Below are 230,838 nucleotides of genomic sequence, written 5' to 3' on the forward strand. Positions count from 1 at the left end.
TCATTTCTCGGAGAACCTTGTGTAAAATTAACGGCAACATCTTCTGAAGGTCGCAGAAGTGGTGCTCTCAGATTGTTCTTCCCATTCGTTTCCATTTTCTTCTCCTAATAATAAGCAAAACACACAGTTGAGCAAAAATCAAACAATGAAAATTCTTGAAACCAAAAGCTAAATCCAAGCTGGACTAGCTGCAACGAGTTTTGCAGTAACTGTGTGTGATGAAGTGCTTAATTTTCCATTTTAGAAACTTATCGTCATCTGACAAAAAAATACTGGGAAAAAAGACGTTGACTTCAACAAAACAGCAAAGCTTTTGAGCGGCAACAGTTATCAATATCAAAAGCTTAGAGATAATTCGTGGATAATCCCAAATCGGCTCTCGGACAAAATTACTCTTAGGAACTAGCTGGGAAACTTATTCTTGAGATCGATCTTGAGATCAATACCAGGACCACAGCGATCATTCAACTACGCGGTCGTCTCGAAGCAGTAGGTATCATTTAACCAGGAGAACAACTCCCCTGCAAAACTACACAGAAACATGCACCGATTCATCTAAACCAGCACGAGATCGTGACAAAACACGAGCATCTGACTTTTCGAGAAACAAAACGAGAACGAATCCAAAACAATCACAAAAAGCCCTAGAGATGAAGAATTTCAAAGAAATATATGGAATCAATCTCCGAACAGGTGCATAACTGGAGAGAAATTAAAAAAAGAAACAATACCTCGATCGCCACCGGAACGTGGGAAGAGAGGGAGCTTCTGAGGCCAACGAGAGCCGGATGGTTTCGGGGATTCTGGCGGGGGCCGGCTAGGGTTTGACTTCCGTTTCTCTCAGGAGGGAGGGAGAAGGAGGTCGGCAGGGACGAGAGAATTCGTTTGTGGGGGTTTGATGGGTGGGCGGGGCACCGAGACCCGCTACCGCTTGCCTTTTTAATACCGCTCCGACTCCCTCCCTCTTTCCCTTTGATTTTTTTTTTTTGAATTTTCGAACTTGCAACGTCTCAGTGAAAAGGTCCGGCGAATGGAGAGCCATCATCCAGCCAATCCATTAACAAAAATTAAAAAGAAAAAACAGAAAAGAGAAACCGACCAGAATGACCACGTCACCACGTTTTCGTTGACTTCATTTTTATATAATTTTTTTTATTATATTCTTCTAAATAAAAATTGCATAATATCCTTCTAAAATTAATATTTATATATATACCTCATAAAACACTGTTATTATATAAATGCCCTAATCCAACGATTGCTCTAACACCGTTAAAAAATTTATATTTATATTAATAAAAAAAAAATAAAATGTTGAAATGATGTTATTATCCCCGCCTTCTCCCCTCTGCTATTGGGATCGCGATCGCGATCCCCACGAGCGATCGCAATCCCGCGGCCGATCCCACGGTCGATCTTTCCTTTGCATGCCTATCCATTAAAAATATTTTAGTCATTTTAATTTGAAACCGTTAAGTTTTTAACGACGTTAGATGGCATGAGTATATATGCAAAAACAAGAATAAAAGAATGATAGAATAGCAAAATAAAGTGTTTTATGGAGGATATACATACAAATATCAATTCTGGGAGAGTATTCATGCAAAATTCGATATTTAGAAGGATATTCATGCGAAAAAACCTTTTTTATATTGTTCCACTTTTAAGCCAATTTGGCGAATGCCAAATTTGGAATAAATCGATGAAATAATCTAAAAAATTATCTAAGACGAAGCTATATTAAACCAAACCTAGAAAATTCTCAAAGATTTCTAATCAAATTATCAGATCTCATATAGGGGTCGTATGTACATTTGAATGTGATTTTTTTTATTTATTTTAAGAAACTTTATATCAATTGATTACATCAAATCCCATTGATCTTGTATTGAGTTATTACATAAATCTTATTGATGGGATGTCCGAACTTCAAAAACAAAGGAACACCCACCTGACACCACACATCCATTTCACATGCTAGTAGTGCAAATCCACTACCATAATTATCACAAATAATTTTTATAATCAAGATATATAATATATATTTTTATTTATGCAATTCTATATCAATTCAATCTATTAAGGAGATTGGTATTAAGAGAAAAGGGAACCTCATTTGGAGGGCTATATTTGTTTATGCTCCAGAGTGTCACGAACCATCAGCTCTAAAAGATTAAGGCACCGCTTCCAGTATTATCGTATGATGATATCACAAATTGGCATACAATGTTAATCTGCTTGGTCTTGCACACCCACTAACCTAATTGAGCTATCAATATTCGGTACGTAGATTATGGCTTTGTAACATGTTTTTTTGTAACATGTTTCAAAATGGGAACATGAGTAAAAGAAGGCGGTCATTCTAATGGCAGACCCTTACTTAGGGCAAGCCTTAGGCTCAATGGATGACTCCAGTGAGCTCATTAGCATCCACTTTGCAAAGAGAGTGAAAAAGTGCGATAACAGATAATTCTTGCATAGAGATATAGACTAGTGATGCGAAAGCAAAGATCGCGGTTGGGCAAGATGAGAGTTGATGTTTACTTAAACAGGATCAGAGGCTGCATCACCTGTAGGGAATGGTGATGAATAGAATGAAGGACTATTTATCGGTGTGTAGAGTGATACAGGAAGAGAACAATATACTCATAAACCAATTTAATTATGGTTGAAGTTAGGGGTTGGCAAAAAAATGACCCGACCCACCAACCCGATCCGTGTTCGACCCACCATAAACAGATTTGGGTTTGACCTAAACAGGTTTGAGTCGTAAACAGGTCGACCCGTTTAACTTGTTTATTAATTGGATCGGATATGGATTTTAGATGCTTGACCTGTTTAAACCGTTTAACCCGTTTAACTGTTAGGCATGTTAAACATGTCTAAACAGGTTAAACGGGTTAAACAGGTCTAAACAGGTTAAAATGTTAAACGGGTCTAAACAGGCCGAGTTGGGCAGGTTACACAGGTTGAGTTGGGCAGGTTAAATAGGTTTAAACAGTTTAAACGGGTCGGGTTGGACAAACAGGTTAAACATGTCGGGTCGGGTTGGGCAAACAGGTTACCTGTTTATTAAACAGGTTAAACGGCTCGGGTCGGATCGGGTTACCTGTTTATTAAACATGACAGGTTCAGGTTGTAATTTCTGACCTGTTTAATAAACAGGTCGGGTTCATGTTTATGATTTTCTCTGACCCGATCTGCATGTGACCGATCCGTTTATGATCTGATCCGACTCGATTGCCACCTCTAGTTGAAGTTTTCCAACGAGGATTTGTAGGAGGCAAGAGCAGAGTAAGAGACTTGAGTATGTTGGGAGAGACGACTAGGGCTTGAGTTTTATACATTTGCACTTAAGGACCGTTGAAAGCTCATGGAAGAGTCTGAAACTTTCCAATTAGCGCTGGCCACTTTAAGTTTAGATTCCAAATGGAGGAAGACTACATTAAGGTGGCTACCAGAGAGCCATAGGTTGTGGGTGGTCAAATTTTAGCCTTGGAGCCTTGGGAGCCAAATTTTAGGGTTAATCGAGCTTCCATCTGGATGAGACTGGAGAAAATTCCTACAAATTTTTGGTCTAGGAAAAGATCATACAAATTGCATCATTTGCAGGCAAGCCACTGGAAATGGATCCTCAAACTCATATGCTTTGCTAGAGTATGCTTCTTTTTTTTTTGCTAGGAAAAAGGGGAAGGGGGGAGGAAGGGACAAGCCCACCCCCGCGTAGCAGCCCCCACTGGGCTCCCACCCCGCCAGGAAAATGTTCGAGGCGAGCAGAAATGACTGTGTGTTGGGCACCCCGATCGGTTTTACTCATTACCCTCTCCACCCGTGGGCCCGGCTCAATGATCTCTCTGGGCTCCGACACGAACCCTCCGTATGAGTATGTACGTCATACCTAGCACCACCAAGACTACCAGCAGACCAGTAATCCTCCCAAACTCCGTGTCCGAGCAGGAAGCATCCGGTCTCCACAATTTAATCGATGCCTGCACGTTTCGAACTCGGAATCATTTGGTTGGAAGTAAGGCCCCGTTCCACTGAGTTACCACCTCAGTGGCTCTAGAGTATGCATTTCAACTGGCCTTAATGAGCCTCTATTCCCAAGTGTCGACTTGGAGGGTGAGAAAGGTGAACCCTAGATCTAGCAATTGTTCACATCTGAGGGAGTCCAATTTACCACTATGCATGTGGCTGCATAGGGCATGGAGCCTAGAGTGTTCCTATGAGAGGGACAAAGGAGAAACTGGCGGCAGTGAGAGAGGGGAACTCCCATCAAGGGGCAGTTGATGACAAGGAAATCTAATCGAATAGAGCAGACAGCTAGTACCAGGAATGGGAATGGAGATCACTATAGGCCTATAAACCTATGCAATACCCATATACAAGCTGGAAATGGAGATCACTCTCCTTTGTTGGTAGAGTGATCTCCCTTGTTTGGAAAGAAGTTTACAAAGCCTCAAAATATGGATTCGAGGATTTTATCTTGTCTATATGAAGTGGCTGATTTATTAGTTGCAAAATGTAATTTGGGAGAAGAAATGGCTGACCATGTACTCTTCCCATGTCCCAAATCAAGGTCAGGGTGGAGCAAACTCGATAATCCCTTCTTCCTTAATATGCATAATATCTACCAGGCTCTGCTTTTTTTTTTTTTCTGTTAGCATGCTCTCACATTGGGCTAATATATAGTTGCAAATGGATCAGGTTGACATGTTTAGACCCAATCCGACCCGTTTTGGAGGATCCGTGGGGCCAGGTTGGGTTTTAAAATTGGACCTGTTCTATTTTCTAGGTCAGGTCTGAATTTATTGAATTCTAGATCCGACCCCGACCCGTTTGAAATTTGGTTATCTTTGGATTTTCAATCTTACGACCCGACCCGAATCCGTTAAAATTATTTGGATCCGTATGCTGCAGGCCTCGGGGTACAAATAAGTTCTGAAGCTATGGATAGGTTGATCCAAACCAGACCCGGATTTTTTAAGTTGGGTCCGAGTTATACATGGATCCGATCCGACTCGAATGACTCGTTGGGTCAAAAATTATAGCATGGACCCAACTTGACTCGATTTTTTATTGGGTTGGGTTTGGGTCCAAAAGTAGGACCCAAATAAGAAACCGGATTGGTTTGGACTCACCCGTGACCCGACTCAGCCCATTTGCACTCCTAGTGATTAGTAGTAAACTTACACTAAGTCACAATTGGTATTAAGAAATACTTATAGTAGAAACTATTGGGTATGTTGACTCAGTCAATGTCATCATCATGTCGTTTTCCTTCATTTTTACGGCATTTTAAAGCTATTCTATGTCCTTATAACTGTGAATGATCACTATGACACGGCAATGTAAAAAATATTTAAGTCAAATATTAGTCATTGATACTTAATGGACCATGCATACTGGTTTTTTACCGAAAGTAAAGTCTTGCCGTGCTAAGATTTCAAGTTTATTAAGATATATTGAGATATTAGACCCTAACTCAAGCATTTCTTGCGTTTGATAACTTGCCTGACAATTGTTGGAAGCGCATGGGAACTTTCCTGACAAGAATTCAGATGTTATTAAGTCCTGCCTCCTCCGTCTTCTATTGGACGGTACAAATAATAGAAGGAAAGGATCCATGACGCGTTTGATGACAATGGAAGAGATTCCAACCGCAACACGCCATCTTTTATTGTTGTTCATCGTCAACCCCCACCTGTCCTCGCCACCACCATCCCATGCTTCTCCAGTCATGTATAATAAAGATAAAAGGCAAGTCCCCTCAGCTTAATAACTCAGACGCCTATGCTTTGCCTCATGCATGAGAGTAACGGACGTAAATTAAAGGCCATGCATGCCATCGTCATGAATCATGCATGCATGCTCCCTTTTGCTTTTCTTTATTTTGGTTGGAAATAATATTGTTCGGATAGGCGAAATAATTCTGCTGCAAAATTATTAAGGATCTAACATTTAAGAAAAATGACACTTAGCCATCCATTATGTAATGGTTTAATGAGTGCTTTTTCATACTTCAAATTTCGAAAAAAACAAAAGAACTTGCTTTTGACATATCTATTATTATTTGGGTACCATATTCACTTCTTTAGACTTTTAGTAAATCGAGAAATAGATTTGATTGTACATTTTATATATATATATATATAAGATGTCTCTCAGATAATTTAAATCAAAGCAATTTGATGTCCGACTCGGAGCTATATGATATGACCGATCGATAGAAGTGCTCCAACATTCCAATATTTTTAGAGTCTGCCTTGAATAGCAAGAGCAGAGAAATATATTGGCCTATAAACAATGAATGATGGAAGACATCCACATTTTCCCCATCATCACTGCTGCCTCTTGGTGGATTGCTTTTGTCTGTTTGCACTATGTTGGTAGCATAGAATCCTTTCAGATAACTTCAATAACCTAGTATTAAATCTAGATTGTTAAGGATCCAAAGGCCCCCACTTGTCCATATGTGTAATATATTTATTAAGAATTTTTTCATACTTTTACTAGTTTTAGAGTCCGACTTGAAGGAAATGTATTGGCAAGAAATGTATGATGGAGAGGGATATATCCATATTTTACCCGCATCATTGTTGGATTGCCTTTGTCCTTAAGATATAATATTCTCAAATTATTTTGACAACCTAGTATTAAATCTAGATTTGTTGGCAGCCTCCCAGAAAGGGATATAGGCATGACATGTTTTTTTTTACATTGTATAGTTAAGATTAAAAAAAAAAAACACAGCTACATTTGTCTCTTTCCATGCAAGAAATGAAATTACATCTTGACTGCTCAACAAGAGCTATTCAAATTCGCAATTAGAGGATTGCATGTACTTCAATGATTTCAAGGATAGTATTTAGGTTGTTTTTTTATTGCATTACGTTCATCGTAAACTTCTGACCCATGTCATTTAGCTGGATGAAGGCATATTATTAATTTTCTCGAGTGGTCGAATCAAGTTTCTATTTCATTGGTCACGTACCTCTTATGCATGAAGATGAAAAGAAGGCATTATAAGAGAAACTAGTAGGTAAGAGGTCATTACAACTATGGGAGCTAAGAGGCAAAAAAAAAAAAAAGGCATTACAAGAGAAAAGAAGCATGGTGGAGACAAAGAGGAGAGACAAGATGAAAGTAAGCGGGCATGACAATAACAGGAGAGGAATTAAGAAAGGAAAATGGGGGCTATGAGAGTCATGAATTGTGGAAGAACAAAGATCACAGTAGAAGTGAACAACACAATGAGGAATAGAGTATGAAATGTATGGGAAGCAACAGTGATGGCAACTAGGTTGAGGGATTCATTAGGCTCTATCAACTATCTCACAAAGAAAAGGAATAACAAGTGTCTCAAACCATTAAGATCAGGTTGGGATTAATTTTCTGCTACCATCCTTTGATGCTTGTGGAATACGAGGAGGAAAAAAAAAATATTCACAAAAAAGAGAGTCGCATGGAAAGATATTGTTCATCTATTAGAAGATTCTACTACCATTTAAGAAGGCACCACATGAATCTCTCAAAGCTTTACTACTTTTTAATATATTTTAGTAGTAGCAGTAGCAGTAGAAGTAGCACTAGAAGTAGTAGCAGCAACAGCAGCACTAGCAGTAATAATAGTAATGGGCAAGAATCATGTTGCATGCGAGAGTCATGAATTTATTTCTTAAAATGCCCCCTTGATGTTAATTAGGTTACAATGGCAGGCCTTAATGCAATGATAGTGTTGCTCCAATATGACTCAACACCTCCTCTCACATACAGCTCGAACACATCTTATTGGGTAACCAATTGATCCTAAAAGTTTAATTAGTTAGAAAAAGAGCCAATAATGTATATTAGGCTTAGTAGATAAGGTAGAAATAAAGGGGAACAATAACGAGCATACCTGTAATGTCCGGGCCCACAACCTACTAGGCCCAATAGAAAAATAGGCCCAGTTAAGGGTTGGGCCCAAATTTTACTGTAGCCAGTATAATGATTATTATAAAAAAAAAAAAAAATCATACTGTAGCCAGTACGAAGGGATAAGACCGACAGGGAAGGGTGACCCCCACCCCTGCTGGCAGCCGATGCCGGCGCACCGGAGACAAGGGGGACGGCGGCCATTCCCGGAGAGGGGAGGCATGGAACGGATGGGACCTCTCAGAGGGGGGGGTCTCATCTTCTAAACCACTATTTAAGTCCCTGCCGGCAACCCTAAGTCGGAGGCCCCCAAGAACACTGAAAGAGAGAGAGTCGAAGCCCTGGAGCCTAAGGCGGAAGAGCCCTGAAGCTCCAAGAGGAAGGAGGGACTACGAGGGGGAGGAACGGCCCAACGGTAACCAGCAAAAATCCAGGTAAGTGGCCCTTAGGTTAAATAATAAAATTTTAGGAGTGGAGATACCCCTCTGTAGGGTATTCTCCCCTCTGTTTCACTGATGAAACAGAGGGGAGGAGACTGGCACAGAGAGAGAGAAGGAGACTGGCACGGGAGAGAAGAACAGGAGGAGGGCCGTGGGCCGGACCCACAGGCTGCGGGCCGGACCAACAGGCCGCGGGCCGGCCTGAGAACGGCCCAAGCCGAGCCCACGCCACCCGGGCCGAGCCCAGCCGGACTCGGCCTGCGGGTGACAGGCCCCGGCCGTGGCTGCCCTAGGGCTGAGGGGCAGCCAAGGGCCGCCGGGTCTGCCGTGCCGGCGACCAACGCAGCCTCAAGGCCGCCAGCCTCAGCCGAGCCCCAGCTGAGCCCCACCTCTCCGCCGGCCGAGAGGTGGTGGCGAGACTCCCACAAAAAAAAAAAAAAAAAAAGAAGAAAACGGAAGAGGAAGAAGAACAAAGTAAAGAAAAAAAAAAAGAGGGGGCACTTACCGCGGACCACGGCCTTACCTCGCCGTGGTCGGGGCCGGAGAAGTTCTCCCGGAGGAGATCGGCCTCGATCCCACCTCCCGGCTCTTCTCCTCTCCTCCGGCATCACTTCGAAGGAGAGGGAAAGGGCCGGCCTCCCACCGTCGCCGCCCCGAAGGGGAAGCACCACTCCGGGCTGGTAGATCTGGCCGGGGAGGGTTCGGTGAAGGTCGGAAGGAGGAGGAGGCGGCAGATCCGGCCGGAGGAGAAGAAGAAGGCCACAGATCTAGCCGGAGGAGAAGAAGGGGAGCCGGAGAAGAGGGCCGGAAGCATGGGCTTCGGTAGAGACAAAGAAGAGAAGAGGGAAAGAGAGGGAGTGACCGAGAGGGGGAAGGCCACAGATCTGGCCGGAGGAGAAGAAGGGGAGCCGGAGGGCCGGCCGGAGGTATGGTTTCAGTGGAGACGACGGAGAGAAAAGAGAGAGAGAGAGAGAGAGAGAGAGCGGCCGGATGAGGGAGAGGGGGTCGGGAAGGTGAAGAGGCGGAAGCCTCTGGAAGGGGGGAGAAAGAACCCAATAACGGGTTCGCGGGTCGGATCCGAATCCGAACCCGCAACCCGTTAAGCCCAAAGAAAAAAAAAAAGAAAAAAAAAAGAAAAAGAAAAAGAAAAAAAAAAAGAGGGAAAGGGTTTAGCCAAATTTGACTAAACCCGAGCCCAAGCAAATTGGGCTAAGTCTGGACAAGCCAGACTATAAATTAAACCAAAATTAAACCCAATTAAGCTGGGAATTAAGCTTAGTGGCCAATCGGAAGGCCAATTAAGACTTATGAGCCCAGCCAAGACCCCAATACAGAGGAATTAGTCTTGGGCTAAATTTCAGGTAGAAAGAAAATAATATATTGTTATTATGACAAAAATCCAGGTGACTTAGGACTCGTCACCAGGACGCAGGAGACCTAGGAGAAAGGCGAATCACTGTAAGTAACCTGTCCTAATCCTGTTATGGATCATATTATGTTATTAATGTTTCCTAAGCATTTATTTTAAGTATATATGTTTCATGCCTGATATGTTACAATGCATAAGTAACTTGCATGATCCCAGAAGCTATGGCTATGTATGCGACATGATGATACTGATATTTTAATCATGCATGTAAGTTTATAAAGTCTTAGTTAGCCAAGAGGCACTGTAACGGGCTCAAAGATGCTACTGATCGAATGCAACTGAGCTGGCCTTGCTAGTGGCCGAGAATAACTTCGCTGGCCTTGCTAGTGGCCGAGAATGACTAGCTGGCCCCGCCAGTGGCCGAATGGACTTCGTAGTAGCATCCGAGAGAAAAAGGACCACGGCATGCTGGGGGCACGGTTTCATATGCATATTTTATGAAAAATTTTGTGATTTGCACTACTGCTTTGTTTAAATTGCATACTTATTATGCCAGGATGATTTTTAGATAAACATGCATGTCAGCTTCTCAAAACCCTGATTTACATGTTTAGTCTACTGGTTGATCCGGTAGGATTATGCAGGATTACTTACTGAGCCGTGTAGCTCACATCTGTTTATGTTTCGCTTTCTTTCAGATCCTCACCAGTGATCGCCATCAGACATGTTTTTATTTTGTTACAGAGCTTCGTATTTTTGGAGAAGCTTATATACTTCTGTACATATGAATAGCCTAGAAGTTCTGTATTTTTGGTTTTCAAACTTGAAGGTTGTACTGCAAACTTTTAATATATATATATAAGGATAAATCCTTTTGGCTACCTGTTACCCTGTATGAGGCTGCGTGCTACTGTGGGCGATAGTCGGCAATAGCACGGCCGTGTCACGGAACCGGATCCGGGGCGTGACAATACCAAAACATCATCAAATCCCCTGCAAGATAATATGATCTTCTAGATGCAAGGGAAGAAATTCTTACGCTGGCATCAAATCTTCCATCACTTTCTACTCCCATTATCCGTCCGTAAAATGCTTCAATGCTTAACTTTCTATCTTGAAATGTTCACGAGCAAGATCCCACATATTAATTTAAGTGCGTATTAGAAGAGAACGATTTAGAACCATAGTCCTCCCCAGCATAGGTTTAGAATAAAGAGCAATGCTAAAAGGCCGCAAACTTGTACGAAGAAAAGGTTTCAGGGCCACGTCCTTTTGATACGTAACTGCCGAGTCTTTTTTTTGTTTTTTGTTTACTAAAATAGATATTTCATATATTTCGAGTATAAATACATCCAACAAAATTAGAAAATGAAAGATTGCAAAATCTTTTCTTTACATCATGTTTGGGACCGAACACATTTGCTAAAAGATTAAAATAATTTTGCGGTCTTCACTCTTAGCGGATGGTGGTTGTAATTGGATTTACGTCAAAAGTAGGACTACACCATTTCGACCCAGATGACACCAATAAGCAGCGGGCACGACGTCGGCATGAGCGTAGGGTCTCGTGCACCGTCCAAATCCTTGGCAGTTGCGACCGAACCGAAGCCAGCTGAGTTCAAACTAGTGCGCGACCTTAAGGCCCGTTTGGAGGAGTTGTTGGCAGTAGAGCTATTGAAAATAGAGTTTTTATAAAAAGCTGTTTAGTAACTATATTTTTAAAGTATTGTGGTACTTTCTTATGCGTTTGGTAAATAAATTGAGAAAATACTTTTGTATAACAAATTACCGTAAAGAACACTGCATAGTATTATATAGGATTTTTTACATAGATACCCTTCTAAATATCGAATTTTGCGTGAATACCCTTTTAAAATTAATATTTGCATGTATACCCTCGTAAAACTCTGTTATTGTACAAATATTCCTAATATAACGGTTGTTCTAACGGTATTAAAAAAATCACATTTATATTAATTAAAAATAAAATAAAAATTTAAAATGACGTTATTATCCTTATTCTTCCCTCCCCCCCCCCCCGGGCCCCGGGTGCCCGGCTTCAGAAGACAGCTGTTCTTGTGCCAGAAGAAGAAGAAGACAGGAGCTCCACACAGCTGTGCTCTGCTTCAGAATCTCTTGGGCCCAGAAGAGAGAGAGAGAGAGAGAGAGGACTGCTGGTTTGAGTTGGAAAGAAGGTGGCTTGTCTAAGGACCAGAAATGATGCTAAGTAGGTGGCTTTAACAGCACTGATCGAGTTGGTGGTAATGGAAACAGAAAAAGAGAAACAAAATCAGGATAAAGGCTGCACAAAGCCACCTAAAATCCAGCAAAAGCTCAGAGAAATGAGTTTGCTTTGTGATAACAAGCAAGAGAGTCGCTTCTTTTTTTTTGCGTGGGTGGTGGTACTATTGGTCGTTTTTAAGTGAATTTATGGTGGGTTTTCAAGGCAGACAGGAAGGAGATATGGGTTTCTTAGGAGCTTGTTAGCTTGCTCCCATGGCCTTTTTATTCTCTAAAGGGATGGGAAATGCCAGCCAATGAGGAAGGAGAACATGGAGGAAGGAGGAAAGAGATCGCGAGCGAGCTGCATCGCGTTCTCAGGCCGACCTCGCTCTCCATGGCCTGCAGGTTCTTGATCTCGCTCCCCATGGCCCTCGCCATCGCAATCGCGGTCCCGATACGCCGGGGGCGGTTGTGAGAAGGATGAGGTTAATAACGTCACTTTAAATTTTAATTTTATTTTTAATATAAATATAATTTTTTTAACACCGTCAAAACAACCGTTATATTAAAGATATTTATACAATAACAAAGTTTTACGAGGGTATACATGTAAATATCAATTTTGGAAGGATATTCATACAAAATTCTGTATTTAGAAGGGTATCCATGCAAAAACTCTATTACATAATAGAGCATATATTAATATATAAATATGTAATATAGTATAATATTACTGTAATATAATATTATTATAATACAGTAATATAGTATAGTAGACTATGGCATAATAACTTAATATAATATTAAATTATTTAACATAATATATTACTATATTATGATATAATATAATATAATATTATATTTATAGTAATAATAAAGTTACAAAATATTATAATTATTAGTATAAATTAATTTTTCATAATATAACATAATATTAAATTATTTAACATAATATATTAATATATTATGATATAATGTAATATAATATTATACTTATAGTATAATATAATAATAAAAGTATAAAATATTATAATTATTAGTATAAATTAATTTTTAAGTTCTTTTGTTAGGACTCTGACAGATTTTTAGGTTTGTAAAAGAACAAAGTATGTAATTGTTATATTTTATTATAGGTATTTGGTAAAAAATATTTTTCTAACAAAGCTCAAAATAGTTTTTTCGGAAATCTCCGAGATAGTGCTTCATCCAAAAAAAAAACTATTTTTAGTTTTCTAAAATAACTAAAATAATTTTTTTCACATTTTTATCATATATATATATATATATATATATATTTTTTTTTTTTTTCTATCTAAAAATATTTTTGGCAGATCAGATAATTCTTTTTGGCCGCCCAAAACTCCCACAGGCCTAAGTCGCTGGCCCCCGCTGCTGAGCCTAAAACGCCCCTTCCCGAAGCTTTCGCCCCCTCCGTAATGGCGGAAAGCTTGGGTTTTTTGAGAGAAGCCCTCGAACCATAGGGTTCTTCTTCTCTACTCCTCACCCTCCCTCTCCTCCACCCTTCTCCATCGCAATGGCGAGAAACCAAGACGTCCGATTCATGTCTTCCTCCATTAAAATTCCTCGCTCTTCGATCGCCCACCGGCCCGTTCCCTTCCTCTCCACCCTTCCCTTCGCTCGCCACCACCTCTCCTTCCATCTCGACCGAGCTAGAAATGCGATACATGGATTCGTGGCATCTCTTCCCAACCGATGGAGGCCCAGCTTTCCCTACTCGTCCTCCCTCGCCGTGGCGCGGGCGGAGGCGGAGGCGAACCCTCGGCGGCACGGGAAGGAGGACGAGGAGCGGGTCCTCATCAGCGAGGTGCTGATCCGGAACAAGGACGGGGAGGCCTTGGAGCGGGCGGACCTGGAGGCGGTCGCCACCGGCGCGCTGAAGTCGTGCCGGCCCAACTCGGCGCTCACGGTGCGGGAGGTGCAGGAGGACGTGCACCGGATCATCGAGAGCGGGCACTTTTGCTCCTGTATGCCCGTTGCCGTCGACACCCGGGATGGGATCCGGCTGATCTTTCAGGTAAGGGCTCGTCCTTTGATTGTTTCCTTCTCGGCCTGGATTCAAGATATTTAAAAATTGTGCTTATAGGGTTTAAACAAGGAGGAGATTGGGAAAAGGAAGGACTTTTTGTGTTATCGTGGCCACTAATGCTTTACAGCTTGCGATCTTCTTTTCATGAGTTGTTCATAAAATCATATCTATGAGGATTGGAGATGGGAAAGGTAGATTTTAGACGCTTACAATGCCCTTTTCTTAACAATTGGTTAATTCTAATATCCGAAATAAGGTTGAGGTTAGGTGCAATAAACAAGTAATTTTAAATGCATAATACAGACGGTTTAAATTCATGACACATTGGGTATCATACTACCCACTCTTTGTGTTGGTGTTCAATGGTTGTGATAAGATTTGATTGCATCATTATACAATCTTAACATATACATAGCTTTAACTATGTACTCGTGGTATCAAATGAGATGCTGAAATAAATAGTGCTCACGAGCAATGACTTCATGAAGTTCAGAATTTAGGCCCATTTTCATTTCTACTAAAGACAGTTCGGTTTTAGCCCTCAAGCAATCTCTTTATGATAGAATTAAATGATTAGAGGGCTGGACCTTGCAGGCTTGTAAAGGAAAATTCTATGATTAATCTGCTTTTTCGTGGCACAATTTTGTGAATTTCTTTTATGTGATACCAGGTAGAACCTAATCAGGAGTTCCAAGGATTGATTTGTGAGGGTGCAAATGTTCTTCCTTTAAAGTTTTTGGAGGATGCATTTCGTGATGGATATGGTAGGTTCTTTCATCTATTCTTATCTATTTGCTTTATGGCTTGCTGCCATCACAGAACAGGAAAAATAAGACTAAGCAACTAAGGCAATCATCACAAGAAAAGCATGTAAATCAAAACTATAATTACAATTATCACACCTATTAATGGCCAGCTTTATTTACTTTTGCCATTTAACGATATCTTCTATCAAAATCTAACTGTTTAAATCCTTTCTCCCAACTTCCATCTAGATTATAGGTGATTTTTCTTAAATAAACCCCCTCCCTTCTGTAATTCTCTGTTGACCTATGATATTGGTAGTGCTGCCCCCTGACCATGATGAAGATGGTGGAGGGTTGACAGTCAGTTGTCTTAGATGAAAAGAGTGGAAGTATATCTTCCATTGTTTTCTTATGATCAGGCGAAAATATATTTTCTCTCAACTCTTTAGCCTTGGCAACATTCATTTGATGCTATTGTCAGTTGGGCGCTTAGTTAAGTATTGGTGTCAAGTTATGCAGGAAAAATAGTCAACATAAGGCATCTGGATCAAGTGATTAAATCCATCAATGGCTGGTATTACGAACGTGGACTATCTGGTTTGGTTGGTACTCCACTGCACTTACTTCTGTGAAATAGGTTTTCTAGTGGCATCTGATTTGCAGTCATTTTTTCCTTGTAATTTTACTTCTTAAGCGTTTTTTCAAAAGATATACTAAATCTGTCATTGATCCTTCTTTGGTGGGATTTTTTTCTTAGGTTTCATATGCCGAGATTCTTTCAGGAGGAATCCTTAGGTTGCAAGTCTCTGAAGCCGAGGTTAATAACATCGTCATTCAGTTTCTTGATAGAAGGACGTGAGAATCATATCTTATTGCATTTGGAATCATGAAAAGCATTATTATAACAACTTATATTGCATGTTTGCTGACCCTAAGTCTCTCTATGGTTATATTCAGTGGTGAACCAACTACAGGGAAGACAAGGCCAGAGACTATACTTCAACAACTGACAACGAAGAAAGGACAGGTCAAAGCATGGGTCTTCATTTTATGTGGCTGTTAGCCTGCATTATTGCAATGCTTGTAATCCCTGAATGGGATTGAATTTCTTTACTATATCTCAAATAGGTTTATCTTTTGTTTTGTTGGGATATATCTTGATGGTTATGATGATTGTTGTTATGGCTTGTGCTTTGTTTATTTTTTTCCTTATAAAGAAAGTTCAGAGGTTGTGCAATGCTGAAGATGCATTTATGTCTGAGGTACAAATCATAATATACAAACCAACTTTCCAAAGATTGATGCCTTAAAAGAGATACTGCAACTGCTTTGCTGTTTTGAGTAAATAATCTCTAACTTTGTGCATATATATCTGGACATGGCAACATATGTCATTTTTGGAAAAATTAAATACTTTTTTCACGGCAAGAAGATTAAACCACAGTGATATCAAAATTGGCTCATGTTTCTTTTTTCCCCCTTGGTTGTTGCAAGACAAATTAACATGACCTTAACATAATTAGCATGGAAAAAATAAAAACTGTGTGCTTGCTACTCATGTGCTCTAGTTGAGAGAGCAACTATATTTTATCCAGAAAAATATACTTATTTGTTCCATATGTTTGTGTCTCACATTAGTTAGGAGAATGACTATATCTTATATTGAAATATATGGTTGTGTTCTTATCCATTTTGGCTTATAAGGTGTTTATCTTTTCAACACTTTCTGCATTAGGTATACAGTAGACTACAAGGAAAAAGAGATGTTGAGACAATACTGACAATGGGAATTATGGAAGATGTTACAATTATTCCTCAGCCCACTGGAGGTGAGTTACCTTTGTTAGTTGTCTTTTTCTCTTTTTCTAGTTTAACTTCTATTCACAATGGATATTGTAATCACAAATTTTGCCTATCAACCATGTATTTATCTATTTTTGTGCATTTTTGATTATACAACATTTGCAGCGGATTTAAAATTATGCATACTGATTTCCAGCTCAAAAAGTTCACCCCAGATTTCTTATTGTGTTAAAGTATCAAGTGCTGAAATGCTGCTTAAGCGATATTAAGCTATTAATATGAACAAGTTGACCTGACCATATCAAGGAATTAACTATGCTTCAAGCATGCAAGACCATCAACTGGTTTCAATTTTAAAAGTTAAGATCAGTTTTGGCATGTAGGAGCAGGAAGCTGGAGCTGGAGATGAAGCAATGAGGGAGGATACATGTAATATGTGGAGTAACTTGCTGCTAAATTTGGATAACTAAGCCACAGTACATCAATAGCATCTACAATTTTCCAAGAGGTGCAAAATAATTAAAAAGAAAACAGCAACCTCTATAATATGAAACAATCTATGTAATTTGTAGCACTAGGCTGGGACAAATGAATTGCCAGCACAGATAGATCGATGAACTGAAAGATAAATCAAATGCAGCAGTTCGTATGAGGTGCAAAACCAAATGAAGACAAAATTTTCAACCCCTGTTTGATGGTGAATCTTCACGAAGTAGGCCATTGCTTCCTGAGCTACACTCAGGTGGTTCAATGAAGTTGCAGACTCTAAAGCTGAAGCTTCCCTGCTCTAGTGATGGTTGTTCTGTGAATAGGAAAATTGGGCTAAATTTTTGTTCCACATTTAAAAGGGCGAGTGCTATTGCTCAATATACATAAGGGTCAAAGATTAGTATACATGGGACAAGAAGGAAAGTACACATTTTATGGATACCAATGATTCAAATCCCATGGGACGGGGCCATCCCCTTTTTTTAGTGGAATTGGACGTGCCTTCATCTTGCCCTATCCTGACACTTGGGATGGAGGATGTCCTGAGATGAGCTTAACATGAAGCTGGGACGATGGTGGGATGGTCCCCATCCCAACACTTGTGATAGTGCTCTTTCCCAATGTCCTATAGGACGCCCCGCTGAGACTTGAATACTTGATGGGTACTTGGGTCTTTTATCTCTTTAGCTGGGCAGTGTTTTTATAGCTACTTATTGGTATGTAACTTTGTGAATCTGTGTTGTGTGCTTTGCATTTTGTCATTATAGAAAATTTGATAGGCTCTAGATTCTGTGCTTGCAATTTGCAAGCAGTTGATAAATCTTTTCTCTTGTGCAGTTACTTTTACACATTGCAAGCCATCTTAACATCCTCACCAGTTGCTGCTGAAAGCAAATCATGAGCAATATTATTTGCTTTTTTTGACTCTACATTTGACATTCCTACCCTTTTGGACTTTTGCAGATCCACGCAAGGTTGATTTAGTAATGAATCTTGTTGAGCGTCCTAGTGGTGGTTTCTCTGCAGGTGGTGGAATTTCATATGGGTAAGTGATGCTCTAAAGAAATTTCATCTGTTAATTGCTGGCCTTCCTCTATTAATAATTACTTGTTGTGACATTTTTAGGATAATAGATAGCCACAAAAGAAATGCATTACATATTTTTTGTATTTGATCTCTTAATATTTGGCCATCTTGTATTAATAATTTCTTGCTTATATTTGTAGGATAACAAATGGCCCTCTTGCAGGATTGATTGGCAGGTAATATTAAATATTTATTTTTTTTTTTAATTTCATCAATGCGATTTGTTTCCGAATTTTTGCCATTAGCATTGTAACCTTATCCATTTGGCATTGATCTTCTGCATGATATATTGGTTGACATTTTTCTTACGTCCTATAATCAAGTTAATTTGCATAAACTTTGCACCTTGTTGAACCAACATTTCAATACATCTTGTCAAGGTATGATGTGCTGGTACCAAGATCCATATCGGCTGCCTGGCACTACGGTATGGTGTAGTACTGTGCCATTCTGTTCCAGGCCATACCGACATAGCAAAGCCGGCGGGAGAGGGGGAAGAGGGAGAAGGAAAGAGAAGAAGAGAGAGAGGGAGGGAGGAAGGGAGGGGAAGAGAGATTGAGGGGGGGGGGGGGGGGGGAAGAGAGAGGCGGAGGGGCCATCAGTTCTCCTATTTTGAACGAAACAAGGGTCGGGGCTTCTCAGCAGCACTTGTCGACTTTAGTTCGAAGCCCTGAAATAAACAATGGGGCCTCCTCCCCCTGTTTTGGCTCCCTCCACCTCCCACTCCCTCCCTCCCTCCCTTCCTCTCCTACTCTCTCCCTCCATCCCTCCTCCCCTCTCTATCTCTCTTCCTCTCTTTTCTTCTCCCTCTTTTCCTTCCTTGCTGTTTTTTCGAAATGAGGGGTGAAACCATGCCGATCCGCCCCTTGTATGGCTCAGTACGCCCCGAACTGGGTAGTTCGGGGCAGTACAACATTCCATGCATCCTATACTCTTCAACCTGCACTTGTAGCTTGCTTTTGAAAAGTTTCATGTTATCAAGACAGTCTGTTTCCAACTGTTTTTATACCCCAAGCGAGAAGCTTATGCACGTGCCTGCTACTGCCTTTGTAACATTAGATCAATAACTCAATCAGATTTTTGAATACATTATTTTGACACCAAAATTGCTGAATTTCCTATCTGGAGACTGCATGTCTTAACCCACTAGTTCCGTAATCTCAAAACAAAAATTATAGTCGCATAATATCCGGGCATCATAAGACATATTTCTTCACCAGCCAGTTTGCTGCTGAGTCTCCTCTGAAGACAGGAGATGCCAAAGTATCAATCTTTGTTCCTAGTAATCTAACAACATCCCTAACCAGCATTCTATAACTGGTACTATACCTTTTCATTTGCTCATTCAACCACTATAGAGGAGGCTTCTTCAAATATGTGGCTATTCATCTCCAATCATTCTTCTAGCCTGAGTCCTTTCCACGGAGATGAATTTTGGAGTTCAGCTATCTCATCAAGTCATATGTTAGAATCTCATAAGCCAAGAGAGACGTCGTTTCAGGTTCAAAATGTCATATTGTACATTTTTTAGTGTTCACCTTGCCCTTGACCTAAAATGTTAGATTGTTGGTTCCATCTTGCTTCAGATAGTGGATCGACCGTTGTATGATCCATAAAGTATGTTTGAGGGCAAGTAATACATATTTAAACTTGAACATTGGAAATAAAATGCTCTGAATTTGTAGATGCTGCAGACTATTCTTTTCTAAAAACATCCACAGCGCATCAGTGGACCTCGTGCATGTCATTTTCCATGTTAGGTTTGTTAAGAATTCCAAAGGCTAGTTTCTTTGGAAGAGTTTCTTAGCGTGCTCTTGAATTATTTGCTAATCCTATGTATACTTATTATTGGCATGCTCATTATGGTTACACCTAGTCCCATGTAATGGAAGTGCTTGTGGAATTCATGACGTGCTTTAGCATACTGCTTGTGGGTGCTAGTGTGTTGTCATGGGGTCCGGTGAGTCAATTTGAGATATAAAGTGTTTGGATAGGATAATGTTGCCTGGTTGAAAGATTGCTGCTAATTACTATGAGTCCCTTGTCATGGGTATAACATTAGATTGCAATGGATGTTTTTGGAAAATAATGAATACCTTCTGTGTGAAATATATTTTAGCCTGTTATGACAACTTCACATCTTTTGCTAATTTTCAACTGAGCAGCAATTGATGTTAATGTGATTGATAACTTATGAATAGATGCTTCCTCATTAATTTGAATAAACTTAATGCTTTTGCAGCGGATAGTCAATTAAATGACGTTTACTCAATATTGAACTTTTCTCAAGCAGTTAGACATTATGGCTCTGCTATAGTCACTTACTAGAACTAGTAGCATTATACAATATAGCTTCGGAAAAGACTATTACAGTATCTAATTAAATATGGTGTTTCATTCTTCCTTGAATGTTTATCACTTGGGTTAGGCTTGTATTTAGCATACTTGAGATAAGATTATTTCATTCATTTAAGAGAAACTAATGGGCTCTTTCATTTAATAAGAAACTAAATACTATCTAAGAGGGTTTTTAAGGTTGCATTTGCTTTGCCTGCACTATATTTCCTTAACAGTGGAGGGCTGGTTGTATTATGTTGTATTTCTGTACTTCGAGTCATGTCGCCTTTCTCAGCTTTAGACAAATTACTGATATTATCTAAAAGAGATGCTATAAGTGTGTATAGTGCTAGCTTTTTATATAACATAATCACCGTGCAAAATAATTTTCTTTCTTTGCCCGGGATCTGACATTTAGGATGTAGTTGAATTACAAGAAGTTTGTATTCTGCTGTTCTGCTCATATGTGAATTTTGTTGCAGCTTTGCATATTCGCATAGGAATGTTTTTGGTAGGAACCAAAAACTCAACTTTTCACTGGAAAGGGGGCAAATTGATTCAATATTTCGCATAAAGTATACTGACCCATGGATTGAAGGAGACAATAAGAGGACATCTAGAGCAATCATGATTCAGGTAATCTTTATGTGCTCCTGGTGCATGTGCGCATCACACTATAATAATTATTAATTTGAGGGGTGCAAATTTTGTACTAGAATTCTAGGACTCCATCGCTTGTTCATGGGAATATCGTATCTGCTCGTGGTGGCCTCACAATTGCACGAGTTACTGCTGGAATTGAGTATAGTCGGCCTTTCAGGCCCAAGTGGAGTGGAACACTTGGGCTTATTTTTCAGGTACTTTCTTTGAAATAATTTAGAATAATTCTTGGTGTTGACTTTTCATCTTATGTCGTTGTGTTGACAATTGCATCTGCTAATGTTTCTGAATAAAAGTCTGTTTTTCCCCATTTGGCCTGTATTTGATGTTAACACTCATTGCATATGATTTTCTGGGCTGCTTCCATCTTTTCTGCATATCCAGAACCTGTCTGGCATATACCTTTGTTGCTATGTCAACATTTCCCAAGATTCTACTATTGTTGGAAATGATTTATCTCCCAACATGTATATGAAACTGGTGATGCAAATACCAACATGTAGTGATGAAAGATTGCAGTTAAAGAAGCTTGCTTGTAGTTATCAACTAAGTAAACTTTTTTCCTCGATTAGTGGAGTAAATGATAATGATGTCTGACAGTGATCATGTGCATGGTTAATTTTCTCCAACTCCAAACATATTATAGTTTAAAGCATACGTTTCTTAGAAGAGAAGCTTCTTGAAACATGATCGTATTTGTTACAGAAATCTTTGGCACAATCGCACATGAATTATGAAAGAAAGCTGTAAACAAAGTTTTGCATGACCTTGAAATATCTCTATGATCTATTTGCAGGGATTGCATCGATAGATTTGTGGCCTAATCCATGGCATCATGACTTGCATATTGTACTGATACCATAGGTTCTATCATTCGTATTATCACATCTCTAAAATAATATCATGACTTTCAATTTCGACCACAGGAACGAATATAAACATGACTATAATGGTCAAGCTTTGAATAATAGGTTTTTTTTTTTTTGAAAAAATCTTATGAATTTTCAGTTATTTTCTTTCTTTGATCCTTGCTTCATTGTATGATGTCTTGTTTATTTTCCTCTTACATCACATTTGCTTGTAATAATTCTTATTATTCTTAGCATGCTGGTGCTCGTGATGATAGAGGCAATCCAATAATCAGAGACATTTACAACAGTCCATTAACTGCAAGGTATTTGGGGCCTTGTTTTTCTCTTTCTGGATATTTGAACCTTGATATAGACTACTTAACTACATCATGGTCTCATCATAGTATTTCGCTTAATTTATCTATTTTTATATCTTCATTGAATTTTATCCCTTCCTTGTATATTGCAGTGGCAATGGTTATGATGACATGCTAATTGCAAAGTTTGAAGGTGTCTATACAGATTCTGGTGATCATAGCTCCTCAACAGTTAGTTCTTTCATCTCAAACATTTGTTAAGATAAACCATTCGAAATACATGTTTTCTTTGCCCTTGTCTCATCTAGCCTTCCATAACCACCTTACTGCAGTTTGTGTTCAACATGGAACAAGGTCTTCCTGTTCTTCCTGAGTGGTTATGTTTCAATCGAGTGAGTGCTCGTGCTAGGCAAGGATATGAGATTGGGCCTGCTCGACTTGTTTTAAGGTATGACATCACATGCCTTTGATCTTTTGATATCAAAGATCTTCATTGATACCATTTTGTCATTTTTGTGCTTTGTTAGCTAAATAATATTCTTGGCAGCATTGCTCTTGGACATGTCGAACCTTGTTTGCTAAATAGCTGTTCTCAAAATATTTTCCTATTCCTTTTTTATTTAACTTTTCTTTTAACTCAGTGAACCGCCCCTTTCTTTTTTTGAAAAAAGAGAGAATATGATGGGTCATCACTTGATTTAATGGAAGAGTTAATAAGTGGGTATTGATGAGGCTGCTCAACTGTAGGTTTAGCTCCATTTCATGAGCCACCACTTCAGTGCCATTTTTCGTTATACTCATCAGCCTTTCAATGCTGTAGTGTATCTGGAGGCCATGTTATTGGAAATTTTCCGCCTCATGAAGCATTCGCCATTGGAGGGATAAACAGTGTCAGGGGTTATGAAGAAGGTGCTGTGGGTTCTGGTCGCTCATACATGGTTGGCAGTGGAGAAATCTCATTTCGCATGGTAATTTGATTCTTGCGTCCCCTTATTTCAAATTGCTACTTCTTTGCCGGTTGATTTTTCTGGTGAACTTTTAGAATAAGGGTTTATTAGTGGATTGTATTTTATTCTCTATTAGAAGGTTTAAACCTCCATTGCTAATAACCAAAACTGGAGCAGAAATCACCAATGATATAATACTTCCTAATCAGCTAACTTGAACTTGCTTTTTCCTTCTTTTTTTTTGTGTGTGAAAATAAGGAGGAAATCGAGTTTCCTTCATTTATTAGTTATGAAAAGAATATACAGCCGCTACATCAAAAATTTAGCTTTTGAGTTACATCAGATTGACTTTGAACATGTTTTGTAGAACAAAGTTGTCTCTAGGTAATGAAAGTCTTCAAGCCGATTCCAGCACAACTAAGACCGTTGTATTGCATTCAGTCCACGGAGGACAGCAAGCAACATGGGGCATCTGATCCCAAGCTCGATGTATAGCAGGTTAACTCTTGCTTTCCTCCAAGGCGTCCAAGCCAGGGGAAGGGTGGCAGGTCATCCTTTAACTCCCACTGCAGACTGAAGTTTGTTCCAAATCTCTCTTGCAAATGAGCAGTGAATGAGGATAGGTTTAAAAGATTCTTCTGCGCTCCCTCAAAGCATGCAGGCCTGATCCGACACCCATCCTTTTCTAGCTAAGGGATCCATGGTGTGAATTCAATTTTGAAGAGCCAACCATCGGAAGATTTTGATTTTCTTAAGGTGTCCCCATCTTACACAAACAACTGTAATAAGGACAACCAACCCTCCCTTTTTCAGAAACTTGTAAAATGAAGACACTGTGAAACCCTTACGGTCAGTGAGCTTCCATGGAGGCCTGTCATCCTATCTGGATGGGGACATAGGCAGGAGCAGCTCAGCTAGTTAAATCATCACCTCATCTTTCTCAAAATTTACAGGTCTGGGGATATTTGTATGGCATTGGCCTTTTCTTATTCGCCAATGTGAAGCCATTGATACGTAACTTACCTTTCTGAGTTGAAGCAAAGAGCTCCATTGATGTGAACACATCAAGGCTTGTTTCTTTGCAGTACAACTTTGTTGCTTCCACTGTTAGGCCTCATGCAAACATTCAATATCTTGATCTGCAACAAGTGATAGACAAACCATTTAACTGAACTTGTTTGTTTAGGAATTTGGGCTGCTGATTTTCGCCTGCATATTTATCTCTATGTTTCAAAGACTGCTACTTGGTTTGCTATATAGAAATTTAACTCATCCTTCTGTTATAACTCCTCACTATAGTTCAGTTTCAACCTTAAAACTTCACTGCTTGAATTCTAAATCTTGCACATTCTTTTTTCTTGTTTAAATCATATTATATCAGCTGTAGTAAATATGTTTGTAATGTAGATGCTGGATCTATCCTGAATCATTCCCTGCAAATCATCAGAATCTGGTCCTATGAGTAAATACGGACGAGCATGCGTGCATATGCACATACATGCACATCCATTATGATGTTTCTGTTTAGTTTATTCCATTTGTTTATATAATTGCCTGCTTGTTTATTTTATTCTGTTTCTTTATAGTTTGGGCCAGTAGAAGGCGTGCTATTTGCGGACTATGGAAATGATCTTGGTTCAGGCCCTACAGTGCGTGGTAAACCCTATATTCAAATACTTTACCCCCTATTTTTCATTTTCTATCATGCTTGTCCATAAGCTACTGAAGAAAACAACATAAACTAGGCATTGGTTAAAAAGCACTGTTTCTGTGGGCTTTTAGATTTTATCATCTGCTGGGGAAATACTTCATTTTTTGTCCTTTGCTTTTGTATTATGGTCTTAGCCACATCTTTTTTTCTGCCTTTTATGGTAGAAGAATTGTGTTTATTGTTAAGATAACAATGTAGGTGTTATATGCAGGATGTTTCTAATTCATGTATTTGTGGTATTGTATCACACCAATAGTGGCATTTCAGGAGTTGGTAATATTTTCTGTAACAATAACTAATGAAGGTAGTTCAAAAAAAGCAAGGCATAATATGAATAACGCTCATCACTTGATCTCATCATCTCGCTTCTTGTTGTTGCTTGATCAGGTGATCCAGCTGGAGCAAGGGGAAAACCTGGGAATGGTCGTGGCTTTGGGGCTGGCATTCGTGTAGACTCACCCCTAGGGCCCCTGCGCCTAGAATATGGGTTTAATGACAAATTAGCAAGGAGGTTCCACTTTGGAGTTGGCTATCGCAACTAATTCCTTCCTTTTCTCCCTTGGCCCGTTGGATCTATGCTAAATTCTTTTTATGGTGTTAGTTTTTCTAGCGATTCAGGTATCGGTATCACATCTTCAGGAAAATACATCGCATTTTATTTTTTTCTCCTCCTCCAGGGCTGTATGAGGACATGTTTTACAGTATATATCGCAGGCTTTCTTTCATTGGCCTTGTACGAGCATGAAGCTGTTTTTATTGCAGAGTTTTGTTCCTAGAGCAAGACATGAGAAGGTTTATAATGTATAGATAGATATTTCAAATTTTGGATCATGTACCTTACACAGCTCGCAATCATATTTAAGATGAACTTAGAAAATTTTGGATCATATCCTGGGTGCTCTGCACATCTGGTAAAGTCATTGAGGAGCTGCAAGCTCTATTTCCCTGATCGAAAGTTACCCGTTTATTGCCTATGCTGGTGCTATGCATGTATTCCAAGAATTCTTTCATTTTCAGTAGTCCTAATTTTGAACTAGTCTAAGCTGAGGTTGTGGGCATGGCTCATTGAAGGATTGGCGTGCTGCAGGTAAGTAAGATGTGTATCTCCAGGTTGTGGTTATATTACTGCTAGTGTATGTTCTAGATTTGCGTGATTTATGCAATCACCATCGATAATTACTCTAGATTTGTATGATCCGATCTCAGCCGGCTTTAATTCCAGGCAGGGTAGGGCTGGAAATGGGTTTTGTTTTAAGGCATTGGCCTGGCCCTAAGCCCGGTGCGGCCTGAGGCCTTAGAGAGGAGGGAGGAAACGCTGAGAAGGGGGGAGATGAGGATTTGGTTTCGTTTTAGAAATTGGATAAATGTAAGCTATCCGTCAGAAGTCTTGAAGTGGCCGAGGTTTAATCAGTTTTAAAAGAGTTATAATATAAATTGATTTGCGCATTCCTCGTTTTTTGCGACTCATTCAGGGCTGGGAAAGTCCAAGCCCAAAGCCATGCTAAGCCCATCCATAAGTTTGAGCTTTTTCCGACTCTTCGGCTGTTTACAATAAAAGGATTCGAGCTCTTCCGTAGCTTGTACATGGCGACGGCTAAGGTTGGTTAATATACAAGCAAGCGGTAATGCTTGTGCAGTTAGATCATGATTACCAGGTTATATGGTGGCTGCAACAGTCTTTGCCAAGTGTTCACTGCATTTTCTACGTTTGATGGTATAAGTGCTATTGAACATGTTCCGTGGCTCTTAAGAAAAAGTGTGGCTGAAGTCATTGCCTGGTTATGAATGCTCTCAGCAGTAGAATTATCACCACTATCCAACCAATCATATGATTAATACAACCATTATAATATAAATAGTCTATGAAAAGAAACATGAGATGCATCAGTCATAATGGAGGATCTGATTGGATGGGTAGAGCAAGCATGGAGTCAAAATCAGCATTTGCCTTCACACTTACTAAGGCCCTGTTTGGGGGAGCTGTTGGCAGTAGAGCTGTTGGAAATAGAGCTGTTAGAAGTAGAGCTGTTGGAAGTAGAGCTTTTATAAAAAGCTGTTTGCTGTTTGGTAACTACATTTCTAAAGTGCTGTGGCACTTTAACATTTGTTTGGTAAACAAACTGAGAAAGTACTTTTGTATGACAAAATGACCATAAAGAACATTACTAGTATTATACAATAGTGCATAATAAAATATAATATATATTAATATATAAATATATAATATAGTATAATATTAATGTAATGTAACATAATATTATTATAATATATTACTATAACATTGTATACTATAGAATAATAATTTAAAATAATATTAAATTAGTTAACATAACATAATATTATATTATATTATATTTATAGTATAATACAATAATAAATATATAAAATATTATAATTATTAGTATAAACTAATTTTTTACTCTTTTGATGACCATTTATTTCTCTAACAAATTTTCTAACTAGGTGAAGAAATTGGTTAAATAATTACTAATATTTTTATTTATTATTTTATTTCATTGAAATATATTTATTAATTATTTTATTTATTTATTTATTCGTTCATTTATATACATATTTTATTTTTTTTTCTTTTTTTTTTCTTTCCTTTTCTTTTTTTTTTCTTCTCTTTTTTTTCTTTCCTTTTCTTCTCTTTTTTTTCTTTTCTTTTTTCTTCTCTTCTTCTCCTTCCTTCCTCTCTTTCCTTCTTCTCCTTTCTTCTTCTCCCGCGAAGCCGGCGGCGCCAGAAGGGGGGCCGGGCCACGGCGGCCGCGGGAGGGGGGCCGGGATGGCGGGCCGCGGCTGCCGCGGGAGGAGGGGGGCTCGGGAGGGGGCCGGGACATCGGGCCCCGACGACCGCGGGGGAGGGGGGCTCGGGAGGGGGCCGGGACGGCGGGCCCCAACGACCGCGGGGGAGGGGGGCCGGAACGGCGTGCCGCGGCGACCGCGGGGGAGGAGAGGCTCGGAGGGGGCCGGGACGGTGTGCCGCGGCGACCGCGGGGGAGGGGGGGCCTCGGGAGGGGGCCGCGACGGCGGGCCGGCCGGGGAGGCAGCGGCCATGGCGGCCCCTTCCTCCCCTTCCTTTTTTTTTTGGCTGTGTGGTGGGTCGCAGCGGCGGGGGTCTCGGGTGGGGGCTGGGGGACGCGGCCACGGGTGGCCGGCGTGGTGGCTGCCTCCCAAAAAAAAAAAAAGAAAAGAGGAGGGCCGGCGGCATTGAGGAGAAGGAGATAGAGTGGGAGAGAGAGAGGGGGGGATGGTGAGAGAGAAAGTGGTGGTTGGATTGAGATTTTTTGGAGGAAAAAGAAACTTTTAAATGGGGGTATTTTGGTCAAAAATACAGCTTCCCGACAAAGCTGAAAACAGCGTTTTCGGAAAGCTCCAAAATTGAGCTTCTGCCAAAAAGCTATTTTCAGCTTCCCGCAAAAGCTGAAACAGCTTTTTGGAAATTTTACCAAACACACTTTTTTCCCTAAAAGTACTTTTGGAGGGCCAGAAAGTGCTTTTTGGCCCTCCAAAAGCTCCCCCAAACAGGGCCTAAGTAATCCGCAGGTTGGTTTGCTTCTCTTAAAACGTAGTAGGCATGGAAAAACTGCAGAGAAGCTGAGCAGTGACGAATATGAGAAAGCAAGGGATGAATTGGGGCTTCTGCATTCATAGAACAAGAAGGGTTAGAATGACAATTCTGGCTTCTTGGGAAGTACCAAATGAATGACTACTCAAATTAGGATTTTGAGCGTAAAGATTCCAATTTGCAATACTTGTTAATCCACTGGATCACAGCTACTGAATCTCCTTCGATCCATAATCTTGTAAGATTGAGTTGTTGAGGGGCACCCAAGAAACTATCCCAGGATTAAGTGATGCCGAGCTGACTGAGCTACTGATGCCCCACTACTGCAAATGCATACATCCAATATATATCCTTCAACAATGCTTCACAAAATTTCAATGCTAGACGTACGTAAAGCAAGGTAAACAATTTGATCAGCAGTACATTGTTTTCGATGAAAAATCCTATTGTTCCTTGCATTCCATTAAATACTGCACCCAGTATATACTATTCCAGTTCTTTCGAGCTCCGATAAAGAAAGATCAGTACAAGTGTATTAGAGTTTGCAGTGAGTGGAACTGAGCAATAGCAAGTCTTAGTCTTCTGAGTTCAAGCCAAACTTATGATGTAAAAAGGCAGCTGATCAAACACTGGTTGATGTCCTCCTTTATGTTATGACAAATGTCACAACTAGCATTGTTCTGGTGCAATAGGCTCCTTTCTTCCAAAATCTCTTCACACGGTAGTCTGCCCCAACTAACTTTCCACCAAAAATATTCAACCTGGGGGCAGGCGGCAGCCATCATTTTCCACGCCCATTTAATATTGGTGTTGATATCACAGTTCTACTCCTTTTGAATGATTTTATATGCATCTCTAACTTTCTTCGAGTAGCACCAATTGCAGACCAAATCATTCTATTTTCGCATTAAAACCTTGTCAATGAAATAGACTAAATCTTCTCAACTGTATCAATGGAAAAAAGATGACTTAAAAGTTCACAATTCCATGATCCAGCTTCTTTTGTTTAAAACGTTAAACAAATCTCAATTCATGCAATAATGCTGCAACGCCTCAGCCGTGTGAGCTATCATGTATGCCCTAGAGGCCATGAATTTCTCACCGTATTATTTGCTTGCCTCGAGGCCAATGCTCTTGCAAGTTGGGCCTCCAAAAGACTGAACAAAGTTCATCATTCTTTGTAACTAGGAATATTTAAATACAAAGATGGAGTGTCCATGTTGATAGTTCGCTCATATGATGGTGAAATCTCAGCTAATTCATCGTCCTATCAAATGACACTATTAAGAACCCAGATTATCTCATGAATTCAAGGTCAATTCTATCAATCAATGGAGCTGATGCCCTAAATGCAATTCCATATGCTGACTCACGTCTGGCAATCTGCATGCAATGCACCTGCCCCATGCGCCTTCGGCCAAACATATTAGGTCCACAAAGTGATATCGTTAAAACTTCTTTCGGAATAATGATGGGAAAGTCACCTCTCATGCATGGTTAAGCTAGAAACGTTTCCTTGTCACAAGCACTGACAAAAGAATACCAACTGATGTACCATAGTTTTGTTGGTTTCCTGAAAGTCTTTTATCTTTTCAAAGACCGTACCTGTTCTTCATTTTGTTCAAGTTCGGCTATTTAACATGTTTATATGAATTCTAGGAACAATTTTTGAAGGGAGAATCCAGCTTTTGTTAAAACTTTTAGATCCAATTAATTTGATCATTTTGATCGTACAATATCCATCCATATAAATTTGCTTAGCAAAGCGAGTACGTGGGAGTTTGATCAGTTCCATAGTAGAGTAGAATGAGAAGAACCTTCTGATAAAAAACTTCACCGTTGCTAGGCGTCAAAGAGATCATAGGGCCGCCGGGCATAATGTTCTTTGAACATGCCCAGGCTTGCTTGCTTTCCATAAATTGGAGATAGAAGGTTGATCCCCCACATTGAAGCAGCGTGCTCGCAGGTTTTCTCTCAGTACAAACACCACCATCTCACTTCCAGAGAGGTCACAGACTTGTTGGGCATTGCATTTAAGAACATGACAGTGTCAAAGGCCATGTTTGAAATGGCCTATGTGAATTATTTTATGAACTGATTGTGGATGTAAATGATATATAAATTCTAGTTGTTCCTTGGTTTTTGGTTAGTCCATGTAGCTGTATTTATTACCATCTCCAATGTTGTCATGGCTTCTTAAGTTACATCATAATTTGTGACAAGGACTGCCATCACCTAGTTTTGGGGACCAGTCTAAGGGAAGGCAATTATGGCATTCAAATCCTCTGAATTGTGCTTTTCATTTATTATGAATACTGGTCATGTGGAATGTTCGCAGCCTCATGCCTTGAATGCATGCATGGTTGAATGGAACGACCGCCTTTGACATGGTTCACTTCAAATTAATCGGTATGATGACCCCTATCTCATCCACAATCCTCGTAATCGTCAACATGAGGAGTCGCGAAAAGCAATATGTAACTAATAATCTAAAGTATTTATTATTATTATTATTATTTTTTAAGATATCTACTCGCGTAGTTATAACTCCGACCTATCATAAGATGGTTCTAAGTTGCAGCCCCCATAAAACACTATGCAATTTAAGTTGCAAGCATCCAAAAAAATTGACTGATTTGCACCTACAACTTAAGTTGCATGTCTGTAAATGGCTCCTAAGTCCAGATTACTTAATAAATCATCAAATGGTCAAGATTACTTAATAAATACATTAGAATATGTGGTAAATGCCTTCGAGATGCCCTTAATAAATCAAGAGCTAGAAAAACAATAGGGAAAGCCGGAAAAGAGGGAAATCTTTGCTGCCTCCGATTGCTTGGTAGGCTTAAGTTCAACCATAGCCCATAGGACATAGGACACATGGGGCTTTGCTCTGACCAAGACCTCCACGACAATGGCCATGTTAGATCTTTAATGGGGTCAAAACATATGGCTTTCTTAAGAACTATAAATTCATCAAATTATTTGGTTTTTCAATGATTCATGAATACTTGGCGGAATTTTTCAGTAATTTATGCTGTAGTTTTGGTCAGTTCATTTATCCTGAATTGGAGTAATTTATGTAAAATATCTGTTATGTTCTTAATAGAGGAAAAGATCTTATTCTATTTCTTATAAAAACTTGAGGGTACTTTTTTAAAAAATTACTCTAATTTCTAGTCTGCGGAAATTAAATTTTTTCATATCCCACATATTTTTTTTTTACAAAATATAGAATCCTATTCTTTGGAAAAACTACTCTCTCTCTCTCTCTCTCTCTCTCTCTCTCTCTCTCTCTCTTTTCATTTCGAAACTCCAACCAGATATTAGATATTTCTCTCTTTTTTGTTGACCGCACTTTCTCTCCTTCGCTCTCCTCAAACCAATCGAGTCGTAAAGGAGTTAGGCTTGCCGAATATTTATGCTTGGCTGCAGAGGCGGAGTTGACAGTGTCAGCATGAATCAAATGGGATCAGATTTAGAGAGCTTGCAAGCTATGCAAAGCATGGATTCTAATGAGCAGCCGGCCGGTGGAATTGACTGATAAGATTATTTGGTCGCGGTGGACCACTTCCACTTTAACTTCCCATGGAGACTTCAAACATAGAACAATTGCACTCTTTCCAAGCTTTAGGCCTTCTTGAAAGGTGACTAGATTGCAAGATCTTTTCTTTTTGAAGGCCAAATATGAAAACCAAGCCAATTAAATGTTGACCTCCCACTAACAATTTCTTTTTCAGTGGGATCTATGATAACTAGATTTGTGGGTCCTATATGGAGCTATTGCATGACTCTTCCCTCTACTGGTTAGGGTCAGACGTTATAGGGTTGGTCAAGTACCACAATATTAGCCAGGTCCTGATGAATACAAAAGCACCACAACACAAGGCCATGTGACGCTACATCTTGCAAGCATTTACTCCCTGGGGTTGCTGCCAAATTTTTTCTTGCTGAAGGTTATCTGAAAGTTGTTGCTTGATGACAATTACCAGTAGCAGTAAATAAACTCTATCAAAAGGTTGAGCTATGTTTAGAATTAACCTGAAACTTACTGCACTTCGATGAAACGAGATCGGCGAATACTATAGTTTCACCCCTATGGGTTTTCTTGTTACTCATAATCATGGAGATACTCTCCTGCTGCCATGTCTGAACTACCAGTGTAAATAGTGGCAGCTGGTACATTTACAACTATATACTTTCAGAGTAACCACAAGACAGACATTAAATCTCACATCTTTTTATTTTGAGGGAAAGATTAGGCACATTAGTTCTTACATCAAAAACATGTTTATCATGATCCTGTGACCACCAGCAGGTCATCAAAACTGCTATTCTTTGTGTCAATTTAAAGAGCAAACTAGCATGCGTTTGTAGACACCATAATGTAGGAATGTTTTTTTGTTTTTTGAGAAAAAAATGCAGAAAACTGTAAACCTTAGCTCCTCTCTCTCTCTCTCTCTCTCTCTCTCTCTCTCTCAGAGAGAGAAAACTGCGAACCTTTTTCGAACTGCCACAAATCAGATAATCATGTCGATTGATGCATGAAGACCTGTATAGATAGGTCATGCATCCACAGGCGTTGAAATTCCCTCAAAAAAAAAAAAATATCATGCCTCGTAGAGCTAATGTCAAATTTATCAACTCTTCCCCCAGATTTTTTCCTCAAGACAGCTCCTTCAATCTTAGAGAGGCAAGTCACCTGAGTTCTGTAAATTGCACCCATGCCGAAGGTTTTGTTTGGTGACAGACTGTAAAGAGGTCAACCAAGGGATGCTTTGTACGCTTTTGCGTTAGTTATGAGTCCTCCATTTTGGTCCATGGTTTCGTGCCAACGCCAACTTTTAATCGGTTTTAATTGAGAGTGAAAATGCCACGGGATGTTTGAACCAACTAATGCATATGCTACAGGGTACCAACCTATTGAAAATATTTTGCTTTAAAATTGCTATATTTATATTTATTTGAACCAACGTTTTCTTTCTAAGAATCACAACTCTTCTGAAAAAAAATGTCTCACAAAAAAAAATATTTTAAAGCATTTAAAATAACTAAAATTCAGGAGATAAAAAAATTTAATTTTTTTTAATTAAAACTCCAACAGAACCGCAAGCAAAGAAAAGCCAAGATGGCCAGATCATTCACAGGGCCACTGCTAGCCGGTTCTTGTGAAGGTAAAAGGAATATAAAGAGAATTCCACTCTCTAGACATCGCGGCATGTCTTTTGTACGCGATACCCTTTAGGTAGCAGTACTGGCTTTAGAGATTCGGGAATATCATGGAAAGTTTCAAATCAGCTGCACCCAATTGGATTCATATATTAAAGGAGTGTGAGCACCCAAGCAAAGAGAAGCAAGGCCTGACTGGTCCGCTGTCTCCAATCATTCATGTGGCCATCCAACTCCACAACTAAACGGAAAAGAGAAAGCAAAAAGCCATCCTCACCAAAAGCCATCTCCTCCCTCCCCTAAAAATGTTACCTGTCCATCTCCTGTATATGGGGCCTCATATCCTTGATCAAGATTTACTTCAGAGAGTAGGAAACCTTTTTTGAATCAAGTCTACCTCAATGAACCATGTATCAAAATTAAAGGAAGCTAGGGAGTACTAGTGCAATAATTCCATTCTATATAGGCGGCCATGACCAATTTCCTCTAACTAAATGAGGAGAAGGAAGCCAAAGGTTCCTCTCCCAAAAATGTCATTATGCCATCTAACACTAAGGTCACCATCCAAACATTCATGTTGGAGAGTAGGAAAAAACGATGCAGAGTTACAACTGAATTCCAATGAAATCTCATAAATACAGTGTTTGCGAGACCAAATCAGCATGTGGCCAACCAACTGATGGAGAAACTACAACAAAAAGCCATCATTCTCATACCCATTTTCCTCCTTTAACCTAAAGGTGCAGAAGACCATCTACCATCGGCCACCGTCCTAACATATATAACATACATTCTAGACTGTAAGAGAAAGAATGCTTGGATTCAACTCTTTTCGAATTATGTGAGCCTCCAAGCAAAATGCAGCGAGGCCTGGCATGTCCAATGACTTCAATCATGCATGTGGCCTTGCGCATTAAAGTAGAAAAAAGAAAGCCAATAACCAATCTTCCAAAAATCCTTCTCCTCCTCCTCAAAATGTCACAAGATCATCTTCCATAGGCCCCACTTAGATATAGCAATAGAACCCCCCCACCCTTCTCTCTCTCTCTCTCTCTCTCTCTCTCTCTCTCTGAGTATTTAGGATTCACAAGCGATGCCTAAATGAGTGATACGTACCCATGTGAGAGAAAAGAAACTACCTTCTCTCTACCTTTCCCCCCAGACGTTAAAAGATAATTTTCCATGGAGCTTCATTCAAACCAGCATTCAGTGGCTCTATTCCTCTCTCTCTCTCTGTGTGTGTGCGCGCACAGCACGCACTTGTAACCACAGTCTCCCTCAGTCATCAATGTAGTGAAGCATATTATATTATGTACTCCCTTCTTCTCTCTCCCCACTGTTCTAATTTATTGCTCTACTGTTGGTATGCTTGTTTATTCCTTCAACCTTGTGTGTCGGTTGGGCATGGTACCCTTCAAGTCGATTACTTCTCTAGCTTCTGTAGCCCCAGAGAGCATAAGAACTGTTAGCATTCAATACTCGCGCTACCCAACGAAGCAGTGCCCACTTTAGATATGTTGTTCCTGTCTCAACTCTCCAATGGACCCTAGGTTAGGATTGGGGGCTTTGTTCTTCATGCTTTGTGCCGTTTATTGGTGACTGGACGGTGCAGCTTTGGCTTTGCACCATCACGCCATGATGGGGAAGGCTAATGGTGTCTTTACCTATGTAGGTTGATGCATGTAGAACAGAACCTTTGGAAGGAAAGTCTTAACAGGAAAGGAGATGATTTAGTTAAAAAGCCAACAAATGAAAAGTAACAATTTTGTGAAACGAAAAACATATTGAAATTAAAACACTCCACTGAGTAGAAAAAATTCAGCACTCAATCAACACATAACTGTGGCAGCTTAAAGTCATCGTTTCCATGCTTTTTCGTGATTTCTGGCGTTCATCCAAATATATATGTTTTAGCCACTCCTAAGTTTAATAGTCAAAAACTTAAAACTATATCTGAAGGCTTCCGTGTTCAACCTCTTGGTGATTGTATACTTTTGGGAAATTGGGACCTGCTGTAAGGGCCTCATTATCTTCATAATGTAAGTCTATGAGGTTATTGACAATGATAGATCATGCAGTCATTACATGACAAATTCTTGTGAGATTTTGTACACAGTGAAAACTTTGTCTGAATTATGAAAACTTATATGGGATAAAAGAATGGGAGTAGTAGATAAATTTTCTAATGATTACAAAAAGCGATAGGTTTATTAAGTTCATGTGAGAATGATTATGATACGACAAAGAAATGTACTTCAAATTATTAGGTCAAATTTAGTCGCAAAAGTTTTGCAATTATAATGTATTTCTAATCAAAGATTGTTATCTCTGTAATTACACACACTTACTGTGTCTGTCATCAGAGCTAGCTTTGTGATCATACACACCATGCGCATTTGTTATTAGATTATGTCAATGACCCATCAATGTATCTCCTACTTACCAAACTAAATCTAATCTCTCTACCTCTCTCTCTCTCTCTCTATCTCTTATCACTCAGCAAACAGAAGGAACTTACAGAAGCCTGGTGCGTGGACGTGAGCTAGGTAACACCTTAGATGAAGAATTAGGAAATATAACTCGACGGGAGAGTGTGACTGTATGTTTCTCCACGAGAGAATAACTTTGTAACGACATCCGTCGCTTCCATGAACTGTGGGATGGAGCCCTCCCACCCAAAACGTTTGGCTAGCTGCAAATTTATAATTAATCATCCAGCTGTTATGTCCCCGACCATCAATCGCCATTGCATCATAATTGGGTGATGTTAGTAAAAACAATGATGCTGCCTAATTCGTCGGTTTGTGACCGACTAAACCAGCCGATTAGACCGGCTGATTAGACTGGCCGATCAGACCAATCGACCATTAATGATGACCAAGCCCAGCAACAAGCCACATGTTTACGATTCAAAGCATATTAAAAATGATGAAAGGGGATATATACAACCCATGCACTTATGAGGTAGGTTATAGAATGGTTATTTGATGCAGCACTGTCGTGGGAGAAGTGACTGCAACGGTGATGAGTCAACCCGGAATGATTGTGGCTGCTGTAAAATAGAGCGACAGAGGAAGAGGGAGAAAGAAGAGGAGGAGAATGAGAGAGGAAAATAGGTAGAGAGGAAGAGAGAAGAGGGAGAAGAGGAGAGGAGGAAAAGAGCAGGAGAAACGTGGGGGGAAATTGTTAAACCTTCATTAAAATCCTAATTATGAAAATAGTCCCCTATAATAAACACAATTAACATAAAACCTCCTTACACAGAAATAATTCCTAATAAACCCATAAATAACACAAATAATCCCTAAAATGCAAACAAGCTCAGAAATAAACATAAAATAAATATGCAAATAAAATGGTGGCCTAGCTGATGTCCCCATTATTATTACTCTTCCTGCATGTTGAGAAGTTATTATACGTCCAACGGTTATAATTTGCCCATTTTTGTCGAGCAGTAGTTCTGTACCTACTCTCCTCAGTATACAAGATCCAAGGAACCTTTAGGTATTTTTTTCTCTTTTTTACTCCATGATATATAGCTCTCTCAAATCTTCACTGCTCTTCAAAAATTTGGCCCGACTTAGACATCGGACGGTTCTCCGCCAATCTAACAACCTTTGGTGTTTCTCTCTTGTTTGCAAGTCAGTGATCTTCACTCCGAGCAGATTAGTTCAAGCAGACCAAACTGAGCAAAATTGACCGCTCGTTGTTTGCCAGCTCATCCAACTCTGTTAGATCAGATTTTGATGGCAACAAACAGTACCATGGTACCTTTGTTCCTAAAGAATAATGTTCTTACATCATTAACAATCCATGCAAGCACAATAGTTCTACTTCCATGTGAGTCCTATACATACTATATGCTAAAAGTCTACCTTGATTAACGGTGTTGTATCTTCAAAATAGAGGTGTTTAACTTTTAGGATCACCAAAGGGATGGCCTGGATCAGTCGATGTTATTTAATTTAGTCACAAAGTGAAACACGGCTGGTAGGTGATTTCTTTTTTGAGTAAATTACAAAAATTCCATTGAGGTCTATATTTATTACACTTATATCCAATAGTTTGTAAAATCTATACTTATACCTAGTTAAATTAACGACGTTAGTGAATCCGTTTATCTCAGTAAAAAATCAAAATTGCCCTTGAGTGATTAATAAATTACAAAAAAAAATTTGAGATTAGGGATAAAATATACCGACATCCAATAGTTTGAAAAACCTACGCTTATCCTCCTGCGATTTATTTTTATCCAACACTTTAACCCATAACTTAACATAATATTAGCCAAATCATTAACTTAGATGGGATCTAAATACCATATTAGAAACAAATTAAAAATGACCAAACTAGCCTTAAGTGATATAACATCTATCTAAGTAGGAGAACAACTATGAGGCACCATAGGTTTGGAGTTTGATCTTGATGAATCATTAGAAAAGAGCTATGTGCCAAGAAAAAGCAATTTCGATCTCTTGAGTAAGTGGATGCCTCTAAAATTTTTTGTTGCAGGGACTAGTATCAAGAGCTTGTTGCTTGAGCTAATATGTTCATGGTCCAAGCCAAGCCGTAGAATCTCAACTGATGCACTCTTCAAAAAGAAGAGTGCTCACACACGTATTGATTTGAATTCTTTTGATGATAGGTTGCCAGAGATATCATAATTCTATATTTATACATAGAAATTCTCATCCACAATGACAATATTAAAGAATTATTTCACAGTATTAGACAAGTAGAACTCAGAATCAGCAAATGATATAACAACATCTCCGATCTTTGTGATGTGGTGGGCGGAGAAGTTAGAACAAAATCTGATCAGAAAGGATGTTCATGCTAAATGCTGGTTGAGAATTAAGGATGCTCGTCGTCGGATGTCAGATGAGAAGGAAGCCTGTCATCAGTTGCTCGTTGGGAAGGGACGCTTATAGTGGGGTGGCAAAGCGAGAAAGAAATTCTAGTCACTCAATCTCGAAGAGAAGAAAACTCTTAAGGACGAAAAACTTTAAAGAGATCGGAGAGTTGGAAAAGTAAAAGAGAAATATTATTTTCTTATATAGATAATTTTGACTTTTTACAATAGATGGTTTCACTAATGCTGTCAATTTAACCGAGTGTAACTGTAGATTTTACAAAATAATGGTATAAGTGTAATAAACGTAAGCCTTAGAAGGTTTCTTGTAAAGTTATTTTGGTTATTTTAAAAAATTTTCTGATATAACACTTGAGTTCCATTAAAAGTTAACGGTTTGACTGATATTCTGTTAAGTTATAGATTAAAGTGTTGAATAAAAATAAATTTCAAAAAAGTCTGTGTAAAATTTTCATATTATTGGATATAAATATAATTTATTTTTAATTTTAGAGAGATTTTGTGATTTATTTATTTATTTTTTATTTATCCCAGAGATAGGATGGCGCTTTGTTAATGTTGACATGGGAGCATACTTTTGACTAAATGGAAACGAGTAAAGTAGAGCCGAGCCGAGCCGCGAGTTGGAGCCGAAGCGATGCTGTGAACAATAGGAGCGGACAAAAGGCTGCAGAGTGGATAAGACAAAACGAGCGGGCTATGATAGGGCTCGTATGGAGCGGAGCCGATCGGAGCCCACTCGGCAAAGCAAATGCCGGGTTGGCTAGCAACCGATTCCCCTCCCTAAGCATACGAGGGGAACCGTCTTTATCTTCCTATATATAATAAATATATTGTTACTATTACAACTATTATATGTAAGTTTATACTTCTTACTCCAAGCGTTTGATAAGGCAGACAACATGAAAACCTATCCTCTAGCCTTGTCTTCGGCTTATTCTCACATTCTCTCTCTATATATATTATATACCTTTTTTGTTTCTATATTGCTGTTGGTTGGTATGGGAGTTTATGTGTAAGGTTTTTCGCATGCTGAGAGAATTTTCCTTTTCATTTATTTGTTGTATATTTCACGTCATTCCATAAGAAAGTCTTTGTCCTTACGAGTCCCAATGTTATCTCATTCTCTACTGTAGTCTATCCTCCACTTTACTCCATTGTTTTTACTCATCATCTTCCCACTGCCAACTTTCCTTTCTCTTTTTGTCAGCCAGGTGATCTCTCCCCCTTCCCCTCCCCCTGTGTGTGTGTGCAGTGGTTCCTTTGTTACATTTGTAGCGATTTTTTTACGCTTTACACTTTTGGGTTCTTTATTTTTTGGTGCTCTAACCTTCTCCCTCCCTCCCTGCCTCTCTCACATCTATCTGTCTCACCATCCACATCCCCTCCTCCCCTTCCACACCAAAGCTCCAACCATGGCGGATCCCTACACCAATTTCTTCAAAGGTTACTTCAATTATTCCCCCTTCTCCTCTTCCAGCTCGTCACCCCCTCCCCCTCCTCTCCCCACCCACCACTTCTACACCAACTACGCCAATTACACCACGCCTCACCTCCACAACCGTCCACCCTCCCCTCCCCTCAGGGAGGCTCTCCCCCTCCTCAGCCTCAGCCCCTCAAAAGAGGAGGACGCCTCCTGCAGCGCCTTTGAGGAAGGTGAGCATGAGAAGAACAAAGGAAAAGGTGATGAAGATAATGATGAGGAGGGGGATGTGACTGTGGCCCTTAACATAGGCCTCCCCAGCCCCAGTGCAGCTGATCTCATCTCCAGGGTCTCCTCCACCTCAGTGCATGAAGACAAAGAGGTGGAAGATGGTGGTGGTGGTGGTGGTGAGACTATTCCTCTAGAGTACCCTACTATAGGGAGGCTCACCAAGGGCCAGTATTGGATCCCCACCCCTTCCCAAATTCTCATTGGCCCCACTCAGTTCTCTTGTCCTGTGTGCTGCAAGACCTTCAATAGATACAACAACATGCAGGTGAGGTCATCTTCTTCCCTTTTTTCCTTGGTTCTATATATTTATGATCTAATTTTGAGTTTAGAGGTGTCATCTTTTCCCTATTTTCTGCATGGTAGAAGGAGGTGTGCGAGGGGGTGGGATGCATAAGGTTGTGTGTCTGGTCCAAATTAACTGAGGCTCAGATCAGTAGTACATCTCCTTTTTATGTGATTGAACCACACAGAGTCGGCAGTGTTCTCAAATGCTTGGTGTTGGCAGTACTTATGGAGTTTGTGTTTGTTGGGCTTTGGCCAGTGGGAAGGGGGATACTGAAAAGGTCTTCAGCTCTTTCAGGCTGATCAGATGGCTTCCAAAGGAACAGAACCCTCTGTAAATCTTCTGCACTCTCCACCAACTGTTCTGACCCCCCCAAACCACCAGTCCACATGAAACACTTTCGCATAGATTTCTCTCTTTTTTTTAAAAAAAAACGACAACCAGATATCCTCTCTCTCTCTCTCTCATGGATATTCTCTTCAGTCAATTTTCTTCCATACTTTCTTACATTGCATGTGAGTCCTTGCTGCTTTCAAAATCTTGACTGACAGAATCCAGTAGCAACAGTTCTCGTTCAGCAAAACAAAATTAAAGGATAAGCTAGCGAATCTCTTACCATCATAACGTACTAACAAGAAACTGGAGATCATATCCGACCTTCTCTCTCCCTTTTTTTTTAAAAAATTGAACAATCCAACCTTCTCATATTGATAGAGTGGCATGTACTTAGTTTCACAGCCTCTGAACCTCCAACAGAAGTAGTTCTTTTCTAAACTTTGTTTCTAGTTGGGTGCAGCACTAACCATAGATTGCATCTTCTTCATGCAATAGTTAATAATAACATTGATTCTTAACATCGCCTTTTCTTTGTGGGTGCAACAATAGATGCACATGTGGGGGCATGGATCACAGTATCGGAAGGGGCCGGAGTCGCTGAGAGGCAGCCAACCGACGGCGATGTTGAGGCTGCCATGTTACTGCTGCGCGCCGGGGTGCAGGAACAACATCGACCACCCAAGATCCAAGCCACTCAAGGACTTCAGGACCCTCCAGACCCACTACAAAAGGAAGCATGGGATCAAGCCCTTCATGTGCCGCAAGTGTGGCAAGGCCTTTGCCGTCCGTGGGGACTGGCGGACCCACGAGAAGAACTGCGGCAAGCTCTGGTACTGCGTCTGTGGCTCCGACTTCAAGCACAAAAGGTCTCTCAAGGACCATATCAAGGCCTTCGGCCATGGACATGCAACCTATGGGATCGACTGCCTCGAGGAGGACGACGAGCCCTCATCCGAGATCGAGCAAGACTGCGATCATCACCACCACTCACGGTAAATGGGGAAGGAGATAGGAGGATGCGTGCATGGGTGGGGTGGGAATTTGCTATTGGGGTTTAAGATCTTAGCTGATCAGTTAGCTCTATCATGTGTAACAACTCTTCAACTCTTTGATGTCCCATTGACTTAGGAGGTCCCCTCCTCTTTTTTCTTTTCTTTTTTGTTCCAATGGATCTAAGACTTAGACGCACATACAACAAGCAAAAGTAGGAGCATCTCTTGTGATTTCTTTTGGTAAATGATGTTTGGATGAGAGGATAGATGCCTTCATTATTTCTTTCATCCAATTTTTAAGCTGCTTGGTTTCATGGAGTGGGGTAGAGGTGCTTAGTGTTACAAAGGAACTAGTAAACATATTGTCTTGTTTAGAGATTGAAAGTTTAGGACTTCTTTAGCTAATCAGAGTTATCATCGTTCTTTTGCATCTTTTTATTCTAATTTAGTATCTTTAATCTTTTTCTACTGGCTTCTTACCATTAAATTTGGTGATATTAGCAAAGATGAGTAAAGATTCTTCTACCATGATAATCTCCTTTCCTCTATATCATTGTTTCTTATTTTTAACTTATTTTACATGTCCTTTAAACTTGCAACTTTCTTTGTAAAGAGGAGTTCTTTTCTTTTTTCCTTCTTCCTATTTATGAGAATGGAACCAAATACAACTATGTGAAGCCCATCTCTGGTAAATGCAATTCCTTTTGGTTAAAGGGAACATATTTGGTTAAAAGGAAAGGATTTGTTCAGTATCAAAAAAGGGAATGGATTTGTTTGTTTGGAAATTAAGAAAACGGAATGATATGATGAACAAATATGAATTATGTTTTATTTCATGATGATATCAGAATCTCATGTCTCTTTAGTGATCTATTAGTTATTCTCTTCCACTAATTAGACAATGATTACAGCCTAAAAAGGACTTAAAGGTATGATGCTTGCTTGTTCTTCTCGGACACTTTAAACTTAAGCTTTAGACTTTTTTTTTTTCATTAAGTTTCAGCTTGCAACCTCTTGGACATCCAACTAACTTGGTCACATTCTTTTCCTCTTCATATAAAATACGCTGTTCAGAACCCTGCAACCTTGCTGGATGCTTCGCTATTTCTATTCCTCTTGAATACTTTGTTATACTCAGGTTCATTCCTAGTACTTAATATACAGTATTCGATGCCAGAAGGAGAAAGAAAGTGTTATTTATTCATGCACCATAAGACTCTTGGTCTTAACCTTTCTTCCCATGCTTTCCAGCCTTCTCCCACAAAGAAAACCCTTTGGCTTCTCTCTGTATGTTCTGCCTCATAAAGGAAGAGAAGATGGGAGGCGATACAGAGAAGAGGTCCCAAGGCCAGTTCCTAAGAAGCAGAGATTTTTATCCTCGCCGTCAGGGGCCGCGAAGTCTTTCGCCAACTCGAAGTCCATCAGTCTTCGCCTATGATGCATCATAACAAAAAAAAGAGACAAACTAAGCATAATTCTTGAATGGGCTTTTCAAACTCCTGCACGCACTCAGCTTTGCTTGGTGGATTTGATGCTTTGTGCTTTGGGATGGTGGATGTTTTGTTCCGATGGATGGAACATATACCATGAAATATTAAAAATCAAATGATTAGCTTTCTTGGAGGATAAATAGATATTATAATGAAGGATATATTATAATGGTAGTTCATAAATGGTTCTCAGAAGGTTGGAAGGTGTGATCCCTGAGAAGGAATGGATCATTGTGGCAGGTTTTGCTCATGAGTACGCAGACAGAGAGAGAGACAGAGAGAGAGAGAGAGAGAGCAGTCAACAAAAGGCTTTTCGAAGGGTCATATCAACCACAATCTATCCATCACTGACTGTAGACTCATTATGTGTCTTAGAGCAAGCCCACCAAAATGACTTTGGGTCCGCACTTTCCTGATCTTACTTAAACTTCATACGCTAGCTCTTTTGTCCTCTACTCCTCTTTTACTGTCTTTTTTACTATTTTTTATTTCTTGTCGATATTTCTATCGTGGTGTACGTAGAACAAAAGAACTCATGATGTGAGAGTCCGGCTGCTACCAACGTTGTTATTTCCTTAGAACGGCAGTTTTAGTGACACATGTAACATTAGTGATAGTAAAAAGTTGGAGGAAGAGAATATATATCATATTTATTAAAAGAGAACTTCTAGATGCACACTTATTAAAGATGAAAAAATAAAATTTAAGAGAATCCTCAGCTTAAAGCTGATCTGATACATATCTAGAACGCGTTGATCAACTAAGTGAAGAAAATGTGCATTAACTAAGATAACTCGGTCAACCGCTTATGCTGTCTGTCTTTTTCTACGTGAAAATTAGCTTCCAACGGAAAATAATAAACTTGTCTCAAACATGATAGCTGAATCGGATTTCTTGAACAAGAAAACTGGTGTTCAAAAATATTTCTCGATGGAAATGAAAATTAATTGAACAATCCGAAACATGAGCAAATTTAACGGGCAATGCTTTAACTTAGCAGGTGCAAGAAATGAGTAGCTTAGATATTTTTAGAAAAAAACTCATTTATTTATTCTATAGTTTTCACGTACATGGTATGTTGAAGTCTGATTGAAAGCAGGAAGGATGTGTTTTGGAACATGACGCCTTGTCCATTAAGACCAGAAATTGTTGAAGAAAGTAGGATAAGAGCTAATGTCAAGAAGATGAAGGATTGAAGACTAGATGGCTCTAGCAAATTGACAGTGAAGCAAGATATGATCCAAATATTTCCAAGGTCTCAGTGCAAAACATGCTGTAGCTTTCCAATCAATACCCATTTTTTTTTACATTGCAGAAAAAGCTACCTTTCCCGACTTTTAGATGCCGACGCTAGATAGAAACGTTGGTAATTTTGGCTAAGCGTCAAAATTTGCTGACGCTTCCAAGAAGTGTTGGTAGGTACGGGCCTAAGACGACGCTTATAAGTGTCGTGAGAGGCTTAAACCTAAAACGATACTTATAAGCGTCGTCGGAGGCCACCGCACACGTCAGGCAAAGGCCTAGCTTGGGTCGACGCTTCTAAATGTCGGCGGAAGCCCAACACACTTTAGACTCCACTGATGCTATATAATAAGCATCGGTAGAGTCACCAGAAAAAATATCGGACTTAGACGACACTAAAAAGCGTCATTGGAAACCAAAATATCTTCCAAACACCGATATCACCAACGACGCTTTAGAAAGCATCGTCAGAAGTCCATCTCCCCCTTTTTTTTCTTTTCTTTTTTTCTTTCCTAATGATGCTTTAGAAAGTGTCGTCAGAGGTCATTATCCCCCCTCCCCCCTCCTCGCTGCAAATCCCTAACCCCTCCAGCCGCCCCCTTCGCTTCTCTCTCTATCGCTCGCCCCCTCCCCCTTCCTCTCTACAAATCCCTAACCCCTCCAGCCGTCCCCTCCCCTTCTCTCTCCGTCACTCGCCCCCTCCTCTCTCCCAATCCCTAACCCCTCCAGCCGCCCCCTCCCTTTCTCTCTCCGTCGTTCGCCTCTCGCAAGCTCGCCATGAAGTAGCGTCGAGGCCAAGTTCAAGCAAATCTCTAAAGCCTACGATGTCCATCTCTCTCTCTCTCTCTTCGAGCCATTGCTCTTTTTTTCTTGGTCATTCTTGAAATTAGGTTTTGAGCGACATGCAGAAGAGAGCGATCTACAACTAGTATGCATGTGCTCGGTTTCGAGGAGGCATCTTTGGGGAGGATATCTTCTCTGCATTTGGTGGAGGGAGCATGGGAGGGGAGGCGTCCGTAGATCTAGCGGACGTTGCTTTGCAACCTCGAGGATCTGTACAAGGGGACGACGAAGAAGATAAAAATCTCGAGGGATGTTATGGATTCCAATGGGTGAGTCGAGTTGCCCAAAATTCTTTGCTTCTATATGTCTTTGCTAATTTATTTCTGTGTTTCGTTCTATTTTCTATTATTGATGTGTTAATTCTCTTATACTTTTTGTTCCTCTCTGTGTTATTGGCAGAGTTGAGCTTCTGCTTTGCATCTCAGGTGAGTTTCTTTTGATGATTAACTTTTATTTATTTTTTCTTTTTTCTGAGATATACATTTATTTGGCAGATATATATTTAAATTTTTATACTTCTCAGGCTTATATCATTTATGGAAAGCAGAAGCACTGATGACCCAGATGAGGTATTGAGACAGAATCACCAAATGTTCGCTGCTGTTCATGGAGGAAGGTTTGAACAGGACTAAGAGAACAGGGCTAATATGATCTTTGACCTTTAAAGCTTGCTAAAAGAAAATATTTTTAAATTTTTTTTTCAAAAAACATAATTTTAACGACGCTTTAAAGCGTAGTTAAAAAAACAACAGATACTAGTGTTGGCTTTTAACGACGCTTTTAAGCGTCGCTAAAAACCGACTATTTAGCCCCGCTTTTCAAGAGCATCGACAAATTTTTTTTTCACTCCCACCTACCCGATGCTTTTGCAACGCTTTAGACAATGTCGGTGGAAAAATTGTTGATGCTTATAAGTGTCGGCATAGGTTTTAAAAAGCATTGGAAGAGGCAAGTTTTTTTTGTAGTGTTAATATGGTAATTTTGTATGGTAAGTTCGGCCTATTCTTACATTAATAAGTTAATTACTCCACCTTTCTTCAGCAACTTCACTCCTTGAGAACCTTGACCTTAATTGTTTTCTAGAATTAAATTTCAATAGGGAAAATTTTTTTTACAAGTGATATTAGATATATTGGTTCCCTCTTTTTTTCCCAAGATATAGCTTAGCTCAAATTATGCAATGCGCGTGCCGATGCTCTTGTTGTGACGGTTGTTATTATTAGTGAATTACCTAGTAAGAGATATATGTTATTCTATAATCAAGAAGGCTCAGTTACTCAGAACATGGGATGTTGGAATCACAAAAGCAGACACTAGGATCTCCCTTATTTTGGTATTGTTGTTACTGTCATTGTTTAGCCAGACAGCTTGATGCCCAAATACAAAAATGGAGGTTAATAAAAATAAAGTGCATCTATCCCAATAATCACATGCTCGAGACTGATAATATTACATGCACATACTCTTTGATATATGCATGTACGCTTATATATAATATCAGAAATCACTTTTGTTTCCAAAATGAAGTTGATCATAATCACCCACTCAAATGAAACAAAAAAAAGAAAAAAGAAAATGTTCATCCTTGAATTTTTAAGGTGGGCAAAATCCCTTCATGCAAATCCATGCTAATCTCCAAATATATGTAACCACAATCACCTATTCTATCAAGATTAAAGAATCTTTATTCAAAACCATGCTTATTGTCAAAATTTAGCGATCCTTTTCTTCTTTTTCTTTCTTTATTTCCAATTCTTTTTCAAGCCACAAACTAAATTCACTAACATATTCATCAAGAAAACAAGAAAAGGAAAAGGAGTGGGAGAAAACCAAGAACTCGTTTGGTTCATGGGAAAAGGAATGAGAAAAGTTAGGTCTACAGAAAAATGGAGAGATGCCTTATGTTTAGTTGGAGTTTTCAAGGAAGAGAGATAAAAAGTAGCTTTTCCATGAGAATAAAATTTTCATATTTCATTAAAAAAAATTCATATGGGACATGGAAAAATCCAATTCTAACCAGATGGATATTTCATGTAAAGAAACATCCGTATGGGATATATTTTTTTTCTCAAAAATGCCACTCAGCTTTTAGATAGTATAGGATAATATATTTTCTTTTTTTAAAGTTATAACATATATTTTACACAACGTTTCTAGAAAATTAGATGCTAGATCAAACATAAGCTACTATGCAATATATTATTTTTTCATGGTCAACAAAACATGCAAAAACTACTTTTTCAGGCATTATATATCTAGACATTAACTTTTTAGAAAAAAAATTCAATTAGAAAAAATTCTTTCTTTGAGCCAAACGAGTTCCAGGAGATGTTAAAAGAAATTATTTACGGGGCGAGCATCAAAAGATAGTAGTCTTAAACAAACTATATATTTTTGAATAAAATTGAAAGAAATATACATAAGGGCAGTTCGAATTTTTTTGGACTCTTACCTACATTCCTTCCCCTCGTCCTCACATCTGTTGAAAAATTGGAAGGAAGAGTGGCACCATTTTCAAAACGCTAAAACCTTGGCTATAAGTGGAGACTTTCAAGAGGGTCTCTTTTTAATTAACTTCTTCAAGTGTGCAAGCTCCATCCAATATAAAAAAATGAAGCAATGTTCGCAAGGAATTGTTAACAAGATGGAGAAGATAAGAGGGAATGTGGGAATTACTAGAGAATTGCCCACATGGGGACATCAGAACTCGCTGTCTCCTTGTCTGCTTAAAATCCCAAGGCCTCCCTCTCTCTCTCTCTCTCTCTCTCTCTCTCTCTCTCTCTCTCTCTCTCTCTCTCTCTCTCTCTCTCTCTCTCTATATATATATATATATATATATATCTTGGTGCCATGTTCATGGCCTTGCAATGGTGTTAGTGACGTTGCCGAAGAAACCAGCCATGCTCCACAAAAGAATATATTCGCTTCTTTTTCCTCTTGAGATTCCAGAACACGGGGACAGCTCTGTCCCTCTCGAGTGGAATCACGAGGTCTTGAGGGCTAGCTCAAACTTCCTCACCCAACCCATGACCTCTACAGTACCACCAAAAATTAGCCAATTGGTTTAAGTCTTCTACAATGGCCTCATCCATATGCTCTTCTACAAAGATAATCAATTAAGTGAACTTAATTATCCAATACAGTGAAGCAACATAAGCTAATGCCTACTTATACAAGTAATCCTTATCAATTTTTTACATAAAAATTGCATAGTTAGCACTGTTTTTGACAAAAAAAGGAAGAAGAAAAGATAGATTTATTGACTAGTGTGGGCATAGGTATCAAGAAGCTTAGTTTTGTTTATCGACCAAGGTGTTAAGAAAGGCAAGAGGACAAGAGTGGATGAAGGGAATTTCACCGACACACATAAACCATTGGTGCTGACTAGTGGTTCTTGCGAGAGTACTCTTTGATGATAGAGGTGGTCTCCTTAAACCAAGCGAGCAGCTTTTCTATCTTGTCTCGACCTAACTTAGATTCTCATCAGACTATTATGCTCATTTCTATCCAAGTTTACCTACCAACCACATATACAACACACATATATAATTAAGTAATTAGGTAAAAATAAAAGGATTGGTTGGTGAAGAAGGATTTAGAGAGTTGGCCCTAGATAACTAGAACAAGGATTGATGGTTATCGATATGCCTCGGAACCGATCTTAACTGACGTGGCAGGCTGATCAATTGAAATTTGCCATTTGGCCTGCATCAACGATGCATTAAAATATTGAAATATTCTCCAGCAAACGACCATTATAGCTCGGTCATGATCACGTGATGATAATTTGCATAGGTGTAAGGCATATTGTGCGGGCAAAACGTCTGGATGTGATGCACGACTGGTTACCAAAGAATTAGGGCACACGTCCGCCTTATTTGGTAATTGATGCTGACCCTTGCCTATGTAGACTATGCTCAGAAGACCTCCCTCAAACTTTTTTTTTCTTGTTTCAGGTTGGATAGCCAGTGTCGAGGTCCTCATTTGAAAACGGCCATCGTCATCGCACTCATCTTCCTCAGCTTGAAGGCTAGCAAGTTGCTCGAACTGATCTTGCTAATTTTGTTAGTTAGCATCTCCACCAACCTTAACAATAGTTGTCAACTTCGTCAGCCCAATGCCTAGCGGCCGGGCTAGATTTTGATGGCAGCAGTTATGGTTATAGTAATAAAAAAAAATGTAACATATAATTATGTCGGAGGAAATATATGTGAAGGATGAAACTCCTTTTATTCAGGGTTGACGAGTCAAAAACAATAAGTAGAGGAGATAATTAGCAAAACTATTGGATACCTTAGAGAAAGAAGAAATCAGAAAAGAAATCTCACACTTTTGGACTGACACATGGAGCTCTTTTGTTTTCAATTCTCTATCCATCCAGATTACTTGCTTGGTCTGATTCATTATCCTCGTTTAAAGCAAGAACTTGTTGGATGTACTGAGAGATTCTCCAAGTAGTGGGAGATTGGGTCTCTTTTGTTGGGGAGTAAAGTTAAGTAGAATCTTGAGAGAAAAGAAAGGGATAACGTATGATGATCAAGGACAAAAGGCAAAGTTAGGGCAGTTATGACACCAAACATTTCTAGGCTTCTTTTTTGCATTTTTTCCTAGGACCATGAGAAAAGCTAACTTTTGACGTTCACGGCCATGATTCTGTTACCAAATTAAATAGGAGACATGCCACCAACAAAAATAAAGATCAAGGTCTATTTGCTTGGGTCTCATCTATGGAAAAGCACCAAATTAAAGTAAAAAAGCCACATCTTTGAAAAGCCTACTTGCAAAGCAAGCTCACCACCAGAGTCCAAGGTACTAAAATAAAGAATTATCCAAACTTTAGTAAAAATATTGAATCCATGAATGGGAATTTCAAGAGAAAAAAATGGAAGAAAAGGGTCCCAATATGAGGTACATATTGTTAGGCTTGCTGATGGGGACATCAGCTAGGTCCCCATTTTATTTGCATATTTGCTTATTGTTATTTCTGGGTTTATTTGTGTTTTAGGATTTATTTGTGGTTTATTTTATTCTGGGCTTATTTGCATTTTAGGGCTTATTTGTGGAGAATTATTTAATGGTTGCTGGTGGTCCAAACCGAGAACGATTGGCACTGCGGTGTGAACGGGGTTCCGTCTGAGTTGTCTTGGTTGGTGTTGGTTGCGCTCCACCTTCCGCCAAGAAACCTGCAAACAAGCCTTGCACCACCACCAGGGTGGTGATGGCCCTCCGACGGTCAAGTCAGAGGAGATTGGAGGAGGAGGAGAGGTGATAATCGCAAGTAAGAGAGTGCTCTGGGAGATATTGCTCACCCCCCCTTTCTCCCCCCAGCCGCATATATACCTGGCTGGGGGGTCTCTCAGGGGGGTTCGTTATCGTGGGGCACGATGGTGTGGCCACTGACATGGCCGTTACAGGGCGTCGTGGAGCAGCACCGGGTACGGCCACGTCAGGGCATAGTGGGGCTCCGCTTTGTACGGCTGATGCAGGAGATCGTGGAGCAGCATCGGATACAGCCGTTGCAGGGAGTAGTGGAGCAGGAGGCCGCGGCGTGCCTCTGGGGAATAGCCTGTCGTTATCAAGAGATCTCCGACTCGGGGTCGGAGCGCTGGATCAAGGGGCAGCCGACTCGGGGTCGGGCTGCGGAGCCGAGGATATCCGACTCGGGGTCGGATTGCTGGATCAAAGGGCAGCCGACTCGGGGTCGGGCTGCGGAGCCGAGGATATCCGACTCGGGGTCGGATTGCTGGATCAAAGGGCAGCCGACTCGGGGTCGGGCTGCGGAGCCGAGGATATCCGACTCGGGGTCGGATTGCTGGATCAAAGGGCAGCCGACTCGGGGTCGGGCTGCGGAGCCGAGGACGTCCGACTCGGGGTCGGAGCGCTGGATCAAAGGGCAGCCGACTCGGGGTCGGGCTGCGGAGCCGAGGATGTCCGACTCGGGGTCGGATTGCTGGATCAAAGGGCAGCCGACTCGGGGTCGGGCTGCGGAGCCGAGGACGTCCGACTCGGGGTCGGAGCGCTGGATCAAAGGGCAGCCGTAGTCTTCCTGGGCGCGCGTGCCGGTCACGTGGGGCATGGCGGCTTATTTCCCCCGTAACAGTAGCCCCCCACTTCCGAGCCTGGAACCAGAAGGGGAACAGGTGAAGGGAGTGATGTTTCGGGATTGCCGCCGTTCCTCGGAGAGGCGCGCGCGCTTCGAGCTCCCCGCCCTTTTTATGGCGTATGGCGGTTATTGCTGACCTGGCAGTCTGAGGATTTCGGCGGACATCCTTCCTCAATGGTGTCGATTCGCCTTTGGGGCGCGAGCGACCCTTCGGCAGCCAGGCGTCCTCTGGCGTCATCGAGGCGTCACTTGCCTTTCCGCCTATTTAATCGGGGGCCTTTCCCCGTCCGTCTTCTTCTTTACAGATATTTTCAAGTTTCCCCTTTGCGCAGCTGTTGCTGCCGTCGGACTGTTCACTTGTTTCTCCTTTGGCGCTCTCGGAGCCGTTCTTACCTCTTTTCCGGTGAGTTTTTCCCATTCTTCTACTTAGGGCTCTCCATACTTTCCCCTCTTATACTAGTGTACTCCAGTCGCTCCGGTCTTTCCCCCCTTCCTGTCCCCGTCCTGACCATAGGTTTATTGGCCATTAGGAATGGGCGAAGTGAGAGCAGACCAAATTAAGTCGGAGCTGGTCGCCACAGACTTAGACAGACTCGTGGCTCGGTACCACCTTCCCGAGGCCTGCAACGCCACGCTCCCGGGGCCTGAGGAGAGGATGTCCCATCCTCCTCCAGGGAAGATCGCCATCAATGAGGGCATTCTCCAGGCCGGGTTCCGCTTTCCCCCTTCGGACTTGGTCATGCAGGTGCTACGGGGTTTAAGAGTGGCACCGACGCAACTGGTGCCGAACTCGTGGCGGGCCCTGACGGTCTTCCAGGTTTTCTGCCGTATGCACGAGATCCCCGCCACCCTGAATGTTTTTTGGGAGTTCTACAGCCTGAGCGGCCACCCCCAGGACAAAGGGTGGTGGTGCTTCGCAGCGCGGCGAGGATGCGGCCTTGTCAAGGAGGCTCCTACCTCCATTCACAAATGGAAGGAGCGCTTCTTTTTTGTTGATGCAGATCCCTCTTGGGAAATCAGGGCGACCTGGGAGACCCCGATGAAGTCTCCGATCGGCCTATCGAGACTGTCAAGGGAGGAGTCCGATGGCTTGGCCGCCTTGAAGGGGTTGGTTGCCGAGGGCCAGCTCCCCCCGGTGGCCCGCCTTATTTCCGAGGATACTTTGGTGAATGTCGGTCTGAGCTCGGTTCCCACCGACCGTGAGTCCGCCACCGATTCTTTCTTGACTTTTTCCCTTCTTTCGTCCCGTTCTTTCCTTTGGTTTCTCCGTCTCCGACTATCCCGTCCTTTTTGCAGAGATCGACGACGTCATGCGGTCGGTGAAGACAAAGGCTGTTGGTAGGGCGTCCCTGCTGGAAGCAGCCCAGAGGAGGAAACGAGCTCTTCCGAGCGGGGCCCCACCGGCGAAGAAGTCCCGTAAGGAGGTGCCTCCGACGCCGACCGACGAGTCCGGGCCCACCGATCAGGGAGACGTCGTGGGCACGGACCGGCCGCTGACGCTGTATCAGCCCTCCGGTGGTAAGATTGCCGCTACTCCGGAGGTATCATCCGAGCCTGCCCGAGACGGACGGGTCGGACGTGATCGGTCCCCGACCCGGCCTTCGACTCGGTCGGCTCCTGATGACTCGAGGAGGGACGCGCCGAGGCCCCGACCGAGCGGGACCCTATCAATTCCTGGGGTGACCCCGCCCCGAGCGCGATCGGCCGGACTCTTCCCCAGGCGATGGATAGGGGTAAGGCTGCAGAACCACCGTCCGGCTCTGGGGAGAAATCGGGGTCTGCCTTCACTACCGATGGCGCCCGAAATCTCATCGAAACAGTGCTGCTGGAGAAGGACCGTCGGCGGGTCCGGGAGTTGGAGGTCTCTGACGTTGGGGCTGCCAGCTGTGTCTGTCTCATGTCGGTGAGTGTTCTTCTGGCCGCTTTTCACCATTTATTGGCTCTGTTGTTCTCCGCCTGACTCCCTTATTTTTCCTATTTCTTAGCTCGCCCAGTACATGATCCGTCTGGAGGAGTGCTACAAGGAACAGGCGGGGCTTCTGGCGAAGGCCGAGGACCGGCTGAAAGCAGTGGAAAAGGGAGGCCAGGCTGTGGCAGGCAGGACGACCGGGGACTTCGAGGCGAGGCTCCGGGAGGCCGAAGAGCGGGCACTCGGCTTTGCTGCCCTCGAGAAGCAACTGTTGGAGGCTCAGGAGCAGCTCAAGGTTGCCTCGGGTCTCGAGGGCGAGGTCAAGAAGGCGGATGAGCGGGCCGAGAAGCAGTCCCGGAAGGCTGCCGACTACCGGGAGAGGTGGGAGAAGGCCCAGCGGTTAGCCGACAACGCCCGCAACCGAAACCGGTCTCTTGAAGCTAAGCTGGGCGAATTGGAGTCGGCCTTGGAGAAGTCCCGTGCGAGCGATCAGGAGCTTCATTCGCGCCTGACGGAGGCTGAGGCTGCTCGCATTGCTGCCGAAGCGAAGCACAAGGAGGCTCGGGCTGAGCTGCTGAGGGTCTCCACCGAGGCGGAAGGCCGGATTGTGGCGAAGGTCTTGGAGGCGAAAGTCCAGATTATGGAGCGGGCAGAGGCGGCGCTGGCCGAGAGGAGTGCGGAAATCGGGCGTCAGGCGGTAGAGGCTTATCGCCAGTCCGCCGAGTTCGCTCATGATATGTCGGAGGCAGTACAGACCTATCGTCAGTCCGACGAGTTTGTCCGTGACGCGTCGGACGCGGGGGCCGAAGCCTTTGTCTTAGGCTTCGAGGAGGGCCTGGCAAGGGTGTCGGCTAAGTACCCCGAAGTTGACCTGAGCGAGATCTCCCTTCTCGACTCCTCTCCGGCGCCATTGCCTGTTGGTTCTCCTGCTGCTTCCCTACCTCCTGCGGACGAGCCCGACGTTCCCGACCCGGGAGTTCCTCCAAGCTGACCTCTTGTACCTTTCGTTGTCTTCTTTTTTTTTGTATACCGGCGTTTTGCCAAATTGTATGGGCCTCGGCCCTGAAACAATGAAAATTAATGCAAGTTGAATGTTTCTTCATCTCGCCTTCGTCCTTCTTTTTCTTTTAACTCTCGGTAGCGTCTTGCTGACTCCTGGCTCCCGAAATTCTTCCGGCGCTAGGCCAGGCATCCGAGGGTTAGGCCTCAGAAAACTCTTCCGGCGCTAAGCCAGGCATCCGAGGGTTGGGCCTCAGGAAATTCTTCCGGCGCTAAGCCAGGCATCCGAGGGTTAGGCCTCGGGAAATTCTTCCGGCGCTAAGCCAGGCATCCGAGGGTTAGGCCTCGGGAAATTCTTCCGGCGCTAAGCCAGGCATCCGAGGGTTAGGCCTCGGAAAATTCTTCCGGCGCTAAGCCAGGCATCCGAGGGTTAGGCCTCATGAAATTCTCCCGGCGCTAAGCCAGGCATCCGAGGGTTAGGCCCCAGGAAATTCTTCCGGCGCTAAGCCAGGCATCCGAGGGTTAGGCCTCAGGAAATTCTTCCGGCGCTAAGCCAGGCATCCGAGGGTTAGGCCTCAGGAAATTCTTCCGGCGCTAAGCCAGGCATCCGAGGGTTAGGCCTCAGGAAATTCTCCCGGCGCTAAGCCAGGCATCCGAGGGTTAGGCCCCAGGAAATTCTCCCGGCGCTAAGCCAGGCATCCGAGGGTTAGGCCTCAGGAAATTCTTCCGGCGCTAAGCCAGGCATCCGAGGGTTAGGCCTCAGGAAATTCTTCCGGCGCTAAGCCAGGCATCCGAGGGTTAGGCCTCAGGAAACTCTTCCGGCGCTAAGCCAGGCATCCGAGGGTTAGGCCTCAGGAAATTCTTCCGGCGCTAAGCCAGGCATCCGAGGGTTAGGCCTCAGGAAATTCTTCCGGCGCTAAGCCAGGCATCCGAGGGTTAGGCCTCAGAAAATTCTTCCGGCGCTAAGCCAGGCATCCGAGGGTTAGGCCTCAGGAAATTCTTCCGGCGCTAAGCCAGGCATCCGAGGGTTAGGCCTCAGGAAATTCTTCCGGCGCTAAGCCAGGCATCCGAGGGTTAGGCCTCAGGAAACTCTTCCGGCGCTAAGCCAGGCATCCGAGGGTTAGGCCTCAGGAAATTCTTCCGGCGCTAAGCCAGGCATCCGAGGGTTAGGCCTCAGGAAATTCTTCCGGCGCTAAGCCAGGCATCCGAGGGTTAGGCCTCAGGAAATTCTTCCGGCGCTAAGCCGGGCATCCGAGGGTTAGGCCTCAGGAAATTCCACTCGTTGGTCGACCAAGGCTGGCGCATGCCGAGGCAACTGGTCGGGGCTTCAGGCTAGTCTGCTCCCGGGATGGTCATCGGGTTAGCCTGGCATCCGAGGGCCGAGCCTCGGGACCTTCCACTCGTTGGTCGGCCAAGGCTGGCGCAAGCCGAGGCGACCGGTCGGGGCTTCCGGCTAGTCTGCTTCCGGGATGATCATCGGGCTAGCCAGGCATCCGAGGGCCGTCAAGCCTCAGGAAATTCCGCTCGTTGGTCGGCCAAGGCTGGCGCAAGCCGAGGCGACCGGTCGGGGCTTCAGGCTAGTCTGCTCTCGGGATGATCGTCGGGTTAGCCTGGCATCCGAGGGTTGTCAAGCCTCAGGAAATTCCACTCGTTGGTCGGCCAAGGCTGGCGCGAGCCGAGGCGACCGGTCGGGGCTTCAGGCTAGTCTGCTCCCGGGATGATCGTCGGGTTAGCCTGGCATCCGAGGGCCGTCAAGCCTTAGGAAATTCCGCTCGTTGGTCGGCCAAGGCTGGCGCAAGCCGAGGCGACCGGTCGGGGCTTCAGGCTAGTCTGCTCCCGGGATGATCGTCGGGTTAGCCTGGCATCCGAGGGTTGTCAAGCCTCAGGAAATTCCACTCGTTGGTCGGCCAAGGCTGGCGCGAGCCGAGGCGATCGGTCGGGGCTTCAGGCTAGTCTGCTCCCGGGATGATCGTCGGGTTAGCCTGGCATCCGAGGGCCGAGCCTCGGGACATTCCGCTCGTTGGTCGGCCAAGGCTGGCGCAAGCCGAGGCGACCGGTCGGGGCTTCAGGCTAGTCTGCTCCCGGGATGATCATCGGGTTAGCCTGGCATCCGAGGGCCGAGCCTCGGGACATTCCGCTCGTTGGTCGGCCAAGGCTGGCGCAAGCCGAGGCGACCGGTCGGGGCTTCCGGCTAGTCTGCTCCCGGGATGATCATCGGGCTAGCCAGGCATCCGAGGGCCGAGCCTCAGAAAATTCCGCTCGCTGGTCGTGCGCTTGTCGCTCGCTGCCCGACGGGGTTTCTCCGTGGCCAGCCGCGATCATGTTTCTCCTTTTCTCTAAGCGTTGCCTGGAGGAACATGAGAAGGGCATTAAACGCTAATTAATGCGTTACCTGGGAAATCGGATTGCCAGCTGCTGCTTGCGAGGAGTGTTAGTTGAGCGGCCGCGATACGCGGGTTCTTCGAGGAGGATACGGCCTGGGCGCGAGCGGAGATATGTGGACCTAGGGGTACATGACACCCGGATTGTCCAAGTTCTACTGCCCACTTCACCAGCCGTCCCGCATTCTCAGGATTGCTGAGGATCTGCCGCAGTGGTTGATCGGTCAAAAGGGTGACAGAATGAGCCTGGAAATAGGGGCGAAGCCTCCTGGTCGCAGTCAGCAGCGCGAAGGCGATCTTTTCAGCCTTCGTGTACCGCGTCTCGGCATCCCGGAGGACTCGGCTGGTGTAGTACACGGGCTTCTGAAGTTTTGCCTCTTCCCGAACCAGTACTGCGCTGACTGCGGTTGGGGAGACCGCCAGGTAAAGGTAGAGCATCTCCCCCTCTTGCGGCTTGGACAGCAGGGGAGGAGACGCCATGTACTCCTTGAGCTGGTCGAACGCCACTTGACATTCAGCCGTCCAGAGAAAGTCTTTCGGGCGCTTCAACACCTTGAAGAACGGTTGGCAGCGTTCGGCCGATTTTGCCACAAATCGTCCGAGCGCGGCGACCCTCCCAGCGAGCTCCTGAACCTCCTTCACTTTGGTCGGAGGGGACATATCTTGGATGGCCTTGATTTTGTCCGGGTTGGCCTCGATCCCCCGCTGGTTGACAATGAAGCCGAGGAACCTCCCGGCCGAAGCACCAAAGGCGCACTTCGCTGGGTTTAGCTTCATACGAAACTTCCGCAAGGTGGCGAAGGTCTCCTCCAGATCCGCAATGTGCTGATCCGCATGGCGGCTCTTTACCAGCATATCGTCCACGTACACCTCCATGTTCCGGCCGATCTGCTCCTTGAAGATTTTATTGACGAGGCGCTGGTAAGTAGCGCCAGCGTTCTTCAGACCGAAGGGCATTACCTTGTAACAGTACAGCCCCCTGTCTGTTATGAAGGCCGTTTTCTCCTCGTCCTATGGAGCCATCATTATTTGGTTGTAGCCGGAGAAGGCGTCCATGAAAGACAGCAGCTGATATCCGGAAGTCGCGTCGACCAGTTGGTCTATTCGCGGAAGCGGAAAGCTATCCTTGGGGCACGCCTTGTTCAGGTCGGTGTAGTCGACGCACATCCTCCACTTCCCGCTCGCCTTCCGGACAAGTACGACGTTTGCCAGCCACTCGGGGTAGCTCACTTCCCTTATGAAACCTGCCTCCAAGAGTTTGTCTACCTCCTGGTCGACCACCCGGATCCGATCCGGGGCACAGTGTCTCTTCTTTTGCTTTACTGGTCGGTGGGTCGGGTCGACGTTGAGGGCGTGAGAAATGACCTCCGGGTCGATCCCAGGTACATCGGCCGCCGACCAGGCAAACACATCAGCATTGGCTCGGAGGAATTCCACTAACCGGAGCCGAGCTTCCAAGTCGAGGTTGGCACCGACCCGGACCGTGCGGTCCGGGCGGCCTTCTTCGAGGGGAACTTCGATTACGCCCTCGGCCGGCTCCCCGTGCCGCAAGGCCACTTCGTCTCTGGCGTCAAGGGACTCGACGCTTAGGGCCTCCATGGGCTTCTTCCCTTTGAGAGTTGCTAGGAAACACTGCCGTGCGGTTGGTTGGTCACCTCGGACCTCTCCAATCCCGGCCGCCGTGGGGAACCGCATGAGCAAATGGTAGGTAGAAACCACCGCGCGAAGGGCGTTCAGTCCGGGTCGTCCGAGGATAGCGTTGTAGGCCGAGGGGACACGGACGACCAAGAACCCGAGTCGCACCGTGGCTTCTGCGGGTGCAACGCCCGCAGTCACAGGCAGCTCAATGACACCTTCGGCCGAGATAGCGTCTCCAGTGAATCCTATGAGGGGGGTGGATGTTTTGTGCAACAATTGTCGGGACAAGCTCATCTTTTGGAAGGCCTCGTAATACAAAATATCAGCTGAGCTTCCACTATCCACAAGAACACGCCTTACATCATAGTTCGCCATAGTGAGAGAGATCACCATGGCGTCATCGTGGGGAGTCTGAACCCCCTTTACATCTTCATCACAAAAAGCGATTACATTTCCGACCCGCTGCCTCTTCGCGACGGCCACTCCTGATGCTTCCGCCGAGCCCCCTGCGTTCCTCACGGGCCGAGAGCAGCCCCCAGTAATGGTGTGGATCACTCCCGCAACGGGTCGATTCTGCTCTCGAGGCTCCTGAGGGGCCGGGCCGGCCGGACGCGGGTCTGCCGGGGGACGTCGGTCGTTTACATATCGACCGAGACGCCCTCGGCGAATGAGAGCCTCGATCTCGTCCCGAAGCTGGAAGCAGTCTTCGGTATCGTGGCCGTGGTCTCGGTGGTACTCACAGTACGCCCGAGAAGGCCTCCTCCCAGGGATCTTCTTCATCTGCCTCGGGACCGGGAGGTCCTCCCGCCCCTTGACCTCCATGAGGATCTGGGCCCGGGGGGCCAGGAGTGGGGTGTACCGGTTGAAGCGTCGGTGCGGAGAACGAGGGCGTGTGGCGCCGTGGTTCCTTGCTGGTGACGGGCTTCTGCGCCGGCGTTGAGGCGTCGGGCTCCTCCTCTGGGGTGCCTCTTTTCGCCTTTTCTTCCCGGGCTTTAGAGGGGCCTCGGCGGCCTCCTTGTTCCGGTGGGAGGCTGCCTCCTCGGCGTCTGCATACTGGTTTGCCCGAGATAACAGCTCCGGGAAGCTCCGCGGCAGGCGTTTGTCCAGGGAGAAGGTGAGTCTGCCCTTCCGGAAGCCACGCTTCAGGGCTGAGAGAGCCACTTCCTGGCTCAGGTTCCGGACCTCCAGTGTAGCCTTGTTGAAGCGGGTGAGATAATCCCGCAGGCTTTCTCCCTCGTTTTGCCGGACATCAAAGAGGGAGTCGGAGACCAGTCGCCGCCTGCTACTGACGGCGAAATGGCTGATGAAGAAGCGGGTGAACTGGTCGAAGGACTGGATGGAGTTAGCCTCCAGGCCGGCGAACCATGCCCTTGCCGGGCCACGGAGGGTCGCCGGGAAGGCCTTGCAGAGGAGCGGATCCGATGCTCCATGGAGGAGCATAAGAGTCCTGAAACTCTCCACGTGGTCCCGCGGGTCCGCCGCCCCGTCGTAGGGTTCGATCGCCGGCATTTTGAACCCCGGCGGGTTCGGGGTCCGCAGGATCCTCGAGGCAAGCGCCGGCTGGGAGGAGATCTCCAAGTCAGCGAAGGGATCTTTGGAGTGGCCCTTCAGGACCTGGAGTTGTCTGTGGAGATCGTCCACCCGCCGGTCCAGGGAGCGCGACCGGTGGGTGGGGGACAAGGAGCGGCGCGAGGGGGACCGACTGGAGTGCGGGCCCCTCGAGGACTGGGGTGTCTGAGAGCGCGCTCGGGTCCGCCTCTCGTACCCCGCACAGCTCCGATGAGAAGGTCCTGGCAGAATGGACCGCACTCGAGAATCCTCCTCGCGCCGGCGCTCCTCTCCATGGGAGAGGAAGGAGCGCGGGTTGTGAGGAAGAGGCGAGTGCTCGGGGGGCAGCGGCTCCTGAGCCCGTTGCGGCACCCGAGAGATCACACCCTGCAGATTCTGCATTGCCTCCGCGAGGGTGCGAACCTGCTGGGCTAGCTGGTCGAACTGAGCAGCTTCGACCGTCTGAATGGGAGAAGGGGCGGTGGAGTGCTGCTGAGAGTGCGTTGGGGACGCAGCAGCCTCTCGGCCGGAGGCGCGAGAGGCTCCGCGACCGGAAGCATTGGAAGCTCCACGACCACCTCGCCGTGCCATTACGATCGTTCTAAGATTCGGGCCCTCCTTCTAGCGCCAACTGTTGCTGGTGGTCCAAACCGAGAACGATTGGCACTGCGTGTGAACGGGGTTCCGTCTGAGTTGTCTTGGTTGGTGTTGGTTGCGCTCCACCTTCCGCCAAGAAACCTGCAAACAAGCCTTGCACCACCACCAGGGTGGTGATGGCCCTCCGACGGTCAAGTCAGAGGAGATTGGAGGAGGAGGAGAGGTGATAATCGCAAGTAAGAGAGTGCTCTGGGAGATATTGCTCACCCCCCCCTTTCTCCCCCCAGCCGCATATATACCTGGCTGGGGGGTCTCTCAGGGGGGTTCGTTATCGTGGGGCACGATGGTGTGGCCACTGACATGGCCGTTACAGGGCGTCGTGGAGCAGCACCGGGTACGGCCACGTCAGGGCATAGTGGGGCTCCGTTTTGTACGGCTGATGCAGGAGATCGTGGAGCAGCATCGGATACAGCCGTTGCAGGGAGTAGTGGAGCAGGAGGCCGCGGCGTGCCTCTGGGGAATAGCCTGTCGTTATCAAGAGATCTCCGACTCGGGGTCGGAGCGCTGGATCAAGGGGCAGCCGACTCGGGGTCGGGCTGCGGAGCCGAGGATATCCGACTCGGGGTCGGATTGCTGGATCAAAGGGCAGCCGACTCGGGGTCGGGCTGCGGAGCCGAGGATATCCGACTCGGGGTCGGATTGCTGGATCAAAGGGCAGCCGACTCGGGGTCGGGCTGCGGAGCCGAGGACGTCCGACTCGGGGTCGGATTGCTGGATCAAAGGGCAGCCGACTCGGGGTCGGGCTGCGGAGCCGAGGACGTCCGACTCGGGGTCGGAGCGCTGGATCAAAGGGCAGCCGACTCGGGGTCGGGCTGCGGAGCCGAGGATGTCCGACTCGGGGTCGGATTGCTGGATCAAAGGGCAGCCGACTCGGGGTCGGGCTGCGGAGCCGAGGACGTCCGACTCGGGGTCGGAGCGCTGGATCAAAGGGCAGCCGTAGTCTTCCTGGGCGCGCGTGCCGGTCACGTGGGGCATGGCGGCTTATTTTCCCCGTAACAGTAAGGGGTTTATTTTAATTGTTCTTATGGGGCCCTATTTAAAGGGAACTTTTATGTTGATTAGGATTTTAATGAAGAATTAAAGATTTCTTTCCCCCACGTTTCCTCTTCTTCTCTTCTCCTCCCTTCCCCTTCTTCTCTTCTTCTTCCTCCTTCTCTTCCCCTCTTCTCCTTCTTCCATTTAAAACTTGGTCCGGCATCAACTTGGTATCAGAGCCGTCGGCTTTGCCCCTGCTGCCAAAGCCACGAGCCAGATTATCTGCCAACGCCCGGGGTCTAGCTTCTCTCTCTCTCGGTTCTCACCAGAGGCAAAGGGAAACCCTGTCTGCGTGCCCTTCCCACCAGCCGTCACCACCGTGAACACCTCTACCACCCACCGCCAGACCACCGGTGGTTCTTCTGCGGTCTCCCAGAAGTTAAGCCGTAGCCGTCCGGGATCAAGCGTCACAGGCGAACAGCAAAAAAAAAAAAAAAAAAGTCTGCAGCCGAGAGAGAAGAAAGAGCCACAGTCCCTGCGCCGGATTCCCCCCTCGCGTCCATCTGACTTGATCCCTCGGTCGTCGCCGTTGCCCCACCACCTGCAACCACCGGCAGCTGGTGTATGGCCGATCGTCGCCGGATTCCCGGATTCCTGTGGCCGCACGAATATTACGCCGTACGTCGACCACGGACACCGGAGCGCGTCGAAGGGCCACGTATGACTCCCGCTGCCGGAAAGAGGAAGAGCGTCGCCGACCTGTTCTCGACCTTGTCCCTCGGTCCTGTCGACGCACCCGCCGACAACCGCGCACAAGGAAATCCCGGCCACCACCACGACCGGCCGCCGCCTGTCGCCGCCGACAACGGAGCCACTGTCACCGTTCCGTTCGGCCGCTCCGCAACCACCGCCGAAGCGGCCGGAACGCCCTCCCGAATCGATCGGGAGGTTGAAGAAGGAGTTACGGTAACGGGTCAGTTCTAAACCCGTTACCCAACCCGATAACCCGGGTCTCCAACAACAAAAAAAAAAAATCACGTGATCTGCACGTGCCGGTTTTACAGTTATCGAAGCGGGTTTCATTCGAAACCCGAAACCGATAACCCGAACCCGTTAAGGTTCAAAAAAAAAAAAAAAATCCCGTAGGATCACGTGACCTGCACGTGTTCCCAAAAAAAAAAAAAAAACTAACCTCTGTTTCTTTCGAATGGAAACCCTAGGGTTTCCGCCGCCGACGCCATTGCCGCCGCCCCCTGCCGTGCCGTCTCTGCTGCCGACGCCCTCTCCTCCGTCAACCGAGCCGCGCCGCCCCTGTGTCCGTGCCGTTCGGGCCTCGCTCCGCCTTCGCCGTCTCCGCCGGCCTCGCTCCGTCTTCGCCGTCTCCGCCCGTGCCGCCTCTTGCCGCCGCCGAGATCCGCCATCGCCCGATTCCCGTGTTCTCCCTCCCCACCGAGCTGCACCGCCTTGCCGTCGTCGTCCCCGCCGCTCCCGCGACCGCCCGATTGCCACCACCGCTGCCTCCTACCCTCCTTGCTTCGCCGCTGCCCCTCTGCTCACCGCCTCTCCATCGCCGTCGCACGCCACCGCAGCTCCGTCCCTCCTCCTTACCACTGCCGACCGCCGCCTGCCGTTTTCTCCTTTCGCCGAGAGGCACCGAGCCCCTTCCCCTAACTCCATTTTTCCCCACCCCCTGTTGCAGTCATCCAAGCCACCATCGCGGGCTTCCTTGGCCCGCCTTCCACCAAACCCTCCCGTCTGGCCCTGTTGCCACTTGTCCAGCAGGCCACCAGCCCAGTCCGTCTCTACGGCCCGATTCTGTCCGTCAGCCCAAGGCCCTTGGCCGCAGGCCCTGTTTCAGGCCCAAGCCAGGGTGTTCTTCAGCCCATTTCAACAGCCCAGGAAGCCTTGTGCTGTAGATGCAGGTCCAAAACTCCAGCTAGCTCTGCCCGGCGCCAACTTCGTATTCGAGACTCCACGAGCAGATGATTCTGGTCCACTGCATTCACCACAGGTAATAGGTTCTTCCTCCTTTGGGCTTGCTTATTTAAATATGTTCTAGTTCTCTTGCATGACAGCCCTATTTTGAAACTTATTTTCTTGTCAAACTGCAAAACCTAGAACATTTTCCACTACACCCGTCTACCTACCAATTAAATCTAAATATTAAATTAGCACACCGTAGTGTCAGGATATCATCAACATCCATAGATCAGATTACTTTCAGACTTTGAATGACTGTAAAACGTGTTTGCAACCTAACTTCTTATAGTGACTAATTTTCTACTTTAATTCTGAAATAACCAAAGTACAAATTAGTAACATTTAATTTTAAGTTATTTTTGTGAAAAGTTGCTGATTTCTGAATTCATAGTAGGTTGCATTAGTGGGTTGCATCAGTAGGTTGTCCTGCATTACATTTGGACAATTAGGGTTCATTAGTAGCATTGCATATCATATCACCAACTAGAGTAGTTCCTGTATGCCCACCCGTAGTGGTAGAGAGTACCTCCTCACTGACTCTCAGACCCCTTTATCCACCATGGACCCCAGAGTTATACAAGATATTCTGGAACAATTAGCTGCAATACGAGCTGATCAAGACGAATTCAAACGTGAGATCCGTGCTCTAGTACAACACCCTAGGACTCCGGAACCATCATCCCCAATTGCAGCTTATCCCGAGTTTGGTTTGACCACACCGCCTGTAGCTTTTCCCCATCTCCCTAGGAACCAACTTCATCCTGATCACCAGCGCGATTTTGATGAGCGATTACTTCGTACCGTACGAGTAGATGCCCCCACATTTGCTGGTCAATTAGAGCCGAGCGTGTACCTTGATTGGAGAGCAGCCATGGACAATTATTTTGAGTGGTACGATATGACTGAAGATAGAAAAGTACGGTTTGCCAAAATGAAGCTTATTGGGCAAGCTCACTGGTACTGGCATAACGTTGAACATCGGCGTGAGACCCAGAGGCTTCCACGCATCACTACGTGGGAGGATATGAAAGAAAAACTGAATGAGAAGTATCTGCCATTCTCTTACCGACAACGCCTTATGGATAGGTGGCAGAAACTAACTCAAGGAACTTCAACTGTTGCCGATTACATTGCACAATTTGAGGAGTTTCACATGAGGTGCGGTGTAATCGAAGAGGAGACTGTTACTCTTTCTAGGTTTCGAGCCGGACTCCGTGAGGAGATCCAGAAAGAATTAATCCTCCGAGAGATTACTACCCTTGGCCAGGCATACCAATTGGCTCAAGACGTGGATAGTTTTTTACGAGTCCCTATGGTGAGACGTACCGACTCTCGGTTCTTACCCCCAGGAGCCCGACCTAATCAAAGCCATCTCCCACAACCCAGACCACTCTCCAACCATCCTTCCCAGCCCGGTTCTAGCCAAACACCGACTAGGACGTTCTCGGTGCCTGCTCAAAGTACATCAACTGATAAAGGAAAAGGCATATTAGGGTCCAACCCGCCCTTAAGAAACCAAACCCAGTGTTTCAGGTGCCAAAAGTTTGGTCATATTGCGTCCCAATGTAATGCCAAGACCTATTTAATGACTAAACTGGAAGCAGGAACCCAGGATACTGAATGTGTCGAAGAAGTCTATGAACCAAACATCGAGGATTTTGTAGATGACTTTGGAGATGAAAAGACCGGGTTAGAGTTTGTTCAGACTGAATACCAAAATGAGCCCACTGATAGTAATGACCAAAACCATAGGCTCCATGTGGTTAGGTGCACACTAGCCCAAACAAAGACCGAATAAGACTGGCGAAGAACCTCCCTATTTTATACACTTATTAAGATCAATGGTAAAACATGCAAAATCTTATTTGATAGCGGGAGTTGCATCAATGCCATTGCGTCTGGAGTTGTTTCTCGCCTTGGCCTGAAATCTACCCCTCATCCTAATCCATATAAAGTAGCCTGGGTAGATAAGACGTCCATTTCGGTTTCAGAAAGATGCCTTGTCCCGATTCAATTCCTATCTTATAAAGACGAGATTTGGTGCGACTGCCTTCCGATGGACGTAGGTCAAGTCATTCTAGGAAGACCTTGGTTATACGATAGGGACGTCACACTTCATGGTCGGTCAAATTCGTGTAGTTTTATGTTCCAGGGTCGGAAAATTATACTGAATTCATTGCCTCCTAGAGAGCCCGGCCCTGAGAAGAAGGGTGCTACACCACAAAAAGAAGAGTCACTTCACATCATTACTTCGAAAGAGGTAATGAAAGATATCGAAAGCCATTCACCTGTGTTCGCCCTTGTGGCTAGAGTTATTAATGTGGAGTCAAATGTCGAACATCCGGCCGCCGTAGTTCCTCTGTTGGAGGAGTTTCACTCTGTCTTCCCAACTGATCTTCCAGAGGCACTCCCTCCAATGCGTGATATCCAGCACGTAATTGATCTCATTCCTGGAGCGTCACTGCCAAATCTTCCCCACCATAGACTCAATCCAAACGAGCACACTGAACTGAAACGCCAAGTTGACGAACTCGTCACTCGAGGGTATATTCGTGAGAGTTTGAGTCCTTGTGCTGTACCTGCACTCCTCACTCCCAAGAAAGATGGCTCTTGGAGGATGTGCGTCGATAGCCGTGCTATCAATAAAATCACGGTTAAGTATCGTTTTTCCATTCCTAGGCTGGACGACCTTTTAGACTATATGTCTGGTGCTACAGTTTTTTCCAAGATCGACCTAAAGAGTGGGTACCACCAGATTCGGATTCGTCCTGGGGATGAATGGAAAACTGCATTCAAAATCAAAGATGGACTCTACGAATGGTTAGTAATGCCTTTCGGATTAACAAATGCTCCAAGTACTTTTATGAGGGTGATGACACAGATCTTTCGACCTTTCTTAAACAAATTTGTCGTTGTATACTTTGATGACATCCTCATTTATAGTCAAACTCAAGAGCTCCATCTCTCACACCTAAGGCAGGTTTGTGAAGTCTTGCGGAAAGAAAGCTTCTTTGCAAACCCTAAGAAGTGTGCCTTCCTGACTGATCATGTCACTTTCTTAGGATTCATAGTATCTTCCAAGGGTGTCTCCGCTGATCCAGAAAAAGTAAGCGCGATAGTCGATTGGCCTGAGCCCAAGACCTTAGCCGAGGTACGTAGTTTTCATGGTCTGGCTACTTTCTATCGTCGCTTCATTAGGAATTTTAGTTCAATAATGTCTCCCATCACAGATTGCATGAAGAAAGGAGACTTTATCTGGACTAAGTCGGCATCCCAAGCATTTAAAGATATTAAGCATAGGATGACCGAAGCACCTGTCTTGCGCCTCCCTGATTTCACTAAGGTATTCGAGGTCGCATGTGATGCCTCTGGCGTTGGCATAGGTGGTGTGTTAAGCCAAGAAGGTCACCCTGTCGCGTTCTTTAGCGAAAAGTTAAGTGATGGCAGGTTGCGTTATTCCACCTATGATAAGAAATTCTATGCGGTAGTGCAAACTTTGCGACATTGGCGACACTATTTGCTACCGCAAGAATTTGTTCTGTATTCAGACCATGAGGCTTTAAAGTATCTCAATTCTCAAAAGAAATTAAACCTTCGACATGGCCGATGGATTGAGTTTCTACAAGCCTATACTTTTGTGCTGCAACATAAAGCTGGAGTTGAGAATAAGGCTGCTGATGCGCTCAGTCGACGGATCTTCCTCCTATCCATGATGAGCACTGAAGTAATTGGTTTTGAAAGGATCAGGGAACAATATACCACCTGTTCCGATTTTAGTAATGTATACCCGACCTTACGAGATGGAGTAGAGAGAGAGCACGATGATTTTTTTTTACACGATGATTATCTCTTTCGCTCCGACCGTTTGTGTATTCCTCGAACTTCTTTGAGAGATTTTCTAGTATGGGAAATACACGCTGGAGGACTGTCTGGGCATTTCGGGAGAGACAAAACCATTGAGATGGTGAAAAGACGTTTCTTCTGGCTGAGTCTCAAGAGAGACGTGGCCAAGATCGTCGCTCAGTGCCGCACATGTCAATTAGCCAAACAACGTAAACAGAACACTGGGCTTTACACTCCACTACCTGTTCCTGATTGTCCGTGGCACGATGTTAGCATGGATTTTGTGTTAGGGCTTCCACGTACCTCGACCAAACACGATTCCATTTTTGTAGTAGTAGACCGATTCTCTAAAATGGCTCATTTTCTCCCATGTTCTAAGACTTCTGATGCTTCTAGGATTGCGAAACTCTATTTTGACGAAGTCGTTAGACTCCATGGTCTTCCTAAATCTATTGTGTCCGATAGGGATGTTAAATTTATGAGCTATTTTTGGAAAACTCTTTGGCACATGATGGGTACCAAATTAAAATTTTCCTCTGCCTATCATCCCCAAACTGATGGCCAGACCGAAGTGGTCAACCGAAGTCTAGGGAGTCTTCTCAGATGTCTGGTAGGTGAGCATACTAGGACTTGGGATCTCGTGTTACCAACTGCCGAGTTTGCATATAATAGTTCGATCAATAGGACCATAGGCATGAGTCCTTTTGAAGTGGTGAATGGCTATAAACCTAGGCAACCTATAGACTTGATTCCCATGTCTCATCAACATAGAGTCTCTGAGTCTGCACAATCATTTGCTTCACACCTGCATTCATTGCATCAGGAGATCAGCAAGCTTATTCACTCTAATAACTTAAAATATAAATCCTTTGCTGATTTGCACCGACGTTATAAAGAATTAAATGTAGGTGATTCAGTCATGGTAAGAATTAGACCTGAACGACTTCCTTCGGGGATGTTCAAAAAGTTGCAATCTCGTAGTGCGGGACCGTTCAAAGTCCTAAGGAAAATCAGTTCGAATGCGTATGTTGTAGATCTTCCTGAAGACTATGGGATTAGTGCGACATTTAATATTGAAGATTTAGTCCCATACAAGAAATCAACATTCATTCCTTCTGACCCTTTTGTTGATACATCCACTGTTGTTGATCACCCTGCTCTAGCACCTGCTAGTGAGCCTCCACCTCCACAGTTTCATGCACGCAGAGAACACATAGAACATATATTAGATGAGCAGGTTATATCTACCAGGAGAGAAAGCTACCAACATTACCTTGTTCGGTGGAAAGGTCGACCCGAATCAGATGTGTCGTGGATTTCGCGAGCTGAGTTGCAGCGCCTTGACCCGGATCTTCTGGAGCAGTACGACAGCCGACCCGATTTACACTCGACAGGGTCGAGTTTTTCTCACCCGGGAGGAGTTGATGGGGACATCAGCTAGGTCCCCATTTTATTTGCATATTTGCTTATTGTTATTTCTGGGTTTATTTGTGTTTTAGGATTTATTTGTGGTTTATTTTATTCTGGGCTTATTTGCATTTTAGGGCTTATTTGTGGGAAATTATTTAATGTAAGGGGTTTATTTTAATTGTTCTTATGGGGCCCTATTTAAAGGGAACTTTTATGTTGATTAGGATTTTAATGAAGAATTAAAGATTTCTTTCCCCCACGTTTCCTCTTCTTCTCTTCTCCTCCCTTCCCCTTCTTCTCTTCTTCTTCCTCCTTCTCTTCCCCTCTTCTCCTTCTTCCATTTAAAACTTGGTCCGGCATCACTTGCAAACATGGTTTCCACAAAATTGCCTTGTCTTTCACATGTGGCATCCACGCCTTGAGGCCCTTTTGTTATGAAAAGTATATATAATAGAGTCGAAGTTGCAACATAACGGTACGCTTAGCAATTTGTGTTCAGAACAATTTTGTAAAATCTCTAGAATATATCAATGAAAATGAAATTAAAATGTTGAAACAATTTAATATGATCATATGGCATGTTATAATATTGGTCACAAGAATCAGAATCAGAGTGGAATTTTTAGATGGATTCCTGATTCTGCATTCCAATTTTCCAAAATAAATTTCGCACACCGATGTCTCTCTCTCACACACACATGGCACCCAACACAGACACACACAATTTTGGCCAACAAAATTAGAGCACCAGCTATTTAGCTCATCATGATGGTTGGTATGAAATATAAATCTTTAGATTGCATGGACACAATAAGGGATGCGACAAAATGAAGACTGTGGTTGCTCCAAGATGTGGAAAGGTGCCAAGTTGGATGAGCCAGATACATCCACTCAATTGCAAGACTGATAGCAGATGCTGAGATCAAGGAAGTTTAGGACAGTGGATAGCTCAAGATGTAATGTAGTAATTTAGGAGCAGTACAAGATAATATAGCAAGCAGCTGAAAAGCAAAGAGAAAAAGAGAAGAAAAGCTAAGCAAGCAAGCTATCCACACAGAGTATGTCATTATCATTCAATGTTTTTAGACTCATTCTTATACTATGGAAAGATAGCATATCAGGCATGACCATCTAGAATGAAAATAACTAGGAAGGCATGTTTAAAAGCCCCCCAATTAGCTCATTATGTGATAACTCCCACATGAAGGGGAAGATACACAGAAACAAGACAGTTGAAAGTTCTAGATTGTGTGAGTGCATGAATTAGTCAATTAAAGGAATTTAGGATATTAAAAATCACATTTTCATGCGAACTTCGGTAGGTAAAAAAAACTTTTAAATAGCGATGATCTGCCAATTTTTAAGTTATGCAAGAGATATCACTTAATTATGATTATTCGTTATGGATTTGGTCCACCTTGCAGGTTCTTGTGAACCGCTGGAACCAACGAGGGCACCGTGCGTGCTACTCAAATTATATCTTCTATTTGATCTTTATTGGAATCCAACTCCCTAAGACTATTGGCATAAAAATTCTGCTAAAATAAGAAGGAAAAATTTTGCCTGGCCAAAAAAAAGTAAGAGAATAATATAATTAGCCTTCGACTAATATGTGATTCTTATTGAGCATCCCAATGAATCTTGAATTATTTAATCTGACTTATAATTTAAAAATTATATATATATATATATATATATATATTTGAAGCTCATACATTTTGGCCTCAAACTCTCAAATATAATCGCAAAAACTTGGTATGACCTAACTTCTCGGACGATCAAAATCATTTATTCTACGCCAAAACCTAATTCATCATTTCAAAAATATAATAAAATAATTTTTAACTGATTAATTAATTAATATTTTATGATGAGGAAATTTTTTTTTTTTCCCTCTCCGGCCGACCCTACTTATTTGGCCACAGGATGATACATCCATTTTGCTGCCCGGATCGGCAGGCCACCGGCTGGAAAATGCTTCCCGGTGGGTCCATGCATGTCATCATCCGACCTTTCCACGTGGCAACATCACAATGACTCAATCCAGAGCACATGGACCTGCCTTTGATTCCATTTATTGGCGCATCAAAGGATTTGTTTTTTTTATATGTACCAAAAGGACGGCCCAGATAAAATCTAACCACTGGAGCCGGCCCTGGCGAGCGTTCAAACAGGGGCTGGTTTTGACCGTGAGAAAAAGGGTAAAGGCTCGGATGATCTTTCACTGTCAAAACTCATTACACGTACGGCCGTGGTTGTTTAAGGATCACAGTCCGATAAAAAGACAAAAAGGAAGACCCAAGGGGGTTAAAAGTAAAAAAAAAAAAAAAAAAAAAAAAAAAAAAAAAAAAAACCTCTGACCTACCTCGTTGTGATATAGGCCGGGGTCCACTGGATGGAAGGTGGGAAACTAGGATTGGATTTAGTAAAGAGTTATTGATGGTCCGTACACTGTACCCCCTCCTTAAAATCTGGAGGAGTACGGCCATTTATCTGGATGGATCATATCAAGCGGAGAGACATCTCAGGACTCCGGAGTTCAAGGACACAGGAACAAAGCCCAATAAAGAAGCCCACTAAGCTCTAAGTGCAGAAGCTCTTTTGTTTTTTCCCCTCCTTTCCTTTTTTTTTTTTTTTAATTTAAATTTTCCTAGTCCCTAGCACTAGCTACTCCGGCACCTTGCAGTCTCATGCTCTGGAAAGTTTTTTAGGTGACAAAATGAGGACTTGCATGCTTTAATTGATTGTGGTTCAGGTTTGAATATTTATCCATTATATATCATAGTTTAGTATATCTCTTTAGTTATGTTATATATATATCTCTATATATATAAGGAATAGTGTCATATACCAAACTATTGGCCATTATAGAATGATGAAGGTCCTAATTCAAGGGTACCTAAGTGCAAGTTTTTGTGATGTATGTGTAGCATGTTGGAGCTCCTAATCAATGCAATTAAATGTCAACTAGGAATTATTTCTGCGGTTTGGTTGCTGAGAGAGAGAACCGCAAACTGCATGCACTTATGAAAATATTGCATTTGATCTACATCCTCGGTTCTCCAGCGTTTCCTTGTGACATATACTTCGAACAGACATCTTGTACCTACCCCTAAATGCAATGCTTATATAGCATAACTGGAAACGCTAGTCCTTATGAAGTTACATTCCATATAACATGAAATGGTTATCCAGAATTATATGCTAGGATTTGTCCTTTATCCCCGTCTCATAGATCATAAAGAAATATCAACACAATAATGCGGAAACCTTGGTAATCAAATCATCTATGATGTGCAAAAAGATTAGTTAGGCTGCCATTTTAATGTCAATCATAGATCATGCAAGTAGGTGAGCTCTAAATGCCAGGACGCAGAAGAAGATAAGCTGTAACACGAATCCTCTGTACAAAAACACCGGCGGACGGCAGATAGTCCTCACAGTTTAAGATCATCACAACAAATTAATATATTAGCTCCCCTCGCTCCTGTAAGAGTTATAAGAGAGACAGAACTATTCCATAAAAAAATTCAGAGAGCCAATTCGTATAAAGTATCCAGTAGCAGTCATATTAGAGTATCTTCTTATTCCAAAACGAAACTTGTACTTTACATGCCCCACATCTATATCAATGTAGCTAACGAACAAAAAATTTGATACTAACCTACTCTGGAACACTGACATCATTTAGAACCCTGTTCTGGGGACTAGTGTGCGCTGAATAACCACTATCATTTTGGGTAATCTTCTTTCTTAAATTTTTTTGATATTAGTGACTGTACTTGTTGACCATTCTACTCCTGAACTATTAAGTAGACTAGAATACCTTTCGGATTCATCATGTTTGATAGCTTCAACTTGTTTCTCCTGTTCAAAGAAAGCTTTAAAATTTGTTGAAAATTTTAGAATTTTTTCGATGTTTTGCACTTAAATGCAACCATGGGTAGACACCCAATCTTAAGAGCCTCTATGCACAAGCACCCTTGGAAATTTATTGGAGGGCCGACGTTATGTTTGACGGTTGGTTGCTGCAGATCCCTCCTAATCCTTCAACTGAACTTTCATTGATTTAAATTATGCTCCATAATAAAACTTTTTGTTGAACAGCCCGCAAGGCATGGTGATGGTGCTGCAAGAATGGCACAAAAATACTGCTGGCAACACATCCAACTTTGCAAGAAGATGAATTATAAAATGACGAGCAATGATTCAGATTCGAATACTCAACCATGCCGGTAACGAGGCATATTATATGCTAGACCACATGCACCAACGTAGCCGTGCACCATGCCAACCAGCTCGTATTCTTCTTGTAAGCCAATCACCGAGACGAGCGCATGATGCATAAGGCTCACAAAAGGAAGACGAGGTAATTAGTGCAATACACGACTACGTGGTGCATGCGATGTAGGATATAATTTTTCGGTAATAAGGCTACAACCTAACCGGCATCCAAGTGGCCCCACAAGCCTCCATATGAATCGACTCATGATCTCTCCTGGGAGTATCACTGGTGAAATAATTTGAAAATCCTAGAGCAACTTGATGAGAATCTAAGCATATTAGTTTCAAATAATGGAGGGCGCTTATTTCTTGGGCCATGCCCTAGTGGATTATCATTGTCAACATACTAAGTTAACAAGATTGCATTCCAAATATTCTTCAAGAAAAAAATACTACCTTCCAAATATGTTTCACATGGCCTTTTTGGTAGCAGCCAGCGAAAAAGGCAACTGCATATTAGAGAGAGAGAGAGAGAGAGAGAGAGAGAGAGATCCTTGCAATAGTTTCAGTCCCCCGCACTTAAAAAAGAAGCACTTTTATCTTTGCCCGTAGCTATACCATCAGTTAGGCAGGCTCCTTCAAGTTTTCAACCGTGCTCATAACTAACTGTAGTAGCTTTCTTTCTCAACATGGGTTTATTGGTTAAGTAATGGCTTTACGTCGCTTTGAAGAATCTAAAGTCTATGGTCTAGCTTGTTATAAATGTAACAAAGGGAGTCCTCTTCCCAATAAAGTTTGGCAAAATTTAGTGCTGCTTTCTACTTTAGTTGATGAAAGACTTTTGCTCTCCCCCCTTTACTTTCAAGTGTGGCCATCTTTTTATCCCCACCACATCAAAGATCAGTTTCCTACAAAAGAGAAAGATCCAGGGACACGCTATAGAAGGTCTGGAGGTATTATTATATGATGAAAGAAAGAAACCCACGTACCTGTATGCCCTAAGCTCCCATACTACCTTCGGTCCAAGCATACATCAATGAATGGATTCTTTTCCTGAATGTGATAAGGAGAGGACCAGGAATACTTTTGGTATGATTTATCTCCAAGTGAAATCATATGTCATGTATGACATGTTTCCTAGCTGCATTCACTGTCATTGAATTGTGTGCGAATGAAGATCTCAAAATCAACAGTGAATCCAACGTAATCAAACATCAGTTCCTACAAGAAGTCATGGGGCTGCATAGAATTCTCTTAGATTTCATAAATGTAAGACTGGAGTAAGCTCCACTCATGGCATGTAGCATCTGTCATCAAGAGTACCTAACAAGTGCTTCACCAATGAAACCTCACATAAAGCACTAGTTTCACAAACCGAGTCCTCCCATTCTCGGCTTTCAAGGATGCACCACCAACAACAATCAATAAAGAGTAGGGCACAAATTCATTTTTCAGTATATATTCTAGTTTTTAAAAGAAAATTAAGGGTAATATTCCAATATTCATAAATGTTTCTTCTGAAAAGAAAAGGAACACATAAATTTGGATGAATCAGCCGGTTATAAAAGCCAGAACAGAACAAGATAAACTGCATGTAAATATCATTTTCTTTTTCCACTGTTAGTTCAAGTGGTGTGCGAATCTAGTAGTAGCTGTTCATAGTTAATCCTGACTTCTGTTTAAATTTAAGAATTAATCAAAATATTGTTCGATTAACTCCCTGCACCTCATTCCTATGAAACTAAAGAGACGCTACACCCTGCTATGTGACTCCAACAAGGTGTCTTGTGGCATTCCTACTCTCCCATCTCATCATGCACTTCACATTTAAGATTTGATTAAAAGATCGTTAGATTCACCCCCTGAACTTGATTCTTGTGATGCACAAGAAGAAACAAGATATCCTGCTCTCTCCAATAAGGGTCTTGGCCGTATTCCTACTCTCCCTTCTTATCATCCTATGCTTTTACCACTACCTTTGAATTCTGTTCACCAGTCTCATTGAAACTCCATTGCACAAGATTCCTTGTATCATCTTTTGCTGCTTCATCCACGTAACAGCTCCATTTACTACTCAAAATTTATACAAAAACCAAGAATGACATCAAATCATATGAAGACCATACTTTGTCATATTGGCAGATAAACCCACAGTCAAAAAGAACTAAATTGATAATTTTACATTAATCATCTATATCTAGTGCTCGTGTCAAGGAAAAAGCCATTTGTGCATGCTATTTGCAAATGATATAATTTGAATTGATGAAACAAAAGACACGGTGAATGTTATATCAAACTGCCGAAGAATGTGCTAAAGTATAGACGGATGAAGCAATTTAACTAAAAAGGTGTTAGGGTTTCCCAGTGCCCTAGGGCGCAGCGAAAGATACGGGATTATAAAATTTTCTTATAAAACCCATTATATGAAACCCTAATAAGCCAAGATCACCTTAATAGTATAACCAAATAATGTAGAAAATATAATCTTGGTATAGAAGAATACCTATCACGCTATATCCAATATGTCTGAAGATGTCCTAAGGTGCCCAAATGTTCACCCTCCGATGTTGATCCACACAGGAATGGGTTCAAGACTCTAGCTCCACCAAAACTTGATTCTAATTGTTCAATCCTTCCAAAGGATTTAATTGGCTGATTTTCCTTCACTTCTTCCTTTCTACCTCTAAAACATTCACTAGCCTTTTTGTCCTAAAGAAGACCCTCTTGTCTTGGGTTAGGACAAAAGAGAGAGGCTTGTAAGAAAGAAGGGATAAGGGAGAGAGAAGGAGAGGCCTTTTTTTTTTTGGATGATCTTTAGAACCCCAAGGCACCTCCTATTTATAAGAGATGGAGGGATGCATCATAAAGGGATGCATCCCATCCACACACCTCATCATGATGAGGCATGTACCAAGAGATGCATCCCATCATGATGGGGTGCTAAGGAGAAGGGTGTATCAACTTCTTTCTCACATCTCCCTCTTAAATCCTGATGATCCAAGGGCCCAAATGCAGTGAACCAAAGCCAATGGTCCAGATCTAGGTGCCATCTAATGGTCCAGATCAAGACATCATCATCCAGGGTGCCATCCAATGGTCCAGAAGTAAGATGCCATCACCGATGGTCCAGATTCAGGCGCTGAGCAACGGTCCAGATCTTTCATCCAGAGAGCCATCCAGTGGTCCAGATTCAGGCGCTGAGCAACGGTCCAGATCTTTCATCCAGAGAGCCATCCAGTGGTCCAGATTCAGACGCTAACCAGTGGACCAGATCCTTCATCCAGGAAGCCATCCAATGGTCCAGATGAAGGCGCCAACCAGTGGACCAGATCCTTCATCCAGGAAGCGATCCAATGGTCCAGAAGTGAAGGCCCTATCAAACCCAATCCAATTGGGTTTAACCAACTTAAAGAAAACATTAAACCTAATCAAATCAGGTCTAATTAAAGCCAAATGGGTTTCAACTCTTGGCTAACCCATATTAGGTCATGATCTAATCATATTAGATCAACCAAATCTAAGAATCATATTCGAATTTAATTTGAATCAGGAGCTAGGGTTTGCAACACGTGCTAGCATGTTCATCTTGCAAACATGATCTAATCCAATTAGACCCTTGATCAATTCCCTTGTGTGTGACCCATTGGGTTCCTTATCTTAGCCAGCAGTAGGTGCAGGTGCAAGTTGACCTAACCTGATTAGAATACCTCTAATCCAATTTAGGTTCAATTTAGTGCTAAACCTGACTTAGCAATCAGAACCTTTCTGATGCTTTGATCTAATCAAACTCTTTGATCCGATCAACCCACAAGACATGATTGACGTCTAGCAACGTATCATGTCTACCCGGAAGATGAGGAATGTATTGGACAAATCCAAACATACCCTTCAGTGGAAAGTTACTGTGCAATTCAATCCCTCAGTCATACTACATCCTGAATAAGTGCTCGAGTATGGATCAATATCAAACTCAATCACTTATTCATGTCTCTCTCAATCTTTTATATGATAATTCAAACAATGAAACATTAGAAACTCTTTCTAATATTCATTTTGCTTTGATCAAAGGCTTCGTGAATCATCATAAGATTAGAGTAAGTAGGATGTTACCTTCTCTTACTAGAAGTGACTGATTCCTTGTTGACCTACTCACAACCTTCGTACAAAATCCACCATATCCAGAATACCCCGTACACAACGCAATGTCGTGAATGAGGGTAAACCAAAATATAGCTTCAAGTGCACAAGGTACCATGGTGATCTCAGGTCTAAGGATCACTTGCACAACTCCCACTATGAGAACCATCTTTTGATAATTAAGTAAGAATCCATAAGATGTTCTCATGGCTGGTCATTTCAGTGAACTCATTCCTCTAATGAGCACCCACATCTTTGTATTAGTGTCTCACACAAGTGATTGTGAGATCAATCACCCTCTACATTGAGCATACATAAGATGTGCCAGTCTTTCCGGTAATATTGATCCCCGACTCAATATACCAATTTGACTGGGAATATTCTAAATTAGGATTTTAGGATTTTAGGTCTCACTGGTATAATCTCATCATAACCCTAAAATCAATGTCCTAATTTATGGGGTTCATCATCCAATAATAAAATAGATAAGCAGCAAATGATGAAACACAATGCCTTTATTGATATATATCGAGTGTCAAAATACATGATTTGGAGGATTACAAAGAGAAATCCATCAAATGATTGGCTTATAGGGCATCTACTCTTTCAATCTCCCACTTGCACTAAAGCCAATCGCCCTTATATTTTAACCCCATACAATCGAGGTGACGATTGAATTGCTGCTGTGGTAGAGCTTTAGTAAATGGGTCTGCTATATTGTTCTTTGTGTCTACTCGTTCAATCTTGACGTCTTGTCTTTCGATTATCTCTCGAACAAGGTGGAAGCGTCTCAAAATGTGCTTGGATCTATGATGAGACCTTGGTTCCTTAGCCTGTGCAACTGCTCCAGTGTTATCGCAATAAACTGGGACTGGTCCGACAATCTCAGGAACTACACCCAGCTCTGTGATGAACTTCTTCATCCAGACTGCTTCCTTAGCAGCTTCACTAACAGCTATGTATTCTGCCTCAGTAGTTGAGTCAGCTACAGTTTGCTGTTTGGAACTTTTCCAACTCACAGCTCCACCATTCAAAGTGAAGATATATCCAGAGATTGACTTGCTATCATCTGGATCAGATTGAAAGCTAGAATCTGAATAGCCTTCTAGTTTCAATTCTGATCCTCCATAAATCAGAAAAACATCTCTAGTCCTTCTCAAGTATTTGAGAATGCTTTTCACAATTTTCCAATGATCCTCCCCGGGATCTGCCTGAAATCTACTTACCATACCTAAGGCATAAGCTACATCAGGCCTGGTACATAACATAGCATACATGATCGACCCTACTGCTGAAGCATAGGGAATAGAACTCATTCTATTCCTCTCTTCAGATGTCTTAGGAGACATCTTCCTAGAGAGTTGTATGCCATGTCCTATGGGTAAGAAACCTTTCTTACTTCCATCCATGCTGAACCTCTTCAGCACATTATCAATGTACCTAGACTGGGACAAACCTAGCATCCTTTTAGATCTATCTCTATAGATCCTTATACCAAGTATATAGGATGCTTCACCCAAGTCTTTCATGGAAAATTTCTTTGATAACCAAGTCTTGACCGATTGCATCATTGGAACATCATTTCCAATGACCAATATATCGTCCACATATAATATCAAGAAGACAATAGCACTCCCATTAGCCTTCTTGTACACACAAGGTTCATCTATATTTTTAATGAAGCCAAACTCTTTGACTATCATATCAAAATGGATGTTCCAACTCCTAGATGCCTGCTTTAATCCATAAATGGATTTCTTAAGCCTACATACTTGATTTGCTCTCCCTTTTGAGACAAATCCCTCTGGCTGTGTCATATAAACCTCTTCCTCAAGGTGACCATTAAGAAAGGCGGTTTTGACATCCATCTGCCATATCTCATAATCATAGTATGCAGCTATAGCAAGGATAATCCGAATAGATTTGAGCATAGCTACTGGCGAAAAAGTTTCATCATAATCAATGCCTTGTTTTTGCCTGAAACCTTTTGCCACTAGCCTGGCCTTGTAGGTTTCTACTTGGCCATCAGCTCCTATCTTCTTCTTGTATACCCATTTGCACCCTATTGGAATCACTCCCTCAGGTGCATCAACCAAAGTCCACACTTGGTTTGTATACATAGAATCTATCTCGGATTTCATGGCGTCTAGCCATCTGTCAGAGTCCCTACTCTTGACAGCTTCCGAATAGGTCAGAGGGTCATCGTTATCAATGATGTGGGCTTCATCATTCTCAATGATAAATCCATACCTCTTAGGTGCATTTCGCACTCTTTCTAACCTTCGGAGAGGAGTAGTGTGTAGTGGTTGTACCTCTTCCATGGGTACATCTGGTTGAGGATTATTATGTGTCTCACCTTGTAGGTCTTGAACTTCATCAAGTTCAATTCTTCTATCCTTGCCTTTTTCTAAGAAAAACTCTTTTTCCAAGAAAGTGGCATGCCTAGCAACAAATACCTTTTGTTCGGTAGGATCATAGAAGATATATAACCTACAAATATACATTTGTCCGATCTAGCACTTAGCTTATGTCCAAAATTTCTTTTGACATAAGCATGACAACCCCATATCTTAAGATACTTAAGATTAGGTTTCTTTCCTTTCCATATCTCATATGGAGTGCTAGATACAGACTTAGATGGTACTCTATTTAATAGTAATGCAGCAGTTTCTAGGGCATGTCCCCAAAAGAAAATTGGAAGATTTGTGAAGCACATCATGGACCGTACCATATCTAATAAGGTACGATTCCTTCTTTCAGCTACACCATTTAATTGTGGCGTATATGGAGGTGTCCATTCAGAGAGTATACCCTTTAATTTAAGATAGTCTAAAATTCACTAGAAAGGTATTCTCCTCCTCGATCAGATCGAAGGATTTTAATACACTTTCCAGTTTGTTTTTCGACCATACTTTGATACTCTTTAAATTTATCAAAGGCTTCGGATTTATGTTTCATTAGATACACAAAACCGAACCTTGATAAGTCATCAGTAAATGTGATGAAGTAAGAGTATCCATCTCTAGCTTGAGTTGACATAGGACCGCACACATCAGTGTGTACGAGTTCTAACAACTCACTTGCCCTTTCTCCATGTCCCGAGAATGGAGACTTGGTCATTTTACCCATAAGACAAGATTCACAAGTTCCTAATGATTCAAAATCATAAGGGTCAAAGAATTTATCTTTATACAACTTATGTAACCTTGTCTCACTAATATGACCTAATCGGTAATGCCAGAGGAGGGTATTATTAATATTTTCTCTTTTTCTTTTATTATCTTTGCCAATATGAAACATAACATTATTAAGACATAATACTAAAAGACCATTTTCCATAGTGCCATGACAATAATACTCATTAGATAAAGAAATAGAGCAACCATTGCTCTTTCCATTTATTTCGAATCCTTTCTTAAGCAACAAAGGAATTGAAATTACATTTCTAATGATTTTTGGCATAAAATAACAGTCTTCTAGCTTCAAGAACTTTCCGGAGGGTAGCTCCAGTATGTAGGTGCCAACAGCTTCAGCCTGGATGGATTCTCCTCCAGCGCCATATAGCTCGAAGTCACCTTTCTTCAGACTTCTAATTTTCTGCAGTCCATACAAAGATTTGCATATGTGAAAACCACAACCGGTATCCAATACCCATGAATTAGAATCAGAAGAACTTAATGTCATATTGGCATGTAATAAAAACATACCTTTTGATGCAACACTTGCATCAGGCTTCACACTTGCAAGAAAGCTCTTGCAGTTCTTTTTCCAATGCCCCGTCTTGCCACAGTGGAAACAGGTACCGGGTCCAGAGATTTTCTTTCCCTTCTTCTTTTTGATGCGGACTCTTAGGGTTTAGTTTTTTCTTTGAACCCTTGTTGCCCGACTTCTTCTTTGAGCTCTCACCAACAAGAAGGATCGGACCCTTGTCCTTCTTGATGTGAGACTCTGCTGTTTTCAGCATATTTAGAAGCTCAGGCAGGGAGGAATTCAGTTTGTTCATGTGATAATTCACGACAAACTGCGAGAATGAGTCGGGTAGTGATTGCAGGATCAAATCCTGACTGAGCTCACTGTCCATAGCAAAACCAAGTTGACTTAATCGAGTGATTAAGTCTATAACCTTTAAACAGTGGTCTTGCACAGATGATCCCTCGATCATTCTAGCACGGAACAACTGTTTAGATATCTCATATCTAGCAGTTCTGCTCTGCTCACCATATAACTCCTTTAAGTTAAGGAGTATGGAGTGAGTATCCATGCTATCATGCTGCCTCTGCAATTCATTATTCATAGAAGCAAGCATGATACATTTGACAGTCAAACTATCATTTTTCCACATACGATATGTGGCCAATTCCTCCTCAGTTGCATCTTCCCCTGCTGACCCTAGGTCAGGGGTTTCAAGAATGTAGGAAAGTTTTTCTTGTGTGAGAACAATCTTTAAATTCTCAACCAATCCACATAGTTGGGGACCAGTCAATTTGTTTGTATCTAAGATACCTCTAAGTGAGAGTGAAGATGCCATTTTTGCAGAATTAATCTATAATTACAAAGAACACTAATATAAGCAGACCAATCATGATGACATGTATTCAATCAGACAAGGACTTCTATCTAATTGTTACTCCCACTATTTTTATCGAATGTCATAACCCTCAAATATGATGAACGAGAAAATACTAATTTTCTTAGTGGGGTTGAGATCCAAATTCCTTATAAAAGACCTTGTGGGAATCACAACAAGCCCTTATAAGTTCAAAGGTAGGAAACTCTTTCCAATTGTATCCCATGCAATTCCCAACTTTATTCTGTCCTCTAGCACACATATAGTCTTGTGGGAATCACAACAAACTATTGTGTCTAGTTAAGTCAAACCCTTCATTTTTATACAGTCATATTTGAATAATGCTGCCCTTGTGGGAATCACAACAAGGCAACATATTAAAATATGCCATATGCATCATATGCACCAAGATATTACAATATCAATCCCTAATACTAGCCTTGTGGGAATCACAACAAGCTAGCGTAGATATTGACATAATAATATCTAAGCATGAAGGAAGGACCTTTATAGTGTTATATCAGCAATTAGCTTTTCCATGGAGGTCAATCAAATAGTTGGCCAGGTAAGCAGATGGGAGGCTCTCCTTACTTAGTAAGGTCCTAATTAAATAACCACCTGTAGCCTCTTTCCTAGACACCAACTTAGTCAATTGATTCAGAATGGCTCAGCTTAAAGCAATTAACACTACGACTTAATTATGAATTTAGTGAGGGCTTTCAAATAATAGTATCTTACTAACATTAAGCTCAACCATAAAGGACAATCAAATAATTGGCCAGGAAAGCAGGTGGGAGGCACCCCTCACTCAGAGAGTGAGGTCCTAATTAAGTAACCACCTGGGCTTCCTTCCTAGACACCAACTGAGTCGATTGTTCCAGAATGGGTCAGCCCAAAGTTTTCATACTACTATATTGGTCTCATTGCATATTCTATAATTTAGTACTAGCAATTATACTGTGCTACAACATGAATATAATACTATCTCATAGCATAAACTAATCATGCATACAAACAACCTAGCTATCTCATAGCATCAAGATAATAGCATGTATTATCATTTGGTTAAACTGATTAAGGGTGGCTCTGATACCACTGTTAGGGTTTCCCAGTGCCCTAGGGCGCAGCGAAAGATACGGGATTATAAAATTTTCTTATAAAACCCATTATATGAAACCCTAATAAGCCAAGATCACCTTAATAGTATAACCAAATAATGTAGAAAATATAATCTTGGTATAGAAGAATACCTATCACGCTATATCCAATATGTCTGAAGATGTCCTAAGGTGCCCCAAATGTTCACCCTCCGATGTTGATCCACACAGGAATGGGTTCAAGACTCTAGCTCCACCAAAACTTGATTCTAATTGTTCAATCCTTCCAAAGGATTTAATTGGCTGATTTTCCTTCACTTCTTCCTTTCTACCTCTAAAACATTCACTAGCCTTTTTGTCCTAAAGAAGACCCTCTTGTCTTGGGTTAGGACAAAAGAGAGAGGCTTGTAAGAAAGAAGGGATAAGGGAGAGAGAAGGGAGAGGCCTTTTTTTTTTTGGATGATCTTTAGAACCCCAAGGCACCTCCTATTTATAAGAGATGGAGGGATGCATCATAAAGGGATGCATCCCATCCACACACCTCATCATGATGAGGCATGTACCAAGAGATGCATCCCATCATGATGGGGTGCTAAGGAGAAGGGTGTATCAACTTCTTTCTCACATCTCCCTCTTAAATCCTGATGATCCAAGGGCCCAAATGCAGTGAACCAAAGCCAATGGTCCAGATCTAGGTGCCATCTAATGGTCCAGATCAAGACATCATCATCCAGGGTGCCATCCAATGGTCCAGAAGTAAGATGCCATCACCGATGGTCCAGATTCAGGCGCTGAGCAACGGTCCAGATCTTTCATCCAGAGAGCCATCCAGTGGTCCAGATTCAGGCGCTGAGCAACGGTCCAGATCTTTCATCCAGAGAGCCATCCAGTGGTCCAGATTCAGACGCTAACCAGTGGACCAGATCCTTCATCCAGGAAGCCATCCAATGGTCCAGATGAAGGCGCCAACCAGTGGACCAGATCCTTCATCCAGGAAGCGATCCAATGGTCCAGAAGTGAAGGCCCTATCAAACCCAATCCAATTGGGTTTAACCAACTTAAAGAAAACATTAAACCTAATCAAATCAGGTCTAATTAAAGCCAAATGGGTTTCAACTCTTGGCTAACCCATATTAGGTCATGATCTAATCATATTAGATCAACCAAATCTAAGAATCATATTCGAATTTAATTTGAATCAGGAGCTAGGGTTTGCAACACGTGCTAGCATGTTCATCTTGCAAACATGATCTAATCCAATTAGACCCTTGATCAATTCCCTTGTGTGTGACCCATTGGGTTCCTTATCTTAGCCAGCAGTAGGTGCAGGTGCAAGTTGACCTAACCTGATTAGAATACCTCTAATCCAATTTAGGTTCAATTTAGTGCTAAACCTGACTTAGCAATCAGAACCTTTCTGATGCTTTGATCTAATCAAACTCTTTGATCCGATCAACCCACAAGACATGATTGACGTCTAGCAACGTATCATGTCTACCCGGAAGATGAGGAATGTATTGGACAAATCCAAACATACCCTTCAGTGGAAAGTTACTGTGCAATTCAATCCCTCAGTCATACTACATCCTGAATAAGTGCTCGAGTATGGATCAATATCAAACTCAATCACTTATTCATGTCTCTCTCAATCTTTTATATGATAATTCAAACAATGAAACATTAGAAACTCTTTCTAATATTCATTTTGCTTTGATCAAAGGCTTCGTGAATCATCATAAGATTAGAGTAAGTAGGATGTTACCTTCTCTTACTAGAAGTGACTGATTCCTTGTTGACCTACTCACAACCTTCGTACAAAATCCACCATATCCAGAATACCCCGTACACAACGCAATGTCGTGAATGAGGGTAAACCAAAATATAGCTTCAAGTGCACAAGGTACCATGGTGATCTCAGGTCTAAGGATCACTTGCCACAACTCCCACTATGAGAACCATCTTTTGATAATTAAGTAAGAATCCATAAGATGTTCTCATGGCTGGTCATTTCAGTGAACTCATTCCTCTAATGAGCACCCACATCTTTGTATTAGTGTCTCACACAAGTGATTGTGAGATCAATCACCCTCTACATTGAGCATACATAAGATGTGCCAGTCTTTCCGGTAATATTGATCCCCGACTCAATATACCAATTTGACTGGGAATATTCTAAATTAGGATTTTAGGATTTTAGGTCTCACTGGTATAATCTCATCATAACCCTAAAATCAATGTCCTAATTTATGGGGTTCATCATCCAATAATAAAATAGATAAGCAGCAAATGATGAAACACAATGCCTTTATTGATATATATCGAGTGTCAAAATACATGATTTGGAGGATTACAAAGAGAAACCCATCAAATGATTGGCTTATAGGGCATCTACTCTTTCAAAAGGCACAATCATAAACGTAAACAGAACAGATTTCATGTAGTATTTTTCAAACGGAAATATATGTGGAAATAGAGCATCAATAAAAAATTAAATATTAAAAAATATTGTCATCTTGGACATACTATAAGAATGGGGCTTTCGAAGAGACAATACTTTGTAGACAGAAGCGTAGATGAAGCAAAGTCAGAACTGTTTCTCTTGTAATTGATGCATGCTGCCTAGTACTGATTGAAGAAATCTAAGTATAATACGGGAGCTCATGTAAAGTCAGACCAAGGAAAATTAAATCGAAGTGCAGGCATAAAAGATGAGTGTAACGTATTAAAATAATAAGGTAAGCATACAATACTTTAATAATTTTAATAAATAATAACACAGTTATCAGAGAAATTAGAAGTGGACATGGAAGAAAGTCAGAGGATCGAAAGTAAAGATAGAAGTTGCGGATCTGGAAGTAGCTGGACAAGGCATATTGATTAAAACTATAGTCAGAGAAATGATAAGGAGATTCTGAAAGATCTGTTGTTCTATAGGTGGCCTAGCAGACTCCAACATTAACCAACAAATCTATCCCCTGATCCAACCGGATGGCAAAATCCAACCTCAGATGTACGAGGTTTATTATTAATGTGTATCGTCATTATTTTGTACTACATCATCAGCTCGCACTGAATGTTTAGATTCAAGTCAAACCTTTTTTTTTTTACTACACAGGACTCATACAAATCTAATATGAATACAATCAAAAAAGTCAAAATGTAACAAGTCATGGAGTGCTCTAGACACCAATCCACAAAAGCCTTCCGGTATGATTATCCACAAAAAAAGCCACCCAGTCCTCAGCTCCATTAGCTTCTCTATATATGTGCTTTGCTCGAAAGGTAATGTCACAACTAGCCATGCCCCTGAAGTTTCGAAAGAGACTTTCAACATCACCGGTGCACCCTTCAAGAAGGATGGCATTGGCCCGCAGCCCAAGCTGCCCTCATCTCTGCCCTAGAGACCGAGATGTCGAAGATAGGAATCCCTCTAGCAGCCACCACTCTAGAGTTCGAGGCTCTGATCACGAAACCCACACCCCCTTCCTGCCACAATCCAAATATATCAATAAAAGTTGACCTTGAGGAAGTTCAGAGGTGGGGGCTCCTAGATGATATACATCATTCAAGATGCTACAAGAGCAGAGGTAGAGTCCTAGGTGCCCTGAGCTATCAGTGACGAATGGGTGATCTTCGCAGCTTGCACGCGGGTCCTCTCCATGATGAGTCTCAGTGTGGGACTACTCCAAATCCAGATATTTTTGGCCATTGTATAAGTTGCCCTGATGCCTACATACCGGGTCTGAGGAGAGCCGATCTATCTCCTAAGCACTTGGGTGAAGGAGTCGGCCTGGCACAAGGAATCTAACAGGATATCGGCAAGCCTCCACACCTGCACGGCACGATCACACTGGAATATGATGTGATCCACAGTCTTCTCTACCTCGCACCTAGGGCAGATTAGCAGGATGCTTAGCCCGCGCCTACTTAGGATAGTCCTCGTTGGTAGACAACCCCAAGTCACCTTCCAAAGAAACAAAACAACTCTCGCGTGAAGGCCAAACCTCCAAATCTAGGCACAGTTCTGCCTCTGACTCAGCTCACTCAGAAGAAGGTCGTAAATGTCCCTCATTCTATCTTTTGGGCTATAGAAGGTACTCCAAACTCTCACATCTGGTTCAACGCACCTAGCAACGGCCTACAACTGCACTCTCTCTATAAAGTGCTCTCCAAAAGATGATCAATCCAACTAGAGTCCCACTCTACCCCATCAAGTTGGAGGAGATCACTGATCCGCAAGCCACCCATAGCCTCGACTTTGACCATGGTCAACCAAAGCCCCACTGAGACGGTATCCATCTAAGGGTCCTGCATAATATCCACACTATACCCATCTCCAATCAACCATCTAGTGTTCACCCGAATAGTGGAAATATCCCTACAGATATCTTCCCACATAAAAAAGCATCTACGGTGACTCTGAAATGCCCCATTGATGGTTCCTGGGCCATACCGAGCTGTCATCATTTGACTCCACAGGCATTGAGGCTCGAGGACCAGTCTCACATGTCTGGCGACCAATGCTTCTCTCCTCCTGAGCTAACTAGCAAATAGTATCCTAGGCTAGCAGGTGCACTCCATGTCCGCCACCAAATGAGCCCCACAAAAAGCTTCGAAACATTTGCTCAATCTTTACTAACACTACCTTCGGAACAACCATGCTGGACATAAGGTGAACAAGTATAGAGCTGAGGACCAACCTCACAAGAGTCAGCCTACCCGTCTTAGATAATGACGCTGCTCTCCAACCTTCCAGCCGCTCTTGGATGTGCTGCACCATACCCATGTACTCTTTGGTCTGCAATATCCTCTCGGTAATGGAGATGCCCAAGTAAACCCAAGGCCCCTCCTACTTCCTCATGCCCAGGAGCTCCCTAACGGTCTGCTTCACCTACAGCTTGGTCTTCAGACTAAAGCAAATGATTGACTTGAGGTGGTTCACCTTCTGACCCGAAGCCTTGCAATAATCCTCTAGGACGTGTCTGAGAGCCATGGTATCCCTCATCCTTGCCTTGACCAAGAGGAGGTAGTCGTCTGCAAAGAGAAGATGCGAGATCGATCTAGCCCTCGGGGCTAGCACGTAGGCGTCCATAGCCTGATCCCGCATGCAGCCCGTAGAGCTCGAGATAAGACATCTGCACAAATGATGAATAAATAAGGGGACAGGAAGAAAATTTGCCGCAGCCTGATCATGGATTGGAAGGAAGGCGAAGGCATCCCATTAATCAAGATCGACGCATGCACACAACCAAGAACCTAGATGATCCATGTCTCGTGAAAGCCGAAGCTCTCAAACGCATACAGAAAAAAGTCCCATCGAATGCTGTCATAGGCTCTCTTCATATCAAGCTTCACTACTATAAAACTTTGCCACCTCAGGGCGCGCTGCAAGTCCCAGATCATCTCCTAGGTAATTAGGACATTGTCTGTGATACTTTGGCTCCCCACAAAAACTCTCTGCTCCAAGCTGATAAGTCTAGGTAGCAGCGACTTCATCCTATCAACCATAGTCTTTATCACTACCTTATAAAGGGTAGTGTAGAGACTGATCAGTCTGAAGTGGCTAGGCTTCGTTGCATCCTGGCGCTTCAAGATGAGGGTAATGTAGGTCTCATTCTAGGCATCCGACATCGAGGTTGCATTGAAGAACAACTAGACAACCTCCACCACCTCCCTCTAAATAATGCACCAGTATCTCCTAAAGAAGAATGGGCAAAAAACGTCCAACCCCATAGCCTTGTTCTCTGCCAAGGCCCAAAGCGCTCCCTGGACCTCACTCTCCAAGATCGGCCCAACAAGCCCCGCATTTTCTGTCATCCTAACTCCAAACTCTGGTGGTGGAAAGGGGGGGCACCTCTTAGTCGCTACCCTCCATCTAGCTAGATCTGAAGAAGTCAAACAAAATCTATCTTACCCTATTCTGCTTGTGATAACTCGATCAAGGCCCAGTCTGCTTGACCAGTTTGACCCACGCTTGGCCTAGCCCAAGCTCCTATAAAAAGAAAGAAAAACAGAAAGAAAGACTCCCATCGAAAGTCTTCTTCGCCGTCCGATTCCTTGTGGGAGTCGACTTCCGAGAGCCAAGGAAGGCTTGCCTCCTCTATATAAGCACCTCCCCACCTCTCTTTCGCCTCCACTGACGGTCATCAAGCTCCTTTTTCTCTTTTTTCTGTTGAAGTTCGTGGCATTCCGTCACTGGGCTCATCAAAAATTGGGGCTACCGGACATTGCCGAAGCTAAAGTAATGCCCTACCCTTCTTCTCCTTTCCTTCTTCTTCTTCCAATGATTAGGATTCATGGCCGTCGGCCGAGAAATCAGCCGAAAACCGCTTGGAGAAAAGGATCCCCTATTTTGCTCAATTTCACCTCCTTTTCCTATTTTTGGACCATCATCACTGCCGGCGTTTGTCACTCAGGGCCTTGGCCCCTTCCTTATATCGACCCCAAGCTGGAGCTAGAATCCCTAGCCGTCGGCAAGTGGGATGGGATCCAAGAATGACCGAACTAATAAATCCCTCTCTTAGACCTATTTTTAGTTTAATTTTTGGACGGCTGACCGCTGCCGACGGCTGCCCTCTACCTCATGTCTTCACCACCTACTACCACCCACTAGACCTCGACCATGAGAGCCACCTTGAACCACCACCCACTTGTTGCCGAGAAAGAAGAAGAAGAAAGAAGATAAGAAGAAGAGTAGGAGGAGATAGAGAACCATCCCTCTCTTTCTCTCTCATATTTTCTCTCTCTTCTTTCTCTCTCATCTCTCTCTAAAAAGATCCATAGATTCATGAATCGAATCTCATCGACTTGATCTACGAACCTGAGTTGACCGTGCAAAGGGCCCTGATCCGCCTTGGTGCCCGGGCTACCTATTGGACCGATCACCCCGACCCTATTGAATGTCCCTAAAATCTTCATTGATAAACCATGTCGATTGATTTTAATCTAATTGAGTCTAATTCACTAAGCAAAATATCTAGACCTGATCCACATGAAACTATCGTACACTCGGTCAAATTTTGTCGAATTATTTTATTAAAGTTATCGAATAAAAAGTAATCTTACTTTTAATATTTTTAAATAGGTTTAACAAGTTTACCTTTTGAAGATCTAAGATGGAAGAGATAAGCAAGCCTTATACTACTCCTTACTAATTTTCAAACTTATAAGTAACTCTGATACTCCTTATTAGTTTTCAAATTTTTACTTTTTTTGGTGTTATAAATATATAAAAATAGTATTAAATATCGATGATATCATATTTTCTTAAAATCAAGGATCAAGCATACGATATTATGAAACTCATGATTTATTACGACAAAATAGTTCTATGAATATTTTAATATTAATGATTGATTTATGAACTATGAACTTCACATTTTTGAAAATAGTTTTTTAGTTATGAAAAGAATAATTTCATAATTATTCTACTGTTAAACGCTTATTTATGGACTATAAACTCTATAAAGTTATTTAGTATTTATTCATGTATGATTCAATAAAAAATGATTTAAGAAATATGACTTAAAAAAAATTATTTTAAGAATTATGGCAAAAATGCTCTCAGATAGCTATGTATGGCCCGAAAAGTAGGATAGGTTGACATCCAATTTCATACGACCCTGCCAGCAGGTAACAATAATTGGCATACAATCCTACCAACGAGTAATAGTACTTCACATATGACCCTACAATGGATAATAGTGGTCAATGTTTGTCGATTATGGCTCTATTATGGGTATAATAGTGACCTTAACATTTAGTCTAAGAATAGTAATTTGATCAATGATATGGTTAAATAGTAAATGATTTATAATTTTATTTATACTATACACCTGGAACTATGTTTACGACATATTGATGATTTATGTATGCATAATTGACTTTATAATTTATTTTATCATAATACTATGATATGTTCTATTTTATAATAATTATTATTGTCTTTGTATAATGCATCGATTCATGAAAAAAAATTATGTTTGATCTGGTAAGGTAGTAAAAGATTTACTTACTGAGCTGTATTACTCATATATCTTTATTCTTATTTTTTTCTCTCTTCAAACAAATAGGATCAGTAGAAATAAAGGATGGTCCTGGCTTGAAGTTTGTGCTAGCAAGCTTGACAGTCTATATAGTAGAATTTTAGTTCTTCAGTTGATTATAAATTTGCAGTTAATGATTTTCTAAATATTGAGGATTACGGATTTGATATTTATATTTGGATTTAGATGCTCTGAACCAGTATTGGTTGCATTTAATAGATAATGAAATTAAATTTCTATTTATTCTATTATATTTGAGATAGATTTGAAAGTTAAATATAATATTGGCTTCGTGTTATCGTGGGTTGTACCCCTTAGTAGCACGGCCATGTATGCTCCGAATATGGGGTGCGACACTCCTCCACTCTTTTCCCAGTTTCATCCTTTAAAGATTGGGCGATGTTCCTTTGCCTCTTGATGATGGTCGATCGATGGAAGAAACAGGTGTTCCTATCTCCTTTTCCAATCTATTGGACTCCGGACTTCTGCCGCCAAAAGACCTCCTGCTGCTGCAAAAGAGAATGATGCATAGCCAGCTTCTAACGTAGATCAGCTAGCTCGGACTCAGATAACTCGCCATTGCTGTCCTCCTTTCCCTTAAGGTCAGCAATAGAAGTTTCCACCTCATCAAAGCGTCTAAAGATGTCGTCCACCACCTTCCGGTTCCATCTCCGCAACCTCCGCTTGGTGAGCTCTAATTTATGTGTAACCCTGCGCATAGCATCCCTGCACACTGGTGCCTTCCAAGCCCCTCGAACAATATCTCAGGACTGGGGATAAGAAAGCCACATCTTTTCGAACTAGAATGGGTTGTGATGGTAGATGCTGGAAGCAGTGCTGATCAAGAGAGGAAAATGGTCTGAAGCGGTCCAGGAAAGATGACGAACCTGATAGGTGGAAAAATAGTAGACCCAGCAAGTAGATGCTACAACCTTGTCGATCCTTTTCCACACTCTGGCACAACTAGTATGGTTGCTGCACCAAGTGAACCTTGGTCTAGAGAAATCGAGATCTACCAACCCACTTGTTGCCATAAAGTCGCGAAACTACCTTTTCCACCATAAAGTCGCGAAACTACCTTTTCCGCCATAAGTCGCGGAACTCCCTTCTTTCAATTTTGTCAGAGTAGGCCTTGCCTCCTTTTTTTACCATGGGACCTTGGATGCAGCTGAAGTCGCCAACAACCAAAGTTGGAGTACCCTTTGCCACAATGCCAATCACCTCTCCCTAAAAGGCCATCCATACTCTGTAATCAGTACTGGCATACGCACCCAACAAAATCCAAGGATGTTCATTGGATTCCGAAATTACCGTTACAACTTGCTGGGGGCAGTTATGGAATACATCCACAGTAGCTACACCCCGCTTCCAAAGCATAATAATATCCCCTGACAGACCTTAAGAATCAATGGCATAGGACTCCCAAATTGTCAAAAATCAATGCTGAACTCGAAGAAGGTTGTCGCCAAAGAGCCACGTCTCATACAAAAAACAAATATCCAAGCCATGCACCTGGATCAATCTCCTAAATGAGGTATTGAAGGAGGACTTGCTCGCTCCCTTACAAGATTTGCCATCGGGGGGTGTCATTCGTCGCCACCAGGTTTGTGTGAGAGCCAGTTGACACTAGCTTCTCTGCCATCTTCCTTGCCTTCCACACATTGGGGAAGAAGGGTTAGACTCCAGATCAGTCACAGTTGGGATAACAAGCCACCGCGTTGGCGTGCACCCACCCGACTCCATCACGCCTTGGGCCTCCTCCAGGCCCACTACCAAATGATCCGAGCCCAACTTCTCCACCATCTTCACATTCAGGTCCACATCGCAAGGGCTCAATTCCACCACCAGCCGCTGTGGGCTTCTAGGCCTTGTAAGGTTGGGCCCTCCCAAGCATGTGTCCACCATCAGGATCTCTAGGCCGGCCCTACTCTCCCAATGGTTCGGCCACATCCATGTCCAGGCCCCGCTCCAATTCCCTGAGCGAGTGAAAGCTTGACTCGGACCCGACTCCACTCGAGGGCTACCTCGCCACCTGGGTGCTTGAGTCATGGACGAGCAGGGATTTTGGTGGTGATCGCTGGCAGACCACCTTCGATTATTTCTACCACCCATCAAAATCGGGCGGCAAGTTTGGAAACTCGGCCAGGTCACAAATGAATCTGGCCAAGACGAGGAGGAGCCTAGATCGGAAGACTCCGAGGTGGACTCAGTCATCTTCCTCGTCCACAGCACCCCCTTCGCTGATCTCGGTGGTCGGATCCTCATAGTGGCCGACCATGGACCAAAAACGAGCCGCGGCTTGGGCTTCGCCGTACCATCTCCATGCTTCTCACTGGCATTGGGATCATCACTAGCCTCCACGACCATTGGCGCTGGAGCATTTTCCAAATCTGATGGATCCTCGGCCTCTCGAGTCGCCTCCGATCGCGAGAACTTGCAACCGTCATCCGAGTGCTCGATTCTACCGCACTGGTAGCAGAACACAAGCACACTCTCATACAGAATGGTTGCCAGAAGATTGATGACCTCCCATAGATCCTGATTCCTAGCTTCAGAGGCGCCGTGACATCAATGGCCACCTTCACCTGAGCATACCCCAGTTTCTTCAGCTGATCTGTGAAATAGTCCAAGGCAAGTGGTCGGTCACCAGCCGTCGCAATCTAGAGGTTGGACTCCTTGCCCTAGTATTCTAGAGCGAGACACGGCAGCATCAACCAGGTAACAGCCATCTTGACGACATTTCTGTCGGGGACGAAGTCGGGAGTCTATGGTTCCACTGCCAGAAGCTGGCCCGCAACCACCCAAGGAACGCTGCCCAACACTTTCTCTCAATCATCCTCCAATTTGAACTAGAGGACGAGGTGATCCTCCGCCAAACGGAAGGATCCCACCTCATAGTCAAGTTTTGTCCTAATCTTTATCTCTCGAGCCAACCAGTTGGCCAGAACTCGTCGACCCAAGCCTCGCACGACAATGACCCTCTCCCAAGATTGTCTCACGACTTCAATCCATTTCTCCGGCAGCACCAAGACTTCGAGAAAGTGATGTTGAAGCCTCTCCACCTCATCCTTCGAAATCTAATGCACCTCCAGTCGCGAATGGCCAACACCCACATCCTCCCCTGACACCACCGAAGAATGACCCCTGTTGGGGGAATACGGTTTTTCCCCCAGCAATATAGTAACCCCGCCTCTAAAAGGCCACATAGCCGCCGACCTTGGACGACTGAGGTCGGCGTCCGACCTCAGAACGTCCGACCTCAGAATGTCCGACTTCAGAACCTCCGACCTGGAGAATTCCCGACCCTAGAGGTCTGTCCTTGTCGACCACCTACTACGGCCGAACCCCTCCGAAGTCCGGCCGAGGGCCATATCCTGCCACTGCCCCAGCATTTATTGCGCATGACCTCTGCAAACCCCCGGTTCATTCAACAATTAATGCGAATCCACGGTTCACTCAACAATTAATGCGAATCTCCGGCCTACTCAACAATTAATGCGCATGGCTCCTATTATCTACGGACCTACGGCTCTCCACGGCAAATCAGCTCAGCGGAGTCCAGTCAACCGTGATAAGTCTCTGATCTCGGCCTTACCTCCGACACCAATGCAATGATTCACTCGATCGCGTGCCAGCTCGGGTCGTACGACGGCCTCATTTCCGACATCAATGCAATGATTCACCCGATCGTTTGCCAGTCCAAGCAACATGCCGAGCCGTACGACGGTCTCGCCCCATCACATCACAGGTAAACCGACCCCCCTATAAAAGGAAACCCTTGCTTCTCAAAGGGGGGTTGGACACAGAAAACTCGAAAAATACTGTTCTCCTCTTTCTCCTTTGAACACAGATTGCCCCCCTCTGACTTAAGCATCGGAGGGCCGGCGCCGAAAAACCCGGCCACCGGCTTTTCTGCAGGCACCCCGACGGAGGACGCCGCCCGCCGACGGACCGCCACTCTCCTGTGTCCACCGCCGCTCCCCCTCCTCGACCGACGATCGCCCCCGGGTCCAATTTCCAGCAATAGTTGGCGCTAGAGGAAGGGACCGAGTCGCGATCATGAAGTTGAGAAGTAAGGGAGCCTCCAATATCTCCCGGCGTCCCCCACAGAGTCCTGGACACTCCGTCCAGAATTTGCCTACTCCAGCTGACCCGGTTCCTCAGGTCCAGCCGGAGCAATTCAATGCTCTGGTGTAGCAATCCAGGCCCTGGCCGCTGCCGTTCAAGGACTGCGGCGCGAGGAGGCCTTACCAACGCTCCCCCCGCAGACCCAGGTCTTGCCGAAGTTTCCTCCCAACGGCCCGATTCTCCTAGGCCAGAATCTTCATGGCTCCTCTAGGGCCAACAACGAGGGGCGGGCCTCCCCCCAGAGAGAGCTGCCGGGGGAAGGTCTCAACAGAAGACCCCAACCCTCTGAAGCCGAATCAGCCCCAGACCACCGTGAGCCGGAGCAAACCACGGTGACGATTCCACGGGTTGGGGAGCTCGACAGGAAAGTCGAGCACTTGGAGCGCCAGATCGAAGCGCTCCACAGCAAGAAGGCAAGACAAGAGGGAGGATTTTGAATTTACCACCAAGTCCCCCTTCTCCCGCCAGATCGAGGATGAGCCGGTCTCCGCGAGGTTCAAGATGCCTCAAGTGGAGCCCTACAACGGAATCACCGATCCCCTCGACCACTTGGAGAGCTACCGAGCTCTCATGGCCCTACAAGGATCCTCGGAGGCCGTACTTTGTAAGGCCTTCCCGGCAACTCTCCGAGGGACGGCTCAGCTTTGGTTTTCTGGGCTAAAGCCGAGCACGGTATCTTCCTTCGAGCAACTCGGTAGGCAGTTTGCTACCAATTTTGCTGCTAGCCGACGCCAACGGCGGACGTCGAATTCCCTCCTAGATATCAAGCAGAAGGAGGGGGAATCCCTCAAGGAGTATCTAGACCGTTTTACCGCCGCCACGTGGGAAGTTCGCGAGCTGGACCAGTCAATAGCCATGTCGGCTCTAAAGACTGAGGCTCGCTCTTATCGATTCCTCTTCTCTATCGAGAAGAGCTTCCCGGCTGACTTCACCGAGATGCTGGCCCGAGCTTGAAAGTATGCTAAGGCCGAGGAGGCAATCGCCTCCAGGCGGGGTGCGATTGAGCCCGCCTCAAGGAGGCAGAAGAAACGCCGCGAGGAGCGCGGCCGCCAAAGAAGCCGATCCCCCCGCCGAGAGAAGAACCTCTCCCGACTGAGAAGCCCGCCTCGGCAGTGGGGACAACCTCAACGGAGGACCCCACCTCGACCAAGGTCCCCACAGCGGCCTCGGACGTACCCGGGGAGGTACGAGAATTATACACCTGTCAATGCTCCCCGGGCCGAGATTTTGATGGAAATCGAAGGTCGGGACTTCTTTCGACCTCCGCCTCCTATGCGGGATACAGAAGTTCCCCGCAATCCCAGGAAGTACTGCCGCTTCCACCGAGACCGCGGGCACGACACGGAGGATTGCTTTCAGCTCCGAGATGAGATAGAGGCGCTTATTCGCCGCGGAGTACTCAATCGATTCGTAAGGAACCAACGTAAGGAAAGGAGGCCAGCGGCAAACGCCACACCGCCCGAAAATCCGGATGGCAATATGCCCATCGCCGGCACCATCAATGTAATCGGAGGAGCCTCGGCAGGAGGATTAGCCCAAAGAGTCTCCCCGAAGCGCCCGCGCACTGCTGAAGTCATTTCATTCTCGGACGAGGATTTGGAAGGGGTTGAGACCCCCCACGATGACGCTGTGGTCATCTCCATGATTGTAAATAAATTTGATGTAAAATGTGTCCTAGTTGACAATGGAAGTTCGGCCAACATTTTGTACTACCATGCCTACCAAAAAATGGGGTTACCAGAAGGACGGCTCCGGAAAATTAATGCCCCACTGGTCGGGACCACATTCAGATACAAATGATTTCGTGGTACACATCAGATTGTTGATCGACAACCGAGACTGGAAGCAAGGTTTATATCAGAGAAAAACCAAGATGGTTAGCACATTGCATGACCGAAGGTTCAAGAAAAGTCAAGTCGAATTCTGTGGGATGGTTGACGTGACTCCCCAGGATGCGCTTGGCTTAGAACCAATAGTTCATTATCTAATGGATCTTTCCGTTCTAATACTCTATCCGAGAGTTATCAGTATTTATCAAATCATCATGATTGTTTGACGAAAAAAGCTCTGATCCCAATTTGGGACTTCCTCTTCATGTCACGAGAGGCATTCGATACTTTGAACTTTCATATGTATGAGAGAAAGAAGAATTGTGATCTTCACTACTGGGGAAGAAGAGTCCCCGATTTTAGAGTCGACGCATTCCCCAGAAAGAAAAGTAAACCTTATTATTCATTGTTGATAAAAGTAAATTTTTATTGAATGTTTTTGGTGGAATTACCAATATAATTAAAAAATGATTTACCATCATCAAGCGAATTCTTTTGATGTTCAAATTCTCGTAAATTATTAGAAAGTAGCTCATGGATCTTATTTATCCAAAGACTTTTTATGGAATCTTCCATATAAGGGATTAAATCATTCATAATTGTACGTAAATCAAATTTTTTTATTGCTCCACGGCATGGTCCGCTCAATAAAGGATCATATTCATTGAAAAGAATTCAGTTCTTACAAGTAAATGCTCAATACCCAAGTAGGCTTACAAATTTGATCCTTTTGGGTACCGCCTTGTTTTAGGTGATCTCAGTATAGGTGTTTTTTTATGGATCGCCATTTCAAGTATTGCCCCTATTGGGCTTCTTGTGTCAGGATATGGATCGAAAATCCATGGACCGACCCCATCGTCTCCACCCCGTAGGAACTACGAGATCACCCCTGGATGCCGAAGGCGAGGTCAGCTTTCTTGTTACGGTCGGCCTCGCTCCTCAGGAAAGCACTGTGAGGACGGACTTTCTTGTGGTCCGTCTGCCCTCAGCCTACAACGCCATCCTTGGGCGACCGGGGCTAAATGCCCTCCGAGCCGTGGTCTCAACCTGCCATTTACTCATGCGATTCCCCACCGGCCAAGGAGTAGGCGAGGTTCGCGGGGATCAGCTGGTCGCCAAGCAGTGCTACATGGCGGCTCACAGAGTGAAGCAACCAACTGAGGCGCCGACTCAGGCAACGGGCCCCTCGCTACCCATAGAAACCCTGGATGCAAGGGACGACCTCTGAAAGAAGCAAGTAGAGCCCGGTGAGCTCCTCGTTCAAGTTTCTCTACGAGAAAATTTTTCCGAGCTAACTGTACAGGTCGGCTCCGGCCTTGGCGTCCGCGAGAGGGATCACCTCATTAGCTTCCTGCGGGACAATGCTGATGTCTTCGCCTGGTCGCCCGCCGACGTACCAGGAATTGACCCTGAGGTCATGGTCCATCGACTCCAGGTAAAGCCGACCAGCAGACCTGTGAAGCAGAAAAAGAGGGGCTCCGCCTCGAAACGACAACGAGCTGCAGCCGAGGAAGTGGATAAACTCCTTGAAGCTGGCTTCATCCGGGAGGTCTCCTACTCAGACTGGCTCGCCAACATAGTCCTCGTGAAGAAGGCCAATGGAAAATAGTGCATGTGCGTGGACTACACCGACCTGAACAAGGCCTGCCCGAAAGACAGTTTTCCCCTTCCAAGCATCGACCAGCTCGTCGATTCCACCTCAGGACATCAATTGCTGACCTTCATGGACGCCTTCTCAGGATATAATCAAATCCGAATGGCGCCAGAAGACGAGGAGAAGACGGCCTTCATCACCGATAAGGGCACCTATTGCTACAAGGTGATACCTTTCGGTCTGAAGAACGCTGGAGCCATATATCAGAGGCTGGTCAGCCAAATTTTCGAGGACCAGATCGGCCGAAATATGGAAGTTTATGTGGATGACATGTTGGTGAAGAGCCGAGCGGCGGAGCACCATGTAGCTGACCTCAACGAGACGTTCTCCAAGCTCAGGAGGTACCGAATGAAGCTCAACCCAGCAAAGTGCGCGTTCGGAGTTACCTTAGGCAAATTTCTGAGTTTCATAGTGACCCAGCGCGGAATTGAAGCCAACCCCGAGAAAATCCGAGCGCTGCAAGAGATGACGCCTCCGAAGACAGTCAAAGAGGTGCAGCGGCTTACCGGACGGGTTGCCGCCTTGGGGAGATTTGTCTTCCGATCGGCTGAGCGCTGCCTCCCATTCTTCAAGATCCTTAAGCGGCCAAAGGACTTCCTATGATCAGAAGAATGCCAGCAGGCCTTTGAAGAACTCAGGCGCCTTCTGGCCTCTCCCCCGCTACTCACCAAGCCTCGGCGGGACGAAGTTCTTTACTTGTACCTGGCCGTCTCTCCGGTAGCAGTAAGCTCAGTCCTGGTCCGGAAAGAGGACAAGCTCCAAAAGCCGGTCTACTACATCAGCCGGGTCCTCAGGGATGCCGAGACCCGATATTCTAAACTTGAGAAGACAATTTTTGCTCTTATCATCTCAGCTCGGAGACTCCGACCTTATTTTCAAGCACATACAATAGTCATACCGACTGACTAGCCTATAAAGCAAATATTGCAAAGGTCAGATCGTGCGGGGAGGATCGCCAAGTGGGCGGTCGAGCTCGGAGAGTTCGACCTCGAATATCGGCCTAGGCCGGCCATTAAAGCTCAAATACTCGCCGACTTCCTCGTGGAGTGCACCTTGCCAGACGACCCCGAGCTACCGTCTGCGCCTATGGAGGGAACCCCGAGGCTACCATGGGTCCTATATTCGGATGGGTCCTCAACTTCGGGGGGTAGCGGAGCCGGACTCATCCTCACCAGCCCGGATGGAGTGGTGGCCGAGCAAGCCTTACGCCTCGAGTTCCCGGCCTCAAACAACGAGGCAGAGTACGAGGCGCTCATTGCTGGGCTCAAATTGGCGAAGGAACTGAAAGTGGAAGATCTGAAGGCCTTCAGCGATTCCCAGCTGATAGTGAGCCAAGTCCAGAGAGACTTTGAAGCGAAAGAGCCATCGATGCAGAAATATCTCCAAAAAATGTGGGAACTCACGTCCGCCTTAGGCTCTTTCAGCATCCAGCACATTTCCAAAGCGGAGAATCTCAGGGCGGACCAGTTGTCTAAACTAGCGACCTCCCGCATGAGCGAGCTTTCCAAGGAGACAACGCTCGAGTATCTTCAGACACCCAGCACGGAGGAACCCGAACCCACCATGTGCATCGACTTCGAGCCGAGCTGGATCGACGGGTTCGTTCGCTATCTCCAAGACGGAACCCTCCCTCAAGATGAGACAGAGGCTCGCCGGATCAGGTGCCAAGCATCCCGGTATGTTCTGTATGAAAACAGGCTCTATCGTCGATCATTCACTTCTCCTCTTCTCAGATGTCTCCGTCCCTCTGAGGCGGACTATGCCCTCCGAGAGGTCCATAAAGGAATTTACGGAAATCACCTAGGAGGTCGGACGTTAGCCCATAAGGTCCTGCGGCAAGGATATTACTGGCCCACGCTCCAGAAGGATGCGACGGACTTCGTTCGAAAGTGCGACCGGTGCCAACGGAACGCCAACATCCAACGCCGACCTTCGGCCCTGCTAACTTCAATCATCGCCCCCTGGCCGTTTGCCCAGTGGGGGATCAACATTCTGGGACCCTTTTCTCTGGCCACCGGACAAAGAAAATTTCTGGTCGTCTCCATCGACTACTTCACCAAATGGGTTGAAGCTGAACCTATGGCCCGGATCACCGAGCAAAAGATGCGGGACTTCGTGTGGAAGTCCATAATCTGCAGATTCAGACTCCCCCGTATCCTTATATCTGACAATGGCCGGCAGTTCGACAACGTCCACTTCAGAGAATTTTGCTCCGAGCTCGGTATCGACCACCGCTTCACCTCGGTCGCCCATCTCCAGACAAACGGAGAAACTGAGGTAACTAATCGTACCATTTTGCAGGGACTCAAGGCTAGGCTCGATCGATCCAAAGGACAGTGGATCGAGGACTTGTACAACGTCCTCTGGGCATACCGGACTACGTTCCGATTGCCCACAGGAGAGACCCCCTTCAACCTAGCGTATGGCACAGAGGCTGTCATCCCGCTGGAAATCGGCCTCCTTCTTCAAGGGTGGAGCACTACGACCCCGACTCCAACTCTTCCCGACTCAGGAATAATCTGGATCTCGTTGAAGAGACACGAGAGGTCGCCCGGGTCCGTATGGCAAGATACCAACAGAAAACGGCCCAATACTACAACTCCAGAGTCAAGCCCAAGCTTTTCAAAGTAGGAGACCTCGTCCTCAGGAGAGCCGAGGCTTCTCAGCCAACTGAGCAGGGAAAGCTCGCCCCAAATTGGGAAGGGCCGTATCAAATCGTCCGAGTACAACGGCCCGGAGCATACAAGTTGAAATCTCTCGAAGGGACTCCAATTCCGCGAAGCTGGAACTCCGAGAATCTACGAATGTACTACCAATAAAACCCCTAGGGGTTCTAGGCAATCAGGAACATGGACTCAGTCTCCTTTTTATAATGATTCGTCCATTTCAATGATTATGATTCTCTTCTAATGTCGGGTCGTTTGTGATCCTCAGATTCCTCGACTAAGGTCGGGATCCCTCAAGGCTCGACCGTAGAGTCCCAAACTCCCTCGACCTCGGAAAGCGTCGCAGGACGATAAAGTATCGACTTGGCGCAAGATTCCTCGACTAAGGTCGGGATGCCCCGAGGGTCGACCGTAGAGTCCCAAACTCCCTCGACCTCGGAAAGCGTCGCAGGTTGATAGAGCGTTTTCAGACCATCGACCTGACGTACGATTCCTCGACCAAGGTCGGGATGCCCCGAGGTTCGACCGTAGAGTCCCAAACTCCCTCGACCTAGGGAAGCATCGCAGGTCGATAGAGTGTTTCCAGACCCATCGACCTGACGTACGATTCCTCGACCAAGGTCGGGATGCCCCGAGGGTCGACCGTAGAGTTCCAAACTCCCTCGAACTCGGAAAGCGTCGTAGGTCGATAGAGCGTTCCCAGACCCATCGACCTGACGTACAGTTCCTCGACTAAGGTCGAGATGCCCCGAGGGTCGACCGTAGAGTCCCAACTCCCTCGACCTCGGGAAGCGTCGCAGGTCGATAGGGCATTCCCAGACCCATCGACCTGGCGCACGATTTCTCGACTAAGGTCGGGATGCCCCGAGCTTCGACCGTAGAGTTCCAAACTCCCTCGACCTCGGGATGTATCGCAGGTCGATAGAGCGTTCCCAGACCCATCGACCTGACGCAAGATTCCTCGACTAAGGTCGGGATGCCCCGAGAGTCGACCGTAGAGTCCCAAACTCCCTCGACCTCGGAAAGAGTCACAGATTAATGGAGCATTCCCAAACCCCCTCAACCTCGGCGGGCGTCATCGGGTTCGTAAGAAGCCCGAGTTCTTCGAAAGTCAAAAAATGACTCCGAAAGTCGGCAAGGAAATAAGGCCACCCACTCCGCTACGAGGAGCGCAATTTTGGAAATACAAAAGGTACATCCTACTTGATGCTTGCCTTGTTATATTTATCTACATATTGCCAGCAACATCCCGATTAAAATCGGGACCTTATTCTGGCCAAGGTCGCATTGCTCCTGCAAGTCGGTTTAGTCTACTGACCTCATGCATGCTCCGTCTACCGATAACCTCCTCGACAACTTATGTGAAGATGCCCTCATACGCAGAAACCCCAACGTCGACCTATGAAGATGACCTCGACCGCGGGCGTACTGATCGAGCTCAAGAAGATCGAGGTATCCTCTACAGGTTCCGACCCCGCTCGCCGAAACCTCGGCGGGGTCCGAGGGCGATAACTATGAAAGCCCTGGCGACGATTTGATTATTGGCTCCCCATCGGGGGATAGCACTAACCTTTTTATAGACCTACGGTCCAAAAGCCGAGCTCGAAAGCTCGGCGAGACCCCCAGATAGCGGCCTATGCAAGTCTAGCACGGCCCCGCTCGAAGGCCTGAGGCCCGAGCTCGGTGCCTCAAAAATCCAAAAGCTAAACACGGCGACCTCTGCAATCTTCAAGTCCGAGCTGCAGGACTTAGGAAAGTTTCCTAAGAATCTAAGCTCGGAGCTCCCTCTGGTTAGTCATTAGTGTAATCAGAACTTAGGAAAGCGAAACATAATCAAAAAAGAACATGCCTTTATCAAGTAGCTCGAAAGCTATGTTAAGGGTCGGTAAAACAATAAGTTAAACTCCCGGCCTCGTTTACAACAAAGGAAGACAAAAAGAGATAAGCGCAAAGTGACAAAAGGAATTTTCCATTGATGAAATGCCAAAAGGCTAAGTACAGAATTGGAGGTCGACCATTCAAAAATTTGAAGGCCGACCTCGATTACAATGGAAAGAAGAAATAAATCTAAGTCCTAAGGGGCGGCGGTCGCACCGGCGTCACCCTCGGGGTCATATATGGCGATGACTGGAGGGTCTTCAGCGGGCACGGGCTCGGGGTCTGCGGCAGGGGCCTCAGCGGGTGCCTCGGGAACCCCCTCCAACTCGGCCACCGCCGCCGCAGGCTCGGCTGCGTCCAACTCGGCCGACTCCGCCTCGGATGCCAGGGCGGCGGGAACGTCGTAGAATCGGAGTTGTAACCCAGCCTCATCCTCGGACGAACCGTCGAAAGATCGAGCTGGGGGCAGAATCGGGCCATCTGCCTCCGGAAGTTCTCGAAGCCTCGGAGGAACCCGTTGACGGTTTCCTCCTCTAACATGTCGCGAAATTCCTCCGATTCTTTGAAGGAGTCTACGGCATGTTCGGCTCGCTCGAGTGCCCTCCTTTCTCGAGCCTCCAGTTGCTCGACCTTGAGGCGCAGGACCCCGCCCTTGTACCTGAGGCCCGCGACTTCGGATTGGACCTCCCCCAGGCGCGCCTCCGAGGTGCGCAGAGCTGACTTGGTCAACGAGTGGGCAACCCTTTCTTCCTCAAGCACCTCGACCATTGCTAGGCGCCCGGCCTCAGTGGCCTCCCTCCGTGCCTCGACCTCGGCCAGCGCCGCCCCCAACTCGGCAATCTTCTTCTTAGCCAGCTCCAATTGCCGGCTGACTTGCCGAGTCTCTTCTTGACACCCTTGGGCAATGAATACCAGGGTGTCGACTTCGTGGATGTGCTGCAAGAGAAAAAGGGTAAAGCGATTACGAGTTGAAAAACATATAACATGTTCGCCAATAGCCTAAGGAAAATTGGAAAAGTAGCTTACCCGAGCGGTATTGCGGTAGGTACCGTCGACAATCTCTTCCAGCGGCAAGTTCTGGAACTCGGCCCGGTCCGCTGGAAGCATCGCACGCCGAAACACGACGCGTGCGACATCGGCGTCGTGGATGGCCGAGCTCCCCTCGAGGAGTGGGGATCCTGGCTCGGCCGACTCCTCCCTCTGGACCCTTGAAGAGCTCGGCTCGTCCGAGCTAGGGACCTCGGGGCCTCTAATTTCGGGGCCTCTGGTCGGCTCAGGCCCCGGGCACCGTAAGTGGATTACGGTCGCCCCCCCCCCCCCCCCCGCTGGGCGACGGGGGTGGGACAGAGAGGGGCCGCTGGGCCCGCGTCGCCGGCGGCCCGTGTCCGCCCCTGATCAACTGCGGAGGCCCCCGCCTCCGGGCCTCCCGTCCCGGCCGATGTGGAAGCACCGGCCGACCTCGACTTCTTCCGAGGCTGGGGAATAGCCCCCCCGGCCTCGGCCTCCCGCCTCTTTAGTCGAGAGAAGAGGGACGTGTTGCTGGTCGGCATGTGGGGGATGTCTGAAACCAAAAATTTTCTTAAGTGTCAGACCGATGTTAGTGAGAAGAGAAAACAAATAAAAACAAAGCGATGCGACTACTCTTACCCTCGGGGCGCGCCGAACTCAAGCCCACGCTCGCCAAGGCGTCCTCCCGTAGGAGCTCGGTTAGGTTGAACCCCTTCCCGAGGGCCCGTAGGGAGTCCAAGACCCTCAGCTCCCTCTCCGAGGGCTCGGAGAGCCTGTTGAGAGCTTTCAACCGAGGGTGTCCCCATCTTGGGTTGAACCCCCACGGCACCTCGGATGCAAGAAAGAAAAATTTCCCCTTCCACTCATGAATAGAGAAAGGGGCGCCCTAAAAGAGCAACATACCGCCCCGAAAGGTGAAGTATAGCCACCCTGCATCCGCCGGGTTTTTCTTTAATAAAAAACACCGGCGGAAAATACTCACTGAGGTCGGGATCCCGTGCGCAAGACACAAGGACAAGAACCCGATTATGGTCCTCCACGAGTTCGAAGCAAGCTGTGCTGGAACGAGTTGATACTCTACCAGCAAGTTGTTCACAAACTCGTGAACAGGGAACCGCAGACCGGCCCAGAGCGTCTCGCGATGGATCGCGATCCGACCTGGGGGCGGCCGCGTCGCCCTATCCTCCGGCCCCGCAGTTTCGAGACGAAACCCGGGCTAGAAGAAGAACCGAGAGCGAATTAACTCCAACTCCTCCCCCGACAAACTCGACCCCACCTCATCTAGACCAAGACCCATTTTACAGAGAAATGAAATAAACTAAAGATGAAGGAAGTAAGGAGGAGGAGGAAGAGGAACCCTAGCTAACACAGGGTGGAAACCTACGGAAAAGTCGCCGGAAATCGTTCCGGGCACCGTCGGCAAGATTTGGTCGAAAGGTGGACTGAAGGAGGAAACGGCAAAAACGAAAGGCAACCAAATAGAACTCTTAGGGCAGATTCGTGGGGTTTATATAGACCCCCCTGACGGTCCAGATGGGCGGGTTCGGTTCCCACCCCCCATCTGGATTGCGCCACGTGTCGGCCTCGGAAGCCGAAGCACCGCATTCACTCCAGATCAATAAGTCGGGTACAAAATCGAAGCGCCGTCCCATCGGATCTCATGGCCTCATCATGGGTTCGCAAAACCGAACCACCTTGAAAGACGAGCGGACGTCACCCCCGCTTCCTTTATTTAATAAGCCTCAGGGACACGTGGAGCGCCGATGTAACCTCAACCTCCCCAGATCACTATCCTGCCAATACGAGATCCGAAACATCCGACCTCGGGTCATGCCGCGTGTTCATTTTGAGGCGCAAAACGGCGTACCCATTTAAGAGGGGGGCCTCGACCACAAGATCGAGGCGCCGCCCCATTGGGCCCAGGGACCCTCATCATGAGTTCGCCGTACGAAGCGATCTCGGAGATCCAAAGGGCGCTGTCCCCGTTGTAGCTGCTTCGGGATGCGTAAGAACGCAGACCCCGTTATAAGTTCGCCATGTAGAGCGATCTCGAAGGGCCAAAGGGCGCAGACTCCGTTATAAAAGCTTCAAGGTACGTAAGGGTGCGGACGTGATCCCCTTCGGCCTCAATAACCACAATGACAACTTCTACTTCCCACGTCCGAGCTGGCAAGCCGCTCGAACTCGGAAGTCGGGGGGTAGTGTAGGGGGAATACGGTTTTCCCCCCAGCAATATAGTAACCCCGCCTCTAAAAGGCCGCATAGCCGCCGACCTTGGACGACTGAGGTCGGCGTCCAACCTCAGAACGTCCGACCTCAGAACCTCCGACCTGGAGAATTTCCGACCCCAGAGGTCTGTCCTTGTCGACCACCTACTACGGCGAACCCCTCCGAAGTCCGGCCGAGGGCCATATCCTGCCACTGCCCCAGCATTTATTGTGCATGACCTCTGCAAACCCCCGGTTCACTCAACAATTAATGCGAATCCCCGATTCACTCAACAATTAATGCGAATCTCCGGCCTACTCAATAATTAATGCGCATGGCTCCTATTATCTACGGACCTACGGCTCTCCACGGCAAATCAGCTCAGCGGAGTCCAGTCAACCGTGATAAGTCTCTGATCTCGGCCTTACCTCCGACACCAATGCAATGATTCACTCGATCACGTGCCAGCTCGGGTCGTACGACGGCCTCATTTCCGACATCAATGCAATGATTCACCCGATCGTTTGCCAGTCCAAGCAACATGCCGAGCCGTACGACGGTCTCGCCCCATCACATCACAGGTAAACCGACCTCCTTATAAAAGGGAACCCTTGCTTCTCAAAGGGGGGTTGGACACAGAAAACTCGAAAAATACTGTTCTCCTCTTTCTCCTTTGAACACAGATTGCCCCCCTCTGACTTAAGCATCGGAGGGCCGGCGCCGGAAAACCCGGCCACCGGCTTTTCTGCAGGCACCCCGACGGAGGACGCCGCCCGCCGACGGACCGCCACTCTCCTGTGTCCACCGTCGCTCCCCCTCCTCGACCGACGATCGCCCCCGGATCCAATTTCCAGCAACAACCCCTTCTCTCGAAAGAACCACCCGAGGCTTTCCTACCCCGGTCGCTCTTCTCACCGTCCGAAACTCTCCCACTCGATCAGCCATCTCATTTGCCCAACAATGCTCTACCCGGTCTCTCAACGAAAGCATGAAAATTAAAGCAATTGCTCACAAGAACGCTTATCTTTATTTTTTCTAATGCAACCATTTTATTTCCAACTAATCATTTTGAGTGTGAAAAAATTCTGGACAAATGCCAATGCTCTTAAATGTGCAAGATTAATATGTTCACCTTTGACAGTAGAACATATGTCCTCTCCATCCTAACACTGCAAGTGCAGCACGAAGATGAGATTAATGGTCAGTACCAGTGTTACATTTGACAGTTGGAATTTATATGCATAGGAATCCAGAAAGATATTGATATTAGATTCTTTCTGTGGTAAGGTTGAACAATTACCTTCTCCCAATTAACAAATTCGGGCATAAATTTCTTTTCGAACATGTGTCAAAATCTTGATTTCTGGCACTCAAATTTTGCTTCCACTTCCCCGAAAAAAAAAAGCGCGGGACAGAGAGACAGCGTTCCAACTTCCAAGCAGGGAGAAGTTGCATGTACATTACAATATCACCCAAGTGACAACTAATTAGTCAACTGAATTTGGACAAAACATGTTCTCACAAGAAGTTCGCACCAGCTTAACATTACTGTTTCCAATCTTTTTCCAAGACATCAGAAAGTATCGCTCAGGGGAGGTATAAAAGATTATCAAACAATCAGTTAAACATGCATTTATCAAACAATTATACATGATTTTTATTATTGATAACCAACATTTAGAAAGCACCAAGCACAGCTGCAGTCTACAAGAACTACAACCCTAAAGAGAGGCTTGCTTTGTCATCATACGAGTCAATATTTTGTGAACAAACGTATAATATATCATGGTGCATGGAGAGAAGAAGAATTAAGAGTTAAAATCTCTCTCTCAACAGATGATAGTGCTATCCTCAATCTGGTTTGGACTGACGAGTCTTAGAGAACTCGATGGCTTCGAAACTTGACACAACTCTACATCAGCTGTGATGCGTCTGGGTAAATCAGCAACCTCCTACACAGTTCAACTTGTTACTGACTGCTTTTACCATGGCAGTTCATCAGATGTAGGCTAAGAAGGAGCCCTATCAGCAAAAGTAAGAAAATGTAGACCATGTTTTGCAAATAAGTATGACAATTTAATGAGTATAGAATGTACAAATTTCACTGCTGGAGAAGAGATGCACTTCTCATTTTGCTGATGGCAACCACATTTTGTGATAAAAAAAGACAGCGGCACATGATATTAACTGTGGCAGCAACATAGGAAGAACCTGTCTGGATTTTGGTATTTGCATAACATGTTTGCTTATGATTAGAAGTCATGAACCATCCAGAGCTACAAACTCATCTCCTTCGGCAAGCTGATCTCTAAGAAATATAAGCTGCCAATACAATAGGTAATTTCAGAGGTATGTGAAAATAAACAGTATTTACTTAAAATAGATGGAGCAGAAGAAGAGTTGACATATATATACTTGAAAATGTTAGTACTGAGCAAAAGAGGATCATATTCCTTGAAAAGCAGTTTTATGTCTAATATTCAATTAAAATATGAGGTATCTTTGTTTAAATCTATTGAATCATGGTTGTGACACAGTTGGCAACATCTTTGAGACCTCAAGGTCACGGAATTAATATCCATTTTACCAAAAAGGAAACATAATGTATACGAGCCTGCCATCTGCAAGGATGGTGATTCCCAATTTCCCAGCAGGCCAAGCCACATAACCATATCATTTAGTCTCGAAGAGCCTTTTTAGTGGTGATCTAATAATTTGTTATGCCAAACTCACACTCAAATAGTTCTTTTTTCAGAATCACTATTAGCTAGAGTTGAAACACCCCTGGTATTCTAGTCCGGCTACCATATCATCCCCAGATATCATGTATCTGCCTGATACTGAAAACCAAAACAAGAGTACACCATCTCCACTTCCAAGGGTAGTTAGGCAAACTAGGAAGCTAATTTTCAGGAATAAAACAGCCTTACAGTGTTCCTGATACTAAGAATTAAAGATCATTGAAAGCACATATCTGTAAAAGAGTAGCTCGTACACACTAAGCAACTATTCTCAGGAACCTTGAAAATCTTATCAAGTGATCAATTCCAGGTCATGCACAAATTTCAACGACTATGACACATAACAAAAACAATAATAATAATAATTTCAAGTATAGTAACTCTGAGTAAACCCAGCAAGGAAAGGTGCTTGAACTTAATGTTGAAGGGTATAGAAAGACAATCAGAAGACCATAGCTAGCATAAACTGAAGTTGGGATGGGGGATTTAAGGAAGCTTGTATTAGTGCTAGAGGAAGCTTTAATATGAATGAGTAGATAATGAGGTAGCATAAAACCAATCCTCACAAATGGGGCAAAGCCTGAAGGTTAATACTTTATGGTTAGGTATGATTTGACTTGGGAAAAAGTGGACAAAAGACCTAGGCACCAGTGTAAGATATCTATAAAGAAGGTACTCACATAATAATAACTCATAGGCCTGGCAGCATACTTGTCTAGACTAAAGAGGGGGATACTGAAAGACATATTTTCCTTTTCCTTTGGACATTCAAAGCATTTAAATTGCTTGCTACTTATACAACCAACCTTGCAGACATGAAAGCCATGCCAATGAAGACAGCTTTGACAGCTTGTTTCTGACCCGCATAGTCAAATGCTAGAGGTAACATTTCATGCAATGTCAGAAAAGCCATAACTCCACCAACTGCATAAAAAGAAGAAGAAGAAGAAGAAGAAGAATAGAACAAGCTGTAAGAATCAGATCAACTGGACTAATTCCTATTTATTGTTAACTAAATGTCAATAGGAGAACCTGCTCCAAGTAAGCCTTCAAGTATCTCGGGATCTAAACTGCTGGGAAACAGGTAAGCTGCACAGAAACAAATATGTCAAATTGTTATCGTGGAAACAAAAAAGATCCCTAATAATGTGTAAAAATAAAATTTCACCAACCGAATATATTGAAATTATTGAAGTCAAGTCTATTTCTTTTCAAAATTCTATTTGCATTCACAAGGTATTGATTAAATAGCAAGCTACTCTGATCAACAAAAGGTCATGTCAAGGTAGAGAGAGGAAGAATATTGGCACAACATTTGGCATGAAAAATTATAAAAAGCTCAAAAAATGTGCATCAAGACCTGAAAATTCAAAAGATAAGTAATCAACAAAAGGATCGCACATTGGACAACAGATCAATATCATCTTTACCCAAATTGAACTTTGCAACAGCCTGTGTAGTTCTAATGAACGATATCTAGAAATTAGCATTTGCCAAGACATTGGAAAATGAGTATCATCAAGCGTTCATGATCATACAACCAAGATTTATTCAACTATTATAAATTAGCCTTTCATGAGTTTATTAGTACTTCATAAGCAGCATGCCGTATCAATGTCGATCATTCTAAATCGCTTTTCACATTTTTAATTAGGTTTTCTTGCTCCTGCCTCAGTTACATGGTGTTTTGAATCTAGGTCCCTTGATCTTACCCAAATCCCTGGAGATCATCTTGAAAAATGGCATGAAATACTCCGTGAGTCCTTTGACTTATCCTCTAATAAAGCAAATCTTTAAAAATTTTTATGCCCTCAAATATAAACTACTATTGTTCCTACCTAGCAAACATTCATCTCAGCATTCTTAGCTCTATGACACTCAACATATGGAAATTGACACCGTACCTCCCAACATTAAAATCCATATAATAATTCAGATAATTGTTAAGTTGTGTGACATAATTTATTAAAAAAAAAAGAACAGATAGCAAAAGAGTCGTGACATAATTTATTAAGAAAATGAACAGATAGCAAAAGAGTAATCACAAACCAGAAATATATTAAGTTCAATTACAAAGAGTAAGATGACATTATGGACAAAGAAGAAATGTTGGATAAAAAATGCATTCTAACACATCACTGATCAGGTCATACACCCATAAAAGTTCTGTAGCCATTTGTTAATTAAGATGTCATAACACCACACGAAGTGAAAAAAGAAGTACCCAGTGCACATGGGCAAACAACTTCTTAATTATAAAAAAGGGAGAGTAAGAATGACTCCAGACCTCGCTAAGCCATCCCCCACCCCCCTCTCTCAAATGAGAAAATGAAAAGAAAAAGGAGGATAGTCCATCCATATCTCACAATGGACACCATACAAGTTATAAAAGCATGTAATAGAAAAGTAATAAATATCTACATACCTACAATAAGCACACCTAGCGGCTCAGCAAAACCCGAAAGTGTTGCCAGTTTGAATGCTTGCCATTTGCTGGGTCATGCAGATGGAATAACAACTTAGAAATGTCTACTAGATCCCTCCTTCAGAATAAAGACTTGTACTAATGCACTTCTTTTGTTTATCATTAAACTCAGTTAACTCGCAGCATATGAAAACAACAAAAAGTAGCAATATGGCATATTCCAATGAGAAGAATTAGACAACATAAAAGTCATAAACTGTGAATTATTCATTCTACTCTTACTCATTATACCCCCGTCTTTTTAACATTCTAATGTTGCTTGAAATCAAACAGCACTCAGAAGAATACCTGTCAGTAGCAAAATAGACAGGAAGGGCTACAGCAACACCCTGCAAACAAAACATGAAATATTACAAACATGCTTCTTCCATTCCTCTGTATTACATCCTCAAGACTAATGGAAAACGTTAAGATGCCAGAATCATCTCCCTCCTAAAATTAAGACTACTAGAGCAGTTTAGAATAAAATGATACAGATTCCAAAAGAAACTTAACCCGATTTCCTAGACAACATTCATTTCATCATGGCACTTAATTCATTCACAAACTTAAAATAAACTTTAGAACATGATTGATGAAGGAAATTATCACAAAGAGTTTAAACCATTTTATTTTTCAGGTGGGCATGAAATCTTATCAGCAAACAGTTTTATGGTTGTCATATAAGGAAAAGTGAAATTCGTTTAGAAAAGAAGAAACTGGCAGCCATGAGTTTCCCGGGCACAGACAATATGTCAATTAACAGTTTTTTAGCAACATCCACCTTCCTGCTAAAATTAAATCATAAGACCAAGATCCTCCCCTGGCTCTAGGTATATGTCTTTCATAATAAATTATCTGGAAAATTTTACATCCAACCTAGCATTAAACTGCACATATGCATCCAGAATACTCCTTAGGTCTTTCAAAACAGTAATAGTCCTATAAGAAGCCAAGCAATGTCAATTGGGAGAGCCAAGTATACATACATGTCAGCTTGGTTTAAGATACATTTCAAGACACTGCAATTCTGCTTTGTAATTAAAACAGATATTTTCCTTTCACCAGTTAAATATAACTGGGCAGTGGAACAGTTTGTTAATTTTATTTAGGCATACAAGTATAGAACAAGACAAAACAACAGTTATTCTGGCTTGCTTGGTGCCTACTAGTGAAGCAGGTGAAATCATGCTTTACTCTAGAATGATTGTTAACATGGACAGAACTCAGGATAAAAGAATTTTGCCCTGGAACTAGCGCAGCTCTCAATAGACTACTTAGAGGTCTCTAAAGACAAAACTCAAAACTAATGGACGATTTGGTTGAACAGAATCTAATAGAGAGGTCCTCCTCTAGAAACTTTACACACAACTTTTGAGAGTTAACATTACCTTCCTAGGTTTGATTTGTGTTGCACATTATTCAAGCAGGCAATACAAAGCAGATGAACTAACATGTATCAGAAGATCAAGTTATTGAAAAATTTGAGTTAGAGATAATAAAATAGCTAAAAAAAGTACATTATGATGCATAGACAGAACAAAACAAACTTACATAGATGAATAGAAAGTTTTATCATACAACATCAGAGTAACTTGTGTATTCAAAGTGAAAATTCATAACAGTATAAGTTGTCACAGTTACCTCTGGAATATTATGTAGAGCAATAGCCAGAGCTAGGTTGAGACCAACTCGCAGACCCTGAAGATTTTGCAGCCATGAATAATGAGCAGCACTGAGTAAATCTGACAAAAGTTCTTTTAATTGACAAAGTTATAGTAATTTATCATGCTTCTACATCAGCAAACCCCTAGAACGAGATGATGTAAAACCCATCGAACAGATAATACTAGACAGCTTTGATCACTATTTCTTGGAGAAAATTTAAACAAAAGACCTGTCATTGCAAAGCATTAACACAAGCACCATATTATAGCGATAATGGCAGTTAGAGACAGTAACAGTCTCGTGAGATGTTTCTTGAATTTGAATTCATCCATATTGTGGATCCTTGCAATCGAAAAGCAATAGACATGAAAAGGTTAAGGATCTTATATAGATATCAAACATACAGCAACAATAAAGCTCTAAAATAAATAGTGTAGTGCTAATCTTCTACGTTTAGGTATGAGTTTAGCAAGCATTAACAATTCTAAAAGGCTAAAAAGTAGGTATAGAAACAAAGCAACCTAGGGTGGAGAAGGATTAAGGTAATCCAATGGGTACAGCTTTTTTTTTCTTGATAAAAGGGAACAAAAAGAAGGTTCATTTTGTGACAACCAAAGGTGGCCATGATCCTATATGGATAAAAATATTTCACCTACCTAGGAATGAATTTGTAACAGATTGAAAGTTTACTTTAAAAGTGATGTTGTTGTTAAACAGAAAGGTTCACTGATCTTAGAGTGAACAGGAGGAAAATAGTAATTTTCCAAAAATAAAACATCAATTAGTTGATGAAGGACCCTTGATAGCAAAATGCAAGCAGCATTTTCCAGCTATGTGTGGACACCGAAAAGATCTGCAGAGTTGTCTTATGGAAACATAAACTGTCAGTATACAAATGTTAACAAACATATAGCTGGAGAAATTAAATTTGCTTAAAAAAGCATTATTTGGAAAGCCTCACAATATTCCCTTTAATTTGCCAACGATGCCCAGATATGACATATTGTATTCAGCATAAACATGGTGAAAGAAGTTAATAAAGATTAGCAGAGAAATGTTGAAAATATCAAAAATATCTGCTATTTACAACTGTTAGATAGAGGAACACCACATACAGCGATAGTAAATGGACTTTTGCATGTATAAATAACGCAAATTAACCACCAGCAAGAATTAAATTGTAAACAAAATTCAAAAGAGACAAATTAATCTTTCAACGGACACCTGATGTCATCACACATTCAAGCTTCAACTGCAACAGGTATAAACTGCTGCCTCATGAACTTTTTACAAGCCAGATATGATGTAAGATATTCTCGTTATAATGAAACTACAAAAATAGAGACATGTACCTTTATTGACCCTAGAAAGACTGCCATTCCTTCAGGAAAATTGTGCAAACTAATGCCTGTAACTTGTCATAAGAACTGTTCAGCATTAGACTAAACCAAAGGCATTTTATGTATGTAGAAGACAGCAAATAAGTTGAATATCTTTCAAAGTTTGAGTGTTTACAAAACAGCCATTACTTAGCCATTAAGCCATTATAAAGCTCTTACCCAAACTTTTCACTGTTCAATTAAAACTTTTTCCAATTGCAATCTCCGTGTCAGTTTATATAGCTAAATGATTCAAATAACACCTTCATCCTACCATCTTTGTTCGTTGTTTTCTATTAAAATGGCTAATAATGGTCATTTTAACAGCAAAGTATTTTCCAAAAAACAGTCAAATCTTCACTCCACAAGCAAATGGTTCCAGATGGGCTTAGATCTAATATTAGGGAATAATTGCATTATTTTGAAACCTCAGTATCAAAATTATTCTTTGTTGATGAAGATTTCTGCATAGTTATATCAGCATACCACTAAGTTAGCATTGTAATGTCAGCATTACAAAAGTGATTATAATATTGACAGAAATGGTCCATATCTCAAAAGTTTTCCTGAGGCACTTCTGTCCAAAAAAAGAAAACAAAAAACCTATGGACCTCCTTATGAATATATGGAGAAGCCAAAGAAGATAATGACAAGTTTCTCTTTCTTTTCGAGTAAATGCAGTAATATTTGTACACGATACGAAAATTTGATAGATCCGGGCATTCTGGTCATTCATAAATATCAGGGACAATTTACATAAAAAATGAAGAGGAGAGGATGTTTGGATTGATTCAGTTATTAAAAACAACAGAAAAAAAAACGTTGATATTGAATAGAAAGTAAAGTAAATCCGATCCGTTAAATTCGCAAAAAGAAAGCTCAAATAGAAACAGGTGCTCAAAGAACATGCTTACCAATTGCAGTGATTATCCCACTAAAAAAGACTTGACGACGATGTTTTCTCATAAGGTCTTTTCCAGATCCATCATCATCTTTCTGTTGCTCTTAAAACAAATAAGATGTGACTTTTCTTTTTAGAAGAAATAATATGATGACTTCTAAAACATAGAAAGATAATGATCAATGTGCATACATGTGAAGTATATCGTATGACTATAAAACATCAACATCCAGACCTGTTTGTTGTCTGCATCTGTTCTGGGAACAACAGTTGGTTCAGGGATAAAACTGACGATGAAAGCAAAGAATAGAACTCCAGCAAAAAACTGCAAAAGCAAACAGGAAGAGCAACAAATCACGAGCAGCAATCACTTCCCAGTATCATGCCACTGTATTATTAGTAGCAAAAAAGGTAAACTCACCCAAAGGTTGCCTTTTAAGAAGCCAATAGAGTTCAGAGCATTATGTGCCAAGTCTAAAAAAGATATGCTCAACATAAGGCCAGCGGCAAAACCCTGGTAAGACGAGTTTATATATTTATTTGACGGCTTCTTGCAATGATAAGAAGTGAAGAAGCACAAGAAATAAGAAGTGCCCTGATAAAATCAAAGAGACATAGAAGGTTACCTGTAAAAGTCCAAGCATCTTAAGATTGGGAGCATGATTTAGAATCACAAAAAGTGCACCTGTTCAGAGATCCAGAGGCTTCATCAGGCACTGGAGAAAAATTGATTCCATATTTTTCTCAAAACACAACCTGACTGTCCACAAATACTCAACCCAATCTGACCCCCTCAACTGGCTCAAGACTTGGTTGATTCAAACTTGTGTCAAACAAACTGTGACCAGAATCCCTTTTATTTGAGTTGGTTCAGGAAGGTTGAAAGGTCTAGGTTGAGAAAGTCCAGGCTTAGTAAGAGGTTATAATCTTGGCATATATTTTGGAGTCCTTTTTGTTTTCCTAAAGGAAACTTTACAATTAATGGCATTCAGCATTCGACCACTTCACAAGCCAGATATTTATGATCCAAACTATCAACAAACTTCCTGTAAAATGTCATACCTTTACTACCTTGCTTTTAGTAAAATATGTCATATAATAAAACAAAGCTGCCACTCGCTAGTTCATACAGTCTAATGGTCGATGAATTTATGCATGATTACATTCGTATATGTGTATTTGTATGGAACTATGTCCATGTTGGTATAATAATGATCTACCATAAGACAGTTCAGACATGTACTTGCAATATCATATGCCCACAATGCATGATGTTGATGTCACATGACTGAGTGAGACATCATGTTTATGCATTGCCTTTTACCACATAAGAAGGTGAATTAAAAGCTGATATGGGCACAGGTAACTCCATCAAGATTTTAGCCAAGCTCCCTGGACCATCAAGTAAGTGAATAAGAGAACTAAATTACTGGATCACACAATAAAATGACCATGAGCCAATACTGTCGTATGCGGACCTGTTATCCCTTTCATGAGTAATGCTGAATTCATAGAGTTGAAATATGCATCCTAATTTCAGATTCAAAAAGGTGCTAGAGCCTCTGAATCTGATAAACTATTTTGGGTTTTGCATGCACCACCCATCCTGCCCCCAGTTGTGACATCTTCTTAGTCATGCACAAACAATGGCAAGACAAGAATGTGCCTCAGACATACAAGTCTTCAGTTTAATCACCGTGTGAATGGTACTCCAATCCAGCCAACTACCATATGAACATTCCCAAAGGCATTGTGTGGCATAAAAGAGACATGGAGTTATAAGCACATCGTATGAACTAGGGTATCTTTTGCAATCTAAACATACACTATTTTATAGAGACACCATATATACAAAAATCAAAATAGTTCTATACTTTCTTGTTGATATTAATATCCAGAGAATTATTTGTAATATTCATGTCAGTGACTTGCCAGATATCTGAATTTCTACTGCAAGCTCTGACGCTGCTAGGTTCTGAAAATTCTCTTTTTTTTTTAGATAAGTCTAAAATCATAACAAAAGAACGGACTACCACCACAACAACTTCGGAATTCCTCATCTTTCCGTACTACTTAACAACTTAACAAGAACCACGAACAAGCACCGAACAACAAACTTATCAACAGAAGTTAAACAAGAAAGCACCCACAAGACCACCGCAGCAGTTCATGGGTTGAAGAAAGGCCAAATCAACAAAACAAAATTACACCGCCAGAATAAATCCCAAATCTACCACAAAAAACAAGGGAAACAACATGCGTCATATCAAAACATCAAGGGCGAAATTCCAACCCAATGTGAAAAAATCTTTCAGAGGAAAAAATGAAGGAATCAGTTTACGATCCAGAGATCTTGCAATCAAGAACCACCGTATATTGTAATTCTTCCTAAAACCCAAGAAATTATACACAATTAGTCAATGGAGACAAGGAGCCAATCAAGAAATTGTTCCTGTTGCGGTTCTCTTGTAAACCCTACGTACCCAAAGAGGTGCTCAACCCGCCGACGAGGGAGAGGGCGAGGGCGACGAGGACCTGGGGATCCATCAAGACCTCTTCCCTTCGGCGAAGAAACCTTAGGCCTCGAAGCAGACGCTTAATTATAAACCGGCGGGGAAGAGAGCGAAACGAGGATTGGATGAAGGCAAGAAGACCGGAGTTGAATATACGTATATATAATGAATGTCGGTTTTATAGAACAGAAAGGAGAGTGGTTTTGGGGGAGGGGAAGGCGGTGGAGCAGGTAAGATAGCGCCACTGCGGAGTGGGTCACGTCTGGGATGGCGTGGTTCTCCCCGTTTTCTTGGAGATCGGAATACGCGGGTGCCTTGCTCCTTCCGTCGTGCGGACCAAACCTCAGGCGCCAGGCATGCCTCGTCTTCGAACGCGACCAATCAGAGCGGAGTCTATCATTTACCATGTGCGATGCACGTGCCCGAAATAAATATCGATAATGATTTTTTTTCCTTCTAATTTTTGTTTTCTTAGTAATTAAAAAAATTTAATTAGCCACAAAAGCTTAATTTTTGTTGTAGTATGGCCCAGCGGTCTATCTCGTTAACAGAGTGAGCGAATGGACGAAAATACCTCCATTTCAGAAAGGCCGGATCATGGTTGTATCTTCCATTCTCTCGCTAGCATGGATCTCAAAGCTCTTTCAATCATTCTTTCATCGGCATGGTTCTCAAAGCATACAGTACACCCACTTCGTTGCTTTTGAGATATGTGCAGACTAGTTGGATCACCCATTAGTTGCTTTGAGATTCGTGGCGATAGGTTGGATCATAGATCGGTTGCTTTGAGAGCCGTGCAGCAGATGAATTATGGAGAATGGAGTGCTCGGCGATTTAGTGGGCAAGCGTGGGAGATCTAGATAGCTTTCTGCTAGAGGGCGGTGACGAAGAGGCTGTAAGCAAAAGTAACGAGGATGAAAACAAGGCTCGTTTAATTGAGGATGAGCCTTTCGCACTTAAAGTTTTCTTCGACAAGAAAATCCTCGCCGAAAAAGGAGTTCTCATCGATGGTGGTGGTCGGCCGAATTTAGAGGCCTATTGAGCTTATCATCGTTGTTCGCCGATGGAGGAGCGTGGGGTCCATCTGCCACGATCGATCTTGGCTTCGAGAAAGACCGAGCTTCACTGCCCGAAAGGAGGCACTCATTGTACATTGAAGAGCCTCCGCTAACCATCTAGCCATCGTCATCAGAGGAGAAGGAGAATAGGCAGAAAGGAGGCCTCTGCCCTGTCGCCCACTTCCACTTCCCCTTCTTCCACATTGGATCACCCACATCAAATTGCACACCTGATCGCCCATCTCCTCAGAGTGCTCCATCGTCCATTATTCATCTACAAATCTCAAAAAAATCAATGGGTGATCCAACTCGCTTGCATAGATCTCAAAAAACCACTGGGTGATCCGACTCGCTTGCACGTGCTCATATCTCAAAGCAACCAGTGGGTGAGCCAACCTGCTTGCACAGGTCTTAAAGTAACCTTCGGCGTCCAACCTACCTGCATAGATCTCAACGTAACTTATGGGCGGTCTAATCCATCTGCATGGATCTCAAATCACTAGTGGGGATCTAATAATGGATCATATAGAATGCAAGTGGGAAGGATATTTATGAAATTATATATCTGTTTTGTTACTACATCATGATTATATGATAATGATTTTGGACGAAGATAGACAGTTGGGCCACTTTACAGCGAAAATTAAGTTTTCATAGCTAATTACAAATTTTTAAAAATTTGGGTTCTAAATGTTTCTAACCCAAACTTAAAGGAATATCACTGTATTTTTTTATTTAATAATAAGAGAGTTCATGCTACCACATAGCTATGGAGTGATGTGGATGTTTACACGATTGTTAAATATGCTCCACCTTGCTTTTCTTTTCACGTCTTTATCAGAATTTCTTCATTGTCTGTACATCTAAACTTGGACAAGTACTTTAATCATGATTTTTTGTTATTAAAAATAGTGCATAACTTGTTTTTAACTTTTATATTTCTGTCTCAATGACTCCTCACGCTTGGGCATTGTTATACAACATCAGTATTTTGCTTAAACTGCCATCTTTTTTTTTTTTTCTATTTCGCAATAAAATTTCATAGGATTCTAAACAATGGAGGGCAAATCACGTAACTTGATGGCATTAAATTAATGAAACTAGCTATGGTCACATAATAATCATGAGATTTGTGGGGTTTTTTTTCCAATCAAAGTCCGTGGAAGTTTGATTAACATTGTTTGTAGTGCTATCGCCTATAGTTCATTGCATGTATGATGTGCTGAGCTAGTTTGTTCATCATGTCTATTGCAGGAATTCTTTGGACCAATTGCTTGCATTTATTGCGTGCAATATACATGAGTGGTTAATGAGTGGTTATGATCCCATCTAAATTTTCTTTCTTTTTTTATAGAATTTTTTTTTTGCATGAATATGCTTCTAAAAATTTAAATTTGCATGAATATTCTTTTAAAACTTATATTTATTTTTGTACCTTCATAAAACACTATTATTGCACAAATACCTCTAACATAATACATAATAGTTTTTTTAACATTAAAAATAAAATAAAATTTTGAAATTATTTTTTTGTCCTCCATCGTGATCGCTTTATAAATGTTTCTTTTTGCACATCTTCCCCTTAAGGGTATTTTAGTCATTTTAATTTGAAACTGTTAATTTTTAACGATGTTAGATAGCGTGGGTATATATGCAAAAAAAAAAATAAAAAAAAAGATAAAAAAAGACAAAATAGCAAAACAAGTTTTTACGAGGGTATGCATGCTAATATTACTTTTGGAAGGGTATTCATACAAAATTCGATATTAGGAGGATATTCATTGAAAAAAAAACTCTTTCTTATATGTTGGTCAAACATGATCATGATAAAAGCAATGCAACCAGTTGCACCCTACGATTTAATAGTTTAGTGCAATACCAAGCCAATTCATATTATTAGTTACCAAGATGTCTACAAGAAATATCGTACAATAAGAGACTTGAGAAATATGTAGGGCTCGTTTGGTTCGCGGGAGGCATTTTTCCTCCTAAGAATATGATTCATGGAAAGTAGATTCCTGTAAAGAGGATGCCTGGAAAAGTATTTTTGGCATGTTTGGTTGACAATAGAAAAGTGATAGATTTTCAGAGTGCTTATATTTGGTTGATCATCTATTTTTCTGAAAAAGTTATGTGTAATTTCTATTATACTCTTAATAAAAATTAGGTCTTTAATGCTTCTTTAATGCTGAAGGGTTTTTTTGGCAAAAAAAATAAAAATGAAGTGATTTTTCGCTCATGGAAAAGTAACTTTCTCACGTTTCTTATGAAAAAAACTTATTCATGAAATGTGGAAATCATATTCTTATAAAAATACAATTTTTTCGACTATTTTTTTTGAAAATTCTAACTAAATAAGAGGCATCCCATTTTTTTTTTTTGTTGACCATACTTTTTCTTCTTTCTTCTTCGGCAAACCAAATGAGCCCTTAATAGTGATCCATAGTTTGATCTATAGAAAAATGAAGTTTTGGAAAAAAAAAATGATGTTAGGTTGTGATGCCTTTCAAGAAATTGGGGCTTCTAACACGCTGCCAACCGTCGCCGGACCCACTGGCACCCTTAGCTCGGGCCAAAGCCAACGGACGTTGGGATTTGGCAGAGAAAAAAGAGCAATTGCTTTCTACACGGGCCTTGGCTCCGGGTGTTGGCGTTGGAGCGATGGCGGGGTTCCGGCAATGGCGGAGGAGGAGATAGGAGCCCGGTGTGTATCGCTCTTTTAACCTTCTTTCCTGGTTTGGCTTCACCGTTTTTATTTTGAGCTTCAGGATCCGGAATTTTCTTGACGTGTCCGCCGATGATGGGGTGGCCGAGTGCGGTGGCCCCGGCCATCGCTCGCTGCCGTGGGCGCGGCCCTTAATGCGGGGACCTCGACGCCGTGGATGACCTCGGCCACATTGCCGCCCGCCCGTGTCGGCCCTGGATCGCACCTCCGGCGCATCTGCCCACTTCGTGGAGCTCAATGTTCTTATCTTCCACCGCCGTATCCGTCCTTTCTTCGATCCCTATTCCTCTCTTCTACTTATCTTCTTGTTTCTTGAACGATTTCTGGTCACTTCTTGAAACGCTCGCGGTTTTCTGTTTTCTTGATGCCAGCTTTTTTAATCTATTCTCTGCCAGCAAGAAAATAAAAATCTTTGCCGTGCCCTTAGCAGGACGGATCGTGTTTTACATACGATCAGGGCTTCACGTGCGCTTTTTTGAATTACTTTTTCCAGTTTGATATTCTTTAATTTTTCAAAATACTTAGATGTAGCCATCTAGGCTTACACGAGGTCTTTTTTATATGGGTTTGATCCAGTGATATCTGTCTTGCCTCTGGGATGCTGTAAATCTGGTTTAGTCTATTTTCTTATTTTTCTCCTTTTCTCAGTTTTCATATTCTTTTATATCGATGCAGGCTTAATTTGAGCATAGCTTCTTGCTTAAACATGCAATACCCAGGCAAAAACTGTTATCCCGTATGTATGGCTATTCCCCTTTGTATATTAACATGCCCAATCTTTATGGGAAATAAATATTTGCAAAATCTTGACCGGTTCTAAAACTTGGCTGTCGGGTTCAAATCTTGAGCAACAAAATAAGGTGCTCTTTGCCTTCACAGCTTCACTTCCATTTTCTATTTTCAAATATAGAAAATATAAATTTATTTCTATTTTTTGATTTTTCAGAAATATCAACATATTTGGTGTAGTCCATTATTTTTTAAAAATATAAACATGATCATGGTGGCGGAGGTGGTGGTGTGGTGGGGGCAATAGAGGTGGTGTTGTTGGTGGCGGGGCCGGTGGTAGTGTGGTAGAGGCGATGACAAGGATGCTAGCATGTGGCGAGGCAATGATGATGGCGGCAGTAGTGGTGGTGGTGGTGGTAAATAAAATGAGTTTTCTATTTTTGAAAATAGTAAAAGAAAACATTGTAAGTAATAATTTCTTACTTTCATTTTTTTCAAAAATAATAAAATTATTTTTAGAAATAAACAAGAAAAATTGTAATTTTGTTTTTAAAATTAGATAAATAAGAAGTAAAAGCGATGCCAAACAAGCCTTAAATTTTGTGTTTGATAACTTTGAAAAATTAATTAAAATTCTTGTCATATGATTCTACTAGGGTCATCACTCTTCTTGCTTGAGATAATAATGCATTTTATGCTGGCATCCTATGGAGAGACAGTTGTTTAAGGAGTTTACATCAATACTAGAATCTACACCTGTTAGATGTACCCTAGAGACTAGAGTAGGAAAACTAAGCTGCTAGTATTGGATAATACTCAGATTCCTATGCACATAAAATGATTGCTAGACTCTTTCTGATTGCTGCTGTCCTTAGACATTTAATGTTGATGGTTGGCTTTACTTTATTTTTATGATGTATTCCATTCTTTTGTGGTACAAAAGCCACAATCTGTTCATACTGTTTAAATCTATAATTATCATTCCTTCATGTTGAACAGTCAGCTGTTCCACCAGCAAACAGTTTTTGTTCAAGTTTTGAATGGATGAAGTGAAGTGTTTGGACATTTTCAATGCAATAATATAGTAGTTCTGCAAGCAAGGTGTTTCTCTCATTAATTAGGCATCATAAATTCTGGTCATTGTTTTTTAGGCATGCCGCTTTTTGTTGGAATCGACATATAATATTTAGTTGAGATATATTGCGTCCAGTCTTCCTTTCGCTCTCTGCATGGATGCATTGTTTAATTAATTTGACAAACCATTTTGTTTCTTGCTCCATTGAATATGGACCTCGACTTAGCATTTGATGAGTGGCTGTAATTAGAATCAGCAAGTCTCTTTTCGATACTTTTAGTTCGACATTTTAATTTAGTGCACATATTTTTCGTATCTTGCATTTCTTTATTTAAAAATATTTTTTCTTTCATTTATTTATTGTTTTTTTTCTTTATTTATTGAATATTTTTAAAAATATTTTTCTTTCATTTAAAAATACTTTTAGTTCTTTCATTTATTTATTGTTTGTAGATGCTAAAACATGCAAGATTCAGGATGAAGATGAAAGATGTGTCATCAGTGAATTCAAATGTGAAGCAAACTACTATGAGATCTGAAAAGAAGGGTTACTTTACTCATCCTAGTCATTTGAATGGCATTTTGGTTTTCAAGATGTACAAAACAGACATTAATTTTGTCTGATCTAGCCCAAACTCCTGCCAGTGATCAAAACCATCCATTTGTTTCAGTGATGTTGAATTTGCTGGTGTGGAAGCAGCTCAAAAAGTAAGCTTCCCCTTGTTATGTTCTTTTGTTTGCAGCAGTGGACTGGTTCTTCCATACATGATATAGATTGTATGGATTGTCTTTTTTGATCCATAGCTTGTAAAAGTGTCACCTTATTTTCTTACAACAATTGCTTTAAAAAAATCTGATTCAAAAAATTGCAGCTAGATGAATACCCCATCCTTTTATCCCTTTCTTTTCCAGAAACCTTCGGTATTCATCTGAAAATTTTTTGATTAAGATGTTTCGCAAATTTTCTCATTGAATGAGGGTCAATTTTCTTGTATATTCACCTTTAGGGCCTATTTGGACAAATCCTGTGCAGTCCAGCAGGATTCATAGGACCACTAGATTCACAGAATTCACAGTACCTTTGGAGTGGACTGGTCATAATCCCATAGGGACAAAAGAAAAAAAGATTTCAGCAGGTCTTTGTTTATCCCTGTGGGAATGGGCTGGTAAAGGTCTGGTTGATATGGGCTGCGCTAGGCCTCATATTTCGTAATACTAGAAATCCTATTTCCAATCCTTGGGATCCAGTAGGATTAACAAAACAGGCCCTTAGTTTTATTTATCTACCCTTTTTTTGTAAACACTTAAAGTGAATTTTCTAGAACTGCTGGGATTTGCAGTGAGGCTTGATTTGGCTATGTGAAAGGGACATATATCCCTTGCATCTAGTATTGGTCGTCTCTTTTTTCTTTAAAAATGATTTGTGCTCTTGTATTTCTCACATTGCATGGGTCATGAAAAGAAAATGCTGTTCATTGCTAAATTAAGGTAAGCTTGGAAATACACTGGTAAACACTATGTTTAACACCTGCATGTTTTAAATCATGAATGCAGATTAGGAGGCATACTTACTTTAATTAACCTATTCAAACATGTTTTTGATGTTAACCCCTTGCATGCAAGATGATGATGAGTATGCTTCTTATTGGTTTTTGGAGTCGGGTTAATCCGCCCATGATGGGTTGACCCGATCCATTTTATTTGAAGCGAAACAACCCTTCAATGACACCTATTAGATATCTCGTAACTACGAAAGGTAGTTATTTTCTGCATCTATATATATGGGTAGTTGCAAAACAGAAAATATAAGAGAAAAGGGAGAACAACTGATGACGAACCGAGACGAGAAAGGGGTGCTGTGGCGCCTAGTTGATGCAGAACTGAGGCGTGTACGGTTGCTGTGGTGACAAGTTGAGGCAAAACTGAGGCGTGAACGGTTGCTGTGGCGACAGGTCAGAGAAAATAAGAGAAAGGGGAAGGAAGAAAGGAGAAGAAGAGAGGAAGGGGGAAGAAGAAGGAGAAGGGGGGAAGAAGGGAGGAAGAGGAGAGGGAAAAGAGAAAGGAGAAGAGACGTGGGAGAAGAATTTTTAATTCACTTCATTGAAACCCTAATCATGATAAAAGTCCCCTATATATAGGGCCCAAACAAGAATAATTAACACAAACCCCTTACACAAAAAATAATTCCTAATAAAACCCTAAAATAACGCAAATAAAGCCCTACATAAAAATAAAATGCAAACAAGCCCAGAAATAACCTAAAATGCTAATAAAAATGGGGGACTAGACAGGCGGATGATCAGCTCTGATGTCCCCATCAACTTCTTCCGAGTGGAAAAAGCTTGACTCCGTCGAGTGCAGGTCTGGCCGGCTGTCGTACTGCTCCAGAAGGTTAGAGTTAAGGCGCTGTAACTTGGCTCGCGAAATCTACGTCACATCTGATTCGGATCGACCTTTCCACCGAATAAGGTAACGTCGGTAACTTTCTCTCCTGGTAGATATAACCTGCTCATCTAATATATGTTCTATGTGTTCTCTGCGTGCATGAAATTTTGGAGGTGGAGGCTCAATAGCAGGTGATGGGTCAAGGTGATCAACAAAGACGGGTGTATCAACAAAAGGATCAGAAGGAATGAATGTTGTCTTTTTGTATGGGACTAAATCTTCAATATTAAATGTCACACTAATTCCATAGTCTTTAGGAAGATTTACAGCATAAGCATTCGAACTGATTTTCTTCAGGACTTTGAACGGTCCCGCACTACGAGCTTGCAACTTTTTGAACGTTTTCGAAGAAAATCGTTCAGGTTTAATTCTCACCATGATGTAATCTCCTACATTCAACTCTTTATAACGTCTGTACAAATCAGCAAGGAATTTATACTTTAAGTTATTAGAGTGAATACGTTTGCTGATTTTCTGATGCAATGAATGCAGGTGTGATGCAAATGATTGTGCAGACTCAGAGACTATGTTGATGAGACATGGAAATCAAATCTATGGGCTGCCTAGGTTTATAACCGTTCATCACTTCAAAGGACTCATGCCTAAGAACCTATTGACCAATAATTTTGGCCACATCTCTCTTGAGACTCGGCCAGAAGAAACGTCTCTCCACCATTTCAATGGTCTTGTCTCTTCCGAAATGCCCAGACAGTCCTCCAGCATGTATTTTCCATACTAGAAAATCTCTCAATGAGGTTCGAGGGATACACAATCGATCGGAGCGAAAGAGGTAATTATTTTGTAGGAAGAAATCATTTTGTTCTCTCTCTACTCCATCTCGTAGGATAAGATATACTTCACTAAAGTTAGGATAAGTGGTATATTGTTCCCTGATCCTTTCAAAACCAATTACTTCAGTGCTCATTACGGATAGGAAGATCTGTCGACTGAGCGCATTAACAACCTTATTCTCAACTCCGGCTTTATGTTTCAGGACAAAAATATAGGCTTGAAGAAACTCGATCCATTGGCCATGTCGATGTTCAGTTTCTTTTGAAAGTTGAGATACTTTAAAGCCTTACGGTCTGAATATAATACAAATTCTTGCGGTAGCAAATAGTGTCACTAATGTTGCAAAGTTTGGATTACCGCATAGAATTCTTTATCATAGGTAGAATAACGCAACCTGCCATCGCTTAATTTTTCGCTAAAGAATGCGACAGGATGACCTTCTTGGCTTAACACGCCACCTATGCCAACGCCAGAGGCATCACATACGACTTCGAATACCTTTGTGAAATCAGGAAGGCGCAAAACAGGAGCTTCGGTCATCCTTTTCTTTATTTCATTAAATGCTTGGGATGCCGATTTAGTCCAGATAAAGTCTCCTTTCTTCATGCAATCCGTAATGGGAGACATTATTGAACTAAAATTCCTAATGAAGCGGCGATAGAAAGTAGCGAAGCCATGAAAACTACGTACTTCTGCTAGGGTCTTGGCCTCAGGACAATCGACTATCGCGCTTACTTTTTTCGGATCAGCGGAAACACCCTTAGAAGACACTATGAACCCTAAGAAAGCGACGTGATCGGTTAGGAAGGCACACTTTTTGGGGTTTGCAAAGAACTTCTCTCCTAAGGACATCACAGACTTGCCTTAAGTGTGAGAGATGGAGCTCCTGAGTTTGACTATATATGAGGATGTCATCAAAATACACGACGACAAATTTATTCAAGAAAGGTCGAAAAATCTGCGTTATCACCCTCATAAAAGTATTAGGAGCATTTATTAATCTGAACGGCATAACTAACCATTCGTAGAGTCCATCTTTGGTCTTAAAGGCAGTTTTCCATTCATCCCCAGGACGAATCCGAATCTGGTAGTATCCACTTCTTCAGGTCGATCTTGGAAAAGACTGTAGCACTAGACATAAAGTCTAAGAGGTCGTCCAGCCTAGGAATGAAAAAATCATACTTAACTGTGATTTTATTGATGGCACGGCTATCGACGCACATTCTCCAAGAACCATCTTTCTTGGGAGTGAGGAGTGCACGTACATCACAGGGGCTCAGGCTCTCACGAACATACACTCGGATAAGGAGTTCGTCAACTTGACGTTTCAGTTCAGTGTGCTCGTTTGGGTTGAATTTATGATGGGAAAGATTGGGTAGGGATGCTCCGGAAACGAGATCAATTGCGTGCTGGATGTCACGCATCGGAGGAAGTGTATCTGGAAGATCCTCAGGGAAAACAGAATGAAACTCCTCCAATAGGAGAACAACTACCGGTGGGTGCTCAAGGTTCGACAACACATTGATGACTCTAGCCACAAGGGCAAACATAGGTGATTGGCTTTTGATATCCTTCATTATCTCTTTCGAAGTGATGATGTGAAGTGATTCATCTTTTCGTAGAGTGGCACTCTTCTTTTCAGAGGCGGGCTCTCTAGGAGGCAATGAGTTCAGTATAATTTTCCGACCCTGGAACATAAAGCTACACGAATTCGAACGTCCATGAAGTGTGACGTCCATATCGTATAGCCAAGGTCTTCCTAGGATGACTTGACCTACGTCCATCGGAATGCAGTCACATCAGATTTCGTCTTTATAAGATAGGAATTGAATCGGGACAAGGCATCTTTCCGATACCGAAATAGATGTCTTATTTACCCAAGCTACCTTATATAGGTTGGGATGAGGGGTAGATTTCAGGCCGAGGTGGGAGACAACTTCGGAAGCAATAGCGTTGATGTGATTTTCCGCTATCAAATAGGATTTTGCACATTTTACCATTGATCTTAATAAGCGTGTAAAACAGGAAGGTCCTACGCCAATCTTGTTCGATCTTAGTCTGAGCTAGAGTACACCTAACCACATGAAGCCTAGGATTTTGGTTATTTAGATCAGTGGGCTTCTTTTGGGGTTCAGCCTGGATAAACTCTAACCCGGTCTGTTCGTCTTTAAAATCTTCTACAAAATCCTCAATGTTTGGCTCGTAGACTTCTTCGACACATTCATTCTCTTGGGTCCCAACTTCTAGTTCAGTCATTAGGTAGGTCTTGGCATTACATTGGGATGCTATATAGCTAAATTTTTGGCACCTAAAACATTGGATTTGGCTTCTAGAGGGAGGGTTGGGACCTAGTATGCCTTTTCCTTTATCACTTGAAGGGTTCTGGACAGGCATCGGGGATGTCCTAGTCGGTGCTTGGCTAGGACCAGGCTGGTTAGGAGGATTGGAAATCTGTCTGGGTTGCGGGAGATAATTTTGATTAGGTCGAGCTCCTAGGGCCATAGGTTGAGGGTCGGTACGCCTCACTACAGGGATCCGTAAGAAACTATCCAACATCTTGAGCCAACTGGTATGCTTGGCCAAGGATGGTAATCTCTCAGAGGATTAATTCTTTCTGGATCTCCTCACGGAGTCCTGCCCGAAACCTAAAGATAGTAACAGTCTCCTCTTCAATTACACCGTACCTCATATGAAACTCCTCAAATCGTGCAATGTAATCAGCAACGATTGATGTCCCTTGATTTAGTTTCTACCACCTATCCATAAGGCATTGTCAGTAAGAGAATGACAGATACTTCTCATTCAGCTTTTTCTTCATATTCCTCCCATGTGGTGATACGAGAAAGCCTTTGGGTCTCACGCATATGTTCAATATTATGCCAGTACCAATGAGCTTGTCCAATAAGCTTCATTTTGGCAAATCGTACTTTTCTATCGTCAGTCATTTCGTACCACTCAAAATAATTATCCATGGCTGCTCTCCAATCAAGATACACGCTTGGCTCAGTTGACTAGCAAAGGTGGGGGCATATACTCTTACGGTACGCAGTAGCCGTTCGTCAAGATCACGCTGGTAATCAGGAGGATGTTGGTTTCTGGGGGGATGGGAAAGACCTACAGGTGGTGCGGCCAAACCGAACTCAGGATAGGCTGCGATTGGGGTTGGCAGTTCAGGAGTCCTAATTGTTGCACTAGTGCACGGACCTCTCGCTTAAATTCTTCATGGTCAGCTTGCAAGGCAGCGAATCGTTCCATGAGATCTTGTAGAGCCTTGGAATCCATGGTAGCTAAAGGGGTTTTAGGTTGAGCGAGATAGTACTCCCTACCGCTATGGGTTGGCATGCAATGCTAACACTAGTTGATGATGTGAAATGCAATGTTACTAATGAACTCTAACTGACCAAATGTGATGCAAAACAACCTACTAATGCAACCTACTATGAATTCGAAAATCAGCAAATTTTCACAAAAGTAACTTAAAAATAAATGTTACCGATTTGTACTTCAGTTACTTCGGAATTAAAGTATAAAATTAATCACTATAAGAAGTTAGGTTGCAAGCATGTACTACAGTCGTTCTAATCCTAAAGTAACCCGATCGACGGGTGTTGAGAAATATTTTGTCGCTAGGGTGTGCTAATTTAATATCTAGATTTAAATGGTGAAGAGGATGTAGTAGATGTTCTAGGTTTTGAAGTTTGACAGTAAAGTAAATTTTCAAAATGGGGCTATCATGTAAGAGAACTAGAGCACAATTAGATAAACAAGCCCAAAAGAAGGAAGAACCTATTACCTATTGTGGATGCAGTCAACCGGAAGCATCCGTTGTGGAGTCTCGAGTGCAAAGAGGATGACAGGCACTGTGCAGGGAGATAACTGGAGCTATGGTCCAGATTTGTGGCAGAACGGGGCTCTCGGGCTCCTGGATTGGGCTGAACAAGATCCTGGCTCGGGCCTGAGAAAGGGTTTGCGGCCGCTTGGGCCTGGGCCACGCTCAAAGAAGCGTGCGCGCGGGCCTGGACCAAGCCCGATCCTGCGGCCGCTTGGGCCTGGGCCGCGCTCAAGGAGGCTGGCGCACGGACCGGGCTACCGTGGATGCGGAGGCGGGCTGCGGGTTTGGGTTTGAGACTCAGACCCGGAAAGAGAAAGGGGTGAGGGGAGTGGAGTGGCCACTCGATGGGGGGGGGGGGTTGGAATGGGTTTGGAATCCCTGAGATGAGAGAGAGAAGTGGGTTTCTGTGGTGTGGTCTGTGGAGTCGGAGAGGGACGGATGGGGCGAGGGAGGCGACAACCGGAGGAAGGGTGGCGAGCGGAAGGGGCGAAGGGGTGATGGCAGGTGCGGCGGAAGGGGAGGCGGAGAGGGACCGGTGCAGAAGCGACACGATGTGGGTGGGCGCGAAGGAGAGCGGCGAGCGGCGATGCGTGGGCGGTGGTGCATCGATGGCGGCAGCAGCGGCGGACACCCTCTGGGGTTTCCTCTTCATCGGGAGCAGAGGTAAGTAGTTTTTTTTTAACGTGGAAGCACGTGCGGCTTCGCACGTGCGGGAATCACATGCAGATCACGTGACCCTACGGAGTTTTTTTTTCCTCTGGAATGAATCCGGGTTGCTAAAAAAAATTCACGGGTCTATGCCTGACCCGTTAGCGGACTGAAACCTCCCGACGGTTTCGGGAGGCCGCGCCGAGATCCGCGCCGGCGGTTGCGGCGGAGCTCCGTGACCTGTGGTGGCAGTCGGCGACCGGTCACCAGCTCCGGGAGCAGCGGCCGTCGAACACTGGTGGCTGCTACGGTGGATCTGGGGGCTCCTTCCCTGTTGATGCCGACGGCTGCTATGGTGGACCTGAGACCACCGGTGGCTGTGCTCGTTGGGGCTCAGTGACAGTGATGCAAGAAGAGAGGTGATGCTTCTCTCCTTTCGGCAACGCAAGTTGTGCATGGCCCTTCAACATGCTCCGGCGTTCGCGGAGTGAGGGGTACGGGGAAGAACTCGTGCGGCAGCCTGATACGCGGGATCGGGGGCTGCTCTGCCATGCACCAGGGTATGTTGCTTTGGCACAGAGGCAAAGAACGGCTCTGATACCAAGTTGATGACGAACCGAGACGGGAAAGGGATGCTGTGGCGCCTAGTTGATGCAGAACTGAGACGTGTACGGTTGCTGTGGTGACAAGTTGAGGCAGAACTGAGGCGTGAACGGTTGCTGTGGCGACAGGTCAGAGAAAATAGGAGAAAGGGGAAGGAAGAAAAGAGGAGAAGAAGAGAGCAAGGGGGAAAGGAGGGAAGAAGGGAGGAAGAGAAGAAGGAGATGGAAAAGAGAGAGGAGAAGAGACATGGGGGAAGAATTTTTAATTCACTTCATTGAAACCCTAATCATGATAAAAGTCCCCTATATATAGGGCCTAAACAAGAATAATTAACATAAACCCCTTACACAAAAAATAATTCCAAAGAAAGCCCTAAAATAACACAAATAAAGCCCTACATAAAAATAAAATGCAAACAAGCCCAGAAATAACCTAAATGTTAATGAAAATGGTGGACTAGACAGGCGGATGATCAACTCTGATGTCCTAATCAACAACGTATAAAAAAAAAAACCAGAAGAAGAGTGACCTTTTTCTATATTTTTTCTGGCAAGAGGGGTTCTTGAGTTGTGATCAACAAGCGTTTTTCAGTTCTGTAATTACGCTTACGGCTAGTGATACAACCCGATCTACAACAAGTAAGTATGTTTTTTTGATCCGTTTTGATTATGATAAATTATCCTACATTGGTATCAGGGCCTTTAGGGTTGTATTCTAGTATATTTGTGAATTAAAATAATGGTTTGGTCACTATTTTGAGAATAATTCACATAAACTAGAGTTTTAGATCAAAAATGGTAACTTTCCATATACATGTTATCTTAATCTGAAAATTTTCGTGGATGTAGCCAACATATAGGAGAAGCTACAGTAAAAGCTTCATGACCCGACTCTTACTGTGGTGAGAGAAAACTCAAATCCTAGTTACGGAATTTGAAACTTTGAAGATTTATAACTTTCTGTATGATGCATAGTTTTGCATGATTTTGGTGTCATTGGATAGATCCTTTCACAAGCTTTCTGTGGATATAAAATTTGTAATTTTTGGACAAAAATTGAGAAAGTTATGAGGTCTGAAAGTTTTTAGAGTTTCTGAAATTTTGTCGGATTAAGGAGGAAGATGATGAACAGTAACTTTAACTATTCTACTATTCAATCTCCATCATAGAGACATCAAAATTAAATTTTGACCACACTAATGGACTCATCTAAATTTACTGAATTTTTCTGTGTCATTTATTTTATTTTTCTGAACATAAAATAAATTATTATTATTTTTGTTTCGGAATGAGAAGAAAATGATAGAATTTTTTTTTTGGAAATTTAAAATTTTGAAATTTTTGGTGGCTTCTGGGCTTTATGTTCTAGGGGGGTTGAAGTCCAATGGGAGAAACAACTTACGTTTAGGACTTTATACCCTCCGAAAATATATGAAAAAGCATTATTTTTCAATTCTTTGAAAAATCATAATAAATTATATATTAATCAAAAAATTATGATTCTAGTTCTGAAAATTTTTAAATTTAATGCTTTTTCATATCAAGTACTTAAATTATATTTTCTTAGTAGTTGAATTTTTCTCAATTGCCTCTGCATAACCCTTAGTATTTCTTATGTGGGGTCAGGGCCGGCCCGAGCCTTAGGCGATTGAGGCGGTCGCCTAAGGCCTCGGGCCAATGGAAGGCCTCCGGGAGGCAAAGGGAGCAAAGAGATTGAGAGAGGGAGAGAGAGGGAAGTTTCTGTGACCAAAAGAAAGCAAAAGCCCCATATAACACGGGAACAGGAGCTGGCTACGAGTCTTCCCCCTTGATGGAAGGGAGGTGGAGAGTTTCCTGGCCTGCAGAGGGGCAATTTGGGAAGTTGGGGACAGTAGTTTTGTTTTGGGTGCGGAGAGGGAGAGAGGAGGGATTTGGTTGGCTTGATACACGCCTGAAGCCGCTCTTATCTTTCATCCCTTCTCTTTTTTGGTTTTGGTCTTGGTTTTCCTTCCCTCACATTACTCCTGATCCAGCTGGGCCATCGGGAAGAAAGATAGGGGGATTGGAGATGGACTTCTTGGAGGGTGGAGATTCTTTTAGTTTTCTCCTTTCGGTTTCTTCTCCCCTCTTGGGTGGTAGAGAGAAAAAAGGAGGGAGGGGGTTGAATGGCTGCTGTGATGTTGCAGTTGCTGCTTGGGTACTCACTTGAAGGGGAGATGGTGGGATGGGACTTTTATTAATTAGATGGAGTGAATTTCCCATAATGACCCTACTTTCTCTTATAGAGAGGTTCCTTTATGGACAAATTCTTTTCTTTACCTTGACCATGAAGTGCCATGGGATGACCTTTTCCTACTTATTGCCAAGCATTATCTCAGTTATTTAATCAGTTTCATGGCCCTTCATTTTGAGTAATTACTTTTATGTGCTTCCATTCAAGAATTATATTAAATTGAAAAGGCTTCTTGTCTATCTTTGTTAGATTCATGTATCTTTGTTGAAATAGTGTACTTGATAGCTATCTATTTCCATATCATTTTTTAAGTATTTTATATTTATTAAAAAAATTATTATTAAACAAAAAGGCCTCGTTCATTGGATTCGCCTTAGGCCCCCAAATGTATTGGGCCGCCCCTGTGTGGGGTAGATGGCATCTTCACCGCATAATAAAAAAGAAAAAAGAGGCAAGAGAACTGAAGCCCAGAAAGCTGAATTGGAAATGGCTATAGATAAAAAAGAAAAAGTTGAGAATGCTTTAAGGGCTGCCGCCGAGTATAATAGAAGGATGTTGCCCTATGAGTTTGAAGAATTATACTACACCTTGATGTGCTATGAAATGGACCCAAATCACACCATTAGACAGCACTTTAAAGAAGTGGATAAATTAATAATGAACATTGAGATAGCTAGTTTTATTCCATTAGAAGAAGAAAAGGTTGAAGGGTTATGTAGGTCCTTACCGGCCCGTTGGGCTACAATGGTTAACGATAGTTGGACGCAATTGGAGTTCCTTAAAAAGGAGTACAAAGCTATGAAACGAATTTTGTGCTATGAATGGGAACTTGATTTGGAGTTAAATGTGCAAAATGCTGCAAAGCGTACTGCAACATTCTCCATTTGTTCAAATCCTCGAAGTACAAAAGGTTGCATTGGCCTATACCCTTGGATAGAAAAAATGGGACCTAAACTTGCAAACAATTTAATTAATAGAAAAATCCCAGTGTCTCAAAGTTTTAAAGGTGGAGATTAATGTACACATATTGTTTGTACATTTCATAAAACTTATGTATGAAGTAGGACGAAATTTGTATTACTTGTGAACACATGTAGTTTGATGTGTATGCTATATGTGATTTGTCCTATTGGGTATTTTTGTAATTAAATATTCTGTGCAATTAATTAATGTTGATTATATGGAAATATCATTTTAAGTGGGAGCTAAAATAACATTGTGATTGAACTCTCATTTGAGAATTGTTTTTTGTGCAATGCAATTAAATACATGATGATGAAACATTTGTTTTACAAATGATGATTGGAAACATAGTGAACTTTCGAATTTGTACTTATGTAAAATTATCATTGATTTAATTTACATGTGCATAAAGTTAGATATGTGTGTGTATTTTGAGTATTGATTAATGTCTTCTATTACTTGGTAGACCATGGCATCAAAAAATATAATAGCTGATCTGAATAAAGGTGAAAAATTGGATGGTGACAATTACAATATATGGCACCACAAGATCTAGTGTTCTTGAGGAACAGCAAGTACTTGAATCCATTTATTAGAAAATGGATGATCCTGGTAAAGGGAATAGCGCTTAGCATATAAGAGATATGGAGGCTTATCAAGCATGGAAACAAAAGGATACTTTAGCTAGTGGAAATTTAATAAGCTCCATGATTGATGATCTCATCTGTGAATGTGAGCAATTTCTAACTGCTCATGAAATGTGGGTATATTTGAAAGATAAGTTTGGGGGAACCACCGTGACCAAACTCCGATAGCTGACTGTAAAGTTTGACACATACAAAAAACATCCCAATCATACAATTAAACAACATCTAAAAGAGATGGGTAATATGATTAGGGAGTTAAAATTAGCTGGTCATATACTCACGGATGAGCAACAAGTACAAGCTTTAATCCGGTCTCTTTCCGATAATTAGGAACATATGAAGATAAATCTAACCCATAATGATAGCATAAAGACTTTTGCTGATATTGCCTGCCACATTGAGCTAGAAGATGAGCGACTTGGAGCAACAAGGGCTCCTAGTCTTGCATATGTGGGTGAAAATGGTGCGCTGGGAGCTTCGGGCTCCAAACGTAAGCGCAGCTGGAATAAGGGAAAGAAGGGGAAGGAGACTGGAAGAGGACCCAAAAAGAACAAAACTGATCACCATAAAGGTGGCAAGTGTTATGGCAAAAAGAAAGACAAGACCAAAATGTGGTATTTCCATTGCCAAAAGTTATGCCACTTTGCTCCTGAGTGCAATGAGTTGAAGAAGGTAACACCATTAAACTTTGCTTCTTATTGTGTTGCTTATGTTTCTAGCTTTGTTATGCTAGCTGAATCTAATCCTATGTGGACTGTAGACTCAGCAGCCACCGACCATATAGCTAGAGATCAAGAAGCATATGTGGAGTACCGTCGAGTGGGAGCTGGTACAAGGTGGATACATGTGGGAAACAACTCCAGAGTTGCGGTTAAAGGTATTGGCACATGCAAATTCAAATTGCGTGGTGGTCGAACCTTATACCTACATGATGTTCTTTATGCATCGGACATGCGACGGAACTTGGTCTCTAATTCTGTTTTAATGGGTTTAGAATATAAGCTTGTATTTGATGGATCTATTGTAAACTTATTTTATGGTACTATGTTTTATGGATCTGGATATTTGAATAATGGTTTAATAGTTTTTGATGTGGATAATGTATCGAGTTATATTAATCCTAGTTGTTTTTCATTAATAGCATCTTCTACTAATCAAGATGATTTGGATGCGCTAATATTTGGCATGCTAGACTAGGACATATTGGGCAAGATAGAATAAATCGACTACCTAAAGAAGGTCTTCTTGGGACACTTTCTAAAGTTGATTTGCCCACTTGTGAACATTGTTAAGCTAGAAAAACAACAAAAAAACCATTTGACAAAGGATCCAGAGTCGAGTTTCCATTGCAATTAATCCATTCGGACATCTGTGGTCCATTAAATGTGAGGGCGAGGCATGGAGCCTTATATTTCATTACATTCATAGATGATTTTACACGTTATGGTCACTTTTTCTTGATTTTTCATAAGTCAGAGGCATTAGAGTGTTTCAGACATTACATGAATGAGGTTGAGAATCAATTAGACAGAAGGATTAAGACATTAAGGACTGACCGTGGACGTGAATATCTATCTGATCAATTCAAGAATTTGTGTAATGAAAAAGGGATAATTAGACAATTGACTATTCCTGGTACACCACAACAGAATGGTGTAGCCGAAAGGAGTAGGACATTATTAGAAATGGTTAGGTCAATGATGGCCCAAGCAAATTTACCAATGTCCTTTTGGGGGGACGCTTTGCTTACAGCGGCCTACATTCTTCACTGTGTACCCTCTAAATCAGTACCTTCCACCCCATATGAGCTATGGACCCTGACCTAAGTCATTTACGACCTTGGGGGTCGGCTGCCTATGTTCTTAATTCCTCTAGCAAATATGGTAAATTGGGTCCTAGAGGAAGGAAATGTATCTTTATAAGATACTCAAAACACTCCAAAGGGTATGTGTTTATTGGAGAAAAGACTGATGGAAGTGTAACTGAAATTGAATCACGAGATGTTACACTCTTGGAGGATGAATTGCCTAGTAGGGGTGAGATTAACAAGGAAGAATCTTTATATGAAGTGGTGGACAATAAGACAAATAATGAATTATTGAGGAGCAAGAGCAATTGCCTCAACCACTTGAACCAAGTGAGAGTACCATGCCTCAAGATGAATTTAATTCATCTGAAATCCAGTTACGAAGGAGTATGCGAAAAGGTGTTCCCCGACGCCGATTTGAAATCGAAGGAGAAGCTTATATGGTAACTCCGCAAGATAATGATGAGCCTAAATCAGTAACTGAGGCACTCTCATGCCCTGCGAAGGATGAGTGGAAGAAAGCAATGGAAGAAGAAATGGAGTCAATGAGATCAAACCAAGTCTGGAATTTGTTTAATCTTCCGTTAGGGCATAAGGCCATTGGGAACAAGTGGGTTCTCAAAATAAAACGCAAAGCGGATGGATCCATTGAAAGGTATAAAGCTCGCTTGGTAGCAAAAGGCTTTACCCAACAAGAAGGGATAGATTATGAGGAAACTTTTTCGCCGGTTGTAAGATTTACTTCCATTCAATTGATTTTAGCCATAGTAGCACATATGGATTTAGAATTGCATCAAATGGACGTTAAAACAGCTTTCCTACATGGTGAGTTGGAAGAAGAAATCTACATGCAACAGCCTGTAGGTTTTATTGCTTCTGGCCAAGAATACAAAGTGTGCAAATTAAAGAGGTCTATATATGGCCTAAAGCAATCATCAAGACAATGGTACTTGAGATTTTATAAGGAAATAATTTCTTATGATTTCATTATGATAGATGAAGACCACTATGTCTATGTTAAACGATCCATAGAGAAATTTGTAATTCTATCTCTATATGTGGATGACATATTATTGGCTGGGAATGATAAGGAGTATGTCAAAACCATTAAGGAATGGTTGTCTACTCATTTTGAAATGAAAAATATGGGTGAAGCGAGTTACATTCTCGGTGTGAAAATCCATAAAGATCGTTCAAAGAAACTTTTAACTCTGTCACAAGAGTCTTTATATTAAGAAAATCCTTGAACGATTTAATATAGAAAATGGTAACCCAATAGACACTCCTGTTGCGAAAAGCGAAAGTTTAAGTCTCAAAATGTGTCCCAAGACTCCAAAAGAAAAGGCAGACATGGCTAAGGTACCATATTTAAGTGCTGTTGGAAGTTTGATGTATGCTATGATGTGTACTCGCCCAGATATATGCTATGTCGTGGGTCTTGTCAGCCGGTATCAATCTAATCCAGGACGTGAACGCTGGAAAGCGATAAAGAGGATATTGAGATACCTAAAAGGCACAATTAATTATTCTTTGTGTTATCAAGGGAATGATTTATGCTTAAAAGGCTATACAGATGCTGATTGGGGAGGAGACCTAGATGAGCGTAAATCGACTTCAGGTTATGTATTTTTGCTGAATAACGGCGCCATCTCTTGGAGTAGCAAAAAGCAAACTTGTATTGTCTATCTACTATGGAGGCTGAATTTGTAGCGTGTGCGACTGTAGTACAAGAAAGTGTTTGGTTGAGGAAATTTTTTCAACATCTGAGAATGACTGATGATAGTTTGAGACCAATAATGATTCATTGTGATAGTCGAGTGGCTATTGCTTATACTAAGGATCCCAAATATCATAGTAGAACCAAACATATTGATACCAAGTATCATTTTGTGAGAGATATTATAGCGAAAATGGAAGTATCTTTGCAATATATATCTATGCATCCAATGGTAGCCAACCCGCTTACGAAACCCATTCCTAGAGATGTTTTCTTAAGACATATTAGATCTCTAGGATTGCGTAGATTGTAATGTACAAATTATTGCAAAGTGTTATAAATTTATCACTTCCAATATAATACTCATTTATGAATAATATTTGATTTATTCAATTTTGTCCTTAAGAATGTAATTTTGTACATTTGAAGTAATATACACACACATTATGTGCTAGGCACATAAAGAGATTAAGTATGTCAGACAAATTTAGATTGGCTCTCTCACACGAGCAATCGCCTTTAACGTCTAGTGACGTGTAAAGATGAGATATTTAAGCATAAAAGATCTATTAATGAGAGATCATGCTTAAAATTGATGTTGCCTTGATAGAAGTCAAGATAAGGTCAAGATTGATATTTTTGTAATTGACGGAGATGGATGACCCCACCATCCATTTAGCCTGTTCAAAAGCCAGATGTGAGTTCTTAGTTGTTTGTTGTGATAAAGAGCATTTAGAAGTGGAACTCAAGTTGGGCATTGGAATATGCCGGAACTAAAGTTTGTACGGTGTTTGTTGAAGAAAATGACATACGCTCAATGGGGGTAGAGAATAACACCGTTGCACATGATTCATACCATATGTGCTATTTCGACCAATAAAAGAAGTGAGAGAATGGATCCCTGCTTCCTCATTGTGTGAGTCTTTATGAGGTATATGTACGACCTCATATGGTACCCTTATGACTTTTGACTGTTTCTTTATATTTCAGTTTGATGTTTGCTACTTTAGCGTGTTATCTACAACCATGGATGATTCGGCTATATGGGGCATGTCTGGGAAAGCAATCAAATGGAAATTGAGAGATTCGAGTAAGAAAGAAAGACTATTTTACTTTACATCCTTACTTATATTCACCGGCCGGACAATTATATTGTATATGAGAAAGTTAGATATAATTGTGAATATATGTAGTGAGAATGATTAAGCATGCTCTCATATTGTTTGAGGGATTAGAGATGCTTGAATCGATGTAAGGAGATAGATCTGGGGTATGGTGAGATATAACTTAATTGGTGAGCTGCTATGTATCCCTAACAGGTGCTAGCATAAAAACTCAATTGTATACACTCACTGGTCGCACGACTTATTTGCCAAGTATGAACTGCCATGAGAGAAATATGAGAAAAGATCTACATATTGCTATGGGGATCATGTCAAGCCCATCATGTGCGAGTGGAAGATAATGGTTTTTGGAGTCGGGTGAATCCGCCCATGAGGTTGACCCGATCCATTTTATTTGAAGGGAAACAACCCTTCAATGACACCTATTGGATATCTCATAACTACCAAAGGTAGTTATTTTCTGCATCTATATATATGGGTAGTTGCAAAACAGAAAATATAAGAGAAAAGGGAGAGCAACGTATAAAGAAAAAAAACCAGAAGAAGAGTGATCTTTCTCCATATTTTTTCTGGCAAGAGGGGTTCTTGAGTTATGATCAACAAGCGTTTTTCAGTTCTGTAATTATGCTTACGGCTAGTGATACAACCCAATCTACAACAAGTAAGTATGTTTTTTTGATCCGTTTTGATTATGATAAATTATCCTACACTTCTAAATATGAAATGACATCCATTGAGATGATTTGTTATCCTATCTATCAGTCTTATAAATCATAAATCATTTACATGTGTATTTATATCTATGGATATGCATGCGTATGTATACAGACACTATTCTACTGCTCTTTATTATTTAATAACTATTTTTGGTGTCCCAATTTTTTTCAAAGCAGGGTATAGAAGTCCATCTTTCTCCTCCCATTCTTTTTATATCTTGAGGCTTGCAACAAAGGATCTCAAAGGAAAGAATTGCACAATACTATTCCCCATTTTAGTTTTGAACATTTTGCAGATTCAAAGCTCCATTGAAGAGCATTTTGGGCTTGCTGATAGATTACTTGGGTGTCCTTATTTTTGGATGGGTTTACTTTTGAACTCTGATGCCTGCTTCTGCTTTGCCAACTTCAAATTGTTTTTGTTCAGCCATGATATCCACCCCCCTTCAATCCCTGACCTCTGATTTTACTTTTCTTTGTGTTTCTTGATTAATTTCTGATCTCTCTTTGAGCCCTTTCTTCTCTCTGAAACTGGAAATATATAATTAAAAGTGTTGTATATGATCAAGCCATTGTGCACTTTCCTTTGGATTACTTTTTCAGTTTGACATTCTCTTTCTTTATTTTTTAAAATATTTGATATAGATAATTTTAGTATCTAAGGTATTCATATGATTTGAAATTTGCCGGTCAATGAAGTTCATATCTGAAGTAATCATAAAGAATTCTATGTTTAGTAACTTAGAAATTATCAACATTACCTAAATGTGATTCTACTAGCCTCAGCACTCTTTTTGCATGTGATCAGCCAGTTGGATTAAGAATTTGCATCAACACTTGAATCTGGAATATTGAAATGTGCCACTATTGGATTATTATCAATTTCCTTTGCCCGTACAATGGTAAAGCATTTTCCAAATAAATTCTCTTATGATATCTGTTTAGTTCAACACTAATATCAATATATAACTAAGTTGCTATTACTCCTTCCAGATTGCTGCTGTCCTTGGATTGTTAATGTTGATGGTTGGCTCAATTTTACTTTTATGATGCGGGTAATGGTATTCCATCCTTTCCTGCTATGTACACAAGCCACAATCTATACTGTTTAAATCCGTGGATGTCAATTTTGCATGTTGAAGAGTTAACAGTACCACCTCACAAATAGCTTTCATTCTGGTTTTGGATGGATTCATACAAAGTGTTGCATGATCTCAAAGCAGTAATAAAGGGGTTGTGCAAGCAAGGTGTTGCTCCCATTTATTTGGCATCACAAATTCTTATCATTTTTTCTTGGGCATGTAATCTTTGTTGGTATCAACATGTAAAATTTAGTTGAGTGGTATTGCCTTTGATCTTCCTTTTCTTGTCAGATGCATGTGTTTATAATTAATTTAACTAAATATTTTCTTTATTTCTCTAGACAATATGGACCTTGATTAATTTGACAAATGGCTATATTAATAATCAACAAGTCTCTTTCCAGTAAATTGGGTTTGGTTACAATTGTATCTTGCAGTGCACTATTTAAAATTTTTGTTTTAATTTATTATGATTTTTTAAATTCTTAAAACATGCAGGTCAGACATGAAGATGAAACATTCATAGAATGCAACTGCAAAACAAACTGCTATAGAATGTCAAAAGAAGGGCCATTTTACTCATCCTAGTTATTTTAGCAGTATTTTGGTTTTCTAAATGTACAACACTGATGCTAGTTCTATCTGATGTATCCTAAAAACTCTTGCTCAAGGTTTGCTACACCGGTTAGTACTGTACTATATCGGATGCACCATACCATACCGTTATGCAATCTCGTACCGTACTAACACTCGGTACATCTTGCTGATTTGTACCGTATTGTATATTGACACTATAATAGAATGGTGTCGATATGGGGTCTGATACTGAGACGGCAAACTTTGCTCTTGCTAGTAATCAAAATCTGACATATGGATTAAAAACAATATTTTGTTGGAAACCTGTCATTTGGAGCTGGACAGGTTGATGTGTAATGTATTTTATCTTCTAAAGTATCTAAATTCTTTTAGCTATATATATTATGTGCAATGTGTTGATGAGCACTAGTTTAATTGCTTCTTTCCCCTATACTGTTGAATTCTTTGAGATCCGGTTGGCTATTGTTGCTGGTGGAAGCTTTATGAGATCTGTCATATTGAATTTGCCACTGAAGTAGCGGACAGAAATGTAAGTTTTATTCTTTTTTTAGTAGTAGTAGTAGTAGTAGTGAATTATTTCTTAATCACATGATATAGATTGCATTGCTTGTCTTTTCTGAGCTGAAACTTCTAAAACCTTCTCCTTTTCTCTTACATTATTTGCTTTAGAACAGTTAAACAAATTGCAGCTAGCATGATACTGAATCTTTCCACCCTCTTCAGAAATCCTCAGCATATGTCTAAAAAGTTTTTGATATTCAGATGTTTTCCAAAGTTTCTTTCTGAACAGGGTATATGAAGTCATCCATTTTCTTATACATTCACCTTTAATTGTTTTTGCCTCTGATCCTTTTGAAGCCACTTGAAAAGAATGAACTGTTGGTATATGCAGGAAGGCTTGATTTTTGTCCCATGAAAGGGGTGTATCTCTTACAGTGGGTATTGATATTCTCTTGTTGCAGTAGGTATTGCTGATATTGTGTGGTTCATGAAAAAAGAAACCTTTTTATTCATAAATATAACATAACCCTGAAAATAAATGGGAAACGTTATCTTTAGCAGCTGTGTATTTTGACACATGGATGCAGGTTGGTGGACGTGCTTACTCTAATTAACCTATTTGTGTACTAAATGATGGCGAGCTCCATATGAACTGGTGTTGGTTGAGATGATTTGCAATCTTATTTAGTCATCTGATAAAAGAAAATCAAATCATGTATATCTTTATGTCTAAGCATATGCATATGTATGCATATAGACACTATTCTATTGCTCTTTGACCATTTAGTAAATGTTCGGCATGCCAATTTTTTAAAGCATCACATAGAAATTCATTTTCTTTTTCCTTCTTATTCTGCTCATAGCTCAAGGCCTGGGAAAAAGGCTTTAAAGGATTGTAGACACCAATATGTTTTACTTTTGTGCATATCTCAGGAAGGAAGCAAACCTTACCAAAAGGACAGGAATGGCTTGTGTCTATATACTATATTTGTAAAAGATTTTGTCGTTTGATAAATCCATTGAAGAGGGGGTCAGTTACTCCTTTAGTTAGATCAATTTAATCTTGGCTCTCTTCTTTTCTGCTGTACCTTCTTCTGAACTTATTGCAGATTCAAATTCTATCAAAGTGAATTCTGGGATGCGTTTAGTATGTTTTCTCATTTTCATGTTCTCTGTTCGATATTCTTGTCTATGGTTTTTCATGTGGGCTTAAGTTTTGTATCTCAAGTCTTCATTGTTTGATTTTTCATGTTTTGCTTCTTCATTTTTCTAAGTCTTATCTTATCTATGTTTTCTCTATTTCTTCAATCAATTTATATTCTTAGGCTTCTCTTGGTTGGACGGTTTAACTTACTTCTAACCCTTTTTAGTATTTACTTTTATGGTTTAAGTGAAAATAGCAGCTCGGTTTACTCTTCAAAATACCTGTTCTACCATCGGAATAAATGGGCCAGTTTTCTAGCAATTGGTGTGTTTGTGGAATAAGTGGAGTGAATGGGCCTTCCTTCCATTTAACCCTCCTTTAATCTGCAAAGAAATGCAGCCTTGATTTTGTTTGTTCTATATTTTGTATTCCCTAATGTCGTTCCAATGCATTTGATGTGGGTTTATCTCATGTCTTCATTATTTGAGTTGTTATTTCTTGACTTTTGAATTTTTGTTAATGTCTTCGATTTTAGCTTAATTTTGGTGTGTTGTATCTTTGTTATTTGAATTGTTATTTCTTGGCTTGATTTTTTTTCGAATCTTGAGGGAGTTGTGTTTTCTTGGATGCTTTAATCAGGTTATTTTCTTACTTTCATTTTCTTTTTCTTTGTTTGGTTTTCTTTTATTTTTTCTGCATGTTTTTGATTTGCTCTTAAATTTGGTATCTCATGTCTTGATTGTCTGAGTTATTGTTTCTTGCCTCCTTGAGCATGAATTTTGCTAATTGAGTTCGAATATCTCAAATATCTCATCACTGAGGTGCAAGCAAACTTTTTTTTGTCTATATCTTTTTTTTAAAAAAAATGTTTTTCTTGATTTACCGTTCAAAACCATGGACTGACATGTGAAAACAGCTCAATTGAAATACCAAAATGATAGTTAAAACCTAAACTGAGCCACTATATTTCACTTTGGGCTACTTTGTTTGGTAGACTTAAAATAATTTTCCCTAGTTATTTTGTCTTTATGATTTTGTAAATGCTTAGTTATTCAGCCTTCCTTTTTTAAAGCCTGTCAGGTGCCCTGAGTTCATTTTTTCATATGCTTCTCTTTCAGGATTTTGGATTATGATCCTATACATGATTATTAGTCTAGTTAAAGTGAATAAGCTGTTGAAAAATTACTGTTTTCAAAAGCATGAAAACAATTTGACATTGCACATAACAACAGATAGAACCAGAGTTGTTGTATAATCGGTAATATAAAATCATTATGTGTTGATATTGTTTATGATACAAAATCCTAAGAGAGTCCATGCTTAAAGCAGGTGCAACTTTCATGCTGTGTAAACTACCTTACAGAAGATAAATTTAGAAAACAAAACCCATAATTGGTAAAGATTCATAATTATGTGTCATCTTAAGTGTTCTTCCTGCCCCCTCCCCACCCCAATTCTTTCTTAATTTCTTTTATTCGACAAATCTGAACTTTTTCGTATTTCTTTTGAACTTTGATTATGTTACATGACTTGGATAGTTGACATGATATACAAGTGTGTGACTAAAGAACAAGGTAGAGGAGGAATGGGAATGTAGGGGTTAGAGTTATATAAGTGGAGAAAGTCAAAAACATCAAAGCTCTTTTTAAGTTTACTATTTGGAAGTATATAATTTAAATAATTAGGATTAATCTTTTGTCACATAAACAAAAGGATAGCATTTTGAGAAATCTAATAAGTAGAATATGAAGATCATATGTAGACTTAAATGTGAAAAGAATACCTGCAAGCCCGACAAGCAACAACAATATCATCATGGTCAAGACAAGAGCTGACTTCAAGTTTAAAACTATGATTACAATACTCTTAGGTTATGTTCCATAACACCCTTACCTAATGAAAGAATCAGCTTACTTGCTAGGAGGTCTAAAGCTTAAATTTGGACCATCCGTATTGAGGTCATTGATGCAGCATAGCATTCATCAGATATTAGATAGGGTGGAACAAGATGTATCCCAAGAGTTGCATCGAACATTTCTTGGTTTTGCTTCAAGTTGAGAATTTTTGCTGTAGGCTTCTTCCTTTCGCATAAACTTCTGAAGGCTATCAGGTATAAGCACCAGGAGAGCTCATAGAGGATTTAGATGCCGTCCAGTATATGAAGTTTTGAAAATATGAAAATTTTGACAGTATTATGCATACATATATCCATGGTAATTTCTAGATTTGCACAGTTATATTCTTTTATGTTAATCAGGGCTGGCCTTTGTCGAACATTTTAGGAATCTGTAAAGGATTTGTGGATACGTCTATTGCAGGCAATTCTTAGGATTTGGATGTTTTGAGACAGTAACATTCATACATATAGAAATAGTATTCATATATGTTAATAAATTGTCTCTGCATAAAAAGAAAAGAAAAGTTTTAGATTCACATATACCAATGCATCATTAGTAGGTCCTATTTTTGTGCTTTACAAATGTATTGATAGTAGAAATCATAGTCTCATGGGTTTTGGGTGGATCGAGATGTACTTTTTTTCCTAAAATGTTCAAGGTTGAGCTCAAAGTCGTTGGCTCCAAATTTTACCCTAATCCATCATCTGCAGTGAAGCTAAGATATGGAGGTGCTCTTTATTGGCATAATTATAAACTGCTGCTAAAAATTCTTATAAGTGGGGCTTTTACTTATGCTGGTAGGTTTTGCTTTGGATGCCTCTGAAGTTAATCACCAATTGAGCATAATAATTAGTTGGCAAGATTTAAAAATTGCCATTAATAAAATTTATGTAGTATAAAAACTTATCAGCAGGCTTTATTTGGAGGCCATTGCAAGGGTTAGTTACCAAGCAGACTATAAGGCCCAAATATTGATTTTTTCAAATGTTATTCTGCAGTCTTCCCTGCCTTCCTGCTGTCCTCTTGTTTTTTTTTTTTTGCTTCTCTGCCTTCCTACTGTCCTCTCTTTCCTTTCTTTGTGCACATTCGATGTTGCTTAAGAAAAGTCTTTTGGGGACTTTGAAAGTGAAATATGTGTCTTCTGAGAGTCTGGTATGAGCTTCTGTCTAGGCCTTGAATTGGTGGATATCCTAGGTGTTTCAGTGGACTCTGAGCTTTGACAATTGCCCTCTTTCCCTCTATCCCTCTTTGTGATAAAGCAAAAATACCACCTCTTCCCACCTCACTTTTTGTAATGTGAAAATCCTAACTCCAAAATCAAACCTTAAACCAACCCTTATTTCTCTTTCTTTTTTTTGGCAATATTATGATTTTTATTTTCTTTTTGCTTATTTTGCTCTTGGAATTGCAGAGAAGTCCTAACCGATTACTTGAAGATGCTGATGCCACCGGGGCATTTTTAGATCCTGTTTTCTGTTCTTTGTAGGTCGGGCTGGTGGATCCAAGAGAAGCTTGGATCTTAGTCTAATTTAGGTTTTTTTTCTCCTTTTTTTGTATTATTTTTGGTTATTCTGAAGGGTCTTTGAGGAAGGTGTGGATATAGGCGTTCCTTGAACCTCTGCTATTGTGGGATTTGATTACAAATTTGTCACCTCAAGATCACCTTTTCTTTTTCATTTATTATTTTCTGATATTCTTGATTTTCCTAGATATTCTAGTTAATTTATAGATTTTCAATATTTTCTGCCTTATCTGATCATGCTATAGAAACCCATGGCAGCATATTGAATGATAAAATTCTGAAATCATCATCATTGCCTCTTTTTGTTATACCGACCATCAACATGATGCAATAACTCTAAGGACATTATATAAGCTAATCTATAGATTTTAGCCATTAGATATCTGGACAACAAACCAAATGATCATCCATCTGAGCAGGCCAATTCGCTAATGCTGAAGTTTATAGTTGAGTTGACATCTATGTTTATTTTCAGTTTAGTAAATTAATACAGCATGCGCCTTCATGTATCATGTGTTTATAAATTTAACTACATAGCAAGTGTCGAGACATCATATGTACTGATTAGATATGCACAACCATTTTTCATTTAGGGTCTTCCATTAATTTATCATTTTTATGTGTCACAAGAAATTGTGCCATGGTATAAGCATGTCTCTCCATTTAGTTGACTTCTGATATGAATATTCTTTTCTTTATGGTGCTAGAGTTTTTTTATATACTTCTATGCATCAACACGTACTTCTGCTCATGGATTTACATACATGAAGTCTGAATGTCTTGATAATTCAGCCAGTGTTGCTTATATGACAGTGGAAAGTTGGCTTGGTGCGTTATCGTGGAAAGTCTGCATCTATTTATTAGCTTGATGATAATAAATATTTGATCATCTGATTTTCTTTTGTTATTACAGTTTTTCCTTTCATGTTGCTTCTTTACCTTCACAATCACAGGTACATTATATAAATTTTTAACATTATTTTGTCACTAACTTACCATGGTACTGGTCAAGGTCTTTTCTATCTTGGGGTAATTTGTACATCACTTGTTGTGGTTATGAAATTTTATGATCAGCTGACACTATCTTTTTTATAGATTCATATTACCTTGATCTACAATCCTGGTTTATCAATTGTCATCTATCTACATCTTTTACTTGATTTTTGTCTGCATACCTTGAATGCTGTCTAGAATAGCCATTCATTTTCTCATAAGAATCACTCATGCTGATTTAGAAAATGATAACTTTATATTGCACTCTGAGCTTTTTGAGTGGGTCTTTAATTGGGTACCTATTGCCAAGTGAAGGGAGTTCAAATTCAGCATCACAAACCAAGCTCCTTAAATACGCTTGAGTTTAGCTTGGCAAAACTATTATCTTTTTCCTGAATGAAAATGTATGACCAACCGCTAATCGCTGTGAGAATAGTATTATTTGGCCATAGTATGCACCTATGGATTTCAGAGTAATGTTACTTGGAAATTTTTCTATTACATTTACTAACAGGTATTATCATTGTAACGGAAATTCAATACACGACCAAATTCAGAATGTTGTTTGCTAGTTAGTGCTTGTAGTTTTGTAAGATTGTTCAATGAGCCATTGTGTCCTACAGCAAGCAGTTCTCGGAATGCGATCCTTGTTCTGCAACTTACCCGTACAACTACAGCAGGACTTTTTTTTGTGAGAAAATCCCACAGGGCAAGTAAATTATAAAGCTTACATACTGTAGTAGGAAATCTGCAGCTTTGCAAATAAATAACTTTTTCTATGCTTTTTTCTTATTTAAAGCTCTCTGGTCTTGTATTTGCATTATGACATTGCTTGTCTTGTACTTTAATTGGTATCACAGTAACTGAACTTTATTCTTTACACTCCTGATGAATTGTGGAATGCCATTCTATAGTATTGTGATATTTCAATTTCAAAAAGAAAAAAAAAGTTCCCAACCAATTTTGAGATAGCATGTTTCATTTTAGGCTAAAAGCTAACTAAATTTTGCTAGCCTTCTTGGAGTAGAAGCTAATTAGATTTTTCTAGTCTCTTTAAGAGAACATTTCATTCTCGGATTCCGAAGATCAAAATTTGGAAATCATCTTATGTGGTAAAAAAGGAAATTTAGGGTTTTGAGATTTGAAAAAAGATATATAATGCTTTCATTGAGATTTGAACTCAAGACCTCCCGCTTACTAAACGGGTGCTCTAACCAACTGAGCTATGAAAGCAAGCATGAATTGCTAGTGAAAAAACGACCTGAGTTTGGTACTTACAATCTTAATTTTTCTATGTTCAATTTGTCAAGACTTAAAATGTAATAGAAACTCTTTTTAATAATTTTAACATTTGCTTTTAGAGAATTCTGAGTAAATTTTTCTATGTTGAATTTGTCAAGACTTAAAAGGTAATAGAAACTCTTTTTAATAATGTTAATATATCTTTTAGAGAATTCTGAGTTCTGACTTTCGAGACCTGGCTAAATGTCTGTGTTGTACCCCAGTATTAACTCAAGCTCCCCAGCATATGAAGATAATAGATGTTTGGTTGCAACTTTGGTTCCAGGGTTTGAGTCAGGGCCCAAGGCTTTGAGAAAGAGCTGGGAAGGTAATGTGGAGCTGAAGGAGGAGTAAGGGCAGAAAAAAGCATGACTAAAATCTACCAAAGAAAGAAAAAGGAGCAAAAATGAAGCTGAAGAACTTCTGCAATTTCTTTTTGATAGTTCAGATCCAATCACCAATGGCTTTTCTATGTAAAGCTGCCTGGCCTTATACTATTGTACTAGCATTTCTCTTATTTAGTTTTTATCCTAATTAAAAGTTATTTTATGTTACAGATTTACAGTTGAGCAATATTTCTGTAAAATAATGTCACCATGTCTCTCTTGTTTTTCAGGTTGAACACACTGAGAAGTGAAATTGCATAGAGAATTGTTTCATTTCTTTCATTTATTCTTTTGTTTGATTTCTGGGTCTTTCTGATATTAAGATATATATATATATATATACACACACACACACTTATTTATGTTTTGGATCAACTTAAATTTGATGGATTAATAATATGCATGTGTTTGATATATTCATGATTGGACAGGCGATTTATATGTTCATGTTTTTCTGTTCAGTAAAAGTGCATATTATTGACGTTCCATTATCATTATTCACCAGATGGGTTGATCGGGAAAACGAAAGCATAATCTACAAAAAGAGCAAAGACTCACAGAGGCAACCAAAATATACAGGTCAAGTTCACAGGAATCTAAACCAAGTATTCATACAATGTTGAACAGAGTCACGGAGATCATCTATCTCCACCATCAGGCAGTAGCCTTCTTGACTGCAGGGGACTTAATGGACTTGGGCTGCTTCGGTTTCGCGAGGATGGCCTTCTTGTCCTTCTTAACCTCCGGTTTTTTCTTGGCTTTAGAACTTTGAGACTAAAACAGAGCAGCAGCACCAGTCTTCCTCTTGACCGGAGCAGAGACAGCCTCCTTTACTGGCTTCTTCTCCTTTTCCTACTTCCTGGTCTCCCTTCACCTTCACAAGCTTGCCCCTTGGCGGTGAAAGTCCTCAACTGGATGGCCAAGACCTTCTTGTAGTTCGCCTGTGTCCCCTCCATTTGCTTGGCAATGGCGCAGGGGCTGGAGCCAGTCTTCTCATTGAGCGCCAAGATCGCATCTTTGATCATCTGGAAATAGGGAGGCTAGGAAGGGGCGGAGTCTTTCGGGTCTATGAGCTTCTTCACCTTCGCCGGCTTCTCCTGCCAGAGCTGGGGCTCCGTCGGGGCCTCCGCCGGTGGCTCAGCAAGAACCTTTGTAAATATATGTAGAATAAATAGCATTTTTACTGGATTCATGATTGGACGGGTGATGTATATATTCATGTTGACAGGAACTTTTGTGCTTTTACGTGAGGCTCTTAACGTCAGTGAAAGCCGCCGCTATAAGATCCAGGTTTCAGCACAACCAGATCTGCATTTTCAGCATCAGACATGACTAGTGCTGAGAAGTTTGTTGGAAGCTCAGAAATTTCAATGGCAGTTCTTCGTGACTAGAAGTTTGTTTAGTGTTTGTCATGGTGGTAAATATATGTTTTATTTGAAAAGTAACCTCTGCTATGATTGCTTTTTAACAGGCAAAAAGACACCTGATAAAAATTTTAGTGTATATTAGCTCATCATTCTTTGATGCTGTAACTTTTACCTGTGATTTTTGTAGCTGTGGTAACTCAGACCCAATTTGTTGTCGATCTTTGGATCGGGGCTCAACAGATCAAAATGTTTACTGAGGAAATAGAGAGGTACATTCTGACTTCTGAGTATGAGTTTCTATTGAATAAGAAACTCGGCAATTAGAAGCCACATCCTCTAGAGGTTCTAAATTCGATTCTTAGAAGGTGCATTTCACAAACTCTAGAACTAATTATAGTGCAGGTCTTGCAGGTGCATCCCAAAAACCCATAAACTATCCTGCTGGTTTCTTGAACATCCAATGCCCTCCACATCAGCCGTGAGCGATCTCTTATTCTGAATGTTTGTGTGCTATGTTGCTATCTGTTTGCAGATAGGCTATTGGTGTTATAAATAAATGAATTCCTCTAATTAAGGTTTTTTAAGAAAAAGAGAAAAAGAAAAAGAAAGTCACAAGTTAATCACCAAAGAAATCTAGCCTATATGATGAACAACTATTTCTGTAAACAGAAACTTCAGAAATAATTTAGACTCAGCTGACCTACAAATATGTACAATAACTCGCAATATAAAGAAATAATGTAATAAACGTAGCTTTATAAATAAAAAATAACAATGCATCCAAAATCAAACTCATGATAACCTGCAGAAGTAAAAAATAGTTTGGGCCGGGTGTTTCGATCTCAGGTAAGAGATTGCGGGTGTTCGAGTGTACCGGATTTATGCAACGGATCCAGAGCAGGCTAGAGGGTTGGCAGACAGTATCTCTATCTATGATGGGTAGAGTTATGCTGATCAGATCTGTATTAGGCTTCATGCCCATCTATCTCATGGCAACAAGGTGGTGCCGAGGTTAGTACTACTGAAAATCGAGCGATTTCTTCAGGGCTTTTTATAGGGCTCGTATAGAGGGGATTGAGGGGTGCACTTGGTGGCATGGGAGAGTATCTGTCTCCCTCTCAGTGAGGGTGGTCTAGGAGTTCTGTCTCTCCTAAAGAGACGGGAGTTGCTCCTTGCCCGGCATGCCACCCATTTCATTCTAGAGCCGCAGGGGTTCTGGAGCCGGATCATGACTGCCCGGTATGGGGGGTGGGCCCAGAGGGCTGGGCTCGAGGAGGGCGGAGATGTACCTTTTTATGGCGCGAGATAGCGAGGTACCTGCCTACGGTGTCGGGTCATACCCGTTGGCCGATAGGCGATGGGCGTAGCATCGAGGTAGTTGGGGACCCATGGGTCGATGCCCTCCCTCTGTGGCTTTGGCCGACTACGGTTAGTGTCGAGGCTGGAGAGGGCCTACATGTCTGTAATCTTATGGCCCCCGTGGAGGGCCGGTTGGGATAAGACTCGACTGGCCCAGTTCTTCGGGGAGCATCTGGCGGAGTGGATCTGATCCTTCTCTTTACCAGGGAGTGGTGAACCAGATGTGCGGGTGTGGAGTTCCTCTACCAAAACCAGCGTCAGGGTGGGCGATCTTTTCCGCATTCTTCGGCTGGAGTATGAGCCTGGGCCGGACTGTGCCTGGATCTGGCGATTGGGACTCCACCCGAGGGTTACGTTGTTCCTTTGGAAGGTTGTCTAGGACCATCTTCCCACGAGAGCTGTTCTTGGAGGACGAGGACTTAGGATCCCACTAGGGTGTTTGGTTTGCTGTGTGTTCGAAACGGTGGACCATGCTTGTTTCAGTGCACATGAGCTAGGGTGACTTGGCGTCTAGCAGGGGTCTCGCAGGAGGTGTGGCGACGTAGGGATCAGTTCTTATAGGCCCTACATCAGGGCTTGGAGTCTCCGGTGCTTCGTCGGGAGGAGGTTCGAGAGAGTTGTACGGCATACCAGATCTGGTTGGCCAGAAATGCTCGTACATTTGGTGAACGGCGTATGTCGCCGAGACTTTAATAGCTTGAGATATCTGGGATTCCCACTCTGCTTCGGCAACATCCTGTACGTTGTTTTTTATCTGGAAGCCCCACTTCTGAGTTTCCTCAAGGTCAATTTTGATGGGTCGGTTCTGGACGGCGGCACGAGGGATGGTGCAGATTTTGTTATTCAGGACTCGTCTACCAGGGTTGTGGTTGTTGGGGGCAATCAGTTATTTGACACTTCGGTTTCGAATGTGGAGCTGAGAGCTGTTTGGGCAGGCCTTCGTCATGCCCGGTGCGTATTACAGGCTAGGTCCATCATCCTGAAGGGTGACTCAGCCACCATTATTAGTTGGATCTGGAGGGGTCTAAGGGGTAACGATTGTGACCACCTATTGCTCCGGGACATTTGGGCTATGGTGAGGGATGGAGAGGCTTTCCAGGCCAAGCATATATACCGCGAAGCCAGTGGGGCTGCGGATTGGGTGGCTGCTTATGTAGCCTGTCACTCCGGCGGTACTCTATGGGTTGGAGATGGGGAATTGCCTTTGGCACTCCGATGTATGCTATTTTTTGACTTTATTGGGTATATCCGCATTCGTCAGGTATGATCCACCTGTCGGAGCAAAAAAAAATAAAAAGAAAAAAAAAACATACAAAAAAATAAACTAGTAAAGCAAGTTATGATAATCCGACACGGGATAGAAAGTGAGAAACTAAAATGATATAAATTGAGATGATAATTAAAATAGAGTCATTGGGTACATACTCGCCGCGGAAGAGGTTAATGGTTAGGATATTAGACATTTTCTCCCATTAGCTAGCACGCGGAGAAGCACCCTCAGGATGTAAATGCGAGGTGGCAAAGGAGATTGAAATAAATGAAAGAATCCAGCACTCCACTCATTCTTAATCACAAATTGCTCCAAAATAATGCCCCCCAATAATCTCAGAAGAATCACAGCACACCATGTGATAAATCTCGTGATAACAATCCAAAGACCAACAGTTACTGTCATCATTAAGAGAGGATGAGAGCGAAGAGAAGAGAGCATCCCATGACTGTGGCAGATGCCGGCATCGTCGCCGCCGCCCCTAGGAGTGGAGATGGGGAGGGGGATTGCACCATCTCGCCCTCCCGCTCCGCCACCGCAACCGCGCAGAGAGCGAGCAGGAGCACCACCGCACCACCAAGAAGATGCTGGTCCATGCCATATGATTGAGGTAGAGCCGGCCTAATTTTTGAGCCCACTATAGGGAAGGCATCAGAGCTAAAATAGGAAGAAAAAATAATATTTTCCAGTGAATCCGCTTTAAGCCGGCCCACTGCCTGAGGAGGGGGAAAAAAAAAAGAAAGAAAGAGAAAAAGGGGCTCTATTAATGAGTTCGGGCTGAGGTAGGAACGAGAGCCGCGGAGCGCGAGAGGACGCGGAAGCGACAAAAGCTGAGAGGAGTGATGGGCCATCGCATAGGAGTAGTTTCTAAATAAAATAATAATAATAATAAAAAGACCAGCTGGTGTGGGGCCCAGCGCAGGCAGCCTGGGATCCAGAGGCGGCGGCTCTGCCTTCACAGGTCACAAATACAATATTTTATCATTGCGTACCTACAATTAATTCAAATCAACTTATTTATTTGAGGGTTTTTTTGTTCATCTTGGATCCAAGATTTTGCCAAAATTGTATATTTTTTATTCCTTTTTGCAAAACAATTCAGATAAAATTATTGATAGGTGGGGAGATGAACCATAGCAATCCATTTTTGGGACTGGAAACAGGGCAGGTGCTGAAGGATGCACAGCTCCTTACGATGCAAAACACGTATTGTAGATGATCCTAGTTTATAAATCAGTTCTTATGGATCCCATTTGTAGGCATAAAGGATGCATCAAAGAATTTTCCCTGTTAGCAATGTTAATTTTCCTAGCATTTTCTGTTCCCTTGAGAAGAAAATTAAGCCTCAACCTGCAATCAAACCAAACCAAATCAACCTTGCAATTGGAATCATTTGTGGTGTGTTGCTACTTTTCTGCGTCTAAATAGCCGAGATTGGTGGATTTCCTCTGTCAACAGCCTGGGCTTGGTGGGCTTCCTCTAAATATCAACAATTTTGTGGTCCATGACAGTCCGCACTCGGCCGTGCCACCAATCATCTTCCTGATGGGCCATGTCCCAACGATAAAATAATGCCTTCGATTACTGATCGATTTAACAATTAGCCACCCACTGTAGTGGGCCCAACTTACGGTGCCCCCACATGAGTGACACCCTCCATACACAAGGGCAGCAAATTCATCCAATAGCCTTCCACAAATGTTGTCCATTCATCGGCGAACCACGCTAAATAGCTACCATATCATCTATCTCAGATATGATTATGAACAGTTATTACTTATCCAAGTCCCAAGCATTTCAGTAATGAATGGCAACCATTCATTTCCAATATAGATAACGCGGTGGCTATCCAACATGGTATAATATTGTGCAGTGCAAAAATCTCACTAGAGGATCCAAACATCATTAATTTATCGAAACTTGGCCATGCAAACATATGCATCTCGCCCCTGATCAGCCATTAGTAACTAAGCTGACCCGGTCATCTCGTTCGCCCAGCGCCTGAAAATTCCCATGCACATGGCCGCACGTAAACGGCGAAACACCCTCCCACCACCACATGGAGGGCCACCAACCCCACAAAAAAAAGCCCTAATAAAACAAAGGCCGCAGGACTCTAACCTCTCTCTCTCTCTCTCTCTCTCCCCCCCGTTAATTAAACTACTATCTATGGCAAAACCAATCACCAACCCTTCCTATAAAATCCCTCCCACCGAATTCCTTGCCCTGATCTCAAGCTTTCTGAGCGCAAAAGCATTCGATAGAGGGGTCTCCATCCAAGCTTTTCAGAGATCCAAGGCAGGCTTCCTGCAGCTCGACCACGATGGAGATGAAGACGATCGTTTGCGCCGTCCTCGTCGCCGCTGCCTCGGCCACCACCGCGCTGGCTGCTGAGGCCCCGGCACCGGGCCCCTCCAGTGGCTCATTCGCGGTCGCCCCTGCCTTCGAGACCCTCGTCGCTGCCTCCGTCCTCTCCCTCTTCGCCTATTACTTGCACTAGATTCTTTGCAGGAGAGAAGTTTCCGTTGTGGCGTGTTCTCAAAATGAATGAATAATTAATTCCTCATTTGGTTTAATTCCGTGGCAAATCTATGCATTAATTATTCGGTTCGGTTCCTTCTTTTTGTCTCATATCGCACTTGTTCTGGCGATGAAGGGAAGGTTGGATTGTGAGATTGGCTTGTGCTGCATTTGCTCGGGTGATGATGAATTGAATGCAATCCCACACGTTGTTACGTGATCTCAATTATTAGTTGCGACTTGGGTTGGTTGAATTATGCTGGATTCCACCAGCCGTGCATGTCTTGTTTTATTCTCTGCCGTTGATCAATTCATGGACAGAATGAAGTAGTATATATAGTTCAGGCTATAAGAGGATTATACCCTGAAGACCTGCGCTTGCTTGCTTATAGCTTCTCTTAGAACAATTGACTCCAAAATTGAAGGAAGGTTAAATATTAGGTTTAAAACCACAACTGGGATAATTAAAATCGTCGGTTATATTTAAGGCATAGATGTCAGCCACATTGAAAGAAAGTGGTTTTTTGTTCTTATTTGCATCTGATGCCATAAATGAATAGATTAGGATGTGTTTGAGAGGTACTAGAGATAGCAAATTGGGGCTTGAACAAAAGCTTCAAAAATAGGGCTCAAGAGGGAACCAAGTATGTTCCTAGAATAGTTGGATTGCCTCTTTTATTGTCCAATATTTTGATGGTATTCTTCGGGATAGCTACGAGACTATTCCACTCTTGATTTTCTTTAATGTACTTATATTAGAACAGTATGACCTATTCGTTCTATCAAGAAAAAAAAGAAAAAGGGTATTAAACCCTCAAATGAGCTACCTAAACCTCGTGTATCCAACCAAAATCTGAATCTATTCATTCTATCAAGAAAAAAAAATAGATATTAAACCCTCAAATGAGTTACCTAAACCTCATGTGTCCAATAAAAATCTGAATACCGTCTAGTACGTAGTATCCAACCACCCTCCATGCAGTGCACTAAATCTGGGAGTGACAGCTCCAATCCTGTAATCTAGGGTTGTAGCAGGAACTTTTCATGTGCATGCGAGCAACCGAGGCCCCTAACGATGAGAGGGATTGAGAAACTAATCACCTGCAGAAGTAAAGGTCTCAAATCAAGAATGAAGACTGTACAAAAATATGCAAGATTCTAATAAGACATACGATGCCACCGAGTGATAGAGCACGAATATCTGGACTCATGATTGGTCTTGTTTTGGAACGATTTGATCCCATGATTTGCGAATATTTGGTATACTATATATTATACATGCTTGAGATAAGTTATGATGAAGGTAAATGGTATTTGTACTATTAATAATTTTAGGGTTGGAAGTAAGCGGGCTAGGTTGTGTTTCTTAGCTTGGGCGGGGCCCAAAAGATTCAAAGTTCGAGCTGGGCCAAGGCATGAACCTGATCTCAAACTTCCGGCCTGAGACCGAAAGCAATCTCGGCTCGAAGCCCGATTGCGCTGGCTCGGTTTAGGCCTGAGGTTCTCCTTCGGGCTTCCATACAAAAGAAGAGAGGAGGGGGAAGAGAGAGAATCGGGGCGGGCCCCAAAAGATTCAAAGTTCGAGCTGGGCCAAGGCATGAACCTGATCTCAAACTTCCGGCTCGAGACCGAAAGCAATCTCGGCTCGAAGCCCGATTGCGCTGGCTCGGTTTAGGCCTGAGGTTCTCCTTCGGGCTTCCACACAAAAGAAGAGAAGAGGGGGAAGAGAGAGAACTGGGGGAGGGCGGGGAGGAAGAAGAATGAGATTAGAGAGATGGGAGGAAGAGAGGGGAGGGAGAGCGGAGGGGGAGAGAGAGAGAGATCAAGTAGGAGAGAGGAGCGGGGAGAGATAGACCAGGAGAGAGAGAAGAGGGGAGAGAGATCGGGTGGGAGAGAAAGCAGAGAGATTGAGAGGGAAAGACTAGAGAGTGATGATGAGGGGGAGAGAGGGAAGAGAGAATGGACCAGAGATATTTTCAGCTTGAACCCGGCCCATTGTCAGGCTCGGCCTTGAAGTTGTGCCCAGGCTGGGCCAAGTCCATTCAGGCTCTATTTTTAGGCCCAGCTAGACCCGTACATTATTTGGCCTCGCCCTCAAGCTCGACCAATAGCTGGCCCGGCCTCAGCCCATTTCCAACCCTAGTAATTCTTTTCTTAATTTAGGATGATACCAAGAAATACTAACAAAACCAAGTAATTTTATATTGATAGAAATATCGGTTTACGTCATTATAGCTACATATTGCTGCAGTGTTTTAGAATATCAACCAAACTTAAGGATGAAAGTTGATAGAATAATATTCATGCAGATCTATTTTTGTATCCGAATCTATCCAAATATGAATAAAAATTTGAGCACTCAACTAGCATTGGATTCGCATCCATATTTGTGATGCCTTAAATTTGTGAGAAATATATTGTGTAAATGAAAAGTGATTTGACAAGAATAATATGCAAATCAGATGGATAAGATATGGTTTGGATTAACTTCGTTATGGAATAGCCTCCATGGGCTTACGTGCGAGCTAACTTTCATTAACTTATGTATAGGATAGCATCCACAGGTTTACACGTCGAATTTTGTTTAGTAGTTTTAGACTGAGTTATAATCTTGGTCAGTCCAAAGTCAGAGAATATTACTATTAAACTTAGAATTGAATTAATGAGAGATGGATGATAAAGCACATGAAACCAATACCGAATAAAAGGTTTTACTTGTTGGTATGTTGTGGTATATCTCTTTTGATAAACTAGATATTTGATGTATGTATACGTGGATATTTGTTGGTTTAATTGAGTTATATTAGATATTTAAAAAGAGGTTTCATAATTTATATGTTTATTTTGGTGTCGTTTATTACTATTTTTAAATTATATTATTATATTGGTGTGAATGTGCAAAGATTCTTATTGGGTTGTAAAGCTCCCAACTTCTTTTCTCTTTTTTTTTAGAGTTGCAGGCTGCATAGTACTTGACTATGGTTGTGATCACAGATAGAAGGAATGAATAGATAGAGCATTCTTGTTACTAGTTGGATGAATGAATTTTATAATTTTATACAAGTTTGTTACTTGTTATGAAATGATATTATTTTTGTTCACAGATATTGAAGTTGTAATAAATTTTTCAGACCTAGCATATTTCTATATCTGACAAAAAAAAGGATATGAATATAGGTAGACAACTACCCAAACCATATTCAAATATTCGATTTTTAATTTTATTCAATTTTTTATAGCACTCATGAATTTTTAAAGAAAATAAATGACTATATTAATATGCTATTAATTTGATTTAACTTCTACATAGTAATTCTTTGATTTTCTATCCAATCTATATCCATATTCATTTAAAACAAATATAAATATAAATTTTTGCATCTAACCAATATCCATGTCCATACTTGTATTCATCAAATAAAATAAATATGGATATAGATACTCTGATCCAATTTCAGCCCTTGCCAAAATTTTCTAATCCATCTTTTAGAATTTCAAGTCACTTTTTGAATAATAAACATTAAGACCAATTTTCTAATATGGATATTAATCAAGGAGTTGCAACATTAGCCAAGATTTCAGCAAGACATAAATCAAGGTTTCTCGTCGACACTTCCTTGAAGGAGATCTGATACCTTTTATGCCTGGACGCCTTTTATACAAAAGAAAAGATGGAGTTAAAATCCTTTAGTCGTATTATATTTATTGAAATCCTCTAGTTGCTCAAAAAAATTTTGAAACATTCTTTTGGATTGTTAACAGCTGCAGATTGATGTACGACAACAAAACTTAAAACCGTGATAACTACTACTGCATCCTGTCAGAAGCATCTTAAATTAAATATGCTCTCGCATATTGAACATTCCTTGCATAGCACAAAATGATGCGAAGTTCGTCTGACCTTCACTTGAACAATATCCGTAGGAGCTATTGCAAGTTGTGGGTGATCATTACGAAAGACATTGAACACAACGAGCATAGATATAGTGTTAAATTTTCTCCGTTTGCATAAAATTACAGCGCCCTAAATTGAAAATAATCTTTTACAGACAAGAATAATTACTTAAACAGGTTATACACAAAGGATGGATAACACAATTACTTAAGCAGGAATTAATACAAAATGGTGGTAGACTAATGCCTCTTCTTTTTGGCTTGCTTGCTGCTTTCAATTCTTTTCCGGGCCATCTCAAACTCTTGTTCTGAAGGTTCTGGGGCAGCATCTGCATCGCACTCGGCCATGATGGAGGAGAGAACAGAGTTGAACTGCTGTTTCCTCTGGCTCATGCGTTGAGAGATTAGTGCAACAAGATCTGCTTCTTTTTGTTTCTTTGACCTACAAAGGTTCGCAGAGATGATAATTAGGCTTAAAGGGAACTATTTGCATGAATGGTAGATAAAATTCGGGCAAGAAAGCAACTCACTTCCCCCTTCTCTGTAGAGGATTGGTAGGTGGTTCTGTTTGAGAAACCTGCTTCGCCCATTTCTGATATGCTTTGCTTGTCTTCAGTTCTCCTATCAGAGGAATTACATGTCATTTGAGAAAAGGACAAGCTCCACAAAAAGGAGCCATCCAGGATGTTTGTCACAGTCCTCCCAAACAACAGAATCAGAGCTATATTGATTATTTGGATTTGAACAGAATTTATGATAAAAAATTGGAGTGTTGACTATTATACTTCTCTGAAAAGTAGATTAATACTGATGATAACAGTAAACAAATCGCACCTTCAGCTATTGCCTCATCGATTATATCTTTGAACCGGTGTGAATCCAACTTTGACTCAGAACAAAGCATTGAACAGAAAAGCCTGGATGGAAGGATGTCAGAAACACTATATTAATAAAGAATTTCTATAGTTTTAACAACAACCAGAAATCATATTGTTGAGAGATGGCGATGGATGGCCAGGGGCCCTGGGCCTGCTTCTATCATCAAACATTAAAGCCTAACAGAGCTTGAAGGCAGGTCAATAACGAGATAGTGAAAAAAAATCACAGTTCTCTAGAAAGGTAAAGCTAAATGTGTCTAATTCTATAGTACCTGTTCATATCGCCTTTGAATTTTATATACAAATCCTTTAAATCCTTTTTCTCTGAATCTGACCCTCTGTAATTAGCTTCAAATTCTTCAATATCAGCCTCTGTTACCTGCAGCCAAATGGAGCAATGCAATTATTGCAAGAAAAATGGTTCACTATTCAACACAAATATTTGGTTATTATGAAATAGCTAGAGAAAAGATCATAGTCCCTGTCTCTGAGAAATAACTCATACCTTTTTATACATTGATCTGAAAAACTCTTGCAGATTTTCGGCAGCTTCACCAACCAGGGCCTGATCAAATAGGGAAAATGTCATAACATAACTAAGATGGGCTAATCAATGGACCGGTTAGCGAAAAAAATGATAAAAATAAATAAAATTTTCAATGTCCTTACATCATCACCAGCATAACCAGTCTGATCATATATTGCCCTTTTCTCTTCATCCCCAAGAATAGAAATCACCTTCTGCAAGAGTTGAAATTTTTCCTTGGCTTCCTGATGTAGAAGGAAAAAAGGTCAGGGACCCAGCTACGATGTCAAACAAGAAGCCACTACTCTAAATATAATCATGGTTCTCTACCTCATCTCCAGGATTCTTATCCGGATGAAGACGCAAGGCCAACTTATAGTATGCCTTCTTTATTTCCTGCTGAGATGCTGCCCTCTCCACACCTAGAATCTGGAAAAGCAAAAAAGATTGTTAATAAATTCTAAATTCTTTGAATGAGTCAGTTTTTTTTACCTGATATTTTTGAAAATTAATGGCAAAAGTGGACTATGAAGTGAAAAGATGCTTGTCCTAGCTACCTTCTTAAAATAGATATTAACAAGGATAACTGAAACTTAAACCATGAGAATTATAAGGTGGGCAAGGAATGAAAGCAAGAAGAGGGAACCATCAGAGCAATGCATTTATTGAACTATTCACTTGGCAAAAGACCACCGGATGGTGTTGGAATAATTTAACTAAAACTTAAACTACCTCAAAAAATGAGAGGATGGGTAGAGATTTTATGAATTTCTATATCCATATATTCTCATCCATTTACAGCCAGTCGTCCAATTCTTCACAACCAATTTCTACTGGGGCAGACTCATCCATGAACGATCGTCTTTTCAAATGCTTCTTAGCAGTTGCCATCCAAATACCTGCAGTCTTGGGACGTGTTTACACCGAAATCTAAGCCCTTTTCTTTACTATATCCTTCTCTAGACCTAATTTCACAAGGATATCACCTCGGTCATTCTCAATACCCAAAAGCTACGGGATGCAGCCTACTAAATACGATATCTTACATGATTACTTAAGAAATTTCACTCTGAAAGCCTAAATCAGATAAGAACTAAATCCTATCAGAAAAATCACGCTCCTTTCGAAAATTTCTCTATTTTCCTAGAACTCGAACCTAGCAAACAAGTCATCTTTTCGAATCTCGCACAATTGTCCGTTTAGCCCAATCATGCAACAAAAGACTTTCCACCCACCACCTGTTTGATTAAAATCAGCAGCCTTTCATCAAAATTTCTGGGCTCTAAACAAACTATGACTGCGAAACCCTAATTCGAAAAATCAACATATAGATAACACATATCACATCAAAACAATGGATCTAAAAGAAAACAGGTGGGGGAGGGGTGGGGTGGTGAACTGTCGTTTTAATCGTTCTTTCTAGCAACCAAAGAGAGATTCCGGTTCCCCTAATTATTCGAAAATAAGAGAGGGGAAGGGGACTTGGAATACCTCGTATAAGCTCTTCTCTTTGGGAGTCTTCATCGATGATTCGCCGGCCCCTGGGATCTCTCCGGTCTTCTCGTTCTCGTCCTCGGAAACTCGAGTTCGCTTCTTTTTCCCCATGGCGAGCGGAAAGATCGAAGGTTTAGGTAACGGGGGGTGTTCGGTATTTGTAGGGGCTGGGGCCGGGGGCCGCAAATTTCCCGCCTTTTCCCGCTCCGCTCCCGCCGAGAAAATAATAATAATAAAATCGAAAATCCGTCGCCATAAGGGCGAAAAAAAAAATATATATGGTCAGCCTTCTAAATATAATATATTATACAGGCAATATATCATACCATACCGATTTAGTACCTATATTCGGTACGGATAGTGTGTTGGCACTCGGTACGCTAAACAAAATTTCGTACCATATCAATACTATGCTAGTATATGATATCGGTACAGAATTCGATATCGAGACGACGAATCTTACTCTCAAAATTTAATATGGCTATCCCACGCAACGACGCTATTCTAACCATAGCCGTTTTCTCTTGTATTTATTTTTTTTCTTTGGTGATGGAAGCCGGTTTTGATCAATTGCTACTTTTCCTAACGTACAGGAAGATGCATTTCAATTGAAATTTAGACTGGATTTTTGTCTTGCAATGCTCAATACACTACGGCTTTTTGACAAATTTAGCTTGCAAGATATTGTTATCATGATCATCCACATTGCATGAAACACAAAGCAACGCTTGGCAAGTAGACATTCTTCGAGAAAATGAAAAATAAAGACTTATTAATCCAAGCATTACACAATACTTAAAACTCGCTTGGATATCTGATTAATCCAATACTTATTAATCCAACCTATAACAATGTTCCCAATGCCAATCTGATTCAATTGTTCGTCCTGTTCATTTACAGGATATCTTTCATACATATAAATACACCTTACGAACGAAACACCTCTCAGTGCTAACTTGTTATTGATGTGCACAAACAGCCGATTAGTATAATTCATACTTGAGTTCACATGTGTTGATGCCTAAGAGCTCAAGTGCACAGAAATCTCCGTCGACAAATAAATGAACAATATCACTATATGTCTGCCAACCTATCATTTTTATTACAACAAATTTGAAATTTGGTAAACACTATAACCGAAGAGACTGCAAGAAGATCGACACCTCTGTCTCTTCATCTTCTTATAATTATTTAATAGAGTTGGAGGCATATATTATTTGTCACCTTCTGAAATTACAAATCCTTCAGTCTTTGTCCGAACACTCAATATTTTGAGAACTTTAGGAAGAGTTGAAAATTTTGCAAACTTCAGCATAGTTCATTTGATGATGATTTGTTATATATTTGAAAAGGGTTGGATGAATCTTTATTCAACTTTTCTCGTACGCATACTCTGCTGTTGTTTCACCCAACGAAAGCTCAGTCCATTCACCGGATTCATTATATCTTTGATAACAATCTACTGAAATGTCTTGATCTTGATATGCATTTGATCCCCAATCGTAGCCAATTTCCCACTTTTCTGCTATTTCAGGATCATCATCCTCATGCTTACACCTAAATTCAAAGAGAACAAGAGCTTCAGTAGCTTTAAGAGATTCATAAGATAAACAAGACATGTTTTTTTCCAAATACAAGGGAAGAATATCTCCGCAATTGCCACGAGATCAGAAACTTCACTGTGAAACAGGGTATGCAGAACAAAGATGAGCCAACTGTTTCAAAGCAGTCACAGATATGATAAAACTAAACTGTTGAGTGGGTCACCAGCTGAACAAGTGCATGCTGAGTTGAATTTTTGCAATTTAACAGAAGCCACAAGCTAAGCTGTCACCAATTAAACAAGCACGATTCTAACCAAAAATTAAGAGATCGAAACCAAAAATTATTCTTCAGTACGATAATCAGCTCAATGTGCATCAGATTTACGCTTTCATAACATTGAAAATCAAGGAAACAGCACAAATGAGAGAAAATAAAATAAAAGCATATGATACGATTAGAGATGTCCATGTTATTGTTTGTGTCTTCAAACTTTGAATACAAACGAAGTTGTCACCCATTAAAACACGATGTTAACCAAAACAATTTAAGAGACTGACGCTAAAAAATATTCTTAGGCACGATAAACAGCTCAATGTGCATCAGATTTATGCTTTCATAACATTGAAAATCAAGGAAACATCACAACTGAGAGAAAATAAAAAACATATGATATGATTAGAGATGTCCACGTTATTGGTTTTGTCTTCAGAATTTAAATCTTATTATATTAGGGAATTTTAAACAGTAGTTATACCACCCTGTAGCCTTGTTGCAGAAGTATACCTCAAGAAATGCCCTCAAAACCTGTTAAATATTATGCAGCAAATAAGGGAGAAAAGATGGGAAAAAAAGGAAGATTTCTATCAGCTGAAAGAAGTTAAGGTTGTACTTCAAGAAAATGTATTCGATCAAAAATGGGAATTTAAGGTTTGCAACTACATACCATAGATGTCATACATAACTTTTTATAGCACTCTTGCTACTGTTCTTGGATGTGTAATAAATGCTAATCTCGTTCCTCCAGGTGAGTTAAAAAACCATTAGATTTTCTAAAGACAACTGATATCTAGGCTATATTGGAGGTGGGTAAGAGGGAGCTATTCTTTCTTTAAATAAAAAGAGAAAAAGAGGTGGGTAGAGGATGATTGTGATAAGAACAGCAGTCACACCTCTAAGCAACAAATGTATCAGTGGATGAGGTTGGAGAATAGCACAACCATCTCTAGCAGAGTTCAGATGAATCAGTAAAATATTTGAGAGATGTGAGCAATCTTATCCCACTCGGGGCCTTTCTTTTTACGCAGCTGTGCCTTCAATTCTGGATGGCATCCCAACAAACTGAAATATTCAAGTGAAGCAGGCAGGCCATCATCAGGAAGCAACTGAATTTCTGATCCATCCATTACATTCAATTCCTTGAGGGAGGAAAGGTTTTTCACATCATGAAGTAGGGCCATTGAATCAAGCTTGGGGCAGCGTTCAATATTCAAGTCTCTGAGGGAGACAAGGGCTGATAAGCCTGCTGCTGCTGATGATAACTCTTTACAGTCCTCAACATGCAATTTTTGGAGCAAGGTCAAGTGGCGCAACACGTTTGCTGGGGGAAGGGATGTAATGCCGTGACAGCCTTCTATGTTCAAGGTGGAGAGGGAGATGAGGTTCTGCAGACATCTGGACAGTGACTCATCAATGATACCACATGAGTTGATTTCCAGATATTCAAGTGACGAGGGCAGGATGCCACAGCTATCTCCTTCGCCTGGGGTCATGGACTCCAGAAGAGTAGGACAGAGAAATATTCTGAGTGTTCTAAGGGAAGAAAGCTCATGCAAGCCAGCCAGTGATGTCAGCAATGGACATTCTCCAATACTCACCTGCTGGAGTGCAGTCAGGTGGCACAGTACCTGCGCCGAGGGAAGGGATGTTATTTGGAGACAGCCTTTAATCTTCAAGGTGGCAAGAGAGGTCAGGTTCCTCAGGCAGTTTGACAATGAGATATCAACAAGGCCACATGACTCGATTGCAAGACGTACGAGCGATGATGGTAGAATGCTATTGCAATTGTCCTCCACCCCTTGGATCATGGATGATGATAAAAGCTTGGGACAACCAACTATTCTCAAGGTTCTGAGGGAGGAAACGGCATGCAACCCAGCCAGTGAGATCAATTCTTTGCAATCTGCGATATGCATCTGTCGGAGTGCAGTCAGGTGGCACAATACATTCCTGGAGGGAAGGGAAATTATGAAGGGACAACCTCCAATCTCCAAAGTGCAAAGAGAGGTGAGGTTCTGCATCCATTTTGACAGTGACTCATCAGTGATTCCACACTGAAGGATATCAAGATATACAAGTGATGAGGGCAAGATGCTACAGCAACTCTCCTTCTCTGTCATCATGGATTCAAGTAAATTGGGACAGAAAGATACTCTGAGTCTTTGGATAGAGGTGAATTCTCGAAACTCTACGGCAGACAGAGTCCCTTGATGACACATGTCCAAGTTCAACACCTCAACATCCCTGAAGTGGTGGCAGTGAAGGTAGTCATCAAGTAGCATGGTGGAGCTACATATAGTCAGGCTTAAAAGGGTTTGCAGTGGTGATGACAACGGGCAGAAATCTAAATTATGAATTGGTCCCACATCTCTTATGGATATATTCATTAAGTTAGGAGGGAAGGTGGGTAATTTCAACAGCTTCGGGCAATTCTTAATCTTGAGTTCACGGAGACAAGGAAACATTTGGGAGTCCTCTATTTCAGACCACTCTACCCACTTCGACATGTTCACAAACTGTATATGCTCCAATGATGGGAATCCTCTTACAGTGCCATGACCATAGAATTCACAACCAACTCGTTTTACTGCATGCATTCCAATAATTTTGAGAAATTTGAGGCCAGGAAGCTGTCCAAGAGGAGGGAGGGATTTCAACCCCTCACAGTTGATTAGGGAGAGAGATTTGAGGTTGCAGAGCCAGATTGCCTCCAGCCAACATGGAGATCTGATGCCCTTGTAGCTTACGATATCCAGTTCCTCGAGATTGGCATTTGGCTGGAGGCCTTCAAGTACTTCTACATCATGCCTTCTAGTCTTTCCAGAGGTACCCCACTCTAACCGCAATGCCGTAATATACATTTTTCGGTTCAACTTGGCCTCAACAGCCTCTGCCTTACTTTTAACATTCTGAAGATTTCTTATGTCGAGTGATCCTCGAAGTTCATTCATGTCCTTCAGCTCTCCAATTTTGTATCCCTTTCTTTCTCTAACATGGAATTCAGCTAATTCCTGAAGACAGGTAAGTTTTCCAATTCCAGAAATCAGAGCTGCATATTTACTATGAACATTAAGATGCCGTAAGCTGATCAGCTTGTTCATACTTTCTGGAAATTGACCAAGCCAGCACCATCTAGATGTGCTTAACACCTGCAGATGGTAAAGCTTGCACAGTGATGCAGGCAATGTTCTGAGTGTGTCACAAAGAGCTAGGTAACGCAGATGAATTAAATGATCAATATCTTCTGGCAGTTTTTCCACATCACAACCAGTTAAATCCAACACACGGATGCTTTTCAACTCTTTGAGCAGATCACGGTGAATGTTGTGATCATTATAGAAGAAAACTAAGGTGCGCAACTTATTCAGTTGACGTATATTTGTGAGTTGAGGCAGATTTTCAGTGTTAATTGACAAATGGCAAACGGTGGATGGAATTTTTGTTACCATGTCACCTTCAATTCGAAAGCATTCATCCTTGGAAACAGTTTGTGCCAAGTCACTCATCAGATCATGCATCATATAATATTTACGACCATCTTGCTCAAGTGTTTGAAAGAAAGACCTTGACAATAAGTCATCGAAGTAGACTCTTCCTATATCCTCTATCCTCGCAATGTTGCAGCTTTGGGGCTGAATGAAACCCTGTGCCATCCACATGTAGACCAGCCTATCTGGTTCAAACTTCCAGTCCTTGGGAAATATACTGCAATATGCAAAGCAGCGCTGCAGGTGTGCCGGAAGGTTTTGATAACTCGATCTTAAAACAGGCATAATGCCATCCCATATGTCACTTTTCAAAACATTCTTCCATTTTCCAATATCCAATTCAGCATTCAGCATTCCTCCCACGACCTTTGCAGCCAAAGGTGAGCCATTTAGCCTCTCTGCTATTTGCTCACCAAATCTTAATAAATCTGGATGGTTATCAGGGTTCTCGCAACCAAAGGCGTGCTTCTTGAAAAGCAGCCAATAAGCATCACCTCTCAACCCCTTCAAGTAGATTGAATCCACAGCACCCAACACCGCTACCACCATTTCCATTCTAGTTGTCGCCAGGATCTTGCTTCCCCTTTCCCCAGATCTCAAAGGGGCGAGGAGCTTCCTCCATCTATCCCTGTTCTCCCAGTCCTCCATGTTCTCAGCATTCCACACATCATCCAAGACCAACAAATATTTCCTCGACATCAACTTCGTTCGAAGCTCCTCTTGGAGCTTATTGAGATTTGCTGAATCGCCAATTGCATCATTAGAAACTGACGCCAAAATCTCCCTGGTAAGCCGAATCTCATTGAAACTATCGGAGACGCAGATCCACATCCTCAACTCAAAATGTTTCGCCACTCGTACATCATTATAGACAAGCTGAGCGAGTGTAGTCTTCCCAACACCTCCTTCACCAACTACCGGAAGAACGAAGTTGTGCTCGTCACCGGGCTCGAGTAGCAGCCCGATTATTTCATCCCGTTCCTCGTCTCGCCCGAACACTTTGTTCTCAAGCAAAAAGGAGGTGGTGGCACGCGATAGCATGACCTCAGGCTGCTGAATTGCACTGCTAATCTCTAACCTGGTCACTTGGAGGAACCTCTCAGCACTGGCGTTGACCCTATCTAACTTCTTTACGGTATTCCTTAACTTGGTTCTGAATTTGCCATGTCCGACTGAAAATTGGCCAGAAGAAAGAGAACAAGAGGATAGCCGATGGCTCACCTTGCATCCGCCCTCCACTCTGGCCTTGAGGAACAGGTAGCCGTACTCATCCAGCACGTCCTCAGCCTCGTATATGGCATCCTTCATTTGGCGCAGCAGTGTTTGGTGGGTCACATCCTTGACATGCTGCCGCCTCTCGGCGGCACCGACGACGGCGAGGATCTGCGTCAGGGAGGTCTCGAGGCTGTGGAGTTCCTCCTCCATGTCCATCCGCCGGTGGTGATGGTTCTCTAGGTAGGAGCGGGCCTTGTGAATCATCTCTTCGATGATAGGAGACACCAGCCATCCTGCTATGGTCAGCTCCGCCATGCCAGGGAAAACAACTGTGTGTTCCTTACAAACAATAGCTGATCCAAGATAGCAGAAGAGAAGGAAAAATTCATAAAAATTAAAGGTGGTGGAAAGGAAAGAAGCAAGTGTGAACGGCTAAGAAGAGTCAATCTAACGGGTCGAAGGGGAATAAAACACGCCAGAGTTGACCGCCGGGTGGAAAGAAATAGGGGAACTTGCTCAGCGGCCCATTTATTGAACTTTAACATTAAATCTCTGTTTAACAACCGGTCCATACATAATTCAACATTGCTTTATGGGACAAAAATGCCCCCGCCTCTCCCATTCCCACCAAAGAAGGAGAAGAAAAAGGCAGCTGCCGGCCACGGCCCGCCGCCTCCCGTGCCTGCCGCCGGCCACAGCCCACCCCCTCCCGCGCCTGCCGCCGGCCACAGCCCGCCCCCTCCCGCACCCTCTGCCCCCTTCCGCGCTGCCGGGAATACCTCCGCCCCCACGGTGGGGAGGTGCCAAAGAAGAGGAGCCGCTGGCCCCCCCCGGTGGCCCCATCCTGCGGCTGCCACCGTCCGACCCCCTTCCGTAGCTACCGGCCTCGTGAGAGGAGAAGGAAGAAGAAAGAAGAAGGGAAGAAGAGAAGAAAAAAAAAAGAAAAGAAAAAAAGAAAATGAAAGAAAAAGAAGAAAAAAAATAAAATAAAAATAAAAATAAAGTTAACTGTGTTCCTAGACAAGTTAACTGTGTTCATAGACAACTTAACTGTGTTCACAAACCTGGAGTTGACCTTTGCTCACCTGGAGTCGACCCCTTAACAGCACGAGTCGACCCCTGTTCACCTGGAGTCGACTCTCAGGCTTTCCTAGACAAGTTAACTGTGTTCACAGATAAGTTAACTGTGTTCCTAGACAACTTAACTATGTTCCTAAACAACTGTGTTCCTAAACAACTGTGTTCCTAGACAAGTTAACTGTGTTCCCAAACAACTGAACTGTGTTCCTAGACAACTGTGTTCCTAGACAAGTTAACTGTGTTCCCAAACAACTTAACTGTGTTCCTAGACAACTGTGTTCCTAGACAAGTTAACTGTGTTCACAGACAACTTAACTGTGTTCCTAGACAACTGTGTTCACAGACAAGTTAACTGTGTTCCTAGACAAGTTAACTGTGTTCCCAAACAACTTAACTGTGTTCCTAGACAACTGTGTTCCTAGACAAGTTAACTGTGTTCCTAAACAAGTTAACTATGTTCCTAGACAAGTTAACTGTGTTTCCAAACAACTTAACTGTGTTCCTAAATAACTGTGTTCCTAGACAAGTTAACTGTGTTCACAGACAACTTAACTGTGTTCCTAGACAAATTAACTGTGTTCCTAGACAAGTTAACTGTGTTCCTAGACAAGTTAATTGTGTTCCCAAACAACTTAACTGTGTTCCTAGACAAGTTAACTGTGTTTACAGACAACTTAACTGTGTTCCTAGACAACTGTGTTCCTAGACAAATTAACTATGTTCCTAGACAAGTTAACTGTGTTCCTAGACAAGTTAACTGTGTTCCCAAATAACTTAACTGTGTTCCTAGACAAGTTAACTGTGTTCACAGACAACTTAACTGTGTTCCTAGACAACTGTGTTCCTAGACAAATTAACTGTGTTCCTAGACAAGTTAACTATGTTCCTAGACAAGTTAACTGTGTTCCCAAACAACTTAACTGTGTTCCTAGACAACTGTGTTCCTAGACAAGTTAACTGTGTTCACAGACAACTTAACTGTGTTCCTAAACAACTGTGTTCTTAGACAAATTAATTGTGTTCCTAGACAAGTTAACTGTGTTCCTAGACAAGTTAACTGTGTTCCCAAACAACTTAACTGTGTTCCTAGACAAGTTAACTGTGTTCACAGACAACTTAACTGTGTTCCTAGACAACTGTGTTCGTAGACAAATTAACTGTGTTCCTAGACAAGTTAACTGTGTTTCTAGACAAGTTAACTGTGTTCCCAAACAACTTAACTGTGTTCCTAGACAACTGTGTTCCTAGACAAGTTAACTGTGTTCACAGATAACTTAACTGTGTTCCTAGACAACTGTATTCCTAGACAAATTAACTGTGTTCCTAGACAAGTTAACTATGTTCCTAGACAAGTTAACTGTGTTCCCAAATAACTTAACTGTGTTCCTAGACAAGTTAACTGTGTTTACAGACAACTTAACTGTGTTCCTAGACAAATTAACTGTGTTCCTAGACAAGTTAACTGTGTTCCCAAACAACTTAACTGTATTCTTAGATAACTGTGTTCCTAAACAACTTAACTGTGTTCACAGACAACTTAACTGTGTTCCTAGACAAGTTAACTGTGTTCCTAGACAAGTTAACTGTGTTCCCAAACAATTTAACTGTGTTCCTAAACAACTGTGTTCCTAGACAAGTTAACTGTGTTCCTACACAAATTAACTGTGTTCCTAGACAAGTTAACTGTATTCCCAAACAACTTAACTGTGTTCCTAGACAAGTTAACTGTGTTCACAGACAACTTAACTGTGTTCCTAGACAACTATGTTCCTAGATAAATTAACTGTGTTCCTAGACAAGTTAAATGTATTTCTAGACAACTTAACTGTGTTCCCAAACAACTTAACTGTGTTCCTAGACAACTGTGTTCCTAGACAAGTTAACTATGTTCACAGACAACTTAACTGTGTTCCTAGACAACTGTGTTCCTAGACAAGTTAACTATGTTCCTAGACAAGTTAACTGTGTTCCCAAATAACTTAACTGTGTTCCAACTTAACTGTTTTTCTAGACAAGTTAACTGTGTTTACAGACAACTTAACTGTGTTCCTAGACAACTATGTTCCTAGACAAATTAATTGTGTTCCTAGACAAGTTAACTGTGTTCCCAAACAACTTAACTGTATTTTTAGATAACTGTGTTCCTAAACAACTTAACTGTGTTCACTGACAACTTAATTGTGTTCCTAGACAAGTTAACTGTGTTCCTAGACAAATTAACTGTGTTCCTAGACAACTTAACTGTGTTCCCAGACAAGTTAACTGTGTTCCCAAACAACTTAACTGTGTTCCTAAACAACTGTGTTCCTAGACAAGTTAATTGTATTCACAGACAACTTAACTGTGTTCCTAGACAAGTTAACTGTGTTCCTAGACAAGTTAATTGTGTTCACAGACAACTTAATTATGTTCACAGACCTGGGGTCGACCCCAGCTCACCTAGAGTCGACCCCTTAATAGCACGAGTCAACCCCTGCTCACCTGGAGTCGACTCTCTCAGGCTTTCCAGAGAGCTGTTTTTTTGCCTGATTTCAGGGGTCGACTCTAGCTCTTCAGGGGTCGACCCCAGCTCTTCAGGGGTCGACCCCAGCTCGACCCCAGCTCAGCATAAGTCTACAATAATTTTCTAATAAAACTTAACTGTGTGCACAGTCGAAATAACTGTGTTCCTGGGTAGAATAAGTGTGTTTCGAGATGATTTAAATATGTTCCAAGCTTATTTAACTGTGTGTCATGTTAGATTAAGTGTGTTCCAAACTTATTTAATTGTGTTCCAAGCTTATTTAACTTTATTTTTATTTTTTCCTTTTTTTCTTTTTTTTTCTTTTTTTTCTTCTCTTCTTCCCTTCTTCTTTCTTCTTTTTTCTCCTTCCGCGAGCTGGCGGCACACAGTTAAGTTGTCTGCGAACACAGTTAACAGGACTGTGCGCACAGTTAAGTGTTCTTAGAAAATTGTTGTAGAAGTGAGCGAGTCGACCCAAGATTCTCACGAGTCGACCCCAGCAGAGCAGGAGTCGACCCCAGTTCAAACTTTTTCTTTTCTTTTTCTTTTTTTTCTTCTCTTCTTCCCTTCTTCTTCTTTCTTCTCTTCCCGCGAGGCCTGCGGCGCCGGAAAGGGGCTGGGCCATGGCGGACGCTGGAGGAGGGCGGGCTGTGGCCGGCGACAGCCGCAGGACGCGGGACGGAGCCCTTCTTCCTCTTCTTCGGCACCTTCCCACCATGGGGGCGGGGGCGGAGGCATTCCCGGCGGCGCGGCCGCGGGAGGGGGCTCGGGGGAGGCGAGCCGGGCCGGCGGCGGCCGCGGGAGGGGGCAGGCCGCGGTCGACAGCAGCCGCGGCTGGGAGATTACAGTTTGGAAAGTCTCTAAAATTCTTTTTCTTCGGAAGGATGGGAGATCATGAGGGAAGGGGCATTTTCGGTATCTTATTTCAAAATAAAAGGGGCTCAGGGACCAGAAATTACAATTTGGAAAGTTTCTGGACCGGATGTTTTAGATTTAATTAACAAGGACTTTTTGTTACAGTGGAGTCTTTAGAGGGATGGGAAAGTAATTTTCCTAAAGAAATAAGGAAAGAAGGAAGGACATGCTGGAGCTGATGAGTTTAGGAAAAGCTTCTTAATCAGTATTGGCCATTGAACTCCTAATTCTTGGTACCAACAACTCACGGTCGTCTATTTCTTACATCGCAGAAATATTAAGGCTCATTTAGCAGAGCTTTTGATGAATCAGAAAATATTTTTTAACCTTCTAAAAATAATTTTAGGTAGGATAGAGATGTTTGGTAAAAAAATTAAAAAATTATTTTAACTTTGCCATAAAACTAAAACAACTTTTTGAGAAAAACTTCAAAATGTAATTTCTTCATAAAAACAGTTATAGCATGCATCAAAAAGCTATTTTGATTTATAAAATTATTTTCTTTTTGAACCAAAATATCCATAATAAAATATTATAATTACAAAAACTAATTCCTAAAAATATTATATTAATAAAATATTAATATATAATGATAATAATTATAATATTTTATATCTTATTATTGTATTATACTATAAGATATTATGTTATATTATATTATATTATATCATAATACATCGATTCTTTATGTTATATAACATCAAATTATGCTATATTATTATGCTAAAGTATACAATATTATATTACTATATTATAATAATATTATATTAGATTACATTAATATTATATTATATCATATATTTATATAATAATATATATTATATTTTATTATGCTCTATTTGTATAACTATGTATTGTTCTTTATAGTTATTTTGTCATACCAAAAATACTCCCTTAATTTGGTTACTAAACATATATTAAAATTCTACAATACCTGATAAATTTAGTTAGCAAACTGCAAATAGCTTTTTATAAAAACTCTACTTTATGTACCAAGAAAAATAAAAGTTCTATTTTTGAAATCTCTACTGCCAGTAAGTCCACTAAATAGGGCCTAAATAAGTTGACAGCTTCTATTTCTTCGAAAAGAGGTAGAAGAGAAGCTCCTGTCTAAATAGTAACGTGTGAAAGATTGGGTGGGGGAGCGTAAGGGGGTCAAGGGAATTGGAATACCTCGAACCAGCTATCTGTTGGGAGCGATGGATGATACCACGACGCTTCGACTAAATAAATAATTCTCGTCGGCATCTTCTGAAATCCCCTGTTTCTCTTTACTGGTCCTTGATCCCAATCTTGATGGAACAAGGACGAAGCTGGAAAAGCATGAGAGAGACGGAGAAAACGGCCTCAGCCGCCCGTATTTTGTCCGGGCCGCTCCTGCCGCGTAAAGTAGGAGGACACTAACGTGACAGCGCACCACAAATTCCCTTAAAGCCAAAATGTCGGTCGATCCGATCGGGACGGCTGTGGTCCACACGCTGCAGGCTTTGGATATGAGCGCTGTAAGCTCCACATGAGCGACATATTGGTTGGGTAGCCTGAGCATTCTCCGAGTTAGCTTAGATCGGGTATAATCACGTAAAAAATTCTAAATTATTTAAAAATTTTTTATAAATTTTAATTAAGTATAATCAAATCAACAAATTTTTAAATTTGTTTAACTCAGATTTGCACCCACGAGGGCGAGGGTCTGCGTCAGGAAGGTCTCGCTTTACTTCTCTTCAGAATATACATGAGATTTCACCCTCTTAAGAGATGAGAAATTGTTTCCTGATGTCAGTGGACTGTTCTGAAGACTTCTGGTCCCTGGGTCTGGAAGGTTAGAGCCTCAAGCTTCCACTGTAAAATTTGGGCACCAGGTTTGATTGGGGGGCAGGCTTGAAAGGCAACTTAAGAATGCCTCCTGGAAATAGTTCTCTGTTATGCCTAGAAGCAAATGAAGGGACCCATGCGGCATGGCGCAAAACCATCACTGAAGCAGCTTTTAATTTTCAGTGCCATCCCCGGCAACCTGCATAGAACATAGTCTGAGAACACTCATCCATTTATGAAGTCTTAACAAAATGATCGTGTTAATTATATGTAGGACATGCAGATTCAGTTAGATATAAATTTTGAATGAAATACGGTAGATTACTAACGTATCGCATCCAAATAAGAGCAGTTCCTCCAAATGAATGCAATAATTTGCTAAATCAAAAAATCCTCCTCTCTTGAGCATTCCCATAACTAGGAGAACATTAGAAGTTTGCTCCCGCTATTCAAGCTTTAACTATGTAACCAATAACGTAAGTTTCCAATGGCTCTTCCAGCATTCATGCAGGCCCTGATTTTCCCCAAAGTTGTTTTCACAACAAAAGACATCACCAGTTCAGAGGGGTTGGCATTTAAGTAGAGAAGCAATCACAAAAGCTCTCATGCATTCATCCAAGATAGACAGTTTAATATTTTACACCTGAAGATAAGGTTACATTTGTTAATGACAAATAGTTGGATAGGTTCCATGTTATCTCCCTCTTTTCAAAGTTATGCTTATAGGAAGAAAAAAGACTGAAAAAAGCCATATCACCCATCCAGAACCTTGACGAAGAGGTCTCACTTGCCACAGAAGGCAGTTTGGCAGGACATCTCTCTATTACTAAAAACAAAGAAAACTGAAACTCTGGAAGTATATTATGGATGCATCATCAGAGTGCAAATGGATCCATACCAACAAAAAGTTCTACATAAGTGGGTTATTCACTCACAATCTCCTAAAAGGACATGCCTATACAAGTGTTAATTGGTCATCATCAGACAAAAGGTGACAAAAAAACACTTTACATGTGCAAGAAGAGTAAAGCACAATGATACAATAACATGTAACCCTAATAATCCCCTTCAATAATTTTCCCACTCTTCCACGAAAGTTTTACCCGCTAGGGGGCTTGCTGGCCCTCATTTCTAATATTTATTATTTAGAGCCTAACATGGTTCCTCACAACAGGGATTCTTCAACTTATGTTTGTCATATAGGAATGCAGAAGAACATAGGCATTGAGCAGACCTTGCATCATGAACTCACAAACCAAGAATTTGCTGAAGCAATACCTCTAAAATACAAGACAAACAATGTGCCATTCAGTGATAATGTGATGTCTATGTAGGCCACTTGTTTTCAAATGAAATTATCAAGGTTCACAGTTTTGGTACTAGGTTCCATATTGGTCAGGTATCTATATGGTACCATACCATACCGATGCTTGATGTGCATATCCAAACTGGTTCAATACTGGCACAATATTTTTTATTTTTTTTATTTTTTAAGGATTATGTTTAAAACTACTTTAGTGTACTTTTAAAGTATTCAATTAAGTCTTGATCACTATTCAAAGTACCCAATTAAGATTTTATGGATGTTCAAAGTGCTTAACAAATTACTTATTAGCAAATTTAGACATTTTAAAAATTTGATATTTGAACAACACTAGCAATAATTAGAAATTCTAAGGAACACTTATGGTACTCTATATCTGTACTATTCAAACCACAGTTGTAGATAGCCAGTATTAAAAGCTTCTAAGAACAACCCAAAAATAATATTGAATTAACTCTGTGACTACGTGATCAACCATGCTAATAAATATCACGAAAATCATTGAGCTTTAAAAGTTCCAAGCTTTTCCTTTAACATTGTCTCAAAAGACTCATACAACACTTGTTGTCTCCCTAAAAATAGATGAAAATAAAAATTAGATTTGCAGACCTGAATTATGTCATAAAGGACCTTGCCCATTCTCAATAACATTTTCGAGCTACAGTAATTAACCCTCAAAGGGAAGAAGAAGAAAATGAAAGAAAAGAAGGGAAGAAGAAGAAAAAAAGAAGAAACAACAGAAGGAAGGGAGAAGAAAAAGAAAGGAAGGAAGAAATGAAAGAAAGAAGAAGAAAAAGGAAAGAATGAAAGGAGAAGGAAAAAAAGGAACAAATGAAGGAAAAAAGGAAAAGGGAAAAGCAAGAACAAGGGGAAGAAAAAAGGGTTAGGGGCCCAAACCACTCCAAACCGAGTGAAACTGGGCAGTTTTACTCGACTTGGGTCGGTTTGTACTCTTTACCAAGCTGAACCCCAAACAAGACAGTTCGGGTCGATTAGGCATACCTTGAAAATAATTATATTAATCTCCAAAAAAAAAAATCTTTTAAAGAAACCATAAGCACTACAGTAATGCCATACCCTTTTGGATGCTTGGTTGCAATATCAGCCACAACGGTGACTTTTGGCACATCTCCAAAGTTGTTGAAATGGAGAGAATGTGTATCTTTTGTAGCAGCAAAGTGCACCTGCAAACCCAGCACTTTAAGTGTCCATTGTGGTTACCGCCTCCGTAGCATCAAAAATGGTAGAATTGCTTGCACTGCTCACAAAGATAATTCTCAAATGAACATCATAAGGGCAGTCACTAGCATATGATATTGTAGAATGAAGAAGAAATAACTAACCTTTTACATGATCATCACAAATGTACAAAACTGCAGGATTTTTAAACATATATACGGAACAAGAATGCCAAGCTAAAAGATACCATATTATCTAAGATGAAAAAAAAGAAAAAAACACTCGTGACTTTTCATTGCCCACTGCATCACGTAAAGGCTAAGCTAACAATGCAAGACACAATTTTTGCAACAAAGCAAATCCAGTGCTCGAAAAATGATGAATTAGTGTCCAGAACAAAACAAAACAAGCATATTGTGAAATTTCACTTTCATAGCCTTACTAAGAAGAGCTGATGGTATTCTATCAACTAATCAAGCTGGCCCAGTTTTTACATATTTTTAGTTCATGCAGACAGAAACAGTCAAACTAATACAAGGTCGATGAAGTACCAGGTGTTGACACCACGGTTTTCTGCACCTCATTTCAAACAATCAAACGAGCCACATCCTGTACAATATAGAGAAAATCAGCACATTTCTTTGTCAAAGAGGGTAGAAAGAGAAGGATGAGAATAAATTAAAACAGGAGAATATTATATTTCTTTCCAATGATCCTTTTTTTTATATAAAAAAAATATATATCAATTGGAAGAGCTCTCTGATTTTCCTAAATCCATGATGCATTTAAGATTGTCATCAGCCAGAAGGAGAAACATCACCAGAGAAAAGGAAAGCAAGTAACCTATTTTTTCATGCTCAGTATATTTTCAAAAGTTAAGGAGTTTGACTTTAAGAAAATAAAATAATAATCACCTCTAGAGGTAGAGGGAAAAAACACAAAGCTTACAGATATGTACAGTTGACTATCATAGTCTTGTCTCATGCATGTCTTACTGCAAAAATGAAAATGACAATTAGAAGTTTAACTTAATAAAAGCCCATTTATTTATTTATTGAGAGTTGGCGGTGATGTTCTCCTTTATAAGCTGCAAATTTGGCTTCTTCGCACCCACATTACCCTTTTCCCCAGCCATCGGATTCTCTGCTCTGTGACACTCTCAGGTGCTTTTAGTAAGATGGTTTCCATGTATTCACATTACAGATACATTCAAAATCTTGCAAGATGCATTTTTCAATGCAGTAACAGGTGGATCTTGATCCATCAACCTTGTTTTCTTTACAACTCCATCAGTATCCTTGACAAAATTATACCGCACCACGAGTGAGTTCTTGCTTTTGGTTGCAGAGAAAGCACTTTGGGAAGCATTCAAATCCCGATGCTTTACAATGTTGACATTATCATATTCATTCATCATTATTTGATGAAGAATTGGGGACTTTCCATATTTCACTACCTAGCATGGTTATATTTCCAGCAAAAATTTCATTGTACTGTCTTCTTTGATCATAGTCCAAACTATGTGAATATCTGATATGATCAAAATCATAATAGCTTTGGGACTTCCCTGTTTCACTACGTAGCATGGTTATATTTCCAGCAGAAATTCCATCATACTGACTTCCTGAACCATAATCCAAACTATCTAATTGTTGAATTTGATCAGAATCATAATGATTTTCTTTTGTTCAGGTGTTCTATAGTCTGATGACTAATTTATAATCTCGATCTAGTCCATGCGGTGACCAAGTCTATCAAAAATATTTCCTGAACATCTAAGCTTCTTTGCATCTTTAGCTGTTCTCTTCCAGCTTTGAGCACCATTGCCATAACACCTGAATATCTTGCAATGAATATGGTTGTCTGAGGTCTCTCCTCCAACATAGAATTTGTGGTTAATGGACATATCACAGAGTGAAGCTACTTTAAAGCTGGTTTCCACTTGTCTTCCTGACAGTCCTCACATCATCAAGAAGAGTGGACTAAAGAAGCTGCCATGAAACATCAATCATTAAAGTGGGAGCTGTGCATCTCTAATGGCAATTACAAGAGGATTATTTTTAAAGAAACAAAAGGATGAAAGACAATAGAAATCAAGATAATGCAAGTTACAGAGAAACACGAGAGAAAAGAATATGTCCATAATTTCCTAGATTCATTTCTGCCCCATATAAGGAAGCTATGTTCCTCGTAGCCATCTTATCTTCCTACAGCAGACTGGAAAGCATCAGGTACAAATTCAGTAAGAAATAATAAGGACATTCTTTACTTAATGATGAAAAAATTCACTTCCAATATATCATAATGCACTCAAGTGGATTGTTCATTCTCTGGCAAGCATTGAAAAACTGTCGGAACAGGACAGTACCATTTGTACTGTACCATTCTGACAAAAACTGTCATGCATGCTGGCCTCAGGACAATGAAACTGACTGGAATCGATGGCCAGCTGGTGTAGATAGGTACAGGCTTGTTTGGACTGGTACCACAGTTGGTTCGGCCAGCAGCTCCTCACTTCTAGGGTCACGGGAGTGGTTTGGGGACCCCTAACGGCCTTTCGACCAAGAGAAAGAAAGAGGGAGAGAAGAGGAGGAGGAGGAGGAGGAGGAGGAGGAGGAAGGAGAAGAAGAAAGGGGAGAGAGAGAGGAAAGAAGAGGGGAAGAGGGTGATGCAACGTTTCTACCCTACAAGCCAGGCTCCTATAAAAGATTTGATTAAATGTACAAAAAAGGGAACATGCACAGATAATTTAGAAGCTGATTTTTGAAATAGTTATGCATTTTTGTAGTTATCCAAATTATTCATTTTAAATCATAATTACCCCATATCTCTTTTTTAAGAATCCCTACCTGCTTTTGGAAGTGGTTGGGCTACCTCTCTCTTTCTTGCCTGCTCACCGGGCTTTGACCATAATGCCAATGAATTGCTACGAGGCATTCTCATTTCTCTTCTTTCGAGATCGGATTCTTTTGATCCGTCTATAGACTCATCTGGCTCTTTTGACATTTTTTTTTCCACTTTTCTTTTGACGAAACTCTGAATCTTTCGCTTTCCTTTCCTTTTTCAGTCAGAGCAGAGTTTCTTTTCATTCGCAAAAAACTCAGAATTCTGAAAATCACCCTCTAAAGGTAAAAAATGAAAGTAATAAGGTTAAGATTCTGGAAAAACTATCATAGAACCCCATAAAATTTTGTATAGACTATATTGAACTTAATTATTTATTATTGAATATGCAAGGAGCATAGGTCATTAGGTGGCCAGATGGAGCCCAGCAAGAAAAGCAGAAAAGAACCTGATTCTTAAACTAGATTATTAATTTATATAGTTAAACTAGACTCTTGAATTAGTACACTTCAATAGTGGAAATTACGAGTATCATTAACAATACTGACACTTTGGCATCAAAGCGCCCCATCAAAAATCACTTGAACATGATAAAATAAGATAGCTTAGTATCCATATTGTGAATTAAAAAGATAAAAAACTGAAAAAATTAAATAAATAAACAAAAAAAAATGTATTGGTACATAGCACTGCACAGTGAGTTGGTATGAGACAGTCCAGTACCATACCGATCATAGAAAAAACCGGCACCATGGTCCGTACCGGATTTTAAAACCTTGCTCTCTAGAATGTTTTTGGAGTTTAAAGAGGCAAAAAGGTAAGCACAGTACCTGTAAGTGCTTAAATTTACATAATCCCCTTAAGAACCTCTTCCCAATGAAGCAAAAATAAAGATGGGGAGTTATTCAATATGAGGCAAAGCTGCATTTAGTCATTTTGGAGAAAAACTATGGAATAAAAAATTGTGCTTCTAAAATAAGGGAAGGGAAGAAGATGGAGGAAAGAAACTACTAGAAAGCAAATAAATTGCGAAAGCTATCTGGCCAGAAAATGGTATAAAGATTATGCAAATCCATAACTTGATGAAACTTCAACACTTTATTACAGTGACTTGGTGAAATCTATAGAATCCCGGTCATATGCATCACTTACAATAGTTTGCTGCTTTCTAGTTAGCAACAAAACAAAGAGAGCAAATATGATGCAGGGTCTACTGGCTACTTAATTTGGTGGAACCATAAATAAGTTCTAGCATAAAAAACCTTTTTAGCTGCTAGAAATATTGTCCAGTCTGTTTTTTTGTGAATTTGAGGTCTGAGAGCACTGGATCATTTGGCTCAACGATACCTTGTTTCCGCCGACTGAAAATTCTCAACCATCATGCTCCAAAGAGAAAATGGTTCAGTCTCCTCCCATACCAATCCTTTCCATTCCCCTTTGTGCCAATTTTCAGAAACTTTAGCTGACCTCTCTCTCTCTCTCTTTCTCTCTCTCTCATATTTCCAGAATCAGAATGCATTCTATAACTTGCATTTGCTGCACATGAATGGTATCTTCCAGAAGATTCATTTAATATGGATTGTGTTTTGGGCATTTTATCAGGAGATGAGTCATGAAGTTGCACGTACAGGTGCACGTTTGAAGATAGATGATACTGAAAACCTGCAATAAAATGGTCTCATCCAAACTTGCCTAACACATCCAGTGAAAATGAAGTCAGGATCTTGATTTCACTGTTAGAACTGGAAAAACTAAAACTGTAAAATACATAATGAGAAAAGCAGGGATACCAGGTTACAAAAGCAGCATGGCCATCTCCTAAGAACACATTAAGCTCATTTCTTGCCTCATCCTTGTGTCTACAATTCCTGAATATGACCAGAACATATTCCTGCAAAGGTGAAGTGAAACATCGGATATTTGCTTATAAGTTCATAACTTTGTTGTATGTACAACAATTAGTATAGTACTACTACAAAAATCTACCAAAGCACTGTGGATACATCTGAGGTGCATAGACATGCACATATACACACACAGTTAGACACATCTAAGTTTTATTTATATGTATGTATTTATTCGTTCATGCATGTACATATAGATATATGTGTGTGCATGTGTTCATTTGCACAAAGGCATGGATGTATTTAAGGACAAGTGCATACAAATGATAGCTAGGTGACAGAGATATAAACATACACAATGAATGGACATGTATGTATGTGACAGAGATGGAGACTGACACACACATACAGACACAGAAAGAGAGAGAGAGAGAGAGGGGGCTGATTGTTCCACAATACCCACCAATCCTTCACATAAAAATATAATAAATAAAGGTGAAGGATTTTAATCTGTTGAAGTAATTTTTATGCATTATATGTTGTTTTTCACTCCCAGAATTTGTTGTTAAAATTGGAATTATATTGAAAATTGCCAAGGGAATTGGAGCTGACTGATTATTAATCATATTAGTTCATTACTAGATTCTTCCCAACTGGGGGTAAAATGCAAATAGTTTTAGATTTTGATTCCATGTACTCACGAATCCTTAAGAAGAAAGCAACAAATCAACCATCATAGTGCAAATTGGCCTTGTTGTATAATTTCCCTTGCAAGAAGATGGATTTGGCCTCCCACATGTTAAATCAAGCCTAACGAAAATAAAGCAATCTTTACTTAAATAAAGCACAGTCTGTCACCAAAAAAGTAGCTAGATAACATTCCATTCTTTCATGCTTCAGCAGTTAAACAAACTTGACAACATAACAAGCACAAATCTACAGTTAAGATATCCAAAAGAACCATAAGCATATAAAAAATAAATATCCAAGTTGCAACAAGATAGATATGGCTAGAAACAGATAGGTCACAAGGCTTAGAAATGACAACAAATATCACTATAATGAACCCCCACGTCATTCTAGTACTCAATTATGTAAGGAATGGCTCTCATCTTCCGTTTCCGATAATGAGACAATTTCTACCTCCTCCACCACTCGAACCCCTTCCTTTAAAGTGGTCTATTAGCCCTATCAAGAAGAAAACAATTGAAGATTTAAAGTCTAGAATGTAAGAAAATATTTACTTCTTCTAGATATGATGTGTAGATTCATATTTGGGCATTCAAACTTGTGTAGGTGCCTTTCCATGCTCAAACTACTCGCTTGCATGTGGCCCACATGGGACACTAACAACAAAAACACTCAATCAGATACTTCTGTGGTATTCTAAACAGCTGTAGAAAAAAATGGTTTCTTAATCTTATATTGAAAAGAAACATACTTGTACAAGAAGAAGAAGAAGAAGAAGAAGAAGAAGATATCACAAGACACTTCTCCAAGAACATGCATTATATCATTTAAATCCCATTCAAGACTAAGACAAATCATATCATCAACTTACTTGGGCTTCCCTGGTTATAAGACTGTAACAGTATTGTCTGAATCACCCTTGCGTTCTTCATGTCAATGAACTGTGTTCCTTTCTCAATATCATTAGGCACTTTGCCAAAATACAAGAAAAGGTTAAAGAAAATGCCACCTGAGGATGGAAGATGTCATCAATAAAAGAAAATATAGTTCCAAAAACCACTCATGTCATCCTACCCATCTCAAAATCGCCACCCAAGGAGGGGGAACCTGCCAAAACTCAGCTGCACTCTTTCACCGATATGCCAACCACTCCAGATAAAATATATAAACGATATAAAGAAAGTGAAATACAAACAGATAGAGATGTCACTATACAAAACATAATTCCAAAACGAAATGGGTAACCCATGCCCACCCTAACCCCATCTTCAAATATGTAAATAATCTTCAATACTCATGCGTTTATCCAAACTCATTGGTATGGGAGCCATTATGTTACAAGCTTCTCTACGATCCAGAAACTGCCCCCACCAAACTTAGAGAGAGGGGAGAGAGAGACCCACCTGTGCTAGAACTACCTAGGTCGCAATATGTAGGGATATACCACCTAAGATTCGAACCTAGAACCCATGTTTGCTATGCAGAGGGGTATGACCACGGAGACGCGCCCCGGTTCATGAAGCAAACCATAGTTGTTAAATGTTTAACTCAAGTCCTTCTTAGAACTACCGCATGTTAATTTGATGATGTCTTTGAGATACTCTCTGGCATATCTTTGAAACCCCACATTTTCCGAATAAAATGTCTAATCAAGAAAAGTATCAGTGGAGTTGGATATATGGTATCTTCACCTACAGAGGGAAGAATTATACTACCAGACTAAATTAGCTTTCTCTCGGCATATGAATTTCAAAAAAAAAGAAGAAGCATTTTAGTACATTTATCCCAATTATAATCCATCAATTCATCAGTATAGATTGCTATCAAACTCCATAAAACCCTACAAACGAAATCATCTGGAAGCCAGAAATGTTGACTATTTCGAGACCCAGCGATCGTCACTTCATTTCACTTTGATTCGAGTAAAATAACCAAGAAGTTCAGAGAAGCAACTCAGACGCCGGAAGATCAGAAAATCAGCAGTGGTTTAAGCATTTCCGACTATAAAATTTAGGGGGTGAAATGGAAAACGGAATCATACCATGAGGATGTCGTCGGCGTAATCTCCCATGAACTCCTTCAGATTCTCCATAATCCTCTCCCGGAGCCTCGCTGCTCCCTCGCCGGTGAAGCTAACCCCAAACATTTAGTCATCGCCGGCACAATCCCAACCCTCCATCTCCAATACTTAAAACAATACCCAAAATCGTCCCGTCGGGAATAATCTCAGCGATGAATTGAAACCTAGAGAGCAACAAAGGGAGGAAACCCTCGATTCGGTCCGTTGTCCGGTCGCTCCGGCGGCCTTGGTCGGTTCTCCGCTCCACAGAGAGTGCCGGGGAAACCCGCGCGGAGTTTAAGAAGAAAGAGCGTTCATATAGTTTGCAGAGTCACGTGTCTTCGAGAAAGTAATGCGAAGTTTTAAGGCAGTAGTGTAGGGGTTTTTTTTTTTTAAAAAAAAGAACACAATAGAAGTGTGCAATGTCTACGGCCTTCAGGTACTGACTGTGCGGGAGTTCAGCACTTTGGTCTGCATCCTAAAATGGCCCTGAAAGATTACTTCGGGCGGCTCCCGACTAGGATCATCCTGAGTACAAAGGGCTTGGATATCTATCTCTAGTGCCCCTTGTGCCTCGTAGCTAAGTCTGTGGATCATTTCTTATTCTAGTATCAGTGCGCACGGTAGATATGAGATTGTGCCATGGTCCCATCAAGAATCTGGGATGATTCTAGGAGATTAGTCGATGGGCGTCTGCCCCACGATACAGGCAGGCGGCTACTGTAGCAACCTATATAGCATACCAGGTCTGGCTATTCAGGAATATTTGGATGTTTGGTGAGAGCTGCCCTCCACCGAGGTTCATTGTTGAAAAGGTCCGAAAACAGATAGCTGAGATGATTTAGTTGCATCTGTTGGATGGTACTTTGATAGCTCGGGACACCTAGGGTTCCTATTCTGCTCCTAAAGCGTCTCGCTCGGTGTTCTTCACATGGGAGCCCTCACCCCCGAGTTTCCTCGAGGTTAATTTCGACGGATGTATACTGGATGGCGGTAGTAGGAAAGGAGCAGGCTTTGTCATTAGGGGTCAGACTCCAAGATGATTACGGCTGGTGGTTGCCAGATTTTCGATGCTTCTGTCCTAGGGGCAGAGTTGAGGGCTGCCTGAACTGGCCTAAGGTATATTAGGCGCGTGTTGCAAGCCAATACCTTAGTACTTGAGGGCGACTCGGCTACTATCATTAGTTGGATGTAGAGTATGGGAGGGGTGGATGATTACCATCCGCTCTTTAAGGATATCGGGAAGATGGTGAGGGGTGGGATGGCCCTGCAGGCCAAGCATGTGTATCGAGAGGCCAACGGGATAGCAGATTGTGTAACCTCCTATGTAGTTAACCACTCTGGGGAGACGTTGTGGCTGGGGGAGAGGAAACTACTCGGTGCATTTTGAGATTTATTATCTTTTAATTTTTTTGGATGTATTCATATCCGCTATGTATGATACATCCATTTCAAACAAAAAAAAGAAAAAAGAAAAAAAAGTATGGAGGGCAACTAAAGAAAAAGCGTTGACTTCAGAAGTAACCCTTACGGAGGTTTGCAGGGAAGTTTGAAACTGATTGACTTCTCAATGCATGGCCAGCTAGCCAGGAAAGCCTCTCTTGTAGTTTTTTCTTAGGATCTAGAGTAAGATTGTACCTCTCGTCATGAGATTGAAACATAATACGTACATGATATGATACTAGTAGAGTCCAATAACAACCAAAATTTGACAATATGGTTGATTATTGCTGTCTATGTTTTAGCATATTTTTTATCTTTATTAGTGGGAACAATATCGTCATTCTGATGTGTTGACTTTGAACTAGAAAGCCTCATGATAGATTGGATACATGCTGTATATTTAGCCAACGGTAAGCAAAATCCATTTTATCAGGTTAGCATCATAAATAGCACTATTATCAGTTGAGGTTTAGGATTATAGAGCTAATCTTTACATCAATAGGGTGCGCACAAAATATTTGCCTTCTCTCTCTATTCTAATAAAGTTAAAAGTGAAATCGTGCTTTTCTCATTTGATATATAGTATACAATGCATTAAACATATGAAGTAAAAGTAGTTTGAGACTTCAACAAAATATGTTCATCTTGCTTTTGGTTACAAGGGGATGAGAACAAAGAGAGATTTGAATTTTTGTTTTACAGTTGATTTTTTTTTCCTACATCCTTGCTTCTCCATAAATGAAATTTTAACGTAAGAGATGCCCTTTTAAATAATAATAGCAATGGCATTATGCAAAAGGTATGACTCTAGGATATTCCTTCACAACATTTGACCCCAAGTTGTCCACATTAGGAATAAAATATCTGATGATTAAGTGATAGGTTTCTAACCAAGCAAGATTACTGATAAGAGATAATCTAGCAATAGGAATTCCTCGGTCGTATATTGTCATATTATTAGTTTTTTTTTTAAAGAAAATGGCATTTAAGCTCTTTGCTGATTTTCTTGAGAAAGGATTTTTGAGCTATTCAATCTGTTAAGTTTGACACATGATGCATTATATATGCTTAATTAGGAGTCGTAAGTAAATGGTGGTCCTATAATTTAGTTTTCACAGCCATTTGGAGTTTCCACATCCTATTTGCTTTTTGTGCAGTGTATTTGACACAAAACATTCAAGTATTTAACATGTTAAATGTATTAAGGCTTATATGAGCCAGCAACATGAACCTAAAAATTTCCACACTTATATTTGGATGGTCATATGATCTATTTGCAAAATTTTTTTGGTATATAACAAGGAGAATTGATCGGTGGAAAGAAACAATCAGTTGGGTAAGTAGTAAATCGTCTAATCAAATATAACCACTATAATATATAGGATGGCAAAGACTAGCTGCGACGGCATTTTGTTTTGTGCTGCTTAAGAGTCTAGATTATAAAGCGCATTCAAGGATATCCAAAGAATCTCTTCTCCTAATCTATCATGTTTAAGGTCTATTGTATGTAAGGTTTATGCAAGAACTTCTATCATAGGCATCCAAATAGATCCTTCATAAAGAGAAAATATATCCTGCGGCGCATGTACTAACATGGCCATGCACCAAACTAATCACCTCGGCTCATTTTTATGTGCCAATCATCGAGACAAGCACATGATGGATGGAGCCTATAAATAAAAATAAGTATTCTAAAGGCTTATGAAGTAAAATGTTTGGATACATATAGTAGTTTCCAAAGTTATTAATCGGATTTATATGATGCCAAGCTTCTATTGGTTCTTAAACATAGAGCCATATACTTATCAAATTTTTTTTTTTTTTTTGGGAGAAAATGATCATGATCAAGAATATCCAATGGTTTTACAGGTGAAATCCCTGCACAACAAAAACTCCAAAAATGAAGGCACAGACCGCAGTATATTTTGGCGCACGAGCACGCAGTAAAAGCTTCGTGCTCAGGAGCAACCATCAAAAAAAAGAGAGAGCTAAAAACACGATCGCTCCGCTGGAACGCGTGCTTTGATAAAAAAGGCCGTCCGTTGCATCTCGGAGACAACATCGTTCGATCGTAACCTCCCCACGTCATTGGTATACTTTAATTTCGCTAAACCTCAGGGTTATTATCATGCCGACTCGGTACTCTAAGCTGTATGGACACGGCGGTCGGGCGGCACCACCGCAGTGATACGACTTTGTCCAAACGAAGGCATAAAAGAATCACACGAATTTGCTGGCATCAAACGGTTCAGTTCTGCATCTGGGAAATTGAACGGCAGATTTTGAGTTACCTCATATAAATTAATTTGCGGAACCTTAGATGGGATATGCGAGACTCATCTTAAATAGGGGCGGAGTCGTAACCCAACCCACCTCTCTCCTTCTCTCTACCATTCGCCTTTTTTATCGCCGTCCCCCTTTCGAGCCTTCAATTCCACGATTCCGACTCGATTTCTGGCCGCTAGGGTTGGGGCTTCGACCTATTTTCTTGATTTTTTTTTCTTTTGTGGATATTTTGATACGATGGCAGGCGGTTTGATCCATTTCTGTTATTGCTTGTATTTTTTAAATTTTTTTTTCGATGGTAGGGGACCTTCGAAGCGCATAGATTGGGGAAGATCGCCGTAAAGGAATCGTGAAGAAGGCCATATCGAACAGGTATCCAATGTTTTTGACCCGGATATGGGTTTTTTGTTCTCGGTTTGGTTTTTTGGCGAGGATCGAGGGTTAGGGTTTGGTTGATGGGTTCAATTGATTCTATCACACAAAAAGTACGTTCCATTTTTCTTCGTTCCCCTATTTTTCGATTTGACTGATCATCTGTTTTCTTTTTCCTCCTCCTGCTTCTCCTTCTTATTCTTCTTCTTTTCATTTTTATTATAAAATTGTATTAGGGTATGTGATTAGACTTAATGAACTTTTGCATCAAATGTCGTTGCGAAGTTCTATTTCTGTTTTCTTTTCTTCTTCTTATTGTTGGTTGGTGAAATTTTTATTTTTTATGAGATAACAGCATTATTTTTTATTAGATCTGGGTTTTAATTCGAGTTGTCCTCTTTTTATCCTTTCTTTGGTTATGCGATAAGGGTTAGAACTTTGTGACAATTTTTTTTTAGTTATTTGTTTGCTTGAATTACCTCTTTTGTTTTCAGCGTTTCTGAAGATTGTCTGATGATAAATCTGTGAAGCAGATCAATTTCTGATGAAATCATTATTCAATATTCTGTGGTTTTGGGCAGTTACATGCAAAATTTATATGCATTTAGTGTGTTAGGCTCTAAAATTTGATCAATCACCGGAATTTACATTGGCAGGTCGGTCTATACTGTGGTTGCTATTTCTTAGATTATTTATGATCTTTTTGTCTTGAGGGTTTAGTTTTCCTTTGCTATACCTTGAACATGGTTAGATGGGTGCTTGGGCTCAGAGTATGCAGGTATAGAGCCGTTGTTGTTTATTTCCAGAAAATTGCTTGGTTGTTTTTGATTTTGAGGTTGTTGCGTTTCAGGTTAGTAAAAAACCATGGAGCATGATGAGACCGGATGCCAGGCACCTGAAGGTCCGATTCTCTGCATCAACAACTGTGGTTTCTTCGGAAGTGCAGCTACCATGAATATGTGTTCCAAGTGCCACAAGGAGATGATCCTGAAGCAGGAACAGGCCAAGTTGGCGGCTTCCTCCATTGGCAATATTGTGAATGGCAATGGCAGTAGTAGTGGTAAAGAGCCAGTCGTTTCGGGGAATGTGGACATAGCTGCTGATTCTATAGAGCCAAAAATCATTTTGGCACAACCATCTGATGCTCCAGTCTCAGTTGAGTGTGGAGAAGCAAAGGCGAAGGAGGGTCCAAATAGATGCAACACTTGTAGGAAGCGGGTGGGTCTGACGGGCTTCAATTGTCGGTGTGGGAACCTTTTCTGTGCTGTGCACCGCTATTCCGACAAGCACAACTGCCCATTTGACTACCGAACAGCTGCCAGGGATGCCATTGCCAAAGCAAACCCTGTAGTTAAGGCTGAAAAGCTTGACAAGATCTAGAGAGCCTTGAGAGAAGGTCAATGAAATCTGAAGTGATGCTTCTCTTTCTTATCCATGCCTTATCTTTTGATGATGGTTGCTTGTCAGTGCCTATAAGTGGCTGGATGCATGATTCTTGGGGCATCCTTGAGGCGTCAGCCTCAAGTACTGTCTCTTGTTGATCAGAAAAGATGTAAGCTTTTAGTTGTGCTGGTATATGGACTTGTGGCATATGATCTGGCTAGCTTTGTAACCTCCTATCATGGTTCTCATGTTACATTATATGAATAGTAGTAATCAGCAGTTGTGCGTGAAATAGAGTGGAAGTTCATATCTTTACTCCATGTTTCTGTTAATTAGTTGGGCGTTGTGGGTGCATACAGTGGTGGCAGTAATTTGCTGATGCCCTTGCATTTCTGATATAGCTTCTATCTTATGCCTGGGCATTTGATGCTTGATAGATATATCAATGGCTTCATAATGTATGAAATGGTTATATTTGTATGTTTGTGTGTGTATATAATTGCATTTCTGGCATGACTTCTATCTTCTGTCTGGGCATTTGGTACTTGATAGATATGTGACTGTCTCCGTAAAGTATGAAAAAATTATGATCTTTGGTATCTATGTTGTATGGTTATATTGTATATATGCTTTTATGTATATATGTTTGTTTGTGACAAAGTCGGAGGAACTGGTATCGGGCATTGTACCAGTTTTCCAACAGCACGAATTGATACAGGCGTGCCTGGTCTGTATCGGTAGAGAAGAGGGCACAGTACTTTGGGAGAAAGAAAAGGAGAGAGAGAGTGGGAGGGTGGCAGACTTTGGAGGAGGGCGGACGGAGGCCGCGACAGGCGAGGCTGCAGCTGGTTCCCATATTTCGAACGAAACAGGGGTCCGACCGTGGCTTAAAAAATATCGCGATTTTTAAGTGAAGTCGGCAAATCGTGAAAAATTTTGCGATTTTTAAGTGAAGTCGGCAAGCGATTTGCGAACTTCACTTAAAAATCGTAAAAATTTTTAAACCACGGTCGGACCCCTATTTTGTTCGAAATAAAGGAGCTGCAGCCTTCGCTGGCCCCTCGTCGGCGTCCCAACCTCTCTCTTCTTGCCTCCCTCGCTTGCTTTCTCTTTCCTTCTTCTTTTTCGGCTCCAGCAACGAGTCTCGTTTTCGTTGCTGGAACCGTATCGGTGGGCCACCAGTACGGCTTGGAACGGTCGGAACTGCTTGGTTTGGGACGGTTTTGCCGACCCTAGTTTGTGATGTCTATGGATTGGTTACCTCTTTCTCTCGTTGCTCTTCTTGTAAGCTAAAAAGAGAAGGGGGTGTGAATGGGAGCTTGGTGGCTCATTTTCACCTATTTACATTTTGTTTGCCTACTAATGAAATGTATGCGTGTGTGAATATAATTGCATTTCTGATCTAGCTTTGATGATATGTCTTGGCATTTGATACTTGATCGATACGTCACCGGCTCCATAAAGTACGAAATATTATGATCTTTGTTATCTATGTTGCATGGCTATATTATATGTTCATTTATGTTATATGTTTATTTGTGCTGTCTATGGATCCTAGACTAGTTCTCTTGTTGCTCCACCTTAAGCTGAAAAGAGAATGGAATTTGAATCAGGGTTTGGTGGCCTGTTTTTACCTCTATCCAATATGTTTGATCAGTAATGAAAGCATGTGTATGTGCGTGTACGTACGTGCATGCATGTGTGAATATAATGGCATTTCTTATATAGCTTCCATCTTACGGCTGGGTATTTGATATGCTGGCTTCATGAAGTATGCAGTAATATAATCTTTGTTATGTATGTTGTATGGTTATATTGTATGTATGCATATATATGTGTGTGTGTGTGTGCGCGCAGTATATGTATGTATTTTTTTTGTGCATGTGTGTGTGTGTGTGAATATAATTGCATTTCTGATATAGCTTATGTCTGGTTATTTGATATGTGACAGATATATCACTGGCTTCCATCGAGTATGAAATAATATGATCTTCGTTATCTATGTCATATGGTTATGTTATATATTTGCATTTATGTATATATTGTTTATTTGTGATGACTATGGATGGTTTACACATTTCTCTTGTTGCTCTACCTGCAAGCTAAAAGGAGAAGGGAGTGCAAATGGAGGCTTGGTGGGTTATTTTCGCCTTTCTACAATATGTTTGCCTAGTAATGGGACCCCATGATTTCTTAGTTTACACAAAGGATTATTTTTGCTTAATTGTCATCTCTGGTCATAGCTTTTAGATTGTTGTTGCAGATTCGGAATTTGGATCCATTTAAAGATATTTTTGTTGATTTTGGTAGGCAATGACAAGAGTAGCTCAGCGAGTATGAATGACTAATCTGATTGGGATTGATAATTGATGCAGACTTGTTATGGTGTTGGTGTGATATTAGGTAGTTACTTGATTGGTTGTTGGTACTTTTGATTCAAGAGTCATTCATTTATATTGACACCATCTTATGTGTCTTTACAAATAAATATACTTCCAAATGGATGATATGCACTAGTTGATTTAGGAAAGAGTACTCTTAATTGCAGTTAAGGATCGTTATGGACATCATTGCAACATAATCTTTTATAGATTTGATAGAAGACTTGCACGTCTGTTGAAAACACAATCCGGCAATGGGGCTGCCCCAGTTTGTTTGGTTTTTAGCTGCCTCATTAACTACATCTTGATTCCTTTACCCGTTCTGATGGTGGTTGCTGATTCTTCTTGGCCCCTAATCTGGAAAGATGAAATAGTGGATGGTAGTGGTTGGTGGTCATCTTTAGAAGTGGCCATAACGTGTAGGTCTAGATTCATTCAGGTATTGGTAAATGTATTAATATTGGCTACAGAATGGCTAAGCAGAGTTGGAGATCTAAGTGGAGGTTAAAATCTTTGGTGAGCTGTCTGGGACGAAGTAGCTATTTGGACTTTTTTTTTTTTTGTTTTGAGAATTTTATGTAATGGCCCTAATGGGTCATTATAGAATAGAAAATTGGTTTGTTGGATTGTGACCTAAATTTACCATGATAAGTACTGAAGAGGAAATATAAAGTGATGAAGGACAAAATAACAGAATTAATGGTTTAGTCTTACAGTCTTACATGGCTTGATTAGTATAAAAGTTTTGGTCGTAAATGGTGATATTATGAAAAGTTGTTCTGCATGTGAATGCACAAAAAATTCTTTCTTTGCTGCACTTGTCCATTTTCTTCCTCCTTTGTAAAAGGATTTGGTGACGGACACCCTAGAAAAGAAATTGAACGCTAAAAATTTCGAAATGGCAAAGACCAAGACATGGATCGATGACCTCCAAATTGTTCCACAATATTATTTAATTTATCGGTTGTTTTTATGCATGCTTTTCTCCATCCTTCATCGTTTGCAATGAGCATGAAAAGTGGATACTGCATTCCTTGATTTCCAAAGGCAGCCAAGTTGGCAAAATGCTTAGTTGCTGGCCTCCTCAGGTTGGTATAAAGCATGATCATGCTTGGATACTTCTTTGAGATACTCAGGGCATGAGAATGGACAATTTGGCTTGATAACTAGGTCAAAAAACATCAAAATTTACTGTATAGATCGCTTCTGTTATTAGCCCACTATAAGTTCAATAGACTTTCGGAATTTTGGTCAATCCTGGAGTTTACACAGACAATCAGAAGCTATTCTGGTGTTGATATTCCAAGAAACAACAATTTCAATTTGGCGTCAAACACGAGAGCGCCGGGACGATCGGATGTTTCTTTGTTCCAAACGCATTGAAGCAGAAGTTTGTGATGTTCCTCCGTGGATCTGCAGATTTGAGTCTGACATTGTCCAGGACAATGTCTGTGCAAGGATGGCTTTGGCTACACTTGATGAGGATGGCTTCATCGGTGGCTGATGATCCCACCAAATCAACATATCGCACGTCACTCACTTGAACAGCCGAAGTCTTCACCAAATGGGACAAAGAGAAATAAAATTAGAAGTTTGGAATATTTCACATAACCACTGGGCAAAATGATCTTTTACCAATTGGAATCAATTTCATGCGTTGAATATTACACATTTCTTCTTTATTCTCATTTCTTTTTTCTTTTCATATGAGGAATTCTATATACACCCCTACTAGCAATTGATGTGAGGTTATTGCAAGAAAAATAGATGATTGCAGCTCATTAAACATGTATACGGAATGGTTTTCTTTTCACATTAACTACATTATGAAAAAGAAGACCTTTACCTTGTTCGGGCCATCACCATAATATTGGTCTATTATTATTGGAAATTGTACTGAAGTGAAGTTGATATGCTCGAATAATACCCTTTTGGTATATCCGTGTCCACCCTAACAAGAAGGAAATTGAGTTAGCGGATGGAAACTCAAACTTTCATGCAACTATGATAAGAGACCAAAACGATCCCATTCCAAGAGCCAGCCAGACTTATTCAGCTGATTGGCATCTCTCCTCAGCAGAGAGTTCCAGTTTGCAATTCTAAGAACACAACACTAGTTGCTAGGTGAACTACATCGTGATGCTCGTTAATTTTATTTCATTCGAACAGAATCCATATCCAGAGTTTACCTGGCATGTCTTTATTCTCACTCCATTTGTAGTCCCATTGAATTGGCAATGGGAAACACGAATCCCCTCCACTTTGGCTTCAGAGTCGTCTTCACCCAAGCTTCCAATACTGCAAACATTTAAGTAAACACCTTAGAAATGGAGATGGATGTGGGAAGCTTTTCGACCGACTAGTTGACACTTAATTTACTTAGATTATATATGCACATATACATGCATACATATGTACGTACGTACATGCATATGTATATGTGGAGAGGGGGGGGGGGGGGGGGGGGAGAGAGTAATGGCGGTAAAAACACCACCTCACTATTCATCGAGAAGATACAAAGGGCGTGCAGAGGAGGGCAACCTTGAAGAAGGAAAGAGAGGAAGAATAGATAATGGAGGAAGAACTAAAGAAGGAAGAGGGAAACTTATCACTGGAATCATAGGTACATGAAATTGTGATCCTGGAAGGAAGAATCAGCTTGCCTAGTGGTTCTACCAGTTAGATGCATGATCATTACACCAAGTGTGAAATTTAGTAGAGGCAATAACCTTATACTTTATACATTTGCTCCTAATGATCTTCCTTAAGTGAAACCAAATATTGTGACAAGTGGTGAAAACAAACCTTATGCCATGGCCTGGACCACATCTTACATGACTGATATTAACATCCTTGGTGTTGGTCTCAATAGATATGCAATCATCTCCTGCAATCATTTAAAATCATATGGTTGTTCAAAACTTAAAATTTCCTATGTTTTCATTTATTCTATATATTAATATAGCTGTGTCATTTGCAGCGAACAATCTAGATTTATAGTGAAGAAGAGACTACCTGTACCGATGACAGAGTGCGAGATTTGAATGTGACGGCTTCTTTGGATGTGTATACCATCCGTGTTAGGACTATCTTCAGGAGCTGTAATGGTGATCCCACTCACACTAACCACAAAAGATCTTTGTATGGTGAGGTGCATCATAGGGCTGTTTTTGAAATTTAAGCCCTTCAAGTTGACATGCGAGCAGTTTCCAACAACAAATGCCTGCACCGAAACAATTTTTGTGATAAAGTTATGCCTAAGCAAGGTTCCTGAAACAGTAAAAGTTATAAGTTGCAGAGCAAATTTAGGCCTAAGCCCATATATATACATATAGACAATTCGTAATCCATCTGCAATCAATAAAACAAGTTGACATTTATCATTATCTAGTTTCGTATGATTTCGAATCATAATAATTGCTTCAAAACATGAAAGAAAACTTTTAGCACTTGTATGTGGGATAGAAGGCTGGTTTTACACGACGGCTAGCAACATTTTGATGCTAACCTTGTAAATATGTGGCCTCTGTATTGCATTTAGGCTTGACAAAACATGGATGACTGCCCCATTGCTCCGAGATATTCAGATCATGGTAGGTGGAGACGTTGCCTTTTAGGTCAAATATATTTATAAGAAAGCCAATGGAGCCACGAATTGGGTAGCCTCGTATATGGCTGACGACTCTGGGGGAGCTCTCTAGGTTGGTAAGAGGGAGCTGCCTAGAGCGTTCCAAGACTTATTATTTTTTTTGACTTTTTTGGATGTATTTATACTAGAAATGTATGAGTCACCCATTATAATAAAAAATAAAAAATAAAAAAAATAAAATGATTCAATTAGAAATATAGTTGCTTGTTAAAACAAATAACAAATAATAGTTGAACGAATGAAAATTACAAAATTTTTATCTTTCTAATGAAAAAAATTCAAATGCATTTTTGAAATAGAGGGAGTTGAAAAACTGAGTTCCTAAATTGTAGTCTCCCAAAGTAGATACTAGTCAATCATTAAACTTGGTGTTCTTGATACCAAATTCATATCAATATGATAAAAAGGAACTTATGCTATGTCATAGTGACCATCCAGCCCTAACTATGGTACTGTACTAAGATTATATGTCATGAATAGGAAGTTCAAGAGCACTTACAGTGGGTCCACTCTTGCATTTCTGCAATAGAAAGAAAAACAAGAACATTTAACCAGATATAATACTCGAGTAAAAACGGTGGAAATGAAGACATGCAAATGAGAAATGCATGGAGAGAGAATACTAACCTGCTTAGCTCTACCATCATACCAAACAGCGCCTTGACCATCAATGTAGCCTGTTCCATTAATTGTTATCCCTTCAATGCCTACAAAGCTAATCCAATGGTTCTCCCTTACTGCTCGAATTTTGTAGGGCGACAAAATAGTTCCATCGACCTACATATTCCAAGGTCAACATGATTACGGAATGCTTAGGGATATATTTTGATACCAAGCACCTTATCCAATTTCCAATCTCTTGAGTGCAAAATAAGAATGGAGTCATGCTTGAAGGCAACCATTTCAAAGCAGAGCACGAAAGGATCGATTTAGATTGAAGGATTTGGGGTGGCATGCGAGAGTTGCCAAGCCAGCATTAATTAGTGGGTTTAAGAAATTTTCCACATTCACGTGACAAGCACGCCAAAGCATCTTTCCTTAAAAATACTAAATTTAGCAAACAACATGGGGAAAGAAGCGGAGGCATTAGATATTTGAGTCCCTAAATCCTTAAATTAAAAAAAAAAAAATTATTTTTCGAGAGGAACGAAAGAAGGTCCACCCACATCATTATAATTACCCAGTTTAAATTCCTGGAGATGAACCATCCATGACTCGGCCTGGAACTTTCATTTTTAAAGTAAAAAATATATATGACTATTGAGACAAGCTCCAATTCACTTAAAATAATATTTTTTATTACTATTATTTTCTTCGGATCTCAAGAATAATTAACCCTGCACCTTCAATCTAGCATGTCGGATTCACTATGTGAGGATGTTCAAACAATTAACCACGAGCAACAGCAGTTGTTTCGGCCATTAAATTTGCAAATTAATGACGCTAGAAATAATACCTGTACACGGATGTAAGACTTGCAAGGCCCCTGGAAGTAGAGTTGGTCCGCCAAGAATGTATACCCTGAAGGTATGAGAAGGGTTGGAACTTTAGAATCCGAGCACGCTGCATTCCATGTGTCCGTCAATGCCTGATGGATGAGACTCAGATTATTACATGAATCCATACTAACACATATAGTAGTAGTGCACTTAACCCATTTCTAATGCAAGAAGAATTGAAACCTTCAGTTGATTGCTTATTACTCATCTAACTAAATTTAAATCTATTCTACCACTGCATTGTGCTTGTGTTGGGACGTAACTTGTGCATGCATGGTGAAAGCACAGGATGTCCGGATGGCATACGTGCGCATGAAGCGCAATCATATGGCATGATTAGAAATTTCTCTCGTAACTTCCTTATCCCCTACAGGCGAGGATAGGTGAGTTGAAGCCGCAATTTTTGTCATTGTATTCTTTTGTGACTATGGCGTGCTACAAACTTCTAGAAGACAATGAAAGTGAGTATCACCTAGGGTTGTAGATGGGTTAGGTTGAACTAAGGGAAGCTTGACCCCGATCCAATCTGATTCTATCTTAGATTTTAATGTTGGACCCAAATGATCGGATCAGGCCATGTCATGCCCATAAAAAATATTTTAAACCCATAAAATCAAAAATATTATTAAATAGATGGTAAATCAATTAATAGCATATTAATGTAGCTATATATTTTTCTTAAAAGTTCATGAGTGCTGCATTAAATTAAATTAGACTACAAAGAGAATCAGATATCGGATACAAATCCGGTAGTTGTTTATTCATATTTTTGCTTATTTTTATTTGATAGATATGAATACGAATATGGATCTTAGTCGGATGCTTAAATTTTTATCTATATCCAGATAAATTTAGTTAAGAAAATAGATATAGGCAAAAATCAGCAAAATATTTTCCATATGTTGTTTGCATTTGTGTGTGCATGCGCGAGAGAGAGATGGGTTGATCAAAGAGGTTTATACCTGGGCGTCGTCAGTTTTGCCATCTCCTTTGGCTCCTTTATGTATAACATTGTAGATCGGACCCGACAATACCCCAACCGCAAGTGAAGCAAAAAGTAGAAAGGTAAAAGTGCACACAGATCCCTGAAATATAAACACTATACTTAACAAGAGACGTACCATACTTAAGAAATGAGAAAGCGGAATGCACACAACTCATTTAATCATATACTGTAGCCAAAATGAAAAAAAAAAAAAATTATCATGTTCCTCACCATGCTATCCTCGGATTACCGGTGAGGAATGAATAAAAAAAGCAGCGCCCACACCCTCCATTATATAAAGATCTAGCTCACTGTACACCTCTCAGATCAAATTATGAAGTAAATCCATGAGTTTCGATTTATGGTGATTATTTTCCTTCCATGCTAAGTTCATTGTTATTTTAGGATATGGTTGAATAATTGCGTGCCAATAGACTCCTAGTTACCCTAACAGTGAGAAGAAAAATCACATGAGAGTTGCAAATTGGAGTTGACAGGCTGTATTCATTAAGGCAATCTCGGACCAGAGGTTATGTTATTAGCATTAAATTAATCCTTCTCTTATATAGAAAGTTGATAGCTGTATGGAGCACACCACCAGAAGTGGCCGGTGATCATTTTTACCAATGCATTGTCATATTACCATCTATTTATCTCCTTCAATGCGATTCAGTCAAAATTTTCTTCATATGCTTCTTTGCAGGCATGCCTAAAAGATCTCTTTCTTATTTGATTTTGAAATTTTTTTATAATCATCAGTAATTTTTGATTAATTGCATCTAATACAGTCTAGCACTATAGGGGGCGTTTGGTATGGGGTGATCATCCCAGTGTCAAAGGTGATGTGGATGGAGCTGATGAGATCATCACATTTGGTTGCACCACGGTGATCCTAAATCACCTCCACTTCTCCAATTACCGTCCAACTTGGCGATCGGATACCTATCCTTGAGGTCGGAAATCCAAAATCACCCCAAAAATACCCCTTAATTTAGCAGAAAAATTGATATATCAATACACCATCAATATATTATATCAATGTTTTATATATAATATAATATTATGTTGATATTATATATTATATTAATGATATATATACTATATTATAATATATTAATAATCATATTATTATTCTATTATTATTGAAGGATAATTTTAAATTATAGTAGAAATATATTATTATATTTTATATTTATATAATGAAAATATTTAATATATTACTCCTATTTACCTTATTTTCCTAATCAAAATAATTATTAGTATTAAAAAAATTATTATAAGTATAAATAAAAATATTAATTCTATAATGGAAAATAACATATTTTTGTAAGATTAATAATTTATAGGAGTAATAAATATATTTTTATAGAATACATTAATAATTAATATATTGATACATATATTAATATTTTATTATAATATATTTTATATGATTAATAAATATATGATAAGGGCTACTAAAAGTAGAATATGCGACAAAATTATGGAGCTATTATAGAAACTAGCATATTGACTTACATTTTTGATTTATGAGAATTAAAAATATATAAAAATCCATTTAAGATATATCAGGGGTATTTGTGGTATTATGTGGTTGGTGATCTTGAATCCCTGTACCATACCAAACAAGTTACTCATGGATATCTGGATATTTTTAATCACTGGACCATGACCTACCAAACATATTGATCTTAGATCACTGGGATCAAATCATCCTAGCATTCGGATTACCGGAGATCTTAGATCATCGTGGTGATCTTGTTGGGGTTACCAAACGCCCCCATAACACTTCTTCATGAAAACTTGTAGCAGGCTTTCAGAGCGGTAGTGAAAGTATGACAGGTAAAACCTCTTCCTATTTATCTATCTTATTAAGAAATACAAATATAATCAAATAGAGAGAGAGAGAGAGAGATGATAGGAGAAGGGCCATTAACAAACGAACAGAGTCAAATCTTTGAAACGCCTCTGTGAGTCATATCTTTGGATAGAAGGGTACATGATTTCTGCAGCCACCAAGGCTGGTGTATACTATTGGAAAAATTTAAATGCGCACACCGAGGCTGGTGTATGAAAAATTTAAATGCACACGTAGCCCGAGACTCGGCCCTGTGCACGTTTGAATTTTGCGAAATGCCCACTGTGGCGTTCGCGAAATCACCGTGGGCGCATCCGTGGAAGGCACAGACGCGTCTGTAAAAAGACCAAAAAAAACAATGCTCAAATACCTCCATAAATACCTCATATTTCATCATATTCGGAACACGAAAAATTAGAAAAAAATACCAAAAAAGTTCTGGAGAAAAGTTCTTCATCTTAGCCACTTCTGATTTTTATTTTTGCAATTCTATTCAGTTTATTTTATTATTTTTATTTCATTCTTCGCTGGATCTGCAAGTCCGATCGGATGCGATATGACTTCTTCCGAGACGTACTGAAGAAGAAGTTTAGAGTCGTCATATCTTTGAGGAGGATTGCGGGAAGACCCGTACGTGGGGGCAAACACTTCTTTGGGACAACGTCTATGCGTTTCGACCTGCCTTCAATCAGGCTATTTTCTCTTACTTTTGTTTTAAATTTAATATTAGTGGATCTGTAGGATTTGCAATTTTATGATTTGAATTTATTAAATAAATAGATTTATTTTGTGCTAGAATAGATTTCTTTTATGATAAAATAAATTTATTTTGATACCGAATAATATATATATATTATTTCTTTTAAGAATTTCTATTAATTGCAATTATTAGATTTATTTGCTTAGTTAGGTGATATATTGCTATCAAGCCAAAGAAGTGTTTGGTTTATTTTTTTTGTTAGTAATATATAGTTCAGTAAATCATTTTAAAAAGATAATAATTTATTTAACTTCCAAGAGGTTTATCATACCTCCATTTGGACTCCTCAAGGAGTAATTTCCAAATCCTATTCAAACAAAAAATTTGGAAATTGGTTAATACATAATAATTAATTCATTGAATTGACTTATTAGATCTCAATCAATTATTCTAATAGGGTAATAAATCATATAACTCATTGAATTGATATTTTAGATCTCAATTATAATAATTGATTTGCTACCACAAAATTAGTAATCAATTATTCTAATAAGATAATAAATCTTATAATTCATTGAATTGACATTTTAGATCTAAATTATAATAATTGATTTGTTGGCACAAAATTAGTAATCAATTATTCTAATAAGGTAATAAATCTTATAATTCATTTAATTGATATTTTAGATCTCAATTGCAATAGTTGATTTGCTGGCACAAAATTAGTAATCAATTATTCCAATAAGGCAATAAATCAATTCTAATATATAATTCATTGAATTGACATATTAGATTTCAATTACAATATTTGTCTAGCTAGCACTAAATTAATAATTAATTATTACTAATTCAGAAAATTTAAATAGAAAATTCAAAAATTGATTAATCCATAATAAAAAATTTAAGTTTGCACTTAGACTTTTGTAAAAATTGAATTTGTATGATTTTTAGTGATTATATCTACTAACTAATAGTGTCAAAAAAAACTTGTCAAAAAGACATACGTGCTTGAGAAAGGCTGGTACTTAAGTGAGCTTAGTGCTCTACCACCGATCTAGAGCTGTCTGACGATTATTTTTTGGATATATCAACTAGACATTCAAGATTCAATACAAATTTTAGTGCAATATTTTAACATAAACTTTTTGCCTTTATTCATGTTTCTGTCATTTCTTTATAACCTTGAACCTATGGCCTCAAACACTAGTGACCACCTTAGTGCCAAACCTAAAAAAAATTGATGGCCATAACTTTAGAAGGTGGCAGAACCAAATGTGGTTCTGGCTCGCCATATTAGGGTTGATCTCAACTATAGGTGAGAGCACCACTGAAGTTGATAATGAGTCCAACCCTACTACTTCACAATATGCTACTCACCAAAACCCAAACCAGTGTTCATCCTCCTTCCATACTGAACCTTGTGCCTCTACCAGCACACCCTCTAGAACACCTGATGAGATAGACTATCATTGCATCCATAGAATCCTATGTGCCCTCTCTGAAAGGTTGTATGACATTTATTATACAGCCAAGAGTGCCAAAGAACTCTTGGACACCCTAGATAGCAAATATAGTCTTGATGATGCTGGGATAAAGAGGTTAAAGGCCTCCGACTTCAATAACTTTAGGATGGTGGACTTAAAGTCTATGAATGACTAAATCCATGATTTTGAAATCTTGATTTACCAGCTTATGGCTAATGAAACTAATTTAGATGAATGAATTCAGGTAGCCTATCTGATAGACAAACTACCCAATTTCTGGTCTGAGTTTGCTATGACTCTAAGCCATGTCCAAAGAGGTCTTACCCTAACCCAAGTTTTGAACTCGATTGGAATTGAAGAGCAATATAGGCTCAGGATTAAAACCTCTACTGGATACAAAAACAATGCTTATAATGTAAAGGCTCCACCTAGGAAAAATCAGAACCGACTCTTCAAAAATAAGTATTACAAAAAGAAGCCCTACAACCCTAGAAACCCTAACCACCATAATGGAAAACCTATCCATTTCCAGAGCAGAAGAAGAAGAAAGAGGAAGGTGGTGTTCGTTTCTATTATGTCTGTGGTCGGACCAACTATTTAGCTCTCCAGTGCTTCTGTAAGAAGACTGCACCTCTTCAATCCAAGAAGAAAGGTCCACACACAATCAATGCTCAAGTCAACATAGTGACTTCCAGTGCTGGCTCCTTTGAGATTGCTTTAAGGTCTCAAGTGGAGGAGCTGTGATCATGGCAAATAGCTTGAAGGCGTGTGTGCTAGGAGTGGGATGTGTAGACTTAAAGCTTACTTCTGAAAAATTTCTGTCCCTACACGACGTCCAACATGTTTTGGTCGTTAGGAGAAACCTAATTAGTGGTTCCTTGCTTGTCCAGCAAGGCTATCATCTTGTTTTTGAGTCCAATAAAGTTGTAATTTCTCATGGTGTAATTTTAATGGAAAAGGATTCCTTAGTGAAGGATTGTTTAAGTTGAATGTAATAGTTCCTTTAATAAATAAAAATTCTTTGATCATGAATATAGAGCCTCCTTCTATTTGGCATGGTAGATTAGGTCATGTAAATTATAATATAATTAAGCAACTAATGAACCTAAATTTAATACCAAAAAGTGATCTTAAGAACCATTAAAAATGTAAAACTTGTGTAGAAGCCAAACTTCCTAGAAAGCCTTTTAAATCTGTTAATAGGGATTCAGATCTATTAGAGTTGATCCATAGTGATATTTGTGACTCTGGTAGAACTTCTAGGGGAGGTAACAGATACTTTGTGACCTTCATAGATGATCCATCCAAGTTCTGTTACATCTACCTAATTAAAATGAATGATGAGGAACTCAGCAAATTTAAGATTTTTAAGATTGAAGCTGAAAATCAACAGAAAAAATATTAAAATTCTTAAATCATATCGAGGAGGTAAATATACATCTAATGATATAACTCAATAGAAGAGAGAAGGGAATAGTTACCCTACCAATACTTTGCTTCTCGTTTGGTTCGTGGGAAGAGGCTAGGAGGGAGAAAGTGTGGTCAACAGAAAAATAGAAAAATACTTCATATTTTGTTGGAGCTTTCAAAGGAGAGAAATAGAGAAGCAGCTTTTCCATGGGAATACGATTTCTTTATTTTATGAGAAAAAAAAATCTATATGGGACATTGAAAAATCTAATTCTCACTTGCTAGGAATTGGGATAAATATTTTTCTAGAAATGCCCATTAGCTTTTAGACAGAATAGGAATAGATTTTTTCTTTTATTAAGGATATAACATGTATTTTACATAACTTTTACATAACTACATCTTGATTCCTTTACCCGCTGATAGTGGTTGCTGATAAGTTGCTGATTCTTCTTGGCCCCTAATCTGGAAGATGAAATGGTGGATGGTAGTGGTTGGTAGTCATCTTTAGAAGTGGCCATAACGTGTAGGTCTAGATTCATTCAGGTATTGGTAAATGTATTAATATTGGCTACAGAATGGCTAAGCAGAGTTGGAGATCTAAGTGGAGGTTAAAATCTTTGGTGAGCTGTCTGGGACGAAGTGGCTATTTGGACTTTTTTTTTTTGTTTTGAGAATTTTATGTAATGGCCCTAATGGGTCATTATAGAATAGAAAATTGGTTTGTTGGATTGTGACCTAAATTTACCATGATAAGTACTGAAGAGGAAATATAAAGTGATGAAGGACAAAATAAAAGAATTAATGGTTTAGTCTTACAGTCTTACATGGCTTGATTAGTATAAAAAGTTTTGGTCGTAAATGGTGATATTATGAAAAGTTGTTCTGCATGTGAATGCACAAAAAATTCTTTCCTTGCTGCACTTGTCCATTTTCTTCCTCCTTTGTAAAAGGATTTGGTGACGAACACCCTAGAAAAGAAATTGAACGCTAAAAATTTCGAAATGGCAAAGACCAAGACATGGATCGATGACCTCCAAATTGTTCCACAATATTATTTAATTTATCGGTTGTTTTTATGCATGCTTTTCTCCATCCTTCATCGTTTGTAATGAGCATGAAAAGTGGATACTGCATTCCTTGATTTCCAAAGGCAGCCAAGTTGGCAAAATGCTTATAGTTGCTGGCCTCCTCAGGTTGGTATAAAGCATGATCATGCTTGGATACTTCTTTGAGATACTCAGGGCATGAGAATGGACAATTTGGCTTGATAACTAGGTCAAAACACATCAAAATTTACTGTATAGATCGCTTCTGTTATTAGCCCACTATAAGTTCAATAGACTTTCGGAATTTTGGTCAATCCTGGAGTTTACACAGACAATCAGAAGCTATTCTGGTGTTGATATTCCAAGAAACAACAATTTCAATTTGGCGTCAAACACGAGAGCGCCGGGACGATCGGATGTTTCTTTGTTCCAAACGCATTGAAGCAGAAGTTTGTGATGTTCCTCCGTGGATCTGCAGATTTGAGTCTGACATTGTCCAGGACAATGTCTGTGCAAGGATGGCTTTGGCTACACTTGATGAGGATGGCTTCATCGGTGGCTGATGATCCCACCAAATCAACATATCGCACGTCACTCACTTGAACAGCCGAAGTCTTCACCAAATGGGACAGAGAAATAAAATTAGAAGTTTGGAATATTTCACATAACCACAGGGCAAAATGATCTTTTACTAATTGGAATCAATATCATGCGTTGAATATTACACATTTCTTCTTTATTCTCATTTTCTTTTTCTTTTCATATGAGGAATTCTATATACACCCCTACTAGCAGTTGATGTGAGGTTATTGCAAGAAAAATAGATGATTGCAACTCATTAAACATGTATACGGAATTTAGCACTCTTTTCTTTTCACATTAACTACATTATGAAAAAGAAGACCTTTACCTTGTTCGGGCCATCACCATAATATTGGTCTATTATTATCGGAAATTGTACTGAAGTGAAGTTGATATGCTCGAATAATACCCTTTTGGTATATCCGTGTCCACCCTAACAAGAAGGAAATTGAGTTAGCGGACGGAAACTCAAACTTTCATGCAACCATGATAAGAGACCAAAACGATCCCATTCCAAAAGCCAGCCAGACTTATTCAGCTGATTGGCATCTCTCCTCAGCAGAGAGTTCCTGTCTGCAATTCTAAGAACACAACACTAGTTGCTAGGTGAACTACATCGTGATGCTCGTTAATTTTATTTCATTCGAACAAAATCCATATCCAGAGTTTACCTGGCATGTCTTTATTCTTACTCCATTTGTAGTCCCATTGAATTGGCAATGGGAAACACGAATCCCCTCCACTTTGGCTTCGGAGTTGTCTTCACCCAAGCTTCCAATACTGCAAACATTTAAGTAAACACCTTAGAAATGGAGATGGATGTGGGAAGCTTTTCGACCGACTAGTTGACACTTAATTTACTTAGATTATATATGCACATATACATGCATACATATGTACGTACGTACATGCATATGTATATGTGGAGAGGGGGGGGGGGAGAGTAATGGTGGTAAAAACACCACCTCACTATTCATCGAGAAGATACAAAGGGCGTGCAGAGGAGGGCAACCTTGAAGAAGGAAAGAGAGGAAGAATGGATAATGGAGGAAGAACTAAAGAAAGAAGAGGGAAACTTATCACTGGAATCTTAGGTACATGAAATTGTGATCCTGGAAGGAAGAATCAGCTTGCCTAGTGGTTCTACCAGTTAGATGCATGATCATTACACCAAGTGTAAAATTTAGTAGAGGCAATAACCTTATACTTTATACATTTGCTCCTAATGATCTTCCATAAGTGAAACCAAATATTGTGACAAGTGGTGAAAACAAACCTTATGCCATGGCCTGGACCACATCTTACATGACTGATATTAACATCCTTGGTGTTGGTCTCAATAGATATGCAATCATCTCCTGCAATCATATAAAATCATATGGTTGTTCAAAACTTAAAATTTCCTATGTTTTCATTTATTCTATATATTAATATAGCTGTGTCATTTGCAGCAAACAATCTAGATTTATAGTGAAGAAGAAACTACCTGTACCGATGACAGAGTGCGAGATTTGAATGTGACGGCTTCTTTGGACGTGTATACCGTCCGTGTTAGGACTATCTTCAGGAGCTGTAATGGTGATCCCACTCACACTAACCACAAAAGATCTTTGTATGGTGAGGTGCATCATAGGGCTGTTTTTGAAATTTAAGCCTTTCAAGTTGACATGTGTGCACTTTCTAACAACAAATGCCTGCACCGAAACATTTTTTGTGATAAAGTTATGGCTAAACAAGGTTCCTGAAACAGTAAAAGACATAAGTTGCAGAGCAAATTTAGGCCTAAGCCCTTATATATACATATATGCTATTCTTAATCCGTCTGCAGTCAATAAACCAAGTTGACATTTATCACTATCTAGTTTCGTATGATTTCGAATCATAATTATTGTTTCAAAACATGAAAGAAAATTTTTAGCACCTGTATGTGGGATAAAAGGCTGATTTTACACAACGACTAGCAACATTTTGATCCTGACCTTGTAAATATGTAGCCCCTGTATTGCATTTAGGCTTGACAGAATATGGATGACTGCCACTCATTGCTCCGAGATACTCGGACCATGTTAGGTGGAGACGTTATCTTCAAGGCCAAGCATGTCTACATGTAGGCCAATGGAGCTATGGATTGGGTGGCCTCGTATATGGCTGAGCACTCTAGGTGTGCTCTCTAGATTGGTGAGAGGGAGCTGCTTAGAGCGCTCCAAGACTTATTATTTTTGGACTTTTTTGGATGTATTTATACTAAAAGTATATGAGTCATCTATTATAGCAAAAAATAAAAAAATACAAAAAATAAAATGGTTCAATTAGAAATATAGTTTTTTGATAAAACAAATAATATTATTGAACGAATGAAAATTACAAAATTTTCGGCTTTCAAATGAAAAAAATTAAAATGTGTTTTTGAAATAGAGAGAGTTGAAAAACTGAGTCCGTAAATTGTAGTCTCCCAAAGTAGATAATAGTCAATCATTAAACCTGGTGTTCTTGATACCAAATTCAAATCAATATGCTAAAAAGGAACTTATGCTATGTCATATTGACCATCCAGCCCTAGTTATGGTACTGTACTAAGATTATATGTTATGAATATATTGGAGGTTCAAGAGCACTTACAGTGGGTCCATTCTTGCATTTCTGCAACAGAAAGAAAAACAAGAACATTTAATTACATATAATACTCGAGTAAAAACGGTGGAAATGAAGACATGAAAATGAGAAATGCATGGAGAGAGAATTCTAACCTGCTTAGCTCTACAATCATACCAAACAGCGCCTTGACCATCGATGTAGCCTGTTCCATTAATTGTTATCCCTTCAATACCTACAAAGCTAATCCAATGGTTCTCCCTTACCGCCCGAATTTTGTAGGGCGACATAATAGTTCCATCAACCTACATATTCCAAGGTCAACATGATTACGGAATGCTTAGTGATATATTTTGATACCAAACATCTTATCCAATTTCCAATCTCGAGTGCAAAATAAGAATGGAGTCATGCTTGAAGGCACCCATTTCAAAGCGGAGCACGAAATGATCGATTTAGCTTGAAGGATTTGGCGTGGTATGCGAGAGTTAATTATTGGGTTTAAGATATTTTTCCCATGCACGTGACAAGCACACCAAAGCATCTTTCCTTAAAAATACTAAATTTAGAAAACAATATGGGGAAAGAAGCGGAGGCATTGGATATTTGAGTCCCTAAATCCTTAAATTAAAAAAAAAAAATTTATTTTTCGAGAGGAACGAAAGAAAGTCCACCCACATTATTATAATTATTACCCAGTTTAAAGCAAAAAATATATATGACTATTAATACAAGCTCCAATTCACTTAAAATAATATTTTTTATTACTATTATTTTCTTCGGATCTCAAGAATTAACCCTGCACCTTCAATCTAGCATATCGTATTCACTATGTGAGGATGTTCACCAAGAATAATGAGCCACTAGCAACAGCAGTTATTTCAGCCACTAAATTTGCAAATGACGCTAGAAATAATACCTGTACATTGATGTAAGACTTGCAAGGCCCCCGGAAGTAGAGTTGGTGCGCCAAGAATGTATACCCTGAAGGTATGAGAAAAGTTGGAGCTTTAGAATCCGAGCACGCTGCATTCCATGTGTCCGTCAATGCCTGATGGATGAGACTCAGATTATTACATGAATCCATACTAACACATATAATAGTAGTGCACTTAACGCATTTCTGATGCAAGAGGAAGCCTTCAGTTGATTGCTTATTACTTATCTAACTAGATTTAAATCTATTCTACCACTACATTGTGCTTGTGTTGGGACGTAACTTGTGCATGCATGGTGAAAGCACAGGATGTCCGGATGGCATACGTGCGCATGAAGCGCAATCATATGGTATGATCAGAAATTGCTCTCGTAACTTCCTTATAGCTACAAGCGAGGATAGGTGAGTTAAAACCGCATTTTTTGTCATTGTATTCTTTTGTGACTATGGCATGCTACAAACTTCTAGAAGACAATGAAAGTGAGTATCACCTTGGGTTGTAGATGGGTTAGGTTGAACCGAGGGAAGCTTGACCCCGATCCAATCTGATTCTAAGTCAGATTTTAATGTTGGATCCAAATGATCAAAGCAGGTCAAGTCAGGTCCATAACAAATAGTTTAGACCCTTAAAATCAAAATATTACTAAGTAGATGGTAAATCAATTACTAGCATATTAATGTGATTATATATTTTTCTTAAAACTTCATGAGTGTTGTACAAAATTAAATAAGGCTATAAATAGAATCAGTTATCGGATACAGATTCGGTAGTTGTCTATCTATATTCTTATCTATTTTTATTTGATGGATATGAATACGAATATAGATCTTAGTCGGATGCTTAAATTGTTATTTATATCTAGATAAATTTAGTTAAGAAATGGATATCGACAAAAATCAGCAAAATCACATATATTTTCCATATGTTGTTTGCATTTGTGTGTGCGCGTGCGTGAGAGAGAGATGGGTTGATCAAAGAGGTTTATACCTGGGCGTCGTCTGTTTTGCCATCTCCTTTGGCTCCTTTATCTATGACATTGTAGATCGGACCCGACAATACCCCAACCGCAAGTGAAGCAAAAAGTAGAAAGGTAAAAGCACGCACAGATCCCTGAAATATAAACACTATACTTAACAAGAGACAAACTATACTTAAGAAAAGAGAAACATGAATAGACACAACTCATTTAATCGTATACTGTAGCCAAAATGAAAAAAAAAAACAAAAACAAAATTATCACGTTCCTCACCATGCTATCCTCGGATTACAGGTGAGGAATGAATAAAAAAAGCAGCGCCCACACCCTCCATTATATAGACATCTTGCTCGCTGTACACCTCTCAGATCAAATCATGAAGTACATCCAAGAGTTTCGATTTATGGTGATTATTTTCCTTTCATGCTAGGTTCATTGTTATATGGTCATCCATTTATTAGGGCAAATTTAGGATATGGTTGATTAATTGCGTGCCAATAGAGTCCTAGCTAGTTACCCTAACAGTGAGAAAAAAAAATCCCATGCGAGGTGCAAATTGGAGTTGACAGGCTCTAATTAGGGCAATCATGGACCAAAGGTTATGTAATTAGCCTTAAATTAATCCTCCTCTTATATAGAAAGTTGCTAGCTGCAGGGAGCACAACACCATATATGGCCGGTGATCATTTTCACCGATGCATTGTCATATTACCATCTATTTATCTCCTTCAATGCGATTTGGTCATCAGAGCACCAAATTTTCTTCACATGCTTCGTTCCAAACATGCCTAAAAGATCTCTTTCTTGTCTGATTTTGATTTTTTTTATAATTATCAGTAATTTTTAGAAAATTGCATCTAATACAGTCTAGCACCATAACACTTCTTCATGAAAACATGTAACAGCTTTCAAAGCGAAAGTGAAAGTATGAAAGGTAAAACCTCTTCCTATTTATTTGCGTCTTATTAAGAAATATAAATATAATCTAATAGAGAGAGAGAGAGAGAGAGAGGAGACAGGAGAAGGGCCATTAACAAACGAATGGAGTCAATTCTTTTTTTTTTGATGAAAACGGCAATTCATATAGCTCTAATGTGAGTACATCCTGCCAAATCACGAGAAAGTAAAGAGTACAAGAAAATGGGTATATCTACTGCGGATGTCCAGAGGAACTCTCCAGTGTGTCGGGCGATAAAGGAGGCGATCCAGTCTGCTGCCTGGTTCGCCTCCCGAAACACATGTGCTGCCTAAAAATTGCTCATTTTCTGAACCAATCTGCGAGCCTCCCGGATGATTGGATGCCCATCTCCAAACCTGTCCCCTCTCTGGATCCAGTCAATCACTATAGCAAAATCTCCCTCAAGACACACCCGTGCAGCACCAAATACCCGCCTCGCATAGAATATGCCCTCTCAGGCTACCCGAAGCTTCACCCCAATCACCGGAGTCAAATCTTTGAAACACCCCCGTGAGCCATATCTTTGAAGAGAAGGGTACAGGATTTTTGCAGCCACCAAGGCTGTTGTACACTATATCCAAACTATCATTACTAGCTAATCTGGGACAAGGATATGCTACAAAAGGAAGTGAAAAAATTGCAATTCCATTACTCTAGCTTATCAGTGTGATATCATTAGGCTATCAACAAATTAAATTTTGGTAGTGTATATGGATGGTATTTATCTGATATCTATTATGGAGAAATGGTTGGATTGTTCATTGCATTAATCATTGGGCATGATATCAATGATAACAAGCTAAGGAAATGGTTGGATGTAGAGGATGACATTGATTTTATAGATGACTGCATAGAAGACAGCCTTGTGATATAAATAGGTTTGGAAAATCATCAGAAAAAAAGAGGATAGCTTTAACTATTCTCTTGTATCCTAAAATAACTTGAGTCAATTTTTACTACATTTGAGCTCAAATCTGTGCCAACTCATCCATGCTAGCTAAAATAGCTAAATAGCAAGTACATTCTACATGTGAGACTAAAATAACTAAGCTTTAGCCTTTTCCCTCCTCCCCTGCTTCCCAGACAGAAAAAAATAAAAATCACAACCAAAATAAAGAATAAGAAATAAAATGAATTGACGATGAGCTCTGATCGACTATGTATATAACAACAAACCCTAAATCATATTTTTTTTGCCATCTATTGAAGGTTTCGAAACTTCATACTAGAATTCAAAAGTGGAGCAAAGTTTCTAGTAGAACAAAAGATGTATCCTAGCTCTTAATTTGGAGGTTAAAATATTTTTATTACTGCATTCTTTAAAAAAAGAACCTGCTGGCTGCTCCATACCCACCCTAACCTACATAGGCATATTGACTAACTCCAGAGATGATAGGGATTTGTCTAACCAAAAGTGGTGGCCAAAAATGCCCATTAAGTCTAAAGCGCCTATTCCTAAACTATTACGTGCCTTATTCAGTGATGAAAAGCTCCGAAAACTTTAAAGACACGTTTGGTTTATAGAAAAAAAATTTTCTCACCGAAATATTTTTTTTGAAAAAATAATTTCTTGAAATATGATGCCTGAGAAAATGATTTTGGCATATTTGGTTGATCATGAAAGAATGACACATTCCAGAATGGCTTATTTTTAGTTGAACATCTACTTTCCTAGAAAAGTTTTATAAAATACCTATTATACCCATAATAAAAAAAAAGACCTTATCCATAAATTTTTATAGCATAAGGGTACTTTTGAAAAAGAAAAACAACTCCAATTTCCAGCTAGTAGAAAAGTAGCTTTTTCATGAAATATGGAAATCTTATTTTCATGAAAATGCTATTTTTTCATCTTTTTTTTTTTTAAGCTCCAACCAAACAAGAGTCATTTCTTTATTTTCCCCGCAAGTTATTTCATTTATCATTTACATTATTGCATTTACAAAGTGATTGCATTATAGAGACCTTCGGTCAATCATGATCTCTGTTGATACAAGTGATGGCTTTCCAAGAAGCAGTAACTTCATTGCCCGTCGAAACTGGCGAGTGCAGGGATTACCGTACCGTTTATTTTTCCATGTACATTAAAGCAGAAGGCTGTTGCTGGCTCTTTAGGGTTTGCAGATGTGATATTTACATTCGCCAATGTAATGTCTGTGCAAGCTTTGCTTTTGCTGCACCTTAGAACAATGGCTTTATCATCAGCTGATGATCCTGCAACCTTGTCAAATTGCACATCGCTCACTTGAACGGCCGACGTCTTCATCCCCATCGAATGCAACAAAGGAAAACAAACCAAGTGATTTAGAAAAATTTGTACAACCACCAGAACCAAGATATGAAGTTATATTGCAACTATATATCTTGTTTTTTCCAATCATTAATTTTGTTGCGAGGAGTGCTACACCCATGCACACCTTGAGATGTGAAGCATCTACATGCATTGCAACTATTTTTCTTCATATATGCTCTTCTGTGTGGTCGATGCAAGAATAAGAGATCGTTGCAACTCACCAAGCAGGAAGTGATGTCATGTTCATATTGATTGCTGCATTGCTACATTCTTGAAAAGGTGGACGTTTTACCTTGTTGGCACAGTTGTTGCCATGCTCGCAATAATATTGATCTATTATTATGGGCCTCCTTGTCGAAAACATAGTGATATTCCTAAACAATATCCCTTTTGCATAACCACGTCCACCCTAGCAGGAAGGAACTGAGTTAGCAGGGGGGAAAAACTAAACTTTCATACAAATATTGTAGTAGGGCAAAAAGTACTATTCTAAGAACCAACTGCACTTAATTTCAGATGATTGGCATCTCTTCAGCAGAGAGATCCAGTCCGCAAATGCATAATGTTTATTATTTTTTTACTATAAGAACAAAATACACATTGAGAGTTTACCTACCATGTCTTTATTCTTGCACCATTGGTAGTGTTGTAGAAATTACAGGAGGAAACATGAATTTGCTCTACTTGTGCTATGGAGCCGTCTCTACCCAGGCTTCCAATACTAGAAACAAGCAAGAAAACGAGGCTCGTTGGTTAAGACACGCTCTCAAAAGGAGTTATAAGACATGTCAGGATGATTTAGTCAGGTTCAACATGCCGTCACTTATTTTTCAGAATTTTCAAAAAAAAGATAGAGAGACCTATATTCCATGCTGCAGTTACCTAGCAAGATTGCAGATATTTGGAGATGCATCATTCAAGATTCAAACCTAGAACTTCTGATTACTAAGCAGAAATGTATGATCGCCAAGGCACGCCCCGATTTATCGTTGTCATGACATTACAAAGGCATAAGCATAGTGTTTTGATATAAAATCTCAGACAAACAGTGTTGTCCTCTGATTTTATAAGCTGTTCAATTTAGTTACATTTTAAAGACTATATTATGCTGATCATCCAATTCGGATTATGTTTTTATAATAAGCATTTAGTTTCCCATTTCATCGGCATGAGTGGTGGTTTTCATGGTGTTCACATATTTTCTCTCCATGACATTGCCTATATGAAATGTTGCGACGAGCGGCGAAAACAAACCTTATGCCATGGCCTGGACCACAGTCTATCCGACTGATATTTATGTTGTAAGTGCCGTTTCCAATGGATATGCAATCATCTCCTGTAGTCATAGAAAAACAGACACCAGCTTAGAGTCTAAAATTTCCGATGTTTCTAATATAGTTTGTTTCTAATGTAGATTGTATTATAAGCAACAAACAATCGAAATTTATAGTGAAGAGGAGATTACCTGTACCGATGGTAGAATGAGTGATTTGCACCTCTTGGCTTCTTTCGATGTGCACGCCATCTGTGTTTGGACTATCTGCAGGAGCTGATATGTTGAGCTTGGTGAGATTGGCACCAACAGTGTTGTGTATGCATACATGCATCATGGGACTGTTCTTGAAACTTAAGCCTGTCAGCCGGACGTGCGTGCAACTTCCAATATAGAAGGCCTACTTAAAAACAAGTTTTAACATCTCCTGATGGATATAACAACTTCAGATCAAATCACATCTTCATAATAATATTATCCATTTAAGTTTTATCATCTACATTTATTTGTAGGAAGTTAACAGCACCCACCACGGGCGCTCTTGCACATTGCTGCGATAGAAAAGGAGAACAAAAAGAACCAATGAGCACAGTGGATTGTCGAACAAAAGTAGTGAAATTTTGTAAGTGAAATATATTCAAGTGAGGAGAGAAAATGACAACCTTCTGAGCTCTACAATGCCACCAAATGGCGCCTTGACCATCAATCACGCCCGATCCATTAATGGTTAGACCCTTAATGAACATAAAGTCGATCCAGACTCCTTTCTTTAATATCCAAGTTTTATTGGGTGCCAAGATAGTTCCATCAATCTACATTCCAGGTCCCAAACAACGGTATTAGAAATTCATCAATACACCTGCCAAAGTCATTTCCTTTTTTTTTTTTTAGAGCACGGATCATGTACGATGCACAATTTACACCGCAAAGTGCTGTATAGCACTCGGTGCACTCTATCAAAAGATAAACGGCTATCAAACAAGGCAGTTTTAATTACATGATATACACGGTGCCTTGTAAAAAAAATTCTAGTTAGAAACTATATTTCCAACTCTACAATAGAGGATTATAAGCCAGTCACATATCTTCTTAGAGCCCAGCAAATCTATTGTCTTAAAATGAGGACATGTCTAGATACCAGACATCCTATCCAACTTGTAATTATCTTCCAAGAGTTGAGAACTAAGAATGGAGCAATACTAAGCACACATGTTTCATGTCCATAAATAATTCTTCTACCACGTGGCATGGGGGATTGGTCTAACTTACGATATTTGGTGCAAGACATGGGGGAGAGGTTCGTTAATTACCAATGCAATACTAGCGCACATAAAGGACCGATCGGACCTATTTTCTTAGGGTTGTTAAATTTAAGAAATTAAAAAGACCGAAAGCAGTTGAGACATTGGGTTCCTCGATCCTCAAATTCTTAAATTTGAACCATCAAAAATGTACTTGACCTTTCATTATCTTCAAATTCTAGAAATAAGAAAATCGGGCAGCCTACGTTGTTATGCTTTACCTTCAACCATCCTATTTCATCAACCCATCTCTTCAGTCCTCTACAGTCCAGCATATTGTACGTATACATTGGATATATTAGCAATACTACATACTTTTAACCGATAATTTCGTAACTAATGCAAGAAATAGTACCTGTACATGGATAGAAGATTTGCAAGGCCCCTTGAAGGACACTGCACTCAGCAAGAATGTCTTCCCCGCAGGTACAAGGACGGAAGTCCGAGCTTTAGAATCCGTGCATGCCGCATTCCATGCAGCCATGAATGCCTGCTTGGTAAGAGATACCATGAATACATTATCCATATTGTATCATGTAGCGCATTCGTTAACTAAATTATGGTTTTTTTGGATGGACGGTACGTGTGGCGATGTTAGCTAATCTTGCCATATATAGCTTATTTTGCACTTAGGTGGATGAGAAGATGCATCCTTGCAAGTTGCGAAACAGACGACCAAAAATGGTCTGATGAACGTAGGACCCTTTTCGCCACTGTGAAACATATGCTGCTGTCATGCTATCAACAAGCCGAGCGAGCAGCTAAAAGAGTTCACATCAGCAAAATCACATTGGTTTCCATGCATGTCGCCTAGAGACAAGGAATCGCTCCAAGATTTTCTTCTATGTAGGGTCATTTGTCATATTCTATCTTCAACTACGTGCATCCTTCACACATCTAAATCATTTCGTGTTTGCATGTGTTGAGGGAGAGATTAGAAGTTCCACCAGGGTGTCATCCATTCTGCCATCTCCTTTGGCTCCGTAGCCTGCAACGTTGTAAGTTGGACCTGACAAGACCCCAATAGCAAGTGAAGCAAAAACGAGAACGGGGAAAACGTATGCAACTCCCTGCAAATATATACAGAGATTATATCAAAAAAGAGACAAACGAACAAAGACGCGACTTGTTTAAGCGATATTGGAATCGAGATAAAATATAGAAACAAAATAATCCGCTCCATCACCATGCTATCCTTGGTTTAGTGGTTCGTGACAAGTTGTACAAAGTTGTACAACGTTGAACCCTTCCTACAAACAAAATGTAAAAGCCAGAGCTACTACTCTTATAAGATGGTCAATTAAAAAAGAAGAAAAGAGGGGTGAAGAAAAACAATAATATACCTCGATGATTCAAAACCTGATTCACGGGACTCAACCTTTGTCCTTTTCTTTTCAGAGTACATCTTGAAATATTTCGCCATTACTTGAGGAAAAAAAGAAGAAAAAATGAAAGCAAAAAAGGAAAAATGACGTAATGATCAAAAGATTGCTGAGAGAAAGCACAAGGCAAAAAATAAGAAAAGGAGACGGAGAAGCAGGATTTGTACTATTCTTGGAGGGCTTGGTATCTTCAAGGATTCGAGTTCGAGTGGCCATAGCTGTTTTGCCCTAGATCACATGAGAAGTGGTGAGAGTGGCAATGGTTTAAGGGTTTCAGGGGAGGAAAGATGTTAGGGTTTTGTTGACTCTAAGAAGCCTGACTTGATCTGCAAAATTTGCTTTATTTCTAAATGGAGGCGGTGGATTGATGTCAGCACCAGAAGGAGGAGGAGAAGAGAGGAGACGCTTATAAGAGCTAGGGCATTAATCGAGAGGGGGCTAATATTTGAATCGATTTGGCCTCCGACGATGCTTATAAGCATCGTTGTAAGTCTAGCCTTTAGACGACACTTTTTAAGTGTCGTCAATTCTGAAGCTTTACCGACGCTTTTTAGAAGCATCAGCAAAGTTTGGCGCTGAACCAAAATTTTCTGATGCTTCCTCCTAGCGTCAGAAAATCTCGCTTTTCCTGTAGCTACTGCTTCATAAATTATAGCACACTTGCTTATTAAAATTAGTGCATACAATTCATAAATCCAGTACTCCTCGCGTTACTGTATTTCTTTTGAACTTTAGAACAGATATATTTTCTATCAAAATTTTATCCCCGGATTGGTACAGCAGAATTTTTGATCAAATTAATGAAAAAAAAATTAATTGTCAAATTGATAAGATAAACCTCTATATTCTTGAATTGATGTGGTGGATCTGAACATTTATAAACTAATGATATGAATATCAATGTATAAGATCGTCATGTCTGAAACTAGATCAAACTCCAGCTCCTAAACTAGATAGGACGCCTACATCACCTGAATTGGTCACCACTCCTCCTAAAACTCATGTCTCCTTATCTGTCACCTTTATCAACTCAGTTTAAGACCTTGGTTATGCCCCATGATAAGCTGTGTTAATAATAAAAATCAAAGATTAATAGCACCGATAGATAAGCCATAAATCCAAAGTTCAAGCAACTACTGGAGTGGCGAGGAGTTTATTAACGTAAATTAGCTATATCAAATGACATGACAAAAAGGAATTATTGACAGAAACAACTGTAGAGTGGGGTGGAAAAATAATGGACCCTTACTGTGAAAACCAGCCCATAAGACAGTGAGCTAATGGGCCAAGCCCAACATGGCCGGCCCATCTGGAGACCCAGAGGTGGTGATCGCCAGCTGAGGCGGTTACAACCGCCTGACAGCCATGATCACCACCATTCTTCTCCCCCACTCCCCCACACTAGGGCTATAAGAACCTAGGAGTCGGACCGAGAGCTGTGGTGCCGAAGGGGGAAGGATTCTCAGCTCGCCACCTTGTTGTGCCGCCGGAGCAGACAGAGGAGCTCGCCGGAATCCTCCACGGCTCATCGGAGCTTGGTAATCCCTTAATTCCCTTTCTTTTCATTAACGGTTTACCAACTATTAGCTTAGATATATTCTAGTTAGGGGATGATTAACAGAGGAAGAAGGGAAGGGAGAAGATGAAGAGAAGGAAGGAGAAGGATCTAACCAATGATTGGCTGTTATCCGACATTGGCCGGAGATCCTCCTCCTTCACCCGACGGTGGCTTTTCCTTCCCATTAAAACCCTAGATCTAAAGATGTAAAGAAATCAACCTACCTTTGATGCACGGAAGGGCCCTCGGCTCGGATAGATCTGGTTTCCAGGGGTGGAACCGGTGTGATCTTCGCCGGAGGGGATCGGAGAAGACGGCCAAAGGGAGATTTCCCTGTTGACCGTGGGTGCCGCCGGCTCAGTGCACTGCGGACGCCATCCGGCCGACCACAGACATCGGCCGTGCACCACGCGAGCACCCCTGGCTTCGGCTGGGCCTCGTTGCTCCTCGATGGGTGCCGCACCCCATCTCTTCCACTGGAGGTGGAGGAGAGCGGCCATTTGGGCCGCGGCCACTGCAGGAGGGGCCACGGCCGCCGTAGCTGCCGCCGGTTGGCCGTAGCGTCACCGGCCTCGGGCCGGCCTCCTCCCGAGCGCCTCTCGAGCTCGCCTCCCAATTTCATGGGAGAAGAGGAGAAGAGGAAGAGGAGCTCGGGGAGGGAAGAAGAAAGAGGAGGAAAGGAAGGTTCGGGAAGAGAAGAAAAAGAAAGAAAAAAAAAAAAGAAAAAGAAAAGAAAAAAAAAAGAAAAGAAAAGAAAAGAAAAGAAGGAAAGAAGGAAAAGAAAAGAAGAAAGAAAAAATAAATAAAAAATGGCTGTGGGCCAAAATGGGCCTGATTCAGAAGTGGGCTTCAAATAAACTTGGCTTTAGAAACCTGAAGCCGGGCTGGGCCCTGATTCAAGCCTAGTGTTCTTAAAACCAAAACTAACTGGGCTTGAAGAGCTCAAATTTTAATATAGGGACTAAATTGAATATAGTTTGAGACTAGGCTCCCTTTTAAATTAATTAGAACTGATAAGGATTAATTATAAATTAACTAATTGTGTTTCTGGGCCTGGATACAAATGGGCCCAGTAATTGAATCAGGCCACGGGCCTGATCCAGAAACCAATTAAACTTTGGGCCTGAATGCAAATGGGCCCAGACCTGAACCAGAAGCTGGATCAGACCTGAATCAGAGGTTGAATCAGATCTGAACCAGAAGCTAAATCAGAGTTGAACCAGAAATTGAATTGGGCCATGGGCCTGAACCAGAAATTGAACTAAGTTATTAAGAAAGATAGTAATTAAATGAAGTCGAATGTGTAATTAACAAGTAATTTAATGATCTTGTTAGGTATTGGAGAATTGACAGTTGGTGAGCAAATTAAGGTAAGTAACCTGTCTTAATCTTATTATGGATCATGTATCACGTTTTATAAGATGAAAAAGTATTATTTATGCAATTGGAATTATGTATAAGAATTGTGGAAAAAGTACCTGATATAATCTTATGTTTCATCAAATACTTGTGATTACTCGATTATGAAATTGTATATGATTATTTATGTTTTCACAAAATTAGGATCAAGCATGTGTTAGCAAATGATTACAAGATTTTGGATACATAGCATCCATCATGATTATTATTATTATATTATGTACACATGATTATGATGTTATAGAAAGATGCATAGAAAAAAAAAATAAAATTTTTAGCATGATCATAAATTTTATTCAGCATGATGCCATTATTCACTTTCCAATGTATCGATGAGAAAAGATTTATGAAAAGCATGATATGTTTTAAAGAACTCTCAGATTGCTATGTACGACCCCCGCCAGTGGGTAACAGTAACTAGGCATACGACCCCAGCCAGTGGGTACGACCCCCGCCAGTGGGTAATAGTAACTGGAAGATAGACCCTGCAGTGGTAAAGGCCTTGCCGTGGGAATAAGAGCGGCCATAGCTACACTACCATCTGAGAGTATGAATTTCAAAGTATAGAATAATGGCAAAAGTTTTATGATGCATAATCATATTTATGAAGTTGCATGAATGGACATGCATAGTTTTATGACTAGTTGGATTATTTGAAATGTTTACTTTATTACGAGCACAGATTTTAAAGCATGAATAATAACATCACAGATTTTAAAGCATGATTAATGATGAGTACGGATTTCAAAGCAAGAATAATGATAAGTACAGATTTCAAAGCAGTGAATAAAGACAAAAGGTTTACATCTGGTTTGATTATAAGAAATGCTTACTTTGTTACAACTGTTAGTTTCTTAAAATAATGCACTAGTATGAAAAATATTATGCTTGATCTGATAAGATTATGCATTGTTACTTACTGAGCTTTATAGCTCATATCCATTTATTTATGTTCTTACAGATGAATAGGAGATGCTAGGAACAAGGAGCGTGACATGCTTCAGGGTTATGGGGAAAAGAAAATGAAACATTAAATGTTGCTATTTTTAGATGCTTTGTAATCAATCTTTTATTGATGAAATATTTGATAACATTTAAGAATATAATTGTTCATAATTGATTTGAAGTTTTGAAGTGGCTGCGTGTTATTGCGGGTAAAGGTTTGCAATAGCACGGCCGTGTCATGATCCGAATTCGGGGCGTGACATTTAGTGGTATCAGAGCAATAATTTTAACCATGATTAAAAACCTTAAGACTAATCATGGGAATGGGTAGTAAGTTAGCTTTCACATAATCGGAATAACAATAATAATAAGAAAAAAATAGCAATAATAATATTGGTTTATATTGTCTTAGGTGACAATGAGCAACAAAAAGAAGGAATGTAGGGCTAATACAAGCCATTCTAGGGACGTGATTGTGACAGAAAAACTATCAAAGCTTAGGTTAAGATCATTATGAATTGTGATTGGAAAACTGCTAGAACTTAAGTTATGATCACATGGGATTATGACCAAAATTAGAATCAGAGAATAAGTTTAAGATCACTAGGGTTTGTAACAGAAATATATCATAGCTTAAGGTTATGATCACTTAGGACATGACAAAAATAGTAAAATTACATTAAGTGCTTAAGTGAAAGATTACTAAGCATTGTAAGTACCGGGTTTGGTATTCGATGAGTACGGAAGTACTGGATAAGATGTTTTTGATCATGATGAGAGATGTCTGACCAAAGATAAGTGTAGAAAGGTTAAATATGGCATTGCGGTTATACTATGTTCGGATATTGTATAAGTAACTCGAAAGTTTAAAATTGATATAAATTTGGATGTGATTATTAGAGTGTGATTTGTACATGGATTGGTCATAGAATTGGAATGAGTCAAGAAGGATTTTATTTTATATAGTATTATAAAGGATTGTTCTTCAAGGTTAAATCTGTATGCGGATTATAATTGGTATTGGCATACTTAGATATTGCAAATAGTTGTATTTCTATTGGTGGATTAAAATTCTTAAGACCATAGACTGTGCATGTTGATGGGAGAATTCTAGTTATTTGAATTTTCATGTTTGGATTGGGCTATTAGATCTTTTTCATAATTATTGGACACTATTGGGTGTGTTAGTTTAACCTCAAGTCCAGGTTTATGATTTGACAAAGGATCTTTGATATTGAGTGGAGACTTTGATTTTGGAGATACTTATTAAAATCGGAATGCTTGCTAACTGGGCTCGCAACCAAAGTGTGAATAAGCTATGTTGGGAGTCCTCTCAGTGGATATTTCAGGTTATGATTAATTGAATTTTGACCAAAATTTAGTGAAAGAGAATTGATCATGGAATATTATCATATAATGTAATTATTTGTTTATTAGTTAATTTGGAAGTTCATTTTGATATGGGGGGGAGTATGAATGAAACTCTTATGTTGAAGAAAAATATATTGTGAGTTATTGCAAATAGGTCTATTTTGTTATTTAAGAATTGATTTTATTGTATTCATCTTGGTGGAATTACTAATAATTTTAATTCTCGCCTTTGGATCCAAATAATAGATCTTATTCATGTTTATCGGGGACTATATGATGTATATGGAATTTCAATTCAAAGTTTAGAATTATAAGTTAATCTAGGATCTTTTGTCAATATTGTTGAGGTTATTGTTGAAACCTAAATTTGCATGAAGAATTTAAATTTTAGAGACGTAGATGGTTATGATGGAAGATCTTTGAGGTTTGACTCATTTGTGTTGAATTAAAGTCTTGTAATTTGGTGGAGCATTTAAAAAAAAAAAAAAAATCTAGTTATAAGAATTTGACTTGGAATTGTCCAGTTGAATTGATAAGAGAATTAAGATTCAATACATTTTGGGAATTACAGTAACGAGCCTATATGATGATTTTGAATGGAACAATTGACTTGAGAGTTAATCTGTATTAGATGTATTCAAGAATCAAATATTCTTTCTTTTAGGCTTTACTTGGAAAATTGAAAATATGGATCTCTTTAGTTCATAATACAAGTAGTATTTTGATCAAAAGTTATTACTGAATCCAAAGATTTTAGTGTTTTGAATCAGAGTGCGCAGCGGAAACATGGTAGAATGTTAGATAAAAGACTAAGTAACTTCATTTGTTTAAGAATTAAGGAATGTAAATTTCGAGGACGAAATTATTTTAAGGAGGGAAGAATGTGAAAACCAGCCCATAAGACAGTGAGCTAATGGGCCAAGCCCAACATGGCCGGCCCATCTGGAGACCCAGAGGTGGTGATCGCCAGCTGAGGCGGTTACAACCGCCTGACAGCCATGATCACCACCATTCTTCTCCCCCACTCCCCCACACTAGGGCTATAAGAACCTAGGAGTCGGACCGAGAGCTGTGGTGCCGAAGGGGGAAGGATTCTCAGCTCGCCACCTTGTTGTGCCGCCGGAGCAGACAGAGGAGCTCGCCGGAATCCTCCACGGCTCATCGGAGCTTGGTAATCCCTTAATTCCCTTTCTTTTCATTAACGGTTTACCAACTATTAGCTTAGATATATTCTAGTTAGGGGATGATTAACAGAGGAAGAAGGGAAGGGAGAAGATGAAGAGAAGGAAGGAGAAGGATCTAACCAATGATCGGCTGTTATCCGACATTGGCCGGAGATCCTCCTCCTTCACCCGACGGTGGCTTTTCCTTCCCATTAAAACCCTAGATCTAAAGATGTAAAGAAATCAACCTACCTTTGATGCACGGAAGGGCCCTCGGCTCGGACAGATCTGGTTTCCAGGGGTGGAACCGGTGTGATCTTCGCCGGAGGGGATCGGAGAAGACGGCCAAAGGGAGATTTCCCTGTTGGCCGTGGGTGCCGCCGGCTCAGTGCACTGCGGACGCCATCCGGCCGACCACAGACATCGGCCGTGCACCACGCGAGCACCCCTGGCTTCGGCTGGGCCTCGTTGCTCCTCGATGGGTGCCGCACCCCATCTCTTCCACTGGAGGTGGAGGAGAGCGGCCATTTGGGCCGCGGCCACTGCAGGAGGGGCCACGGCCGCCGTAGCTGCCGCCGGTTGGCCGTAGCGTCACCGGCCTCGGGCCGGCCTCCTCCCGAGCGCCTCTCGAGCTCGCCTCCCAATTTCATGGGAGAAGAGGAGAAGAGGAAGAGGAGCTCGGGGAGGGAAGAAGAAAGAGGAGGAAAGGAAGGTTCGGGAAGAGAAGAAAAAGAAAGAAAAAAAAAAAAGAAAAAAAAAAGAAAAGAAAAGAAAAGAAAAGAAGGAAAGAAGGAAAAGAAAAGAAGAAAGAAAAAATAAATAAAAAATGGCTGTGGGCCGAAATGGGCGTGATTCCGAAGTGGGCTTTAAATAAACTTGGCTTTAGAAATCTGAAGCCGGGCTGGGCCCTGATTCAAGCCTAGTATTCTTAAAACCAAAACTAACTGGGCTTGAAGAGCTCAAATTTTAATATAGGGACTAAATTGAATATAATTTGAGACTAGGCTCCCTTTTAAATTAATTAGAACTGATAAGAATTAATTATAAATTAACTAATTGTGTTTCTGGGCCTGAATACAAATGGGCCCAGTAATTGGATCAGGCCACGGGCCTGATCCAGAAACCAATTAAACTTTGGGCCTGAATGCAAATGGGCCCAGACCTGAACCAGAAGCTGGATCAGACCTGAATCAGAGGTTGAATCAGATCTGAACCAGAAGCTGAATCAGAGTTCAACCAGAAATTGAATTGGGCCATGGGCCTGAACCAGAAATTGAACTAAGTTATTAAGAAAGATAGTAATTAAATGAAGTCGAATGTATAATTAACAAGTAATTTAATGATCTTGTTAGGTATTGGAGAATTGACAGTTGGTGAGCAAATTAAGGTAAGTAACCTGTCTTAATCTTATTATGGATCATGTATCACGTTTTATAAGATGAAAAAGTATTATTTATGCAATTGGAATTATGTATAAGAATTGTGGAAAAAGTACCTGATATAATCTTATGTTTCATCAAATACTTGTGATTACTCGATTATGAAATTGTATATGATTATTTATGTTTTCACAAAATTAGGATCAAGCATGTGTTAGCAAATGATTACAAGATTTTGGATACATAGCATCCATCATGATTATTATTATTATATTATGTACACATGATTATGATGTTATAGAAAGATGCATAGAAAAAAAAATAAAGTTTTTAGCATGATCATGAATTTTATTCAGCATGATGCCATTATTCACTTTCCAATGTATCGATGAGAAAAGATTTATGAAAAGCATGATATGTTTTAAAGAACTCTCAGATTGCTATGTACGACCACCGCCAGTGGGTAACAGTAACTAGGCATACGACCCCAGCCAGTGGGTACGACCCCCGCCAGTGGGTAATAGTAACTGGAAGATAGACCCTGCAGTGGTAAAGGCCTTGCCGTGGGAATAAGAGCGGCCATAGCTACACTACCATCTGAGAGTATGAATTTCAAAGTATAGAATAATGGCAAAAGTTTTATGATGCATAATCATATTTATGAAGTTGCATGAATGGACATGCATAGTTTTATGACTAGTTGGATTATTTGAAATGTTTACTTTATTACGAGCACAGATTTTAAAGCATGAATAGTAACAGCACAGATTTTAAAGCATGATTAATGATGAGTACGGATTTCAAAGCAAGAATAATGATAAGTACGGATTTCAAAGCAGTGAATAAAGACAAAAGGTTTACATCTGGTTTGATTATAAGAAATGCTTACTTTGTTACAACTGTTAGTTTCTTAAAATAATGCACTAGTATGAAAAATATTATGCTTGATCTGATAAGATTATGCATTGTTACTTACTGAGCTTTATAGCTCATATCCATTTATTTATGTTCTTACAGATGAATAGGAGATGCTAGGAACAAGGAGCGTGACATGCTTCAGGGTTATGGGGAAAAGAAAATGAAACATTAAATGTTGCTATTTTTAGATGCTTTGTAATCAATCTTTTATTGATGAAATATTTGATAACATTTAAGAATATAATTGTTCATAATTGATTTGAAGTTTTGAAGTGGCTGCGTGTTATTGCGGGTAAAGGTTTGCAATAGCACGGCCGTGTTATGATCCGAATTCGGGGCGTGACACTTACCATTCCCAAGTTAGTTAAAGGTTACACATGGAACTATAGTTGCAAATAATATTTCCTGTACTGCTCCAAACTGCCTGTTCGGAATGTTCCATACCATACTAGGTCAGCACTGATAGGAAAATATCAATCGATTTGGTACAGGTCTCATACCAATCCGTACCAATCGAAACCAATCTGTACCATCAGTATCGCTTTGAATCAGAAATCTAAATTATAATTGTATTGGGTGTGTAAGATCAAACCACTACATGTGATCCAAAACATGTCAAGCTGAATTATAATGATCTCCTTCTTTCTCTTCCACCAGAAATCTAAATTAAATATGAATTTTTTCATGATGGTCGACAAGCGAAAAAATTCACGCTTTCATGGATCATATATTGATGCTGAAAGGAAAAATAATAATAGATGGACCTAGGGATTTAACGTTAAAATTCTCTACCAATACAAAACCAAAGGAAAAAATTGTCTTTCAAGAAGTCAGTAAAGTGGAAGTCATGAGATTTGCAATTAAGAGAGAAAAGATAAAAAAAAATAAGTAAAAGTTATGATCATATTATTGGAAAACCGATGGTTCTTGAAGTGTTCAACTAAAGAAAGGAAGCAAAAAACGGGCCGGAGAGCTAGAATTCTTGAAAAGGGGAAGAAAAGAAGGCACCAGTGCTTTGGAGCACGATGCAAGGGTACAAAGCTGGCTTCAAACATTGCCCTCCTCCTCTTTATTCTCCTCAGCCCCACTTTGTCTGCTCAATTCTTTCTCTAGTTTCATGAGGACAAGGCTGCGAATGGGTTAAAACGGCCAGCAAGACTCAACTATTTTCTGTAAAGATTACTTTGAGGAAAATATTTGCAACTTCCTAGTTTAATGACAATTTTTATTGGTCCTTGAGTAACAAACTTAGCACGAGAGTCGTTGACTTTACTTACACTCGGCAAGTTTGAAAGACTTTGCTTTACAAAGATAAAGTCAAGAAAAGTTACCTGAAGATTCTTGATTCAGTAGCAAACAATTTTTAAATCACTAGATTACAAGCTTCACGCCAAGTCGGCAAAAGTCTTTGGCAAGCCACACGACTTTTGGTAAGTTTGACGAGGCAAGTTTGGTGCATAATTCGGCTTCCCAATATAGGCGAACTCACTACTAGACCTTCTCCAATCCTTCCCATAATGGCTAGATTTAGTAAACCTCCTAGATCACGTACGTAACCATCCCAAAATTTGGCACGCTCTATGTGTCACGCCCCGAGCCCGAGGCGCGGCAGATGCCACACGCCCGCACGGCGGGCCGCACAAGCGTGCAAGGCAGCAGATCATATCGGAGCAATCACAGATGTTCAAAACTTATTTAAGGATAATCACAGATGCTTAAAATTGACATAAATAATTAAAGTCATTCAAAAGCAATCTTATAAAATTCCAAAATAACATTTGCTAACATAATTCAAATGTCCAAACTAAACTAACTAAAATGCCAATAACTGAAAAATCATCGGAAAATCTAACGCACTCCTCAATCCCGTGAGATCAAACCTCTGGATCTGAAAAATGGAGAAAACAGAATAATGAGCTACACTAGCCCAGTAAGCAACAAAATACCCCAGAGTGGGGTCAAAACATATCAGATCAAAATGCAAAATAATGACTGGGAATAAATCACAAATAATATCATTTTTCTCTTTTCAAAACTTATTACCATTTTTACAAAACTCTGATATCATAATCTCAACATAATAGGCTACGGCCACGTACCCCAGTGGCATGGTTGCACAAAGTGCCAAATCCACTATTTTTATCCACCGATGGCAGCCGGTGTAGCACAAAAGTGCCAAATCCACTATATTTACCCACCGATGGCAACCGGTGTCCAGAAACCACTATTTTAATCACCGGTGGCACGGTGTCGAAACTGGTTCCTCACAGATTACAAGTCGACAGGTCCAACGTATAATCTCCAATGGCGGGGCCAGAACAGAGCAGAACAGATCATAGCCATGCTGAGACTATATATATATGGAAACAGATTTCATAAATTGCCGAGTCATAGTCTACGGATTTCAGAGCATATAACATAATTATCAAATGAAATTTAATATGCCAGACCCATTTTACTAAATACAAAACATATTTCAAAATTTATTCCACTAATAATTATTTTAGAAAAATGTACTTTGAAGTATTAAGTTACTTACCTCTTCTCGCTTAGCCCCTACTTCAGATAGGCGGATCAGGTTCACCTGTTTAAATTTAATTAATTCTTTGTTAATTTTAGAGCTAAGCAGAACTAAAAAATAATAATAATACTATTGTACATGGCCCAACAGGGCCCAGAATTGGCCCATAATGGGCATGGCCCGATAGGG

At 41.1% G+C, this 230,838-nt stretch overlaps 10 protein-coding genes, 2 long non-coding RNA genes, 1 other non-coding gene and 1 pseudogene across 35 annotated transcripts; 5 read left to right on the forward strand and 9 right to left on the reverse strand.

Moving 5' to 3' along the window:
- Positions 1 to 13,306: 13,306 nt before the first annotated feature.
- Positions 13,307 to 25,830, forward strand: LOC103713571 (outer envelope protein 80, chloroplastic-like). 3 transcript variants are annotated; one of them, XR_003386872.2, is made up of 17 exons: positions 13,307 to 13,984; positions 14,667 to 14,760; positions 15,262 to 15,344; positions 15,500 to 15,597; positions 15,700 to 15,769; positions 16,478 to 16,571; positions 17,998 to 18,079; positions 18,261 to 18,296; positions 20,940 to 21,093; positions 21,174 to 21,314; positions 22,221 to 22,291; positions 22,438 to 22,516; positions 22,618 to 22,733; positions 23,106 to 23,253; positions 24,819 to 24,888; positions 25,155 to 25,247; positions 25,331 to 25,830. XR_003386872.2 is itself a non-coding variant. In XM_008800551.3 (17 exons), exons 2-17 carry the CDS (start codon positions 14,179 to 14,181, stop codon positions 25,483 to 25,485), a joined length of 1,500 nt encoding a protein of 499 aa, XP_008798773.1. In that variant the 5' UTR covers positions 13,606 to 13,984; positions 14,054 to 14,178; the 3' UTR covers positions 25,486 to 25,830. The 3 variants fall into 3 exon arrangements, 2 of the variants coding, with proteins under 2 accessions (XP_008798772.2, XP_008798773.1); XM_008800551.3 differs by lacking the exon at positions 25,155 to 25,247 and adding an exon at positions 14,054 to 14,187 and having other exon boundaries at positions 13,606 to 13,984; XM_008800550.4 differs by lacking the exon at positions 25,155 to 25,247 and having other exon boundaries at positions 13,310 to 13,984.
- Positions 25,831 to 39,689: 13,859 nt separating this feature from the next.
- LOC103713572 (zinc finger protein WIP2-like) lies at positions 39,690 to 42,139 on the forward strand. Its single transcript, XM_008800552.3, has 2 exons — positions 39,690 to 40,532; positions 41,436 to 42,139. Exons 1-2 carry the CDS (start codon positions 39,969 to 39,971, stop codon positions 41,880 to 41,882), a joined length of 1,011 nt encoding a protein of 336 aa, XP_008798774.2. The 5' UTR covers positions 39,690 to 39,968; the 3' UTR covers positions 41,883 to 42,139.
- Positions 42,140 to 107,968: 65,829 nt separating this feature from the next.
- On the reverse strand, positions 107,969 to 118,381 carry LOC103723830 (zinc transporter ZTP29). Of its 7 annotated transcripts, none has more exons than XR_606712.3 (13): positions 117,974 to 118,381; positions 116,117 to 116,175; positions 115,912 to 116,004; positions 115,726 to 115,815; positions 115,504 to 115,585; positions 114,563 to 114,624; positions 113,187 to 113,243; positions 111,852 to 111,892; positions 111,504 to 111,571; positions 110,111 to 110,167; positions 109,885 to 110,002; positions 108,549 to 108,659; positions 107,970 to 108,289 (listed from the first exon to the last, which is right to left on the reverse strand). XR_606712.3 is itself a non-coding variant. In XM_008814887.4 (12 exons), the coding sequence occupies exons 1-12, from the start codon at positions 118,035 to 118,037 to the stop codon at positions 108,614 to 108,616; spliced, it is 837 nt and encodes a 278-aa protein (XP_008813109.1). In that variant the 5' UTR covers positions 118,038 to 118,381; the 3' UTR covers positions 107,969 to 108,613. The 7 variants fall into 7 exon arrangements, 2 of the variants coding, with proteins under 2 accessions (XP_008813109.1, XP_008813110.1); XR_606711.3 differs by having other exon boundaries at positions 107,970 to 108,359; XR_005512334.1 differs by having other exon boundaries at positions 107,970 to 108,359; positions 108,462 to 108,659.
- A 17,589-nt stretch (positions 118,382 to 135,970) lies between these two features.
- Positions 135,971 to 151,677, reverse strand: LOC103723831 (annotated as a pseudogene).
- TRNAT-AGU lies at positions 149,992 to 150,065 on the reverse strand. The gene has a single exon. It is a non-coding gene; the product is annotated as a tRNA-Thr (tRNA).
- Positions 151,678 to 156,657: 4,980 nt separating the features above from the next.
- Positions 156,658 to 157,241, forward strand: LOC103723828 (arabinogalactan protein 23). The gene has a single exon (XM_008814884.4). The coding sequence runs from the start codon at positions 156,819 to 156,821 to the stop codon at positions 156,993 to 156,995; it is 177 nt and encodes a 58-aa protein (XP_008813106.1). The 5' UTR covers positions 156,658 to 156,818; the 3' UTR covers positions 156,996 to 157,241.
- Positions 157,242 to 160,977: 3,736 nt separating this feature from the next.
- On the reverse strand, positions 160,978 to 163,992 carry LOC103723827 (chaperone protein dnaJ 6-like). Its single transcript, XM_008814883.4, has 8 exons — positions 163,805 to 163,992; positions 162,644 to 162,742; positions 162,457 to 162,558; positions 162,293 to 162,352; positions 162,060 to 162,166; positions 161,744 to 161,826; positions 161,440 to 161,530; positions 160,978 to 161,351 (listed from the first exon to the last, which is right to left on the reverse strand). Exons 1-8 carry the CDS (start codon positions 163,916 to 163,918, stop codon positions 161,150 to 161,152), a joined length of 858 nt encoding a protein of 285 aa, XP_008813105.2. The 5' UTR covers positions 163,919 to 163,992; the 3' UTR covers positions 160,978 to 161,149.
- A 747-nt stretch (positions 163,993 to 164,739) lies between these two features.
- LOC103723826 (putative disease resistance protein RGA3) lies at positions 164,740 to 170,840 on the reverse strand. Of its 2 annotated transcripts, XM_008814882.3 has the most exons (3): positions 166,522 to 170,840; positions 166,110 to 166,156; positions 165,327 to 165,364 (listed from the first exon to the last, which is right to left on the reverse strand). In XM_008814882.3, exon 1 carries the CDS (start codon positions 170,644 to 170,646, stop codon positions 166,594 to 166,596), a length of 4,053 nt encoding a protein of 1,350 aa, XP_008813104.2. In that variant the 5' UTR covers positions 170,647 to 170,840; the 3' UTR covers positions 165,327 to 165,364; positions 166,110 to 166,156; positions 166,522 to 166,593. The 2 variants fall into 2 exon arrangements, with proteins under 2 accessions (XP_008813101.2, XP_008813104.2); XM_008814879.3 differs by lacking the exon at positions 166,110 to 166,156 and having other exon boundaries at positions 164,740 to 165,364.
- Positions 170,841 to 176,422: 5,582 nt separating this feature from the next.
- LOC120111276 lies at positions 176,423 to 186,956 on the reverse strand. 7 transcript variants are annotated; one of them, XR_005512341.1, is made up of 5 exons: positions 186,564 to 186,956; positions 185,394 to 185,492; positions 179,696 to 183,879; positions 179,043 to 179,223; positions 176,423 to 176,840 (listed from the first exon to the last, which is right to left on the reverse strand). It is a non-coding gene; the product is annotated as an uncharacterized LOC120111276 (long non-coding RNA). The 7 variants fall into 7 exon arrangements; XR_005512339.1 differs by having other exon boundaries at positions 185,394 to 185,531; XR_005512346.1 differs by having other exon boundaries at positions 179,696 to 179,753; positions 180,093 to 183,879; positions 185,394 to 186,956.
- Positions 186,957 to 190,345: 3,389 nt separating this feature from the next.
- On the forward strand, positions 190,346 to 192,382 carry LOC120111279 (zinc finger A20 and AN1 domain-containing stress-associated protein 8-like). The gene is made up of 3 exons (XM_039127839.1): positions 190,346 to 190,490; positions 190,613 to 190,682; positions 191,533 to 192,382. Exon 3 carries the CDS (start codon positions 191,547 to 191,549, stop codon positions 192,060 to 192,062), a length of 516 nt encoding a protein of 171 aa, XP_038983767.1. The 5' UTR covers positions 190,346 to 190,490; positions 190,613 to 190,682; positions 191,533 to 191,546; the 3' UTR covers positions 192,063 to 192,382.
- Positions 192,383 to 195,764: 3,382 nt separating this feature from the next.
- LOC103698637 (polygalacturonase ADPG1-like) lies at positions 195,765 to 206,552 on the reverse strand. Its single transcript, XM_039124541.1, has 9 exons — positions 206,448 to 206,552; positions 200,557 to 200,679; positions 199,552 to 199,683; positions 198,723 to 198,872; positions 198,595 to 198,615; positions 197,462 to 197,669; positions 197,252 to 197,333; positions 196,636 to 196,744; positions 195,765 to 196,001 (listed from the first exon to the last, which is right to left on the reverse strand). Exons 1-9 carry the CDS (start codon positions 206,550 to 206,552, stop codon positions 195,765 to 195,767), a joined length of 1,167 nt encoding a protein of 388 aa, XP_038980469.1.
- Positions 206,553 to 207,457: 905 nt separating this feature from the next.
- On the reverse strand, positions 207,458 to 215,398 carry LOC103699228 (polygalacturonase ADPG1-like). The gene is made up of 9 exons (XM_039124597.1): positions 215,210 to 215,398; positions 212,180 to 212,302; positions 211,174 to 211,305; positions 210,410 to 210,559; positions 210,282 to 210,302; positions 209,149 to 209,356; positions 208,939 to 209,020; positions 208,334 to 208,442; positions 207,458 to 207,694 (listed from the first exon to the last, which is right to left on the reverse strand). Exons 1-9 carry the CDS (start codon positions 215,396 to 215,398, stop codon positions 207,458 to 207,460), a joined length of 1,251 nt encoding a protein of 416 aa, XP_038980525.1.
- LOC103705434 (probable polygalacturonase At3g15720) lies at positions 214,948 to 221,623 on the reverse strand. 7 transcript variants are annotated; one of them, XR_005512348.1, is made up of 10 exons: positions 221,158 to 221,623; positions 218,941 to 219,063; positions 218,349 to 218,483; positions 217,355 to 217,504; positions 217,223 to 217,243; positions 216,885 to 217,092; positions 216,674 to 216,755; positions 216,036 to 216,140; positions 215,544 to 215,828; positions 214,948 to 215,386 (listed from the first exon to the last, which is right to left on the reverse strand). XR_005512348.1 is itself a non-coding variant. In XM_039127851.1 (10 exons), the coding sequence occupies exons 1-9, from the start codon at positions 221,431 to 221,433 to the stop codon at positions 215,759 to 215,761; spliced, it is 1,170 nt and encodes a 389-aa protein (XP_038983779.1). In that variant the 5' UTR covers positions 221,434 to 221,623; the 3' UTR covers positions 214,980 to 215,386; positions 215,712 to 215,758. The 7 variants fall into 7 exon arrangements, 5 of the variants coding, with proteins under 5 accessions (XP_038983779.1, XP_038983787.1, XP_038983772.1 ...); XR_005512349.1 differs by having other exon boundaries at positions 214,968 to 215,386; positions 215,641 to 215,828; XM_039127851.1 differs by having other exon boundaries at positions 214,980 to 215,386; positions 215,712 to 215,828.
- On the forward strand, positions 219,070 to 228,400 carry LOC120111280. Of its 2 annotated transcripts, XR_005512352.1 has the most exons (5): positions 219,070 to 220,913; positions 222,269 to 222,303; positions 223,314 to 225,839; positions 227,184 to 227,218; positions 228,228 to 228,400. It is a non-coding gene; the product is annotated as an uncharacterized LOC120111280 (long non-coding RNA). The 2 variants fall into 2 exon arrangements; XR_005512351.1 differs by lacking the exon at positions 228,228 to 228,400 and having other exon boundaries at positions 227,184 to 227,708.
- Positions 228,401 to 230,838: the final 2,438 nt, after the last annotated feature.

Source organism: Phoenix dactylifera, chromosome 1, assembly GCF_009389715.1.
Source record: "Phoenix dactylifera cultivar Barhee BC4 chromosome 1, palm_55x_up_171113_PBpolish2nd_filt_p, whole genome shotgun sequence".
NCBI lineage: Eukaryota > Viridiplantae > Streptophyta > Magnoliopsida > Arecales > Arecaceae > Phoenix > Phoenix dactylifera.

What these genes read in the sequence shown, in the direction of transcription:
- LOC103713571 (XM_008800550.4), top strand. Translation starts at nt 13,484, where the DNA reads ATGGCGAGAAACCAAGACGTCCGATTCATGTCTTCCTCCATTAAAATT. An exon ending in GAGAAATCTCATTTCGCATG is followed by an intron (nt 23,254 to 24,818) that starts GTAATTTGATTC and finishes GTTTCTTTATAG; the next exon opens with TTTGGGCCAGTAGAAGGCGT. An exon ending in TTCAGGCCCTACAGTGCGTG is followed by an intron (nt 24,889 to 25,330) that starts GTAAACCCTATA and finishes TTGCTTGATCAG; the next exon opens with GTGATCCAGCTGGAGCAAGG.
- LOC103713572 (XM_008800552.3), top strand. Translation starts at nt 39,969, where the DNA reads ATGGCGGATCCCTACACCAATTTCTTCAAAGGTTACTTCAATTATTCC. An exon ending in ATAGATACAACAACATGCAG is followed by an intron (nt 40,533 to 41,435) that starts GTGAGGTCATCT and finishes GTGCAACAATAG; the next exon opens with ATGCACATGTGGGGGCATGG.
- LOC103723830 (XM_008814887.4), bottom strand. Translation starts at nt 118,037, where the DNA reads ATGGATCCCCAGGTCCTCGTCGCCCTCGCCCTCTCCCTCGTCGGCGGG. An exon ending in TCTTTCTAGGGTCAATAAAG is followed by an intron (nt 113,244 to 114,562) that starts GTACATGTCTCT and finishes CAAAATCTTCAG; the next exon opens with GGTCTGCGAGTTGGTCTCAA. An exon ending in GCTAGGTGTGCTTATTGTAG is followed by an intron (nt 110,168 to 111,503) that starts GTATGTAGATAT and finishes GTTTCTGTGCAG; the next exon opens with CTTACCTGTTTCCCAGCAGT.
- LOC103723828 (XM_008814884.4), top strand. Translation starts at nt 156,819, where the DNA reads ATGGAGATGAAGACGATCGTTTGCGCCGTCCTCGTCGCCGCTGCCTCG.
- LOC103723827 (XM_008814883.4), bottom strand. Translation starts at nt 163,918, where the DNA reads ATGGGGAAAAAGAAGCGAACTCGAGTTTCCGAGGACGAGAACGAGAAG. An exon ending in CTGGTTATGCTGGTGATGAT is followed by an intron (nt 162,353 to 162,456) that starts GTAAGGACATTG and finishes CTATTTGATCAG; the next exon opens with GCCCTGGTTGGTGAAGCTGC. An exon ending in TTCAAAGGCGATATGAACAG is followed by an intron (nt 161,827 to 162,059) that starts GTACTATAGAAT and finishes CCTTCCATCCAG; the next exon opens with GCTTTTCTGTTCAATGCTTT.
- LOC103723826 (XM_008814879.3), bottom strand. Translation starts at nt 170,646, where the DNA reads ATGGCGGAGCTGACCATAGCAGGATGGCTGGTGTCTCCTATCATCGAA.
- LOC120111279 (XM_039127839.1), top strand. Translation starts at nt 191,547, where the DNA reads ATGGAGCATGATGAGACCGGATGCCAGGCACCTGAAGGTCCGATTCTC.
- LOC103698637 (XM_039124541.1), bottom strand. Translation starts at nt 206,552, where the DNA reads ATGGCCACTTCTAAAGATGACTACCAACCACTACCATCCACCATTTCA. An exon ending in AGTCTTACATCCGTGTACAG is followed by an intron (nt 198,873 to 199,551) that starts GTATTATTTCTA and finishes TGGAATATGTAG; the next exon opens with GTCGATGGAACTATTTTGTC. An exon ending in ATGATGGTAGAGCTAAGCAG is followed by an intron (nt 198,616 to 198,722) that starts GTTAGTATTCTC and finishes TTTCTATTGCAG; the next exon opens with AAATGCAAGAGTGGACCCAC.
- LOC103699228 (XM_039124597.1), bottom strand. Translation starts at nt 215,398, where the DNA reads ATGGGGATGAAGACGTCGGCCGTTCAAGTGAGCGATGTGCAATTTGAC. An exon ending in GCAAAACAGACGACGCCCAG is followed by an intron (nt 211,306 to 212,179) that starts GTATAAACCTCT and finishes CTCATCCATCAG; the next exon opens with GCATTGACGGACACATGGAA. An exon ending in TAAGAATAAAGACATGCCAG is followed by an intron (nt 207,695 to 208,333) that starts GTAAACTCTGGA and finishes CATTTGGTGAAG; the next exon opens with ACTTCGGCTGTTCAAGTGAG.
- LOC103705434 (XM_039127851.1), bottom strand. Translation starts at nt 221,433, where the DNA reads ATGGCCGCTCTCCTCCACCTCCAGTGGAAGAGATGGGGTGCGGCACCC. An exon ending in TCATTCTACCATCGGTACAG is followed by an intron (nt 216,756 to 216,884) that starts GTAATCTCCTCT and finishes CTATGACTACAG; the next exon opens with GAGATGATTGCATATCCATT. An exon ending in GGTCCAGGCCATGGCATAAG is followed by an intron (nt 216,141 to 216,673) that starts GTTTGTTTTCGC and finishes GCTTGTTTCTAG; the next exon opens with TATTGGAAGCCTGGGTAGAG.